We start from the raw sequence: 288,358 nt of genomic DNA on the forward strand, positions 1-288,358 counted from the left end.
AGTTTGAGTAATAGGCTCTGATGAAGTGGTTTTTGAGGAGAATATTTATGTTTTCTTTTTCTGAGTATGTTTCAAAGACCCATAGTGGGAAGTTTGTTGGGCATTCCTGCCTGCCTCAGAGGTCCCCAGGTCATGGGATCTTTCTCTCTTGTGAGCCTTAAGAGAGGTGTTACTGTCTTCCCCTGAGGATGTATTTCCTTGTGACTTGACCTTTTGTATCCACATCAGAAGTCTCATCTCTCTATCTTTTAATGTCTTGGATGAAAAGGTGCGACATACCTTGCAATCCTTCACTTTGTAGTGAGGATGAAGATAGTAGAGGCAGTCCTTATGTGGGTCTTCTACAAGTAAGGTATTTTTCTCAAATGACTTGCAGGACCTAAAAATTCCTTTCCTTCAAGTATCAGACATTTTCGGATACTTTTAAAGTTGGAATCATGAAAAACTGAGCAGAGCTCAAGGAGATTACCGTCACACGATGAGTGGTAGAAAAGTGGAGAGACTGGAGCTTCTGTTGTGAGGGCTCTAAAGGGTGTTGTTGCCTGATTGGCTAGATTTTGGGTCTTTTCAAATGATGACAATAAGTGCTGCTATTTAATGTTACGTTGGGACTCCCAATTCAACGACGGGAAATGATTCAAGCATGTGAATCTATGAAAGATTCAGTACTGGAGAAAGATGAAAGAATTGGAGACCCAAATTTGATTCCTGGCCTCTGTGCTAGGCTCAACATGTTGTGATTTTGGACAAACCACTTAGGGCCTGATTTAGAGTTCGCCAGACGGGGTTCTATCACCCTGATTGAGTACCTGCCCACTGAATTTAGCAATGTCGACCAGCCTAGAAGGCATCTCTTGCATTGACAGGAACTGTCATCATGGCAGCTTCTTTTAATGCATTGAAAGTTTGACAAGATGTCTCTGTCAACATGATGGAGCCTTGTGGCAAACATTCAATATTTTTTTTATTTTTAAAATAAAATCCCAAAGTTAGGTATACTTTTTGAGAAAAAAAACAATGACCCCCTCTTCATGGGAGATTTCTCCCGTGGCATGGGAGTCATTTACAAATGTTCACTGTCCGTTACTGCCAGGTTTGAATGGTGAAAAGAAAATAAGATACTTACCTGTAACTGTAGTTCTCCAGTGTAGGCAAGTACCCTCTTTTTGGCATGGTTACCCCCACTTTTTGCCTGTTATCAGTGTGCTTAGACTGTTTTCGCTGGGATCCTGCTAACCAGGACCCCAGTGATTGTGCTCTCTCCCTCCAAATTTGGTTTGTGTTAGTACTTCGTACACCCCACAATTGGCATATTAGTGCACCCTTATAAGTCCCTAGTATATGGTACTTAGGTATGTATTATGCCGCCCATGGGAGCCCATGCAAAATGTATCAGCAGGCCTTCCATTGCATGCACACTTTCATTACTGGTCACTACACCAGGCCCCTGTAAGTCACCCATATGGTAAGCCCTTTCAGCTCAAAGGGCAAAGTGCAGGTCCCTGTATGTGAGGGCACCCCTGCATGAGCAGAGGTGCCCCTACAAACTTCAGTTCCAATGCACTGACTTTATAAGCGCGGGGAAGCCATTTTACCCATGTACTGGCCACAGGTCACTCCATGTACCTGTGGTCCAGATACATAATGGTAATTTCGAACCTAGGCATGTTTGATATCAAGCATGTCGGAATCATACCCCAATACTAATGCCAGTAGTGGTGGCATGATTCCATGCACTCCAGGGGCTCCATAGAGTACCCCCTGGTATTGCACCTACCAGCCTTCCAGGGTTTTGCAAGCAGCCCACGCTGCTGCAGCCCTTGAGACAGGTTTCTGCCCTCCTGCTGCTTGCCCAGCTCAAGCAGGGAAGGCAGAATAAAGTATTTCCCATGGGAGAAGGGATGCAACACCCTCTTCCTTGGGAATAGGTGTTACAAGGCTGGGGAGGGATAGCCTCCCTATGCGACCGGCTTGCGTTGAAGGGCACATTTGGTGTCCTCCTTGCATAATATGGTGTGCACCGGTCCAGGGACCCCTAGTCCCTCCTCTGGTGCGGAACTGCACAAAGGATAGGAGAGTGACCAATTCCCTGTCCATCACCACCCCAGAGGTGGTGCCTAGAGCTCCTCCAGGTGGCCACTTGAATCTGCCATCTTGGAAACAAGATGTGCTGAGGCCCCTGAGAGCATCTGTTTGATCAGGACAGATAACAGACGTCAGTGACCTCCTCTGATAGGTGGTCACCCTGCAGAGTGACCAAGTCCCATGTTAGGGCTAATTAGGGCTAATTAGGGACTCCCTTGCAGGTGGTTCCCCAGATTCAGCATGCAAGACTCCACCAGGACTCCTCTGCATCAACCTCTTCCGCTCCTGGCCACCAGAACGGCTGCTATACTTCACAGGAACTAATCAAGTCCAGAGACAACCTCGCCTACCAACATTGTTTCTCAGGCTCCTTCCAGAAATTGCAACATTTCCACAGCTGTACACTGTGCATCCTCTGGGGTCAGCAAGACTTCAGCTGCACCAAAGAAGCAAGAAGGAATCTCCCTTGGAGTGCAGGAGTCATTACCCTGTGCTGTGTAGCCATTATAGTTATAGCACCAGGCACGTTATTTTGGCATTCTAGGCCTGCCGTTGTGCACTTTAACCTAGATATATTTTATTCAGCTTCATTTTATTATTCTTACAATAGCCACTTTTGTGGTCTTGTTTTATTTCTCTCTATCTAGCTGTTTTTGCCTAGACCAGCACTACGTTCTCAAACAAGACATTCTTGCTCACTCTGTGCTTCTTTCGAGGCTGCAGTTAGATAGGTTGCCGGTGAACGTGGTACAAGTTTTGTCTCTGACATTCACAGAAAAACACACATCCTTATGTGGGGACATTTACTTAGAACAACATCTGTTTTAATATAAAACACTTCCCTGTCCCCTACACGTTAGAGGGAGATTCCAGGCAGAGAACCACAACTGTATGCTGACTGCTGAACGCTTCGCTACAGCTCTTATGCAGACGTCAGGCCTTTGCTCAGTTATGGGGGATGATGTCTTACCAGGGGAACCTGAAGGGCAGAATCAGAGCTTAAAATGATGTGCTCTATTATAGCCTTGGTAGGAATATTCCTTAAGTTGACTGGCTCACGACATCGGCACGCTGAACTTTTATTTAGGCACGCGCCGCTCTCAACAACCAGATTGACGAGAACCGTTCAATTCAGAACGTTCTCGGGTAGAAAAAACGGCCGTGGAAAAAACAGGCGTTTTACAGAAGCTGCTGTGGAGGAGCTTCTGGAGTGTATTTGTTCAGGGTGGTTTCTTTATGAGCAAATAAACTTTATTAAGTTTACTTACTTACCAGGTTTGCCATCGATTTCACATTGTGGTGACGATCTGGGAAGAGAAACCATCCACACAATGAACCAACGGAAAAGAAAGAGGTGAGAGCATTACACACGTCGTACTCCTGAGCTTAAACTGCGAAAGCCTCACCTCAACAACTAGAAGGCTAAACATAAAAACTGGAACTGTTTTTTTATGTCCAAATCCAGACGTTATTTTTTTGTATTCTCTGCAGCCACAGGCATTTCAACAACTAGAACGCTAACCTTAATACTGGAACTGTTGTGGATCAAACCTAACACCATTTTCTATCTCCAAAAGAATACTGAATAATATCATACTCATTGGATTTTTTTTTTTAGTATTATTTCTGACTTCAGTGAAATTAACAGTGTACAAACATAGCACAATTTCACTGTAATCAGTATGCAGGCTGTGTCACCACCACCTTTCCTGGAGACTCCTGGTGAACCACCAATTATATGGAAACATTGGTTTGATGCATTTGAAACATATTTGGGGGCTTTAGGAGCTACAAGATTTAGACCTGAAAGAAAAAAATGTATTTTACTACACTTGCTTGGCTTTGAGGGGAGAGCTACGTTTAAATATCTACCAGACATACAAATACAGCAAGATGAAGAACATGATGAATTTTAAGAGGAGGTAAAAAAACTGGAAATGAGGTTCAATGAGCCCCCAAGTTTAGTCATTTTAAGACACAAATTCTTCAAACGTATACAGAAATCAAATGAAGACATTGATACATACATATCAGCATTAAGAACATTGATAGCAGAATGCGAATTTGAAAATTTTAGCGATCAGCTAATTAGAGACTAATTTATTTGCCACTGTTTGGACAAAACATACATCAGAAACTCTTGTCTTTGGGGAACCCAAGCCTTAACGAATGTATCAGAATTGCTAAAAGTATTGAAACATCGGTACGATCAGTGAAGGAACTTGAAGACAGACCTCAAGATCATGTCTGTCCTGTGTACAATAATGAGGGTTCTGTCATTCAAAAAAAGGGGATACTTCCATAAGAAACACCGACTCCAAAACATTTTTTTCTCAGTCCAACATTTGTTTCAGATGTGGAAACAGCTTCCACAAAAAAGGAAGTAAACCTTGCCCAGCCAAGTTCGTCTCTTGTAGATTGTGCAACAAAGTGGGCCATTTTTCTAAGGTGTGTCAAAGCTCCAATCTTAAGAAAACTAATGTTGGGGTTGTCAAAGAAGAAGCCCAGGAGGTTCAAGAAAATGATCTTACCTCAGATATACAAGACATGGTTTTGGTGGTTGATGATGATGTTGTCAAGTGGCGTGATCGTTCCGACTGTGTCGATCCATATGTGGAATTGGGTGTTGGAGACAAAGTACTTCATCTGTTAGTTGATTCTGGAGCATGTATTACAATGATCACAAAGGAAATTTTTTGAAGCTACGTGGAACAATAGAGTTCTTCAACCTCCAGACAGAGCTCCTGTGTCATATGAAGGACGGAAAATTGAGTTGATGGGATATTTTGAAGACGTGTTGAAATTCAAAGGAAGAGTTATCACTGGCAAAATTTAGATAGATGTCAAGGGCCTAAATATCCTTGGTTGGTTTCGCCAAGGACTGTTGGGTATGATATTAAAATAAGGTGCAGGCCATGCAGTTCTTGCCATAAGAGATTCAGATGTAGTAGAAAATGTATTAAACGATTTTCCCAAAGTCTTTTTTGGAGAACTTGGGAAAATTAAAGGTTTTGAACGTAGAATAAAAGTAAAAGAAGGTGCTCTAATCATTAAACTCAAGATGAGGGGAGTGCCATTTAGCATACATGAAGATTTGGAAAAGGAATTGATTTCTTTAACTAAGTCAGGTATTATTGAACAAATTGAGTCTTCACTGTGGCTTTCTCCTTCAGTCGTCGCTAAAAAACAAAATGGTGAGCTTAGAGTGTGCATAGACCTACGTGCTCTCAACAAAGAGATTTGGATTGATTCCCATCCATTGCCGAAAAATCAATGATTTGTTAGTTCTAGTTGCTGGTGCTAAGTTCATTACTGAATTAGATCTAGCATCCACCTATCACCAAATTGAATTAGAACCTGAATCCAGGCACTTTACAGCTTTTGTTTCACCGTGGGGTACCTATCAGTATTGCCAGTTACCGTTCGGTTTAGCAGAAGCAGAGGAGCTGCTGGAGTGTATTTGTTCAGGGTGGTTTCTTTATTAGCAAATACACTTTATTAAGTTTACTTACTTGCCGGGTTTGCCATCAATTTTACAATTAGTCTATTGACTCTAGTGACAATATGATAGTGTTATTTCTATGCTTTACTCTCCTTGTCACCATTTTACTCTTGTCATGCTGTATCGTCCTGGTTATTGCAGCACATGCTCTGCTATCTAAAATGCAGTCGCTTCATTAAAATCTTATGGAAACATATACCTCTGTTTGTCATTGTGTTTTGTGAGACTACTGTAACTGAGAGAAACAGATGAGACCTGAGTGAGCACGGTTTCCCTGAGTAATCAATTATGTCATTCGTTCGGCTGCACAATCATCCCTGTCCTTGGGTAGAGATGAGGCACTGCTAGTTAGCAGAGCTAAACCCGGATTGGGGCGACAGGCGTCACCTATAGTGGATCAGACTCAGTCTCCCACACTGCAGGCGATTCTGCCGCTCAAAATCCAGTAGTCTCATTAGAATAATGAGAGCCTACGCGACATGGCGCCGCCAACGTTTGGTCAGGCTCTAATTTTCGGGTCCTCCTGAGTATCTCTGTCTCACTATACACAAAGACACCTCAGTACTATATACGGAGATGTCCGTGGTATTGAGGATTTCCTCCTCAGCTAAGTAGGGCATCCTGTCTGATGCTGGAGGTTGTTCAATCTTGAACCTTAACAGGAAAATCTCAATTTGGTGTGCTTATTCTGAACAAATTTGCCATCTAATATGGTGAATCCACAACAGGTAGCAATTGTAGTCAATATGAGACAACCCCTGACTGCACACTTTTTGGCAAATGGCTTAACGTCACAGGGGGGTCCAGTCACATTTGTGGTGGATGTAGATGCAGCTCATAGAACAGAACTCTTCTATTCTTGGGTCACATTTCCAGCATTTGATGGGAACACAAACACATTTCATCATTATACACTTGCAAACGTACCTGGACAATACAGAGCATACGCATAATTAGAAATACCTTTATCTTATCAAGAACATAATAATTGGCTTGAAGGTGCCCTACTCCACACGATTTTACCTGTTAGGTTAGTTCCTCTAAGTAATGATGGTCCTACCTGGCCTTTATTGGCCACTTACACACCTCACCCTGCTGCAGCGAAATCAACGGTAGATTAAGTCCGTCGCTTATATATTGATTTGAAGGCAATATACAGACGATTAGTACAGTTTGTAATGCAAACATTAAATACAAACCCAGTACGTGCTGCTCCAGTGCAACCACATGCAGTGACGGCAGGTATTAATCCTACATTCGATCATGGGTAAGGTACCCGCCAAACGAGAAGAAATTCTGTTCTGGTTAGCTCAAAAAATAAATGCACTGGAAGCAATATGTCCCCATACAGGACCTCAGGATAAACAGGGAATACTAACAATGTGCTTGCCATTTGGGATGGTTCCCACAGTAGATAACTGTAATACATAGGGCACGGTATTTGCCTCGCTCTCTATACCACCGTACACAGTACACCGACACTTGCCAACTTACCGGAAGTGTTAAAACAGATTCAATATGAATACAGGCTGCACGTGCCCTAGATTTGGGGATGCAATAAATGGCAAACTTTGCCACAGTGTCCTCAATTATTTTAAGTAACCTTAAAGGGGAAGCGGACACACTAGCTGTGCGCATGCGGCTCCGGGATGTTCCTCAACAGGATCAAGAACGTGAGCTGCCAAAGATTATCTCAGAAACCTACTCTAGTATTGGTCGAGATAGTCTGGGAGCCAGATCAACAAAACCACAACTTCAGGGTAAATCTAATAAAGATTTTACCAAGCAAGCTCCAGAGAGTTATAAGAAACGCTGGGATAAAAAAAAAAAAAACTCCTAAAAAGAAAAGGGAGAATCTCCGCGCATGAAGCCCCTACAGAATAGATATAATCTCACAAAAAGAGATAATATAAAAACACCTTACAGATATCAATATACTAATACAAGGCCAATCTCGTTCCTTTGAGGACTCATCGGAAAAACGCAGTGAGAGAAGTGGGCGGTCAGAGTGAAGAACAGAGTACGTGAAACCGAGACAGGAATCACAACTCTCAACAGAATTTTCTGTTAAAAAGGAAGAGAAACTTCCACAACAAAAACCCCAATTTAAAAAGAAAAAAGTGGCAGCAGTTGCAGTTCGACATGCCACTCAAGAAGAGGGTCCTCCCGAAGAACAGGAAGTGGGCACTAGCGCTGCTAGACAGTGCAGCACAGTTCACAATAGTTCGCCGGAGTCTTCTAGAGCATCTGGAGGTGAAAGTAACTGATGACTTTCTACAAGTAGAAACTGCGGACATGCATGTCTCCACGCCTGATAGGGTGTACAAAGTAACGCTACAGTTAGAAGGAGACATGGAACGCACAATAGATGCAATCTTTTGGGATGACGTAGTAAATATATTTTATATTTTGTTGGCCGAACAAGACTGGCCACCTGAATTTGTCCGTACTTGCCCATTTGGGGAAAATGTTATTAAACGTTCTTTCTCGCCCCTTGTTCTGGAGGAACTCGCAGAATCCTACGCCATTGATTGTGCATTGACGCAAGCACCCGCGTTATATCGCAACCACATAGGTTGGGACAAAGAATCCCCCTACCATGTAATTCTGATTAAAAAAACAACCCCAACCTCAACCCCAGTATCCAATAAAATATGATGCTCAGGCACCTGTGAGAGAGATTCTCACACAACTGGAGAACCAGGGTGTAAATGAACCCTGTGTTTCTCCACTAAATAATCCCTTATTCCCAGTAGCCAAACCGGACCATACATACAGAACAGTTTTAGACTACAGACATTTAAACAGTCACACACGCACATATGCTATACAAAACTCACATAGCACAGCACTCATGAACAACATAGTGTGCAAAAAATACAAAACAACACTGGACATTTCCAGTGGTTTCTTCTGCCAAAATATAGCGCAGGAGAGTAGAGACTTAACAAGTTTCAGGGCCCTAGGCTCCCAGAATTTTTTTTTTCATTTACCCTAGGGGTACAAGAACAGTCCAGGACTGTTCGCAGCTCGTGTGACTTCGATCTTGCACAACATTGACCCTGAGGCATTGTCCTATGTAGATAATATCTATCTCATGGATGATGAATTGCTACAATATTTAAGACGGGTAGCCCGCATTGTTGTGGGATTTGACAAATTTGGCTACAAATTCAATTTTAAAAAACAAAAATAGCCTTCCTTAGCGTCCTGATTCTGGGATATGAGCTATCGAGTGAAGAAAAGAGCCTAGCACCACAATTCTTGGAAAAATGCGCACAATTACAACCTCCAAATACCGTTAAAAAACTCCAATCTTTATTGGGTTTCCTTAATTTTGGCAGAACGTACATTCCAGACTATGCAACACGCATAAAACCTCTCTATGACTTAATACGTCCTGACTTTTCAAGTAAATTTTGGACAGTCGAACATACACACATTCTCAGAAACCTGCAAACAGACGTGCTTGCAGCACAACACTTACACACAAGGGACCACAAAACACATTTGGTCATCAGAGTAATTGCTGGTGCTATTGGTTTCACCTATGTAAAGTTTAATGAGGGTGAGACCGTCCCGATTGCATACAAATCACATTTGTACTCAGCAGCAGAACAAAGCTTTGCTCCCACTAAGAAAATTCTCACTGCTGCACAGATGGCTGTCATTAAAGAAAGACCTCTAGCCCAGGGCAAACGCATTATTGTCGTCTCTCCAATTCCAGCCCTTGAGGCTGTCACCAAAGGCAGCGTTCCAAACGCTAAAGCATTACACCCACGTTGGATACAATGGGCCACGTCTTTGACAGGCACTGATGTAGACTACATTTTTGACCCAAAATTACAAGCTCAAGAATTTTTGCAATATGAACTAGAATACCCAGTTCCAGCAAACACACTGCCTATTGATCAGTATTAAAGAGTCATGTACACCAATGGCTCAGCGCAACCTGCAATTGGCACAAAGCATCAATACTCCGCTGCTTGCGCAGTCGTAAGCAGCTACATTCAGGATAATACATTTTGTCCCCAACATACATACACGCAAACCCTAGGGAATTGCACAACACAACTAGCAGAGCAAAAGGCTCTGGTAATAGCACTGAAACATACAGATACTACAGAGCTAGCATTGGTTGTTTGTGATTTGTACTACTGTGTCCAGTCCTTCAACCAATACCTGCATTACTGGTGCCAGAATGGGTTCAGAGATTCTAAAGGCCATTAAACACAAACTTCTGGGGGGAAAGTAGCGGATCTGAAGGAAACGCTACCAAATGTCCATGTTGTACATACACTTGGACACCAGTGCGTTGGAATACACGTTGCTGGGAATACACTAGCTGATGAAGCCGCAAAGTCAGCAGTCGCTACGGCCACTGTTGCTGCTTAGGTTCGAAACCGCACGTAGGCATATGGGCTGCCGTGAAAGCTACTGCTGATGGTACGCCCTATACAAAAGCATTTCCTGCTAAATATTCCTACCGAATGGGAGGCTGCGTAAATGCTGAGGTTAAGATACCAAGCAGGGGGTTTGTGATATTCCCAACAAAGATATAAGACCAGAGTTGATTAAAGCAGCGCATGAGGGGGTAGCATCTGCCCATGCTGGTGTGGCGGCTACAATATCATTGTTACAAGTCCGTTATTGGTGGCTAGGCCTATACAAAGAGGCCAAGTAGTATGTCCTTTGTTGTGAAATCTGCCAACAAATTAAAGTTTCCACCGCTAAGCGCCCACCGCAGACACCCCTCCTAATTTCCAACAAACCTTTACAATGTTTGTACTTGGACCATTATGGTCCCCTAACACCGGACAATGCATACAAATACGTCGTAGTCGTTGTTGACTCCTGCTCCAGCTGACTATGGGTGTGGCTACGACACTCGGACTGTTATTAAAGATTTGCGAGTCTTTGTCAGTACATATGCAGTTGCGGCTTTCCACTCAGACCAGGGCCCTGCTTTTGCCTCAAGGGCATTCAGGGGCACCATGGCTTCGTTGGGGGTCCAACTCCAGTACTCAACTCCATTTTACCCAGAGGGAAATAGTGTTGTGGAGCGATTAAACCGTGATTTAAAGCAATCCTTAACCGCCAGAGTCTTAGGTATGTGTCGTAGTTGGATTAATCATCTGTATGGAGTCCAGAGAGCACTTAACAATCTGCCTAGAAGGTCCCTGAGGGGTCATACTTCTTGTGAGTGCCTGTTTGGAACTCAAATGTATGTTCCAGATCTTGATGGTCCTGGCGTGGAGGCGGCTGAGACACCCCTTGACATAAATGAATGTGTCACTGTCTTACAGGAATTACAACAGTTCCGTGACGACAACGCTTCTGCCAGTGCTGCCTCCACAGCAATTATGGATATACCTATAACGCCTACAGGCTGGATTCCTACGGTTGGGGATCTAGAACATGAAAAGGTTGCTGTGAAAAAGGAATTCAGTCCTTCTTATCGTGCACCCCAAAGACTGTTTTTAATTACACACAATGGGAACTTTGTCCAACTCCACCTCAAGGGAGTTCTAAAAAATATTCTGAAAAGTTTACATATTTTTCTGGGCATAATGTTAAAAATGCTGAGTCATATTATTTTAAATTGCCACCTACAGAAAATGTACGCATATTATTGACTAATACGAAATGTATTTATTCTGATTCCTTTATTTCCCGGTTGAATATAGAAGGCCATGAATATTGGCTGAAGTCGATTGACTTAAAAAGTGTGTGGGGAACTAGACATTGGCAAATACGGGGGAAAGAAGCTTTGTTTAGAACATGCCTGATACCTGTTCAAGTGATTTTTTTAAATGAAACTGTACAACAAACAAGTTGTTTAGGCTTAGCAAAGATTAAGGAATGGCGGGTGGTTATTGTGGCCAATAGATACCAATGGGTGTCATAAGCATTTTTTAAACTCACGGGGGTTTTAGAACTAGTGGGCCGGACCCTCACTACATATCATCCGAACATGCAGGTATAGTAACAACATACAGTGTAGGGAAACTATGCCAGCAATGGTTAAAGAGTTCTCACTAGATGCAGTTAGAGAACACCTCAGTCTCCTGTCTAATAACACTGACTTGCAAGACTTTCTGTTAGGCCCCAGAAAACAACGCAGAAAGTGCTTCTTATATGAAGAATATAATGAAATTTGGAAGCTTTCCCAACAAGAAGCTGCTGCCCAGTTAAGGCAAATAGACCAGGAAAACTTACAGAAGGCATTAGCTGTTGTGGATAATAGGATTAATACCCTGTCCGACCGAATATACACCTTAAATAAGATTGTCTCGACTCTTCTACTATAGACATCATGCAAACAGATATGTGTTCCTTACACCATGGACAGAGTCAACTAAGGTCCATTATGCAGTTGGGTTGGACACTTCAAACACTGAGTGCAGGTTGTGTTCCCTGGCAACACGTTAGCGCAAGGGGCAAATTTTCAACATTTAATTTAACGCAACAACAACAACTAATGTCTAAGAAAGAAGCGACTTATGTCATGCTTAACATCGAAAAATGTGAAAAGTTGCCTTTTACTGTGGCTGAAATACCATCTGCTGAGTGGTTAATACACAGGGTCATTAATCTGCCTACTTCCACACTACAATTCACGTCCTGTTTAAAACACATTCCGGTAAGCAGATATGAAAGGCTGCGAGATAGTTACATCCATGAGGTGTGGGAGCTACCCTTCTCGTACAAATGTCTCAGTTGCATGAAAGAAGTCTTTCTTAGTGGTAGTGAATGCGAGACTTCTGTCAGCCATTCGATGGTTTGTAAACAGCTGTCCTTGAGTGGGGCGTGTAACGCGTCTGCAGCACACTTGGCTTGTCTTCTGAAGGGAGTTCCAGTCCCCTGGATTAGACCTACGTTCCAGGTGCTTTCAAACTGCAGTTATGTTCTCCTCAATGGTGAAGACTGTTGTGGTGTGGGAGCCAGAATAGTTTATGTTGTTTCGGTCTCTAAGATTGTTACATGCTGCAGGAACGTACATTTTCCTCCCACTAGTATAAAAGAGGTAGCTGGCATTTGGCCCCATATTGCTACTTCTAATGTGAATTTTGACAAGTTGAGCAGACTCAAGGCTCTATTGTTTCAAAAACATGTGGCTCTCACATCTGCACGCGAGACCTACGCACTGCAGGTGGCAAGGTCATCAGCAGAGATACAGTCCATTTTAAGTACCAACTTTCCGAGACACTTTGGTGAACTCATGGGACGAATATTTAATGCGTCCAGTACTACTGGAAGCACAAATTTATTTAAGGCTCTTGGTTCTGGTTTCGTTCACACCTTCTCCTCCATATTCGGTTTAATACCATCAGCCATCCACTGAATATTCTCCAGAATTTTCGGGGGATTTCCAATAACTTTGGCTATAACAGTTGGCATTTTGCTGTTGCTACTTTTCTTGCACAATGGCTGTCCTGTCGCAACAAGGAGGAATTAAAGCGCTCCCACCAGTGCAGCTGTGTCGTGAACGCATGATGCAGTACTTTGGAGCAACACTCCTGCAGGAGTTAGAGTGTGACTGGTCTTTATCATTAAGACCGGTTTTGCATTGCGTGCAGCCCGTGTTTCGGTGCCTTTGGTGCTCTTTCGAACATGCACTGGAAGTTTGTCTTTCTACGCAGCGCTTGCTTTCATTGGCCGCTGATCTGTTGATGTTCTCGCTGAGGGTTCATTAACGGACATGCGCATTGAAGGTGCGTTTGCTACGGGAAGCTGCTTATGAGTTGCCCTTCCTGAAGGATGCAGCTCTTAACTCATTATTGGGCACACCACGAAACGCTGCTGCCGTGACTGAGGCTCAGGCTATGGAACACGACTGCTCCTTGGTCCTTCTCGGCGATGCTTTTCAAACTTTAACACCTGCCGAAGTGGAAGATTTGCTGTCCTCTGTTGTTCCGGATTCAATTGGCAATTTAAAAAATGATCTGACTCTTGAAATTCGGCCCCTTTTTATGCCACATGTTAACATTTTAAATTGATCTTTTATATATGCATGTGTCATTTTAACTTGTCATTTTTGATATTGTTTACATATATATCTTAAGTTGAATCTTAGTAGCTTTTATGTATATTTAGGCTTTGAGCCACCTTCAACCGACAAGGGGAGGGTGTTGTGTAGCCATTTTAGTTATAGCACCATGCACATTATTTTAGCATACTAGGCCTGCCGTTTTGCACTTTAACCTAGATATATTTTATTCAGCTTCATTTTATTATTCTTACAATAGCCACTTTTGCGGTCTTGTTTTATTTCTCTCTATCTAGCTGTTTTTGCCTAGGCCAGCACTACGTAGTCAAACAAGACATTCTTGCTCACTCTGTGCTTCTTTCAAGGCTGCAGTTAGATAGGTTGCCGGTGAACGTGGTACAAGTTTTGTCTCTGACATTCACAGAAAAACATACATCCTTACGTAGGGATATTTTCTCAGAACATTAGCTGTTTTATTATAAAAACACTTCCCTGTCCCTTACACGTTAGAGGGAGATTCCAGCCAGAGAACCACGACTGTATGCTGATTGCTGAACGCTTCGCTACAGCTGCTTAGGCAGACTTCAGGCCTTTGCTCAGGTATGGGGGATGATGTCTTCCCAGGAGAACCTGAAGGGCAGAATTAGAGCTTACCATGCTGTGCTCTATTACAGCCTAGGTAGGAATTAGTCTATTGACTCTAGTGACAATATGGTAGCGTTATTTCTATGCTTTCCTCTCCTTGTCACCATTTTAATCTTGTCATGCTGTATCATCCTGGTTATTGCAGCACATGCTTTGCTATCTAAGATGCAGGTGCCTCATTAAAATCTTATTGAAACATATACTGCCTCTGTTTGTCATTGTGTATGTGAGAATACTGTTACTGAGAGAAATGGGTGAGACCTGAGTGACCGCGGTTTCCCTGAGAAATCAATTATTTCATACGCTTGGCTGCACAATCATCCCTTCCCTTGGGTAGAGATGAGGCTGCTAGTTAGCCGGAGCAAAACCCGGATTGGGATGACAGGTGTCACCTGTAGTGGGTCAGACTCAGTCTCCCACACCGCAGGTGATTCTGCCACTCAAAATCCAGTAGTCTCATAAGAATAATGAGAGCCTACGCGACACCTGCACTCACAGACACTAAAGGCAACGATGACCGGCTGCATGGATCTGCTCTCTGCTGGAACTGCGTGGATCCCCCAGTACAGGTGGTGGTTCTGAGTGGTCCTCTTGGTCCTCTCTGCCGAGCATCCAACTTGGGAGATGGTGAGCCCTTGCCTCTCCTTGCAGGACAGAATCCATGTGCACCATGACTCTTACAGCTGCCAAGGCTTCTTGACTCATGCTCTGAGGGATCTTCAAGCTCCAAGTAGCCCTGGCCTCCAGCACTTCATCCTTGCATGGACACTCTCCTCACTGCTGCTCCAGTGATGTGGGACTCCTCTCCAAGTGTGCTGACTAGGCTGCCCTGTAACTTACTGCACCTGCTGCCAGTGGGTTGCCTGTAGGGGTTACAACTGCTTCTGCTGGCTCTCCTGCCTGCTAAGAATCATCCCAGACTAATTCCTAATACTTACCGTGTATATATAGTATATACTTACCTGCAGTTGGGGGTCTGCCTATAGTAATCTAGTTCAGTGTTACTGAATAAAGTACCTTTATTTTTGCAACGCTGGGTGGTTCCTTTCATGTGAGATAAGTTCTTGTGTGACTACTGTGGTATTGCAAGTGCTTTACACTCCTCCTAGATAAGTCTTGGCTGCTCACCACAGCTACCATTAGAGAGCCCTGACTTCCTAGACACTGTTCACCAACTAATAGGGGTTGCCTGGACCTGTTATAAGGTGAAAACAACATAGGTGTCCACCACACACCAGGCCAACTTCCTACATCTAGTACTGGTTTATTTTCTATATTCACATGCTTGAATCATTCCCTGACGTCAAAATGGGAGTCCCATGGTAACCTTGAAAACAGTTGAGTACAATCTGCGTTGAAGTCAATGTTAGAGACATTCACTTTTACAACTTATTAGTATCATTAAAAAATTACCCAAAGTCCATCCAATTAGGCGATAGCACCATTTAGAACCGTCACCACAGAGGCTCCAGCCCCTCAGATTTTCGACTGCATGTTGTGTGATGGGAGTCTACCTGAGCTCTGCTCAGTTTATACTTCAAAACAGCTACGTTCGGGAAGATTCTTCTCAGGTCAGATATATGTTTCATCTCATATCAGCCTAGAATTATCTGACCATGTCAGAATATATAAAAAATGGTTTATTTAAGCCACATGACCTGTGACAAAAAGAGATTACACTCAGAGGACCCTCTTAAAGAGTGTATTTACTGTCTCTATCCAGAGCACAAAGTCAAAAACTGTAAGATTTGCTGCACTTTCTCCCAAAAAACCCTGAAGGACAGGGAGCGAAGACTAGTCTTGTGGTTGCAAAGGCTTAAATCAAAGGAAGCGCCCAAAAAGAAGACAAGAGTGGTGTCTCTTAAAAAACTGAAAAATCACACTAGAGAGACAGATCACAGGAGGACGAGCCTTCAGAACAATCTAGAAAGGCCCTTAAAAAGTCTCACCATCTGCAAAGTAAAAAACCTTAAGAGATTTTACCAAAGAAAATAAAACATTCCTGTAGGGTCTCTTCAGAACCTGCAACATCCATTGTGAAGGAAGTTTCTCTCTGAAAAACTTCAACATTGTTTCCTTATCAAAAGAGAATGTTTCTGTTAAAAAATTACAAATGTCTTCATTGCTGATGACAGCATCATCGACAGCGTCATCGATGACATCCACCACCATGACATCGACATTTACTACAGCGGCATCGCCAATGATAATTTCATCATTTCCGCTAGCGCCAACGACCATAATTTCCTGCAAATTAATGTTGACGGCACTGTCAATGAACAAAACCCCCTGTCTCTCTGACATCAAAACAGCCATCTAAGAGATCATCGACAACCTCAGCGACGACAAAGCCACCCCCATCGAACTGACTTATTGATGAACAAACTGCCAATGGCAGCACCATCGCCTTTAACGACAGCTTCATTGATGAAGGCACCGTGGACTACAGCCACATTGAAGAGAATACCATCCATGACCACCTTGTCAACGAGATGCTCGTCAACACGGATTTCCTCAGCAAAGATACCTGTCACTGATGAAACAACAAAGAAAGATCCAAAACTGGAGAACTGTCCATTTGACCATCCACTCTAAAAAAAGGTAGGTGGTAAAATGACCAAATCTCCTATGACTCTTACTCCGTTAGGCAGTTGGAGGTGTATGTCAGAGGTGGAGATGATGTAGTTCTTGCCACTGGCATACTTTAGTTCCACCGGACTCTAAGTGAGGTGGGCTAAACATCAGTTTGGCAGAGGACACTTCATCGCCTTTGCAACAGAATATCCTCGACGCCAAACTCTAAATCAGGTCCTTAGTTACCCTGAGCCTAAATGTGTGTAAAATATATTTGTGTGATCCTCACTTGATATACACTATATTATTGATGGTCCGCCAAGGACCCCATCCCCACGTAATGTGAAGCGCCCCATTGCTTCCTAGCTAGTTTCACACACATAAATAACAGTACATAAATACATACAGCAAACAAGTGACTGTTATCTTACTTTACTTCCTTACTGGGAAAATCACAAAGAAGCAGATGCTCAAGAGGTGAGGGTTATCCCACTTTACTTCCTCATGTCATTATTTCGCCACATATGTGTTCAATAATTCAGCAAATGCAATCTGTTTTAGATAGTTTAATTGTATTTCACTATTTCACAATAATTGCCACCGGAACACATCAATGGTGTTAGGGACAGATTTGCTTTGTTTCTTTTTTCTGCAGTGACCCAGTGCATGTACTATAGACAAGAAATATTACTCCGCCGTTGGTCTATGTACAAGAGATATGGCTCTGGCCCTAGAAGCAATATATATATACATGAAATGCTACGGGCCTCAGGCGCACTTTATATACACAAGAGATCTAGCTCCTCTGTCTGTACAAACGAGTGGCTCTTGTTTTAGTCTGTACATATCAACTTTGACTTTGTGCACAACATACTGTTCAAACCACAGTATATACATATAAGTATTGCTTTGACTTCAGTCTGTTCGCAAAATATAGGGCTCAGGCCGCAGTCTGTACAGAAGTGATTCACGAGTGAACTGGCCTGGGGCATGGTCCACACACAATATATGGCTCCAGGCGCAGTCTATACATGTTACATTTGGTTGTGCCTTCAGTCTGTACACGTCTTATAACCCGGGTCTCAGTGTATACAGCAGATATACGTCTTACGGCAGAGTGCAAACACACTCTGCTGTGATTTCAGCCTCAGCCTGTATACAAGAGTTTGGAGTCAGGCTTCAATCTGTTTAAATGAGATAGGGCTCTGACTGCTGACAGAATCTGTCTGAAGTCTTATTTGTGGTCCATACACAGGAAGATATGGCTGAAAGCTTAGACTTCATTACAAATAAACACTGTCTCACAAAGACTGGCATGCACCTTCCGGTTCTGATGAAGATGAGGTCGCATGCGTGGCTTTCCTTTGTATCTTCTGATGTTTTTCTCTGTAGTGGGACTGTCCTTGCGGTAGAACCAGATGTTACATCATTCAGGATATAAAACAATAGGCCATGTAAGTGATGTAGGCCACGCAAGGGACATATTTGTGGTATAAAATAAGTATTCTCACACTCGTTGCACGTTAGGGACTGTTGCTATTGTCTTATGGTACATAACTTGGTAGTTGATGTGAGTGGTTTAGCTGCAGGTGCCCATCTCTATGCCGAAGTCACATAAGCCTTGGCGCAGTTTGAGTCCTTGGCTTCCCCCATCTTCGCACTGCACTCCATTGCTGTATGACTCAAGAGCATGTTAGAAGGAAGACAGCTACATATGGGACGATCATCTGAAGAAAACAACCAGAATTCGAGATGGAGAGTGATTTGCATTGGAGCATGGGGTGCAACTGCCAAACCAGTTGGAATAAAGGATCGAATGGGAATGCTGGCTTCATGTGACCTTGAGCAGACAGATAAAATGAGCTTCCCCAAAACCATGAATCTGGCTTGTCAACCTAAATACATTTGAGGATACCAGAGTCAGCTAGATCCAAATTGCTAAGGATAATGATGTCAACTTCTGCAATGTCCTTAGTGATGTAAGTGCCTCTGCTCAGATGAACCTCCTAGTTGAGGGACCTGCAAATACTTCATCAATTAGATTACCCAGATCATTTTGTCCTGCAATGGCAGGGCAGTCATTATGTCAGGGCATCTGTCGTTAGGGACGCAGGTGTTACGCAGCTGGAGTCAACTCATCGCCTGAAGATCAGGCCCTTAAAGTGCATGGACCGTGGCACATCTTGCAACCTCAAAGCATGTAATCAAACCATGAACACCAATCAAAGTTCACCTAAAATATCAGAAACCAAATCCTGCAGAGCAGCAGCACTATTAACACTTGTGTGTTGTGGGACCACGATGGCACCGGGAATACTAGAATGACCATTCTTCCAGAAGCAGGATATGTCTCCAGATCTTCATTGATATCTGCTTCTTTCGAATCTGAATCTTTTTAAATTCTCAGCACAACCTTTTTTTTTAACTTAAGAGAAGTTCTTTTGATCAAAGAAATTAATGTTTATAGGGTAAAAGTTGTTTGTACATTTGAGCAGCATAGTTGATAGTTCATAAGTTATTTACTCTTGGAAGGGAGTGGTTGGCGAGCAAAGATGGCAGATCTTTTTCTTCGTGTGTTTTGTTCAGACCTCTTGCCATTTCTGTACATTTATAGTTTTTCTTGGTTGCTTGGCAGTCTAAGAATAAGGCCAAAGTCTGGTGCAGTGTCAGACCTTGGCCTCCAACATTTCCAGGAAGAGTTTGTGCATAGGGACCTTCCCCTGCAGCTTGATGCTGTAGAAGTGCTGTACGGCCTTTGCAGCAGTCTGCCGCAAGAGGGGAAGGGTCAGCAGAAGCTTGCCAGCCCTGCGGGGCTCGTCCTGGTGCTGGCTATGCTCATAGTCCTGAAGGGCCTCGTGGAGAAGGTCTTGCAGCTTCTGGACACTGTCCACATCCTCTATATGCATGGAGTCTAGAGGGAGAGGTCAAAGGCAAAGGTCAGCATAGACTACATACACCGTTTTCATAAAGGATGACTTTTTGAACATAGGTTATACTAGCTGAGTTGTACAAATTATATCAGAACGTGTATCGTTAAAAGAGCAAACAGATTGCAATCCGAGGGCAGAGCAGCCAAGCAGCCAGTGTGCTACAACAGAAACCCGACAGTTCACATACTCTGCTTGAAGATGTGCTGAACAACATTGCTTGAACGAAATGGACGTCAGCATAGATGTACGAGCCAAGCAACAATATTAAAGTACATACGCAATTTGTAGGTAGGGCATGCAAATCTGTTTTGCAAAGGGTGATGGTGGAAAATGAGCCGGTGAGCTTTGCTAAAAAAAAAAAACATATAGCAAACAAATATCGTAGGCCGTAGAATTTCCCCTAAAGGTTTTTGTGGGAAAAACCTCTTGCACAATCAGTTTTGCAGAAAATGTCGCCCTCGAGTGAAATACTTTCCAACATTGTGTAGTTAGAAATTTCGCCATGTTCCTAACACTGCACCCATGAAATTATAACTCTGCACACCCCTAGCTGTAAATCAACAATGAGAATTTTGCACGTGTGTCCCAATATTAGAATAGCATTGAGAACTGCAAGCATGGATTGTTGAAGGCTGCCTTCTGCCATTAGTGTTTTCTTGGAGTGAGATGTGGTTTATGGGTTCCAAAAAGTAAAGTTCCCTTTTGCAGCTGGAAAAATTTGCCCTTTACAAAAATGAGTGAAGTTTCCTGACCTCACCAAGGAAATGTTTTGCTAAATCAAACTCTATTCTCTGCAGACAGATGTCCTACCCAAGAAGGGCAGGGCTTAGGACTGCAGAGATTTTTTCTGCTGTCACTCACGAGTGCTCTTACCTTTGCGTTGCAGCAAGGACACACAATAGGCTCCGCTCCCAGCCAGGACTTTGGGCAGAAGAAAATGAGAACCAGGGGCTTAGGAGTCAGGAACAAACGGGTGCCTAACATCTAAACACATTCTTGCTGTCACGTAGGGCCCAACTGTGCTTTTATTTTATTTTTATTTTGGCACGTTTAAAAAAAAAAAAAAAACTACTTGCACTTTGCTGTTGATAGGCAAGGTTTAAAATAATTAATTGGTGTAACTTTTAATTCACAGTCTACAAAAGAACCAGGCCTAGGGCCCGATGCACTAAGAACAGGGTCACAAAATACTGATTGTAAATTTGCAACCACTAATTTTGCGACCAGTGTGGTAATTTGCGAACCGGCCTATGTACTAATAGATCAGTTCACAAATTACCAATCCCTAGAGGGTAGAAATTTGATCTATATCATGAATAATAATGAGTTAGGTCGCAAATTGCGACTCACCAGGACATGTAGACATCAGAAGGATGGTGTCCTGCTGATGGCAGAAGACCACCATTTCTGTGACTGCTTTTAAATAAGCATTTTTTTTTTTTAAAACAACCAGTTTTCCCATCCGGAAAACCAGATGTGTTTGAAAAAAAGGAAATTAAAAGTGTAAGTTCCATTTTTTAAGAGTATTATTCTTTAAAAAATGTTTTTTTTTAAATTCACCAAGGAGAAGGAGCCCCCAGGGCATACATTTCTGTTTTCAAATGGCTTACCATCTCCTTTGAGGAGGTGCTGAAAGAAAATAAGTTACTTACCTGTAACTGTAGTTCTCCAGTATTGGAATCTTTCATAGATTCACTTGCTTGAATCATTCCCCGTCGTCGAGATGGGAGTCCCTGGTACTGTCAATAACAATGTGATGTAAAACATAATGTATCAAGGCACTTAGGTCCTCATTATGTGCATGGCGAGATGCCCCGCCGCCCACCGTGCTGGCGGTCAACAAAAGACCGCCAGTGTTGGCGGCCGGCATCCTGCCACATAATGACGCAAGGAGCCTCACCGCCATTGATTGCGGTGAGGCCCCCCATGTGCCATGCTGGTGGTTGTTGGCGGGGGTGGATGCTGCTCCACTCTCACCGCCACATCACTCCCTACACCGTTTTAGGTGTGGCGGTGTATGGAGAGGCGGCGATGGAGGTGGAGCAGCATCCAGGGAGCCAGTTTCCTCCCGGAGCGGGGCGACAGAAAAGGTTAGTGCTGTCCAAGAGGGAAGGGGGAGAGGGGTTTGTATGTGAGTGTGTGAGTGAATGGGGGTGTGCGTGGGGGGGATGTGTGTCTGAGTGCATATATGCATGTGTGCAAGTCCATGAATGGGTGAATGTGGATGTGGGGGGTTGGGGTTTGGGGCTTGGGGGGACCTGTATGTAGGGGTCGGGTGGCAGATGGTGAGGGTCAGCCTGAGGGGACCTGCATGGGGTTTTGGGGGTGGAGGGTTGGGAGGTCGGTTTTTGAAGTTTGGGTGGATGGGGTGTGGGGGCTGTTCTAGGGGCTTGGTGGGGTGGGTAGGGATAGTGGAAAGGGGGGAGGGGCCAGGCATGTCACACACAGTGTGAGTGCTCTTCCAGGGGGCCGCTCTGCTAATGTCCTGGATGGGCACACCAGCAAATAGCGCAGTGGACATTGCTACAGCTCTTGTTGAATGGGCATGCGTCGGTCTGTGCAGAAGCTTTCCTGCAGCTCTGTGGCAGTAATTGATTGCACTTGATATCCACCTATCAACCCCTTGCTTGGAGAGTGTTTGGCCTTTCCAAGAGGAACTGAACGCCAAACATAGCTGATAGGATCTTCTAAAGTCTTTGGTTTTATCCAGATATAATTTCAGACATCTTTTGACGTTTAAGGAATGAAGGGCCCGTTCGGCCGATGTGTAAGGATTTGGAAAGTACAACTTTAAGACTACTGGCTGATTAATGTGGAAATACAAAGGGACTTTGGGTATGAACTTTGGATTTGTTCACAGTATTACCCTATATTCCTTAAACTGCAAGAAAGGATCCTGTATAGTGAAGGCTTGGATTGCGCTTACCCTTCTTGCTGACGTAAGGGCAATAAGAAGCATGACTTTCCATGATAGGAATTTCAAGTCCATCATGTTTATAGGTTCAAATAGATGTTTCATTAACTGGGACAAAGCTATATTGAGCGGCCAAGAAGGCGGAGGCGGTCTGGCTGGTGAGAAAGTCTGGAAGAATCCTCTGACGAACTGTTGGACAATCCTAGTCAACAATAAGGACGGTAAGTACCCTGATCATCTGTAATGGGATATTGCAGCCAAGTGAACTTTATTTGAAGCTTGAGCCAAACTAGTTCTCACTAAATGGAGAAGATAAGGAAGAATCTGCACCGGTGATGATGAGAACGGATGCACTTGAGCTTGTTTGCACCATATGCAAAATATTTTCCATTTAAGAGGCTCTGGAAAGGATGACTCTATAGTCCCGAGAGGTGTCTAAGTGTGCAAATATATTGTGTTCAGGAGGCAGAATGTCAAATGAGGTGAAGCTGGGTCCAGATGCAGAACATGACCGTTGCTCATTGTTAGCAGGCATGGTGTTATTGGGATGTTGGGACTCTCTGATAGGAGAAGTAGCTCTGTTTACCAGTGCTGGTGAGGCCATACAGGGGCAGTCAGAAGTATTTTGCAGTGCTCGGCCTTGATCTTGGCTAGGACTCTTGGAATGAGGGGAATGGGAGGAAAAACATAAGCATATATTCCTGACCGTGCCATTGAAACCGCATTTCCTAAAGAGCTCAGATGGCGATCCCAACTTGCATTTTGCATTCTGGGGTGTGGCAAAAAGGTCCAGGTTTGGCTTGCTGCATTGATAGAAGATGTGGTTGAGCACCTTCTGAACCAACTCTCATTCATGATTGGATGTTGTCAGCCTGCTGAGAGAGTCTGCTATGATATTTTGCTCTCCTGGCACGGGTTTTGCTCATCGATGCACTCCGTGGAGGATAGACCAGTTCCAGATGTGCTGCAATTCTTGAGATAAGAGCAGAGATATAGTGAGTCATTGTAGAATTGTTCATACATATGAGGACTGGCAAATTCTTTATTTTTGGCAGGAAAGTTTTAAAGGCTAGGTGAACTGCTTTGAGCTCGAGAATATTTATGTGGTAGGTCTTGTGATGGGTTTTCCACCTGCTGCTGACCTGCAAGTCATGAAGGTAGGCTCCCCAACCTTCCGGGGAAGTGTCGATTTTTATCACCCACAGGAATGGCGGAGTGAGAAATGAAAGACCCACTGACAGATGGGAACTCTGGGCCCACCAAGACAGAGATGTGATCATGATCTCCATAATTCTGATTGTATCGTTGAAAGACCCTGTTGACTTCGTCCACTGACTGTCCAGTTGTTCTTGAAGGGGTTGCATCTTGAGACGGCAGAATGGAATGAGAGGGATACAGGAAGACATCATCCTTAACAGGGATTTGAAGAGGCAAACAGAAAGAGATTTTCTTCTTTGTACCAATTTGGTTAAGATAATTAGCTTTTGCTGTCTTTCGATGTAGGTTCAGCTTTGTTGAGTGACGTGTCCAGGACTGCACCCAGAAAGGTAATCTTTTTTGAGGATTGAAAGTTTGACTTCTTGTAATTGACAGTGAGACCGAATTCCCCAAATAGCTGTATACAGGCCACTGTTCATGTCTGTGCCTGTGCCTTGGCCTTGATCAGCGAGTCGTCCAAATATGGGAATACCTGATGCTTTTTCTTTATCACGAATGCTGCGACCAGAGCTAAACATTTAGTGAAAATCCTGGGGGCTGATTTGAGGCTGACTGGGAGAACTTTAAATTGGAAGTGACTTTCAGCTACCATAAACCTGAGGTACTTTCTGTGGGATGGATGGATCGGGATGTGGAAGTATGCATCCTGGAGATCGAGAGTGTACATACAATCTCCTGAATTTAAAAGCGAGAGAATATCAGTTAGAGTAATCATACTGAATGACTGCTTGTTGAGATACGTGTTCACCTCCCCTAGGACCAAGAATGGATACCATTCCTTCCATTTCTTTTGGATGAGAAACAATTGTGAGTAAAAAACCCTGTTTCTATCTGAAACAAACAGGAACTTTTTCTGTTGCTCCCTTGTCAAAACTTTTCTCTTGAGGAGATTTGGGTGTGTTTGAGTGTGTGGTGGAAGAGGTCTTGCTGGTGGAATGTGTAGGAACACCAGGGTATGGCCAAAATGGATAAGGTTTATCACCCACTGATCCGAAGTGATGTCTTGCCATCAGCGAAAATAATGGGAAATCATTCCTCCTATTTTTGGATTTGAGGAAAGATCGGTAGCCGGCGTCCGTATAAAGTCATTGTCTACAGCCTGCATCCTTTTCTTGCCGTCCTGCTCTGGATTTTTTAGTGGGCCTGGTATAAGTGGCCTGCGGCAGCTGTCTCTATGGGTATTGAGGAAGAAAGGACCGATAAGCAGAGGAGAAAGCTGGATATCTATGTTGCTAGAAACCACCTCTGTATGATGGAAACCCCCGCCCTCTGGCACCCCAAAAAGGTTGTTCCTTAAATTGAATGGTTCCAAGAGATTTGGCAGTGTCCATATCAGTTTTTATAGCCTGCAGGGTATCATCAATATGCTTACCGAAAAGGGTTTCACCATCAAAAGGTAGATCAAGAATCTTGTTTTGCACTGCAGGTCTGAATGAAGTTGCACGAAGCCAACCCTGCCTTCTAAGATTGACGGCCCCTGCCAGTTGTCGAAAAACAGTGATAGCAATGTCCATTGCACAGTCAATACCCTCTGCTGAGGCTCTTTCCCCCTCTTGTAGTACTTTCTTTGCCTCTACCTTGGCATTTTCTGGCAGCTGGTCTAAGTAAGGAACAATGTCCACCCATAACTACCTGCCTTACTTGCCTATAATAGCTAAGGAATTTGATGCCCTGACCATGAGAGAAGACATTGAGGAGAAATGCTTTCTGATGTTATCAAGTCTCCTCTCCTCTTTATCAGGGGGTGCAGACATAGGCGCTGAAGGGTTTTCGGACCAACGTTGGGCCGCCTGAGTAATTACCGAGTCCGGTTTGGGATGTTCTGTTGGACATGCTCTGGCGACCTCTGGTGTCTTATATTTCTTGTCTAGGCGGGGCAGCCCTGCAGTAACGGTTGAAGGATTCTTCATCACCTTTAGGCCCTCATCCAATATATAGTCGACTATAGGCATGGATTTTACACTGTCTTGATAGAGTTAAAGTCATAAAGAAAGCAGTCCATCTACTTCATCGGCATAGGCAATGCAAATTGTTTTGTGTCTCTCTCTAATAGAATATGAAAACCACTGGTCACCTGATGGTGAATCCACCAGAACAGGAGAAGGAGTGGATCGTGTAGGTATTAGATAATCATCCCCTCTGTAGAAGCACCTGGCAACTACCCATCTTCTCTATCATCATCAGAGGTTAATGGATCTTGCAACGGGACTGTCTAAGGCGTATGTGTGGCATCTAAGGTAGAGATAACCCTGTTTGAGCAGACGTGGCAGGCAGTGTTACTGCTGAGCTTGATATTATAGGTGACTGCTGAGGAACAGTAGTAGCAGTAGAAGGTGGAAACCACTTTCGATAATCCACCAGCATTAACTGCAAGGCCGATATGAGGGATACAGGAAAAGGGACCCCCTCTTCCTGATATAAGTACTGCTCATGAGGTGTTTAAAAGGCTTGAGGATCATATACGTCGGACCCATATTGATTATCATCATCTAGTCCTTGGCACTTCACATGTAACTCAGACGGGCTGTGAGCAACACCAAATGGCCCCTCATCATCTGAATCATCTCTTCTAATAGATGTGCTGGAATCATGGGTGACACCTTGCTAGGAGAAATGTGGGACGGGGTTAAGTACCTGGTTTTCCCTTGCCTCTTGTTATTCTCTGCCGCTGATGGTGTTGTCTATGGTATCGTCGATGGTGTCATCGTCGACATTTCCGACGGTGCAATGTGCTGCAACGTTGTGGGCCCCGTTGACAAGGCGGTCGTCGAAAGTAGAGATGTAACCGATGGAATCGTCATCGCTTTCGTCAATGGAGTAGAAGGGGTAGTTATCTTCAATGCCATCGGTCTGACTGAAGGCGCTGTCAACGATGGTGTCATCGTCGTGTGTGCAATCGAAGCACTGCACACCCTAGAGACCGTTGTTGTAGTAATGGTCGTCGATGTTGCTGTTGACACTTTTGTCGTTGATGGTGTCGACGATGAGGACCTCGCCGACGATGTCACGTTGTTGATGTTTTTTCAGAAGGTTTCTTGAAGGAATGCTGAACCCTAGGGGTTGGTGCAGTTGGTTCAGATGAACCCTTTTTGCACCGTTATGAAGAGGCAAAATGCTCTTTCCTCTCCTTGTGCGAAGATCTTCTGTGAAGAGAGCCAGAAGGACTGCGATGTTGATAAGACCCTTGAGTGGTCTTTTTTACGGCCTTTTTGGGCTGCTTACTAGAAGCACAAGAGTGAGATGATCTGTTCCTTTTGTGAGGCTTTCTTGAGGACATAGAAGATTTCTCATTGTCAGATCCAGAAACAGGATCTTGCCTTGATTTTAACTTATGGAGCCAAATAAGGAGCCGGCCCTCTGTGTTTTTGTATGGATCTTCAAAATAAAGCCTTTTCTTGCCATAGGTCATGCAGGCTCTAAAAAGACTCTTTTTCTCCTTGTCTTACATGGTGGATGAAGCCAAAAATCAGTTATTCACCAGACCAGTATATGGGTTAGGAGACTCTAACTGTTAGAACTAAGATTCTGTGAAAAAATATTCTCAGAAATGACTCTGAAAAGGTGTGACTGAGCAGAGCTCATTAGAGACTCCCTAGCATGATGTGCGGTATAAAATCTGAGGGAATAGAGTGTCTCACAGGAGTGTTCTAAAGGGAGATAAAGCCGGATTGGCTGAGCTCTATCTTTGGTCTCTTTTCTGAATAGACTTAGATAGCCTACAAAAGTGAAGGCCTAAGGGCCTTGACACATTCTGGGGCATACTTATAGTGCCCTAGTGCCACCTTGCGCCACATTAACGTCATTGTTTTTTACGTTAATGTGGCCCAATGAGGCCAAAATCCCTGTTCCTTATTTACAGGGTGGCGCAATGCATGCATTGTGCCACCCTGTAAACCTTTGCGCTACATTATGCCTGTGCTAGACATAATGTATGCAAAGAGAGTGTTCCCCTGTAAGGGGAGCCGGAAAAATGGCGTAATGGAAATCTATGAGATTTTCCTCATGCCATTTTTTACTGCACTTTAATGCCTGCTCAAGAGCAGGCGTCAAAAGGGGCCTTCCATTCTTTAGAATGGGGCCCTATGTACTCTGCAGGAGTAGAGCCAATATTTTGGTGCTTCTCCTGCAGAGTACATCAATAGCATCAATAATAATGACGCTATTGCCCCCTAACCAGCTCCATGGTGTGCCGTATTTTAAATATGGCGCACACATGGTGGCGGTAGGGGGGTGCTAAGGGGCGCAGAGAAAGAGGGTCTTGGCACTGAGTGCAGCGCCACTTTCCATAAATCTGCCCCTATGTTTTACATTACAATGCTATTGTAAGATACTGGGGACTCTCATCTCGAGGATGGGGAAAGATTCAAGCATGTGAATCTATGAAAGTTCAAATACTGGAATAAGATTCTTGTTTTGTGACCGGAATTTAGTCGCAAAACATTAATACATGCTAATCTGATTCAGGATTTGGAAGTGTTACTCTAAATACATCCCTTCCAAATACCGAATTGGCATTTGGGCGCTAATCTAGAATGTGGTTTAGAAACATGTTATCAAATCACAACTTAGTTTTGTACATGAGAATAGGTCTTTTTGGGGTCACAAACGGCTCAGGTCTGAAAATTGGACCCTTTGCAACTACAAAAAGGTTTTATACATCTGGCCTTAAGTTATGAATTCTACCTCTCCTACTTTTTTAATTTGTGTGATCCTGGAAACATAACTTGAAGCCGAAGCTTGTGGTGAAAAGTTTCCTGTGGCCATCCGTTTTTTATTCATTGTCATTTTATTGTTGCTATATTATATTATTTGTATTTCTCTGGGTGCGTTCTGCCAATTTTATGGCCCTGCTGTGCCTCTGGTGTCTGGTGCCTTCAGGCCCTGGTAATGAGGATCCCATCTCCGATCAAATTTGCTGTCTTAGAGTTGTAATTTGTAAGCATCAGTGTGAATATAAGTGATAATATTACTGTTGATAATCCAGTGCTTTACAGATTTGCTGGATCTGCCAGGAGGTTGTTCAAAGTGAGAACGTGCCCTCTCGCCTATTTGGCTTGCACATTACCTGGCAAGTTAGAATTTATGTGTTTATTAATTTGTGTGTTCTTATACAGGGTGCTCGATCCTGAGGCATTAGACCATTGTGCATGAAACAAGGGAAGAAATGCTTCAACTCACATCATATTGTTGGAAGATGAACAATTTAACAACTGATCAAGCACAACCCAGTAACAGATTCAAGTTCAGTTATGCTAGTTGCAGAATGAGCCAAGAAGCTGCCAAGTGGCAGGATGGAGTTAGTGAATGGAAACAGGAAGAAAGGAAGTGAATGTGAATTGAAACAGATGTAGGAACCAAGAATAGGAAAATAGTTTGAGAAGGACACAAAAAAGGTACAAATTTAAGTTCAGAATTGAATGGTATGAAGTGTCCGAAGTAAAAGGGTAAATGAAAAATGGAAGAGAGTAGGAAGCTAGAACTAGAGGTAGAACTAGAGGTAGTGATTGGTGGTGGCTAGCCCTCATATTCAGCTGCTGGTCTATCTGGACTGTGTTGGGTTTAGATTACAAGTTCTGTTTAAATGTGTTCTCCTGAATCTTGGTTTGGCGTTCTGATAGGGATGAGTTCTGCCCTCTGCGTTGCAGCTATAGTGAACATCCATATTATCACTTTAGTCCAACGAATGTCAATGGAAAGTTCAAATACACCAGGCGAGATCTTTTGGTGAATAATGTCGCAGCAGATCTAAAAAACAAGCAGGCATCATCAAACAAAGGAACAATCTGAAATACATATTGTGGGTGACGCAGGACTCATTAAAGAGAACTACCTTTGGTAGCATGTAGAAAGATTGCAGAAAAATGACCCTCAGTAAATAAAATGATTGTGAAATACAGGCTGGAGTGAGAAAAGACCCGATGTGGAGAAAGAACACTGTGGTAAATGTAATTTAAAATATAAGGGGACAAAGCAGCTGAGCAATTTGTACGAATCGTCCGTGGTAAATCATCTTAAAGGGAATGCTAAAGAGGTATCTCCCATATTAGACAAACTAGCACAGCATGGGCCAGCACTTTAGATAACGTTCTAGGATGTCTTCACTTCATAACTTTTTGAACTATTGGGGTTTTCTAAATTTGGTATGTAATGTATTCCATGTTTTATATTTCTAGTATACGATCTATCTATCTATCCATCTAGATAAAGATATATAGCACTCAGAAAGAAAACATATTTTCAAACAGAAGAGCAATATCAAATAAGTATATATGTATGTATATTAATATATTGAATATATATATGTAGCACACATACATACATTTATGTGATATTGCCTTTTCATTTCAAAATGTGCTATCTTTATGGTGTTTAAGGTTTATATGTGTATATTCATATATGTGTGTGTGTGTGTGTTTGTGTGTAAATATACATGTATATAAAACATGGAGTACATTACATCCTAGAAATAGAAAACTTCAATTAGGAGTTAAAAAGGTTATGAGGTTAATCGTGCTACTTTCTATAAAGTTCTGCAATGCCTTGTAAAGGGTATTAAGCACTACATAAAAGCAGTTACTATACATACGTGAATGTGTGCGTGTATGCGCATCCTGTGCGTGCGCCTGCTGGTATTGCTTTTTAGATTAGCATTTTCAAAATGAGATGTAATGGAAAATACTATTGAATTCCAAGTGTTAAATGCATATTCCGTTTTCTATTATTCTATTACATGTATTGATGCAAGTCTCAAAAGTCTTTTCCTTTACTTGGAAAGTATGGGCACAATATCTGATCCCAAAAAGTTATCTTGCAGAGGCCAAATCACAAGCTGTTATTTTTACTGTGATCTTTTTTCCGTGGGGCTCTGCCTTTTTCTCCGCATTGGATGGCGGCCTTGAAATAATACTCAGTATACAGTTTGTGACACGGGTGAGGATGGGTAAGAGGTGGTAAAGTGTCATAAATTTGGTCCCTCCCCTGATACGATATTGGTGGACGTGTGGAGGACAGAGGGATGTTCGGTCTGCTGAGATATGGTTAATTGTAAAGCGCTACTTTTTCTTCTTGCTTCTTGCTAGGGTTTTTATTGCCGACGGTGAGCAGAGGGTGCAGCTGCACCTGGGCCCATGTGTGAGAAGCGCTCACTTCTCCCATTAATTGCTCTTTTACTCTTCAGCTGGGGGTATAGAGGGCTACGTTCTGTCCATTAGGGTCCACGGCGCCCTTGAGCTGCAGACCGTGATTGTGATGCAACGACCACTACGTACATGAATCTCAGCACCGGAATAGCCGGGGGCGTTCAGGAGCATCAGCAGGGCTGAGGGGGAATCGCATTGTCATGACAACAGCAGGACTGATGTGCCCTGGCAGAGCTTTGTGTGGGTCACAGTTTTAGAACCGCTGACCCGGAGTGAGGTGCACTGACAGTGCTGAGTGGGAGTCCAGGTGCTACAAGTCCGACAGGAGCAGCCGGTCAGGAGAAGTGCGCAATGAGAGCTTCATGTGGCTCCCAATACATGATATGTGTATGTAGACCTGCAGACCTGCATAGAGCTGCATTGGCAGAGCTATCAGTGGATCTCAGCAGTGGAAGGGCAGGGGGTCCAGGGACTGGGATTGAGGTGGACTGACAGTGCTGAGTGGGAGTCTAGGTGCTACAAGTCCGACAGGAGCAGCAGGTCAGGAGAAGTGCGCAATGAGAGAGCCTCATATGGTTCCCAGTGCTTGAAATGTGTGCAGCTCTGCAGACCTGGGTGGAGGCGCATTGACACAAAGTTTTCAGTGGATCTCCGCAGTGGAATAGGAGGAGTCTGCAGGCTGGGACTGAGGTGCACTAGCAGAGCTGCATGTAGGTCCCAGTACAACAGCAAGTGGATATGCGCTGGCTGAGCTCTCTGTAAAGACGAGCAGTCCAGGACTGAAGTGCATTGGCGATCTTCCGTTGATATCCATACAGGTGCAGCCGTGAAGGCTGCATGGAGAGACAGAGTTCTCATGTAAAGCTGCGGTGGCAGCAGATGGCAGGAAGATGGTCAAATGAAAGCAAGGCCCTGCGTTTGGCATCGAATGGAAGTGAACCGCAGCCTCCACACTTGGGAGTTAGAACAAGGACCTAATGTACACGGGCATTTCATTTAATTGTTTCTATGAAATAAAGGCGATCAATAAAGTTAACGTTTCCCCAAACGCAGGCCATAAAGTGCAGTGTTCGTGACACACAGAACACATTGAAAGTGCCAGCCAAGAGTCACGACCCCTATTAGCATCCTGGGACAGTCGACCTCCCACCAACAAGTCTGGGTGCTTCTGTATTTAAGGTATTTCATTTATTATTCATTTTCAAAACTGCGATGACAGTTCTATTAAATCAAGCACTGACAAAGCCAGTAGTTTTGATCTGTGTATAGTGGTAACCTTTTTGTGTTAATATTTGCAGCGACAAATGTAGGCATTGGAGCGAGTGGGGGAATGGAGAGTGAGACTCGCGGGGTGAAGGACAGGTAGGGAAAATCACGAGCAGAAGTGCGATTGCACTGCCTGTGGTGGAGACACACAGTAGGGAAGGAAGCCGTTTAAGTGAGAAGCGCTGCATTACAAGAAGGAAAGGGTGTGTGTGTGAGAGAGAGAGAGAGAAAGACTCTAGTGCTCAAGCCTATATTTAGAGGGGCCATCTAGGGAATTATGTCACAATGGGGGTCATTTTGACCCTGGCGGTACGGGACCGCCAGGGCTAAAACGACAGAAGCACCGCCAACAGGCTGGGGGTGCTTCCAGGTGTATTACGACCGCGGCGGAAGCGCCACGGTCGCACCGCCGGGGCCGGCGGTATTCCACCACTTTTGCCCCGGCGGTGATAATCGGCCTGGGCAGCGCTGCCCAGGGGATTACGAGTCCCCGACCGCCAGCCTTTTTCTGGCGGTTTGCAACACCAGGAAAAGGCTGGCGGAACGTGGAGTCATGGGGCCCCCTGACAGGGCCCCATGATGCTTTTCACTGTCTGCTATGCAGACAGTGAAAAGCGCGACGGGTGCAACTGCACCCGTCGCAAGGCCGCAACACCGCCATTTGGACCCGGCTCCTATGTTGCGGCCGTGATCCCCGCTGGGCTGGCGGGCGGAAACCAGGTTTCCGCCCGCCAGCCCAGCGGGGATCTCCAAATGGCCGCGGCGGGGGTGCGGCTGCATTGGCGGCCGCATGGCGGTCAGATCTTGGCGGCGGCTGATGCCGCCCGCCAAGGTTGTAATGACCCCCATTGTGTCTTAAAACCCAAGCTGACATCATCAAACAAATGAAACATTGTAGGCTGTCTATTGTTCCTAAAGGACAGGACAAAATAACTGACTTTCACAATACACTGGACAAGCTGTTGAAGGAAGACAATGTCAGAAGGATAAAACCCTGTTTTATGTCAATCACCAACCATGGTTTGAACTTGTTTTTGTCTGCACATCTGGGGGCACATTTATAAAAATAAATCACGCAGCGTAGCAACTCACCTTCCTGCGCTGCGTGACAGGGAAAGGGTAGGGATGAGCTGTATCAAACATTATATGGCATATTCATGCCTTTTCTCAGCACTGGCGCACAATGTTCCTGCATTGTGAGCAAGATTGGGGCGCCTTCCTGCACAAAATCATCCCCCTGAGGCATTTTCCTCTTTCTGCGCTGCAGAATGTAGCACACGTAGTAAGAGGAAAAAATGATGAGAAATAAAAATATAATTTACTTACATGTAAGTGTATTTCTCCAGTATTGGAATCCTTCATAGATTCAATTGCTTGAGTCATTCTTCATCATCGAGAAGGAAGGCCCCGGTACCTTTAAAAAAGTAATGTCAATATAGACATAAACATAGAGGCCTTAGGCTCATCAGTTTAGTAGTCTATCAGAGTCATTATTAAAAAAACGACTAAACTTAAGAATCCATCAATCAGGCGAGACTACCCGATAGAATGATCCCAAGAGAAGCTTCCCCCCGATTTTCAAAGCACAAGTGCTTACCAGTGATACAGAACTGAGAGAGGTAAAGGTGAGCTTCCCCATTGAGGTGGGTGAGTCGCATGTGAATTTATGAAAGATTCTTGTACTGGAAAACTACAGTTACAGGTAAGTAACTTATTTTCTTACTCCAGTATGGGAACTTTTATAGAGTCACATGCTTGAACCAGAGTGGCAAGCAGTAATACGAGCTCATTGTTAATATTTAAAAAAAAATCTCTTCCCTGATCAGTATATAGGATACAAAACATGGTTACGGACATGAACACATCATTATATGAAAGTAGTACAAATAAGGGAACATAGTAAATGTAAACAATGTGTGAAAGTAGTAGAAAGGATGGTGGGAAGGAGAAAGGGTGGCTCACCTTTACTGAAAAATGTCTGAGAGCTGCCTATTCATTGCAATGTCACCATTTGGGGTAGACGTCAGACAGTAATGCTGTGCAAAGGTGTGGATACTCCTCTAGGTGGCTGCTCTGCAAATGTCCTGGAGGGGTGTTCCCACAAACAGAGCTGTGGACGTTGATACCGATCTTGTGGAGTGGGCATGTACCAAAGTCTGTTGTGCCTTTCCTGCTGCTTGATGGCAATATTTTATGGCAGTAGCTATCCATCTGGCTATGCTTTGTTTGAAAAGAGGTTGACCTTTATAAGCTGTGAATAGCTGGTTAGACTTGCAGAAGGATTTTGTTCTGTCTATGTAGAATTTGATGCATCGCTTGATGTCCAAAGAATAAAGAGCCCTCTCAGCCGGTGTTGAAGGGTTTGGAAAAAAACTTTTCAAGATAATAGGTTCATTAAGGTGGAAGTCCGAAGGAACCTTAGGAATGAACTTTGGGTTTGTACGAAGACTCACTCTATATTTTCTAAACTCTAGAAAAGGTTCCTGGATAGTTAGAGCTTGGATCTCATTGACACATCTGGCTGATGTTAGAGCCACCAAAAGAGCCACCTTCCAAAAGAGGTACTTTAGTCCTGTTTTATGAATAGGCTCAAAAGAATGTTTCATGAGCTATGACAATACTGTGTTTAGCTACCACGCTGAAGGCAGAGGTCTGAATGGAGGGAAAGTCCTAAATAGACTTTTGGAGAACTGCATAATTAGTCTGGAAGACCCTAAAGAAGGAGGCGTGGGTGATCTTCTAAACCAGGATATAGCAGCCAGATTCACTCTTATGGAGGCGTAAGCCAACCTTGAGCGTGTTAGATGTAAAAGGTATGGTAAAAGCTGTTCCGGTGACAAAGTCAATGGGTGTGTGTGTTCCTTCGGGTACCATGAGCAAAATCTTTTCCATTTGGAGAATATATCTCAATAGTACTGTCTGCTGTAGCTTTGGAAAGTACTTCTCTTCATTCAGGTGTGATGTTCATATGGGCAAATTTGTTGTGTTCAGGAGCCAGTCTGATAGGTGGAGGGAGTGGGGATCCGGGTGGAGGACCTGGCCATTGTTCATTGTCAGTAGACGAGAAGACACTGTACGTGGGATGTGCAGATTTACTGACAGTAGGAGAAGCTACTAAAATTATCTTGCAAGGCTCCCTCTTCATTGCCACTGATATGCAAGTCTTGAAGATATGCTGCTCATCCCTCTAGCTAAGCATCCGTGATAATCACCAACAGAGATCTTTGGGTGAGGATTGAAAGACTGACCAAAAGATGTGTCTGTAATGTCCACCAAGATAGGGCCCGTATCATCACTGGAGTTACCTTGATGATGTAGTTGACAGAGCATGATACTTGTTTCCATTAATGATCTAACTGTTCTTGGATGAGTTGACAATATAGAACTAGAGGGATGCAAGCAGATATCATTCCTAAGAGGGATTTGTATAGGCATACTGAAAGTGAGTCTTTTTCCTGAACCACTTCTGTCAGAGACACCAGCTTCTCCTGTCTTTCTAGCGTTAGGCAAGTCCGGTTGTTTATAGTGTCTAGGCTTGCTCCTAGAAAGATTATCTTTGTCGAAGGCTGCAGGTTCAATTTGTTCCAGTTCATGATGAGGCCTAGGTTGTTGAACAAATCTATGGAGGCCTTGGTCGATTGTATTGTTCACTGTTTGGAGTCTGCCTTTATCAGCCAATCATCCAAATACAGAACACTTGATGTTTTTGTTTCCGAAGAAAAGCCCCTACTGGTGCCAGGCATTTTGTGAATATGCTTGGGGCTGATTTCAGACTGAAAGAAAGGACTTTGATTTGGAAGTGGCTCCCAGCTACTGCAAACCTCAGAAATCTTCTGTGAGAAGGATGGATGGGAATGTGAAAATCTGCATGTCTAAGGTTGCCATATAATCTCCTTGGTTTAGCCGCAGGAGAATATTTTGCAACATGACCATGTGGAACAACTGCTTTTTAAGATATTTGTTGATGTCCCGGAGATCGAGAATAGGCCTCCATTTCTTTTTCTTCTAGCGAACAAGAAAGAAATGGGAATAGAACCCCTTTCCTTGCTTCATAAAAGCGACTCTTTCCATTGCTTTTTTTTGTAACATGGTGTTGACTTCCAGTTGAGTACATTAAGGTGTTTGGGAACAGAAATGAGTGGTGAGTTTAATGGCAGGGACTTAGTGAACTCTAGTGTATGTCCAAATTGTACAAGGTTGAGGACCCACTGGTCCAATGTTATTTCTTGCCATTTTCTAATAAATTGGGATATACTTCCTTCTATTTTCAATGGTGGGGGGATGAGAGTAGTCGAGGCCTGTAGCTGGTCATTGGTGGTGACCTTATTCTTTGCCTTGACGTGTTGACCGCCCTGAGGTGTGGGTCTGTTATAAGCTTCTTGAGGTGGAGGTCTTTGTGAGTACTGGTTCCGAAACTGTTGTGAGAAGAGGGGTACAGGGGATATCTGTATTGCTAAAAGCCTCCTCTATATGAGGGCATCCCCTTCCTCTGGCCTCACGGAAGGGCAGTTTCTTGAACTGTACAGCGCCAAATGCTCTGGCCGTATCTGTGTCTGTTTTTATCAATTGAAGAGCCATGTCTGTGTGTTTTCCAGAAAGGGCCTCTCTTTCAAAGGGAAGATCAATAATTGTATTCTGTACTTCAGGTCTAAATGAGGTAGCTTTAAGCCGGCCCTGTCTCCTGAGTATTGCAGATCCTGCCAATAATCTAAAGGCCGTTGTCGAAATGTCCATAGCGCAGTTAATCACCTCTGCTGAAGTACGCTCACCTTCATGCAGTATCTTTCTTCTGCCTTGGCATATTCTTGGAATTGTTCAATATATGGGGTGATGTCAGCCCATAACTGCCTATCGTACCTGTCCATAACAGCTAGAGAATTTGCTTCTCTAACTGTTAAAGATGACATCAAAGAAAACCTCTTTCCGATTTTAGCAATGCACCTTCCTTCATTGTCTGGAGGTGCTGATATTGGTGTGGATGGGTTTTTAGATCTTCTTTGGGCCGCTCGTGTGATTGCAGGATCAGGTTTTGAGTGACCCATCAGTCAAGCCTAGGTATCATCCAGTGCTTTGTCATTTTTAACTAGGAATGGAAGAACTGCTATCACGGAGGCTGGAGTTCTTATCACTTTCAGGCCTTTTTCCCATATATAGTTTACTATAGGCACAGATCGCACACTTTTCCGGAAAGATTCTTTAAAATTGTATCAAAAACAGTCTGTCTGTTTAGTAGGCATAGAAAGCACAAACCGTTTAGCTGCCCTTTCCAGCAGATTGTGAAAACCACAAATATCCCCAGGTGGTGAGTCAACTGGGGTAGGTGATGGAGAATCTGGTGTAGGTATGAGATATTCATCCGATTCTGTATTGGTTTCTTGTAATTCTCCTTCCACCTTCTCTTCACCTGATGTGTCTGGGTCATGCAGAAGGGGTGTGCCCGGTGTATGTCTAACTGAGGTCGGTAGTGATACCGGTCTCTGTGCTGGCATAGGTGGAGGAGCTGCTGGAGCTATGGGAAGAGCACCTGTTTGTGCAGGAGGTGCCTCCATTGGAAAGCACTTTCTGTAATCTGAGAGCATAATTTGAAGATCTGCAATAAGAGATTCAGGCAAGCCAACAATTTGATCTTGGTATTGTTGTTGGTATTGTTCCTGTGAGGAGTAGTACTCCTGTTGCTCATCTTCCCCCTCATATTCATCATCATCCTGGCACTTAATATGCAATTCTGAGGGACTGTGTGCAATGCTAAAGAGTCCCTCTTCCTCAGAGTCCTCTTCATCTAAAAGTTGAGATGGAACGAGAGGTGTAATCTTGCTAGGAGCGGTGTGCTCTGGAGCTAGCAGTTTCCCTTTTTGCCTAGAAAATAAACCTGTTGTCGACAATATCATCGACGAAGCCATCAACAAGGTCGTCGACAGATGAGTTAGCTTTATTTTTACTGTTGTCAGTGGTGACAATGATGGTGGCATCACCACTGATGCCGTCATCGTTAAAGCCTGGACCGTCGACGATGGAGTTGTCAGTGTGGTTGACGAGAATGTGGATGAAATCTGCACCATCGACGGGCGAGTCGTTGGCGATGTTGACGAGAAAGATACGGTGGTAGACACTGTAGTGACTGTGTTTGTCATCGTCGATGATGATGCTGTAGTATACGTTCTCGTCAAAGATGGAGTAGGGATGATGATTTCATCTACGGAGAGATCATCAACGACAGTCTATCAGCCGGCAAAGCTGAGGAAGGTTTTTTAGACGAATGGCTGACCCTTGGTGAAGGTGTAGGTGGCACAGAAGACGATCTGGAAGCCTTTTCTGAAGAGGTAGCCCTTTCCTTTTCCTCTTTTTGTTTTGAGGAGGGTCTACCTTCCTGAGGGGATGCTGAAGGACTGCAACCCTGGTAAGACTCATGAGGAGTCTTTTTCATGGCCTTCTTGGGCTGCTCAGATCCAGTCTTTGAATGGTGTGCTCTTTCTCTCTTCTCTGATCTTTTAGAAGAATATGAGGAATCCCCACTGTCCGAGTCCGACACAAGGTCCTTTCTGCACTTGAGTTTTTGCAGCCAGATTAGCAGTCTCCCCTCTCTATTTTGTAATGTATTTGCTGAAAAGGTACGACATACCTTGCAATCCTTATCAGAATGATCAGGATAGAGTCAATATATGCAGTCCTTATGTGGGTCTTCTGAATAAAGCCTCTTTTTTTCCACAGGTACTGCAGGCCCTGAAGAGACCTTTCTTCTCCTTGTCTGACATGGTGAAAAAATGTCAGTACAAAAAACCTTCTAAGAGGAGAAACTCTGAAATGGGCAAAATAAGATTTTCCCACTCAGAATAGCAGAGAAAATTCTCCAGACAGGAAAAAACTGAGCAGAGCCCAGTGGAGACGCCCGAGCACAAAGTGCAGTGGAAAATCCGACGGATTGGAGCTTCTCTTGGGAGGGTTCTACAGGGTGGTGTCGCCTGATTGGTGGATTCTTAAGTTTAGTGCTTTTTTAAAATAATTACTCTAATGGGATACTAAACTGATGGACCTAAGGCCTCTATATTTATGTCTATATCGACATTAATTTTTTTAAGGTCCCAGGGACTCCGAACTCGACGACGGGAGTGAGTCAAGCATGTGAATCTATGAAAGTTCCAATACTGGAGTAAACATATTTACATATTAAGGGAGGTGTAGCAGTTTTGGCTCATTCCCAGGTCTACCACTTATTGTAAATTTGGGAATGCATAAAAAAACATGGATGTTGCGTGGGAACACCCACGCAACACACATGGAACGCATCCCTGTGGCAGACTAATGCAACGCAGCAATTTGAGCTGCATTGCATTACTCCGATTTATCAAGCCACTCAGGGCCACGCATGGAGGCCTTGCATGGCTTGATAAATCACACTTTAAGGGTTGCATTTTGCTTGCACCCTGTTGCATGGTGCAAAAGCTATGCAACCCTTTAATAAATGTTCCACTATATGAGCAATTCAGTTGTGTGAGCTGCACGCCTTTTAACTGTATGTTACTCTGTCTGCAAAAAATGTATCCCTCTGTAGTGAGCACAGCTTTTAATTCTTCTAAATATGATACATGGAGCACCATCCCCTTGGCTAATAACAACTTAGAATTAGATGCCCGCAGATGAAGTATATCAAAATCTATTAAGTATAACTCAACCATCCTTTAACCTTCTGGACAGCAAATCTCTTCCTCTCCAAACAAGGGGGGTCTGAAGACATGCTGAGATTTCTGGGTACTAAGATGTATGGCAGGCAACCGCTCCTTCTGGGCTTTCGGATTCATGTGTTGACATGAATCACACCTGGCCACATCATGTTCGGAACTTAAACACCACAAACAGTCCGAATGTGGGCCAGTAACCGACATTTTGCCCCCACATTCTCGACAGGGCTTAAAACCAGACTTCCTCTGAGACATAGTAACCCCAGAGAAAAAACACTCAGCAAAAAAAAACACACTGTAACCGTCGAACAGCAACAGTAGCTCCCTCGAAGATAACCGTTTCGAATGGCACGGAAAAAAGGGAACTGACGTCGGCACGTCAGCGAGGACTTCTTATTGCCTATATGACGTCAGACGGCGTCGCGTGGGCAAATGTGACGTCCTCGTCGACGTGCAGAAGCTAGGAAGAAGATTTCCATCGAATGCTGGCGCAAAGGGGGGTATTCATTAGGTGAGGAATCCACAGGTAGTTGTATCCATCAGAACTGGTGCACTGGATGACAACCACATAGATATGCACTGGTATGTTATAGACCTAGTATATTGAATGATAAACCCACAGTTATGTGCTGGAGTGTTAAAGGTCTACACTTTCAGTAGTTGTGGGAAAGTGTGGCTCAATGGTTAGGCAGATGTCTTACTCACATATTTGGGTTCTAACGCTGGTTTGCCCCCTTGGCTAAAATCTTCTCATCTTGAGTAATTGCTTTATATTTCTGTGCACCAATCTCGCTATCTGCCAAAGCACTGCCTCTGCCCTCATCTTTGCTACCAACAGTACGTTGCATATTTTGAGAGTCTGTCAGTGGATGATATCTTAAAAGTAATCAGAGCCAAGAACTTACCAACACTAACTAGTCGGCAACATGAGCTTTAAAAAAAATTTTTTACAACGTTTAAAATAAATATATATAATTAATATTAAACTTACATGAATATTTAATATAAAATATTTTAACTACATTTTTCAAGTTTAATAAATGTTTTTACTTTTCCCAGTACTTTACCATAGTAAGATCTCTTCTACTAGGTCAAAGATCTCCTTATGGTAAACTACTGAGAATATGTAAAATGTTTATATATTAAGTAAATAAAAATGATTTTGTAAAAATGTATTTTTTAAAAATCCACCTGGAGTAAAATATTTGTATTTACCTATTGTGGATTAAAAATACAAAACGTTATTTGTAGAATTAAATAAATGAATGTACATTAAAAATAAAATTGCATTTATTTTTTGAAAAGTCAAAATAAAATATTTCCCTGTCTCCTCCATTTTCTATGGGAGGGTGTGGCAGTAGAAGTGCTGGTCTTTCTACTGCTCCATATTGGGAGTAGTAACTGCACTCTTAAATTTGGCTCCACACATGTAAGTGTACACTTTTGAGTAGCTTTACCCTTGTTCATCCATAAAATTGCAAAAAAAATACAAAATAACAGTTGGTTAAAGAAAATACGATCTCCCTTAAGACAATCTAACAAGGGTTCTCATAAAGCAAATCCTCTAGATGCACGGTTTGTGGAAGGAGGGAACCAACACCAAAATCTTTGTCTACTGCAGTAATCTGTGATATTCGATGTAACAAAATCCTTCTCTGAAGGCTTTAAAACATAGTAGTAACAATCGACCCTTACAAGGATCAATGTTAACAACTGCTTTTCACAGTAAATATGTCAGGCCTATTGCCTGCAACATTTCATAACAAACACAATGGGCATATAGCCATGATCACGGGCTTTCCACCACAAACATCCCAGATCTGCTGTATTCAGTGTAAACTTTGTCACAAGCCAAAAAGTAGAATACAAGCACTCTTTTCAGTGAAAGCACACAACGTTCGCCCAACCAAATCCTGCACTCACAGCAATGAACACTTGGATGGAACCTAACCTCCTTTCTTAGTAATTCTCTGAAAACTCTTTATTGTTGGTCACTAAAGGTCTGGTGACAAATGCACTGTCAAGCCTCACTTATTAAGGAAAGCGCTCTGGTGAAGGCCAACAGATCAATAGCCAGCAGAAAGGGAATAGCCTGGGAAAGTAGTGAGAATGAAACCAAGTAAAAGTCGTGAGTTTCTCAATCAACCACAGGGACCAGCCATTCGTGTACATTTCTGCAAAAATAAATACTTGAGTAGTTGGAGCTTACTATAGAGGAGGAACCTCTCTGCTGAGAATACTAATGAATAATGACTTGAGGCAAAGCGGCCACATAGGGAACACCACAGATTTCAAATCAGAGGAATTCATTCAATTAAAATATTAGGAGTGATAAAAAAGGTCGCTTAATGGCTAAAGACACAAGATCCTATTATTTCAGGAGTTTCCTTCTCAAAAACAGGAAGAAGGGAAGGGGGCTGATTGAGAGGAAAATGGGAGAAAGCGAATGCAGGTAGGATTGCTCCAACCAGAAATGTGAAGATCACATCAGGGAATATAGAATATCTTTCATGGGATTCAGACAGAGTCAAGTCTCTCTTAAGTTAATTGTCTTCATGTCAGACAAGGGAATAAAGGTAATGGAGATGTACAGGTGCAGTACCCTTCAGTTTAAAAGGTTAATGAGAATAATGTTAGTTTGAAAGCATTTTAATAGAGGAGTTTGCACAAAGAACTTGGCAGAGTGAGGATCTAAAGGTGGCAACTCCAAAATCGAAAAAATGTGAACCACCCACAGAAATGTTAGGAGAACTCTGCAGGGGTTTTGAGGTCATAGGGGTTGATGGCAGAAGGGTTTGAAAAAGAGCAAAAGGATTCTTGTTTGGGTTAGAAGAACCATAATTTGTTTTTTCTATTTTTTGTAATTAAAAATGACAATAAAAGTAACTTTTTAAAAATCCCTCTATACCTGTTGAGCTCATTTGTTCTAACTCAGACCTTTTCCCACATGGGCCCTCAGCCCTACCCACCCCAGCTTAATTGTCTCCACCACGTCCGTCTCCTCACCCCTTAGCCATATGATCACTACATTGTACAGTTGTGGTGGTTAAAACCCTCACCTCTAGCTCCATCAGCCCCATAACCCTCATACACCTACTTTCTTTGGCAGACCCTATACTCTGTGTAGCTTAAGTTTCCTGCTAGTTTGGGGATCCCACCCAGTGCCAAAGCACCTGCAGCACAGCCAGGCCTTCTGCTCTTCTTGCATACAAATAATCCCTGCATAGTCCAGGGCATGATCTTTGACTCTCTAGATTCTGCTTTAACTGCCGCTGATAAACCCCTCACTCCTCCCCCACAACAAGGTCATCACCCTTTCTCAGCCTTGTTTCCTAACTATTCACGCTGTTTCCACTTCAGCATCTCAGCTCCTAAACACTCCCAGCTCAAGTGACTGGCCCACCTCCACCTCTCAACCGCCATCCCCAGTTTACCTCATTGTACTATGGCTTTAGATGACTCGCCCACTCACAGCACACTTACAGCCCATGACCCTACCCAACACTTGTCAAGTACCAAGATCCTGCCTGTGGCCAGAAAATGGCCTCATTGGAGCAGTCACTGAACCCAAACTATGCTGCTGCCTCTTCACACCCTGACACCTGCACTACCACATTCAAGGGGCTTTGCTAACATTCCTTCAGCAGTCGCTGGCACTGGGGCTCACGGCTTTGAGGTGTGTACAGTATCAAACCTATAACTGCTTTTTACTAAGCCTCTATGGAGTAGAGAGAACATGTCCTTTCTCGCATTAAGTTCCATGGCACCTTTGCAGTACCTAGTTCCCACTCGATCCCTTCATAATCCCTGCCTAGTCCATAGAACCTTCTTTGTAGCCCCTTACGGACTACTTGATCCACTCCCCATTGTCTCTGTCCCCTGCCCAGCCCCAAATTCTCCACACACTGTATCCCAGTGAGAAGAGAAAAAGAGATGTCTTTGCTGTCATTTATCAGGCGACGCCCGAGACGGCATCGATAAACGCCTAATTAGAAAATCCATAGTTCAATTTTTACAGCTGTCAGAGCGTAGAGGGGCAACATGGTGGAGCGAAATTGGAAGATTGGACCGCCGCAGCTTGAAGGACCTTGCCAAGCTCTCCGAGTACCTCGCGGCCCCTCAGTTTTGCGGCTCTGTAGGTTCCTGACCCCAACTATCCTGCCCCTCGCAAACTCGTCCTCCTCCCTTCGAGTGCACTTTCCCTCCTGCACCTACTATTAGCTCTTATAGATTTTTGCCCGACATAACAGAAGCTCGCAGACTGCACTCTTTCCGAACCTGCAATCTTCACTTCCCAGTCCTCCCTTCTGAGATGAAATCCGAATCTTTCCCCTGCACCGACTCCAGCTAGCTGATCAATGGAATCCAAGACTGGGTCAGAGTTCCCTTCTCTCCAGAAGGCACCGGCACACCTACAGATCTCCTAATTGTCACCTATCCTGGCTTTCACCGTGCACTGGTTATCTCCCCGGACACCAGCAAAATTGACTTGTGCAACAAAATGAGTGCAGAAATACGGAAATGTAGGTACTCATTATATTTTGTACCTATTTGTTCATAAAAAGTGCCAGTACTCTCCCATTAAATGTATTGCAACACTGTTGAGAAGGGCAGGTACTCTCCCCTTCATATTAAAGAAGTGCAGGTACTCAGTACCAGCGAGTAACGACCCATTTAAAACACTGAACAGTACTGAATCATCCAGACTGCTCACCGTGCACAGTGGAAACTGACCTTGCACTAAAGAGATGTCCACAAACCTCATAAAAGTTGTCTGCTCCGTGACTTGTATCATGCCCTGCTACGCAATTAGTTCTGGCCTCCGGTCTGACGTTTTGTTCCCGGACCTCAGTCCTGAAGCTCTCACAGTGCCATTAAAAATGGGTCTGACACAACACATTCTAGTAGGGAGTTGAATCAATGCAGCCTCCCTGGTAAGATCGCTCATGGAGTTAGCATGTCTGCTGTTTTAGCTTTTCATTCTCCAGGGTAATAACACACACTTTTGTTGTACCTACTGCAAAATTTAGTCAGAGTTAATGTGACTAATCCATAGATGTACTTCTAAGTTGTAGTTATTACGTTCCAGTCCAATAAAATCTCTTCTTACTCGTACACATCTTTTTTAAAGCTGAAGAGATTTGTGAGTGGTTAACCGTTTGCCTAAGCATGTGAGTAGTTGTCGGAGGGCATAAGTAGATATTTCAGAGTGACTGTTCTTTCTCAAGTGTGTCAGTAGTTTTCTGAGTGTACACATAGATGGCTGACTGAGTGGCTAGTATGTGAGTATGCGAGCAGTTGTTTGAGTGTTAAATTGGTTATTTGAGTGTGGGGATGCTCCCAGTGCTTAAATGGAGCAAGTAGTGGCAGGTGGGGCCCATCAGCACTCATTTTGGGGGACCAACATCTATATTTCAATATAAGTCTTTGATCCAGAGCAGGAGACAGAAAAACTCAGAAGAGTGAAGAGAAAGATGGAAAAACAGTGACAAGGAAAGAAAGCAGGGATGAAAAAGAACCTGAAAAAGAGAGATAAAGGGGCAGAGAGTGTTTGGCTGTTGATGAAAGAGGCATGAGTGGGAATTAACACTACATAGCCTTAGTATTCAACCTCCCCGACATTTGATAGCGCCAGCAAGGGTTTCTGAGAAAATTCTTAGACCTCTGTACTTCTTCTTTTACAAATTAAGCACTAGGAGCCAGAGGTACAAAGATTAAGTGTAGGCATTTCCTAATTTCGATTTCCTGCGATTCACAATTAGGAAACCACTATTCCTAATGTATGAAACTCTTGTGAATTCATTAGAGATTCCTAATGAGTCACCAATAGACCTACCTCATGCATATTAATAAGGTAGGTTGCTATTTGTGATCCGCTAGGATTTGTTGCCATCACAGGGATGGTGGCCTGCTGGGGTCAGCAGGCCACCATGTCTGTGATTGCTTTTAAATAAAGTAATCTTTTTTTTAAAGGCAACATGACACCCTTATGGTTGAAAACAAAACAAAATGAAACGCTTAGGTTTAATTTTAAAGTTTTAAAGAGCAGGCAGTTGTCCATAGGACCACTGCCTTCTCTTAAAAAAAAATGTCAACGCTCGCAAAGGGGAAGGGGTCCCAAACGGACCCCTTCCTATTTCCAAATGGGTTACCACTACTGTTAAAATGGTTGTAAACTGATATTGATTTGTGACTGGAATTCGGTTACAAAACAGTAACAGACCATACTAATCTGGTATTTGGAAGGGACACCCAAAACACACCCCTTCCAAATACCGAACTGCAAATACAAATTGCAATTTCGGTAACAAGTTACCGAATCACATTTTGCATTTTGTACATAAGAAAAAGCTTTTTCCAGTCACAAATGACCTAACTCTGTGAATCAGGCTGTTTGTGACCTGAAAAATGCTTTGTACATCTGGCCTAGATGCTTTTCTGAATTGGCAAATGACTACCTTGATATGAACAAACTGAATGCATGCATGGCTTCTAAAGTGTTTGTTAAATTGAGTGTGGTTACTTAAGTGTATGGGAAGCCACCTTAGAGGGTACATTAATACTGGAGATTGAATGAGGTTACCTCAGCATGAGCATTCAAGAAATTGATTGCTTCTAGGTTTGTTCACTCACACACTTAGGGCACGTGAAAGACTCGACATGTGCACAGTGAGATAAACATAAAATTGGATACCAGGGAGTTGAGGCCTGTGTGGGCACAAACAACTGTGGTTTGGATGGAGTGTGGTGTGCTGCGACGAAGCTTAGCTGCATATCTACCTATTCTGTACCTATTTTTACCTGTACCATATCTTTACCTATTTAAAGGACTTGCCAGAATATGAATGGGGATATGGCAGGGTTTTGCAGAATCGAATAGATGCAGGGAAAGAGTCAAAGAAAGCATCAATTTGAAGAATATTATGTTTTTTGGGCAGACAGCATGCATCCTTCGTTCATGGGAATAGAGCTGTATTTGCTGGAGCTGAATGAGAAGTTGGCTGCATTGCTGTGTGGGTGGATTTAGACTAGGTGGTAGGCTGGAGAGACAGTTTGTCTCACTACTAGAGTGGAACCCCTTGAGTGGGAATGGGGATGGGTCTGGAGTTTGAGAGTTTGAAGGTTTGAGCTGAAAGTTGTGTGGAGGTTAATTAAAATGGGTAGGGACAGGGAAAGGTACGGGTACTAGAGGTAGTTTTTAAATTGGGACAGGGAGGTGTGAGCCAAGTTAAGTTACAGCTAAAAGTTATGAGATGTTTACGGGTGGTGTTTTTGTCCTTCGGGAGCGCGACCAAGGGTAGGTGCAACCACCCCCAGCCGGATACCTAGAATAACCAACAATTAGTGTGCTATGTGATCCTGGCTGTAAGCTTGCGTGATCCCAGGAAGCCCTTACTTAAATTAGGAGGGGCGACGAATAGGCATTAAATCTATGGTCATAATGGACTGATGTAAGTGACTGACGTTACCTACCTTTTCTTGACTGTCAGATTTGATATGTTAATAGCTTACTCAGCTTTTAGTAGGAGGAGTTTCTTTATACTAGGTCCTGAGGAAGCGTCATTGGATCCATGTGGACCGCTGAGACGCGAAACATGTCGACCCAATTCTTGAGGTGGGTTTTGTAATTTCCTGACCCCCCATTACAAGACAGATAGTCAGAGAGTGGTTGATCATTATCTCTGTCCCACTCTCGTGACGAATATTTTAATCTTGGCCTCTACCCTATACAAATAGAATAAAGTTAATCATACAGTTAGGGTTCTGAACCAATTTTAATTTCCGTTTTCAACCCTCCTCGGTGTCTTCCCCTTGATTTTTTTGAGGGTGAGTGTGGCATCATCGAGAAAAGATCTCCGGCAAAGAGCCCCCCGTTGGGTGGTGCCCGTCAGACATTGCAGCGCCAGTCTGACGAGGAGCCTGTCCGATGATGAAGCATGACACCCAACTGGGTGTGTGAGGACTCGTGCTCCTAACTAATAGGATCCCATAGCACTTGCCTTACAGTCCCCTGGTTTTTTCTCAGGAACAGTGTATCACATTATTCGTAACTTGTACAGGAGGACATACACTGGACCTTGAATCCTCCTAATCCCCCTATTCTTGAGGTGTTTTTGTCATAATCATTATCGGTGCAGTGAGGTTGTTTTTAATCTGAAAATGTGTGCATAGGTTTTTTGTATGATGTGATATGCATCTGTTTCCTTAAAGCAGCCTTCTCCACCTGGTGTGTTTTTGGGTTTGCGCCGTCTCACTCAATGGACTTTGTTAATTGATTATATATGTGGCTAGGGCGTGAGCAGGAGCTGAGGCGTATTCATGACTATTGGAGTGTGCACTTGGTTGTGTGTGCATAGCCCTCGCCGAGTGCGCAGGTTCTTACCTGAGTTTGTAAGGGCAAGTGCTTTGAGTGTGACAAACTCTTCCTTCTCCACTCTGAGCTTCTTGTATCTGCGCACCAGCTGCAGGATGGCCAGATAGAGCTCGAGCAGCCCGGTCAGGCGAGAATGTTTCTCATCCATGATGTAGTCCTCTGCATACACCAGCTCGTCTTCATATGGCAACGAACGGTAGACGATCCCCAGGATCAGGATTTCCATCCAGGCACTCTGCAGCAGGCTCATCTGGTCCCCCAGGGATAGATTAGAGAATCCTAGAAAGACAGGACAGAGGGTCAGGGTGAATGGCGAAAGGGTCTTGGGAGTATAGTGAGCACCAGGTAAGGAGAGCTCTAGAGGACCGAAAAGACTTCTACGAGAGAGAATTAAAAGTGATTTGATAGAGTGTAGGGAGACTCAAAAGATGATCAGGAGATAGAGATAGTCAAGATGCAGAACAGAGAATCAGGAGGAAGACGAGACAGTCACATTTAACAAGATAGAGGGTCAGAAAACAGGAGAATGGTCAGGAAACTAGACAGAGGGGTAAGAGGAGAAATACAAGAGGGTTAGAGACAGGAGACAGGATTTAGGAATACAGAATGAGGGTTAAAGGAAACAGAGTGAGGAGAGTGGGCCAAGAGAGAAAGAGGGACGGCTGACGGAGACATTGGAAAGGATTGAGGCAAAGGTGAGAAGGTAGTTTGAGATAAGAAAGAGGACCAGAGAGAGTCAAAGATATGAAAGAGGATACTGGATGCAGGTAACAGGCTAGTGATGACAAAAGGCAAGTCGACGGTACAACAAGAGGGTTTCAAGAGGATGGGACAGAGACATGTAGGGAAACATGTAAAGAGCCAGGAGACAAGAGCGAGACAAACACTTCACGGGGGGCAGAAGAGATGACCAAGTGGAAAAAGAGAGAATGAGAATATTAGGAGGCAACCAAAAGAGGGTGTGAGGACCATAGGGAGAAGGTCTTGGTGAAAGGCAACGAAGAAGCAGTCATATGCTACAGGATAGAGAAAAAAGCTAAAATCAGTAAAGACTTCAGTGTATTGTCAGAAAGGCCTGATATCTGTGCACTGCTGTGTGAAGACAATGGGCATTAAATAGAATTTTCAGACATCTACTTTGCCACAAACCAGGTAGATTTCCCTAGCACATTATTATAAATGCCACTGACTGTATCACACTTATAATATGGCAAACGGGACCGTTGCCATGTTCGTGATGGAGTATTCCAGGGTGTTTACTTATTGCTTTAAGAGACATTGAAACAGTAAGTCTGTGCTTTTGACTCACTAGCCACATGATAACCACCAATCTTGCATTTATGTTTTGTTCATTTTCGTTACTTTTTGTAACCTGATTATTAGGCTGCTTCAGAGTGCTTACGGAACAGTAAGTATGAAATTTGGGGCCTGAATTAGACCTTGGTTGACGGGTTACTCTGTCACAAACGTGACAGTTATTCCGTCAGCCATATTACAATTTCCATAGGATATAATGGAATCGTAATATGACGGACAGGATATCTGTCATGTTTGTGACAGAGTAACTCCATCTGCCAAACTCTAAATCAGGCCCTAAATTGTATGCACACAGTATCACACACCAATGAGAATGGAAAGAGATCTAGCTGAAGTGGTCCTTCTGCCACACATTGGCATCTGCTGGGCAAGAGAATCAAACTTCTTTCTAGAACTCCCCACCAAGAGTACAAAGAGTGGAAGGCAGGTTTAGTTTAGCATAATCAGCTTCTGACTTCCATGCCCAATGAACTGATTTGCACCTTGCTCGAATAAGTCAATGAGACGTCTCCACTCCTAAGTAGAGACGTCTCCACCTAAAATGCCAACTGTTCTCTACAGGCCCCCACCCTTCTATAACGTATTAAAAAGGTCGAGACAAAAAAGGGCTTAAGTTACCCTTTCATCCACAGTTATAGCACCAGTCCGGCAGCTCTGTCCAGCTTTGTCAAAGAAGAAGAAAAATAGCAGTACGGCTTTTTCCCAATGCGAGGGCTGAAAAAACACAGCACCCAAACAGGTATACATTTCTCTTGTGCACTGATTTTGAGAGGCTCAGGCAAAGTGGCAGTTTTCTGTCTGGGCATTTCCCGGGTCCTAGCAATAGGGCAATTTTTAAGCCATTTGTTGCAATCTTCTGCTCTTTAGTGGCCTTTTTGGTGTTAACTGAAGACTGCTGCCTATACTGGCTTTAATATCGCAACAGACCTGTGAATTCTACAAACATTCATAGCAGCAGACCTATTTGTAGCCTGTTCAAAGACTCAAGCAACTGAATACTTTTGACATCTCACGCCTGTTTTGCCATACAGGCCAAGACACTCTGGAGCAGATTACAAGTCAGACGGAGAGGTATGTCTTTGGGAGATAGGTTTGCATAATCACACTGGCACAGTATTCACCTCAATTGGATTTTCCGGGAGTAGGAACACTTTATTAACTGGAAAATGTGGATGGTTAAAATGGCATGAGGATCGTGGAACAAGTGTAGGCCACTCTAGCCAGAGCCCTACCCCTCACTCGACCTCTTCCTATGGCACATGGGGAACACTGAATCATCACCCGACGTGTCATCATTCCCCATGACACCCTCCCTACTCCTGATACACATAAACCCCCTGCTCCCAGTTACCACCAGGTCAGAACAGGTGATAAACCAGAACAGATTTCTCCCTGAAATGGAGACTCTGCATGCGGATTTGAATTTGGCAATTCAGAGTCCACGTTATTCCCCATTTTGGTGTCAAAGACTCAAAACTGCCAGATTTAGGTGAGAGATACTAGCCACAAATGGTAATTGCAGCCATTGGGTATCCTCACACTTAAATATAGTTCACTAGTAATCGGGCCTTTGAAAGAAGTATAGAAATGGGTATCTTGCACCAAAGATCATCAGACTCTCTTCATCCCACTGCATTCTTAGTTAACTTTATTTTCATGCCAGTTAAAGAAATAGCTGGAGAGATCTATAAATAACCTGCAGATCAGGATTGAAAAAAATCCCTGACTGTTAGTCAAGCAGTAGTAGCGTCTGTTAATTACAGCACTATGAAATGGTAACATATGCAGTAATTATGACTATAATGAAATACATTAGCATTAGTCATTTTGTTATATTATTATAATTATTATTATTATTGTTTCTAATTGAATCACAATAGTGTGCTTCCAAATATATCTATTTTCTCACTAGCTGGTCGGATGTCTGTATCTTCAATTTCCATAATGGTGGTTAGGTCCTGAGAACCAGGGCAAGGAGAGCTCTCCCCTGGACTCTGAAGCACCCACCGTTGGTAGTAGGTCCATGTGTGTCCCAGCAGTGTATTTGGGAGGGTTTTGTGGAACACAGTCTCAGGCATGGACTCCTGGTGCTGAGACAAAGCACCTTCATCAAACAGGACTGTAGCAGAGACACTGACGACCAGGAGAGGCGCAAGAAAGAATCAGAGAGCAACACGAGAGACAGATTAGAGTAAGAGAGATCACAACCTAACTGCAAACGTTTCCAGGAAGATATAGGAGAGGAGAAATCGAGGGCTGACACTGTTGCACAGGGGAGAGAGTCAAGGTCTTCGGAATAGGGAATTACAACTCCTGCAAAATACTGCATTCCTGCTGTTGCCCTTCCTCCAGACATTCCACCAGTTACAAGCTAGAGATATATCTGGGTGGGAAAATGATGAAAAATAGGCCATTTTCTTTGGAACGGCCGTATTGCTAGATTCCAGAATTGCCGATACCTGCAGTATAGGTAATTCTAGGTGTAGTAATTCTGCATCTTAATCTCTGCCCATTGGAATGGAGCCCTGAGTGGAATGAGGTGAGGTTTGTGACCCATAGAAAAGCCAAACAGTGGTGCAAACTGCAATGTATGTCTGGAAAGGGCTTTTTATGCCTTAGTGAGGAATCCCTTGGTCAGTATCCCCAATACCTAAGCCAAATTTACTTTCTCCACCTTGTGTTTTAACTGTCCAAGAACTGGGTAGATATAATTCTCAAACAAGCTCATATGCTATGGGAAAAACTTCTGTTCAGGAGCTAAATGAATGGGCGCGAGCTGGACTCTCAAAGGGTGTACAAAAGAAGATGGGTCTGATGGCTCCGACGACTAATTAATCCAGCGCATTAATTTACGGTTTACCTTATGCTCACAGGTTCGATGCCTGGTGAGTCCACTCCGCATTTCACCCGCCTGAGGTTGATAAAATGAGGACTATCAGGTTGGGTAACAATAAACATGTTTCTCCTCACCAAGGCGCCTCTAAAGGTACATTTGCACTTTATAAGCACACGTTAAAGCATACGCAGACTTTCTGAAAGTGGCCTAAGCTCACAGAGTACTTACATCATTCTGCCAGGGGACACTTTCACTAAACCTCAGTGGCTATGTATATCTTATCTCCCATGAGACAGTTGATTCATGATGACACCAAACATAGCTAGGTTAATTCTTATATTGCGCACTTCAGCTTAACCTATCACATTTGCCTGCGATTTCCTTTGACTGTTCTCCTAGGTGATTTAGGGGCAGTATAGGACACGACTTTCGTGTGCAAACCCCAAAACTTTCTAGAGTTATCCAAACACAGCAATTCTCTCAGAAAGTACTGGGCAAGGCATACGTCAGGCATGACCATCTAATTTTCTTGCCAATCAGATGTTCACCCTGTGTACAGTGTTAGCCACTATGAGAACTATGAGAGAAAGAGGCCCTAGTTGTGAGTGCCGAGTTTGGGACGTGATAATTATTACAGCTTTTAAAATCCAAAACAACGAGTATGGGAATTTAAAAGATATAATACGTATCACCTATTACACGTTGCGCCCCTTAAAATGGGGCATACCATGCATTTTGGTAATTTGCAGACCAAAATCTTCATGCCATTTTCGCAGCTGAATTTAGGCAGATCAATGGAACAATCTATTCATAATGAAGCTCTGAATATAGCATCTAAAATTGTGAGTATAACATCAAGGAGTTTGACGAGAGAAGGCAGTGACTAAGGAAGCTGCAGAAATCTGAGTGCAGGAAGTAAAGGAAATGTAAAACAAGCATTTACAATGCAATGGGTCTCGCGTTTGATCGAGTTAAAGCTACTTGCGTTGTAAACTCTTAACCAGACTTTTCCTGCCACATAAACTGAAAATGAAAAGTAACACAGTTTCACATAAGCGAGCCGACTGCTGCCATGAGTGCAAAGCAGACACAAAAAAGGAAACAGAAGTTCACTCGCAGTGAAACGTATGGGTAAAAGTGAGATCGCACTGCTTACGAAACAAAGAGAAAAGGTATTTCAGAAACCATACCACAACACGGAGCCTCATATGTTTTCAGTAGTTGGCCAGTGCGCTTGAGGCGAGTTAAACACCGGAAAAGGCATGACGTATGCATGCCTTTCACTAATTAAATCAAGCGAATTCTAAAAGGCAAACCCACAAACCCACCAAACTGATGGGCGTGACATGGGCATAGTTAAAATCCCACAGAGAGATTACACTAAGGGCAGCGTGCTTTGTGTGCTCAACCCTAAAAAGAGCTCAGAGAGAAAGAGGACTTTATAGATTATGGCACTTGCAGACAGAACTGAGAAGAAAGAGCAGTGAACTAATGTAGAGCGCAGAAATCCGTGTGTCCTTTGTTGTTGACTGTGTTTTCTGTTAATATATGTATCTCTGTGAGAAATGTTTATCTCAGTTTGCTAATTTCACAGGGTTCCTCTATGTCTTTAAGGCAGTTTCTATTTCTTTCTAGGACCACATGTGGCCTATCTTGTTTTGTGCTGTGTGTGTAGGTCGGTGCACGTCTGTCTATTTAAGTTCTTCATATAGTTAGTGTGTTTGTGTGTGTTTCTGTTATGTGCCTGTATGTTTGGTTATGTGCTTCCCATAAGCAAGATGTGTGTGACTGGATGTTTCTCATAGCTTATGTGTGGGTGACTGGTTGACTCATAATTTAGGCATCTATGTTGCGTAAATGCTTGATTGTCTTTCTATGTTGTCATAGTTTTTGTTTATGTTGGTATGTGACTGTGTGTCTATTTGTGTGCTCCTTGTAGTGTATTTGTGTGTAAGACTGTGTCTTTCTATTAGTTTGTGTGTAACTGTCAGTGTCCACATATCCAAGTGATTTTCATGATTTATGTGTCTGTGTATGTTTCTCAATTTTGTGTATGTGCTTCTCATAGTTTATGGGTCTGATTCACAAAGAAAATAAATTACTTACCTGTAACTTCTGTTCTGCAGTATTGGTATTTTGCATAAATTCACATGCTTGAGTCATCCCCGTCATTGAAATGGGAGTCCCACGGTACTTTAACATAGCAGTTCACATCATTACCATAGGCCCTCAATGACAACGAGCAATGTCTTTGCTAACCTATCTATTTCCTTTTTTAAAAAAAGGACCAAACCTAAACTCTAACCAATCAAGTCACTGCATCCTCTAGAACACTCCCAAGACACTCCCAAGAGAGGGATAATCTCTCAGATTTTCGAGCACAAGTGTAAAAATTAATTACAAGCTATAAAGGCAGCCTCTCAGGGGAGGAGAGTGGGTCTTATGTGAAGCTATGAAAGATAACAATACTGGAGAACTGAAGTTACAGGTAAGTAACTTATTGTCTTCTCCAAGATTGGAATTTCATAGATTCACATGCTTGAACCAGATTAGCAAGCAGTAAGTGGAACATTTGTCCAAAGTGTATTAGCGGATGGTGGGTATTAATATGAAATATATATATATATATATATATTTTTTTTTTTATTGATAATTGCAAATTACAAAACAAAGAACAACAAGAATGGCCCGCCAGTTGTAAATACAGGTTGTATCGATGTGCAGCCCTCCCCTGACATAAAGTAAGATCTATTCAACAGGACCCAAGTTCAGCCTCGCAAAGCATCATGGTTCTATACTGTCCGCTTCAGCAGAGTCCGCCAGCCTTCTCGGCAGTACGATCCCCGCAAGAAGTCCAGGAGAGGGGCCTTTTTAGCAAGTATTGTGAGGCCAAGACTAACAACAGAAAGAGAACAATGAGAAGAGAAAAGGCAGGCAGAGTACGCGCACAGGAGCGCCCAACCGCTAACAGCTATGCACTCAACCCGGTGCACACGTCCTCCACATTCAAGGTAATATGAAATATATTTTTAAGGTGACATGAATATAGTAATATATATACTTCGCAGCGCGGCAGCTCGCACTTTGTGAAAATATGTGGCACTGACTTGAGACCAAAGGAAAGAACTTTGAATTAGTAGTGAGTGTCGGCTACCATGAATCTGAGGAACTTGCGGTGTTTGGGGTGAATGGGGATATGAAAGTACGCATCTTGCAGATCCAGGGTTGTCATACAATCTTTGTGGTTCAGGAGCTTGAGAACATCTGAAAGAGTGATCATGTGGCAAGCTTGTTTCTTCAGGAATTTATACGGTTTCCGTAAACCTAGAATGGGTGTCCATTCCCCTGATTTCCTTTTGATTAGAAAATACAGAAATAGAAACCTATTCCCCTCTGGGATTGAGGAACTCTTTCTATTGCTCCTTTCTCCAGCATGATGCAGGCTTCCTGACGTAGTAAGTGAAGATGAGGTGGGTGCGCAGCAGAGTTGTTGGTGGTCATTTGATGAACTCCAGAGTGTGTCCGTGAGCAATAAGATTTAGTACCCACTTGTCCGATGTTATGCTTTGCCAACGGTGATGATAGTTGGAAGTATGTGCATTCAGTTTTAATTTGGAAGTGGTGTTAGCCAGCACTTGAAACAGGTCCCTTTGTTCTGCTGGAGTTCTTCATACATTGTTTATGATAAGCAGATGAAGGTGGCTGTCTATATACTTGCAACTGAAAATAAGGCCTATTTTGCTGGCACGGTTGCTGAAATGTTTGATAAGCACCTCTATATGAGGAGAGGCTTTTCTCTCCAGCTCCTCTGGAGGGAGCTTTTCTGAATTGTATGGTACCCAATGCCGGACTGTTTCTGTATACACTTTTATTGTCTGTAGTGCTTCATCAACGTCCTTCCCAAAAAGTGCTTGCCCGTCAAAGGCCACGTCTAAAATCTTCATCTGGACTTCCAGCCTAAAAGAGGAACACTTTAACCATCTTTGTCTCTGTAAAGCTGCAGCTCCTGCAAGCTCCTGGAATCCAGTCAATGCTGTATACATAGCGCAGTCGATTATTTGGGAGGATATTCTTTCTTCTTCTTGCAGCAATTTCCCAGCTTCTGCTCTCTTTTCTTTGGGTATGTGTTCCATAAAATCCCCAATGTCAGACCATATTTGTCTGTCACAACATGCCAGGATAGCCAGAGTGTTGGCTGCTCTTTCTGTAACTGCAGACATTGTGATGAACTTCTTTCCTATGTTGTCTAGGCGCCTGCTTTTTTCTCAGGTATTGCCGAAATATGTGTTGCTGGATTTTTGGAGCAGCGTTGTGCCGCTTGAGTAGTTACAGAATCCACCCTTGGGTGACCCACTAAGCAGGCTGGCGCGTCCTCAGGAGCCTTGTACTTCTTGTCTATTCTTGGCAATACTTAAACCACTTTAGCTGGATTTTACATAATTTTTACTCCTTCCTGTCAAATATAATCAATTATCAGTATAGCCCTTACCGATTTCCTTTGAAGTTCTTTGTAATCATACAGAAAGCAGTCTGTCTGCTTTACTGACATAGGGAGATGGAATCTGTCAGCAGCCTTTTGCATGATTGCATGAAACTCACCAATGTCCTCCAGTGGAGAATCTACTGGATGGAAAGGTGGTGGGGACGGTGTTGGTAAAATGTATTCATCCCACTCATGGTGAGAATGAGTGTCCTGAATTTCACCTTCCTCATGGCCATCACTAGATGAAGAAGGATCATCTCTAGGAGGGGCAGCAATGTTAGTTACTGGGGACTGGGGACATTCTTGGTGTAACCGGAGGAGGAAGGTGCACTGGAGTTGTTGGTTGTTGAGGAGGAGGCAGAGCTGGTACCTGTTCTGCATCCAGTTGGCAAGGTGCATAGGGGTACCTAGTTTGGTAATCCTTCAACATTTTTTGTAAATCTTACAGTAATGTTAAAGGTACTTGTACTAAGCCTTGAGGCACCTGAGGTTGCTCATGCAATCTATAATGCTGTGAAGGGGAGGGTCTACCAGCGTATCTTGGCTCTTGATAGTAGTCACCATAATATTGGTCAACATCATCATCGTCCTCGTCCAAATCTCTGCATTTTACCCGAAGCTGTGACGAACTACACGCTGTCCCAAATGGACCCTCATCGTTATCAGAATCGCCTATATCCAAAAGGTAGCTAAGAGGATAAGGAGAAACCTTGCTGGGAGAGGTATGCTCTGGTCTAATTATCTTTTTTGACATCTTGATAATGGTTAACGGTGTTGTCAACAATGCCATTGACGAGGGTTTTAGAATTGTAAGCGGTGGCAGCTTTGTAACTGAATCTGTCGTCAACAAGGATGTGGTCAGTGCCATTGATGGTGGGATTGTCGACTGTAAGGATGTCAACGGTGGGGTCATCGATGGTGGAACTGTCATCAGTAGAGTCGCCAAAGGTTATGTTAACAATGATGAAGTCCTGTTATTGGATGGTACCGTTGTTGGTGGTAATGCTTGCGATGTAGCAGGGATAGTTGTCGACGAGATCGTCATCCGAGCGAACGTTGACAGTGTTGTCTTCATTGTAGTCAATTACGTCATAGTAAATGTTATTTTACTTGTCCTCATCCTTGTCGATGGTGCCGTTGATGATGCTCCCATGGACGAGAACTTCAAAGTTGATTTTGGTGTTGACGGTTCTGAATACGGTCTAGAAGAGGTGACAGACTTTCTAGATGGAGTAGAAGGATCGGATCTACTGTGACTAGCCACATGCCTTCCTTTTTCGTCCTTATGATCAGACGTTTTTAAGGCCTTCTTTGAAGACTAAGGTTGTTCCTCAGAGAACATGTTTCTCTTTGATTGTTTCTTGTGAGGAACAATAGAGGAGTCAGAGTCCTCTCCAGAACTGTTATGGAAGGCTGAGATTTTTGTAGCCATAATAGGAGTCTACATTCTCGATCTTTTAGAGTCTTTGACAGACATTTGCAGCAAATCTTACAGTCCTTCACTTTGTGGTGAGGATGAAGGCAGTATATAAATTCTTATGAGGATCATCAACATGTAATCTCTTTTTTCCCTATGTAGTACAGGATCGAAATAATCCTTTTTTAGGTGTGTCAGCCATATCCAATCTGAACTCGGTGCAATACCTAAAATCTGAAGAGAAACTGTGCAGAGCCCAGTGAGACTCCCTCTCACACAACGTGCAGTAAAACACCTGAGGGATTCTGCCTCTCTTGGGAGTGTTCTAGAGGGTGCTGTCACTTGATTGGTCAGTGTTTAAGGTTCGTCCGTTTTTATTAAAGAATTGATAGGATCAAAGCGTTGCTCTTTGTCATTGAGGGCCTATGGTAATGATGTGAACTGCTATGTTAAAGTACACTGGGACTCCCACTTCGACAACGGGGATGAATCAAGCATGTGACTCTATGACAGATCCAATACTAGAGGAGCTAAACGTAATTTTACTAATGCTTTTGTATTGACAAACAAAGAGTTGAATAGTAATAGTAAGTTTATGACTGCGGACATCCTTAGTCAGGATGGAGAACTCCTCACATAAAAAAGATAGGCCTGTCCTAGCTTTTCATGTGCAGAGTTCTCCACCCCAATTGCAGATTCTCTGCAGTCGTAAACTAATGATATTAGGTACTCCCGCACAGTTTCCCATCGACATTGAAGCAGTCCATCTCACCGGACCCACTTTGCAAGTGGTTTGATGACTAGGGCAAAAAGGAGAGGTAAGAGGGGGCAGCCTTGCCTTGTGCTGCGCTTGATATTGAAAGGAAGAGATAGTGCCCCATTTACCCTAACATGTGCCCTATGTCCCTGGTATAAACATTTATATATCTGAGAAAGAGGGTGGCGAGTAAGCTAAACATGAAATGTCACTGTCTTACCAGATTCCATGAACCGGTGCCCTGTGGCAGCCCTCGGGCAGGGCCTCCATGTCTCCAGCTAGTCACAGATCTCCTGAGGTGTTTTGAAATTTTTTTAGTTTTGCTGTTATGTATAATCTTCATTTTCACCAGGAACAGGAGCATGGATGTTAAATTCATGGGTTTCAGTATCTGCTTTACAAATGTGAAAGATCTATGTAGCTGCTGGCCCTGTATAATCAGGGCATATGCTGATTAGTGTAGCGTGTTGAGTCAATGACATTGTCTGTTTTAAGAGAGATTATCATATTATTGCATCCTTAGCTGCATAGTTTAAGTTATGGGTAATTATGGGACTGGGAATGGCCCTGGGAGGGAGGCCTTGCTGCCAAAGACTGGCGAGCTCCTTGAATTGTAATGCAACTGGACAATGCCTCTGTTGGGACTCACATCCTCAGCTAAGTGGTCAAGAAGTGTTCTGAGTCGGACCTCTCAGTGCTCTTAGAGAAGCCAACAAGTCAGAGGTTGTCCCTTCGTGACCTGCACTCCACATCTTCAACTCTTTATTTGAGGCGGCCCACTGTGTGCTTCAGATGGGTGACATCTGTGTATACTGTTTGCACTGAACCCTCTGTTGTTGAGATTCTAGTTTCTATCTCAGTAACCCATTCCACTGTGTTCCTCAGGTCATGATACCGAAGTCCCACTTAAACTCCTGCTCAACAGACTTGTGCCTCTATGGTCATTTGGGTATCACAAATGACTTTAAAAAATTGTTCTGGGGTAATCTGTGCTTTGGGGGACTCATTGGGACTGGTGGCTCCCCACTGTAGATTTGGGAAATGCATTGATCTTACTTTTCTGAACTCACCATCAGCTGTAATTTCCCCATTATGTCCACTATGTTGGATCAAAGGAATAAGGAGCCAGGTTCGCACTTGCTGTAACCGCCCTGCCATAAAACAGTAAAGGGTGCTCGTTGAGTCCTTGGCTGCGGTTCGGGTCCTTGCAAGCCAGGGAACTCGCACTGCCTCAGTTGCAGCACCAGATCATGTGGGTTTCATTTTGAAAGGAGCGGCCTTGACGAGATCCTTTTTAGATATGGCCGGGGTACAGCCGGTGCAAGTTTAATTCCGACAGGTCCGAGGGATTGTGAGAGAAATAAAGATTGCTTGACGGAGCCCTTCAGCCATACGCCATCTCGTGCATCCATCACACCTCCTGTAGCCATTTCTCATGTCCTACAAGTTAAGACTCATTGCAGCTACAGAGTACAATACAGTCTGATATCCTGTCAGACCTAACTGTTGATGCCAGGACGTTTCCTAGTTACTTGGCGTTAATGCAATGACACAAAAGCCTTATACCTGTCTTAAAAAGAATGACACATTTTGGACTTTCTGTTTATTGCACGTGATAACACTTGCAGCCTGATCTAGATGTTCTACCCCACACCACCTAGTAAGAGTAAGTTGTGATTGTTCAAAATTGCCACCCTTTGAAAGTCTGGGTGAATGGTTGTGGCTTTATATGTCTTAGTTAGGGCTCAGCCTCTCCTGCCGTACAGAAGCGAGCGTCCATTGTCGGGTCTCTGTTTTAGAGTTTCGTGCCCCTCTTCACATTTACCTGTATTAGGGTGACCACCCATACGTAAATTTCACGGACTGTCCGTAATTTCGCCCTGCCGTCCGTTGTCCGTGATGAAAGTCGTAACGGACGGCATTTGTCCGTAATTTTAACCTTTCACCTAAAGGGCAACGGAGGCAGGGCGAAATTACGGGCAGATCATTTTCCCCAGCTGGACTGGAAGGCAGGGAGTCTCCTGTGCTCTGAGGGAGGGGCAGACGGATAAGAATCAGACCTTCTTGCCAGGGGGTCTCCTTCCCTAAAGACATGCAAATGTGCCCAACTGGTAAATCTGAAAATACAAAGGGGCTTGAAAACCTGCATTTACTTTACTAAAAGGAGTCACTTGAAGTTTTCTGGTGGCAAAGATATTTCTTTTAGAGAGGTATTGTAATGGTGTTCCAAGGTGAGCTGTGGAGTGTGAGGTTTTAATGGAGTGTTATAAAAATGTTTAGTACTAGGTATAAACTGTATATTATTAAAATCTGTATTTGAGAAGCCCTTTTTTTTATTTAACCGAAATGTATTTGCACATTTTGTAGCAGCCTTTATTATGATGTAATTGTATTTTTCACAGTTCTTTCAGGTACCTCGGTACCTCATAGTACTAACAAACATTGGCAAAGCCAATAGGTCTCATCTACGAAAGAGTTATTGGCTTTGCTAATGTGTTTTAGCCATAAGCCATGTTACACACCAGAGTAGCTGCTGTTCAGCATGGCCTAAAGTTAGTGGCATAGTTGTGTGGAGTGGAGTAGAGTGGCATAGGAGCAGTGGCGTAGAGCCCAGTGGTGCAAAGTACTGTGCAGTGGGGTACAGTGCAGTTGTTTAGAGTGCGTTAGCGTAGAGTGCAGTGGTTTAGAGTGCAGAGGCATGGAGTGGCGTGGGACAGAATAGAGTGGCATAGAGTGCAGTGGAGTAGAGTGGCATACAATGGAGTAGCAGAGAGAGCAGTAGTGTATAGTTGTGCAGTGGCATGGATTGCAGAGTAGACTCACGTTGCAGGGAGTGCAGTGGCGTAGTATAGAGTGCTGCAGAGTAGAGCAAAGTGCTGTAGAGTGGAGTGATGCAGAGTAGAGTGGCATAGAGTGCAGTGGCATACAATGCAGTAGTACATAGTACATTGGTGTATAGTACAGTGGTGGAGAGTGCAGTGCTGCAGGGTAGAGTGTCAGTGCAGTGAGGTAGAGTGGAGTAGAGTGGCACAGAGAGCAGTGGCGTAGAGTACAGTGGAACAGAGTAGAGGGCAGTGGCGTACAGTGCAGTTGTTTAGAGTGCATTGGCGCAGGGTGCAGTGGCATAGAGTGGCATGGAGTAGAGTTACATAGAGTGCAGTGGAGTAGTGTGGCATACAATAGAGTAGCAGAGAGTGCAGTAATGCAGAGTGGTGCAGTGTCATAGAGTGCAGAGTAGACTCATGTGGCATAGAGTGCAGTGGTGTAGAGTGGTGCAGAGTGGAGTATTGTAGAGTGGTGTAGAGTACAGTATAGTGCCTAGAGTGCAGTGGCGTAGAGTGGTGTAGAGTGCAGAGTTGCAGAGTAGAGTGTCCATGCAGTGGTGTAGAGTGGTACAGAGAACAGTGGCATAGGGTATAGTGGTGCAGAGTAAAGGGCAGTGGCATACATTGCAGTTGTTTTTGAGTGCACAGGTGTAGAGTGCAGTTGCATAGAGTGGCATTGGGCAGAGTAGAGTGGCATAGAAGGCAGTGGAATAGAGTATATTGGTGCAGAGTGCAGAGTACAGAGCAGAGTGGTGTATAGTGTCAGCCAGTGCAGTGTTGCAGAGTGTCAGCTTGCAGTGGTGTAGAGTGCATTGAACTAGAGTGCAGTGGTCAGAGTGGTATAGAGTACAGTGGCGTAGAATAGATTGTTTCAGAGTAGAGTGCAGTGGCATTGAGTAGAGAGGTGCAGGGTAGAGTGCAGTGGCATAGAATGCAGTGGCACAGAGTGCAGTGGCATAACGTAGATTATTTCACAGTAGAGTGAGGTGGCTTAGAGTGGAGAGGCGCAGGGTAGAGTGGAGTTGCATAAAGTGGCATAGAGTGTGATGGCATAGAGTAAAGTAGTGTAGAGTGCCGTGGCATAGAGTGCAGAGGTGCAGAGTAGATTATAGTGATGTACAGTGTATTGATGTAGAGTGCAGGGGCATAGAGTTGAGTGTTACAGAGTAAAGGGCATTAGCATAGAGTGTATTAGCTTAGAGTGCAGTGGCTTACAGTGCAGTGTTGCAGAGTGGCAGAGAGTGCAGTTTTGTGGATTAGATTGGTGTTGCCTAGACTGGAGTGGTATGGCGTGCAGACGAGCAGAGCGCAGTGGTGTAGAGAGGCGTAAAGTGCAGTGGAATAGAGTAGAGTGGTACAGAGTAGAGTAGAGAGGCATAGTGTGAAGTAGCATTGAGTGCAGTGGCATAATGTGGCATGGTTCCGAATGGAGAAGAGTGCAGTGGCATGGAGTGGAGTAAAGTAGAGTGATACAGAGTAGGGTGCAGTGGCGTGTAGTGGTGCATAGCAGAGTGGAGTGCAGTATGGATGGTATGCTAACACACTGCCATTACAGACAACACATTTTTGATTGAAATGACAATTACATTTGCACAGATATACCGTTTTTCAAATCAAACTCTACTGTGCACAGACGATGATGTGTGGAAATTGCATCACCTAATGCAATGATTTGTTTTAATCATGTAAAGGTATTTGTTTCCAGCACAGTTCAGAATTAACAAAAATGTGCTTGATTTGTACTTCTAATTCTGATATATTCTGAAGTTTATTGAAATGTTGTCATGTGATAGAAAAAACTCTTTCCTAACCCCAGTATCCAGCAAGATTGTTGCATAAATCCTGTCACTTTGAAGTCAGAGAAAGGAAAGTAAACACTAAGGGCTAGATGTAGCAAGCAGTTTTGCCCATTCTGTGTCTATGGGAAAATGTGTTCGTACATATGGCCCTAAGTTCCCACCGAAGGCAGAGTCTGACATTTGACTTTGTTCTTTGAATGCACAGCAAATATGATAAGATAAGAACAAGATTTACAGGCCTGTTTACAGAAAGGGAGCACTCGGCAGGATACTGTAAATAAGGTTTTGGCAAAGGAAGGGACGAATTCAAGCTGCATAGCCTAAAACAAATAAAGCCAGCAAATTGAAAGAAACAAATTGAGTTACAAACCACAAGGACAATAGCAAGCAACGGGCAGAATGCATTCACAAAGAAGCACTATGAATTTACTTAAAGTGACAGCTGTGGGATACTTTGTGGGGAAAGTCCAGTATTTTAGTCCATATCTTGCAGAGGTTTGGCTTCATCAATCACCCAGGTAGTGTGGCGAGAAGACCTGGAGTGGTTTTCATGTTGCAGGATAGGTCTGTACACCCATTCTATCAGTTTACCACCATTTCCTATGGTACAGAGCTTCTGGCACACCTCTTGTAGGGTTAGTGCTAGGTGGCAGACATGAAATAGGGCATTTCATGATTATTTAAGGTGGTTGTAAGTAAGGAGTTGACCGGGGTGAAGATGGTAGTCTGCCACAAGAGTATGGAAATTTAGTAGCTCACTGTTCAGAAACAAAGTCCCCAATTTTAAGACACATGCAACATGCCACTGATGGAGTTGCTCTGAGCACAGCCATCCTGTGCGAGTGGGAAGGCTTAGCAAAGGTAGTGCAGGAGCATAGGGTTTCTTTGTGTCAGTGAGTTTACAAGTTCTGGCAAGGAAAGAGAAAGCCGTGCATGATAACCCCGGATGGTGATCCGTAGAATGGTCAGTAGGAAACAATGAGCAGTGCATTAAGCCTTTCTTAAAAGTCTTTACTGGTAAACCCCATCTCATGCAGGGAGGTGGGCAGAAAGCCAGCAAGCCACCCATTGGACCTGTGCAGCTGAATAATAGCATTCTAAGTACAGGAGACCTAATCCACCCGCAGTCACAGTTAGCTTTAGAGTGGAAAGAGCTCCCGATGGCGCTGCAGTGACCAAATCAGATGTGTGGCCTGTCTGAAGAAGGAATGAAGGACAAGCAGGGGAAGGTTTTCAAAATAATACTATCATTGGGGTAGCACCCCATCTTCACTAGTGCCACGTGGCCTCTACAGAAAGCAGAAGAGAAGACCAAAAAGCAAACTGGGCTAGGAGGGACCGTTCGCTCTGCCGAGATTTTCATCCTGGAAATCAGTGTAAGAGTGGTAGATATTAATCACTAGGTATCAAAAGGTAACTGGTTCCCAGTTCAATTTGAGATCTAATTGTATATAAAGGTGAAAACAGTGCCATATGTTAAAGAAACACTAATTAAATTTAAACATTTGTAAATTTTGTTTGTGCAATTTACATCCCAAATATTTTGAAGATTCTATGTGTACTTGACACTTAGGGATAACCCAGATCTCTAGTTTGGCTTTTGCTCAATTTCAAAACCATATAAAGACATGGACAAAGCGGGCAATTGCCTTGCACAACCTTGCAAGGGGTCTGGCCCCTGCTCACACTTCAAAAGCACTAACAGCAGACCATTGCACCAGAAGAGTTTGCCAAGATGGATGGGTGTTGCTTGTTCAACCACTTCACAGTGCCCCTTCTGTTTCGTTCCTGTGTGCAGAGACAACTCCCCAGGTACCCAATACCTTTGAATAGTCTTAGTGGACCCATCTTGTCTGATTTTAGGAATTGTCCCACCTTGTTCTTCTCTTCTTTATTCATCCAGTTTTTAGCAACAACCCTTAGAATTACTTGCAGTTGGTCTCCCATTTGCTCTCAATTTCATCCTCCTCTTTTATTATCTTTGATTGGTAGTCCGGGCTCCCATTTCTGAGATAAATGTAGAGTCCCAGACATACACTCTAGTGCAGTGAGACTACAGACAAATCATGGGTACATCACATCCTGACATTAGGTGTGAGACTGCCACCCACACCATCTGCCCTGCCTCTTTAAAAAGAAAATAGGTTGAAAGTCCATGGGCGGTTGGGGTAAGCCAGATGTTTTTGTTCAATTTGTTTAAACTAGTATAAGGTTAATTACCTTAATGTTTCCCAAACTGTTTTCCAGGGGTTTTAAAATGTTCAGAAACATAATCAAACTTTTGCTGTTACTTTCTCTTCAGGAAAGATCGGGTAGATTTCGGTAGGGGTGATGGCCTTTCCGCAGTACTGAAGGGCATTAATTTACTACTGAACAAGGACATAATGTGACACCTGATTGTAGCATACCAGGAGACAATCACAAAAAGACCACAGTGAATAAATAGTGCTATGTTAAAAAAGAGTAAATAAATGAACTGACAACATATGGGGCATGGCCTCTCTAGCGCGTGTCTGTAAAACTGACGTTTGTTCTTGAATTTTTGTCCTGAATTTTGACCCTTTGTCCTGAATTTTTTACAGTCCTGTCCAGAATTTGCCTCAATGCCAGGTGGTCACCCTAACCTGTATTCGTGTGTAGTGCCTCCTCACGACCAAAAATTCACCCCTGAGGTTGACGGACTCTGTTTGGAAAGTCTCGCTGGTCTCGCTGTTTTCCCAGCCAGGTCACAATTAACAATAGAAATGATTGAAGTATCGAGCGGGCCTGTGGGCGCTCTTACCTTTGGGCGATCTCATCTTGTGGGACAGAGGCGGGGGTGTCTTTATGTTTATCAGGACAGTTTGCCTCTCTGCCAAGCTGTGCAGGGCAATGACATCCAATTCCCCTTATCGGCCCAATGAATAGGAACGTGGCCTCGGGATACATTAATTAGCAGATAGCAATCAGCCATCACACTGAGGGCTGCAGGGAGAGGCACCCTGGGGGGTGAAGGGGGGGGGGGAGTGTGTGTGTGTTGGGGAGGAGGCTGATAATCAATACACCGAAAAGAAAGAGAACAGAGTAAAAATGCCAGCGGGAACAAGACAATTGCTATGAAGTGAGGCGACCACTAGGGAATCACATTAAAAAGAACAAGAGTATTACCTGCCAAACTCCGATGGCTGAGACCCGTCATGAGTACTGTTGTAATATTACAGAACAGAGCCTGGTCTGCAGCACAACAGCAACACAAACACCTCCAAGCCATGAGTGCGTCTAACCCCAAGCACTACGGCACAAAGAGACAGGTGACCCGCCACTACTATACCAGAGCACAGAGAGACAGGAGACCCACAACTGCTACTACACGACATGAGAGCCACCACTGCTATACCACAGCACAGAGAGACACAAGACCCACAACTGCTACTACACGACATGAGAGCCACCACTGCTATACCACAGCACAGAGAGACAGGAGACCCACAACTGCTACTACACGACATGAGAGTCACCACTGCTATACCAGAGCACAGAGAGACAGAAGACCCACAACTGCTACTACACGACATGAGAGCCACCACTGCTATACCAGAGCACAGAGAGACAGGAGACCCACAACTGCTACTACACGATATGAGAGCCACCACTGCTATACCAGAGCACAGAGAGACAGGAGACCCACAACTGCTACTACACGACATGAGAGCCACCACTGCTATACCAGAGCACAGAGAGACAGGAGACCCACAACTGCTACTACACGACATGAGAGCCACCACTGCTATACCACAGCACAGAGAGACAGGAGACCCACAAGTGCTACTACACGACATGAGAGCCACCACTGCTATACCAGAGCACAGAGAGACAGGAGACCCACAAGTGCTACTACACGACATGAGAGCCACCACTGCTATACCACAGCACAGAGAGACAGGAGACCCACAACTGCTACTACACGACATGAGAGCCACCACTGCTATACCAGAGCACAGAGAGACAGGAGACCCACAACTGCTACTACACGACATGAGAGCCACCACTGCTATACCACAGCACAGAGAGACAGGAGACCCACAACTGCTACTACACGACATGAGAGCCACCACTGCTATACCAGAGCACAGAGAGACAGGAGACCCACAACTGCTACTACACGACATGAGAGCCACCACTGCTATATCACAACACAGAGAGACAGGAGACCCACAACTGCTACTACACGACATGAGAGCCATCACTGCTATACCAGAGCACAGAGAGACAGGAGACCACAACTGCTACTACACGACATGAGAGCTACCACTGCTATACCAGAGCACAGAGAGATAGGAGACCCATCAATTCTACTGCACAGACAGGTGAACCAGCACTGCTGTCTTACAGCACAGCGAGACAGAGATAAAGCGCCAATGCTGTATTACAGCACAGATAGACAGGTGACTCGCCACTGCTACAGCGCAGAGAGACAGAAGACCTGTCAATGCTGCTGTACAGCCAGGTGAACCACCAGACAGGTGAATCACCAGACAGGTGAACCACCACTGCTATATCACAGCACAGAGAGACACAAGACCCATCAATTCTACTGAACAGACAGGTGAACCACCACTGCCATCTTACAGCAGAGAGAGATAAGGGACCCGCCAGTACTACTGCACAGACAGGTGAACACCCACTACTATATCACAGCACAGAGAGACAGAAGGCCCATCAATGCTACTGCACAGACAGGTGAACACCCACTACTATATCACAGCACAGAGAGACAGAAGGCCCATCAATGCTACTGCACAGACAGGTGAACACCCACTACTATATCACAGCACAGAGAGACAGAAGACCCACCAGTGCTACTGAACAGACGGGTGAACCACCACTGCGGTTTTACAGCACAGAGAGACAGAGATGAACCACCAAAGCTGAATTACAGCACAGAGAGACAGGTGACTCACCACTGCTACTGCACAGACAGGTGAGCCACCACTGCCATATTACAGCATATAGAGACAGATGACCCATCAATTATATATCACAGCACAGAGAGAAAGATGAACCATCACTGCTACTGTACAGACAGGTGAAGCACCACTTCTGTCTTATAGCACAGCGAGACAGAGAGAAACCGCCAATGCTACATTAGAGCACAGAGAGACAGAAGACCCAGCATGGCTAAGGCACAGACAGGTGAACCACCACTGTTGTATTACAGTGCAGAAAGACAGATGACCCACCACTGCTACTGCACAGACAGGTGAACCACCACTGCTCTATCACAGCACAGAGACAGAAGACCCACCGGTGCTACTGCAAAGACAGATAAGCCATCACTGTCATATTACAGCACAGAGAGGCACATGACCCACCACTGCTACAGGACAGAAAGAAGAACCACCACTGCCATATTACAGCACAGAGAAACAGAAGACACGCCAATGCTACTGCACAGACGGGTGAACCACCACTGCTGTCTTACGGCACAGCGAGACAGAGATGAACCGCCACTGCTGTATTACAGCACAGATGACCCACCACTGCTACAGCACAGAGATGCAAAAGACCCAACACAGCTACTGCACAGACAGGTGGACCACCACCGCTATATCACAGGACAGAGAGACAGAAGACCAACCAATGCTACTGCACAGACAGGTGAACCACCACTGCCGCCTCATAGCACAGCGAGACAGAGATAAACCACTACTGCCGTATTACAGCACAGTGACACACATGACCCACCACTCCTGCAGCACAGAAAGATGAACCACCACTCCTATATCGTAGCACAGAGAAACAGAAGACCCACAATTGCTACAGCACAGACAGATGAACCATCACTGTTGTATTACAGTGCAGAAAGACCAACTATCCGTCACTGCCATATTATCCGTCACCGCTATATTACAGAGCTGCTGCTCATCTGCTGTACGACAGCATAGGGAGCCAGATGAACCAAACATGATATAGTGCGGTACAGCGAGACAGACTTCACGCCACTGGTATATTACAGCACAGGCAGACAGATGATCCACCACTGCTATATTATATCACACAGACGTATCTGCACTATTGCTGCTGTATTACAGCACTAAGTCATGACTGCTGCTAATCTGCTGTACTACATCACAAACGCAGATGACCCACCACTACTATATTACAGCACGGCGAGACAGATGACCCCCCACTACTATATTACAGCACGGCAAATCAGGTGACCCACCACTGTTATTTTACATCACACAGACGCATCAGCACCATGGTTGCTATATTACAGCACACAACCAGGACTGCTGCTAACCTGCCATATTACAGCACAGAGATAGATGAACCACCACTACTATATTACAGCACGGCAAGACAGGTGACCACTGTTATTTTACATCACACAGACGCATCAGCACCACGGCTGCTATATTACAGCACAAAGCTAGGACTTCTGCTAATCTGCTATCGTAGAGCACAGGGACTGATGAACCACCACTAATATATTACTGTGTAGCGAGCCAGATGACCCACCACTGCTACATTACAGCACTGATTTACAGATGACCCGCCACTGGCATATTATAGTACAGAGGGTCAGCTGACCCAGCACTGCTATATTATAGCACAGAGGGACAGGTGACCCACCACTGCTACATCACATCACAAAAAGGCACTTAGACCACTCCCTGTCTATTAAGGTAGGGAGCTGGGCCTGCTGCTAATCTGCTGTAATACAGCACAGAGACAGATGAATCACTACTCCTGTGCTACAGCACAAACAGACAGGTGAATCATCAATGGTATCTTGCAGCACAAAGAGACAACTACAAGACCAAATACATAGTACGGCACAGAGGCACGACGGCTTCTAATCTGCTGTACTTCCACACAGAGGAGCTGCCTCACCAGTGCTTTATTACAGCACAAAGAGACAGTTGCATCACCTCTGCTTTAGGACAGCACAGATATATATGGTTGCCTCTTCTCTGTTATGATGTAGCAGAGAGACACATCGGTATCACCACATCTTCTTTAATGCACACAGACAGAGGTGCACAGCCCCTACTGCATTAGAGTACAGACGTACCGTACACCACCTCTGCGCACAACAAAAGTACCTGTCTTGCTCTTCCTTTCACGTCTCTGCTATATTCCAGTACTAAGAGGTGTCATTGTGTATTTTTTTATCACGCACGGGCACCGGACAGCGCCACATATGCTATGTTAGAACACAAAGGCAAATTATGGCTACATTACAACGTTTTTGCTATATTACTTTATTGACATAAGGCTGCACCGCCTCTGCTATATTACAACACTGGCAGAAAATGGTATCCTCTGCGGTATTAGAGAACAGACACGCCTGTAGCCACCTGCTAAATTACAGTACAGTGTTGCAATGCACTTCCTTTGATATATTCCAGAACGTATACACTTCAGCAGTAGTTCTTCAGTATTACAAAAGAGACATGGCTACCCATATCTTTATCCCACAGTATCAGGGAATGCATTTAAATGAAGATATCATTTTTATTATTTGAAGGCAAATATTAAGGTAACCTCATTTTAAGGTATTGCTAAAGTAACCACTAAACGTTGTATAGGATGCACCTCTCGAAAGCGCGTGATCTGCATTAAGAACTGCCTGCTGGAGTCCTTATGACCTTGTCATTATGTAGGCCAGGTCTTCCAAATCATTCTACAACTTGAGCTACGAGTGGTACTGTTCTGCTAGCTCTCCACTTGTGCAAAACCTTTAGATGAAGAACTGTCTGTTGGAGATCATATTTCCCGAGCGTGGGATAAACAGTTCATTTTTGTAAAATTGATAAATCTTACCTTTTATTCCTGGATGAGGGCAAAAACAGCTGTAAAGGACCAGAGGTCTGTCCTATCTAGGTAGGTGGACACGGAATTGGTGGAGCTCTGTGTAACTTTCTTTCGCCGGAAATGTTGTTAACCAGTTGCTTTCCTGTACTAAAAAAACAGTATCTTCCTATTCAAGCCCTCGTCCCCTTTCCCCACCTCTCTCCCCTTACAGTCAGGTACCTTTGTTTGCCAGAAATCACAGTAGAACGTCTCGCAGACCATTAGAAACTAGAGACCTAGGGGACACAACTAATCACAACTCAAATTAGTATCAGCACCATGAGCAGAGGCCCAGGTCAGAATGATCATCATGTAGAGAAAGAACGGATTAGCACCACTATCAGAGGCCTCTAGTAAGAATCAGCACCATTGACAAAGAGCACCGATCAGTGTCATGGACAGAGGATAGAATCAGCACCATGGGAAGAGGAGCCCAGTTAGGATCAGCATATCAGCGTCATGGACAGAGGACTCACTCAGATCCAACACCATGGAGAGAAAGCACAGGGCAGCGCTATGGACAGAGGACAGTGGTATGAATCAGCACCATGGACAGAGAGCACAGATCATCATCAGCACATTGGGGAGAAGACAGCAGTCAGAATGAGCTCCATTGACAGGAAGAATATATCAGCATCAGGCACAGAGGATACCAGTCAGATTCAGCATCACTGCAGAGAGCACGGATTAGCATCATGGTCAAAAGACAGCGGTCAAAATCAGCACGATGGACAGAAAGCATACATCAGCCCCAAGGACAAAGAACATTGGTCAGAATCAGCACCATGGACAGAGAGCATAGATCCGCACCAAGGGCAGAGGACACTGGTCACAATCAGCACCATGGACAGAGACCATAGATCAGCACCTGTGGCAGAGGACACTGGTCACAATCAGCACCATGGACAGAGACCATAGATCAGCACCTGTGGCAGAGGACACTGGTCACAATCAGCACCGTGGACAAGAGAGCATAGACCAGCCCCAGGGAAAGAGGAGACTGGTCAGAATCGGCACCATGGACAGAGGACACTAGTCAAGTGAAACTGAGCATGGATAGCACATGTTCAGCACCATGGAGAAAGGGTACAGGGCAGAGTGGGACTAGCCCATGGACAAAGAGTTTCAATCAGAACATGATCAGAAGTACCATGGACATTGCATTGCAGCATTTGTATAGCTCTGTGTAGCCCATGTGGTACCGAGCTCCAGCATTGCATAGATGTCACCCACAATCTACCATTAGGAGCATTTGAAGTTGAAGTACAGTGAGCCCTAATTATCAATAAATTTACACAGCCCTAACTTTGACCAGAAATATCTTGGCGAGAGAGGTGGCAGTTGATGCAATTGTCAAGACTTTGCAGATCAAGCCTACCCTTTAGAAGAAGAACCGTTTACTCACTTGTAGTTTTGTATATTGTATTGTAGCGTTTCTGTACCAGTACCACTTATTTATTGCCTTCCTGTGGGAGGCAGAAGAGCTTACCAACACAGATAGCAAGGTACACCATGGGCGGCGTGTGATTGGAAGAGTATTGCTTTTCTGTACTGTTATGCTAGCTCTCCACTTGTGCAAAACCTTTAGATGAAGAACTGTCTGTTGGAGATCATATTTCCCGAGCATGGGATAAACAGTTCATTTTTGTAAAATTGATAAATCTTACCTTTTATTCCTGGATGAGGGCAAAAACAGCTGTAAAGGACCAGAGGTCTGTCATATCTAGGTAGGTGGACACGGAATTGGTGGAGCTCTGTGTAACTTTCTTTCGCCGGAAATGTTGTTAACCAGTTGCTTTCCTGTACTAAAAAAACAGTATCTTCCTATTCAAGCCCTCTTCCCCTTTCCCCACCTCTCTCCTCTTACAGTCAGGTACCTTTGTTTGCCAGAAATCACAGTAGAACGTCTCGCAGACCATTAGAAACTAGAGACCTAGGGGACACAACTAATCACAACTCAAATTAGTATCAGCACCATGAGCAGAGGCCCAGGTCAGAATGATCATCATGTAGAGAAAGAACGGATTAGCACCACTATCAGAGGCCTCTAGTAAGAATCAGCACCATTGACAAAGAGCACCGATCAGTGTCATGGACAGAGGACAGAATCAGCACCATGGGAAGAGGAGCCCAGTTAGAATCAGCATATCAGCGTCATGGACAGAGGACCCACTCAGATCCAACACCATGGACAGAAAGCACAGGGCAGCGCTATGGACAGAGGACATTGGTATGAATCAGCACCATGGACAGAGAGCACAGATCATCATCAGCACATTGGGGAGAAGACAGCAGTCAGAATGAGCTCCATTGACAGGAAGAATATATGAGCATCAGGCACAGAGGATACCAGTCAGATTCAGCATCACTGCAGAGAGCGCGGATTAGCATCATGGTCAAAAGACAGCGGTCAAAATCAGCACGATGGACAGAAAGCATACATCAGCCCCAAGGACAAAGAACATTGGTCAGAATCAGCACCATGGACAGAGAGCATAGATCCGCACCAAGGGCAGAGGACACTGGTCACAATCAGCACCATGGACAGAGACCATAGATCAGCACCTGTGGCAGAGGACACTGGTCACAATCAGCACCATGGACAGAGACCATAGATCAGCACCTGTGGCAGAGGACACTGGTCACAATCAGCACCGTGGACAAGAGAGCATAGACCAGCCCCAGGGAAAGAGGAGACTGGTCAGAATCGGCACCATGGACAGAGGACACTAGTCAAGTGAAACTCAGCATGGATAGCACATGGTCAGCACCATGGAGAAAGGGTACAGGGCAGAGTGGGACTAGCCCATGGACAAAGAGTTTCAATCAGAACATGATCAGAAGTACCATGGACATTGCATTGCAGCATTTGTATAGCTCTGAGTAGCCCATGTGGTACCGAGCTCCAGCATTGCATAGATGTCACCCACAATCTACCATTAGGAGCATTTGAAGTTGAAGTACAGTGAGCCCTAATTGTTAATAAATTTACACAGCCCTAACTTTGACCAGAAATATCTTGGCGAGAGAGGTGGCAGTTGATGCAATTGTCAAGACTTTGCAGATCAAGCCTACCCTTTAGAAGAAGAACCGTTTACTCACTTGTAGTTTTGTACTGTATATTGTATTGTAGCGTTACTGTACCAGTACCACTTATTTATTTCCTTCCTGTGGGAGGCAGAAGAGCTTACCAACACAGATAGCAAGGTACACCATGGGCAGCGTGTGATTGGAAGAGTATTGCTTTTTTTTTTATCCTGTGTGTGAAGTGTTTTCAAGTCATTTGTGATATCCTCTGAAATCTGGTTATCTTGAAAACTATAATTTTAATAAAGATCAGAACATATAAGCAGCTATATAGCAGCAGCCTAGTCATAGGAGCAGAAATATGCTGTATACACCAGAAAAAAAAGGTTAATCAAAGAAGGCCAAATAACCCAAATGGCAACGTGCTCCAGGCAGAAAGGGAGTTGAATGTGTTAATAGATGCCAAAGGACGAGAATGGGAATTGGTGAGATGGGCACCCTGTTCCTTTTCTTTTTAAAGATTAGGATACTGCCTACTGTTAAACAAACACACCCAATGAATGAGGAATGATGTGGAAGAGCAATCAAGGTTGGCAACCTGAGCAGAAACTACACAATCTTTCAAGAGCCCAGATTCCCCCTACTGCTGTGAGGCTGGTGGAAGCCAAAATTTTGAGCTGGAGCCCTCTCTCTAAGCCCCTTTAGTGCTCCCAAAAGCAGAAAAGCACTGTTGATTTCACACTGGTTGGGTTGTAGCTCAGACCCTTGTCATACTGGCACCCTGCAGATGCGATGGTGTGAGATAGTGCTTGGTAGATTGCTGTGCGGTCCACGCAAAAGTAAATTGACCTTCTTTCATGTTGCTCTTCTTTCTTCTCCCTCCCATGTGAGCCCAATACTTTCCTTAGATCCCAGAGATCTTTGGTCGTCCTGGATTACATAAGGAGGGATCTTCCAGACCTTTTAGAATTTCTTCCTCTATAAGTTCCACTTTCATTATTAGTAATGAATGACGTTTCAGGGTAAAAATGGAGGCAATGTGGTAACTTATCCTGCTTCAATGGTTTCAACTATGAAAGCAACATGGCACAGATTTGTTAGTTGTCTTTTAGCTATGAGGCCTCTTCAAAGTGGCTATACCTTTCTACACAAATGTAATTAATTGCGTCCTAGTTTGGGGTAGATATTTTTTTAATAAATACACTTTAAAAATGCCATGGTATGATCCATTTATGCAGATGCATATCATGTCTCATTCGAGGATTCATCTCTCATGAGAAATGATCCCTCCCCACACAGAAGATAGTATATTACACTCTGCAAATATATCTCTATGCCATATTTTTCAGTGGAATTAAATATAGTACAATAATACGTTATTTAGAGACATTATACTAATAGAGCAAGTTACTTACCTCCTGTAACGCTTTTTCTGGTGGATACATTAGCTACCTGTGGATTCCTCACCTAATGATTCCTCACCTAATGAATTCTCCCCATGCGTAGCACTCAATGGAAACTTCTCTCTCTAGCTCTGCACGTCGGCGAGGACGTCACAATTGCCCGACTCCACGCGGCTCCGTGTGACGTCATCGAGGCAATAAGAGGTCCTCGCCGCAGTGCTGACGTCAGTTCACGCCACTTTTGACGTGCCTTTGAAACATATAAAGAACATCGACAACATACACCCTTTAAGATTAACAAGAATAAACTTTATAGAGAATCTTCATCTAAAAACTTCTGTACAATTCTCTTTTTTTTTAATTTTTTTAAAGAGGGCACATACCATCATGAATGGTCTGCAAACTTGAAAACAATCTGAATCAGAACTATAAGCATATAAACATAAGTAGAAACATTGAAATCAAAACACTCAAGTGCACACCCAAGGTGATCCTGGTATGACCAGACAGACAACAGGGAGGCGGGAGGGACCGTGATGAATCCACAGGTAGCTAATGTATCCACCAGAAAAAGCGTTACCGAAGGAAAGTAACTTGCTCTTCTGATGGATACAACTACCTGTGGATTCCTCACCTAATGAATAGAGTCCCAAAGCAGTACCACCTCGGAGGAGGGTGTCCGTCTGGTCAAACCAGGAACTCCTGCAGCACCTACCGCGCAAAATGGCCATCCCTCCTCACCTCCGCATCCAAACAATAATGCTTCACAAAGGTGTAGAGGGAAGACCAAGTCACAGCCTTGCAGATGTCCACCATCGGAACACCTCTGGCCAAAGCTGATGAGGTCAACTTGGCCCTGGTGGAATGAGCCCTGATCCCCTCAGGAGGATCCTTCTTTGCTAATGAGTAACATATTTTTATACAAAGAACGACCCACCTGGAGAGCGTTCTCTTGTGGACGGCTTTCCCCTTCCTCTTCCCCACGTAACCGATAAAGAGTTGTTCATCCAACCGGAACTCTCTCGTCCTGTCGACATAAAAACTGAGAGCCCTCTTAGGGTCCAGACGATGGAGTCTTTCCTCCTCCTTAGATGGATGCGGAGGAGGGTAGAACGTTGAGAGGGTTATGGATTGTCCCAAGTGAAATGGGGACACCACCTTGGGGAGGAAAGCCGCCCTGGTCCTCAAACCCACCTTGTCCTTAAAAAAAGTGGTGAAAGGTGGGTGGGCAGAAAGAGCCTGCAATTCACTAACAAGTCTAGCCGACGTGAAGGCAACCAAAAACACAGTCTTAAAAAACAAATATCTAAATGGGCAGGAATGAAGTGGCTCAAAGGGGGAGCCCATCAAAAAAGTCAACACCAAATTGAAGTCCCACTGCAGCATAATAAAAGGCCTGGGAGGAAATGTATTAGTAAGCCCCCTCAAAAATCGAACAACCAAAGGAGATTTGAATAGAGAGGGCTGATCTGGAAGTTACAAAAAAGCCGAAAGGGCCGAAAGATAGCCCTTAACCGTGGCCACAGCACAACCATGCTGAGCCAATGACACTGCAAACAATAAAACATCAGAAAGATGGGCACTTAAGGGATCAATTTTCTTCTCTCCACACCAACTAACAAAATTAGCCCACCGACTTGCATAGACTGACTTGGTGGAGTGTCGCCTGGCCGATAAAAGAACGTCCACCACCTCCGGTGGGAGAGAAAAAGAACTCAGGTTGCCCCGTTTAATCTCCAGGCATGAAGGTGCAGGCTCTGGAGGGGGGGTGTAGAACCTGCCCCTGTGACTGCGAGAGGAGGTCTGCCCTGAGAGGGAGATGGAGCGGCGGGTAAAGTGAGAGTCGAAGAAGGTCTGCATACCACAACCTTCGTGGCCAATCTAGAGCTATCAGAATGACTTGGGCCCGGTCTTGGCGAATCTTCCTCAAAACCCGAGGAATCAAGGGTATGGAGGAAACGCGTAAAGAAGCTGGTCACACCAGGACATCTGAAACGCATCCCCCAAAGCTCCTTGCATCGGATACTGAAGGCTGCAGAACAACGGACAATGTGCGTTCTCTCAAGTGGCAAAGAGGTCTATTCGGGGAAAACACCACATCCAAAAAATTTAAAGAACTAGATCCGGATGCAGACGCCACTCATGGTCGTCCGAGAAGAAGCGACTGAGTTTGTCCGCATGTACGTTTTGGACCCCGGCCAAATGGTTTGCCACTACACAAAGCCGATGGTCCCGAGCCCAGGACCAGAGACGCAGAGCCTCTCTGCAAGAAGATACGACCCTACGCCCCCCTGTTTGTTGATATACCCCATCGCTGTCGTGTTGTCCGTCAGAATCTGAACTGATTGACCGCGAAGGGAAGGGAGGAAGGCCTGGAGGGCCAAACGAATCGCCTGCAGCTCTGGCAGATTGATATGAAACCTTTGCTCTACTGGAGACCAACGACCCTTGATATCCAGATCCTCCAGATGAGCTCCCCACCCTAAGTTGGAGGCATCCGTTATCACCGTGGCCACCGGAGACGGCTGCGAAAACGGCTTTCCTTCAGAAAGGTTGCCTTCCACAGCCCACCATCGGAGATCCACTGCAGTGTCTCTGGAGATCCTTATTGACTCCCCGAGATCTCCTCTGTGCTGAAACCACTGCTTGCGGAGGCACCACTGAAGCCAGCGTACACGTGTGACCAACAGAATGCAAGAAGTGAACAGACCGAGCAAACGAAGGACCTTGAGGACCGGAACTACTGCTCCTTCTTGAAACATTGGAACCAACGCCTGAATGTCCTGTATCCGCTGTGACTGAGGAAAGGCTCGATTCAATGACGTGTCCAGTACTGCCCCTATGAAAATGAGACGTTGAGAGGACTCTAGGCGAGACTTGGGCACATTTATTGAAAAACCCTGACTGAACAACAACTGGGTTGTCAGCTGCAGATGATGCAACACAAGCCCCGGAGACTCGGCTTTGATCAACCAATCGTCTAGGTAAGGGAATACTGCTACTCCCTTCCTCCTGAGGTGTGCTGCAACAACCGCCATCACCTTCGTGAAGACCCGTGGTGCGGAAGTAAGACCAAAAGGAAGGACCGCAAACTGGTAGTGCTGCGATCCTACCACAAACCGGAGATACTTCTTGTGCGACTTGAGAATGGGAATGGAAAAATAAGCATCCTGCAAGTCGACAGACACCATCCAATCCTAGTCCAACGCCAAAAGCACCTGTGATAGAGTCAGCATTTTTAATTTCTCCTGTTTGAGGAACCAATTCAAAATCCTCAGGTCCAAAATAGGCCTCAGACGACCATCCTTCTTGGGGATCAGGAAGTACCTGGAATAACACCCCTGACCCCTTTCTTGCTCTGGAACCAACTCCACCTCACCCTTCAACAATAGGGAGAGAACCTCCTGTTGTAACAGCAGGAGATGATCTTCTGAACAAAAGGAACGACGGGGAGGGAAGGGAGGAGGAATCTCTTGAAAGGGAGAAAGGGAAGGGCGTAACCTCTTCTCACCAAACTGATGACCCAAGAGTCTGTTGTTATGGACTCCCATATGGGGAGAAAAAGTGAAAGCCTCCCCCACTACCAGAGAGGTATGAGAGACAATGGCAAGCGGACTAGGGCTGCTTTCCTTGAGGTAACCCTCCAGAGGAAGAGGAAGGGTGCTGTTGCTGGGTGGCCCCTCTTGTGCAGACTCTACCCCACCCCCTGTATGAGCGATAAGGGAGGCTGGAGGGCTGCTGCCCCAGCTGCTGTGATCTCCCACGAAAGGAAGAACCTCTTCCAAAAACACACAGCCGTCTAAAAGATCAAAATGGGGTAGAAGCAGCCAGCAGACCCAAAGATCTAGCAATGGCCCTACATTATTTAAAGCGCTCTAGCTCAGAGTCCGCCTTTGAACCAAACAGTTTTGCCCCATCCAAAGGCAGATCCAGTAACGTAGACTGGACGTCTGTCGAAAATCCGGAAGTGCGTAACCATGCATGCCGTGTGGAGGCAACGGAAGTCCCCATGGCTCTTGCAATAGAGTCCGTGGTATCCAGCCCTGTCTGAATAACCTGGGTAGCCGCCACTTGAGCGTCCGAAAGAAGACCATGCAAGTCCTGGGGCATGTCCGGGAGCACAGTCTTCGTCGCATCCATTATAGCATTAAAAACTTTTACCACATCTCCCCAGCCTTGAGGAGTCTGAAATGGCTCTCGATTGAGGCCCGTTGCCTGTTCCGCGCTGCCTGCCTAACACACAAAGCCCTTCACACTGGGAAACCGGAATACCTCGCTAACAAGCTAGTGAAAGCTGGTCAAACCAGATCTCTGAGAAGCACAAACTGTCTCCTCCTCCTCCTACCGAAACCTAACAAGCAAAAAACTCGGTCATGCTCCTTCTCAAACAATGCTCCGAGAATATGGAACTCCTTACCCATTCACATCAGATCTAACCCTTCCCATATGACCTTCAAGAAGCTACTGAAAGAATTCCTCCTAAACCAACCCTCACATCAATAAGGGTCTCTCACTCACCACCCCTCGAATCGCCACCCTTCTATTCATGAGAACCTCATTCTACAAAGTGACTCTTTACTCATGTGTGTTTCTTATGTTTATTTTCTATTCTGTTGTAAAGCGCTCTGTTACCCTCTCGGTCTTGCTAGCGCTATAGAAAACTCAAAATAAATAAATAAATTAAATAAATGGATATACCTGCCCAGAATACATGTTGCATTGGCAGATTTTAGAGCCATGCTGCAAGATGAAAACACCTTCCTGGCCGATTGGTCCATCCGCTTGGATTCCCGGTCCGATGGTACTCCCGGAAACGAACCAGGGGCCGACCTCAAAGAGCAGGATGCTTGCACCACCAAGCACTCTGGTGAAGGGTGCTTGGACAAAAACTCTGGGTCCCCAGTCGCAGATCTATAACGCCTGGCCACCGACCTACTAAGAGCGGTGACTGGCTTCTTCCAAACCTCTTCGATCGGATCCATCAGAGCTTCATTAAATGGAAGAAGAGGGTCCGCCATGGCTGTAGCAGGATGCAAAACCTGAGTCAAAAGGTTAGGCTTCTCCTGCGCCGTCGGTAAGGGAAGATCCAGAAATGCTGCGGCCTTCCTCATAACAGAGTGGTGAGAGGCTGCCTCCTCTGTATATTTACCCAGGGAGGCCAAGTCATACTCTGGAGAGGTATCAAGACCACTTGCTGTGTCCAACCCAGGGAAGTCACCCTGGGGATCAGTGATCTTCCCTTCTTCGAGGAATTGCTGCTGATATTCCCTCTCCTCTAAAAGTCAAAGGGCCTTTTGACGTGACCTCAACATGGCCTCGAGCCACGGCGTCGACATCGGTGAATAGCGCCAGGAAGGTGTCATGACAGGTTCTCCAGATCCACCCGACGCCGCAGATGGATCCATCGGCGCCATGGAAAAGGCACCTGCATCCGACGCCGACATCCGACCTCTCGGCTCCATCACCTCTGACACCGACGTCGAAGGTCTCTCCCTCGACATCGAGGGCTGCGCTGTCGGCATAGGGGCCTGACTTGGATCTCCAGGCGAACAAAATGGCATAAATGGCATCGGTTTATATGGAGCCAGAACGCCGAGATTGAAAGCCAGGGGACCAGTGGGGCCAACCGGCGCACCACCTCCCGGAGCCATATTTTGAAAAATCTGAAACATGGCATTAAGGAATGCCGCAGGATCCGTACCCGGAGCCAGGAACGAAGGATAAGTCTGTGGAGCCGGTACCGGCGCCGGGCTGGACTCTTCAGGTTCAGGATGCACCGGTGAACCCAGATGACTTTGAGGCTCCACGACTTCAAAGACTGACTGCGCCGGGGACGTCTGCGGCGTCGCCGGTTGAGGGGACACCATCAGACTCACTTCCCAAGACTTGCGGCGCCGGGACGATGGAGACCTCAACGCCGACCGACTTCTGGACCGACGTCGGGAGTCACGATGACGACGCTTCTTATGGGATGATTTTCCAGAAGAGGACTGATGGTGCCGCTTCCTCTCCTTCTTGGACCACGCCAAGAAAAGCTTTGCCTCACGTTCCTTTAATGCCTTCGGATTCATCTTCTGGCAGGATCCGCATTCGTGGACGTCGTGATTGGAACTGAGGCACCAAAGACAATCGTTGTGCGGATCAGTCACAGACATGTGACCTCCACATTCCCTACAGGGCTTGAAACCCGACTTCTTCGGAGCTGACATCCTGGAAATACACAAAGTATCCCTTCCGAAGAGCTAACGATACAGGTAACAGAAAAGTAACCGTTATCAAAGGCACGGAAAAAAGGGAACTGACGTCAGCACGGCGGCGAGGACCTCTTATTGCCTCGATGACGTCACACGGAGCCGCGTGGAGTCAGGTAATTGTGACGTCCTCGCCGACGTGCAGAGCTAGAGAGATAAGTTTCCGTCGAATGCTACGCATAGGGAGAATTCATTAGGTGAGGAATCATTAGGTGAGGAATCCACAGGTAGTTGTATCCATCAGAAAATGCACATTCAGTTATATATGACTACAGCAAAATGACTACATTTCAAGCTTTTATCACAAAACCAACTAAAGAAAATTATTAATTACTGCATCACATATTGCATGCTACAAGGGTAATCCACTGGTCTAATAGTCATTAGGACTCTTTCACATGATTTTACCTCACCACATAAATTTGACTCTCTGCATCCCGGTTTTGGGTAAATACTTTTTGTACATTAAACATATGACATACACAATTTATGAGATGTGGAAACTGCAACACGCCATGCACCACCACCATTGAAGAAAGGTAGGAGCATCAAGACGCACCTGAGAGTCCACCTTTTGCGTGTCACGTCTCCTCCCCGTACCCAAAATAGTAGCAAGTAGGACAATACACTCCAAATGCCTGCACATATACATATTTTTTTATTTTCATAATGACTTTGGTGATGTTTGAAGAATCTGCCCAAAACCCTCCAATTACAAAATTAATCCAGTATTAGTTCGGCATGCCATATTTCGTGCAGAAGTGTTATGTGGGGGGGCTTAAAAAGAAGGGGGTTCAAATAAGTGAAATTTTTCATATCTAATTCCAAAATAATTCTCTGTTACGGAAAAAAGCAGCATAAGAGAATTACTCAAAATTGGCATGAAAATAGAGATTTACTTGAGGAAATACGTTTGCTTAGTTTGGTGTAAATCCGTCAAGCAGCTTTTGTGAAATTGTCATTAAAACGTGATGAGTTTGGAAGGGTTAAAAAGGTAGAGTTTTCTAGACCGTTACTCAGCAGAGATAAGTAAACTCTGATCTTTTTCTCCTATTGTTCTTTTCAGGTCCGAGAACCCATAGACTAGAAGGTCTCCAACTGACTTGGTGCAATTTGACTCACTCGGTCAACTAGTCCTTAACACAAAACGGACAAGTAAGGGAACTAATAGCTTTCCCCGATCAACTGCCTCTAGGGATGAAAGAATGCCAAATGAAAAAACGCACACTCTTATTTTGCTGAAGTGGCCTCTATGCTCCGAACACCCTGGTAGAGGGACCTCAAACCGACGAAATAGCCTTTGACCCATGTTGGACCTTCTGGAGGGGTATCGCAGTGGACAGGATTTCACTGATGTGGATGAATTCAGAAAGAGAATTCAACTGCAGAAGCATCCTTGCCATTGAGCATCCCGTTTGCAATTCAATGCTTACTGATTTGCTTTTTTCTTGTTTTTCAAACACCGGGATGAGTGTGTCGCTTTTTTCCCTTGTGTGCCTGTTTTCCATGTGACACCCAGCAGCTTTCTTTTGAAATGTATCCTCTGTTTCCATCTCTTCCAGTTTCCTGTGCACTTCCCAGCTGCGGTGGAGTTGTCGAATTCTGCCTCGCTGTTGTCAGCACTTGTTACTTGCCTGTATTCTTGATGAGTGAATAAATGAATACCTGTTAGCAAAGATTTGCAAGAAGTCACCTTGGTCTAGGACCATGCTCCTGCAAAAAACAACATCATAAAAGACGAGGGTTAAGGGCTGTCCTTAAGCGTTTTGACATCAATTGAGCAAAGGATAAATGGTAAAGGGTTCCAGAGAACGGAAGCCAAAACAGAGATGGATCTCCCTTGAAGACAAGCGCTTCTATATTGGGGGATATCAAGAAAGTGCTTCTTGAGCATAGTTATCGGGTTGAGTAGAAATAGGGATGGCGTTTTCTGCAGAGTTTCTCGGATCCTGGACCACTAATTGCATGAAGGACAAGGCAGAAGATTTTAAACTGAAAGAGCCAAAGCACCAACATCCAACGAAGCCTTTGACATAGCCGACACATGCTCACATTTGCGCTGCTTAGATATTAAGCAAACTGCCGGGTTCGAAAACTCTGCGGAATCTGAGTGGTTGTCTTTGGTTTCCCCGATAGCAAGGTTCGGCATCACAAAGCTTTGACAGTATTTCTGATCCAACCAAAGCTGTGCTCAAAAGTCATGGCACTAATTGAATGTTTTTCTCTAATAGCCTTATCTGGTAAAATGCTTAAACTACAGCACTGGCATAGTCCCTCAGATGCACTTCCTTCTTGCTGGTTGAGCATGGTAATTTCCCCACGTGTTCCAGTCACACAGTGGGGGTCTACCCTATCTCGGTCTAAGATCAGAACCCCATTTCTGCTAGCGTGGACCTTCTCTGGACCACCCAGCAGAAAGAAAGCATGAAGTGCGACTGGAAGCTAAAATGGGGTCTGTCAAGGGCACGCCAAAATATCTCATGACTGAAAGTTGCTTTATTCATGTGTAGAATGAAATAGGATATAATATGATCAGCACCGTAGAGAGACGGCACAAATTAGAATTGGTATCGTGGACAGAGGCAGTGGTTCTGAATCAGCGCCACGGGAAGAGGGTGGCATCATTGACAAAGGGCACAGCAGGGTCGGCGCAACTAACAGCTCACTCAGGTCATGTGCGGATCAACACTTTAGAGGATATGCACGGGTCAGATTAGGTTCAGCACCACGGACAGCAGGCAGAGAAAACGAGAAATCCCTCCACAGGCCGTGCTTGGGCACAGGTCAAAGCAAAGCGGCAGCACCATGGACAGCGAGGACAGGTCACAAAAGGATCAGCAACACCGAGGACAGGTCAGAACAGGGTCAGCCGCGCCGTGGACAGAGAGGACAACTCAGAACAGGATCATCACGGGTCAGAACAGGATCAGAGGTGCGGTGGACAGAGAGGATAGATCAGGAGCAGAAGCGCCGTGGACGGAGAGGACAGGTCAGAAGAGAATCAGAGGTGCAGTGAACAGACTGGACAGGTCATAACAGGCTCATCCGTGGACTTAGAGGACAAGAGAGAACAGGGTCAGCAGCGCCGTGGACAGAAAGGACAGGTCAGAACAGAATCAGTAGCACCCTGGAAAAAGAGGACAGGCCAGGACACAATCAGCAGCACCCTGAACAAAGAGGACAGGCCACGAGAGGATCAGCAGCGCCATGGGCAGAGGGGTATGATGGGAGCAGGACGAGCAACAGGCACGAGCCACTAGAGAGAGCAGGATCAGCATTAGGGTCAGTTACCGAGGGTCAGCGCGGGATCAGCATCCTGGAGAAGGAGCACAGGCAAACGCAGGGGGCAGCAGCCCCACTCTGAAGCATAACAACAGCAGTGAAAGAGGCCGACTGGGATGAACACAGTGAACAGAGCGTAGTGGTGGGAGCAGAAAAGAGCAAAATGGTCAGTGGCACGTGTCAGCGACAGGTCAGCACCATGGACAGAGGTGAGAGATATGTGGTCAGAGCACAGAGGGGAGTTGGAACTGGATGTGGCCTAACAGTCAGAGCTGCCCTCTTAGGAACAGGGAAACCAAATTCGAATCTAGGCATCGGCTCAACATCCTGTGATTCTGGGCAAATCACCTAGGGGCATATTTACAAGCCTGGAGTGTCACTTTTTGTGGTGGCGTTAAGTCACTTTTTGTGGCTTAATGCCACCTTATAAATATGGCCACTTCACATGAAGCACTTTTAGTGAAAGGGGCGTGCAATGGGTGTTGCTGTGGGTGTGCATTTTGACACTGCCCCAGATTTACGAGGATTCGCAAACCTGAGGCAGCGCCAAAAACGAATGCCACCCTAGGGGTGGCGTTAGCATGGCGCAACAAGGAGAAATATTTTCATTTCTCCTTGTTTTTTGCTCTTTCTATTTGTGCTGCATTCTGGAGCAAATCGCCATTGAAGGTCGTTTTGTGCAGGAAGGTCCTCCTTCCTGCACAAAAACAATCTATCCCCAAAACGCATCTATCCTTACACCATGGCGCAAGTGTGGCTGTATTGGCGCTCAGCAGCTAATTCAGCGCCAGCGCTAAGAGAAAACGCAGGGGTGTGCCGTATTATTTTAAATACGGGGCATTCCTGTGTTGTAGAAGTGAAGAAGCACGTCGCTGCCAATTTTGGCTCAGCAGCCGCGCTGCACCACTTCTTGTAAATATGCCCCCTAATCTTCCTGTGCCTACCAAAAATAAAACGTAACTGGTACACATGTAAAGTGCTCCAATACCTTCAGGTCAAGTTTGCACAACATAACACTGCAAAAAAAAAACTGCACGGTTGCTTAATCAATTCCCTGTAAATGCTGTGTACTAGTGGTTCCCAACCTATGGTCCGGGGCCACCTGGTGGTCCATGAGCCTCCTCAGGGGGTCTGTGACTGCTTAGAAAAGTAAATAATATTAACAGATTAATAAAGTGTATATAAATAAAGTGGCTAAATGTATAATGAAAATATTTAAAAACTATTGTAAATGTCATGGAATTTGTAAATTGAGGCTAAAAATTAAATTAGTATCCTCAGGTTGATTTCTGGGAGCAGTGCAGGTACATCTAACAGAGCATAGCATGGACAATCTGTGGTTTCAATTGAATTTAGAAAAGCTCCAACCTTCCTATCAATATTTTCTTTTTATTTATATTTGCTTGCAAAGTAAATAAAATGTGTTTGTCGTTTATGTATGTGTTTGATGAATGCTTGTTCCTGCATTTTTTGGGTACTGTTTTGCATTTCAAATCATTGACAAGGTTTAGGCCAGAGTCCCCGGCTTTCAGTAATGACTCAGTAAGGGAGTCCACGGATTCCAATAATGATTCAGTGGGGATCTTCGGGTTCCTGTAGTGATAAAGTGTGGGTTAGCAGAAGTCAAAAGGTTGGGAACCATTGCTCTATACCTTGGTCTGGCAGCCTAGAAAGGACAGCCTGTGCAGCATGCAGCAGCCAGATTAATTCTAAACATTGAAAGACCTTTTCGAGAAATACCTTACAGCTTCACTGTATACTGTGAATACAATTCAAAGCGTTGCGCTTGGTCCATAAAGTAATGTATGGTGGTAAAATGAACCTGCTATGGGCACATTGCCTTCCTGTAAGCCAAGACATTACCTAACATCGGAAGGGACCTTTACACCTAATATTCCCCGTTTTAAACGGAGAGCATTATCCTTGGTAGGCTCTCATATGTGGAATTCTCTCGTGTTGCTCTTAAAAGGGAATCAACATAGTAGAAAAATTCATTAAAAACTTGAAACGTGTCTGTTCACTTCGGCGCGATGCTCTTGGTACCTTACGCACTTCGGGGCGCCGTCAGTTGATACCAACGGGTGAACGCGCGTTTGCTAAAAAATTGAAATAAATGAATTACTAAATCTAACTGGCTTCCCCATAAACAGGTCGTGAAGCGAACCTGCCTTGGACATGGAGACACGAAGAGCTCTCCGTTGATAGGAACAGAGCAGCAGCAATGACAGGGAATCGACGCAGACTATAATCCAGGCGCAGACAATCAGCAGCTTTCTGAGGGAGTTAATCACACGTCCAACTGCACCGTGTCACTGTTGAGTCAGGGTTACCAATCTCTGGTCAACCTGTTGACACGATGATCGGTCACATGGACAAGGTCGGGTGCACTAGAACCGGAACAGTCGGCTCAGTGAACAATACGGAACAGGAATCTGTGTTAGACCCCGTGGTCACAGGTCTAATCCCCTTGGAACCACTTAGACGTTCAGTCTTCTAAGGTCAATAAAATGAAAGCCATTCAATTGCAGAACAAGCATCTCTTTTCTGTCATGAGAGCCAACAGAACTCTTGGGCGAACACGAATGTGTGAGCTAGAGAACACCTGTATCTTACTAATGCACACAAAACAGACGCCCCAGCGACCGGAAGGGGAAGCGCAGAGAGTGACAGAGAATAGTGAGAGAAGGAAAATGATTCGGAGTCGGTGAGAACAGAGGCAGGTGGGAGGCGAATGGAAGGAGGATAGATAGATAGATAGATAGATAGATAGATAGATAGATAGATAGATAGATAGATAGATAGATAGATAGATAGATAGATAGAAAGGAAACGTGGAAGTAGGAGGAAGAAAGGGAGGGAGACACCCATGGAAAAAGAAGCAATGGAGAAAGGAAAGCAAGAAAGAAAGGCAGAGGGGAGAAGAGATGGGTCGAGTGGGGTGGGGGCGAGAGATGCCGAGAGGATGCCGAGAAGGGTGGGCATGTATGTCAAGTGGGAAGGACGGAGGGGTGTGTTGGGAAGAAAGCTGTGCCCCGGGCTACCTTACCTGGAATGTGCTTGGCCCACCCGATGATCACCACCAGCTCGCGGTCTGCCAGGTCGCACAGGGTGGTGAGCGCCTTGATGTCGCTCTCAGGCATTGACGGGTCGGGCATGGCGTAGATCTTCTCAGGCTCTGCCACCAGCAGGTGTGAGACAATTTTAGTCACTGCAAAGTTTAACCGAGAATTCAACACTTTGAAGGACACGGAGTCCAGATAGAGGCAAAAGGGGCACAGAGATCGGTGCACACGCAGTGAAGGATACAGAGAGCACCTCCACACACAAAGAAACAGAGAGCACCAGTACACACAGGCACAAGAGGCTTAGGGGATGTTGTACACACAGGCAGAGCGGGGCACAGACAGCTCATGTAAACACAGACTCGGAGGAACACAGCAGGTAAAGACAGAGTAAGAGAGCTCAGGTATACACATGCACAGAGAGGAACGCAGAACATGCTTATACACAGGCACACACTGAGTAAAATAGTGTATGTACGTGCAGACAAGAGTGCCACAGGGGTGGTTGTACACACAGAGGAGAGCCTGTAGCAGTGGAAACAAAGGAGGTTGGTTGCACAGATAACGAGCTTGTTGTACACGCAGACATAGGGACACAGAGAAAGCACATATGTACAGTGGGTCACAGAGGGTGGTTTTGCACACAGGCACGGAGCAGACACAGAGAACACCTTTAAACCCAAACACAGAGGGTTGCCGGGTTCTTGTACACAAAGACCAACGGAGACCTAATTTACACACAGGCACAGAGGGACAGGGAAAGTACACCTGCAGCAGACATAATGGCACACAAATCAACGAAACGAGTTACGGAGTAGCAACATATACAACGGTTTCACAAAGACTAAGGGCCTGATTCTAACTTTGGAGGACGGTGTTAAACCGTCCCAAAAGTGGCGGATATACCACCTACCGTATTACGAGTTCCATAGGATATAATGGACTCGTAATACAGTCGGTGGTATATCCGCCACTTTTGGGACGGTTTAACACCGTCCTCCAAAGTTAGAATCAGGCCCTAAGTGTGTGGTGTGCACACACAGGCACAGTCCACATAGGTAGGAGAAGGTGTACACATGAACGCAGAGGAACACAGATGGTGGTTCAGAAAGACACAGAGGACACAGTGGGTGGTTGTACGGACAAACACAGAGCGTCATAGAGGTACACACCGACACAAAGGGACACAGGATAGTTCCACACACAGCACACGCGACAGTTAGAGATACACATGGGCATGGAAGGAGTGGAGTTTGTACTCGTCATGGAGAATGAAGGGCATAGAGGGCACATACTACACTGACACGGAGGGCACAAGCCGTGTCTGTGCACGTGGTCTGAGGAAAGACACAGAGGCACAAATGATGGTTGCACTCACAGACACAGAAGGATAAAGGTGTGGTTGTACACAGACACAATGGGACATTGTTTCCTCTGGCACTGAAGGACATAGAGAACGTATGGGCACACTGTCACACGGGTAAATACAGGGCACATCGACAGTCACATAGCCAGAGTTTCTGTCTAAAAAGTGGAAGCGGACCCATTACCTCCAGCATCTAAATCAGGCCCTTAGTCAGAATGTAAGTGTGTGTAACATATTTTGTGCATCTTACAAACATGCATTGACTATACTATTGTGCATTATATGTAATGTGTTTTCTGACTTTTACAACGAATAAGTACATGCTGAAAACTATCTTGTATCAGCTCCCTTGAGTTCACTTAAGATTAAATTCACTGCAGTGACTTACGTGGTTTCTTGCTGGGAGGTGGGATCTGTAAGCTCAGGTAACCGCTGCTCTCAGAGTCCAGCCGTCTCTTATACTTCTGTCGCCCCCCACGGACCCGGTCCAAACGTACCCCTATGGAAAGTGAAAAGCGAGGCTTCGGTAACTGATAGGAGCTGGGAAGTGATCTTAGGATTCATGAGCAACAGTTTAGCGCAAGATTCTCAACCTTCCTTTCTAGGTCATTGCTGTGCTCTTACAACTCATGAGTCAGTCCACCGTAAGCCTCATCCTCATGTTTTATTGGGATCTTGGCAGACCAGGGACTCTCGGTCCTACCATAAGTTAACCTGGTAGGAAAACAGTCCCTCTAATTAATTTTTTTTGCAAATCTCACATTTTTAGCCTTTCGGAATATATGAGTCAAAGTACATATTTATTTTAGGTACCCAAAATGCAGCACTTGTCTCCACTTAGACCTTTCAACTTCAAAGCTGAGTCACGAAAAACACTTACAAAATGCATGCATGGACCACTTGCCCTGGGTCAACTGCTCAGACACAAAGCCCCTCTCTACTGATTCTTCACTGGCTATAACTGGGAAATATATTCAAGTGCAAGACCCTCTGTAACATTCATAGAGTTTTCTAAGAACTGGGCTACCAATTTCTGGGCTACAAATCTAACTCCCTTCATTTGTATAATATATAGTTGGCCAACCAACTGGATATTTACGCTCTGTGAGGTGTGTTTTTCAAACTCACTTGAAGCCTAGGAGCAGATAAGCTGTTTAGAGTTGGCTGATTTTGCTCGGCACCACATCACCTTTGGTCTGTTTTTATTCCATTGTCTTCCTATGTAGGCTAGGGCCCAGTGTAAAATAGGCTCATTCAATTGAAACGTCTTAGGAGATCCAAGAACCCGAATCTCATCAAGGTACACAAAGGCTTTGGTACAGCAAGGCAGTTGAGATTTTCTCAGCAAAGTAGGTTATGACAGAGCATGATGTGAAATGAGTTTGGAAGGGTAGGCTGGCGGGATTCCATGTAGTGGTTTGTAGACTAATTTAGGCAACATACTTCATGCCTAATTCCCAATGCCACACTCACAAAGATTCAGTCCAGACTTTGGCATTGTGGGCAGAAAACAATGGACTGAGATGCAGCCCAAGTAATGAATAGTGCTGGTGTTAATTCCAGCTTTCCACCCCTTACTTGTTTCTTTTTTTCTCAGTGCCTAGCAGACAACCATTCTGTATGATGTCTATGGAGAGAGGGGGTGCATGCCAATAGAGGCTAACAAGAGGCCTGCTGCAACTGTATAACTTCGCTAAGGGACAGAAGGAGCACTGTGGGATTCTTAGTAGAATACATTTATAACAGTCCTGTTTGTGTATGAGAAGGATGCGAATTTCGATTGTGCAATTGGGAGTAAGAGGTGGTGACAGATCTTTCATTTCATTTTGTTGTGTTGTCCTCAGCTAAGGAAGTAGTGGACAGTTAAATTGCAACAAGGAACAAGCTGAACTCTGGGCTCTCTTACATACAAGTGGGAGTAAGGACACCAGAGAAGAGGGCAAAGTGATGAAAGATTCTAGTTAGAGCAGAGTGTACTTGGAAGCAGATTGCCTTTGATGATTGAAGCTTAAAGGACGGCAGAGGCATGCAGTGTCTGATAGCAGTAAGGCAATATGTTTTTGGCTCCAAGGTGAGGAGTGTTGGAGGGTAAGGAAAATAATATTTGCTTCTCATCTCTGTCGACATAAAATCAAAAGCAAAAGAGAGAAGATGAAGTCCCTGAGACATGTGGTGTAAAGGGGGGAAAGAAGGATTCCAGAACGGAACCCTGGTAAACATCACCTGGGAGTGAGGTACTTGGTGACAGGGTGTAGCAAGAGGGAAAATAGTGTGATTGGAAAGAGTGTAAAGTGAAAAAGATAGTCCACAACAGAACACTGTTGAGAAGGTGTAGCAAAAGGAATATGATTGCAGTTGGGGAGGCAGCAGATAAATCATTCAATATCTGCCTCTCCAAGGGAGGCAAGCGTCACAAGCAAGGTTTGGTTCTCGATATGGTTGAACACTTCAGAGACATCCCTGTAGCTACCGGTAATGCCCCAACCCCGCACCAATAAAGGAAATAGCTGGAAACCAACTTCATTATAGAACACTCAATCACAAATAAGTACCAATCTACTTTCAATCTCAGAATGCAGCTATCCCTTCAATCACTCGTTGAATTAATCTGTGCCCATGGCCTTGTACTTATAAACATACTACATTTTGCTTAGGTTACTGCTTGACAAATACCACATGTGCATATAGAGACGCAGGAGGAAGAGTACTGAGGAGGCATCTTGATGATGGGAACACATAGAAATTTACATATGTGAGGAAGTAGGGCAGTTTCCATAAAAATAAGTCGGTGGAAACCAAACTCTGGAGTATTAATTAGGTTGGGGATGGGTTCAATGTTGCAGACTTTGTTGAGAAAAAACAGCTCTTGAATTTTGGAGAGACAAAGGGGTTGAGATAGTGGATGATTAATTGCTGGAGAAAGGGTTTCCACAAACAGGATGGACAAATACAGACTTATGTCAATAAGGGTACACCTTGGAGGAAAGAAAGTACTAAAATCCAGTGACAAGCAGATAATATTTTAGGGGAAAAGGTAAGTTGTTTGATGATTTGAGAGTTAAAAAGGTTAGATGGGAAGTGTGATGGGTTGGTAAGGAATAACATTTCAGTCAAATCTGCAGCAGCTTAAGCAATGAAAACTTAAACGTGACAGATGGGAGCAGAGAGAATTTTCCAAGAGAATTTCTAATTGTGTTGCATTAGGAAAACAATTATTAAGCAAAGTCAGTAGCAGATGAGTTACATGCAGTGATGGATGTACAGAGGAAAGATAGCACAGTGTAAGCACTATGGAGAAGGTTGATACACTACTGTTTTGTGACTGATCATCTGGCACTATAAGTCCTGCATGCATAAATGTATGGTGTAATTGTGAGTGTATAGACATATAGTGGTAGCTGAGAGAGGGCAATCCTGCTAGGATGGGAGAGTTGCAGCTGTTCCCTGTCCTGTCCCACTTACATTTCAAAGGAGATGCCTCAGCACAGTCACAAAAAACTTGACACCAGGCTTTTGTCACCCCAGACATGTTGTAACCTGGGCAGGAAGTAAGAAAATTCCAGAATCAACTGGAGGAAGTGGGGCTCTAGAATTTTCTTCCACTTCAAAAATGGTACCAGGTATGAAAATAGGACCCTAAGACCCACTCTTCAGTACACTCCTGGACCTGTGGAAGACTACAGAAGGATTCTGTTGTACAGCATAGGACTATCCTGCTGCTTAAGGTCTGGCTTGTTTCTCAGATAATTACCCTGCAGCTTGAGTTCTGCTTCATTTCTTAGAGGACTGCCCTGCTGCTACCAGATGACGGCCCTACTGCTTGAGGCCTAGCTTGTTCATCAGAGGACTGCCCTGCTGCTTGCGATCGGCCTTGCACTTCAGAGGACCATCGTGCATTTTGAGGTCTGCCTTTCTGCTTGAAGGAGAGAGGACCATCTCCTTGAACACAGGGCTGCCAAAAGGACTCCAAGGTCAGTTGGATGACCTCCTGTTCTGAGCTACTGAACACAAGCTCCAGAGGATTCCCTGCAACTACCCAGTTGACTTGCTGCAACTGGCCCTGCCTGGACCTGCATCTGGACCTACCTGACCCCTGCAGACCGCTGCTAGAGTGAATGGAGATCCTAATCCCCGGGAGGTGCCTCCCAGACACTGGACCACTGACTGGCATCTGTTGAACTTCCACTATGAAATCCTGAAGTTCTGAAGTCTACGCACCAGACTGTGATAAGGTAAATTTTCAGTGGGACAAACCTGGTCCCTGTATCTGGCCAGCACTCCATTGGTCAGCCTGAACATATGACTTTGTCCTAGTCTAGCGCGACCAAATGCCCACAGTTAGGAATTTGAGCATTTAGGCACTATGCTTCCCTATAATCTTTGAAATTACATATCTTGGGTTCTAATGATTGGGATTTTTGTCATTTTGCTCTCATTTTTTATTTTTTTATTTTACTCTATTTTCTAAGTTGGTGTGGAATATTTCTTATGTTGTGTTTTCACTTTGTTACTGTTTGTGTGCTACATAAATACTTTACATAGTGTCTCTGAGTTAAGCCTGACTGCTTTTGTGCCAATCTACCAGAGGGTTAAGCACAGGTTAATTTTTGTGGCTCACCCTGATGAGGATTGTGGTTGTTGCTTGGGAAGAGTTTTCACACCCCAATCAAAGTCTAATTTCTCATACCAGGTATCCACATCACACTACTAAACTATGCAGGTGACACAGACACAACAACTTTCACAGTTTATCCATTTTTCACAAGCTCCAACATACACATCTACACAAGAACAACACACTGGGCCACACACACATATAAAAATGACAGCTCAGCACTCCCACATGGCCATACTCTGTCACACTGGCTGGCCAGGCCGCTATGACTGAGTACCATGCCGAAGAAAGCACTTAATTGCCACCCATTATTGAATCCTCTGGTAACTGCACTATAAAAAGTTAGGATTGTTTCTGATTGCATTGATGATGGCCTCAAGTACATGCATACAGAGAAATAATTGACAACAATCAAACACTTGAGCAGCCCAGTAATACAACCACTGACAACATACCATGTCAGCAGTTAAAGAAATACTCACTTACAGCACAATAGAGCTACATCAAATGCTAATATCCCATCACAACACTGACCCCGTCTATTACATGCAATTAATGCAACTGACTATAATAAGGTACGAAGCAATCATGAACATAATCTACCTCTTTCACCACACATCTGTTAAACTGACCAATTGGTACGGAATGACAACTCAGATGAAACGTGGCTATCACTCACACTAATCTGGTGAAAGTTGTGGCTATCACTCACAACAGCATGGGGTAGCAAACTTTCCCACATTTTTAATCCATAGGGAACTTCTCTTGCAACCTATTGTGACATATAATTTATCTTCTTCTACATTGCACTCAATGAGTACTTTCCCATGTAACATCTCATAACAGGACAATACTCTTTCCCAACTTAGCACTGGACAGGATACTTCCCCTTGCAACTTCTCATAACAGGGTACTATACTTCATTAACTTTGAATTTCACTGCGTACTCCCTGCATACAACCTCTAGAAACAGGTTGCTACTCTTCTTCAATTTCACATCTCCTACGGTACTCTCCCATACAACCTCTAGAGACCGGGTACTTCTCTTTACTCAGTTTGGGCCAATACATATACAAGCGTTCTACACTTGTATCTTTTGTAATGGGGTATAACATTCCCCACGTCCATAACACTTAAATATACACAGCCAGCACATATTTACAAGACAGAACACAGATGGGGACTACAGTTTTTCTCCAAGTTTCTAACCAGATGTTATATGCTCCAAATGCTCACATAGTACTCCCAAAACAACCTACAGGTGGATTATTTAAACTTCCAAACCTGGCTTGCAGCAATAATCGTTTGGCACACCATAACCACAATGAAAACGGCAATTTTCAAATATCAGAAATCAACATACAATGAACTTTACTAACCAGACACATGCATAACCAATAAGGTGAACAAGGTACATGTCAATATTCAAGAATCAGCAACCAAAATGTTCCCAACTAATATACCTCACCGTTAGTGGGAAACAAGGCACATTTCTTAACAGAAGTACTTATAACACAAACTCTACTAATGCCAAGTACCCACACTGAGTAAATAAATGTCATATTTTAATATCACAAGTAGAATAATGCCAGACAAGCATCATCACCAAAATGTTGAAAAAAGGAAGAGGGCAAGATCTTCATATAAGAGACTGGAGCCACTCAGGTAGGAGGTAACTTCTTTCTTTCATGTTAGACCCTCAGTTACAGCAACAGCAGGTAGGTTTTCTCAGGGCTCCAGCTGTCTTGTCTCCTACCTTCCCCTCCATACCACACAACAAATGTTTATTACATTACTCATGTTCGGTATTCCAAACACCAGTTCACACATATAGGATGTGGAGACACACATGATTCACTTTGCACTTTTCACTGTCAGTCTGATGGTGTGTTGGATGCACCTGTGCAAAAGAGCCGAACAAGAAAGTGAACTTGTCAGCCCGAAAGGCAGGCAGGATGAATTCCAAAAGAAGTTGCCCAGCTAAAGAAAGACTAAGAAAGTGGTGTTTTATGCATCTGAAGCTTTGGCACAGGGTATTTTGGTGATGCAAAATATTATGACTGCTGAGCATAAATAGCTCGTCTGCCAAGTAAGATGTTTTATGTGGCTGTGGACTGGCAAGTAAAGCAGTCTATTTTACACTGGGCCTTATCTTACATAGGAAGACAATGGAATAAACACAGACCAAAGGAGATGTGGTGCCGAGCAACATCAGGCAGGAGAGTGTAATAGGGCTTTCAAAAGGGTCATTGAGGACAAAGGAATCACAGGTTAAGACCGTGTTTCCACTGTGAATCCTAGATAGAATAATGGTCCCCACCACCGTCATTATTCTATCAGTGCTTGGGGTGAATCAGTTGAGGCTTCTTATCTGAAAAACATAGAAGTCTGCAGGCTTACACAGATGTTTCATGTGTTCCAGTATCCTTAGGTGAATCAAGGATAAGCTTCCAAGACATGACTTCCGAGGATCAAGTTGAGGGAATGGCCACGTTCAGAAGTCCAGAGGGCTCACTAAATGACTGCTCCCAATGTTCTTTAGAAATCATAATTTAGCCTAAAACATATGTTTTACTACTAAAGCATACAAGGCTCCAGGTTAGATCTCAAAAGAATCTCCTTCCTGATGTGTTGAAATCAGGACACCAGCAACTTTTCAATGTGACAACAAGAAGTAAGGAAGGGGCACTTCAGCGCTTCCGCAGGTCTGTGTACCTTCTCGACAGTCTGCCGTCTCACAGATCCTGAATCTGGTCAATATTCGTCAGTTTGAGATCGTTCGGTCTGTCTCGGCTCTTTTCTGTTTCTAGCCTGTGTGGCACTTGGTCTTATTTTAACTGCTGGTGAATCTGTAACTTCGAACGTGTCTGGTTCACTCTACAGCCTTTAGTCACAGATTTCAAACATGGTAAATATTTGCAATGTATCCAGTTGTTGTGCTGTGTTATCAGCTAAATAACTCCTAGGACAGCAAAATCACGGAAACTGTCATGCAGGATCCCGTATCTATCTCACTCCGCCTCTCTTCCAGTCTTCCTATACGATATTTCTGGTGAAGACCAGAGATGGGATCGGCTATAAATACACCAGGCCCTCGATCCCCAGAGCTGGAACCCGATCAGGCTGGCTTTTAATTTCCTGACATGAGCTACCCACTAACCCAATTAACCATAAGCCCGGAGGAGCTCGCTCCTTCCCAGAAAGACAGAGTGAGAGAGGAGACGCAAAGAGGAACAGGCGCCGCGAGAAAGGAATGACAGGAGGAAAGTGAAAGGAAAAACAGAGGGAAGGTGAGGAGAACAAAGAGAGACAGGACAGAGAGACACGGGGAATTTGGAGAAAGAGAGGAGGAACAGGGCGCTGAGAGGAAGAATAGATACTGTGAGAATCATATACAGAATAAGAAGTATGACTCTTGTGTGTTAAATCAGAGAGAGGAGTGGAGAAAGGGAGGACAGAGGAAGAACAAATAGAGCGGAGACGGTCGAGGAGAAACAACTAGTGAAAGTGTAAGGACTCCAAGAAGCCTCCATTCCAACCTCCCGGCCCCATCTGTGGTATTTTATTGCAGTCGATGTACAGCTTTGAGGACAATACTAAAAGACATTTAGGACTGTGGCACGGCACAGAGCTGGATACTTCTTCCTTCTTATTAAATCATTGGCTTTTGTTTTAGCCCCTGGTATGTTTCTTTAGTGTAACGTTACTCACGTTGTGTTTCCCATTTTTAGGGTCGAGCCTGGGAGTACATGCACTAATGCATGTGTTTCACTTGCAAGACTTTTGTGTACTTTAAAGGGCTTGGAGCCCGGCAGTTGCTCACTATTTGTTGGTTTGCGTGACACTCTTCTTTATCCCGTAATTCATCACTGCAGGCCTGTTCAATTTCTGTTCCTGTCTGTGGAGCAGGGACAAAGCACTGATTGTTTCATCTTAATGAGTGCCAGTCCACTGCTCCCGACGTGACTGAGGTACTATTTTCTTTTTAACTTCTAGTGCCCAGCAAACAGAAGGCTTGTGACTGGCCAAAAATGTGTCCAGCAGGACAAAGAAAATGGCAAAGCTTTATTTTGTATAGTTAACATTCTTTTATTTAGCCAAACTGTATTTTCTCACTTTCCACTTGTGTTTTCTTTTGCTTATGCTAATGGGCGCTCATCTCAAAAGATGACGATTATCTTGTTTGGAATACTTCAAAGCGACATTTTTTCTTTATTACGTGTAATTATGCTTTTACACATAATTGTGCAGTACACTCCAAACCGCCCCACTACAATCACCCCAATCCACCCCACCTTACCCCACACCAATCCACCACACTCCAATCCAAACCACTCACCCCAATCCAATCCACTTCAACCCACCCAACTCCAATCCTCCCAGCCCACCTCAATCAAATCTGCCCCCACTCTAATTCTCCCCATTCTAATCCAAAACAATATGCACCACTCCAAAACAATCTGCCCCCTCCAATCAGAAATTATCTGTGCCACTCCAATCTCCCTCAATTCAAAACAATCTGCCCCACTGTAATCTGCTGCACTCCAATCCAAAACAATCTTCCCCACTCTATTCTGCCCAACTCCCATCTGCTGCACTCCAATCCAAAACAATCTGTCCCACTCAAATCCACCCCATTCCAATCTGCCCCACTCCAACCCAAAACAATCTGCCCACTCCAGTCTGCCCCACTCCAATCCAAAACAAGCTGTCCCAGTCAAATCTGCCCCACTTCAATCTGCTCCACTCCAATCCAAAACAATCTGTTCCACTCCAGTCCGCCCCACTCCAATCCAAAACAATGCACTCCAATCCAATCCACCCCATTCGAATCCAATCCACCCCACTCCATCCCAATTCACTCCACTCCCATCCAATCCACCCCACTTTCATCCAATTCACCCCACTCCAATTAACCCCCTCACATCTACCATAATACAATCTGCCCCATTCCAGTCTGCCCACTCCAATCCAAAACAATCTTCCCCATTCCACTCAGCCCCACCCCAACCCAAATAATCTGTTCCACTCCAATCCGTCCCACTCCAATCTGCCCCATTCCAATCAAAAACAATCTGCCCCATTCCAATCAAAAACAATCTGCCCCACTATAATCTCTGCACTTCAATCCAAAACAACCTGCCCACTCCAATCCATTTCAATCTGCCTCACTCCAATCTGCCCCACTTTAATCCAAAACAACCTGCCCCACTCCAATCCCAACCTGACCCACTCCACTCCAAAACAATCTGCCCCACTCCAATCCAATCCACCTCACCTCACCTCACACCAATCCAATCCACCCCACTCCATCCCAAATCACCTCACTCCAGTCTACCACAATCTATCCCACGCCATTCCACCACAATCCAGCCCAGTCCAATCTGCCACACTCCAGTCCAATACACCTCACCCAATTCAGTACACCCCACCCCAATCCATTCTGGTCCAATCCACCCCACTCTAGTCCAATCTACCCCATCCAGTCTGATTCACCCCACTCTAGTCCGATCCAACCCACTCCAATCCAACCCACCCTACTCAAATCCAGCCCACCCCACTCCAATCCAATCTACCCCACCCCACTCCATTCAAATTCACTGCTACCCAATTCATCTCATCTCATTCCAATCCTATCCACCCACACCACCCCAGTCCATCCCACTCCAATACAATCCACTTTATGCCACCCCACTCCAGTCCAGTCCACATGAATCCACCCTACTCTAGTTCAATCCACTCCACTCCACTCCAAACCACCTTAATCTATCCCACTTCAATCCAGACAATCCACGACAAGCAAGGCACACAATAGGGGCTTAAGAGGCAGTGGAAAGGGGAAGGAATGCGTATTGGTAGGTGTACTAAACATTTTTTAAGTCTTTCCAAACAGAGAGGGAGAGAGTGTGTGTGGGTTTTTGTCTGTGCAAAAATCCCTGGTGAAATCCAATAGGCGCTTACCATACCCGACTGAGAGCTCCACACCCAACTATTTATCTGAAAATAAATTTATTAGGGGGGTGCAACACCTCACACACTCCCCGTGAAGCTAAGCCTCTGCCTCAACCACAGACACCCCTCCCAAAAAATGTGTGTACCCTTGAGGTCGAAGGATTGAGGTCCTGCTTTGGGACAGGGCTTTCCCTCGTTCATATGGTAGTGAAAAATGCTAATGTTCTACAAGCCCTCAAACTTTCCTTCTCTGAAACAGGCTAATAAAATGTGATGTGATATAGAATGTAGATGTAATATTTAACATTTCGTTGTGGGGTTGCACACAGATCTGCAGATGGTATTTGTCATATTCCGATAACGACCTATATTGAGAGCTAAACACATGTTGAGTCGCAAAATTAGGAATAATGATGAACTACTGAGGGTTAAATTGTAATGCATACATTTGCAAAATGCAACTCCATATAAAAATGAAGACAAGGCTTTTGAAGCCCCACGTGAGAATTTGACAAAGAATAATGCTGAGATATAAAAAATTAAAAGATGATACTTGCGTTGACCATAATGCACCACAGATTCATACTGGAAAACCTTTGTGATTGCTGCTACATGTGAATGTGTCGGAACCATCTCTGTTAATATTCACTGACATGTTATATGGCCAAAATTCTGTAAGCAGTATGGTATATATGTGATTGTAAATGGATGATTTATCACATGTCGAAGCTAGAATGTGTCAGTATCTACCGTTAGATCTTATGATAATAAATCAAACACACCGATGACAACGAAAACAAAGACATGGGGTGACATGGAGAAAGGAAGGGGAAGACAGAGGGATGTGGGGTTGGGGACAATGCAATCTGGTAGAGAAAAAAGAAAAGTGAGGGATAAAGAAGGAATGGATCACAAGTGGGAAGGAGGAGTAGAGGGATGCAGAGAGAGTGGAGAGCCTGGCACAATAAGGGGAGAATGTGGGAGGCAGGCACAGAAAAATCAAAAGAGTTACCAGTCCCCCTGAGGGTGAAATATCTAAAAAAAAAAATAACCAGGAGGATAACATACATTAGGCGAAATAACTGAAAACCAGCAGTAAAAAAAGACAGAGGATTTCATTTAGGTAAAAGAAAATTGCTTGGACCTCAAAAGGACATAAAACAAAGGTAGAAACTATGCAAAGCAAGGGTAACATAGAGGAGAACAAAAAGTTACACAAAATATCTAAAACCCAACAACTTGAAATTGCAGGAGATTTCAATTGCGTACAAAATTTCCTGGGCTTAGATGGGTGACTACTTCCTCTCTGTTAGCCGGGTATGGCTCATTAAAGAATCGTTGCCTTCAATACTGGATGTAATAAAAGGCTTTGAGGTCTCACCACTGGGCGTGAGGACAATCGAGCGCAGGAAGGAGGATTTATAGTCAGCGGTTTGTAGACGGGCTTGGCAAAGGTGTAGGTACTTGGGAATCCAGAGCATTCGCTCCACATGAAGTATTTTAAATCTATACATTATTTTCTAAGAGAAATCTATGAGAAACATGATAAAATCTGTGTTAACTATGTGTGAGTCAGCCAGTAACATCGTTAGATATTGAAAGGTGCAGACGAAAAACCCATTAAGAAAAGACAGAACAGGGGTAGTGCGGTCATATAGATGCACAAGGCAGTCGCCCATGGTGCCAGGATAAGTGAGGTGCAAAATTCGAGAACAATCAAGTTCAATCAAATGTTTGGGATGGGGGTCAGCTGCGCGGTTCACAAGGCGGGAAGTTGCTGCAGCTTGTGTAGAGCTGTCCAGCCCTGAAGCAGTAATTTCGCAACCTACACCTTTAGCGGTCTGCTCATTACCTTTATCGGTTCAGAAGCAGCATACGTAAGGACACCTGGAAGAGTTTTAGATGTGCTCTTCGCTGCACTCTAAGCTTCCCCATTGAAGATAAACTAAAGCTATGTGATTTGACATTAGATAGCTAGGCAAGCATTTCAAATCACATTAAATTGCTGCTACTTTGATGGCAGACCCTAAATGCAATGTGAAGTGTGTAATGTTGATTATACTTAAGTAGAGAAATCGAGACTTAATTGCGGTTTAACATTGGTGGCATAAGGGGGGGCTTCCCATATAGGCTATTTCCTGTAGTTCCTAGTTGAGTGGGGCGCTAAATTCCGGGAGAAAACAAGAAAACAATAAATAAAGGTGAGGCACAGATTTAGGGTGTGGCTAGGGCGGCATTTGCTGGTAGCAAGTCTCTGTCACCCCATTGACATCAACAGCAACGCAATTTCATTTATTTTAAAGCACTTCCATTATTTATGCTATGTGTTGCCATTCTAGTTTCTTTTCTTTCTACTGCTTTTAACAGCACACTATTCTATTCAAACAATCTGAAATTTTAATACTCTATTATAAATCAAACTTTTTCTGCCTATTAACTTCCGATAGATTTTAGTGGAACCATCATTTCGTTTTATGATACTCCTTTTCTGGACTTTATAAGTTCACCATATGACTTATCATCAAACACTGAGTGATTCAGGTTATTAGTAAAGTGATCATTAGACATTTGTTTGTGAATCTGTGACTTGGGATTATTACCTACTACAGAAAATCTACAGTTATCATCACTGGCCGATGAGTTATAACTAGATATAAATGCCTAAAATAGTAAAAGTGTCAAAATAAAAATTATTAAATGCATATATATTATCGTAAATGGTAGGAGTTAGAATCCTAGCAAGGCGAAATCAGACCATCATCTTTCAGAGGTTGGTATATTAAGTACCATTACAATGGATAATAATATGACCTGTTATTTACAGTGCTTAGAAATCACAGAATGTACTCTAAAGTGTTCCTGAAAAAAGCAAAGTATTTTCGTGGTATTTTTTATGCTATTAAGGTACACGCAAAATACATGTGTAGTATAATGAAGCTGTTTTCTTTCAGTTTCTAATAAAAGCTACCTTTAAACATAAGGTGAGGGATATTTTGTAGTGTGTCTAATGTAATCTTAAGTAGTCAAAACAATCTTGCTCCTGATGGGAAGTAACGAGCAGCCTCTTCTTACAGTAAATAGGTAGTACGCTGAAGCTCTTTGTTTATGTAGTCTAGTTAACAAGATTATTGAAAGAGTGAGGAGAGTAACGTATCAGGATCTAAAGAGTTGCAAAGTAAGGGCTTGGATGAGGGCAATCAGAAGTGAATTTCTGCAACATCTGCAGACACCTACATGCCCTTCTGTTCATGCAGGCAGCACAGCTCATCCCTCTTGCTTCTGTCTTGCATACCTGTTTAATGGAGGGACAGCACCATACTCTAGTAAAGCTGGCATTCTATGCCACTTGTTCTACATAACTTGGGCTGAAGAGTATAGCCTAAGCCATTGGTGGAGGAGCCTTTCCTATTGTTCCCCTCTAAAACCTGAGATGTTTCTTTAAAGTTGAAGCAGAAACCTTAGACTCTCTTTGATCGCAAGCTGAAACATTAATGTCTTGTTCTAACTGTTTAACCAATGAGTACCCCTACTGGAGAGAGCCAACTTTTTTGTGTGCAGATGTGCACTTTGAAACTCTTCTTAGATCATGGGTATGTATTTGTAGCATTGCTAAAGGACATAAGACCAAGAGGTATTGAAGTACTGACAGGTAAAGGGAGAGGTCAGGCAAGCAAAAGGCAGCAGTCTAACCCAGCCCTAAAAAAGAATCCGAACCCCACCTAAATAGTAAACAGCCACATTTTAAGATGTTTATGAAACATTAAGTAAGCCTCCAGTCTGTGAATATGTTCCGGAAGGGAATTTAACAGACTTCGGGCTGCCAACGAGAAGGCCAGTTCCCCCACCTGGCTTTCTTAGCCTTGGAATCTCAACAGTCGCCAGGGCATTCACCAGCTCACAGCAGCCTTCAGGTAACCCGAACTTTGTGAATGAAGTGCTTTGTGCATCAAACAGATGGCCTTAAAGGACACACATTTCTTTATTGGCAGGTGGCACAGCCCTTCTGAGGTAGAAGGAGGTTTGGGATGTCCCAGGACTGGGGAGCAGCCGCATTCTGGATGATTTGTAGTTTATTTAAGGAGAGCTGATTGATGTTCAGATATAGAGTGTTACAGTAGTCCAGCCGGGATGAAATAGGAGCTGGTTTGTTTCTGAAAAAGAAAAAACTATCGAGGGAGCTACAAATAAATAATGGTTCATTTGGCGTTCAGCTTTGCTGAATGTACTTCCAGTGCCCTAGAAGATGTATTTTAATATGCACTTTCTGAAAAGTAGTGGCGTCACACCTTTATGAGTGTTGGGGCTCCATCCTCCATGTTTTCTGCCCTTTTTTATCAGACCAAAAGTTAATAATATTACTTTTGATATAATAAACAAGTCGACCTTCTTTGCAAGCAGAAGTCTGGAACAGGGAATCTGTACGATCATGTGTGCAGAGAGGAGCTAACAGGAGCCGTACCAAACATTTTCTAGGGCTGGTGACATCACGACACTGGCCTGACTGTAAGCACAACCGAGTAAGAATGAGAGAGTGAGACTATGATAATGAGTGAATGTTGGTGACAGTCAGAATGCGAGTCAATATATGTTAGCGTGAGTGAGAGTGTGTGTGTAAGAGTGTTAGGCTTGCAAGTCTGCCATTCACATTTGTATACTAGAAGTCATTCTTGGCCTACAGAGGCACCAATGGCAATATTTTGGAACTTGAGGTAATTCTTGGCATATGAAGGCCCATAGCAAAATGCTAGTACTGACACACTAGACATAATTCTTGGCATGAGGGCCATGGCAAAATGTGGGCGTATTGGAGGTATTTGGAGACATAAAGAACACCCATGACAAAATGCTGCTGTTGGCACAGTAGAGATAATTCCTGGCATAAAAGGAACCATATTAAAATGCTGGCAGTGGGACATTAGAGGTTATTCTTGGCATAAGGGACACCATGACTACATGTTGACATATAGGAGATAATCATTGAAATAAAGGGGCACACAGAGCAAAATGCTAAAGCAGGCAAACTTCAGGGATATTCCCGGCAAAAGTGGCACTCACAATAAAATCCTGTCACTGGCAAACTAGAGGTAATTCTTGGAGTAAAGAGTATTCATGGAAACATGATGACATATTGGAGAGAATTCTTGGCATAAACAGCACACAGAACGCAAAATGCTGGTACTGGTATTTTTGAAGTAGTTATTGGTCTTATGGGAAAATACTGGTGCTGGCATCCTTGGGGTAAGTTTTGGCATTAGGGAGGAGAACCATGAAATACTAGTGGCTAAGCAAGCAATCATGACAAAGTGCAGGTCCTGACATACAAGAGGTAATTTATTTATGAGCGGCATTAATGGTAAACTTCTGGCACTGGGATTTGTATGCAGTTCTTCGCATAAGGCAACTGTTGTGGCATATGGGGCCAACCAAGACAAAATTCTGGCTCTGGCACAGTGGAGGTAATTATTGACAAACAGGGACTACCCCCTGCAAACACTGAAAAAAATGGTGTCAACTCAGATGTATGTGGACATTGATCTTTAAAATGTATTATTGGACCTCATATTTTACAAAATATTTTCTGTATAATTCTGGATCTGTTTCGAGGAGAGCTCGGTAATGTTTCTGTTGGTTTAGTGAAACAACTATTGTGCAGTCCTATTTTGTCTAAAGCACCTGCATGGACTAACTGGTACATGTATTTCTGTGGTTGGTTGACTGAGCTGGCGAACTTTGCCACTTTTCTTATTTCAAGAGGTTGAATGGTTGCCAACTGCAAGGGCAGCTGAACTTTTAGGCAGCCTCCCCATGCCAACCATGTTATCTGCATCAAGGTGCTGAACACCCTTGTAAAGCAAAATACTTTTCTCTAAACTGCAGGAATATAGTTACTTGTAACTGCTGTATTCCCCTGCTCATGGTTACTCTGATCATCCCAGGTCCCCTTCTTCGCGGTGAGACGTGAACAGTCCTGGGGAAAGGAGGCAAGGCTTTTAGATTTTAGCTTGTCCACCCGAATCTGTGTACTTATACTGTTACTCTCCGAAGGCCGTCTGCACCCGCTCCCATGGCCTTACCCAGGCACCTGTCTGTATCTTTGTGAAAACTCAGACCTGACCGATTCTAGCAGCTTCTGTGATGGGGTAAATATATGTGTTTCGCCTCAGTGAGATTCTCCAGGTTGGAGAGGGGAACCTCATCGATCGCTTGCTCTGTGACTCATAGATTCTTTTTTTATATATATTTTTTTGAAAAATAAATACGTTTCCATATATGAAGTCATACCATTTGGCTCCGTGATGGATGGTTGTGAAAGATATGTGCATTACGCCAAAAGGATATTATAGAATTTCAGATGAACGGATGGCTGCAAAATAGACAACCCAAATTAAAAAACCAGCAGGGTTGCAAAATGGATCTGTGTTGTTCTCTATAGTACAATGCGAAATATGAGCAACGTGAGGCGCTACATTAAAATGTTCGCCTGTACTCCCCTCACCTACCAAACATACCTATTTCACACGAAGCGACACTCCAATGTAGGTAACAAAACAGAGGCAAAACAAAGAGGGGGCTGCTATGGGTCCCACTGTGAACTAAGTAAATGGTTCGGTTCAGATTTGTTACATTCGCCCATGTTAGAGTTCCATCTATTTCACTCATTCGCACTCTTTCACTGTCCCTCCCTTTGTGCACTGTGCGTCTTAATAGGTCTCACTCTCCTCGCTTCTTGCTTCCATTAGATTTCATTACTTTTTTAGAACATTTTGGCCTGGTACACCGCTCTAGTGTTGCCAATGTCAGTCGATCAAACCCATCAGACCTAACACGATTTGTGAGGTATTTAGGAAAATGCTTTGAAATGAGCCCTTGGCATGATTGACTAGAACCCTCGTTGATAAATGAGTCCCTTGGGCACCACGTAGGAGTGAATGCAAACAGTTTCGGCAGGGATCAGAATGACATTGTATTTCTGTAACAAACGTCTGGTGTTTTTTGTTGCAACTGTCCAAGCCTCCAATTGTTGTTCTCGCCCCAGAAAGTTCACCATATTAGTGTTGACCTGGGTTGTCTATGATGCCAGAGACCACCCAAGTGAAAATACCAATGTCCAGATTTACTATGATTTTGCATTGGAGTTGTATCACTTTTGTGCACAGCGCGTAGCAAAATGATTTGTAGCATTTACTAAGTCACACAAAGTCACTTTGCATGGCGTTGTGTGATTTAGTAAATACAAAGTAACTCAAGAAAGTGATATGAGCTGCCTTGCTCTACTCTGTGGGTGTTCCCATGTATCCACCCATGTATTTACATACAAATCCAGATTTACAAAGTCTTCTAAACCTGGGTTTGCACCATAATGGTGCACCTACGTGAGGCTGGTGGAACAAGGAGAAATATATTTCTCCTCGTTTTTCCCTCTTTCAACATTTGCTGCACTCTGAAACACACATAGAAAGAGGAATAAGTCTCTAAGTAGTGCTTTTGTGCAAAAAGGTATCCCCTCCTGTGCAAAAACAATCCTGCCCGGGGTAACGCAGACATCCTTGCACCATGGTGCAAGGGTGTCTGCATTGGCACTAGGCAGCCTCAAGTGTACCAGTGCAAGCAGAGAGCTGAAGAGTGCCATATCCTAGTAGATATGGTGCTCTTCAGCTCTTTCCTCTACACCAACATAGCACAGCAACCTTGCTTGCTGGCCTTAATAAAGATGGCCCCAAGAGTTTCCTGATGTCATGAACTCCCTCTATTGGCTATGGAGAGGATGCCGGGTGGGTGCCAGTTGCAGATTAGAAGTACAGGCCTTTTACAGTACCCCCATGGGAAATTACTCTTCATGTTTGACCCCATTATAATCCATCATGCCTCATGACAGGATCCTTGTTTTCACCCAAGTATGCAGTGTGTGGTATCCTGATATATGTATTCGGAAGGGGGTGTTTTGGATATTATGTTTTGCCCCTTTGGACATCATACCTGTGACTAAGACTCTTCTCACCACTCTGAGCCAATACAAATAGTCTGATCTTCATATAATGAGCTGTGTATCAGATGTTTATCTTGGGACATGAAATACACAGTTTAGGGTTCCCCAGTGGTTTTGAAGAGACAGATTTCCAAGTGGTCCTTCTCTATGGATGGCTGCAAAAACTTCGAAGCAAAGTCCTGAAGTGGTTAGAACCTGGCCCTACTTTTCCAGAAAAGGTATTTGGAACAACTACTTACCGCACAACAGACCTACATGGACCTGGTTGGTGCTGCTTTAACAACTGTGCTGCATGCTGCCAATTCTATCCTAAACTGTACCTGTGACCAAGTAGTGAGAGACCTGGCAGGGTCATAAAATATCCTGCTGGTATGCCTGTTGAAAAGCATATCTGCGACTGAAGCATCACCAGAATGATTTTACTGACCATGACCACCTGCCTATCCTGACCCACAGACTGCGGTGCTTCTGAGTGAGGACCAGGAAACACTCTAATGAGACGTAGATCTAGCCAACCTGGATTGATGTATTAATAATGAATTGAAGGTGAGTAGCCTGAAATGTGAAACCCCACTGACAAGATCACTCCACTGCTCAAGTGAGAGATCATTTGTCATATCTGGGATCACCATTCCATTGATCACAGACTAGGTTGTTGAACTAGGGACCGGTGACCCTCTATCAGCTGTGATGGTGTCTGTAGACATTTGGTAACATCATCTGATCGGCAACTGATGACTCTAGAATCAATATAAGCGCACCAGATCGAGATTGTGAATTTTCAAGGGCTCCCTCCAATCTCTGAGGAATACAAAGTCACTCTGGTCCTGGTATCTGAAACCCTTGCTCAAAGGTGCCATGGGTAAGGAAAGATCCACTGACAAAAGAAGTGTCCAACTGCAACTGTGGACAGTAGGGTACAGCTGTCTACTTTAGCCCCGGTATCACTAAACCTTATTAGCCATTTTCCTGGGCTTTAAAGACTCTAGGACATCAAGAGATTTTGACTGTGAAGAGATAGATGGTGGGCATAACCCCATCTTTTACACCCTTGAGACCAAACTGTAGTGCGAGAGCAAAGCACAATTTCAGGGTAAGTAGAGTCAAAGGGCCTGAATCACAAATATTGCGGAAAATAGAAATGTATTACTCCTATAGGCCTACACATTTCTAACGTTTTTAGGAACCCACAAAAATTCTAGAAGCTCTCCCACCATTTTGCAACTACTGCAGCCTTAAAGTCTTAAAGCTCTCTCCCTAGTTTTCCTGATACCTACTGCTCAGCCAGGATGTGTGTGATGTCACAGAATGTGTATGTATGTCTGAAGAAATCAGTTGGAGAGAGAGAGCTGAGCGCAAGGATGCTGCTCCTGTGGGGGCATTGTTATAGCATTGAGATGACACCTGTAACTAAGACCTTGTTTTTTCAAATAAACTTTAACATAAAACCTACTTTACCTCCCTATCAATGCATCTATCTTTGATTGCAACAATATTAGACAAATTACAAGTATTTCAAGCCAACAGAACTATAACAGTTGACCATTCCCACATGTACAATGTTCTGCAAAAACGCTATTATAATTGAACTTTTTTGTAAATGGAAATATGTTTCAGGGCAAAGAAACCTTGTGCCACTGTGGATTCTCACTGCTTTGCCAGTACTGTCCTTGACTGGTTCTTATTTTATGCTACTGCGTCTATGGAAGTCTAATTGACTCTAAAGACTAGACCATTGCCAGTGGAAGAAGCCCAACATCCTCATTCTTTCATCTTGCCAGAGATTATTCTTGCTTTGGAGGAGTTGGTGGTAGAATTGGAATCATGTGGGGTACAGCCTTCTCCTGTGTCACAATTAGCACTCAGCCCAAAATCTAGCAGTACACCAGAAGCTCTGGGGATGTTTCTATAGCATGAGCCCTCCTGGAATAAATGGGCGCATACAGAAAAATACCTTAGTCTCAGTCGCGGCTTGTGGCGGGAAGGGATGGGGCTGTGCAACGCATAATAGGGGGGAAGGGGGGTAAACGACAAAAAATAAAAAAGAAATTAAAAAGTACCTTCCTCAACTCGCCGCGCCATGCCACTCTGCTGTCCTCACTGCAGGCACAGGCCCTCAGCCTGCCCTGTGGCCAATCCTAGCACTGCTTTCATACTGCTGGCAGCATGAAAGCAGCACCACAATTGGATGGAGCGCCCAGCAAGGGTGTTCCGAGGCAGAGTGAGAGCCTCTGCCTGCTGTCTCCAACCCAGCACAGTGCGCATGTGTCTTTGGCCGGCACGAGATGGATGGCCAAACATACATGCACACAGAGGGGGAGTGCTCTGCACTCCCCCTCCGTCCCTGTCATCGCCCGTGGCATAGGGGCATATTTATGAAAAGTGGCGCTGCACCTATTGCAGCTCCACTTTTCTTGCACCCCTTAGCACCCCCTAACGCCACCATGTGTACGCCGTGTTTAATATATGGTGCACCATGGTGGTCGTTAGGGAATGATCATCAGAATTTTTGACACTAGTTCGGCAGGATTAGCGTCAAAGCACCCAGAGGCCCCTTTGTAACCAATGAGAGCCTCTTTTTAATGCCTGCTCAGAGAAGGCTTTAAAAGTGCCGAAAAAAATGACGCAAAGAAATCTCTTAAATTTCTTTGCACCATTTTTTATGCCTTGCGCATGCATTGTGCCACTTTGTAAGTATAGCACAGCGTTTTTAGCCATCTAACACCAAATTAGCGTTAAAAAAAATGACGCTAACATGTCGTTAGAATGGCACTAAGCCCTCTTAAATCTGGGCCATAGTTTATTATGGTTTTATTGTAAAAGTTTTGCAGCTGTTGCTGCTGGTGGGGGGGCGATGCTCCTCCGCGGTAGCAGAGGAGCCGCCGCTCCTTAACCTGCCAAAGGAAATGATCTTGCACACACGTCTATAGGTACAGTTTGCGGTGAAATGATGAGGGTAGCATTCACTTGGGACACTTTATATGTTAAGACCCTTTGAATAACAGAGCCACTTCGTGTGCAGCGTTACTTCGCACATTGTTTTACACAAAGGCTCTTTACATACAGGGATACATTACATATACAGGTTGCATATAATGGTATTCTGCAGTAAAATGTGTTAAAATGCCCTCTTGTGCATTCAGACAATTTTGAAACGTACTCTTTACATGGGAGGGCCGTCATGTGAGGGCATTTTGCACACAAAGTCACTTATTAGAAAATTTTAAATCAGTAACGCGCTAGCAGAGGTGAACACCGGAACACATGGAACACTACAACTGTTTCAATCAATGAATGCCTATTCACCACAGTACTTAGAACACAGGAACACGAGGGCAGATGGAATCCTATGATATTTTTGAGACAATAGCATTTTGCACACAAATGACCGTTCATACAAGAACTCTTTACACACCACAGCTTATAGAATACATGAGCACTTTGCAAATAAGGGAATTCCTCACATGAAGATTAATTGCACACAATGGCATTTTGCACATCTGGAACACTTTGAAAACAGAAAAGACCTTACATACGACTGCACTTTGCATACAAAACAAATTGGCTCTGAGGCTCTTTGCATACAGTAGCCCTTCTGAACACTAGAACAGTTCCCCCACAAGACCTCTTTGCAAACACTTTACAAACCGTATCGGATTACCAACTGGGGGCACAGCCCTGGTTTGTGTTAGTGCGTAGCAAAAACAAAAAAAAGAACACTAAAAAAGGCATTGGCAAAGCCAATAGGCCACACCTATACAGGAGCTATCAGCTTTGGCAACATGTTTTTGCGATCAGTGTGGCTGCTGTTCAGCATGGCTAAAAGTTAGTGGTGTGGAGTGTCATAGATTGGAGTAGGGAGGAGTAGGATGCCATACAGTAGACTGGGAGAGTAGAGTGTCATAAGGTTGAGCAGAGGGCAGTAGAGGTCAGTGGTTCAGTGATAGACAATGTTGTAGTGTGCAGTGGCATAGAGTGGCATGGGCTGGAATAAGGTGGAGAGGGTTGGAGTGGATTGAGGTAGTGGATTGGATTGAAGTAGAGTGGGGTGGATTGGACTGAGGTAAAGTTGGGTGGATTGACTGAATTAGGGTGAATTGAAATGGGGTGAGATGGACTGGAGTGAGGTGGATTAAATTGTATTGGAATGGGTGCATTGGATAGAAGTGATAGGACTAGGATGGGATGGATTAGATTGTGGTCGGTTGCGTTGGATTGGAGTGGGGTGGTTTGGAGTAGGGTGAATTGGACTGGGTGGAGTGGAGATGGGTAGATTAGATTGGAAAGGAGTGGGATGGATTAGACTGGAGTGGGGTTGATGGATTGACGTGGAGTAGACTGGACTGGATTGGAGTGGGGTGGGCTGGATGGATTGGAGTGGGGTGGATTGAACTTGTGTGGGGTGGATTAGATTGCAGTAGAGTGGGGTGTATTGGAGTAAAGTGGAAAAGAGTGGAGTGAGGTGGAGTGGGGTGGATTGGAGTGATGTGGGTTGGAGTGGGATGGATTGAAATGTGGTGGGGTGGAATGGATTGGGGTGGGGCAGGGTGGAGTAGGGAGGAGTGAGGTGGATTGGAGTGGGGGCATGGGGTGGATTGAGGTGAGGTGGATTGGGGTGGGGTTGGTTGGATTGGGGTGAGGTGGGGTGGATAGGAGTGGGGTAGGTTGCACTGAGGTGGGATGGATTGGAGTTGGTGAGGTGGATTGGATTGAGTGGGATGGATCAGATGGGGTGGATTGGACTGGAGTGGGATGGTCTGGAGTGCGGTAGAGTGGAGTGGGTGGATTGGAATGAGTGGGGTGGACTGGATTTGGGTGGCATGGATTGGGGTGAGATGGATTGGATTCAGGTGGTTTGGATTGAGATGGGGTGGATTGGAGAGGGTGAAGTGGAGTGGAGTGGATTTTTTGGAAAGGGGTGGATTGGACTGGAGTGAATTGGACTGGATTTGGGTGAACTGGATTTGAGTGGAGTGTATTATAGTGGATTGGACTGAAGTGAGTTGGTTTGGATTGGAGTGGGGTGTATTGGATTTGTGTGGAGTGGCGTGGATTGGAGCGAGGTGTGATAAGGTGGACTGGAATGGACAGGAGTGCGGTGGACGATGTGAATCGGAAAGGAGTGGAGTGTTTGGATTGGAGTGGGGTGGATTGGATTGGAGTGGGTCGGATTAGAGTGGGGTGGGCCGGATAGATTGGAGTAGAGTGGGATGGACTCAACTGGTGTGAGGGGGATTGAATTGGGGTTGAGTGGAATGAAATAGAGTACTGTGGGGTGGATTGGAGTGGAGTGGTATGGATTGGAATAGAGTGGGGTGGATTGGCGTGGGATGAATTGAGTGGGGTGGAGTGGAGTGGAAAGTTAGAGCATGGTGGATTGGGATAGATTTAGGTGACTTGTTTAGACTGGATTGGATTGGAATGGGGTAGATTGAAATTGAGTGGACTGGATTGGAATGGGGTGGATTGAATTGGTGTGGGGTGACTTAGAATGGGGTGGATTTGATTGGGGTAGGATGGGGTGGGGAGGACTGGGGTGGGGTGAGTTGATTGGATTGGGATATTGTTGATTCAATTGGGGTGAATTAGAGTGGGGTGGATTGGATTGAGATGGATGTATTGCATTGAGGTGGAGTGGATCACAGAGTGGGGTGAATTGGATTGAGTGGGGTAGATAAGATGGATTGGGTTGGAGTGAGGTGGACTGGAGTGGGTAGACTGGAGTAGAGTTGGGGGTTTGGTTTGGAGTGAGGTGGACTGGATGAAGTGGGGTGGATTATATTGAGTGGATTAGACTGGGGTGGATTGGATTGGGGTGAGGTGGATTGATTGAGGCAGATTAGTTTGGGGTGGGGTGGTGTGGTGTGGTAGGACTTGAGTGGGGTGGACTGGCGTGAGGTGGATTTGATGGGAATGGATTGGATTGGGGTGGATTGGAGGGGAGTGGACTGGATTTGAGTGGGCTGAATTTGAGTGGACTGGATTCGAGTGGGGTGGATTGAGGTGATTGGACTGACTTGGGGTGGCTTGGGCTGGAGTGGGTTGGATTGGACTGGAGTGAGTTGGATTGGATTGGAGTGGGGTGAGGTGGGGTGGATTGGATTGGATTGGGGTGGGTTGGATTGGAGTGGAGTGGACTGAATTGTTGTTGATTAAATTGGAATGGGGGTTGGATTAAAGTGGTTGGAAGTGGTTTGGATTGGAGTGGGGTGGGGTGAATTAATGAGGACTGGTTTGGAATGGGGTGGATTAAAATAGACTGGATTTGAGTGGGAGGGTCAGATTGGAGTGGGGTGGACTTGGTTGCAGAGGATTGGATTGGGGTGGGGTGGATTGGTTTGTAATGGGGTGGAATGGATTTGAGTGGATGAATTGGGTTGGACTGGATTTAAATGGGCTGGATTGGAGTGGGGTGGGTTTTGTTGGATTGGAATGGGGTGGGCTGGATTGGAGTGTTGTGCATTAGGGTAGTGTGGGGTGTATTGGATTTGAGTGAGTTGGATTGGATTGAAGTGTGGTAGATTGGATTGGGCTTGAATAGAGTGGTGTGGGGTGGACTGAATTGGAGTGGGGTGGATTGTGGAAGATTGGAGTGGGGTGAAGTGGGATTAAGTGGACTGATATGGGATAGAGTGGGGTGGATTGAAATGGAGTGGGTGGATTGGTTTGGGGTAATGCGGACGTATTGAAGTAACGAGGATTGCTTTTGGAGTGGGGTGGGTTAGAGTGGAGGGCATTGGAAGGTAACGGATTGTTTTGGATTGGAGGGGGCAGATTGTTGTGGACTGGAGTGGGGCTGATTGGAGTGGGGCACATTTGAATGGGGCAGATTGGATTAGGGTGGACTGGAGTTGGGCAGACTGGAATGGGACTGCATGAGGTGAATTGGATTGGAGTGGGTTATATTGGATTCAGCTGGATTGGATTGGAATGAGGTAGATTAGATTGGTGTGGGGTGCAGAGGGATGGAGTGAAGTGGATTGGATTGGAGCGGGATGGATTGGAGTGGGGCTGATTGTTTGGATGGGAGTGGTGCAGTTTGTTTTGGATTGGAGTGGGGCAGATTGAAGCAGGTTAAAATGGAGAGGGACAGATTGTTTTGGCTTGCAGTGGGTTACATTGTTCTGGATTGGAGTGTGGCAGATTGTTTTGGATTGGAGTGGGGCAAACTGGAGTGGGGCACTTTGGAATGGGGCAGATTGGATTGGGGCAGATTGGAGTTTGGCAGATTAGAGTGGAGTGGGGTGAGATGAATTGGATTGGAGTGGGTTATATTGGATTGGGTTGGATTGGATTGGTGTAGAGGTGGATGGGATTGGAGTGGGGTGCAGAGGGATGGAGTGAGGTGGATTGGATTGGTGCGGGATGGATTGGAATGGGGCTGATTGTTTTTGATTGAAGTGGGGCAGATTGATTGGGCCTAGAGTGGGGCAGATTGGATAGGTGGGGTGCAGTTTGTTTTGGATTGGATTGAGGCAGATTGGAATGGGGCAGATTGGAGCAGGATGGATTGGAGAGGGACAGATTGTTTTGACTTGGAGCGGGGGCACATTGGAGTGGGGCACATTGTTCTGGATTGAAGTGGGACAGGTTATTTTGGATTGGAATGGGGCAGGTGTTTTGGAGTGGGGCAGATTGTTTTGGTTTGTAGTGTGGCAGATTATTTTGGATTGGAATGATGCAGGTTGGAGTGGGACAGATTGTTTTGGATCGGAGTGGGGCAGATTGGAGTGGGTTAGATTGTTTTGGAGTGGGCCAGTTTGTTTTGGATGAGAGTGCAGCATATTGTTTTGAAGTGGAGTGAGGTGGGTTGTTTTGGATTGCTGGACTAAATTGGGGCAGATTGCTTTAGATTGGAGTGGGGCAGATTGTTTTCGACTGGTGTGTGACAAAGTACAGTGGAATGGATTAGGAATGTTGGAGCATGATGGAATAGAGTGGATTGGGGTGAATGGTTTGGAATGGAGTGGGGTGGATTGGATTGGTCTGGGGTTGATAGGATTTAGAGGGGTGGATAGGATTGAGTGGGTTGGTGTGGATTGAAGTGGGTTGGATTGGATTGGAGTGTGGTGGGGTAGATTGGGGTATACTGCATGATTATGTGTTAAAGTATAATTTAGAAATTTACAATTAAGAAAGAAACAATGTCGCTTTGCAATATTTAGAACCAGATAATCGTCATCTTTTGAGAACCGTGCCCATGAGAAAAAACAAAACAGAACGTGAGTGCAATGTGAGAAAAGATGATTTTACAAAATAAAAGGAAGTTAACTATAGAAAATAAATCTTTGGAATGTTGTTTGTTCTGCTGGGCATATTTTTGCCTGTCACATGCATTTTGTTTGCAGGGCACTAGAAGTTAAAAAGAACAAAATAGTACCGCAATCATGGTGGGGGCAGCGGATGGGCACTGATTATGTTGAATCAATCAGTGCTGGGTCCCTGCTCTAAACAAAGGAAAGGAAACAATGCTAGGCCTGCAGTGACCAATTACAAGGCTGTAAAGAAAGAGTGCCATGCAAGTCAAAAAGGGCGGGCTCCAAGCCTCAGTTTTTTGCTAGCAACTAGTGCATGCTATCGCAGGCTCCAACCTAAAAAGGCTCTGTTTGAAGTTCATTCGCTAACCTCGGAGGTCCACCTGTAATTGTAGGTGCCCTCCAGACACTAGGAGAGGACAGGCTCAAGACGCCCAGAAAAGTGGGTTTAGTCATAGAGTCCACACACTTTCACGGGGACCTCCATGACTCAACAAAGACTGTGGTGGAGTGTGCCTCTGCTCAGCCACTGACAGCACAGCTGTCAATTTGTTGCATAGCTGTGGGTACTACCAAGGCACCTGCCTTTCCTTCCAAGGGGTCAGGGACCCTCTCTCCCCTCCGCTAGTGTGTATTGCGTGGTTCCTGGGAGGCCATCATGCCTCTGTTCATAGGGGTCCTATGAGGGATGCACCTGTTTTGCACCACTTCCTGGGTGAAGCAGTATTAATGCTTTAGTTAATCTATTTCTTCATTTGCATGTGGCGTCAAAGTCAGGCAATACCAAAAATATATTTAATGAGTTTAAACATGCCCCCTACACAGTGGGTTTGTAAGAAGAGGGTTCACAAAGCTCTGCTGCCACATCTGTAACACCAGCTTGCCCCAAGGGCTCCACAAATGGACACAAATGACTATAAGGGCACTTTGCTGACACCAGCTCAAAACCCTTTCGGAGGCAAGGACACTTTGATCACCAGAGCACCATGATCACAGGGAGAATTTATGTCAAGGGCACTTTACCCAGGGCTGGTTGAGATGCTGCTGATAATGCAGGTAAACACATATTGAGCAGTCACTGCGCATTGGCTGCTCACGCGTGTCCCCATTGCATCCCTCCCTCCTCCATAATCCCAGGAGGGATGGAGGGAAATGAGGCATTAATGCTGATCCACAAGAGTGTGTTTAATTGTCACACAAGTCCCGGGGGTCACCTTGAGCAGATGAGCAGACAGGAGAGGCAGGTCAGCTGAGAAAGATTTAATGCACATATTCTTCATCAATATATGCAGTGATGAAGAGGGTGTGTGTGCGTGTGTTTGTGTGCATGCGTCTGTGCTAATATATATGTGTGTGTGTGTGTATATATATATATATATATATATAAATATATATATATATATGATATAAACACATATATATATATTCACTGAAAAAACACACAATGATGTCATTTCACATCAGCAGTGATGTTATCAATGAAGTCATAGAACATGTGATGAGTGATGTCATATGTGACATAATTAGCAGTGCATGGCGAAGGTGCGAATTATAGTTGTAGGGCATGAGTTACAGTTACTTGAGATAACTATAACTGAAGAATTTCAGTGGTTTTGTTTGTTTAAAATTGTACTGGCCTTTTCACCTTACTATAATGTCCCTTTAACCTTTGATTTTTATTGTGATTTTCTAAGGTTTCTTGGAATACCTAACTATAACTCTCACTAGATCCTTTATTTTTTTACATTTAATATCTAGGGATTTTTAAATGTAAATCACTGTTAATATATAAATGATAGACATATGGGTTTTGTCATGCAATCATTGTACTATTAGTCAGTAAACATTTAAATGAAGCATTTGTCGTGAAAAAAAACATGTGTCATAATCCTTCTTTTACATTTTCAAGCCGCATAGTGTAGCCATAAGACCAACCACAAGTGGTTCCCGCATTCACAAGTTGAAGAGCAAATGCTCCAGCTCTGTGACTGCTTAAAAAATGATAAAAATTTCCTGGGTTCATGTTATATAGACCCCAGGAAACATTAGGTTCATTTTTAATGTCATTTTAGGGACTGCTGTACTACACTCAGCACCCCCCACAACATTTAAAAAACACTGGTGGTGCCCCTGCCCAGATTAGGCCATCACCATGCATCCAAATATATTTAAAATAGTCCATGAAGTGCATTATGGGTCGCTCCTTCCCGGAGCAATGAATAATAAATTAATATCTCATTTGGAGGGGAAAGTTATTATATTTTTGGGGGTGCCCAGTTGCCCACCCAGAGCACCCACATCTTATATAATCATAGGTGGCCAAGGGAGGAGCTTTAGGGCCCCGGTGGCCCCTGGCAGCTCCCCAGTAGAAGCCAGACATGTTTTATTTTTGTGGGTGCCTTGGTGCCGTGGTGCCACCCACATACTTTAAATATATTGGGGGCTGTCAGGGTAGCCCCAAAGCACCCACGTCCCCTGACTGGGTCCTCTTGATAGAACTGGTCCCTTTATAATTTTTGTGGGTGCGCCAGTGGCCACCCGGGGCACCCATGTGTCTTACACTTATTAGGGGGAGTCCGAGGGCTTCTGCAACCCTTGCTAATACCACGGTCAGCACCCATCCTGGGTGCTGGTGGGAGTCGACAACCAGAATGCTCCTGCACTGTGGGAGCAGATTTTAGATCTTCTCCAGAAGCAGCAGTAAGCATTTTTTCCTGCCTGCACTCATTGGCAGAGGAAAAAAGAAAATGTTTGCTCCTGCTGGTAGGGAGCATTGCTACTCCCGATGGAGCAACAGCCTTTTGAGCCTTGTAGTATGGTTTTCTCTGGGCCAAAAGCTGCTCAGAAGGGGACCACCAACCTGTCTCCTCAAAATAAAGAACACAGTCCCTGAGGGGTGTGGTCCCCGGGGGGTACATTATGGTGAAGGGGGCCGGATGCTCCCCTTCCAATGTAAAAAAAATGGTGGGCAGTGGTTCATGGGGTCCCTGAGGCTGAATTTGGCTAGGAAATGGGGTGGCACACTATCCTCCTATGTTAAAATGAATGCCAGGCCACTGGAGATGTGGTTCCTGGGGCCAGTCTTGGCTTAGAGTGGGAGGCCGCACATCCTACCTCAAATCCCAAAAATAATAAGTTGCTGATCCCCGACCCTGGAACAATACAAGGGCCATTTTTTAATTTTTTACTGCAGATTCTCTGCAAATTTGTTGTAATTTTTTTTTTTTAATGGGTTTTTGTACCCACGGGTGTCCCTCTGGGAACCCCCATGTAGCAGCTCCAGGGGGCATGGTATGTCTACCTTGCCCCCCAAATGTTTTTTTATTTATTTTCTACAGCACAGGGGACTGAGTCCTTAAGTCGAAAAATAGCTGCTGCCACATCTTTGTTGATGTGGTGGCAACCAGTCAAACCTTATCTTAGTATCTGTTGGCCACAGTGGAAAATATACAAAGTTTTGGAACCCTAAGTTCTCCAAAACTACTGAATGGATTTACAAAAATATTTTAAAAAATCCCAAAAGGACATTTTCCGGAGCAAGATCTAGCATTATGCCAAATTAGGGGTAATTAATTTTTGCACTATCATCGCTCAGTTTTCCTTTGGAAAATTGCATGGGGTAAATATGTTTTTGCACCTCACTTTTTCTTTGTCCCTGATGGACAGATTACCCCCAGAGGTTTTTTGGAAGGAGCTGAGGCAAATGAGCTTTTTACTTGAAAAGTTTCATTAAATGGTGCCAAAGATGTTAGCAAACCAAAAAATTATTTTCCAATGGAAATGTGGTCCTAACTATAACTACCAGGGGTGTACCTGAATATATGGTTTTATGGTTTTGTGTTTAGAGTTCAGGAATTTGCTATGGTATAATGATTTTTAGGAGTCAGTGATCCGGAGTGATTTGGAGAGGAGGGTTTTTAGGCCTCTGGAATGAGTTTTGGGGACTAGGACAGAGGGTATTGCTATCATAAACATGTTAAAGGTTTTTTAAGGTTTGTGGGTATGCTTTTATTTCTTTTATGGGTTACAGGAATTTTTAGGTTTCAGGGATGGGTAAAGTTCAGACTTTATTTAGCAGTTTTAGGGCTCAAGGCTGGGAATGGGTTAAGGGTTGGGGTAGTTTTACGTTTCTGTGAAGTGTTTATTTGATGTATATGATTTATGTTTTTAGGTTTGAGGGATGAATTTTTAAGGGATTTAATTTTTAGGGTTCAGTGATGGGCAGAGTTTTGGGGGAATTCGTTTTTAGGGCTCATTGGATGGGATTGAGTTCAGAGTTATGGGTTAGTTTTAGTTTTGATGGAGTAGTTTTGTTCATGGTATTAAGTATTTTTTTAAGTTTCTGGTATGTTTGTTTTAAGGGGTTTTCAGCATTTCAAAGTTTCATGTGTAGGTAGAAATTTGTGGGTAAAGTGATTACAGAGTTCAGTATTATTAATTCATAAGAATTAAGCTTTATTATTATTATTAATGCTTCTGTTATTATTATTGTTATTATTGTTATTATTATCATCAGCACCTTTGTTATCATTATTATGACGGATAATATGGAAGTACCTTCTTGCAGATGACACCGAAGTATCCCATTCTTATATACACAGGGAACCCTCAAAGACGGAGCCCACCATACTTGTCATGTGTGGTGGTGCACTGGATGAGGTACAGATGTTAAAGATGCCTGAATGGTTACTTCTGAATTATTACGTAGAAGGAGCCTCAAGGCAGTTACTGGTTTTGAAGATAATCGAAATCATTAAGAGGTTAGTGGAAAAATTACTTACATTTTACAACTGCAGGGCAGTTGTGTGCCAACATTTGCACTGACTGAGCATTACAAAAACAAAGCTTGCTCTGAATGATCTGTGCAATAACATATCTTTTACAATGGTAGGGTAAATGTGAGTGCAACTTTGTTCTGTATCTTTGCCAATTTGGACACAAGTATTCATGTGATCAATTTTGCAAATGTTAGGGAAAGCACTAACCCCGCATGTGTGAGGACTAAAATACATGGAACATGCAAATTCTTCCTGACACACACGTTAGAGGGAAGCTTGAAGGTCTCGACCCTGGCCTGGACCCTGTGATAAACAAGCATTGTCTAGAAAGTTCTTGACAGACCAGTGACCATCAAATAACCCCTGCCCGACCAATCAGATTGGCACAGTATCAGTGTGTGTCACATTTGCTGATATGTGATTCATTCTATTCCACCCGAAGTGGGGCTTTAGAGGCAAAAACAGGTAGGAAAATAAAAAGTTCCTGATCGGGATACACTTCTCTTCTTTCATATGCTTATGTGACTTTCTACTTTGTGTATCAATATTATTCTTTGGTAATATATGTAAAAGGATTAAAATGGCACTGGGTCGTTTTAATCTTTTTACCTATATTAAAAAAGAATAATATTGATACACAATATGTTTTTCAAATTAGGTCAAAGAAAGTTGTGAACCGGATATGTCAGATTTTCAGGCTACACACAAAAGATGCATTTAAACAATGTGAGTGTCAGACCTGACACGCTTAGGTAGTGGTTCCCCAAACTTTTTTGCTTTTTTTTTGCTGATTCTCTTTGAGTGGCCCTCCGGCCCTGGGTACTTTCCCACTGTGAGTACAGTGAGAAAGTGCGCGCCCTTCCTACATCTGCTAGGAAGTGGTGCTTGTCAGTACGTGCACACTTGCACATTGGTGTTTTCATATGTATACAGAGCCTGACACAACTTGCCAGTATATGCACATTTGACATTAGGTTTGTTATATATGTACTGAGCCTGACACAGAAGGCCTGTCTGAGTGCACCTGCATCCTTGAGGTGTTCTCAAAGCTTGTGTCCAGCCTGCCCCTGCAGGGTTGTGTGTATACCAGGGCACATGTGCCCATTGATTGAAGAATACCCATGTGTGTTTTCACTGCCTTTGAGAGCTGCTCTGTCCATAGGTTAATACGGGGGGAAAGTTTATAATTAATCCTAGCTACAATAGTGGATTGCAGTGGAGCAGCCTCATCATGTTTACTACCATGAGATTCCCAATGACAAACCCTTTCCAAAGGTAAAGGTGGTTTTGTCAGCAAGACCTTGGAAATGTCACTTCTAGAAAGTGGGCATTTCCATGTTCTAAAATCCCTTTTGCGTGCCTGTTCAATTAAAGCTTAATTTCACTGGGGGCTGGGGGAAACCACATCTATGCATTTCCCCAGTGACAGCTATAAAACCTGGACAACAAAAATGACAGGCTTCTGCCATCTGAAGGCCTACCTGTATAGACTGGAAGTGGAGGTTTTGACACTTAGCCTCTGAGAGCCAGATCGTGGCCCCACTAAAGATAAGGATCTATAGTCCAGGGCCCATGGCAGAAGGGCCTGACAGTTAGGGGAGACAGCTGTGGTTTAAAGGGGAACCCTTTGAATCACCCCCAACTTCAGAGGGCTAACTTCAGTATAACTAGGAGGACCACACTTCAGCAATTTAGAGATACACTTGCAGGAGTGCAGCACGGAGTTCCCATACTGCGTGGTGAATACTACCAGAGGAATTTGGTATGCACAGGCGTATTTACTGTCCTGGGAAAGGATCGCTCACCCTTCCTGCATTGTGACTGACCTGGGTACACTGGTTGCTGCAGTGTGATACTCTGAAGTGGGCTCTCCAAGGACTTTTTGGCTTGCCCACTGTTCTGCGAGGAGGTCTCAGGGAATTCAAAAACCTTCTGTGAGGGACCTACACCATCTAGCATGTCATCTGGACAGTGGTGCCTTCTATGCATTTATGTTGTCTGCTGGATTCCACCTGGTAGCAGCGGTGTGAGCGCTGAACTAAATATTTGACCTAGAGACCGGATTTGCCTGGTGCGGGACCTGCAAAGTACAGACCGCATTCAAGGAGTGTTGCCCTTCATCATGGAGCCACGTCACACATAAGCTTTTGGTTGGAAGTGAATGGATTATTGATTGCAGGACGCAGCGTGGCCCGCTGTTGTTGAGTGTGCCACATTTCTCTTGTGAGCCAACCGGCTGCATACTCATTGCGTACGGCGTCCATGTCACTGGTTGCGACCCCAGGATGTGGGGGCGTACCTGGAGCAGTGCCACATTCTACCTTGTGCAGTACCACTGAATTGGTGCCTCTGTGTGTGTGAACCGGATTCGTCTGGTGCAACTCAAGTCATCGCGCACCAGATGTTGTGCCTCATTTCCAGGAGGCACTGCATTGGTAACTTGTCATGTGTATGTGGAACTCTCCAATGCATCTCAAGTCATTGCGCACCAGATGTTGTGCCTCATCCGAGGGGGGCCCTGCATTGAGCACTTTGGGGGTCATTATGAACACGGCGGTTAACACCGCCGTGTTCATGCTGGCGGTCTTTCTATTGACCGCCAGACCCCCTGGAACCCTGCCGGCCATATTATAAAGATTCTGCTGGGCCGGCGGACGGAAACATTGTGACGTGCGCGATGGGGCACTGCACAGGGGCCCCAGCACTGCCCATGCCAAGTGCATGGGCAGTGCAGGGGCCCCCAGGGGGGCCCCAGAGCACCCCTTCCGCCAGCCTTTCCCGAGCGGGTAAGCCCGCCAGGGAAAGGCTGGGGGAATTGGGATCATTATCCAAAGGGCAGCAGCGCTGCCCTGTCGGATAATGATGCCGTCCACCATCAGGCTGCCTGTCGGAGGCAGCCTGGCGGTGGAGGAGGGCTGCCTAAGGCAGCCCTCCCTGTCTTCATTATGTGGCGGTCTGGTCCACCATGCCGGATGGCGGGATTTCCCGCCACCGCCGGCATGGCGGCCCAGACCACCTAGTCATAATGTGGGCCTTTGTGTCTGTGTTCTGAAGTGCCTGGTGCGACTCAGGCCATCGCTCACCAGACCTTGTACCCATACCAGGAGGGCATGGAATTTGGTGAGCAACTGGGATGCCTGGGTAAGTCCAAGCCATCGCAACCAAAAACGTGATGCCTCCTGTCCTGGGGGTTGTCAAATTGGTAACTATCTGTGAAGCAGAATGTCTTGCTTGTCTGGGTGCCACTGTGAACAGTGTATCCCAAGGCTACCCTCCCCCTGTGCATTGCAGACCGCAGTCCGCACGGGAAGGCCAGTGTGGAAACCCCTGAGTGAACTTTCAGAGTGGGAGGCCAAACCTCCATTTGCTGACTGTTGCCCGATCAGCCATTCTCTACTTCTCCCCTCTTACCTTTGGCCCGCACTCTTTACTAAGTGTAACGACTGGCCGCAAGCAGCCTAGTATCCAGGGAAAGGTTGCTTCTTTTCTAACTCTGAGTGGGGCGGGAAATGGTTGGAGGGAGGAGGAAGGTTTGTGTCCAAGAGGGGTCTGCAAACTCATTTACACCTCACCTAACGGTTGTCAGAGCACAGCATTAGGAAGCTGGAAGTGAGTGTGTGTGCGTGCATGTAGGTAAGCGTGAACGACATCCATGGCACTGTGTAGCGGTGTTGAGTGAGTGTGTGGAGTGAGTGTCTGGGCTTGATTTCACCATGTGGCAATATTGCCATACACGTTATTTACTACTATGATTGACATTGGCGTTTACTGGTGCGGCCTAGACCGCAGAGCAATTTCAAAAGTGCTATAGTCTCTGTATGTATAAATTACTGCTATCAATGGGAACTGGGATGCATCCTACAACTGTTTTACATTGAATTAGGGTAATTGTCAGGGTTGGTCTTACGTAGCCCATGTGGTAGTACTGCATGTGGGTGCGGGAGGGAAATTATTTCTTTTCTCACCTGTACATACTGCTGAGTTCATATTAACACTCTTGGGGCTTGTACCATTAGTAATATTTCTGATGCAATTCATGCCCAGATTTATATGATGTTCATGTACTGTCAATTCATTTGTGTGTTGAATACAAACTTTATTTACATATACCTCATGTGAAGTCTTGTTTATGAAGCTCAGCGTACTTGTTGTGTGGTTGTGCTGTGCCAATGCTTTACACATTGCCTCTGTGATAAGCCTGACTGCTCTGTGCCAAGCTACAGAAGAGTAAGCGCAGGTTATACAGTGAGTGTAATTACCCACCCCTGACGGGAGTGGTAGGCTCTGCCTGGCTAGGGCCTCGCCTCAGCCAACCTAAATGTACTGTCTCCAACAGTGAGTGTAAATGCAACTAATATTCATAGTCAGTTGTTATCTTGAAAATCTGGTAATCGTCAGGCCCTTTGGGCCTATGTTGGACAACCCTGCTTTATGCCTTCAAGCACTTGAGGATAGACTTTAATATTGCTAAACTGATAGGCTCTCATTCCCTCATTCATTATGTCTTCCCTCTCCCTCATCATCTTCTGATCCCAGTGCCCTCAGCTCACACCTCCCCCTCTAATTTACGTGCTTCCCTCTCCATGGGGATTCGCAATCACTTTTTGATCTTCTTAAGGAAGGGCACCTTTGTCCCTACCCACATACCATTGCCCGTCCCCGCCCTGGAAAAATAGTTTTCTCTATCTCATTCCAGTAACTCTCTAAAACATATCCATCCTAACTGTGAAAATGCCCTACTCTCCACAAAGCCCTTGTCGTTATAGCGTTACCTTCTTTCTTTTTACAGTATCCCTGTCTGTCTCTTACCTCCATTTCTGTGCCCACTGCGTTACATGCAATATCGGATACCGCCATCTATTCCAAGACAGATCCCCCTTTTTATTTCGTAGGGCGGGTGGCCTCACTGCCACTCATCTCCTACTCTGCTCATCTATACAACAATATCAGTATTTTTTCTCTCCGACATACCGTGCCTCTCGCTTTACTTCATGCTTGAGCCTGTTTTTCATTTCTCCATCATGCGCCGAGTATGAGAGGTGGTTAGCGCAAAGTGCCTTCTTTAGTTGCCACCTAGCAGTGCAGTGGCCCTTTCTGCCCTCCACCCCGTTGCTCTGCCTTTCCTTTTTTTCCTATGGCCCGACCCTTTCTCACAACCACACCTCTGTCCCTTTCTTCTTTCTCTTACCAAGTCTGGAGTTGCTCTTTTAACAGTGACAGGACTCCTCTTTTCTCTTCAACCAGTTCCGCTATATAGTTACACCTTTCCACCCCCAAAGCCATCTCAGAGACGTGCCACTGCCTCACGTTTCCTACCATCTCCGTCTCCCTTTCCCTGTCTCCCACCTGACAGGAAGTCTCCCTCTTTTGCGTACCAATAACTATCTCACATTCATGCTTACGCAACCCCCCACACCCGTTCCCTTTACCCGTAGGTCTCCCTCTTACGCATGTTAGGCTCCATGTAGTGATCCACGCCCGTGACACGCTCTCCCTTCTCACCCTTTCGTTTGCCAGGGCGACTCCATCTTATCCATTCCAACACCCCCACCCCCAACTATGCTGACACCAAAAGGTCCCTTCTCTAAACTTGCTGCAGCATTTCAGTTTCCTTACTCAATACTCCATGCCAGTGAGCCCACCTCTACCCGCCCCTGAGACCAGACGTCTCTTTCTATGTCAGGCCCTGTTGGGAAAGAAATGTCTCATTACATGGTACTGAAAAGCAGTCACCGCTGACCTATGTTAGATTGCTAGGAAAGTCATGGTGTATCTCTGCAGGCTTTTGATTTTCACATTGGTAAACCCAACAATCTTGTACATGCACAGAGGGAGTCTTGCAGAAGTGAATGAGAACCAAAAGCATGTCTCTGAGATCTAGAATGGCACCCAAAGTACACCCCTCTTTTGAGAGTGACTACTGTCCTATCACTGGGGTGAGTAAGACTGGCAGGGGTGGCGGCAAGGAATAAGGAATTTCTACCTATCGTCTTCACAGGAGATATGGACGCTGTCTTCTCGCAGTAGAAGGTCAGAACAGCCCTCATGGACAGAGACTGCAAGTTTACTCTGCATGTATATTGTTCGATTACCGTGGAGTGTGGTGTGTCCGTGATATACTTCACTGTATGGGCAGAGGAATCTTGGAATGTCGTGTTGTGGTTATACAAAATGAAGGGCTTAGGTTAAGCTGTCCTGACCCGCTTACTGAACCTGTAGGCAGTTGTCGAAGTTTCCACAACCTTTCCGCAGAGGTGTTAACTCTAATTGAACTCTGGCAGTCTTAGGAAGAATATCCTGGCTTTTGTTACACTTGGGAATGAGCCCTACAGGATCACAGCCTCTTTCAGCAGAAATGCCATTATAGTCAGTTTACAGCTACTTGGGCCATGTTTGCCCGGTGTTGAGTTTTAGCGGTGTTTGCCGGTTACGGCTACCAGCAGGGGCGTCCCCTCCGCTATGGTGGAGGAATGTCCCCCCACTGCTAAAAGGCAGCAGAAAAATAAAATAATAATAAATTATTATCATTATATTTTTCTGATGAATCTAGGGCAGGGTTGGGTCAGCATTCTCCGCATCAGCAGGGAGGAGTAGTGGTGTACTCTAAGTACGCATGTCAGTTTGGCCGGCCAGCTTAGGGTGGCCAAACTGACATGCGCACTTAGAACTCTCCACCAAAGCTGTATTTCACAGCTGGATGGACACCAAGTGCAGGCTCCCACTCCCTCCCTGAGTGGCATTTCAGCCCGCTCAGGCCAATCCCGGCGCTTCTCTCATGCTGTTCAACAGCATGAGAGGTGTCTGAATTGGGTGTGGAAGGGAGAAAGGCAAGAACTGAGGCGGCGGGTGCGGCGGAGGCGAGGTGGCATTTAAGTGTTTTTTTTTTAAAGATTGCCCCCTCCTCCTGCTCTACGCACTGCCCCACAAGTCCTTCCTGGCAGCAGCTGCCACTGCCCACCAGCACTTATGTTTCTGGACCCACACTTATGTTTCTGCATCAGATATTTATTGAGAGCAAGACAGGGAAAATAAAACACAAATCAGAAAGATGGAGGAAGAGAAAGATGGAAAAAACGGCAGTAAGGTAGAAAACGGTAACATGTAAGACTGAGATAAAGGTGCAGCAGTGTCTGGTAGTGGATTAAAGAGGCATGTGGTGTATTTAAGATGGCCAGCCTTAGTATTCAGCACGCTGATGTTCAATTACATTGGCCACGGCTTCTGACCAGAATTTCATGTACCAGCACTCTTTCTTTTACAAATTAAGCCTTTACCTTCCTTTCATAGATCAGTCTTCTGCTCCCTGTCAAGATAATCCCATCTACATCCCTTCTTCTTGTTCTGTTTGGACGAAAAAAGATATGGCTGTACCAGTCTAGGGCTAATGTGAAAAATACAGGAACAGCCTGTAACCTGTTTGGTATCAGCTCCTGTGAAAAATACCTGTGGCATGCACTGATCATGTATGGATATGCACATTCTAACTGGAGGAGCATCCCACAATATGATCAAAGTAAACAACTGGTTGGAAAAACCAAGAATAAATATTGGTCAGGTGCACAATATGCTGTCTGTTCCAAGGAATCTCTTAGACCAGTAGCAGGCCTGACATGGCAGTGTGGAAGAGAATGCTTACAGTGCCAGAATTGAGATTTTTGGTTGCCAGTCCCTTTTTCGGGTTAGACACAAACCAGTAACACGGCCCTTCAAAGAAAGTTTTAAACTGCCTGCTGGATCGTTGGAATTAATAGACTGCATCACACAAAGAAGCACCTATTTTGTGGAGTCACAGGCCCTGTTCCATAAGGACTGGAAGATGTATATGGGAGTTGGGATTCCGAACTCTGCTGGAAGTGCTGCCAACTCTGCCTTGTGGAGGGGGGATATAAAAATGTGCCTTAGCAAGAGAACGCTGTCCAGAAGTGAAGATCGCATTCCAGTGGCTTATGGTCTGAGGCAGCTGTGCAGAGGGATCAAGGAACTCTCTCCATGAACCCTGCAAAATGCAAGGGGTGGATCAGCCCTACAAGGAACTGTGGTGAACCCCATCTACCCCTGAAATTCTAAGAGTGCACGCCTGATTACACTCCAAAGAGACCTTGAGCTTCCCCAGTCCTCTTTTTTGGCCGAGAAGCATTTGGTGGATTTGTAGTGAAGTTGTAAGCTTTCAAACCCGCCAGCATCTGTCATTGGTAGTGGATGCTTCGTTTAAAAGTTTTTTCTTTCCCAATAACAAAGTCCCAAAGAGGGAATTTGCTTTTGGAAAAGAAAAGAACTAAAGGCCCTACCATCATGTGAGTTTTGTCCCATGGTGTGGGGTCTTTTTTTTATTTTTACTGTCCCTCACTGCAGGATATTTCTGACAGTGATATACATTAAAAAATAACATCCAACAACCCACTCTATATAGGGTAGACAGTTGAATGGCTTACCTACAATGCTCTGTATTCCCTGGGGTTGTTGGAAGAAAGTTGAAGCTGCTGGAGTTAATTTTACACCTGCAACGTAAACATGGTGGTCTGTCTGACTAAAAATAGAGCAGGTGGATCGAGAGTTTGGCAGGCAGGGTACTCCTTTGCTGCTGCAACAGACTCTAAATCAGCCTCCAACTCTTTACTTTCTGTTGAGCCACATAAGCCCTGATGTCAAAGGCCAAAGCAGTGTGTGATTGATTGCAAAGAACCGAATGATAAATCAATACTTTCCATCTTAATACCTGTGAATAACTATCTGTTAAAATCTGTAGGAAGGGGTGTTTTGTAGTGAAAACCTATCTGGTAAAGCAAACACATAGTAGTTACTTATTATGAAAACGTTTTAACAAAGTTCATAGGTAATGGTGCATTGGTTGTACAACCTGCTGTCAAAACTATAGGCAGTGGCTTATCGATTGTAAAAACTATTTCTCAAAGTCAATAGACAGACATTTGTTTATTGTGCAAAGCATGTATTACTTTGATTTTTGTTTTTCTAGGTTCATTTATACCTTCAAGTAGAATTTAGCTTTGTGCAGAATAAAGTACTTTTTATTTTAAAGTAAAAACACTGGCTGGAATAGTAATGGTATTTACTGTTACTACTGCCTCTGCTGAGTTCTGAGATTCTAGCCCACACCACCTACCTGAGTAAGCTCTGGACCACTCAGTCTCGCTATCCAAGGGTTAAGTACTAAGAGGGTGAGCAAAGGGTGCTCAGTCTTTGGATCCGACAGCAAGGTGGAACCAGGACACTAGAAGTTAATGGTTCAGATTGATACTGTTGGTGACGCCGAGTGGCCTACAGATCTCAGACCCACTTCTACCCCCAGCAAACAAGCAAGGAACTTCAGAGTTAATATAGACAATAAGTGGGATAGGTCTGCACAAGTCAAAACAGTGGTCATGTCATGGTTCCACACCTTGAGAATGTTGAAAAAGATGAAAAAGATTTTCAAGTGGCTACCCAACAACAGCAGGAAAAGTGTCATCCAAGCCCTCATCACCAATAGACTGGACTATGGGAATGCCCCCTAAGTGGGAATTACCTACCAAGTCATTAAAAGGCTTCAGACTGTTCAGAATGCAGCACCCAAACTGGTCCTCAACCTCCCTTGCCAGCTCACGCAACACCACTCCTGCGAGAAGTCCACTGGCTCCCAATACATAAGTGCTCACAATCCAAGCACCTCAGCCACACAGCATTGCACAACACAGTCCCAGCCTACCTGTACAGACGGGAGAAGTTGTTCCGCAAACACTCTAGGTTCCTCTGCTTAGCCGCACTCTCACTAGCACATGTCCCAGGCATGCACAAAACCAGATCAGGAAATCGTGCGTTCTCGTTCATCACTCTAAAAGTGTGGAATTACCGTCCACACTACATTAGAGTCTCCTTCTCCCTTCTTGAATTCTGCAAAAAGCTGAAGACCTAGCTCTTCAAGTGTCTCCCCATGCCAAGGATAGCCACACACACCTGCCAAACCACCAGGATGCCCTCACGGGTGATAGTGTGCTATTTAATTCACATAGCATAACTGAAGCCCAATAACCCCTAACAATCCTAGGACAAACTAAACCAGTTCCAACAGCCCCCTTCCTAGGTCAGAACCGGATTACTTTTTTCTATACATGTTTTTCCCCTGCACATCAGGTTTTTCACTTCTTATCTCCTTTCCATGCCAGCTGAGTGCACTATTTCTCCTGTGCCGATGCATAGCCCCCGATCCTACATTCCTGCTTACCTTCCTTTAACATTCCTACTTTCAGACACTTCATGAACCGGCAGGCCTGGCATGATTTCCGCCTCCTCTTCGTTATTTCACATTCATTTGTAGCTGGACAACTGTACTCAATATTTCCTGGAATAAAAAACGGCAATTTAAGTAGAAACAAGGTATACTCGAGATTTGATTGTTATACTTTGTTCACAGTGAAAGAGGACTACTCTCTCCAGCCTCCCTATAAGACATAGATACTGTCATTCGACCTTGCTAAGCAGCCATACAACGGAACTCAAAGCATTGGAAGGTAAGCCACACTGGGAACAAGAAAACCGGGAGTGAATGATAAATGAAGTAACACAAATCCTATTTATTTTTTCAATTCGTTTTTTATTTACCCGTATATTTGTGTGTTTCTGTATAGCGCAAACATGGCAAACAGGTGTCCCACCACTTTGAATAGAAAAGGCAAATTAAATATTTCAGTCAAGGCAACTATATACATGGATATAAACAAAGCAATCTGGATTTTAGATAATAACTTACATTCGCAAAACAAGTATAAATACATTAAAAATAATAGTGAGCAATGCAACATCACAGTATGGCATCTTAGAAGAAACTTAGGGAAGTGTAGTATCAACGACTAAAGCAATGAGTCATTATAATATAAATACATAAAACATAGTACCAGAGAGAGTGTAAAGCGAATTGCAGAAGCAAAACAAGTAATTTACTTTTTCTGGGCATTTCTGTAAGGTGTATAAATGTTAAGTTCCAGCAGACACATTTTGAACTACCTTTTGAGTCTACTACATTTTCAACTTAATCGACTATGAAGTAGAAGGGAGTGAGCAGTTCGAAGTCTAAGGAGGAGAAAGACCACTGACATAGTTCTCATCTCATAGCCTAGGGAGAAATAAATCATTTAAAAGGGCACATCTTGGGAATGTTAGTGGAATAGAAGGCCTCCAACGTCTTGAAGGTATTGTACAGGAGGAAGTGGGGAGAGATGCAGGGAGCCAATTCCTCAAAGAGCAATGAGGAAGGCAATTGAACAGAGGCTAGTACGTGAGGAACACTGAAAACAGTGATGGATCATTTATATGCTGGCACATTTAAATATGGGGAAAGAAGATCCTGGAGATCACCACAGCCACACACCAATTGAACATTGTGAAATACGCACTCTAGCTTCAGCTGTCGGTGGACTTGAAGAACATGGGAAAGGAAAATTAGAGGATCAACCGCCTACAAACATTTGTCAAACATGGAATAAGAAGGGCTAAGCAAACATTTGCATGAACGTACATGGAAATCATGAGATTATAAGGATTCTAGCTATGATCATCGTTTGACACATGAAGAAGATAGGAGAAGGAGGACTGAACAAACATATGTTCATACATCGAAATCATGAGAGCACAAGGATTTTAGTTTCAGCCATCCAATAACGCACAAAAACATGGAAGTGAAAGGCAGGGAAATTAATTATTAATAGTCACATAAAGACATGAAGAAAGAATGAATGGACATATATATGCACTTATGTAGAAGTCAGAGAACATAAATGTTCGAGCTTTGTCCATTCCTTAACACAAAGAATACAGGAAAAGAGGACACTGACATTAACCATTGATGGACAGATCAAGAACACAGGAAAGAAAAACGTAGGGGATCAACTATGTAAAAATACACGAAGCACATGAATAAAGAAGGGCCGAGGAAACATATGCACATAAATGCAAAGCATGTGAACATAAGAATTTAAGAACATGGGAGGAGAAAGACTAACCAAATATGTGGACATAAATGAGTAAATAAGGATGTTAGTTTTAGTTAGCCAGCCCTTGACATTTGAAGAACACGGAGAAGGAGAGGGAAATTAACCATTGATGGTCATATACTGACATGAAGAAGAAGGACTGAGCAGATACATGTACATACACAAATCATGAAATGAGCTTTAGTTATTCTTTAACAAATGAAAAATATGGGGAAAGAAGACAACAAATTTAACCATTAATGGAGACATAAAGAACACGGAACAATTGAGAGGTAAATTGACCCTCCGCATACACACAAAGATCACTAAAGACAGGCGATTTAGAGTCCAACCATCTATGGACACACTAAAAACACAAGATAGAGATTGAGGATCAGCCTTTCTAAGGTACAAATAGAACACCTCAACTTATAGACCTGAGGATGAAAGAGAGGGATGAAGGAAGCAAGGTAACGATGGGAGGGATGTGATCTCCAACATCTGCGGACTCCCAAAGCAGACCAGAAGTCCGTGAATACAGACACATGGGAAGATAAGAAAAATAACAATATCATCTGTGAAAACAAGACAAATGTGTGTGAGTAATAAATCATGGGACCAACTCAAAGGCAGTCTTTTGTGAGATGGCATCATTTCTTGACGGGCCCATCAATCTGGAAGGCCAAAAGGGTGGGGGAAAGTTAATCAGACCTTAAGCTGTTTCAAAAGCCAGTACACTTCTGAAGAGGAAAAATTCCCACTCTACACTACAGTGTTAGACCTTTATACCACATTGGAAACCATGCAATTGTGCATAACATTTATAAGTACAAATATGTACTTATTCTAATACACTGAATTAAGGGTGTTCCCTTGGATTGTGGCTGAGTGAAACTGAATGCTTTCCTTTCAGTCATTTTATTCTTGTATTTGTTGAATTTATATATGAAATAAAAACAGAGAAAATACAATAAGGGAGAAGTTTGAGGTAAGAAGGTGATCTTTAATGTGAGACATAAATAAATGAGAGGAGGTGGCAGAGTGGGTAAGAAGAGATTTCCAGTATTTTGGAGCAAGTAAGGAGAATGAATCAAACTAGAACTGGGTGAACTGGTTAGGAATCATAATGCAGATCAAAGGGGTGAGGGGGAATGTAGAGCGTAATAACACAGCATGGCGAGTGAAGGAGCAGGCCAAGACGATATCTGAATGTGATAGCCAGTTAACAAAACACAGGACACGAGTGAAACAGAAACCACCACAGACTAGCAAATGAGGGGCAATTCTGGTAATCAAATTCACATGGATTCTTCACCAAGAAATACTTAAGACAGATAAGTACAATGGCTAGTATATCAGAGTATTCTGAAGTATGATTATACTGTGAATTCAAGTAATAAAAATAAAAACACTTCGACCTTCAACTAATCGGCTGGACTTAAGATATCTGATCCTCCGGTTACACTATGGAAGACATTACTTGCTATGCTATCACACCCTTACTTAACCTTCTGAAATTGAACTCTCTTTGCAATGGTGCTAAAAATCTGTGCATTTTCATTTGCACTATGTTTGCTGGTTTATAAAGTGGAAATGAAGTAAATAATAAATATTTAAATGTAAAAAATACACACACTGGTCACATGCTATATTTGCTGCATTTAGATAAGAAAAAATAGAGAAAATACATTGTGTTGACTTTTCAATTGTAAAAGTTGGGACTAAGCTTAATGTGCAAACAGTTGTTTAAATTTTTTATATAAGTAATAAAATGTTTGGCTTTATTTTTGTTTAAAAAGGAGGGTAGTAGATCCAATATTTTATTTCTAAAATGCAAAATTATTTGTAAGCAAGAAACATGTTTACAATGTTTAGCGATAGCTCTGCAATCAATTCCCTATATTTCAGCTCTGGTACCAAAATGTTTCTGTAAAATAGCATTGAGCAATATGTGCTTGCTACATTTTGTATCACAAAAGTAGCAAATACTGCACAATTGACTTGCCACGTTGTTAAACAGTGCAGTGTTGGTCTAATATGATTACAGGAAGCTCCACTGCTTAGTTCTAAGTCACAAGTTATCTATTATCTATAACAGACATATAAATCCACTGTAGTATAAAATAGGCCCAGGCGGAATTTTTATTCCATGAGCTGAACTGGAGAATTTTGGAAACTCCTTGTTACTCATGTAACGGGAAGTTCCCACAAAATTTCGCCAATAGCTGCATGGCAGAATTATTTTCCCATTCAAGCAAAGCAATGACAGGAAACAACGTGAGGCTTCAGAATACAAGCTATTGAGTGAGAGTTGGCTTCCCCTAGCATGATTTTTCAGGCACTAGGAGGACTTCTTGTGGAATTTTACGAACACGGGAGGTCGCTGTCAGGGGGATACTTCCGGAGTAGATTTTCTACTCGAACGGCAGACAAATCAACTCAGAAATAGCATGCTGCGATTCGTGCTGATTTTTCAGTATAGAAAGCGCTACTAGAGCTAAAACTGGAGCACGAGAAGCACGATGTGCATTTTCTGCCTGTAGTTTGAACTCTACAGAATCTCAGAGTTTTTATGTAACTTTGTCCTCCAAATATTACTGGATTTGGCCCTGGTAACACAAGCAAGATCACTGTACCTAGGATATTGCAGATGTGCACTGGCAGATGTTAACTTGAAAGTGCCCAGTGGTCACTTTTTCCCATTGCTTATGTTAAGCAATGTTTATAACATTTCATTGTAATATTGGTGACCCAGAGATGTGCCTTTTTAAAATAGCTTGCACAGACCTGATAATTACAGCCATATCAGTGTCAGGTAACCATGAATATTTTTTAATTATAACAAACTTCAAATCAGGGTTGTAATATTTAATTTTTCAGACTGAGCAAAAGAGTGATGCTGTCGTCTGGCAAATGGCAGATCCAGATCAAAATGCATTAAAGGTGGCATTATATGGCTGGAAGTTACTCGTCAATCAAAAACATATGATGCTATGTTTAAAATCAAATGGGTAACGTAAAAACTCACTCAAGAAATATACGGTGCAAATGAGATCAACATGAAGACGAAAAAATATATTTAATTGAGCAGTACTTTAAACAGAAACACAGAAGTGCGGGTACTCAGTACCGGCCAGAACCTCCTCGTTTAAAGCACTGTATTAAGGAACGAAATATAATGAAAATCCTGTTTTGAACAATTTGAAGTAGGTAGTAAAAACTACGTGAACCTGTCATCGATTTACAAAGGAAGAGACTCAATAAGTGACAGCTTTGGTCTTTAAACTATTCTTGTCTGACTATTGTATTTCTCTCCAAGACTTCCTGTATTTCTGAACACCACAGGTATTGATTTCTCTGGAAACCAGCAATTGCGAGTGTTGTTACCATAACAGGCACCAGCTCGAAAATCCGCATGTTCCAAAATGTCCAGGGCATTTGTTTCCTTGATGAACATTGGCAGGTTTGACCTGCCGAAATGTATGGGCAGGATGTGGACTGTATGACACCCAGTAGCTACTGGGAGCTTTAAAGTCCGCACAGCTTTAAACAGGGATAACCTTTGTTATGACTTCTCAAGTTAATGAAGGGGGGGGGGGGGCTGAACATTTAATGCCAGTGTGTGCTGGTCCACGCACGTGCCAAACCCCATCCACACCCACTGCCTCCAGTACAAACGAACACGAATATCATCATAAGTATTGAAGTGGGCAGGTAATTTAGGTGAAGTCGAGCCTTGGAAGGAATGTACCGTACAGCCTTTGCAATATCCCACACATGTGAGGTGTGTGTGGTGTGAAGTGGGGGGGGGGGGGGCTGCTGCTTCCACCTGCTGACGGGCGTAGCTTGGTCAGTAAGATGGGGGATGGGGAGGGTGAACTTCAGATTTCCCAACAATCACACTGTCATTTAATGTTAACATACGTTATATGAGAAGCAGAGCATTAGGTGGGCCTAGAAGGCAAAGCGGATTGTTCGGACTACTTAAAACACAATGGCCCTCATTCCTACTCTGGCGGGCGGTGGTCGCCTCCCGCCAGGCGGGAACTGCCATATGGCCGCTCCGCGGTCGAAAGACCGCTGGGGCCATTCCGACCTTCCCGCTGGGCCGGCGGGTGCTAACATTGTTAGCGCCCGCCGGCCCAGCGGGAAGGCGGCCTGCAACACTGAAGCCGGCTCCGAATGGAGCCGGCGGTGTTGCAGGTGTGCGACGGGTGCAGTTGCACCCGTCGCGCTTTTCACTGTCTGCTAAGCAGACAGTGAAAAGCATGCTGGGGCCCTGTTAGGGGGCCCCAGGACACCCGTTCCCGCCATCCTCTTCCTGGCGGTGAAAACCGCCAGAAACAGGCTGGCGGGAAGGGGGTCGGAATCCGCCATGGAGGATTAGCCCAGCCGGGGGAAATCCGGAGGGAAACCGCCGGACCCGGTTTTCCGACCGAATGGGCTTTGAAGCACCGCCAGCCTGTTGGTGGTGCTTCAGTCATCCGCGAATATTTTTCAAACTAGCTAACATGTTTTATTCCTTCAAAACAGAGGCTCAAGTGTATGTGTGTGTTGTTGTATGTGTGTATGTAAAAATTCCAGGTGAAATTGGACACCTCAGCTTACCCGACTGAAAGCACTTGTACGCAAATATTTAACACAGAATACATTTCTTAGGGGATTTTAACACCCTATACACCCCTACCCCTTGAAACTACGCCCCTGCGTGCAGAGAATTGACTAATCTGAGGTACACAGACTGACTTCAGTGGCTGGGGCAGAGACATTATGACTGGTGGGTTGGAAAGCAGCGCATCTATCTTCTCCAGGGGAATCCGACCGTTTCAATGTCCCCTAAAGTACCTGGACTGGCCTCTCTTAAGGCACCAGCCTCAATCAGTATTTATGCTCCCTGCGGCCGGCTGCCAGCGGCGCGCCCAGAGAATGGTGGGCCATGCAATTTTCCTAAGTGCACTGTGTAAAAATGATGAGATTAAGACATCGTCATTCAAGCAGTCTGCCCTACATAATAGTCCTGGCACGTTCTGGGATCCTGTCACAGACTGATGGTGGCGGGAGTGGGCATTCTAGACTGTCTGCAGCATGAAGAAAGGTGGCATCGGGCAAAACATCCAATTGGAAAAGAGAGCAGATGTTGCCAGTTTCTGACAGGCAGAAAATGACCTTGCGCTCTCCTCACAACTGCCGTTTAAAGGGGTGCTCGTCCTAGTATATTACAGTGGTGAAGTAAGGTCTCTCCAATTACACTAGCCACCGTCCGGCTAAGCCCCCAGTCAATGGTGTGTGTTATTGCCTACCCTCTGACTGCTCTTTAACCTCGATCACTCAACAAACGGCAGAGGTTCCTGGCGAGGGTTGTGTGTGAAGGGGCAAGAGGTTAATGACGGGAGAAATGCCGAACAAAATAGGCAGATTCTGGCCCCCATCAGCCCCTTCTTTAAGTGTCAGTTTTTCTCTAGTGGAATGGAATGTGTGCTGGGGAAACTTACCAGAACCACACTTCAAAGGCTACACATCTTAATTATGTGCAATGGGTATGTCGGGGTATGCAATATTCACAGTAAGAGAGGATGATATTGACAGTTCTAGAAATTGGATATTAAGCAACAGACCGGTGCGCCTCAACAATTGATAGTCATGTGGTGTAGTCAGCTACTAGCTGGACTCTCCCCTTCCAATATCCTCAGTGATGCGTGCCAGGTCACCTCCCCCATTAGCGCCGCACCCAAACAACACGACACTGTGCACCGAAGGTCTTTTACAACCACCAAAAATGGTGCCATTGAAAAGTGTCACCACCGGCATCAGAGGCGTACCTGAGCAAAGGTATCCACACCACTTCTTCATTCTTAATGTCACCTCTACCCTTCTTTGGACCCCTTACCGCCCAGCAAGGTCTAACAAGCAATCCTTACAGAGTTGTCCCCATCGATAGATAACCCACAAGGCCTCTGTCTTTTTTCGTTGTTAATTTCATTTATTAAGTTGGTTGAAATATTTTTGTCCGTACACGGGAACTGTTACTAATGGGATATGATCTTGCTGGCCTGTAAGTGAGGGTTAAGCGCACCTTTCTCTAAATGCTGGAGAAATTTCAACAGAGACAATTGGCTCCCAGGCTATGGGTTTTGTAGTTTTATACATATTCTGCATGTTTCTTATGAATTATTGGCATCGTTTGTCATCATTTCCCCTTCCTCTGTTAACAGAAGGGAGAAAAAATGGAAGGAAGGACAGTAGGAAGGAAAACTATATAGGGCATAAAAGAAATAAAGAAGGGAGGGATAGAGGAAGAGAAGAAAAAAGAGAGAAAAGAAGGAAAGAAGGAAAGAAAGGGAGGTCGGAGGGTAAGAAGAAATGAAGGAAAGTAGAATGATGGAATGAAAGGAAGGAAGCAAGGAAAAAAGGAACGAACAGAAGACAGAATGAACAAAACTGAAACAAGAGCATGCAGAACAGAAAGAAAGGAGTAACCGAAGCAGAAAGGAAATAAGGAAGTATGGAAATAAAACATGAAGGAAGAAGAGAAGGAAAGAAGATAAGGAGGGAGTAAAGCCAGGTAGGCAGCAAAGAAGGGCGGAAAGTGGAGGAGGGATAAGAAGGAACGAAGAATAGAATCAAAGCAGGGAGATGAAAGGAAGGTCGAAAAAACTGGAGGGCGGAAATTAAAAGAGCTCAGAAATGTATATATTTAGTTAGGTGTTTTATAAAGCGCTCAGGGTCATCTTACATTAACTTCAAACACAGTTCAGTAAACAGATACATAAATATAAAAAACCCACCCCAACACCTGAGTAAATATGAACGTCACTCACGCTGCACTCTACCTTGGATCGTTCTCTTGAAGAAGGCCTTGCAAGCCTCACACGAGGCCACTCCGTAGTGGTACCCAGAGGCAATATCTCCACAGACCAAGCAGAGCCTCTTGGGGATGGCATTGAGCATATACTCGCATTTAGTGGGAGAGTCCTCCATGATGACACTGGTACAGTCCTCATATCGCTTTCGGCAGGACCCGCCACCCAAACCCGTCCCATTGTACATGGGTGGGGAGTCCAGGCCATTTGGGTGGCCTCCCATGGTCAGTCCGTAGCCCCCGCTGGCGTCTGAGGAGCTGCTAGGGCTGTGGTGGCTGACGGTGTCAATGATGGAGGATGGACTGGAGGGCTCTGTCTTGATGAAGGATCCACAGCTTGATGTCAAGTGCCGGTCATCAACGGACATCCTGTTCAGAAGCCTGTGGGGGAAGAGAAGAGGAACAGGTCTATCACAGTGGGTACCAGCAAAAGAATAATGAAGAGGCTTCATGGAGGGTACCTCTCGAGGAACAATGAGAAGGAAGCACTGAATAACAACTGGGGAAGAAAGCCCTTGACCCCACCTGGAGGAGAAGGAGGCTCGAAGTATGGGTTTCATTAGGATAGCGCTGAAAAGTGCTTCAGATTCCAACAGGGGACAGGGATAGAAAGAACGCTAAGTTCCACCAAGAATGGGGCAATAAGAACCTATGTATTCCTCCAGGAGAGGAGTGAGAAGAAGGTCTTGATTCCTTGGAGAGAGGCTAAAAAGGAGCTTTGAATTACACAAGAAGAGGTGTGAAAAAAAGAGCTCATGGTTTTACCAGAACAGAGTGAGAAAGAGGTATTATTCCACTGCGGAAGGGAAAAAGTAGGCACTGAATTACACCAGAAGAGGAATGAGAGCGAACTAACTGCCCAAAAGCAAATGTAAGTCCTAGATCCCACTCTAAAAATAGTTAGAAGGAAGCTGCTTGTCCCACCAAGAGGGAAATGGACAAAACAATATATTGATATACTGGGGAAGGGATGAAAAAGGAGAACTGTACCCTATAAAAAAATAAATCTCATGATTCCACATGGAGAAGAAGAGAAGGAGGCTCTGGATCACATCCGATGAAGGGCGAGAAAGAATATCTGAATCCAACGAGGAGCAGAATGAAAAGCAAACACTACAGCCTACTAAGAGGAAAGTGAGACAGGGAGTTTGGCTCCACCAGGAGATTAAACTATGAATTCCAAAAGGAGACTAATGACACAGAAAAGCACCAGATCTCATCAGTACAGAGCCTGTAGGAAGCTCTAGACCCCAATAATAGAAACAAATCATGATCCCATCATCCATAACGAAAAGAAAGCTTTTACCCCTCTCATAGAACACATAACATCTAGGCTTCTCATGAATAGGAAATCACAGGATCCACAAGAAGAGTTGCACAGAAATATGAAACACCACCGGGTGAAAAGCTGAGAAAACCAGAAACACATTAGGAGACAACTATCATGGTACACCAACAAGAGGCATAGGCTTGGGATGCTGCCATGAGACGGAAGTTCCAGGTTGCCGCACACAGTTGAGAATAAAGTTCAGGATCCCATAAGAGCACAGATTGAAAAGAGCTTGTAATTCCATTAAGTAAAGGTTTTGAAGAACGATCTTCATACCAACATGAAAGGAAATTCAGGATCGCACCTCAAGAAGTAACGTTTGATTTGACCAAAGGGATGGGGAGAAGAAACCTCTGAATTCTGCCAGGATGAGGACATTTTGGATCATACCAGGAAAGGAATATCTGGATTACTCCATTAAAAAAACAATAAAACATCAGATGTCTCCAGGTAAGGGCGAAAAAAAAGATCTAGGCCAGAAGAAGGAGCTCTGTATCCCCCCAACATGAAGCTCAACATGTCTCCACAAGAAGCAAATGAGGCACATAGAGCAATTTTGTTTAGGTTAATTTAACCATTTGGAAAGTGTTCACTACAACCAGAGAATCAAACGAAACATCCAATTAACACTTCCTGAATAGCATAGTGACCTAGACCTGACCTTTATTTAACCATTCAAAATCTTGCCTGGACAACCTAAGGAAATTTATAATCCACAGTGAATTGACAAGCAGTTTACCTTGCTCACTCCGTGCCCAAGTCTCTTCGAATGATTTAGGAGGAATGCTTAAAACTGCCATACAGTGGAGGAAACACACTGAATGCTATAGTGAGGACAAGCATCTCCCACCATAATAGACAATGTGCTCAGCTGCAGTTCCTAAGCCTGGAGTGCGCCATTCTATACAATCTGTTCAGAAAAGGTGTAAACGACAAATATAGTGAGTGACACCATACCCTGTGATCTTCCTAGACTTTAATGAGAACACAATAGCTAGAGGGACCGTGTCTGACTATCTCAATAGACTTTAGAGGGAACACAGTATCACTCTCACACTGAGAGAGACTATGGGGGTCATTGACCGCCGGGGACGGAGGAAGCACCGCCAACAGGCTGGCGGTGCTTCTGGGGCAATTCTGACAGAAAAGGGAAACCGGCGGTTTCCCGCCGGTTTTCCCCTGCCCCAGGGAATCCTCCACGGATTCCGACGCCCGGGATGACGTCGGAATGACCCCCTATGTTTTTTTTTAATTCAGTCACAACAAAGCATCAATATTATACTGAAAGAAGCCATGACTCGTCACACTCATAGACTTCAATGGGGCACAACTATAATCTTATTCTGGACAAGATCACGTCTGGGTAGTTCTCTAGGGTCAAAATTGGACACCACAACTACATCAAGAAGGCCTTGGATAGTTATCTCTCTGGACTCCAGTGGACTGTTAATAACAGTTGAGCACTGGCAAAGATGTTGTCTTGGTATATACCTTTTGCAAGTAGGTTTATGATGACAGTCTAATGCTGGGAGAATAGACCGAGGGCCAGATTAACAAAGGTAAACTTACACTTTTGTGGACATATAGGCCCTCATTCTGACCCTGGCGGTTCTCTACCGCCAGGGCCAACGGGGGCGGGAGCACCGCCGACAGGCCGGCGGTGCTCCCTTGGTCATTCTGACCGCGGCGCTTTGGCCGCGGTCAGAACGGGAAAACCGGCGGTCTCCCGCCGGTTTTCCACTGCCCCTTAGAATCCTCCAAGGCGGCGCAGCTCGCTGCGCCGCCGAGGGGATTCTGACCCCCCCTACCGCCATCCTGTTCATGGCGGGAAAGCCGCCATGAACAGGATGGCGGTAGGGGGGGTCGCGGGGCCCCTGGGGGCCCCTGCCGTGCCCATGCCCATGGCATGGGCACGGCAGGGGCCCCCTAACAGGGCCCAACTAGGCTTTTCAGTGTCTGCGATGCAGACACTGAAAAGCGCGACGGGTGCTGCTGCACCCGTCGCACGCCTTCCACTCCGCCGGCTCGATTCCGAGCCGGCTTCCTTGTGGAAGGCGCTTTCCCGCTGCGCCGGTGGGCGATCTGAATCAGATCGCCCGCCGGCCCAGCGGGAAAGTCAGAATACCCCTCGCGGTCTATTGACCGCGGGGCGGTATTCAGGCGGCTTCCGACGGGCGGGCGGCAACCGCCGCCCGCCTAGGTCGGAATGACCACCATACTCTTGTAAATAAACAATTTAATAGTAACTTTACGATTGTGGAGACTCCACACTCAGGACAGAGACCTCCGCACATACAAAGATAGTTCTCTGCCCCACTGCTGAATCTCCGCAATTGTTTGTGATCACTGAAAAGTGCTTCAACCCCTCATCAGGAGTAGTAAGTGCTTTACAAATGCAATTACAATTACAATTGCAATATTGAAAAAGAGTAAACTTGCACAAAAGTGTAAGTTTATCTTTGGGAATCGGGCTCTGAGTGTGTTTTTCTTGCTAGTCTAAAGAGGTTTAAAGGTTATTTCTATGGAGATTGCCACCATGGTTGTATAAATTGCCAGACACAGGTGGGTTCAAATTGTCACTGTTATAGGTCGAACCATGACCAGTCAACTTGCTAGATTTCAGGAGTCAATATGGAGATGCTAGTCCATGTGACATTTCCTGTTTTCTTGCGGCTCTAATTTGCACATATACAGGTGAAAATTGCCTGCTTAATTTCATGAACTTCATTGGAGCTGGGAGATAATTTGTCAGAATGTTTGATTCATTAGTATTCCACCCATACGAAAGTGCTTCAAGTTGGCATAATGTTTGATACTATGGTCAGCAACACCAGCATAAAGTAGCTTTACTATGGTAGAATGAAGAACTTGAAGTTGTAGTTTGGGGGGATGATTGGCTTTTGGTGCTATTGAGATGTCAATTATAATCAGCTAGATAGTTTGTGCACATTTCCCAGGAGAATTATAGTTTATGTGACTGATGTGCAAGTCATAAATTGTGGTCCTAAGCACAACTTGGTAAATTCAGTGATTCTTTGATTTTAATTTGTAACCATAATTGCATTTTACTGTGGTTTTCAGTAAATATCTATTATGGTATATACTTGGCATACAAATGTAGATGGCATACTGGTGAAATACTTAGCACACAATCAAAAGATAGGAGCCTGCAACGCCTGAACCCCAATCACACCCCTAATCCTAAATGTTGCACTATCTAAGCTATAACCCTTACCACAGAACCCTGAACTTAATCCTAGCAATTGAACATAAACCCAGCTGTGAACCTAACACAAATCCCAACCCTTACCTAAAACTTACTTTGACACAACTGATTATGTAAATGTAGGCGACAATATGGTTCCTGATATCTTTGTCCTGTTCAGGCTGCATCTATGATATTTTTGTTTGGACACAATTTTACTTTCGATATGTTGGTGGGGCACTATTTATACATAGTGCTTTGCCCCAAATGTTATTCTTGCTGTCTTTAAGGGCTGTGTCTTTAGTCAGTTGTGGCATCGTAAATATTAAAATGTTTAAAGCAAATTGACGAAACCTTTTTCAATATCTACCCATTATTCCTGCTCTGGCAAGTATATCCATTGATCTCTGTCACTAAAATTAAACACATTCAGCAAGAATATTTAAACATGGTGGGCTTTTGCCTCAGGGCCAGCGATGGTGGGTTTCCACCACTGAAGCACATCTGTGACCAGTCAGTGAGGTATAAATGGCCTCTAAATCTGTATTGAAGACATCCCAAATCCTTTCGATTTAATGATAACACCTTCCTACTCCATTACGAAAAACTCCTCCTGGGTCAGGACAATATCTTCTCACTGTGCCTTCAAAACATCTTTCAACACTGCCATGGCAGCACTTCCAAGCTGTGCCATGACAACACCTCCTACCTGTGCCGTTACAACATCTTCCAACTGTGTCACAACAACAGCTTCGAACTGGAGCATGACAACACCTTCCAACAGTGCCCAGACAACACATTCTAATTGTGTAATCACAACACCTTCCAATTATACCATGATAGCCCTTCCTGACTTTGCCCTCACAACACCCTCCAGTTCTGCCATGAAAACATCTTCTGACTGTGCCTTTTCAACATTTGCCAACACCTGCCAACCATGCCCAGAGAACACTTTTTAACTGTGCCATGACTAGAGCTTCAAGTTGTGTTAGCTCAAAAGCCTCAAAATGCACATGATAAAACGTTGTGACTCTTCCATGATAATTGCTTTTATCAGTGATATCACAACACATTCCAGCCGTACGATGAGAAGACATTTCAAAATAATCTTTGAAAATTGATGTCTTTTTTTTAATTCACAAAGACTTCCGACAGTACTCCTTGAAAACTACAACTTAAACAGCTTTCCCGAAGTACTCACAGGATTAAGCATTTGTGTGTTCAGAAGGGTAACACATTTAGAAGCGGCAAAAATATTTCAGCGAAACACAAAACACGCCCTATTTGCAAGTGGAAAACGTTTGCAACAAAACTCAACAGGTGTGAGCTTTGCACAAACGCCACTGTTCACAGTCTGCCCCTTTTTTATTTTCATCGTTCATGGAAGTTAGGTGGGTCGGAAACAGTGTGTCTCGGCATTTTTTAGCTAGGATTTGTTTTCTAAGTTTCAGGATCGTGTAAAAATCTGGGAACAGGTATTTGTTTTTCACCTTATGCAAAAATTACTAGCACCGACAAAGCGATCGTTTAGTACCTATTGGCTTTGCAAAAGCAGCCTGCCAATGCTGTGCAGCACCGGCAAATGTAATATGCTGATACTCTTTGGCATAGGCAAAATAAAAAGGAGAAAAAAGGTGCCATGGCTCGATCTCTGTTACCTCTATGTGTAAGTGCGCGCATGCGTCACCAACCATACAAGCACATACAGAACGATGCGGGCACCATTTACCTTTTCTACTTTACTGTTTCAAGATGAGGAACGCCACCTGCATCGGTAAATAAAACACACAGTTGGTTTAGCACAAAATAAAAAGAAAAAAGCCCGCAGGTGTGGTAGTGAGGGGCTGAGGGGAGAATGGGCGAGGTGTAACGGAGGAGCAGGATGGGAGGGGAAACGCAGCACACAAGAGAGAGCAACACGGAGCCAGGGAAAGCACACTATGGAAACGGTTCTAGAGTGGACCCCAGGAACGACACGGGGCCAGACAGGGTGGCAGCAAATTCATTTATAAGTGCGCGCAGCCCCAAACTAAAAATGCAACCTCATTGCATGAATAACTTTTATCCCGGCCACACCGCCCCAACCATTCTTCTGCCGTAGAGGGGGGGGGGAGAGATCTTTTCCTCTCCTCTCCCAGAGACGACATCATAGGTTCACCCAATCCTGGGCAAACACTACATTCCTCCACAACGTAGGATAAAAATAAACAAAACCCCAATGGTAGTGGTTCTCAATTCAAACAAACAGTACATAATACATTGATACATCAATAAATGGGAAACACAGCATAGGGATGGGATATTTCAAGGTAGCAAATACAGCGAGAGGGTCCGGATTGGACCTTAGATTGGACCGTTCCATCCCCGCTCGTCATGACAGTAACTTTTGGGTCCCACCTGATAAGGGCACCATCTCCGTCGGTTTCTTGGCCCCCATCGCCTGTCGAAAAAGATAGCCCACATGGTGTCGGCTATTCTGACACCACACCATTCCCTTGCGAGGGTCCCCCTCGTGTTAGGGACTCAGGTGGAAAAACAGAGTCCTCCTGACCGCTCAGAAATCCATTGCTCGGAGAGCTAACCTCTGCATTACCAGAGGATGAGGGCGGTGGGAACCGCTTGAACTGGGACACCTTCCTTGTGACACTCTCACCATTCCTCTTAGCTGTCACCATGGTCCCTTTGATGGCAGTCGCAGTTCACAGTTCAGCTTCGAACGGTTGTTGGAATTTTCCTCCAGGGTGTCAGTCCTTGACCAGCACAGTGTCGCCCTCCTGGATGACGCTCTTTTGGGCCCTTCGTCTCTAAGAAGCATAATGGTTGTTGCAAGACCTGCGATCCATTGATTGATTGGGAGGAACTGCTTGGGTGACCCACAGAGGGTGGTGTGTGATGGCATTCTAGACTGCTCTCTCAAAGTATAGCTGGCTCCGGACAACCCCGGTGGTAGCATGGGGTATGACCAGGTATTCGCAGACAAAATTGTACAGTGCACATTCGATGATCTGGGCCTCAGCGGTGGCAATGTGGACTGTTTTTGACACCGTCATTTCAAATCTCTCCACCTCTCTGTTCATCTGAAGCCACCTGGGCGTAATCCGTCGTTGTTTAGTGTTTCAAGACTTGAAAAATTCAGACCATTCATGGCTACTGAATGGGGTCAGTTGTCTGTACAGTTTCTCCGAAAAGGCTATGTGTGGCCATCATCTTCTCCATCTTTGGAAATACCACCGACGCTGACGAGGACGGCACAATCCCCACTTTGGGGTATCAGGAGTAGTCATCCACGAATATTAACATATGGGAACAATCACGAACACGGCCACAATCAGTGCTAACCATCTGCAAGGAGACCACGGGCCCTCTTCGGTGATGACAGGCGCTGGTGAGCCAGGCATTCCACTTTCTTGACAGACAAGACATCCTTTTACCATGTCATATACAAGTTGGTCAAGACCAGGAAACCAGACTTTACTCTGGAGCCGGTTCTTTGATTTTATGAGTACCTGGTGGGCCCCGTGTGCTAACAGGACAGCCCGCCGTCTCAGGCTGGTGGGTAGCACATGGTGGGGACCTCACAGCAGACACTCTTCTTCACTCACCGAGAGCTCGTGGCTATATAAAATGCTTGTGGTATGGCCTTGCTGTCGGTGGTGCAGAAAGTTTCGGGGTGCTGTAGAGAGTCGCAGGACTGAACTATGGCTAACTGCAAACAGTTGTCTTGACTTGTAGCTCCCACTACTTCTGCCACAGGAATGGGTAATGAGTGCGCATGGTCCACCACCAGTCTGACATATTCCTCTGTCTCGAAGGCTTCTTCGGAAGTCAAAGTCAGCAGGATTTCCTGTGCCCGCTTGGTACTCTACATTGAAGTTGAATTCTTGCAATTGTAAGATCCACTTCTCGATCATTGGTGGCAGCTTGGATGATGACCATTTGAAGAGAGGGAGGAGCGGCTTGTGGTTTGTCCCAACCGTGAATGCCTTCCATACAGGTAGAGGTGAGACACCCCCAGTGGATGGTGATTGCTTCACAGCTCTATCTGGGGGTACCGCTGTTCAGTGGGAGTCAATGTTCTGCTGGCATGAGCAACGGGCACCCACTCCCCAGAGTCTTGCCTGTGGGACAGCATCGCACCTAGACCAGTGAGGCTTGCATTGACCTCTAGCTGAGACTCCCGCTGGGGGTCGAAATACATCTGAGTGGTATTGGTGGAGAGGGCATCTTTTGTGCTCTCAAAAGCATGCTCTTGGTCCTTGTCCCATTCCCATGGGTGATTGGCTTTGGTCAAATTCCCCAACGGGCCAGTGATGTCAGATAAATTCTTCATAAAACGCTCACAATATGTAACCATGTCTAAAAAGCTCCTGCCCCTTGAGACAGAGATCGGGGGGACGCTTCCTGAAAGTCTTTTACTTTGGCAGGGTCTGCACTGATTCCCTGCTCTGAGAACTTGTCCCCAAAGAAGCAAATCTCTCTCTTCAAGAACTCACACTTTTCGCAGTGCAGGGTCAATCCCTACTTTCTAAGTCTCACAAACACTATTCATAGATGGGCCAGGTGACTCTCCAGCGTGGGGGTATGCGCTAGAATGCCATCATAGATGTTTAGGACTCCGGGTAGCCCTCGCAGGACCTCTTTGATTGTGTTCTGGAACACCTCTGCTGCGCTGGATATGCCGAAATTCAAAGAGGTGTAACTTCCAGAGGCCTGTGTGAGTAGAGAAGGAGGTTATGGGCTTGGATTCGGGGTTCAGCATGATTTGGTGGTAACCAGACGGAAGGTCCACCTTCGAGAATCATTTGGACCCCGAAAGCTCCCCTAGGATGTCATCTCTAGTTGGGGTCAGGTGTCTCTCTCATTAAATGGGTTGGTTAGGAAGCCTCATGTCCACGCAGATGCTAACCGTGTCAGACTGCTTTGGTTTCTGCACAACTATTGGGGACACCTACGGGATGGGTCCAGACACTTTCTCTATGATTCCAGCTTGCTCTATGAGCTGCAGCTCCCATTCTACTTTCGGGCATAGATGGAAAGCCACCCATCGGTGCCTGAGGGCGACTGGGGCTACTGACTCATCGATATGCAGCTTGAGGGGTGGGCCTTTCAGGAATCCAATGCCATTGAAGAGCGTTTCAAACTCTGTGGTGGGGTCTCATAGGCTGTTGGCATGCATGCCAAATGCAAACTGGACCAGATTCAGGTTTTGTGTGGTCTGGCAGCTAAGCAGGAACCCTGACCCCTCTTGTGACACAAATATCTTGATCATGAGCTTTTAGCTTTCATGTCCAATGTCGACCATGAGGCGCCAGCCATCTGTAGTGGTTGGGCATTACCAAAGGCAAACACCTGTACTCGTGTGGACTTAAGGTCTGGAGGGTCAGGTAGGCTGCCATACACCTCTGAGCCATAAGATTAATCGAGGCACCTGTGCCTATGAGAGCGGGAAGGGGGTGTCCATGCACAACCACCTGACATGTGGGTAGCTGCTGGCTGTTGGTTTTTCCTCCGTCCAACGCTCTCACTACAGAAACCACCTCTTGGTCGTCATCCATGTCGCTGTCTGAGGAGGTGGTGGAGAGTGCAGCTACTGCCTGGACTACCTTCTTGGACGTGGCCGGCGCTACCCTGGGTGCTGAGCAGCAGACTTTAGAGAAGTGGTTTAGTTTGCCACATGCACTATAGGTCTTTCCTTTGGCTGGGCAGTTGCCTGGGTGTGGCAGGAGTCGCCCACACCATCTACAGAGTTTGTCTCCTGGTTTTGACGTGGTGCGCTCTGTCTTGGCCTTAGTAGTATCTGCGAATACGGGGTTGACAGGTTCCAACTTGATCTGGACAGCAGGTGTCTGTTCCATGTGCATGGCTCACGGAGCTTCGAGGATGCGCACCCTTGGATGAACTGAGCTCTGACTTTATCCTCTTCGTCCGGCATGGTGCAAGTGCTGGGCAACTCTCTCAGGCATGCGTAAAAAATATCCACCGGTTTCTCCAGTTTTTGGCGTGCTTGGCATAGCAGGAACCGTTCATAGTCCTGGTTGGCGTAGGGCTCAAAATGTGCTGTGATCGTGTCTTTTAACATGGTGTATATGTGGGGGGTCGTTTCCACCATTGACTTTCAAATTTTGTGAAAATCTGCCCCTTCAAGGTGAAGGAGTAGTGGGCACTACCTCTCATCCTTGATTTCTAGGGCTGAAAAAGGTCTTGAGGTGCACAATCCAGGCTTTCCAGTGGACTGTTTGCTTGAAGGGGCGATGATTGCGAAAGGTTATAGGGCCAGAATGCTTGGCATGGTGAGGTAAAAATGAGCCGTCACCAATTTGGCAGACGTGGGTCACGTTGATTTGCCAAAATACCTCAGAATCCTGCCCTGTAGGGGCAGTGTGCCATGTGAGAGGGTTGCAACTTCTGCCGACCTCTGCTCTGGTTGGATGCTGGCTGCAAGGTGTCTTGCTCCCTTCCTCTTCGCAGGAATGTAGGGCCTCCAATGTGCTCTGTAGTGAAGTCCTTAAACAGGCAGCTGGGGCAGGTGATGCTTGGGGAAGGCTACTAACCAGGCCAGAGATGAGAAACTTGCCTGGCAGGGTCGTGCAGTGTCCGGCGGGCAGAGTGAGAGGCACACCTATGCCTGGGCCCTGGCAGGCATGGCAAAACACAAGCTCCAGGATAGTGCAACAAAGGGGCCCCGGGACACGATACTGGAGCACAGCCGTGTCCCCACTGCAGCAGTGACATGTGATCTTCCGGCTCTGATTGAGCCACGTTGAAATTGGCATGGGCTGAGGTAGCCAGCAGGTGGTGTGCCGCGCTGGTCGATCAGCTTGCTGGCATGCGTACTGCCACCAGCAGTCCCGCAGCAGGTGATGTCACTCTGGGATGGCTCACAACAAAAAGCAGCGGAGATTCATGGGGTGGACGAAGATGGTGGGGTGAGCCCCCTCGTTGCCAGTGCAGAGTGGGTCCCAGGAACTACTCGTGGCCAGACAGGGTGGTAGCAACCTCATTTATTAGTTTGTGCCGCTCCAAACTAAAACACGCCCTTTCCCATTGCAATTATAACTTTCACCGCAGCCACACCGACCCAACCATTTCTCTGCCGTAGAGAGGGGGTAATACCTTTCCCTCCTCCCAGACACCACATCATAGGTTCACCCAAACCCGGGCAAACACAACAACATGGCCCCCAAGGATTGGAGAGAAGCATATAAGGGCAAGAGAAACATAGGGGGCGAGAGAGACATGCATGAGGGAGAGAGCAACACAGAGAACAGAGGTGGGGGAATTTGGGAGAATCACACAAGAGAGATGGCGTGCAGCACACAAAGGAGAGAGCAACAGAAGGAGTGGGCTTGAGGACGGGTACTTGTCAAGGGAGAAGAACAGAAGGGAAAAAGCTAAAAAAACACATGATTTCTCATGGAGTGTTTAACCAAAAAAAAGTGAAAGGGGCAATCACAAGAAAAGGAAGGAAAGCCATTGAATTAAAATCAAGATAATTAAAGCAACAATAAAGCCAACCAATGGTAAGTAATGAGCAGGGTATAAGTACACTGTAAGTTCACAATAGGTATTTTATAACCTAAAAATCGCACAGGTCTAATACTTTTTCCCTCCACATATAAACATGTTTTCCAGGAGGGAAACGTATTCCCTAAAATCTTTATCAATTTGGAAGCGTTTCTGTCAAATTTGATGCAAATGTTTTGGCGACTACCTCTCATTATCCAGGACGGCCTCACTTTTCTTCAGTTTTCAATATAGAAAGTTAGCGCTGTAGTCTTTTTTCTAGAATTCAGTGGCAGGGTTTGAGGTAGGTGGGGGTGGAGAGGAGAAGCAGGCAGCCCTGCGCTGTCTGTCACCTCTGTCCCTGTCCTTGGAAAGCTCTCACTGATTATCACGAGGTCCCTCCAGATGGGGCACTCGGGCTATTGATCGGATAAATAAACAGTATGTGCGCTCGATCAGAATGTTATTTTGCATTTCAATTGCTTCTTGCTAATGCAACCTTCCTAGCAGAGGAGAGACCCACGGGCAGAGGGACACTGGAGGGTTGGTGGAAACACATGGAGACACTGAGAAGAGAATCCCTCACAGGTGGACAAAGGGAGGTGGTGACACACCTTTGGAGCAGCGGCAGCCAGAGGAGAGACCCCCGCGTAGCAACCCAGGGGTACAGGGGAAGAGGAAAGAAACACAGGGAGAAAGTGAGTGGGTGGTGACTTGGATAACGTGGCAGTGAGAGGTGAAATCATAGCAGAGTGACATGGGTGGGTGGTAGCTTACAGGTAACATGGGAGGGACTGAAGGGAGAGACCATCCAGCAAAGTGACATGGGAAAGACGATGCAGCCGCTCGTGGTAGCAGGAGTCAGTTGAGAAACCATGTAGTGGGGATGTAGAGTGGCTGACAAACCACAGTGAAAGAAAACTAAAGACAGACAGGGGGCAGAGAGACCCAGGTGTGACAAGCAACCAGTGGAGATAGTGACAAGCGTGTGGGTGGCAGAAAGCACTTTGAAGTAGCCTAGATGTAACACAGCCACTATAGGTCTGTGCACAATTTCAAAGGCGTAATGTCATGTAATTTCCAATTTTAATGTTATGCAAAATGTTCACCATTTCGTAAAATACTACATTTCTCACTGAAAGACATTTTCTCCTCAAAGCAGTCGCCTTCTTATATTTTTTGCGGCTGTTTTGGGCCACCTATACCCGCGCAGAGAAAAGTTACTTAAGAAACAATTGAAAGATCTTTAAAGTACTGCATGTAATTTTATGAAGCTGACACTTGTTTCATATCACACCCGTAATTTGGCATGTATGGAATGACCTCGGAAAGTGGCAAGCATACAAAGGAAGGGACCGGTATCTCTATACTTTAGTAGAAATATTAGGAAGACAGGCCTCAATTTGAATCATTAAATATCCTGAAGCACATTTTCACCTACATGCTGTTCCAGAACTCACAACTGTCAATGAACTTTTATCTTTATCCCTGGAAATCCTTGTTGGTCTAATACTGGTCCATACTTAAAGGGTTACAAAGCATCTCTATTCTAATTCCTGGAAGCATGAGCTATTGCAGAATGAGGCCCTTCCTCAGATCTGGTAAATCACCTTAGTCTCACCCCCAGAAAGTTCTGTTATTTAAGTACCAAAAGACACACACACACATCTCTTTCAAAGTGGCTCATTTATGAGGGATTCTCCTTGTTTTCCATGATATGGATACACATTAAGCATTTGCCTGGAAAGGGCGTCTATGGTATTAATGCTCACAATGGTTGAAGCGCAGTGAGGTGATAACCTAGTGTGGTGCCACAGTGGGACCTTTCTTTGATTTAGTAATAGCTCAGTGGGGTTAAGCTTCTGCCACTGAATACTGAAAAATTCTAGTTCAATACCAACTGGGCAATGCACAGGGTGTAGACACAAGCTTTTTCACAGAGGTTTCAAACCAACGTTATGTGCCCTGGACCCTCTCTCAGGATATTTTTCTAGTGCTCTGGAGGACAGGCTATCCTGTTAAGTCAGTCGTACATTTTATGACGTACGAGCAATCAATAGTCTTGATCAGAAAAGGTTTCAATGCCATGGAACTCAAACAGAGTAGGGGTATTTACTAAGCGTTGCGCTAACACAGTGTTGCACATTTTTGCACTGTGCAATTTTATGCTGTACTTGTGGATTTTATAATGGTAAGTAAATCAGCATAATGCCTTGCATCGCTTTGTGCTACATATGGACCTTGGTTCAGTTCTAGTAAATAACTCCCGAGAGGTATCCCAGCTTTAGGGAATGATAACATACCTCGGTCCACCATCCAGTATGGACCAGAAACAAATAGGAGTGTTAGCAATCTAATCAGTACAGGAAAGTGCAAGCCCGCATGTGTGTGGGGAAGTAGGGTTCTCACTAAGCGGCTCTCTTTTGGACCACTGGATATGCTCCCCTCACTGTCACCTGTCCTAATTCCTAGGTAAGTGACCATGATTTCTGGGAGAGAGTGGACAAGATGTCGTAGACTTCTCCACTGGCTTCTCATGCTGGGTGCTACTTAGTCCTGAGGAAGTGTCTTCACCATGCAGCAGGGAAAGGCGACATTTCAGGGTAGAGCTTTGCCCCTGTTTGTCCCTAGATGGGACGAGTATGGAGCTCAAAATTTCTGTCCCACTGCAAGAGGAGTACCACCATATAAGTTTCTAAAGGCAAGTGGAGGACATTGGCATCCTTGTGCACCGAGCAGTGACATGCAGTATACATTTGTTTTTTTTTGGAAAGGCGGATAACACATACAAGTGCATTCTGCTCTGCCATATTTTAAAAAGGCCAGAAAGTTGGGGGGCAACTCTTATGCGAAGTAGGTTCTGGGAATAGGTACATTTTACAGGAAGAAAATGACTTTTATTATGCACTCAAGGAAGCATGGTAAACAGACAGCATCACAGGAAACGAGGCATGGTCACAAACGAGGGAAATGAGAAGAGCAAAGGAAAAAAGTCACAGGCGGGAACTCATTCAACAAAAGTGCTAGAATTTACCCCTCACGTGGAGGAACCCCTTACCTTACAACCCAGATGTACAAAGTACACCTGGGCAGTCCTTGTGATGTAGGACCTCGCCTCAGGTGCCCTCTCTGTTGTCCAATTGCAAATGTGCATCTGTGAGGCAGACCCATCTTAACTGACATTTTAGAGGGCCCCAAATAAAGTTTTGAGGGTGCCATCATTTTGCTTTCTGCCACTCCTACAACAGCATGACATTTGAGGATATGTCCTCGACATTTTCACCCTGGGAAGATACTTACACCTGCCTTTTGTATTACTGGATTTGCATGCAAAATATTTCTAAATAACACTATGCATTCAGGTATTTCAGTCATGTGGTCTCTGCACCTGGTCGTACCTCCTTAAGTATCCCGTTTTCTGCTCACAGCTATAAACCAAGTACTTCAGAAAGGTAGCATTAGAATATGTGTCTGCTAAATTCCATACGCAGCAGTAGACATTCCTTGAAGATTGGGAGCAAAAATAGCTCCTTGTGCTCCTAAGCTTAAATTACGTGTACACAAAATCTGTGAATGGAGACCAGTTTGTCCTGAATAGAAGAGGTGAATAAAATATTAATAACCATTATACAATACTGCAAACGTGCGCTGATTATTCCACTTATCAAAGTACTGTATTCATGCAAAAAAGTGAAGGATACTATACTAATAGAAAAACTGGGGTCTTGGAAAAAAGTGTTGGATATTTCAGTGATAAATTTCTGTACTCCGAGGCCAACAAGGGCAGGACACTATTTTAATACAAGAACTGCTGTCCGGTTAAGATGTGCTGGATACTGTATTAATAAAGTTCGGTAGTCCCGCCAACATCTACATTGATACCAGAGTAGCTCTCCAGCTGAGATGTGCGGATACAGCATTAATAAAGTTCTGTAGTCCCGCCAAAGAGTGCAGGGCCTTATACTGATAGCTGAGCTGTTCTCCAACAAAGAAATGCGGGTTACTCTATTAATAAAGTTTCGTAGTCTTGACAAAAGGTGCTAAACACGATAGTGACACAAGAACTTCTAAATGCTGTATGTATATAGTCCTCAAGTTCCGCAGGATGCTTTCCTACTGCACACGTTTTAGCCCTGCCAGAATTGCTGGGTACTATATGTTTGGAAGCACTGCAGCTCTGCACAGAAATGCTGCGTACAGCACTGATAGAAGTATTTTATCCCTACAAACCAGGGCTGAATACAGCACTTATCCTAACACTGTGATCGTGTAAAGAGGCGCTGCATAGTACATAAACCGCAGCTTGGCCAATACGTTTGGGGGGTTGTGAGTGTCAGGTTTCCCAACAATCACTCTGGGATATGTTATCAACATACATTATAGACAAGGAGGGTGAATGAGAGGGACTTTAGTGGCAGTGGAAAGGGAGAAGATTATGGATTGATGGGGGTACTAAGTGATGGAAAATACATTATTTGGTAAAATAACAAACATTTTTGAAAACTTTCAAAACAGAGAGCGTGGGAGTGTTTGTGGGTGTGTGTGTGTGTTTGTTTTTGTCTGTGTTTGTATGAAAAAGTGCCTCGTGAAATCTGACAGACACTTCAGCATACTTGACTGAGAGCAGCTGTACCCAACTACTGAACAGAAATTGCATTTATTGGGAGGATGTAACACACAAACATCTCTCTGAAGCTGCACCCCTTGTATCTACAGGTACTGAATCCCTGTGAAGAACTACAGGATACAACTCTAATACAAACAAAAGCTGAATACTGAATCAATACAAGTTATAGAGTATTGCAAAGAAACATCAGAGTCTGTGCAAGACAAAGTATACGTAGGACACATGCCCAGTATCTAGTTGTTCAAACAAGGCAGATGTGTTCATCATTGGTACAGCCTCTGTAAAGTTGGCACTGCCTCTACATCCCTCAATAAGGAAAGCACCTGCCTTGAGTGTAGCCCACCCAGTCCCCTGAACAAGGTGCTTAGAATCTGAGCCAGGGAGCTAGCTCACAGTTTGTGTCACTTTTGGCCTCCTGCAATGCTTATATCCTTAGTTTTATATTGACGTTTTTTATCCATCAGCAAGAAATGTGTGGTTCTGCAGAGCTGATGACCAGATAGCCAACCTCTTAATTACCACAAACAAGTACTAACTTTGTGGAATACGACTACAAGAACTACCATTATCACCAGTACTTTTACAACTATTATTACGACTACAAATAATATTAATAATAATAACAACAATAATAACAATAATAATTCTTGAAATAATAGAAACAGTAATAATAAGATGAAACAATATATTTATTACAATGTAAGTTGATACTAAATGATTTAACAAAGCATATATTTAAAGATAAACATAATGACATTTAAATAATTGGGATTAGTGATTACATCTTATGAATAACTTTTGCCGCCTTTTACCAATCATTCACCTTTTAGTTAGCTTGATTACATGGATTATGACGTTAGCAGAGCATGTCCTCCTTGCGAGCAGTCTGTTTTTTTTTTTGCTAACTCCTCAAAATGAGTTTTGTTAGCACCTTCTTCTCCAGGGCATGTGAAAATCTAAATCTCTTTTTTTTTAGAAATACAAATGTCAAAATCAATATTGCTAAATCCAGAATGAAAAACCTTAGTTTTTGATGAAGAGGACCTGATGCTACTCTTTCTGATAGAGCCTCACTTGGCACTAAAGTGGGACTGGTAGGAGCACTTCTATTAAAAGGGCATTACATTCCCAAAGTTTTGATTACATGATGGCCTATCACCCGTTCACTTATAATTTTGATAGACAAATCTGGTAGTGGGACAAATGTAGAAGTGTTATCATATCAATCAAAACGTAGCCCCCGCACTTTGGGCACTGGTGCTCATTCTTTTACAAATTAAGCACTGCTTAAGCCAATATACCAATGGCTCAGCAGACCGTCCAGTGCAGGATCTTTTTTGTAATTGTCTTTTCACAGGTTTGAATTCTGGCATGTCTACTCAGTCATTCCTTGTGAAGAGGTTGACAACAATGAGAATAAGCAACAATCCATCGTTCTGTCACGGAAAGCATTTTTACCTATATAGAGCTTCAACACTGTGAAGAGATGGCCCCGACAGCAATATGCTCCATATGTGTAAGAGGTTCCAGACCTGCCTACTTCAAACAAAATCGGCAGTGTGAGGAGGGGGCAGGGCTTTATGCCAAGAATGCCCGAGAGGGCCTTCTGCCTTCGTCCCCTGCCACCATCAGCCTCCTCCTTGCACCAAAAAATGAGTACAATAGGTTGTTGAGGCTGCTGGTGATGTCCTAAGGTATTTTCACACCGCCCAATGGAAATCACCTGATTGCGGTCTCAGAAGACGAGCTAGAAATCCACTATCTGCAGTGGTTTCCAGCCCGCCTTGCCCGCCATCTTATGATTTAAGATCCTCTCCGGGTGACCATGTGAAGGGTGACGAAATTGTGCGACACGCGGTGACATCATGTGAGTTGGCAGGTCTGAGGTTCATGCATCCTTTCTGGCTCTCCCAAACAGTCCATTGCATTTATACATATATGTATTCATTAAGAAGTTTTATACAGAACTCAGGTACTTTCAGGAACTTCAGAGCTCTGAAGGCTCAGCTGGAGTCTAATCTGTGAAAGATAAATCTCAGTCCAATAGTGCTCAATCAGTATCTGGAATGTTTATGTCCCAATTTTGATGCAGTTGTCATTTACTGCATTTTTGTTAACTAGTCATTTTACTGTATCCACATTTGCATTTATGATCTATGATATGTCCTGCTGGTGACGTTCAAGTTGTGGATGTGGAGTTTGTAAAATGCAGTAACACTGTATGTTAACAGATTAGTTTGCGGGCTTTTTTTGTGCAGTTTCTGGGCCAGTTTCATAGCCAGGCTTTTTACTGTTGATTTCCCCAGTATTGACACAAATATTGCCTGCAGCGAACACAGATGCTTGCAGTCTCTCCTACCTTGCATAATACCCATACAGCCTGTTTATAGAAGGTCTAAACTGGCCTGACTTCAAAAAGTAGGTCACATTTTTAGCTATCTGATTTGCTAACGGGGGGCAGTTTTATTTTGGTGTCTGGCCTATTTTTTTCTCCCAGTCCGACACTGGCCCATGTATATGAAACAGTTACACACTTTTATACGCATGTCATTAACTCTGATCAATCTGTCAATACTACCTGCATTGAAACCAGTTGCAACAGCGGTTAATTTGTAGAATAAATACATGAATAAGTGTGGGGCTCCAAAGATTTTTGTAGAAGCTCTCTGCCTGGCTTCTGAGTCCCAGTGTGGCCCTACACCAAATCTGCCTAGTCTTGATTCCACCTTATTTCTCTTTCTCCACCTCCTTCTATTACTCTTTCTTATTCTCACTCTTGTAGGTTTTCCATTCCTACTTACTCCCTTTGTCACTGTTTTTATATAATGTGCTTCCCCTTTCTCTCTCTCATTTGGGTCTTTCTCACCCTTGCTCTGTGCCGAAGTCTTTCTGATGAAAAATAAGGCCCAGTCCCAAAAAAGTAGTGCAGGTGACTGTCTCCTGCAATCACCAGCACAAATTAAGCACTGGCCCACTTGGCTACTACGTCGGCATCACCATATATTTCTTTGTGTGTTTATCTGTTTCTCAATATATGCAAGTATATGCCGAGTCTGAATAGAAAGGCAATGCAAGTGTGAGTGTGTATCTATGTGTCCGTGTAAGTATGTGTGCATATGAACAAGTGAGGGCACGTCTGTTCGTGTATTGAGGATGTACATTCCTGGGTGGTTCAGGACCTGAGCAGAGGGCCCTTATGTCCCGTTAAAGATCTGCCCTAAATGCTATTAAGCTATCTGTGCGAGGCTCTCTGGGAGATTGATGGGCGCAGAGAATTTGCCTGGCCTCTCTGTCCTAATCTCATTGAGTTGAGATGATATCTGTAATTCAGCTTGTGTGGGTAAGTGAATGAGCAGCGATCCCCGGGACCAAAGTGCATTTATACAATGTATTGAACGAGGTAGGGAGGCGTGTCTTTACAGAGTGGCAGCTCAGGAGCATCAGGAATAAGCACAGACCCTGGAAGAGGGCCAGGGGCGTTAACGTGGTGCAGAGAAAGAGGACACACATAGTACTAGGCCACCCCCAAATATGAACACGCATTCATGCACGAGCAGATAAACACACAAAAAATGTGCAGAAGGCATGCACAGAGCACGAACCTAGGCTAACATACGTACACAGACCATCTACAGACTTTCATCACACAGTTACAGGCACAGTTGCATAGACAGATATACACTTGGGCGCATATCAGAAAGAACATAGAGACAGACACATGAAAGAAAACAGACAAAGGAATACACACCGAACTTGCATTCAACTAGAAAAACACAAGCATATGGACCCAGGCACGCAACAATTCCACTCATGCATACGGACCCATACAGACACCCCACTACCCTCCCTATAGACACATCCACACATGCTTACACAGAGAAGTGCACACTTAAAAAAAACCTGCACTTATGCATCCACCTACATACACCGGCCCTTACAACACATCTGTTCTGTAGATAGAGGTGGGTTTTATCTCCCATTAGAATACAATTATGTTACTGATGCACCCCCACGAGAGAAGTATTGCATCCCTGTTGTCGAAGAGTAGGTCATCTGATATTTGGGCTCTTATAGCTGAACAAAAGCTCCCTAGACTCCTGTTTTCAGTACGAACTTGTATCAACCATTCCCCGACATCAAATCCAAGGCACTGCATGGTCACAGGTTAACATGGTAGAGGTTAACATGAGTGTGGATGTCATGACTAGGTATAAGGAAGATAAGGGCGTGCAGAGATCAATAGAAGTCTTCAGGCTCTAGCAGAGCAAAGGCAATGGGAAGAGGAAATACCACGAGGATTATGTCATTAATATGTCAACTAGGAATGCAGAGACTGGAGCAGAGCAAGAAACACTAGGAATGGGTGGATGACAAAGGGCGTAGAGACCTCTAGGAGTGTAGAGATCACTTGACATGAGGAGTCCATGGGGAGAGAGAACACCATAAAGGATGTAGAGAGCACCATGAATGTAGAGGCAACTAGCTGTGTGGAGGTCACTAGGAAGGGAAGGAGAACTAGTGGTGTGGAACAAATGTGTAGATGGAAAACTACGAGGGGCGTATAAGCTTGAAGAGTGTGGAGTTGTTGAGTAGTATTGAAGCCAGGACCAGGGTGGATGCCAGATTGTTGAGGCTATGTACAGGGTGAAGTTCACGAGAAGCATGCAGGCGCTCTACTGACAAACAGAACTCTGTGCTATAATTCCACGCACTGCTCACTAACTTCTCCTTTCAACTCCACTGCTGAACAGAGGTCTGAGCCCAGTGCAAGAGTGGACAATAGAAAATGTAAGGCATTTAATCTCTACTGGCCAAGATAAAGAGATACCAGAAAAATATAATTTCTTAAGTTGCCGGAGAAGACAAAATGCTTCAGGAGAAAAATGAGATAAGAGACACTGCAGTATCATAAGTGAATGCAAAGAGAAAACCAAAACAGCTGGCTGAAAAGTTACATCTTGTCATCAGCGTTAACAAGGAGGTTACTTTCACACCAGCCAAACGAGCTGCATTTATGCGCAGGCGTGTATGTTACAAATGAAAAATAACTCTGAACCTTTGCTCTGATCTCAAGCAGCCAAGAAACAGTTGAGCGTAGAGATATACAAATACATAACATAACTGATGCCCATAAAGTTAATTTCAATTGCAGTTCTCTCGAACACTTCTACCTCTGTTGCTGCTCTAGCGTTGGACAGCATGGAAGTTCTTATTGAGGTGTTCACCAAGAATGGTAGCCAGACAGAAGGTTTTGTCAAAGCTTAGCCATGATTGCTCGTACAATAGTAGGGGCGAGGGTTGACTAAGTCAAAGGACTATATGTAGATGCTACCTGGAATTTAGGTAAACCAATGCAGAGTACAATAATTATGCATCGTGCATCCCGTATCACCTGTGTATTTCTCCCAGCATACAGAGAGTGCTCTTGATCCCTTTTGCAGGAAAGCTAAATTCTAGCTGGCCTCTAGATGTTTGAACTGCTCCATAACAAAGTACAAAGGCACGGGAGTAATAAAATGTACTGGGACCGTATCATATGATGAGCTTTTGTGGCAGATTGCCCTATAAAATGAATACCCTTGTAATTGATATCGTTCAACATCATTCACTTAGTCAGTAATAATACTGACAATATAGCATGGATCTAGCCCACTCAGAGCCATACTATTTTGACCTCCATGCTTTACAAACTTCATATAACATGGGCAGAGTAAAGTCTTGGAATCTTCCTACCACTGCCGATGCGACTTGTTTCCCCTTTCAGTTCTGGGAACAAACTTGCATAACATAACACGGAAGTTCTGCCCAGCATCCTTTTGCGACCTTCCTCTGCAGAGCAGATCAGAGTTCGGTCCTGCATTCTCTGAGCTGCTGAGTGCAGCGAGAGTTCACCTCCCTGACCGCTGTTTCTGGCAGCCTCGTCGAAGCTGTTTAAAAGGTGCTCTTTGTTCCGGTTTCAGTTTTCCTATCCTTGGTGTAAAGAGCTGTGAGACCTATTCGCCGGGGGTGGGAGACGGGTTGGATGGTTTGGAGCGAAGGGCGAGGGGAGGTATAGGGAGCTGGGGGAGGGGGAGCAGGAAATGAGTCAAAGGGAGGAAAGGCACGAGATATGATAGAATATATGGGGAATAAGAGACTCGAGCAGGTTAAAGAGACCATTGCAGCAATGGAAGGAGGAAGGGAAAGAAGCGCTGCGTAAAGACAACTGAAAAACATTTGCAAAAGGGAGAAATTGTGAAGGGCTGGAGTGACACGAGGGAAGGAGAGAGAAAAAAGAGAGAAATAGAGAAAAACAATCGTAATACAGTGAGAGTGGAGTTTGAGAAAAAACACTGACCATAGATTAGAGATCGATGAAGAGTGAAAAACAAAAGAATGAAAGGGCCTAAGTAAGAGATGGACTGGAGAGGGAGGGTGGCAGGGAGATCTGTCCGGAGCAAGAGACGGAGTCCTAGAATGAAGAAAGGAGGTAGAGGGTTCTGTCTAGGAGAGAGAGAGAAAGTGAAAGCTTGCCGAGGCATAATAAACATGCCCTCTGTGCACCAATCTCAAGCCTGCACCACAGTTGATTACATCTTCAGGTGGTCTCAGTGGTGGATAGCCTGTCACAATCAAGACTGACAAAACCAGATACAATGACTGTATGAGTGACTACTACTGTGTGGCACTGTGTACATTAAAACACAACTGGACATTGTTTTCCAACTTCTGCAGCACAAGAAGCGGATCCCATGAGGGAGAGAAGGAGCATCTGGCAGCTTTAGGTCGGAGACACCCTTTTTTAATGTTGATCCATGTCTTGAGAGAACAGCTTTAATCGAGTGGTTCCAAGAAACATATTCCACAGCCTGAAGTTCAGAAAAAGTATTTGCATCACAGTGTGCGAAATTTGTGTAATTTGCTTTTGCATAATTAAGCAACATTTGGGGGAAATTACACATTAATATTAAAATGCAAACTTATCATTTAGCACTATATTAAAGCACAAAATTCGCCCTTGCATCAATTTGTTTAACTTGAGGATGTGTTGTGCACTTAAAAAAATGCACAAAAAATAAATTTACCAACAACCACAATTATTCGTATTCTAGTTTTTTTTGTTCTTCCTGTGCTTCTGCTATATAATTTTCTGTGATCAGTGACGTAATTTTAGCACTTCGCGTTGCAAGCAAAACACAAAATTTTCAAAGTTATGGAAATTATGCTGGTGCAATTTAAAATTTCACCCGATCCTAACTCTGGGCTCCAACAAAATGCCGTCTAGAGCACAAATTGCTCAAGGGGCAAGAAGAACTTCAATAATGGATGCAAGTTAAATTCATATTTTAATATTGCATTCAAGCAAAGCTTGACCTTTTCAGCCCAATAATAAATATATATCTACACATGCAAATATTATCGAAGTACAAGGTACAAATGGCTTTCGTTATGTGTCACTCTTGCCGTCAAGGTGTTATTTACAATGTGACTCAGGAAAGGAGATTTTGCCAGGGTATGGAAACCTAGAATGTTGGAAGCCATGTTCTGAGCAATCTTTCGAATAGCTAGCAGTCCTAGTTGATCTATTGGCCACAGCCCCATGTTGATGTTCATCCGATTTAGCTTAGTTTCCTCTCAACATGTAACCTTTACCTTCAGAGATGTCTAGTATTTGTGCCTGTTTAGAGGCCTGTTTGTTGCCAGAATTTGAAGTTGCTTCTCTTTGACTAATTGGCCTAAGTCTTTTAACATGTTTCCAGATTATTTCCTTGTTAAGTTTGCCTCACAATATTGAAGGAGATACTACATGTGCATCCTAATGAACATGAAGTTAGGTACCAGTCAGGATGCTTGCCTATACTTGTCTGGATGAAAGGTTGGACTTTCAAACGATTTTTGACCCTCAACGGTAGTTTCTCATACTGTTTGAGGATATAGCTCATGGAAGTGGTTAAAAGCTGGGTCAGAAACAATGTTACAAAACTGAATATCGGATTTAAAAACGAACATCTTTGTGATACTTTAAAAATGAGTTATAATTCAATAAACACATGTGAATGGAAATAGATTAAAATTTAGGACACAGTAAACATGTGCATACTTTGACCCCAATTCCAGAGATATTCAAAGTAATAGCTGCAGCTTTAGGGAGTCTATTGTGAGATGTGCTTGTTGCTTGCGTTTCCTTGCATGTTTCATTTCACAGAGACACGTCTATTAATGAGAGCATTCAGTACCATCGATAACTCCAGAGCTATCTTGGTGCTGATTGCTTTCAAAATGGGAGGCTACGTCCTTGGTCTAAGGCCAAAGTAGGACACTACCATGAAGGTGCTGTTGGAGAAGTCATGGGTGTGTTTTTCACGGTGCAAATAGTTTGAGGCTTCTTTTGAGAAATTTTCTAGGGAAATCAAATAAATACAATACTAACATGCTTTGAGGCACAAGAAGTTGTATTTGCCAAGTGTGCTCAAATGTCTTTGAAGAAACCAGCTGTCCAGAGTTGAGCACACTCCAGGTGAAAATTTGCATCTAGATACTTACTGATGAACACCCTTTGATACACATCAGTACCGTACATGTTGCAGGCAGATGGTCACTGATAGTTCCTTGCACACAGCTTCATGTATACAACAGCAGGCAGGAAACTAAATTATTTCCAATTACACCTACCTAGTTACAGTACCTGTAAACCGCATTCTTGTCTGTATAATTCTGGAATCAGAAGCCTGGACGAGCAAGCAGCAGACGGCGAGGACACCATAATCGACAGACATTAATCCTACTCATGTCTGATTTCTGCACTCCCTTTCATCAACCATTCACGATTTTGCTAATGAGCTAGGGCCTAACTAGAGAGTTTCTGTTGAATATAAACTTTGCGTATAGTTTACAAGGACCACTAAGATCCTTATTGGCAATAACCCTGAATTTTAGTGTGGTTCTAAAACCTGAGGAAACACCAACATAATTCCAATTTAGGAAGGTCGAAATAAGGCATAAAATCCAGCATCACAGTTTGCACATGCTTACTACATGTCTTTCCACTTTCTGCCTTCTTTCTGTGTGCAAACTTGGCCAGGTTTTTCCTGCGCCCACCTGATTTACACCGTATTTTTATGGAGTCCTGGAAACATTCACTGGCGAATAATTTGTCAAATATGAACACAAGCAAAAGTAGACCCAATCTAGCTTCCTTACGTTTAATCCTTAGCAAAAGTCACTAGACAGCACTGAAAAATGGTAACTTAATTGGAATATATTTGTATGTCTTCATTGATTTAGAAGTGCTTCTGTGATGCAGAACGACGAATACATATAGTACCTTTATTTTGTATACATACAGAATTGTCTTTAGGAGAGGAGTTCTCTGTTTGTCTTAGCATTACAAGGTTGGCAGCCAAGCTAGTCCCATGCACGTTTCTCCTCTCTGCCCTAGAAAGTGCTCCTGGTTTCCAATGAGGGTTCAGCAACTTGAGGCTCTTTATTTGGGATCTGGGAAGTATTCTTATTTGGCAATGTTGCACACCACTGATGTCCCTGGGTGGCAAAAACGTTTGTACGTCAAGTGAACTCTTAAGTAACTCCCTTTGGGCGCTTGAATTTCAAGGGATAGCTAGGTCACACAGTCAGGACAAACTCTAGGATGGTGTAGGGGTGAGAAACTCAGAGACAGGGTGACACATTAGAGCATGGGTACTCACAAACATTTTCCCAGGGGCCACAAAGTTTGGTCAGTGATGTGACAGAGGGCTGCATTGATGCCAGCAGGGTAGTGGTCAGGGTTTGGGGGGTAAGATGAGTATAGGGGAAGCATAGTATATACATGTAGTGTCTGAATTGCATAATGGGAAACCAAAAAATTGGGATTAATCCCAGCTTCCTCACTTAACTAAATTGCGTGATCATAGGCAATTGTTTAATTTCTCTTTCCTTCTTTTGTTTGTTATTACATACGAGGATTTCAAAATACATGACTTCATGATGTGTGCTGTACAAAACCTTCTCTTGGTTTTGATGTAATAAACCATTATGTTAAGCATGTATAATATAAACCCAGACTACCCAATAGTGCCCTTAACAACTGATTTGCCTCGTACAGACTTTATCAGATTTTTACTCTTTTGCTGCAAGATGTCTTAAAAAATGTGTTTCTAAATGCAAGCTGTTTCTTTAAACTTAAATTAACCTTTGAATAAATGCTTGTTAGTTTTTTAACATCTTTTTAATGCTCCTGCTGAGTCAGCCCACTGCTTCTGTTGTCTAAGGGGCCGAATGTAAAGGCCAGGAGGGGCGCATGCGGCCCTCACGCCGTACTTTGAGTATCACTGCATTATGGCCTGCAAAGTTGGCTGATATAAAACTTTGCATCGCTTTTTAAAACAATTTTTCCAACACTGGGAGACCTATGGGCAGCCGACCCTTTAAGAGCTACTAACCCACCCACCCATATGCCAAAAGGTTGAGCATCATGATGACCTTTCCCCCATATCGCCTGCTCTGTGTGCCGCCCTACAAAGTGCCTTTCTCCAAGCCACCCTTCACAGTCCAGGTGTCCTAGAGCCCAACCTGCCGACGCAGCAGAACCCTCTCTCCTCCCCCGCACATCATTCCTGTCTCCTTTTGTTCCTAACATAGTCATTCCAGTTTCAATATGTCTCGCATGGAAAATCTTTACTCGACTTCATGGAAGACGTTTTGCTAACGAATTTAAGCCTTCAACAGCCGGTAAGAATAACACAATAAATTACCCTGCATAAACTCAAATTCCAGCCAGGGCAATATCTTCAAAGCAGCATAGGGCCTTTATTGACGTAGGTAAAAAGAAAAATGAAAATATGATCAATTACATATATAAGTAAAAAGAAATAAAATATGACCACTGCCATGTAAGTAAAAAAATGATTAAAATATGATCAAAGGGAGAACCAGAACGTTCTGAGATTAGACTCCAAATACCTCTGCAGCATTTAAGGGATGTGTGCTAGATTTTCTGTGCTATTCATCCTATGGCCATTGTTATCGTATTTGGCTGTACTGAGTAATTTGTGACTATTTCATTTTACTGCAATGTTATTAATAGTGTTACTCAATGGGGCAGAAGTGTCATGTGCAAGTGTGTTAGGATATGTCTTCCTGAGTAAAAAGGAGTGTCAGGATTATAGAAAAAAAACCTGCTGAACAACTTTGAATATAATCACCCTCTCCTTCTGCGTTTTACCCAAGAAGGTATTTTTATCATTACTTGACGGTCCTGCTGGGCTGCCAGAAGGGCCTTTTACAGTCTCACCTCGAAATAAGAGTTTCTGTCGCCAGTGCTTTGATTGGTCCATGTCTAGACTGCAGGAGCGTCATGAATCTGGGGCTCCCTGACTCATTGATTCAGATGCCTGATCTCATTGATCGATCACAGGCTATCAAGAATGTGGACTTCCGCCTTGTCTCTTGGTAAAAGAGAAAGGATCACATCAAGGCTATTACAGAGAGGCAGGGTCAGGGAAAATAGGTCCTGGCACGAAAATAAAAGTGGCCCTCGTTAGTGAATTAGGAAGCTAAAACTAGTGGTTCATGTTTGCAAATTTGGGCAGTTTTGAACTTATAAAGACACACTGTGTGGAAGACTCAAAGTATTTGAGCTTGCCGAAGGTAATGTTTCTTTTAATATCAGGGAGATCAACAGACCAAAAAACAGACCCACAAATAGCCAAAAAATAGCCAACACACTGACCTGTCAGACCTGCCCATCAGGCACTGTCCGATTGTCTTATACACCAGTACGACTCTGGAGAGGGGGAGAGAAATATAAAAAGAGGAGAAGGGGGATAGAGGGAGAAGTGCAGGGATGAGAGATGAAATAGATGGAGGAAGTAAGAAAGGAAAGGTCAGACGAAGGGGTAAACGGATGGAAAAACAACATTGGGTAAAAGAATGAAAAAGTGTGAAAGAAATAGAAAGGACAATGAAACCAGGAAGTAATAAGGGACAATGTGTAATGTGCTTTGACTAGCTTCTGCAAAACCCTAATAGCCAAATGCCTGGGCAATCTCAAGGGAATGCAAAAGGTGCTAGAGGAAGCAGAAATCACTATGGCACCATTCAGAACATGCACTCACACGGCCATCTGAGACACTTGGTGCTATACCAAACAATTAAAAAATAAGATATAAAGAACTTATAATCCATACCAAAATTGATATAGAAATAGTAAACATGCATCAGTCGTACACCACTAAGACATTGAAAATGAAAATAGGAACAATCAGTACAAAAAATACTTTTTTTCCATCAGAAATAATTCAGACTGAAGAAATCACTGATAATAGACCAATGGGAAAAGTGCCTGGGCCGAGCATAGTTGTATTTTCTTGGAGGTACGCTACTGGGCTCCACTAACTGACTCTTCAAGCTCCCGGATTTCCCTCTTTATTGGTAGTGGGAGATGAAGGAGCTGAAGCTGAATTGGTGCAGCAAGCTCCAGTGAGAAAATAGGGCACACAAGTGGAGGGAAGGTTTGTCTCCCTTCCCATGAACAAAGCAGACAAGGCAAATGTGGTCATATCCACTGCACTGGCTGCGACCCATCTCTTAATCTCTTTAGAAGGTGGTGTTGTCAGCGGCTGTTCCTATTGCGTCGAAAAGAGGGGCTTGAAGTAACCTGGAATATTATCCGTGAACACTGGAGTAAAATGAATTGAGAGTGAAAGCCAGGCAAAGCAAGAGTGGGGAGTAAGTCCTCTGGAGCAGCAGGTGAACACAGAGAGGTAATGGGACATCACTGCGCCTGCAGATGGCAGTGGGGCCCATGAGAGTACAGAGGAGGAAAGTACTGAGGTTGCAGTCTGGTGGACTAGAATTCAGAAGGCATCCCTGAATTTAAAAAAAAGCTACAATAAAAGAAGGAGAATATGGAAAGGCCATTTTTAGTTCTAAGGGGTATTAAGCAGCAGTTGGAGGTGGCAGTGATAGGGGCAGTGCAATCAATGTTCAAGGAGCTGTAGGATTTTCTGACGGTAAGTCTGGATCCTGGAAACATCCTGGAAAGTCCCCACTGAAAATTACTACACTCTTTGCCAGACTGGTAATAACTGAGGTCAAGATGGAGGGCATTTCCATGCGAGCAGCAGTGCACAAGGTAGAGACCACAAGCCAATCCTCAAAAGAAGTGGCAGCTGCAGAAGAGTCATTCAGCGGTAATCAAGAGCCTGCTATCGCAACAATCTACAACCTTGAAAATATAGTGGATGCTTTGAAGAGTATGGCTAGAACTGGAAATCTCAGGAACATGGGAATGCACTCTGACATGTGGAGTGAGAACCGGAAAGGCTTTATGCAGAATGTCCGAAAGAGAAATTTTAATTAGTTAGGTTAGCATTGATTGAACAGTAAAAGAAGGAAGCACAATCCTGCCAATGCCTTAAGACCTTGAAAGGAGGAATATGGTTTTGATGGCACCGAATGAGAAGCAGGTGAGAATGGATTCTAACCTTCACTGCCTTCACTATCATGACGCAATGCAAGAAGCATTGAATGTTGGAAGTAAAGAAGTCCTATTATCAGCATCTGCTCTGACCGTTTTCCTACAGCATGAAAATGTAAGTGAGATCCATAATTTTCTCTCAAAGTGACACAAATCCAAAATTTTGTGAAGAAGAATGGAAAACTTTAGTTGCAGTTAAAGTGGACTGAGTAGATGCTTGAACATAAGGTATTAGCCTGGATTCTGGTTTAGCTGTGGGGATTGTGAGAGGGAGAGCTCTGTTTTAGACTTTATTGCTGTGAGGTTGTTCATTTGACAAAGAAAAAGATTTTTGGAGGCTGATGGATGTGGGACATTTTTGAGAGAGGTGTGATTAGGAGTGCCAAGATCCATAGTGGGGGGGGGGGTCCAGTACTGTAAGTTAATTAAGCATTTGCCTTTCTCTTCTTATACTTTGTTATTTGTATCAGTAATGAGCGAATCAATAAAGGTATCCAGGGATGAAACAGAGATATAATGCCTTGAAGTTCGAAACAAAGCTAGATAGTATAGCCAGGGTTTAAGTTTCTTCCTAAATTCTGAGAAAGATCCAGTGGAACAAATAAAGAAATGTGGTTTATTTCAAGCATTGGAAGCCAGGTAGGAAAAGGAGCACACTCTTGCTCTAGCATGCCAGATGAAAGCCTGGCGAGTGAGCAAGTGAGAGGCAGAATGAAGGTGTCTAGAAGGAACATAGAAGTGTATGTGATTGCTAACATAGCAAGGGCACGGTTGTGAAGTGCTTTGTGGGTATGCATAAAACACTTGTAGAGGGATCGCTTATGGAGAGACAGCCAGTTTAAATTCTGTAAGTGGGTTAGTGAAAGTGATACGAGGAAGCAGATTGAGAACAAGCCTGGTGGCTTTGTTCTGGACCACGTCGGGTTCTTTGATAAGGTGTTTTGACATGTCAACGTATAGGTAATTTCTGTAGTCTACAGGTAATAAGTGCTTAGCAAAGACGTTTTAAGGCATGGGCTAAGTCAGCAATTGCCCAGAGCCCCCAGCTTCCAAAGAGCCCTCTATTTAAGTGATTAGGACATGAAAAACAATCACTCTTTTCCCTTTCTCCACAACTGTTCCTCTCTCTCTGAGTGCTTCTGACTTTATCTATCACTACATCACCACTCTCTGCTTTTCTATTTACCTCTCTTTTTCGCCTTCACATCTCTTTTTCTTTCAGTCCCAATCTCCCTGCCTTTATCTCTCTTGCTCTTTACCTCTGTCTCTGCTTCTACCTCCCTCTCACTTAATCTTACCTCCATATGTCTTCCTTTCCTCTCTTTCCCTGCTCATTCTGGAGACACTTCCCTTAAACTGTCTTACTTCAAGAGGACCAGGGCATTCGGCTTGGTGCATGCACTTTAATGCTGCTTGACTTGTACATTTACATGCTTCCCATTTGGTGCTAGGTGAGGCAGAGAGGGATTTGTATGACACAGTGAGTAATCTACACTATTTGTAGTGGCTTAGCCACCAACCAGCACTTGGGGGTAAAGTGTCTTGGAGTGCTTATTTATGTACTGTGTATCTCTGTTTAAGCTGTAATTCAATATTGTTTGGCATCACGAGGGCTTGAATTGTTTTACATGGGTAAATTTGTTCTTAACATGAGGCCCCAAACTAGGTCTTTCCTGGGGCCTAAACATTCCTTAACATGACCCTGCTCTGGTGCATGGGTCACTGTTTTCTACATCTCCCCCTTTCTCATTTCTCCCATGCTCCTCACCACACGCCCTCTTGCAGTCATCACTAGTCCACATTTCTGAGAATTTGGGGTCATGAAGATGGACTGGTTTGGTTATAAACAGGAGTGACTCCTCCAGTAGAGGTGAGGAGCATCGCCCACAAATTAAAATGCCCCGAAAAGCCCCAGAGAGATGAAAAATAAAATGGTAATAAAGCTAATTTACTACCATTTTATTTTTTCATCCACGCATCTTGAACCAAGTGTCAGGACAGAGCGCGGTCTGCTGAGTGGCAGCAGCACCAGGGAGCTGGGTGAGCTGCATGGTCACTTCAGGTCAAAGTGTGCATGTCCCTTTGGCCGGCCATCTCGCGACAACCAGCTAGACATGCGCACTTTGAAACCTCTCTAACCCAGCTGTCTTGCGACGGGTTAGAACATAAGGTCCTCCTTGGTGGGGGACCTTATGTTCTATTTTGAGATACCCACCTGCCTCATGAAATTTCCGTGTACTGAAGGGAGCAATGGTTGTAACGGCTCCCTTCACAGCACTGCAGGTTTGTAGAGTGAGCTCCATGACTAAACAACCCACTAAACAAGCTTTTTCTTCTTTAGAAAAAACAAATTCCCAAAAAGAAGTTTGTTTTCTCTGAACAAAAATAAATGGTTCTGAAGTGCATCAAGGAAAATCACCGATGGTCACCCTGCAGTCAATAGGACTGGTTGACTGTCACTGTGACTGGTGGTGCTTTGGCAGATGGACGAAAGCTCAGAGGTTTACACAATCGAGTGAAGGCAATGCTTCCGCTGACTCTAAACAGAGCTGTGGAACTGCGAGATTGGTGGGGTGGAAGCATCACAGGTGGTACCTTTGCTTCACCATACTGTAAATAGGGTCCTTTACAACGAATGAAATGTACATTGGGACAGACCTAGGGTTTGCACAATGAATTTCCCCTTTTGTTCAAGAAGCTCCCAGCTCATCGTCCTCATAAAGCCTTGTGGGCCTGTGTAAAGGGCACTAAGTCATAAGAAACTTTGGACTCGCAGAGACTTATCCATTTACATTGGGATCCAACAGAAAGGTAAAAGTTTCCACTTCAGATTTCCACTTGAACAATGATGCCACTGACAGAATACTTTTCTTAGCACCTTCACCGATTGTATCAATTTCCAGCTTCAATTCTGATTTAGGAACAGTGCATATAGGCAATGATAGAGTTTCTAAGAATAGTTCTGTTTGACTCCTATACAAGCCCTTATTCAGAGTAGCATTTGAATACAGATGAGGGTGGAGAGCGGAGTTTCCACCTGAAAATACCAGTATACCAAACAATGTGGTAATTTTATGAGGTATTATCTTGCCAGGGTGTTTGAACACACATTTCACCAGATCATACAGAACACCTGATCCGTGTGGACCCTGGAGCTGTGCCCTTTTGGCCCAAACTGCCCCTGGGGCAACGACTCTTGAATTATGGATAAGCTGCGAGGCCTCTCATCAAAACTGCGGTGATGGCAGCAGATGACCGCAATGGCCTTATGGACGGCAGATCCGACGCGGGCTCTGACGCACCGCAGAGGTGAGTGTCCCCCCTGACCAGTATAACTGGCCCAGAAGGGCAGCTCCTTCGCAATGGCAAAGGAGCGTCGCCTCTCCCCAGCTGAGCCAGCAGCTATTGTTTTATTTTTCTGCTGCTGGCTCAGGGAAGTGGGGGGAGGGGGGTGCAGCGTGCACTAAGTGTGCATTTGTGTTTGGCCAGCTGTCTGAAGCCGGCCAAAAACACAGGCACACTTAGGTTTCTCCAACCTGGATGTATATAAAGCCTGGATGGAGAAACAGCACAGGCCCCAGGCTTGTGTCTCAGCAGCAGTCACTGCCACTCAGACCAGTCCTGACACTGCTTACATGCTAGGTTTAGCATGTAGCCAGCACCAGGATTGCTGGGGAACCTGTGCCGGTATCCAAGCAAATGCTGGGACACCACAAGAGGAGCAAGGAGGCATGAGATGGCGGCGGAAGACGGGCGGTGCAAGGTAACTGTTTTCTTTTTTTTCTTTTTTTTTACTTTAAAACAAAATGCTGTCTCCCACCACCGCCACTGATAACACACACAAAAATATCAGGTGATAAATGCCCTATCACTAAAATAATTCTTTGCAATGCCATATGGATTATTTAACCATTGCATCCCCAAAAAATAACACATTTTTACAAAAAAAAGCAGAGCAGGAGCAGAAAGTGTTACCGTCATTAAAATGTGTATATTACTAATATAGCAGCGTAAGTAGCGTTATTTCAAAATATGTATGTAATACACACAGCTGATCATTGTTTACCTTTATTTTCAGTTTTTATTTCATTGATTTGACATAGAACCGAAGAAGACCACGTATGAAACGCTGCTACCATCTTTTCCCAATCAAATCAATAAGGCCTGCTGCGAGACTAAAAGCCCTCTATTTCATGATGCTTACAATTTCCCTTTATCTTTTCCTTTTTTCCTAAACTGTTTCATTGAGTATTTGATTTTCATCATATTTGTTGTGATCCCCAGGTAAACGACATGATAACAAATCTTTATGTGTGCAATCAATGCCATATTCCTCGGTATTCCAGGAATCGACCAACTCAGTTTTTCTGAATCAATAGATGCTGGTTAGCTATCCAACGCACTGAGATTTCCGAAACGACAACTTTGTTCACTGTAACGAACACCTGGTGGAATTTAGAGTCCATGAACCTCTTCAGCAGCTGCATCTTTTATGAGCCTGAAATCTCCACCATACCTCAGGTACTTGTTTGACACACTGGCTACAGGTCCTATAGACCGCTCCACTCTCCCCAGACCTAGGGAACAAGAGCGTCACCCAACCAGTTCCTGCCAACTCTGTATGACGTTTGTCTAATGGTACACCTACATACTATTTTGCAAACTGATCTCCCATATAAGGAGCTCTTTTTTACCTATGTGGGGCCTTGCTTTCCCCCAAAAGCCAACCATTTGCCACCCTTCCAACCCAACAAGAAGTCATGTAGGAAAGTCTGCCATAGCGTACAATACATTTCTTAACCAGTACTTATGTTACTTTCTGCAAAGCGGATTTTGAATGTGAGCTTTGAATGTGAGATGCTATTGGTTGTTCTGAACGGTGGAAGATTTGGAAAAGGCGAATGTAAGGTGGGAATTGGACATGTGACTGAAGAGTTAGGACAAAATCCTAGATCTTGGATGTACTAGTATTTGAGGGTAATTTCTTTGAACAACACAGACGAGCTAAGATGAGCATGTAAAGTTCTCAAAGGCGCACCAAAATGGTTCTCTCTCGCTCACCACAAGGACCAGCTTGTACTACATCCAAATGGACTGAAAGAATCTACATCTGCCTCTCTGGCCTTGTTCTAAGACTTATACAAGACATCAAAAAGTCAGGGGGACCTGCTTCCTTAAATTGAAGTAAGCACCTGTTCATGATCTGAGCCTGCCAAGATCTTCCTAGCCAGGAGCCCCTGGTGAGAAGAGGGCAACCAACCAGCTCGTAATGCAGAGAAACAAGCAAGGAAAACTTCTACCCCTTCAGAAGGGATAGCCATGGGCTTTCTGCTTGCAGGGGTTACCCATCCACCGGAGAATGAAACTCCCCAAACTATCTTGAAGCGCCAATCCTATCTTTTAGGTACATTGACCTGAGGGAAACACTGCATCAACATGCTAGCAATTTAGTAGATGCCTGCTAAGTGCTGGTGCAGCTGAGGTCTCCCAACCCTTTCTAGGAGGGCTTAACTCTGCACCTCCTACTACATGTATTACTCATGACAGTATGGAGCTATGGAACTCATTGTGATTGCACAATGTTTGTGTACCTCAAAAGAAGTTTGCCTGTCTGATTTACTCACCAGAGTCCTGTTCAACACACCAGCTTCAGCTATCATCTGACTCAGTGACACTCTGATAGATTCACTTGCAGTGTTTTTTTAGGAACTTGCACACTTCATAAGTTTTCCCACATGCGTAATACTGACTGTATAGCAGCACATTTCTCCATGGTTTCCTAGAAAGAGGTAGCCTACAGCCTTGTCATAACCTGTTTGAGATTATAACTTTGGAATATGTACATCGGGTGCCCACTTTGAAGTAGGAGAAAGTTCTGGAGGTTTCCCTTTGAAGTCCTTGAAGTTTCCTGCTTCCTCTTGCCATGTCTTCAAGTTGGCTGCATGAACAATGCAGTGGTGACAAGTCCTCTGTGTGAAGGCAGTGCACATCCATTTCAGTTTGCAAGTGGGGCTGTCCCCTGTTCGCCCCCCCATCCTCCCAGTTGATGACCCATCCATGCATACCTAACCCTTCTATTGTGTTGCTGTCTGGGAGGAGTAAACAAAGTCCAACTGTCAACTACACCCAGTCATATTTCAGAGGAACACGCTCCAGGCAGCAAATAGTTAGGGCAGGTAAATTACAACTTTCTAAAAGTGGCATTTTCAAAATTGTAACTTAAAATCCAACTTTACCATTAAATAAGATTTTAATTGACAAATTCTCAGATACCAAACATGACATTTCTATCTGCTCCGAATTGAAAAATACCACATATTGAGTGTAATAAGTTAACCCAATGTTATCTTATGGGAGAGTTAGGCCTCACAGTGGCGTAAAACAAATGTAAGATTTTTTCACTACCAAGATATGTAAAAATTAAAAGTACATGTCCAACTGTTTAAATAAATTGCGCCCTCCACTTTGGCTATTAGGGCCTACGCTAGGGATGATATATGTAATAATAAAAATATAGGTTGGGGCCTGGCAAGAGGTTTACCTTGCCAGGTTAAAATCCCAGTTTAAAACATCCCACACAGGCTGCAGTGGCAAGCTCGAGATATATGTTTAAAGGACAGCTTAAGTGGGTGGCACAATTAATGATGAGGCCCACTAGTAGCATTTAATTTACAGGCCATGAGTGCTCGTAGTACCACTTTACTGGGGTCTTACAAGTAAATTAAATATGCCAGTTGGGTGTAAGCCAATGTTAACACGTTTAAAGGGGACAGCACAAGCACTTTAGCACTGGTTAGCATTGGTAAAGTGTGCAGAGTCCTAAGGGCAGCAAAAACGAAATCAGAAAAAAAGGAGGCTGGAAGGCAAAACATTGGGTGAAAGCCACACCAAGGATGTCAGGAACAACAAGAAAGCCATGGATGTTGCAGAGTATTTGTGTGATTTATGCATTTCAACACTCCAATGGGATGCCTTTTGCATACCCAAATTGTGTTGTGAGAATAAAAGACCATTTTCATTTAGAAATTCCAGAGAGAGGGGTGATAGCTTATACATAATTTTGCAAACACCAATGTACACACATTATATCAAAGATGTCTTGGTTTTTAAGGTATGTTTTACAACAAATCCAAACAGATTTATGATTTGTAGTCTCAATACCAACTGCATACCACTTTTTGACGTAGATTGGAGGCTGCAACCTTAGCTCAAACAAGCTTTAGCAAAGCCAATAGGTCTTGCATATACAATAGCTATTTGGCTTGTCAATGTATTTTAGCCATATTGTACACCAGCATGTCTGATGTCCAGCATGGTTAAAAGTTAATAGTGATGAGGAGAGTGCCGTGGAGTGTTGTTCAGTAGAATGGCGAAGAGTGGAGTAGAGTGTCATAGAGCGGAATGGCAAAGAGTGGAGTAAAGTGTTGTAGAGTGGAGTGGCAGAGAGTGTTGTGTATTGGAGTGGCGTAGTGTGGAATGGCATACAGTGGCATACACTGGAGTGGTGTAGATTGTATTGGCGTAGAGTGTTGCAGAGTATAGTGGCGTAGAGTGCAGTAGCAAAGAGGGCACTGGCATTGAATTCAGTGGTCCAGAATGCAGTGGCATAGATTAGAATAGTGCATAGTAAAGTGCAGTGGTGCAGAGTGGAGTGGCATAGAGTATAGTGGCACAGAGTTGACCGGTGCAGAGTAGAGTGGCGTAGAGTGCAGTGGCATAGAGTGCAGTGACGTAGGGTTGTGTTGAGCAGTGATGTAGAATGTGCAGAGTGGAGTGGAATAGAGTTGAGTAGCATAGAGGGCAGTGGCATAGAGTGGTGCAGAGTAGAGTAGCATCGAGTGGTGCATAGCAGAGTATAGTACCGTAAACTGCAGTGGCATAGAGTGCAGAAGTGTAAAGTGTCATAGAGTTCAGTGGCAGAGTGCAGTGTTGCAGATTACGGTGTCAGAGTGCAGTGATGTAGAGTGGAGTAGAGTACAGTGATGCAGAGTGGAGTGCAATGATATAGAGAGCAGTTTGTAGAGTGCATTAGCATAGAGTGCAGTGGTTAAGAGTAGAGTGGTGTAGAGTGTAGTGACAAAGAGTGGAGCAGAGCAGAGTGGCATAGAGTGCAGTGGCATAGAGTACATTGTTTAAGAGTAGAGTGACACAGTGTAGAGTGAAGTGGTGAAGGGTAGAGTGTGGTTGCATAGAGTGGCATGGAGTGTAACGGCGTAGAGTAAATGGGTGTGGTGTGCAGTGGCACAGAGTGCAGTGGTACAGGGTAGATTAGAGTGGAGTTGAGTGGACTGCCATAAAGTTCAGGGGCATAGAGTTGAGTGTTACAGAGTAAAGTTAATTGGCGTAGGGTGTACTGGCATAGAGTACAGTGACGTAAAGTGCAGTGTTGCAGAATGGCGTATAGTAAGATGGCGTAGAGTGGACCTGTGAAAAGTAGAAGGGTGTGACCTAGAATGGAGTTGTGTAGAGTTCAGAGGTAAAGAGTGCAGTGGTGTAGAGGAGAGTAGAAAAAAATTGCATTGGAATAGAGTAGAGTGATACAGGGTAGAGCAGAGAGATGTAGTATCATGTGGTGAAGAGTGCAGTGGAATGGAGTGGAGTGGTCCAGAGCCTATTAGACGTGTGCGCAGAGCGGGGAGGCATGGGTGGGTGTAAGGAATCTGCAGCTAGATATTGGTGGTCATTCTGACCTCGGCGGTCTTTTCTTCAGACCGCCGAGGCCGGGGGAGACAGAATACCGCCATTGCCGGCGGTATTCATGCCTCCCTATTCCGATAGCCCTGGGGATTATGCCCGCCAGTGGAGGGGCCGGCGGTCTGACTGTGGCTTTTCCGCGACGGTCAGAATTGCTGGCGGAACACCGCCAGCCTGTTGGCGGTGTTACCGCCAACATACCGCCGGCCGCCAGGGTCGGAATGACCCCCATAGTCTCTACCAGATAATGCATTACTGAAGGTAAGTAACTTGCTCATCTGATAGAGACTTCTAGCTGCAGATCCCTTACCTTAGAATAGATACCCAAGCCATGCCATCCTGGCGGTGGGCTACAGATAGATCTTCTTCACACTAAAACGTCCTGCAGGACCGAACGGTCAAAAAGCCCATCTCTGCGGATCTGATTGTCCAGGCAGTAATGTCTTGCGATTGTGTGCAAGGATGCCCACGCCGCAGCCTGACAGATGCCCAGGACTGGAACACCTTGTGCTAGTGCAGTGGTAGAAGCCTTGCCCCTGGTGGAATGAGCTCACAAGACCTTACGAGGCTGCTTCTTGGCTAGTGAATAGCAGACCTTAATGCAGACAATGACCCAGCGTGACATGGTTCTTTTCTGACCTGCCCGACATTTCTTTGCTCCTACGTACCCCACAAAGAGTTGGTCACCCACCTGGAACTCTTTTGTGTAGTCAAGGTAGAACAACAATGCCCTTTTTGGGTCCAGCCGGCGGAGTCGCTCCTCTTCTTTAGAAGGATGCAATGGAGCAAAGAAGGTGGGCAGGGTGGTGTTCTGACTCAGGTGAAATGGGGTCACCACCTTGGAGAGGGAAGGGGCACGAGTTCTTAGTACCACCTTGTCTCGGAACATGGTAAGATACAGCAGCTTAGATGAGAGAGCCTGCATCTCACTCCCTCCTGGCAGAAGTTACTGCCACTGAGAAGGCTGTCTTGATGGTGAGCAGCCTAAGGGGACAGTTATGCAGTGGCTCAAAGGGAGCACACATAACAAATATGAGAACCAGATTCAAGTCCCACTGAGGCATAACAAAGGGCGTAGGGGGAAACATATGTATAAGCTCTTTGAGAAATCTATGTACAATAGGTGATTTGAATAATGAAGACAGATCAGGCAGCCAAAGGAACGCCGATAAGGCAGAAACATAGCTTTTGTGAGTGCCCAAGGTAGAACCCTGCAGGGCAAGGGATAAGATAAAGGGAAGAATGTCAGAGAGAGAAGAAGAAAGAAGATCTCCAAGCATGAAGGGGTAGAGTTGACAGGTTCGGGTGGAAAACTTACCCTACTGCTGCAACAAAAGATCTTCCCAAAGGGGAAGCCTGATGGGAGGATCGATGCTCATTTTCAGAAGCTCTGGATATCAGATTTTCCATGCCCAGTCAGGAGCCACCAGGATTACTTGGGCCTAGTCATTCTTGATCTTCTTGAGAACTCTAGGCAGAAGTGGTATGGGCAGAAAGGTGTACAGGAGGCCTGAGTTCCACTTGCGATGAAAAGCGTCACCCAGTGAGTGTCGCCTTGGAAACTCCAATGCGCAATACTACTTACATTGCACGTTCTCTGTGAAGACAAACAGATCTAACTAAGGCTCTCCCAACTGCTGAGAGAGTCCTTGGCCACCTCCAGATGGAGACACCACTCGTGATCCCCTAGGCACCGACGGCTGAGTTTGTTTGCCCTGGTGTTCAGAGGGCCTGCCAGGTATTGAACCACCTCGGTTATACCCTGCTGTTCCAGCCATGTCCAGAGAGTCAAGGCCTCTTAATAAAGGGTCCACGGCCCCACACCGCCCTGCTTGTTGAAGTACTACATTGCGGTGGTATTCTCCGTGAACGCCTGCACCATCTTCCCTTTTACAACAGTAAGAAATGCTTTCAATGCCAGTCAAATTGCCCGGAGTTCCAGTAAGTTGATATGGAGTCCGCATTCCGCCAGAGTCCAGAGGCCTCTGATCTCCACCCCACTCGGATGGCCTCCCCATCCCAGAAGTGACGCATTTGTCACTACTGTAAACTCTGGATGGGGAAGGAAGAGGAGTCTGCCTCTGGCCTAATCACAGTTCATTAACCACCACTGCAGATCTTTCGAAATTCCTTCCGAGATCTGAACTGTCGGTGAGATTCCCCTGATGCTGTGACCACTGGGACTTCAGGACCCACCGCAGAGCCCTCATATGCCATCTGGTATATTTGACTAACAGGATGCAGGAGGCCATGAGGCCCAACAGCCTCAGAGTCTGTCTCACCGAAATCCAGGATAGAGGCCTATGCATCAGAATCATAACCTGAATATCCTGGACTCGCTGCTCGGGAGGATAAGCCAAAACTGCACTGTGTCCAGAACAGCTCCGATGAAAGGGAGCATCTGAGAGGTAGTCAGGTGTGACTTTGGTACGTTTGTAGTGAACCCCAGCAAATGCAGGAGGTTCGCCGTAGTCTGAAGGTGGGTGACCATTGCCTGGGGTGAAGGAGCCTTCAACAGCCAATTGTTGAGGTAGGGGAAGACTGAAACGCCTAACCTGTACAGATGAGTTTCTACCAACGTCATCACTTTGATGAACACCCAAGGGGCACTGGTGAGACCGAAGGGGAGCACGGTAAAGTGCTCGTAGCTCACCTTGAACTGCAGGTGTGTTACACCTGTGTGTAGGCAAGATGGGGATGTGAAACTAAGCATCCTGCAAGTCCAACGCTACCATCTAGTCTCCTTGGTCTAGGGCAGGCAAGACGTGAGCCAGAATGAGCAATGTGAATTTCTCCTTTTGAGGAAGAGATTGATGATTCCACAATACGAGAATAGGGCAAAGACCTTGTTCTTTTTGGGTATTAGAAAGTAGCCGGAATAACAACCACTGTCTACTTATGATATCAGAACTCTTTGTATTGCTCCCTTGGCCAAGAGAGCTGTAACTTCCTTGTGGAGAAAAACTAAGTGATCCTCCATCAGCCGTTCTTTTGAATGAGGCATGGGGGAGGGAAAGACTGGAAGGGGAGGGAATAGCCCTTCTGTATGATCTGCATGACCCAGTTGATCGATGTTGTGGACCGCCAATGAGGGAGATGAAATTGAATCCTCTCTCCAACTGGACCTACATGGTCTTGCAGAATCACACTAGGAGGGCTTGGAAGTTGTGGAGGAGGGGGCTGGGTGGTGGATGACTTCTGGCCAGACCTTCTGGGTCTGAAGGCACCACAAACGCGTCCCCACGAAGATGTTGGCCTGGCAGAGGACGGTGGCTGGTCTGTGCATGTCGTGGTAACCCACCCCTTCTTAAGCCTTGAGAGCGAAAGACAGACTGTTAGAGAGGGGTTGCCAAGAGGCCCAAGGACTTGGTCGAAGCCCGGGAGTCCTTGAAAAGTTCAAGTGCTGAGTCTGCCTTTTCAGCAAATAGGTGGGACCCATCAAAGAGCATATCCATGAAGTTTGCCTGGACATCACCCAAAAAGCAGGATGTAAGAAGCCAGGCCTGGCGTCGAAGGGCCACAATCGACAAAATCGCTCTACCCAGTGAGTCAGTTGTGTCCAATCCACACGTGATAGTAAATTTGGCTGCATCTCTCCCAACCTTGACTGCTTCTGAGAGAGTGGTCTATACGGCCTCCGGGACCTGAGGCAGCATCTGCGCCACTGTATCCCAATAGGCATGAGGTGTTTACTGACCTCAATGCCAGGCTGAAGGAAGAAAACATCTTCCCAAGCTGGTCCAGCCTCTTAGATTCCCTATCTGGGGGAGCAGAAGGGAATGTGCCATGGGAAGTGGAGGCCTGGACCACCAAGCTCTCTGGGGTGGGGTGTTATGTGAGGAAGCTAGGATCACCTGGAGCTGGGTGATGGTGGTGGCCAAATGTCCTATTTACAGGAGCCCCCGTGTTGGGTTTGAACCACGTCCCCAGCAGGACATTAGTGAGGGTTTCATTAAAGGGTAACATTGGTTCCAATGTGGAAACCCCCGGCTGAAGCACCTCAGTCAGAAGGTTAGTCCTGACCAGCACCGTCAGCTGAGGTCCAAGCCCTCAGCTGCCCTACACACCACCATAACATATGATGTTCCCTTCTCCGTAGCCATAGGAGGTGAGAGCATGCCAGTATCTGGAGAGGTATCCCATCCACTGGCCTCTCCTAACTCTTCATACCAATCTATTTGCTCCAATTGGGTCTTCAGAGGGTTCTGAGACCCCTCCCATACCTCACCAATGCCTGGCTGATCATAGAAAGGCTCAGGCAATAATCTGGCACCTGTTGGCGCTGTCGGTGCTGGAATTGGTGTTGTGCAACACTGTTCCGGCTCCGGATAATCAGTTACTAGAATGGGGCTCACGCCAACAGTGGGCGGGGGCGACGCCAGAAGAGGCCGACTGTGTGGACTCAGCATCATTCTAGATCCAGTATCGGATCCAAGAGACCCCCTTTGGCACTGAGGCCAAATCCATTGGTGTGAAACCTAATGGAACCTCTGCCGACCCACGGGACACAAAGGCGCGCCAACGGGGCCATCTCTCTCAAATACGAGCCGCATGGCTTTTTGAGTTGAGTGGGGGTCGCTCTGGCTCCTGGAGTGGGGGAGGCTCAGAGTCGGCCCTGGCAACTGTACCACGTAACAGTCCCTGGAACGTCAACGTTCCTGACTCGCCTTGTCAGTTCAAGTGCTGAGTCTGCCTTTTCAGCAAATAGTCTTCTACTTCTTGTGCCTCTTCCCCGAGTCCCTGGAGGATCGCGAGTGGGATGAAGAGGACTTGGGGCTCCTGGAAAGGTCCCGCGACCTCCTCCTCAACCAGGACTGTGACCTTCGAGAAGTCACACCTGCTGACGTCGACTGCCGGGCACCATGAGCTTCAGGGACCACTCCATCAAAGATTTTGGAGCCACGACTTTGAGTTGTGGTCTCAATCCAAGCATCAGAGACACACCTTATGGGGGTCCATCACTTGCATGGTGCAGTGGCAGACGTCGCACGGCTTGAACCCTGTCTTTCTAGATGTCATCCTCGCACAGAAAACAAAAAATCTTTGACAAAAGGTTGAAAAAAGGCCTGTCAAAAAAGAAAGATGGGAGCTCGATTCTGGATCTGTGCTTTAACTGGTGCGGAAGGAAAATAACTGACATACGTGCACAAGGTGGTGCCCTTGTAGGCGACCGTAACATCACAGAGGCCTCCAACAACGCAAACAACGCCATGTGGATCCGAACTATGCCACCCGACGGCACACGCAAAGGTATTGCTCAGCAAAGGTTTTGGATTCCAAGCTGATGCCAGGAAATTCTATGGTAAGGAATCTGGAGCTTTAAGTCTCTATCAGACATACAGCTTTACTTATAAAACTGTACAGTGCACAGACGAAAATGTGTAAAAATTGTGTCACGTAGTGTAATGATTTGTTTTTATCATATTAAAGTATCTGTTTCCAACACACTTCAGAAATAACTCAAAATGTACTTCATTTGTGTTCCTAATTGTTATATATTCTGAAATTCTTACACAGTTCACTTAATTAAATGTTGGGTGCTAGAAAGAAAAACGCTTTCCTATCCCCAGTACCTAACAATATTAATGCATAAATCCTCTCACTTTGAAGTCAGAGGAAGAAAAGTAAACAAGTGCTCTTGGAAGACAAAGCCTGACATTTGACCTTGGTCTTTGAATGCACAGCAAATGTGATGAGATAGGAACAAGATATACAAGCCTGTTTACAGAAAGGGAGCACTTGGAAGAATACTGTAAATATGGTTTGGGCAAGAGAAGGTACAAATTCAAACTGGACAGCCTGAAACAAATAAAGCCAGCAAATGGAAAGCAAGAAGAACGAGTTACTTACCTTCGGTAACGACTTTTCTGGTGGATACATTAGCTACCTGTGGATTCCTCACCTCATGAATACTCCATGGCGCCAGCATTCGACGGAAATCTTCTTACTAGTCTCTGCACGTCGACGAGGACGTCACTGTCTCGCACGCGACGCCGTCTGACGTCATACAGGCAATAAGAGGTCCTCGACGACGTGCGGACGTCAGTACCAATCATTTTTTACGTGCATGAGAACAACCAGGCAATGCAATGAAAGAACAAAGCAACATCCATTATATTGTAAAAATACACCACATTGTATGAATAACTGTAAATCTTTTTATGTACATATATATATATATATATATAAAACTCTCTCTTTTAAAATATATACACACACCAAGTATATACATAAAGATATATACACATATACCTATATATATATAAATATATCATATATATACATCTATTGCACCCTCAAAGATCAAGAGGAGCGCACTCAAGGATTACTTGGCAAGACCATAAAGGCAACGGGGAGGCGGGTGGGACCGTGAGGAATCCACAGGTAGCTAATGTATCCACCAGAAAAGTCGTTACCGAAGGTAAGTAACTCGTTCTTCTGATGGATACAACTACCTGTGGATTCCTCACCTCATGAATAGAGTCCCAAAGCAGTACCACGCCCGGCGGTGGGTGCCTAAATGGTCAAACCAAGAAATCCTGCAGCACTGACCGTGCAAAATGGCCGTCCCTTCTAACCTCAGAATCTAAACAGTAATGTTTTGCAAAAGTGTGAAGGGACGACCAAGTTGCGGCCTTGCAGATGTCGACCACAGGAACACATCTGGCTAAGGCCGAAGTGGCCGACTTAGCTCTGGTGGAATGAGCTCTAATGCCCTCAGGAGGATCCTTCTTTGCCAAAGAGTAACATATTTTAATGCAAAGAACAACCCACCTGGATAGTGTTCTCTTGTGGACTGCCTTTCCTCTCCTCTTGCCCACGTATCCAATAAACAGCTGATCCTCCAGCCTGAAATCCTTTGTTCTATCGATAAAGAAGCTCAACGCTCTCTTTGGGTCCAAACGGTGCAGTCTTTCTTCCTCTTTGGAAGGATGAGGCGGAGGATAGAACGTGGACAAAGTAATTGCCTGAGCCAAATGGAAGGGTGAAACAACCTTCGGGAGGAAAGCAGCCTTGGTCCTCAACACCACCTTATCCCCATAAAAAGTTGTATAAGGGGGTTTTACTGATAAGGCCTGCAACTCACTCACTCTCCTTGCTGATGTTATAGCTATCAGGAAGACTGTTTTTAAAACCAAATACCTCAAGGGGCAAGAATGCATAGGTTCAAAAGGGGACCCCATAAGGAAAGTCAGGACTAAGGACAAATCCCATTGCGGCATAACGAATGGCTTTGGAGGATATTGATTTAGAAGACCTTTCAAGAATCTGATAACAATAGGGGATTTAAATAAAGATGGTTGGTCTGGAAGACATATGAAGGCTGACAAGGCCGATAAATAACCTTTAATGGTAGCCACTGCACAACCTTTCTGCGCCAGAGATAGAGCAAAAGACAAAACGTCCGATAGATGAGCTTGTAAAGGATCAATCTGCCTCTCTCCACACCACGCAACAAATTTAGACCACCTATTAGCGTAGATAGATTTAGGGGAGTGTCGCCTGGCCGCTAATATAACATCCACTACCTCAGGCAGGAGAGAGAAGGAACTCAGGTTGCCCCGTTCAATCTCCAGGCATGTAGGTGCAGACTCTGGAGGAAGGGGTGTAGAACCTGCCCCTGCGACTGCGAGAGGAGGTCTGCCCTGAAAGGGAGACGGAGCGGCGGGCACGTTGAGAGTTGGAGAAGGTCGGAGTACCACACCCTCCTTGGCCAATCCGGAGCTATTAAAATTACTAGAGCCCGGTCTTGGCGAATCTTCCTCAATACTCGAGGAATCAAGGGTATGGGAGGAAACGCGTAAAGCAACTGGCCGCACCAGGTCATTTGAAACGCGTCCCCCAACGCTTCCTGCATCGGATACTGAAGGCTGCAGAACAACGGACAATGCGCGTTCTCTCGAGTGGCGAACAGATCTACCCGAGGAAACCCCCACTTCTGGAAGATTAAACGGACTTGATCTGGATGGAGACGCCACTCGTGGTCTGCCGAGAAGTGGCGACTGAGACTGTCCGCACGCACGTTCAAGACTCCGGCCAGATGGTTTGCTATCAAGCAAATCCGATGGTCCTTTGCCCAGGACCATAGTCGAAGAGCTTCTCTGCAGAGAAGGTACGACCCCACTCCTCCCTGCTTGTTTATGTACCACATCGTGGTAGTATTGTCCGTTAGGACCTGTACCGACTGACCACGAAGGGAAGGGAGGAAGGCCTTGAGAGCCAGACGTACAGCCCGTAACTCTAACAGATTGATGTGAAAAATCTGTTCCTCTGGAGACCAAAGACCTTTGATCTCCAGATCCCCCAGATGAGCTCCCCACCCTAGAGTGGAAGCATCCGTTATGACTGTGGCCACTGGTGGCGACTGCTGGAACGGTTTTCCTTGTGAAAGATTGTTGCTTGCAATCCACCACTTCAAATCCACAGCAGCATCTCTGGAGATCTTGACAGTACCCTCTAGATCCCCTCTGTGTTGAGACCACTGCCTTCGGAGGCACCACTGAAGAGCCCTCATGTGCCAGCGAGCATGCGTGACCAACAGAATGCAGGAGGCAAAAAGACCGAGCAGACGAAGGACCTTGAGGACTGGAACTACCGCTCCATTTCGAAACATTGGAACCAAATCCTGAATATCTTGAATCCGCTGAGGCGGAGGAAAGGCCCGACCCAATGTCGTATCCAGTACTGCCCCTATGAACAGGAGGCGCTGAGAGGGCTCCAGGTGAGATTTGGGCTCGTTCACCGAAAAGCCCAGGTCGAACAACAACTGGGTTGTTGACTGCAGATGACGCAACACAAGCTCCGGGGACTTGGCTTTGATCAACCAATCGTCCAAGTAAGGGAATACTGCTATCCCCTTCCTTCTGAGCTCTGCCGCAACCACCGACATCACCTTCGTGAAGACTCGAGGTGCTGAAGTAAGACCAAACGGAAGGACCGCAAACTGGTAGTGTTGCGATCCCACCACAAACCGGAGATACTTCCTGTGTGACTTGAGTATCGGGATATGAAAGTAAGCATCCTGCAAGTCGACAGACACCATCCAGTCTTCCATGTTCAACGCCAAAAGCACCTGTGCTAGGGTCAGCATCTTGAACTTTCCCTGCTTGAGGAACCAATTCAAGATCCTCAGGTCCAGAATTGGTCTCAAACGACCATCCTTCTTGGGAATCAGGAAATACCTTGAGTAAACTCCTTGACCCCTTTCCTGCTCCGGGACCAACTCCACCGCGCCCTTTAAAAGGAGGACTTCTACCTCCTGTTCTAGCAACAGGAGGTGTTCTTGTGAACAATACGAAGGGCGGGGCGGGATGAGGGGCGGAAACTCCCGAAAGGGAAGGGTGTAGCCTTTTCCCACAACACTGAGAACCCAAGTGTCCGACGTAACAGTCTCCCATTTGGTGAGAAAATGCTGTAATCTTCCCCCTACAGGAGAGGAGTGAGTGGGAAATGGTGGAAGCCTAAGGCTGCTTCCCCTGCTGCACCCCGCCAGAGGATGAGGAAGAGGCAGAGTGCTGCTGAGAGGCTCCCCTGGTGCGGACCCTACCCCTCCCCCTAAAAGATCTATAGGGATGGGAAGAGGCAGGTTGCTGATATCTTCCCCGAAAGGAAGAGGAGGAAGAGCCACGCCCAAATCCACGAAACCTCCTGAAGAATCTGGAAGAGGCCGTGGAAGAAGGAGCTTGGAGTCCCAACGACTTAGCCGTGGCCCTGCTCTCCTTAAAACGTTCCAAGGCCGAATCAGCCTTAGCCCCAAACAGTTTGTCCCCATCAAACGGGAGATCCAACAATGTGGACTGTACATCTGCCGAAAAGCCCGAGTTACGGAGCCAGGCCTGTCTCCTTTCCACCACAGTTGTGCCCATTGCTCTGGCTACCGAGTCGGTGGTATCCAGTCCCGTCTGGATAATTTGGGTCGCAACAGCCTGGGCATCAGAGACAAGATCCAAAAGACCCTGGGGAAGCTCTGTAAACGAAGAGGAGATGTCATCCATCAGAGCATGAATATACCTCCCCAGGATACAGGTCGCATTAGTGGCTTTTAACGCCAGACTGCAGGACGAAAAAATCTTCTTCGACTGCGCCTCTAGCTTTTTTGAGTCTCTGTCCCCAGGCACCGTCGGGAAAGAACCAGGCGCTGACTTGGACGAACAGGAGGCCTGCACAACCAAGCTCTCCGGCGTAGGGTGCCTAGATAGGAAACCAGGATCAGTTGGAGCCGTCCGATACCTCCTGGCCACGGCTCTGTGAACTGCTGGGGAAGATGCCGGCTTCTTCCACACCTCTAAGACCGGATCCAGCAGAGCGTCATTAAAAGGTAATAGAGGCTCCGCCGCGGCTGAGGCCGGATGCAACACCTCTGTCAAAAGGTTTTGTTTCGCCTCCACCACCGGCAAAGGCAGGTCCAAAAAACTAGCTGCCTTCCGTACCACTGTATGAAAGGAAGCAGCTTCCTCGGTATATTCCCCCGGGGACGAAAGGTCCCACTCAGGGGAAGTGTCCAGCCCACTGGCCGACTCCAGTCCACGCAGCCCATCACCCGAGTCCTCTAGCTCTCCTTCCTCTAGGGCTCGTTGGTACTCCTGCTCCTCTAGTACCCGGAGAGCACGCCTCCTTGAATGCAGTCGTTGCTCAATCCGCGGAGTCGACAACACCTCCGCCGAAGTCGGAGATCGGCGCCGATCTTCCGAAGCCACCGACGCCGCATCCGGCGCCAAAGGTAACTTCGGCGCCGACTGAAGAGCAGATGAAACGGATGGACCCACCGGAGTCACAGGCCGAAATCTCGACGTCGACGGGATGGAAATCCCTGGGGCCAATCCCTCCGAAGCCATCGGAGCGGCCACCGGCGCCGACACTGGCGCCGAGCCCACGTTCCCAAACGGGAGAAAGGGCATAAAGGGTGCCAGCCGAAGAGGCGCAGGATCACCCAAAGAAAAGGCCAAAGGCCCAGCCGGAGCACCCCCTGGAGCCATCTGTTGGAAGATGGCATACATCGCATTCAAGAATGCGGAACTATCGGCTCCAGGGGTGGGAAAAGCCGGATACTGGGGTGCCTGACTCGGAGGCGACCCCGACGCCGGCCTCGGCGTCTGCGCCGGAGAAAACACCTGAGGCTCCAATACCTCAATCACCGACGCCTGTCCAGGCGAAGTTGGAGACGTCGGAGAGAGCAACGGCGTCGAAGGATGCGGCGTCACCGTGGGGCTGACCTCCCATGTCCTCCGGCGCCGATCCGGAGACCTGGAACGAGCCTCCCTTGAATGACGCCGAGATTCTCTACGGCGCCGGGAGTCTCGATGACGCCGATGTCTTGGAGAAGACTTTTTCTTGTGATGCTTCTCCTTTGACTTGGCCATAAACAGCTTCGCCTCGCGTTCTTTAATGGCCTTCGGATTCATGTGCTGACACGAATCACAAGTCGAGACGTCGTGGTCGGAGCTCAAACACCAAAGGCAATCGGAATGAGGATCCGTCACCGACATCTTGCCTCCACACTCACGACAAGGCTTAAATCCAGACTTTCTCTGCGACATTATTTCCCCAGAGAAAGAGTACGCAGCAAGATATACACTGTAACCGCAAGAGTAACAGTTGCTCCCTCGAAGATAACCGACATCCGCACGTCGTCGAGGACCTCTTATTGCCTGTATGACGTCAGACGGCGTCGCGTGCGAGACAGTGACGTCCTCGTCGACGTGCAGAGACTAGTAAGAAGATTTCCGTCGAATGCTGGCGCCATGGAGTATTCATGAGGTGAGGAATCCACAGGTAGTTGTATCCATCAGAAATTGTGAATTACAAATTACAAAGCCAATGGCAAGCAACGGGCAGAATGCATTGCTATGTCAGCTTTCTGACTGTCCCCAAGATGTCTTCAACCAGACAGCTATATGGTAGGCTGCGATCTAAGAAGGCACCATGTGATGTGGTATGTGGCGTCTGCTGATAATAACAGGCTTGTGCTGCCAATGGCTCATGGAAAGTCACAGGTATGTAACTTCGTAAAATTATCCTGGCATACTCTGTATTTACAGCCTTCTACTTTTAAGTAAGCACAGGCTGTAGGTACTTTGGTGTTGTCCTTTACACAAAACACATAGGTCTTAGCAAAGGTACAGCAACAGCGACCCTTAAGAAGGTGATATTAGTGAAACAGTGAGGCGGTGGAATTGTGATATTCGAAACGGGCAGGTGAGTTTTCAACAGACAGAGGGGAGAGGGACAATAAAAACAATTACGTAGGAAAAAGAAAGATAAAAGAGAAGGGTTTTGAAAAGGCTAAAGAGAATACAGGAAGAAATAAAAAAGAAAACTCGAGGATAAAAAAATAGAATATCAAAAAGATACAGCAAACAGAATAAGTAATGGAAGAATTAAGGACAAAACAGAAAAAAGAAAAGAAAGAAGGAAATAAAGGTGCAAATAATTAAATAAAGAGACTGTAGTATGACCGAGACAATGAAACGGGGAAAGCAAAAGGGGAAATGATGAAATGAAAAAAAGGAGAAAGGTAGAAATGGTGACAGAAAAGCCATGTACAAATCAGATTAAGCACGAAAGGGAAGGCAGACTGGTCGCATAGAGAAAGGATGTGTTAATACTCAAATACCTGACCAGTGCCCAATTTGAGGGACGGGGAGGACTTCACGAATCCTCAAGAGCTGATGTGTTAATTACATTAGCAATTACAAACGTGGTAGGTGGGCTTGCGAAGAAGTAAATATATGTATTTATACCGGACTCTGCGTGCTCAGCCTGACAGCCATGATGTCTGATTAGGCTCAGGGGGCAAGGCCTATTGGGAAATTGACCGCATTCTAGTCAGGCCAACGGCTCCGAAAGCTCGGTGGGATTCGGGCAACATATGTCAGTTGACTCTGCGCCAGCTCTTCCAGCTTCTTGGAGGTACAGGCCTGTCTGCAGTGATACCCACATATGTATTTATCGAAAATGATGCTATGTACTTCTAAAAGCATAGAACTTTTAGAAAAGAACACAATAAGAGATTTAAGTAGGCAACCCTAACACAGTGTTCGTTCATCATCCAATCAGAGTTTGAAACTGCAAGTGCGTACTGAAATCGCCCTTTCTATTTTTTATAAGTGAACATTCTTCCATCATTTATATTTAGCCCGTACCGGTTAGCTGTGTGTGGCATTTAAGCTTAGAATATTGGAGATGAGGCCACCTTGAGATAACTTTTTTTCATAGAACTGACCTTTCTAATAAATATTCAACTGTATGCAATTGAATGTGCTTCGTTTTTGGTTTGTATATTGATGATAATTTTTAGCAAGAATTCTGAAGGTAGCAAATCTTACCAGAAGCCGGCAGAAAGTTAAAAAGAGATTGTGAGAAAGGGCAGGAGAAAGGGAAGAAAACGTTTACAAATTCTAAAACACGGGTGTGATTACAAATATGTGCCCTATTATAATTCTGGGCCTGGATATGATGCTACTTTAACTCAAGTTCTAGAAAATTTGTGGGTAGGTGTTCATCATCATATTTTTGCGAATTTTGCATGTGGGATGACAGGGTGTATGGATCCCATGTTTGTAATATCTAAGTGGTGTCATGCCTAGGAGATGTAGAGGTCTACTCTTTTATTCACTGCATGTGTAAGGTAGCATACCTCAAATGGACAGGTGGGCTCTGGATATTAATGTATAGTAACGTAGCCACAGGTTAGAGTTAGACCAACCATACTCTTAGAACCCAACACATACCTAAGCAGAGCTAAGCTATGCCTTAAAAGTCTGTCATTCATGTGCATGTTTATGTCTGAGAAACGCTGAGGTGGCAACCAATCAAGCAGATGAAAGCATCATGAAGATCTCTTTTCGAATTGAGGACATTTACACTATTTTCAGACCTACCGTGCCAGCTTTAGTTGTCTGGTACGTTTCTTGAAAATAATGCACAAAACATGGGATTTGGGTCCAACCAGTATATACATTTCAGGGGACCTCACTTCAGGTATTGCTGTTAGACATTGTCTACCTAATCTTAGATCAGTCTAGGGAAGCATGTTTCTTTGATCATTACCTATTGAGTGTTACATGTATTACTGCACCTCTTGGGGAATGCTACCATTGCATTGTATGAGATACATTGTTTTACACCTTCTCCAGTACTGGGCTGGAATTCTTTTAATCGACCTGCCGGATGGTGACTTTCTCCCCTGCCAGTCTAACACCAACTGACTACAGTGATTTGATCACAAACATTCTTTCCTGCCTTTGGAACACTCATCAACAAAGAGCCTTGGAACAAAGGTACTAGACATGACACATCTTCCCCCCTTGACATATCAATCACAAAAACAACATTCTACTATTGGGTTAAAAAGGATAACAACACTGACTATAATACAAACAAAAAATATCTAATATAAAATGAAAGTTCATCATTGAATATGCTAGAGAAAACGAGGGTAGATATAGATAAACAGAAAAGATGCATTCTTAATAGTAAACAGGAGTTAAAACAAATTCCCCAACAGTGATACTAACAAGTTCAAGCTACTTCTCTTATATAGTCCTTCAGATATGAAGGTGGTCTTCTTTCTCTCCTCAATCAATCAATCAGGGATTTGTAGAGCGCACTACTCACCCGGTGGGTCTCAAGGCGCTAGGGTGGGGGAGGGAGGGAGCTACTGGTCGAAAAGCCAAGTCTTGAGGTGTTTCCTGAAAGATGGTAGGTCATTGGTCAGGCGGAGGTGGAGTGGTAGGGAGTTCCAGGTCTTTGCGGCAAGGTGGGAGAATGATCTTCCTCCGGCGGTCGTGCGGCGGATGCGAGGAACGTAGGCGAGGGCGTGGTTGGCAGAGCGAAGGTTACGGGTTGGAGTGTGAAAGGTGAGTCTGTCATTGAGGTATGTGGGACCTGTGTTGTGGAGGGCCTTGTGTGCATGGATGAGGATTTTGAAGGTGATCCTCTTTGATACTGGTAGCCAGTGTAGGTCTCTAAGGTGGGGTGAGATGTAGTCGCAACGTTGGATGTCCAGAATGAGGCGGGTGGATGCGTTCTGGATTCTTTGCAGTTTTGTTTGGAGTTGGTTTGTTATTCCTGCATGTAGGGCGTTACTGTAATTCAATCGGCTACTGACCAAGGCGTGGGTGACTGTTTTCCTGGTTTCGATGGGAATACATTTGAAGATTCTGCGGAGCAGGCGGAGGGTGTTGTAGAAGGAAGAGGAGATGGCATTTACCTGCTGAGTCATGCTGAGTGTGGAATCCAAGATGAAGCCCAGGTTGCGTGCGTGGGTGGTGGGTGAGGGTGCAGATCCTAGGGGTGTGGGCCACCAGGAGTCGTTCCAGGCTGAGGGGTTGATGCCGAAGATGAGTAGTTCTGTCTTGTCTGTGTTTAGCCTGAGGTGGCTTGATTCCATCCAGCTGGCTATGGCGTGGAGTCCGTTGTGGAGGTTGTCCTTTGCAGTGGTGAAATCTTTCGTGAGGGAGATGATGAGCTGAGTGTCATCGGCGTAGGAGATTATGTTGATGTGGTGTGTTCGTGCGATGTTGCCGAGGGGGGCCATGTATACGTTGAAAAGTGTGGGGCTGAGTGAAGATTCTTGAGGGACGCCACAGGTGATATTCGACTCTCTTGATAGGAAAGGCAGGAGGCAAACTCTTTGGGTCCTGTCCATGAGAAATGACGAGATCCAGTCCAGGGCTTTGTCGCGGATTCCAGCGTTGTGCAGGTGTGTGCGGAGAGTGTGATGGCATACCGTGTCGAAAGCTGCGGATAGGTCCAGGAGGATGAGTGCTGCTGTTTCTCCTTTGTCTAGCATGGTCCTGATGTCGTCTGTTGCAGCAATGAGTGCGGTCTCGGTACTGTGTTTTTTGCGGAAACCGGATTGGGAGGTGTTGAGTGCCTTGTTGTCTTCCAGGAACCGGGATAGTTCATGATTTTTTCGATGACCTTGGCTGGGAAGGGGAGGAGGGAGATCGGTCAGTAGTTCTTGGGGTCGTCATGGTCTGCCTTAGGTTTCTTTAGCAAGGTGTTGATTTCTGCGTGCTTCCATCTCTCTGGAAGGTGGCTCACACTGCATTCCCGTCTCTCGATCCTGTCTTCTGATGCACTTCCACCAACCACACTTCTTCTTTACTCACTTCTAACAGGATTGCCTTTTGACAAGCTATGTATTGGTTCAACTACTACAGCCCCAGCCAACATGAATCCACTACATCCTTCTTCCTCCTTCCATCCATTTCCCAATCCCTACATCTTCCTCCTCTCTGGTATAATGCTACTCTGAGTTTGTTTCATTTGGTCCCATCCACCAATACTACATACAAGCCACACACTTGCTTGACTTTGAACGGACTGCAAAATCTGAACCATCCTCTTCCTACACGTCCATCCTTAACTTTCACCCAATCCCCATCACGAATGTCTGGACCTTTGCACTCTTGTAAAGCCTTTTCTACACTGTCACCATCTGTCAACAAACTTGGAAAAAGCTTTGTTCTAGCTTTGCGCCACCTCATTATTTCAAAAGGTGTTGTGCCAACAACCCTTAGTAAAGTAGTACAGTGGGCCCAGACAGCTTCCTGAACTGCTCACTGCCAACTGAATAGTCCCTTTAACCATGTGATTCATTTATTCAGCAAGACCATTGGCCTGTGGGTTATAAAGGGCAGTTCGATGATGTTTAACCCCATGCAATGCCAAAAATTCCCTACGTTTAACAGAAGTTAATTGTGCAGTGTTGTCTGTAATTAATGTATGAGGAAAGTCTTCACTTCTAAAAAAACTCCTCAAACTAGTACTGGTGCTCCTTGTGGGTACCTCTTTCATAAACCAAACCTTCGTCCATTTTGAATAAACATTGACCAACATCATGGCAAACCTACAATCATCACCCACTCCGGACAAAGGCCCAATAAAGTTCCTTGAGATAATATGCCAGACTACCTCCGGGTCTTGAATACTTCCCTTTACAGATTTCATGCCAACTTTCAACCTTTTTTTGACTTTTCTTACATTCTATACACTTTGAGCAGTTTGTATGTCAATACCAGGCCATCAAACGTTTTCTTTCACTCTCCTTTGAGTTAATGGTTGACCTAAATGCCCTTTATGTGCCAAATGTATGATCTTCCTTCTTAAATTCTCTTGCAGTATAAATCTGTCCCCTCTCATCATAACCCACCGATCATTGATTGACAACTCCTCCAATATTTTTATATATGGTCTCACAGACAAGGCAACTGCACTTTCTCTCCTCCCACCCAATCATTTGCCTCATTCATTGCAAAACTGTATCTCTTGCCATCTCCTGTACCACTCTTTTTTAGTAAAAACACCAAGACCATGGTGTACTACATCCTACATCCATGCCACAGACCCTTCCTTTTCTTTGCTCAAGACTGCCTCTCTGTCTGTAACCTTCCAATCCACTGATAGTCGTGAAAGAGCATCTGCTTGGGTATTCCGCCACCCTGGTATGTGTTTTACATAATATAAGAAATCCCGCAAGCGGGCCACCAAGTTTGCTAACCTTGCTAACCTTGCACATACCTTGCCAGCTCCTCCCGAAGACAAAACCTTGATCAAAGGTTTGTGATCTGTTCTCAATTTGACAATTATATCCCACAGAAATGTTCTAAAATACTCTGTGGACCAATCCGCTGCCAATGCCTCACACTCAATAACCGAGTCATTTCTTTCGGTCTCTGTCAATGAGTGCGAGGCAAAGGCCACCGTCTTTATAACACCTTTGGTTATTTGGGACAAGACCGCTCCCACACAGATGCACTGGCATCCACAGTGAGGATAGTAAGTAATGTGGTATTAAAAGGTACTAACATTTCTGTAGCACATACTTCTTGTTTTATCTTGTCCAAACTTGCTTGTTGGTCTTCTGACCATTAAAAAGTACACCCTTTTCGCAATAACGTTTTCAGCTCTTCTGTTTTAGTTGCAAAGTTCTCAACAAATTTTGAATAGTACTCTATGAGTTCCATAGAGGACCTAAGTTCATCTTTTTCTCATGGAGATTGAACCAATTTTATAGCTTCCAAAAGACATTTTTGGGGTTTCACCCTGAATTTATGTGACCCAAGTATTCAATGTCCTTGTCTAAGAACACACATTTTTCTTTACACAAAGTGAGTCCAACATCTAATAGTTTTCTAAGTATCTTCCTCAGTATCTGATTATGCTCTTCCACTGTTGGTGCATACACTAAAATGTAATCTTGAAAAAACAGTACATTGGTGAAATCCTCAAAAGTGTGTGACATACTGGGTGAAACACTCAGGCTCCGGAAGAAAGTCCAAAAGGCATCCTGATGAAACAAACAAAAAGTGCCATCCATAGTGATAAAGGCTTTTACATCTCTGGAACTGATGCAAACGAATCTGATGGCAAGCACTCTTCAAGTTCAATTTTGAGAAGTACTTATCAACCTTGAGCAAAAGAAGCATCTCATTTATTTTAGGTAATGGAAAATTATCCATTATTATGTTCTGGTTGACACTATGAAGGTCCACACAAAACCTAAGTTAACCATTAGCCTTCTTCGTTATGATCACAGCTGATACCCAATTAGAAGTCTCTACTGGTTCACTCACCCCCTCTCTCACATGCGAGTGACCGCTTCTCTAACTTTAAAAGGAACTTTCCTAACCTTATGTTTTACTGATACTGCACCAGGTTTCATCCAAATTTTGTGCATATACACTATTAGCTCACCCAACTACTCACAAAACACTTCTTTGACCTAACTGAGAATTTTTGAGACATCGTTCTCCACCACAATCGTGACTTTTTCCAAGCCCCTTGGATTTACTATTATGTTAAGGTCTGATTGGTGCATCCACCCAAGGATTGGCGGCCCACTGTCAGCTACAATACATTTTTACCTTGTGTCTCTCTCATTTTGAACCTTATGGATGCTGGAAAAAAACAAAAATATCAACCTCTTCACCTTGATACCTGAACCCTCAAAACTACCTATGGCCACTTCTCGTAGAATATGTCTTTTGGAATTATGACGTATCTTGAACTGGTATCAGTCATTAGTACCAGATTTCTGTTCCCAATACTTAAGAAAGTTCTTGGCCTGGATTTTCTTCTACCATTGTGGTTTTCATCCTCTAGACTTAAAATGAGATCACCACAGGGTTCATCTTCTTCATCACACATCACAGCAAACTTGGACTAAGGCCACTCTTTACACATGTGCGCAAAGTGGCCTTTGCCTCCATACCTCCTGCAATTTGTGTTTGCAGCAAAACACACCTTAAATTCACTACTATGTAAATTGCTACCACATCTGCTACACGTCTTACTATTGAACTTACTGTTGAAATGTTTCTGTGTTTTGGGGTATTCTTTCCTATACAATGTTCAATCCCTCCTACTACTTCAGCCACTTGCTCCTTTTCCGTTATACTAATACCAGTATGTTTCCCCATTTCTCGCATGCAAAACTTGGACTCTTCAACAATTTTACCCATATCAATCGCATCCTTTAAACCGGGATTCTTGGCTGCCCAGAATCATTACTGAATCTTCCTGCCCTTACATCGAACTATCAATTGGTCTCATATCACTTCATCACTCATTACACCACAGAGGCATTTGACTGACATTGCTCTCAATCTTGTCACAATTTGTCACAAATTCATCGAGAGATTCACCCACCCCTTGTGGTTGGGTATAAAACTTATACTTGTCCATAACCACATTGGTCTCTTTAGCAAATCTATTGTACAACCTCAACCTGGCTTCCCAATACACATCAGATAATCAGTGCTCCGTTCTCCGTAGCTGGAGGCATGAATTTAAGTATTCTCTGAACCTCATAACCTAAACAATTAAAAAGAATTGCTTTTCTTCTTGCAGGACTGAATTCCTCACTGTCCAATGCTAGTAAATAGTTGTCGAATATGTCAATCCAGTCCTCCCACTGGATGACAGGCACACCCTGAAGTGGTAAAAATGGTGGTGGTGCAATAGATACCTGCTCCATACTGTGTGTACGATGAATTCCCAAATCAATAATAAGCTAAATTACTGGAGCTCTGTAAAATTAAACAAATGCACGCCCCATCTTTTTTTCTTAAAGATGTTTTACTGGTGGGCGCATCACCAAGCTAAAGATCTTGGAGTCCTTCTTTCAAAAATGACACTAGTTGTGCTATTAAATAAGACCAGACTCTTGTGTGCGTCACCGCGCTCCTAGAGAAAACTAAAGCGGAGCACACTTTGCCTTTAAAGACTGAACTATGGAAAAAGCCATGTTTGTTTTAAGTGCATTACTAAATTGTAGAATATTAGTAAGGCCTGAATCTTGCATGGGAGTATATTCAGATGCGAGGGCTTGGACGGTAAATGCCCAGGGCCAGACTGGCCTTTTATGCAATTAGGCATTTCCCCAGTAGGCTGGGGCTATTGAAGAACAGTTTTGAAAGCATGTGCCTCTGCTCGTTTTTGCCAGGGCTACTTTTGGTTCCCAGTCCGTCCCTGAAATGCCCTACTATAATGGTTAACCTCACCAAAAAGAAGAATTGTTAAGAAAACCGAAGAAGCAGCATGGAGGAGTAGTCTGGATGGAGTGTATTTATAAAGCATACCATGAACGGAAGCACGGGCCTTCCCATAAAGAAAGCAGAAAACTTTGCAAAGACACTTGATTATCATACAGTTATAAATAGGTAGTCAGTTTAACTCATGTAGAATGAGAGAAGAATATCAGTGACGAAGGGTTGTTTTCAAAATCATAGCCATCTGATTCTCATTTGCCTGAAGTCTGGTGAAAAGAGACTTTTTCATTCCCTGGTACAAACAACTACAGGAGTCTAAACGGACTGGTAGGATGGCTGAAATGCATAATTGTTTACAACCTTGAGAAAGTAGAATTAGAGCTCGAGGGCAAAATCAGTGATATGTACAAGGGGATACCACTGCATAAACAAGCCTGATCATCTGAAGAAAAGCATTACTAACTTGTGGGCTTCTTCAGCTGGATACAGTCGAAGGACATGGATCAGAATTAGGAGGACAACAAGTAGGTTTCTAGGAAATGTGACTCCAACTAGTTACCAGACTTCAGTCTAGTTGGTGTTCAGTTTTATCCAGAAGGAGCTCGTCCAGTTATGTGCAGCAACAAGGCAGTTCTGAAGAGAGGAAGAGTCAGTGGGAGATAAGCTGTGTATTATTAAAAGGTGAGTGTCATCTGCACAGGTATAAATTCGGATGCCAAAAGACTGTGCAAGTGAAGCCAAAAGTCTAATGTAAATATTAAAGTGATAAGTTGACAGGACACAGCCATAAGGAACACCATATAGCTCATTTGCAGAGCAAGACTGAAATTGTAGAAACCTGTTGATACCTGTCCTATAAGAAAGACACAAACCAATCAAGAACAATATCCTGGATTGCGATGTTAGAGAGCTGGCTAATAAGGAGTTGATGGTTCACCGTATTAAATACCACGGGTAGAGCTTCAAAGCAGCCCTATCATCATTCTCAGCCTTCATGCAAAAACATTTACTACAGATAGAAGAGCGAGTTCTGCCTATGATTAGTGTGAAAGTCCATTTGGGAATTATCCAGACATTGTTCGATTCCAGATAGTGACATAATTGTTTAGCAACAGTTGATTCTAGCATTTATGTAGTATATGGTAGTAAAGTGATCTTCATTTAGACTACAGTGAGATCAAATCTGTTGTTTTTTTCAGAAGAATAATGATACCTTTTGAAAGTCATTAGGATTAATACCATAGAGAGGGAAGCATTGAAAATACCAAATAAAGGAGTAGCAATTAATTCTTTAGAGAAGAGGCTCAACAGGGATAAGGTCAAGAAGCGACCCCCGGCAATAGTGATCTGATAAATATGAGATCAAATCTAAATCAAGTAATAACAAACTAGACCATAAAAAGATACTACAATCGAGGGTGGGCTAAGTGTGGAGTCTACATCAACAGATCTAGAGATGAACACATTTTTTAAAATAAAATAATTAATCAATTGATAGCAAGAGACTTGTGAGAACAGAGTCCACTGTGAGATTGTTCAGAATAGAAAGCTCATTTATAGCCACCCACAACAAGCAAATTCTAGGTGGTTTTAAGGTTTATCATAGCTAGAACATCCCTTTTGTTAAGATTTTGGGGAAAAGTCTAGTTTATTTCACAGAACACATTATTTTCCTCTTCTGCGTAAAGGACCACAACTTCCGTTCAAGTTTTGTTCTGTGAAAATATTCATCTATGTGCATGTGTATGTGTGTACCAAATTCAAATATTTGTTGATACCTAAACATATGCTTATTTCGTTGATCTAAACTAATAAAAACGTTTAACAAAATTCTGACTAATGTACAGCTCAAAGCCCACAAAGCATGGGTTCCAGCAGGGTCTTTCTAGGCCATGAATTAAGTAATACCATTTAATACCACCTGGCAGTGTGGGGATTTTACCCGCAATCTTTCTGCGTAATTTTTATCCTACATTTTCTGCTGCTATACAGTAGGACTGGACAATGTTTTCATAAACCATTTGCCTACAATTTAGCTAGGTGCCGTACAGAAAAGCGTTGCAGTTGTAAATGCATGAGGCTTCTCTAAGCGGAAGAGGCTTGCTCCTAGAAGGGAGGTTCGGAGGTCGAGTTGTAGGATCCTGGAAAAGGAAGGAATGCAAACACTTCCACTCACCCCTGATTTGTTTGCGCTCTTAATAATGCTGTGTAATGTCTCTCAAACCTGCTCAGTTTCAGTCTATCCATCCTTACCTCGTTTCACTCATTTTCCCTGTCGGTTTCTCTGAGACAGATTACATAAACTGTGCACTGGTGTTAAAATGGAACATGTTTTAATTTCCCAGAGTTTTAGCTGCTTGTGTTTATTTTCTCTGAAAGGTACAAGAAGAACAAGTCCTATATAATGATTGCCCTCTTTTACAAAAGGTCAAACTAATCCACTTTAGGGGGAAATATTAAATAATACACACATTTGTAAATTTCTAAACACAAAACATTACTGTATATCATTAGATGTTTGTGTAAAAAATAGCAATCATAATTAACATTTATTATAAGGATGCACAGTTCATTCTCTTCAAATATCACAAGCCTCTGCATGAATAATTTCCAAATGTAGCAAAACGTGTGCCAAACTAAAATACATATGACTAACTAATCAGAAAGATGTACCTAAAGCAAGAGGATAAACAAAGGTGATTACAAGTTTACCGGTCGTTATTCACTCACAACATAAATTAATGTCAAACTGTTTTCCCCATCTTGTTGTACATAATCATTTTTGTACTATACTAAAATTGCGGCAAATAGTTTGTTAGACGAATGAAAATTATACGTATCACACATTATTTTCTTGGAAATCATTTTATGTGCATAGTAGAGATTTAACAGAGAAAAAAAGATTGAGGAACAAAATCTGGTAAGCAACTAAAACAAACTGATTTTACACTATTTAATCTAGTTTCGTAATGAAAAACGGATTATCGACTTTGTCTCAAAAGTAGATAGGTGCTGAATATTTGTAAACTAGAGCTAACAATTGTTACTTTGCAATTTGTGCAAACACAACAAAAATAAAGCAAATTCGGCCAGCTCAGTTTAGCTAAACTGCTTCTGTACTGTGTGTTGGAGCAAACCATGGAGGCCACATCTACTGCCGCACATGCAGCAAATATGTGCAATTAGTTTAGCGGGGTTTATAAAATACTGACAAACATGTACAGAGTTATCACCACTCACTCCAGCCTTTGTATCACTGGTCCAATCATTCATACAACGTCACTTAGAAAAGGCAAGAAAACAATTGCATCGTTTTTGTGCCAGTGCAAAATATATGTAATCCAGGCCTGTATCTCTCTGTCCATGTGCCAACTTCCTTGTTTGTTTTTTTAATTTTCTCTGTTCTTTCCTTTTTGTACCCCTTTCTAGTCCCGTCAAGTCCACTTCCAGAATTACTTTTCTGCCTTTCACTTTTTAATCAACTTGATCCACCCAATCATTCCTTTGAATCGTTATTTTATTAATTGTCCCTTTCTCTTGACCCTTTCCTCTACCCAACTTCTCATTTCTGCCCTTTTGGTTCCTCCTTTACTTTTTCACTTTTGTGTCTGTTCTTCTTTTCTGCCCTGCCCACCACGTTCTCTTCCTAGATTACTTTATTCCACCTTGTCTCATTTTCCCTATCTCTTCTCCTTTTGTGCTCTACACTTTTCCCTTTGTAGTTCTTTTGCTTGTTACTTGTTCTTTCTCTTTGCATTTTTCATACCTTGTCTTCCCTCTCTTGTTCCTCTTTTTCTCTTCAATGTCTCTCTTGCACTCTTTTCATACGTTGGCCACACCCCTATTTCTCTCATTTTCCTTTTCCATTAGGTTTGGCATTAGCCAAGAACTTTTGATTTTACTAAAGTTATATGTTTGATTTGTTTACTAATGATGGCTTTCTGCCAGGTGTCTTAATCCACTGGCCTCTTATACTATAATTCACATATTTCTTCTGCCTACTACAGCATTCTGCACAGAGCAATTATTCGGCTCACTTCAGCAAATGGCTAATTTCACTGTGAGTGATTTCATTTTGCCCTTTCAAAAGAAGCACATCTACACACAAAGCACTAATGCCCATATTTATAGTTTTTGTTGCAAAACTGCACTAGTGCAGTTTTGCGTCCAAAACTTTACCGCCAGCTTGCGTCATTCTCAGACGCATGCCGGGCATCATATTTATAGAATGCTGCAAGCCAGCTGTCAGGCCTCGCTAGCATCCTGAAAAACGACGCTAGTAGTATGGGGGTGGCAGTAGGAAAGGAGGAGGTTGTGCCTCCAAAAATGACACTAGCCTGGTTAGAGGCAAAAAAAAGGCCACTAATAAGACTAGCGCCATTTCCTGGCGCACAACCACCAAAAACATGACTCCTGTCTTAGAAAAGACAGGAGTCAGGCCCACCACTGCAATGGTCAAGTGTCCCCAGGGCATGGCCATTGCATCCTGTGCCATGCAGGGGGCCCCAAATTAGGGCCCCTGTTGGCAATTTCTTTTTTTTTTAAATACTTACCTGGACTTTCCTGGGATGGGGTTCCCCATTCTCCGGTGTCCTTCTGGTGGGGTTGGGAGTATTGCTGGGGCTTGGGGAAGGCACCTGTGGACCTATTCCTTGGTGTTTAACCATGGAAATGGGCCCACAGGTCACCTAACGCCTGGTCTCACCCAGGCATTAAATAATGGTGCTAAGCAAGCTTAGCACTATTATTTAGCCCCACCCATGTGACATTGCAGCACAGGGGGTTAAATATGGCGCTATGGAGACAGCACCATTTTTTAGATGGGAACGCCTACCTTGCAACTCAGTGATGCAAGGTAGGTTCACGCATCCAAAAAATGGGGCAAACTCCAATATTTTGACGCTAGACATGTGTAGCATCAAAGATATAAATATGGAGTTAAGTTTGCACAGAACTTGCATCAGAAAAAATGACGCAAATTCAGTACAAACAGTATAAATATGCCCCTAAGTGCTGAAGACTACTACAGCAGTGTGTGCTTCTTGGAACCCAAAATATTTTTAGTTGTGGGGCATTATCTGTTTTTTTATATTACATATGCCTGGCAGCTTCCCCAACAATAAAGTATTGCAAAACCTTAACAAAACAGGCCTTGACAAAAATAAAGGCGGGCGGCGAACTCTAGACCTATTAGCGTTGCCAATGCATTTTCTCTGTGTCTCATTGCCCATTCTGTCACAACTTCCCCCCTTCTAATTGACCTACACGCTGACCTTCTCAATTTTGTTAAAAATAAAATCAGCATTCGCATAAACTCTACTGATGTGACGTCACGTAAGTGTTTTCATCTTTACCACCTTGCTTATACTCAAAGAGTAAGCACCAAAAAATGTGATATTAAAAAAAGAATTCCCTGTGGCCTATCACTGTGGTGCCACAATTCCGAAGTTGGGTTCCAGTGGTACAAACCACTTGAAATGATGGTGTTGTGTGTGACATTTTAGTGTTGTGGCTTGTTATATAACCAACATTTGAAAATGGCCCTATAGGACCCGAATAAACAGATATGTTTATGTAAGTCTGTGGCTAAGGTAGTGACGTGGAAAACTGAAGCATCCAGCACTTGGCTCGGAGACCAGGTGAGTCCCAGTAAATCACTTTATCCCCTTGAAAACCAAATTGGAAATATCTATATTTGAAAAACACCGGTAGAATGCAATTACGTGGAGTGCTCTAGATATATATTTTGATCACTCTTCCCATATGACCCCAACCAGACCTGTATTCCTTGCTCTTTCTTACACAGTATTCTATCGAGCTATTCAATGCTTTATTATGTTCACCTGGTGTGCACCTGCAAAAAAAACTTTCAGATCATTTAAGGCAGGTAAGTAAGCACACTGAAATATTTGTGCCGATCGATGAACACCGAGAAGGAGATTCTAAAAGGTGAATTTTCCAATTAAACCCCCAAGGTGAATTTGTGGCTAGTGAGAATGCAAAAACATCCTGATAGATAGACGCTAAACATGAACTGGAATTTCAGAGTGATTCCGTCTCGCAATCATGTTTTGCTGTGGTGAAAATCCCAGCCCCCCACCAGCACTTCTTAAAAACGTGTGCTACTGCACACATATATTTGTGTGTAAATACAGTAATTTGGTGTACATATGTGTATTCTTGTGTACATTTCTATAAATGTATAAATAGTTATGTATGTGTGTGTTGCCACCAAGTCACAATAAAAAAGCTTCTACTACATGTACTCGATGATATGCTCGTTATGGCATATCTGCCATATAATTCTGGTAGAGGCAGAACCCAGCTCGTCATGAGCCATGAACCTTCCCCAATCTCAGCGAAGGCAATGAACAGCAAATCTGGACAGTGTGCATCTGTGTATATTCTATACGTATATGTGCACACTCACACAAAGCTGCATATTATATGTCAGAATGTGAGGTAACAACATCACACCTTATGCCTAGATTTAGGGTGGTGGGAGGATGCTTAAACTTGCAAGCTGCTCTCCCTCGCTGTTCTTCTAGTGCCCCACACAGTTGTGTTATAGTCAGGGCTACTGGAAACACACAATTTTAGAGCCGCAGCTTTTTTCCAAGTAAATATTCATTAGCCATACTTGCCAATTTATCTCTGCAAGCTGGGCAATTTAGTAATTATAAGAAAAGGTAGTTGTGGCTCAAGCAGATCGAAAAAAATGCTCTGCAGGGTTGCAAGGATACCCAGGATACCGTGTAAAAGTTAAATATTTACCTTCCAGGGTAGATCAGGTATTGAAAGAGGTGAACGTTGTGCCCAGGTAGGGCAACACCCTCGAACGAAGGACCAACATAAAGGATTTCCTCTGTTTCAGAAAAAAGAGCTGAAAGCACTTAGTCGTGCTCTGTGAGGGTGGATAGGATCATTCTTTTTTGTCGAGGAAATGTTGTGTTGCACTCTTCACTTATATTCATGTTTACGTTCCATACTCTTCTTAGACTTACAGTTATGTTCAAAGAGTAATACTTCTTATACTTCAGAGAAAATATTTTATTCTAGGAGACAGAATGGTGTTTAGAAAGGCTGCTTCTCATTGCCCATGTAAAACAAAACTCATACTTGTTGGTAGCATTTTAAAATGAATACTGAGAAAGGCACAATGTGCAGTTCTACTTTTTAAGAAACCTGGGTATTTTTAATAGCAGTAGGATCTCTTTGATGCCAATATATGTAAAATAGTCAAAACAGCTGGATAATAATGCAACAGAAGCATAGCATAATGTGCCTTTCATCATATAGTATGCAAAATTTGCCAATTTTTACTAGGTAAGTTTATTTTTCTTGTCACATAATTTAGTCAACCTTCCACATAAATTGGTTGTTGCCGCAGAATTTCCGTGACCCAGGACAATGTGGCTTTTCTAAAATTCTCTTTCACTCACAGAGGTTGTTGGCGCTAAATGTGTTGTCACCAACTGGAAGTGCTAAGTAAGATTGTTTAATCATTATTCATGCAGGAATAACAGCTGTTAAGAGATTTACTGTTTTCAAGATTACAACTTGTTTTTGAATATATTCTCCCATTCATGAGAGTTTGAGGCACTGCTTTTCTTGTCCCTCTGAATCTGGTTCAGTGAAGTGCTCTGCCTTCCATTTCTCATGCTGTCACTACCTTCCTCTTTCATTCCTCCATCTCTGTCTGTATTTTCATTTCTTTCACCTTCATTCACCACCTTTTTCTTCTCCATTTGGTATATTTTTGCCATTTTCCATCTTCACGGTTCAAAAATTATTTACAAGGGCACAACTTGAAAGTAACTAATTTAAACACAATCTAGTGCATGAAAAGATTCATGACCGGCGATACTGGACCTATTGAATGTGCCACCTTGAGCACAACACTAACCTTGATATAACGTGAGTGACTGCATTGATCAATTGCATCTCTTCAATGTAGAGAAGTGTTTTTCAAACCTTTTAATGCTGCGCCCCACAAAGGAAAAAAAAAAAATCATCGGGCCCCCCTCAGAATTTTTCACAATTATTCTATTAAGATGGCATTGTTTAAACGTCTAGAATTATTTAAACAGTGTAGTTCCGTTATGTTACCTTTTTAAAAAGGCAAGAAATATTTTCTGCTTACAACAAAGCACATTTATCTGCATTATGCTTCTTTTGGACAGAGCCTGGACCCCCCCTTGGGATCACTTGAGGCCCAGCAGGGGCAACCCCCTAGTTTGAAGACCCATGGTGTAGAGGGAACGACTAACAGTATCTGGACTGAGGGTGGGGTTATGATCATGCACCCTCTGCCTCCTCCCACTCTCCTCCTCCTCCCCCTTATAATGCGTCAAGTGTCTGCAGTAAGTGTACCACAACATCAGGCCCCAGGGGTGACCTGACACTAGCTGCCACAGACTGCCACCCTGGGGTGTCTTTGTAATTGTTACTTCACCATTTTTAAAATGTCATACTGTCTCTCAAAAACTGCACCCCGTTTCACGTTTGCGCTTGCCTTGTTCGACTTTATGGATGGGCCACCCCCTTGCAGTCAGGACTTTAAGTTGTCTGGGTCCCCATGTTGCAGGCCCGGTAGTAATTAAAAGCTAACATTGAAACAAGTTTAAAGGGTCCTATAATCTTGTCCTTCGCTTTTACAGACAAAAACACTGATCAATTCTGAACAATGAATGTAAAACTTGATAAGGTAATCCAAGACATGAATTTAATTCCTTGTTTATATTTTATGTTTTACTTAATCTTCCATTCCCTAAGAGTGTTTGTTATTTCTTTGATGTTGTGTTTCTGTAGTTTTTTTTTTTTTGCAAAGCATATTACTCTTGTATAATCCACACTGTGTACTAAACATGTGTTTATAATGGGCCATGATTGAGAGTTCTGGAGTTGAGGCTGAAGGCAGAAGGAGTTTCTCACAGTGGATGTCACTGGATCGAAATATGTTCATATATATATATATATATATATATATATATATATATATATATAAATATACATTTAAAATATATATATTTATATGTGTGTGTGTATACACGCGTACTAAATTAGTAAAATTAAAAACTCTTGGCTAGAACCTTATTATAAAAAGACTTCCCTTCCTAGCCTTTCTAGAAATGAATCCCTGTTCTTGAGGAGGGCGCTGCCATATAGCCAGAGCTTTTCACACAGGTGGGACACAGGGCCTTCCTGAGAGCACCCACAACTTCCTAAAGCCCCCCCATCCAACCCCTTTCTTTAACCACCCAAGCACAACAAATGCGCCCATCTCAATAGGGACTCCTGCTTGTCCCCTCCTCCTCTTGCAGAGGCATTCCCACTTGGAATAACACATAGCCAGCCCTGCCACGCTCTGTCGCTCCGCTTACTACCTTCTCCCACACTGAAGCACATTCTTTTTCTCATCTCGTGAAAAACTTTCCCTTGTGAACTCCAACACAATGGCACTTCTGCTTGGTTAAAGCCTTCCCCCAGGAAAAAGCAGGCCCACATCCCACCAACCACTGTAACTACTCTTGCCACCACTGCCTCCTCCTTGGTGTGCCAATTGAAGAGCTGCTGTCAGGCCCCCTCTCCAGTGTTAGATCAGAAGATAACACGTCAGTGAAAGGAATTATGGAAAATTGTGATGCTCTAAGTGTTTTTGTGTATTTCTGGATGTGCTCGTGTGTATGTGTGAGTATGCATGCATCTGTGAGTATGTGTTAGGTCACATGCGTGGCTGTGTAAGTGTGTGACTGAGTGTCCATTTATTTGCTTGTTCATATGTGGGGAGTGTGTTGTGCCCAGTGCCGACCCTGTTGAAATGCTAACTCAATGGTGACAATGGTGGTAATTCTTGACAATTTATGGACATTTTTGCTGTAACCCCCATTGCTGTTCCCTTCCGTAGTAAATTATTGGTCCTCGTGTAATGATGGTTATTCTATACAACTTGTTGGTATTCACTGGGCCTGGAATTTTGCCAGTTGTTGACACTGGGAAAATGCTGGTCCTCACACAATTGTGATAATTCCTGGCTAGCTTGTGGACATCTTTGTGATGATGTCTGTTACCTACCCCTGGTAAAATGCTAGTCTTCACCTAGAGGATGTGGTTCTTGGCAACTTGCGGTCATCCATGGTAGTATTCGGCTTCTGCAGTGATTGTTTCTCTCTCCCTCTTGCACGTATCACACAGAAGCAGTGAAGTAACAACAGCCCCAGCAGCCCCCGCAGTGCTTGGGGGGGGCGGCACTGAGCTCCAGGGGCCCCTTCCGCTCTGTGCACGGGTGGCAGGCCCCTGGCTTAAGAGCTCCTCACTGAGTCCGGATTGCAGGATGCCCCCTCCATATATTTTGCCGAGGGGTCCCCTCAAGTATCCTAACGCCACTGCACGGAAGTGGCAGAAAAGGCATATTTCTCAAGTATCTGTGAAGAGTGAGATGCCTGTTATGGGCTCAATGGAAAGGTCTCCTGCGAAGAACATAACTATCTGCATAGAACACAGACACTATTAACCCCAAGACCCCTCCAGCCAACCGTGCTCCCCTCTCCAGGGTATCCAAGGTGGTCGTCCCCTTCATCCCATTCACACATACTTATATACCTTTAAAATACTTTTGCACACAAACACGTGCAACTAATCCACAGAACAGCAGATAGAAGGACGTTCACAGCCACAAATGTATACAGATACAAAACTACAGAGTCGCAGACATACAACCAAACCTACAAAAATACACAAGCAGAAGAATAGATAGGTAAACATAATAAGCAGGAACACGGAGCCGGACTCAACAGTCCGAAACACACAGTCACACAATAAAGCTAACAAACGCAACCACACAAAAGCACACAGCGCAGAAATACAGAAAGACGAAATGGAGCAGGTGCGCACAGAAATACAAATCCACAAGGACACGCATTCAAGAGCTGAGTTGCAGTTATTAACAAACACACCCAGAAGAACTGAGACATGAACATTTAGCCTAGGTGCAACAGCACACACATAAACAAGATATTCTCACACAATAACACAAATGCATGCAAAACAGCAGCTAGGCAATAATTTACAAACAGAACAGACACATAGGAGAGTAGAAAGAAGTGAAAAAAACGCAACTAAACACATTCAAAAGAAGACACCCACATGCTTTCACACACAAAACAGCAGAACGTATAGACATGTAAGTATGCCAGCTCAAAAAAATAGACGTAAAGACAAACGCACACAGAAGGGAGTGTACCCCCGTCATGCGCAAGACATCCGGAAAATAGGAACTCTCTGAGAAAAACATCGATATGCCACATGTAGATACACGGAAACAGATACAAAGGACAAGAGGTATTTACGAAAGACTCGTGCTGTTAGACCCGCAGAAGATGTATCACAAGCACGCAGGGCCATAGACTCGCGGACGCGCACAGACACCGAGGAGCTGCGTTAAAATCCAATGCCAAAATATATTCCCACAGCAGCGCAGTATCTGCCGCAAGCAGAAGCGGTTCCTTCTACAACCTTCCACTTCTACACAAAAAAGGATATTTTCACAAAATGCTAAATTTACCACATGGAAAATGTAGAATGCGGTTCTTTTATAAACACATTACACAAATTAACGAACGGATTCGTGTAACGTCTTCAATCCTGATTTAACACGCCAAACTCAACAGAATAGTTCAGAATTCGACTCAGAATCTTTCAAGTTTTCATTTAAATAGGTCTAGAGGCTTCTATAAATGATCATAATTCACTAAAAAATGCGCCGATTTCCCTCTGACTGTGGTACGAAAAAGACACCTAAAGAGTATTAGGAAATTGGGGGAACTGAAAGCGTTTTAGGTGTTGGACAGTCAGCTTGAAGAACTTGAGACGCATGGACAATGCGGGGGTGCTTTAGGCAAAATGAGAGCGCTTTGGGCAGAGCGTGAGATATTTCAGACACCTGGACAGACAGTAGGGTGGGGGGTTGGGGGCAAACGAAAAGAAATTTGAGTGCTTGGACGGACGATGAGAATATGAAGCTCAGTGACAGTGTGTGAAGTGTGGGGTTTATATAGAGCTTCAGATGCATGGCCGGCACCGTGACACATTTTAGGCAAACGTGAAAGCAGTGTAGGAAGACTGGGGTTCACAGCGCTTTAGATGCTTGGACAGATAGCATGAGGTGCTCGAGGCAAGAGGACAGACAGTGTGAGGACCTAGCCCTGATAGCCTTCTGGGTGTTAGGACTTTTGAGATACGTAGAGAGACATAGGGAGGGAGAATCTGCTCAAAGAAAGTGATTTGGGTACTTGGACAGACATCACCAGGCACTTGAGGCACAAGGGGAGACAGCGTGGAGATCTGGGGATCATAGTGCTTTGGGAGCTTGGACAGATAGCACGAGGCACTTGAGGCACACGGACAAACATCGTGGAGATTTGGTGCTCATAGTGCTTTCGGTGCTTGGAAAGACAGTGGGAGATATTTGAGAAACAATAACAGACAGAGTAAGGAGCTTGGAATTCAAAGAAAGTGCTTTGGTTGATAAGACAGACAGTGTGAAGCTAAAAGAAACTCAGAAACTTCAGGCGTTTCAACAAAGAAGATTTAGCCATGTGCACCACGTGGAAGTAGCTGGGCACACTGTCAGACTGCGGGGAGCTTGTGAACTATAGACAATGTAGTAAGTTTGGGAACATGTAGTTTGAAAATCCTGAGGTATGTCAGCCGCATGTAGAGTGTAAACGCTTAAGGAAAGAGATTCAGGTGAATGGAGAGCTGTGAGAGGTGATTGTGCCACATGAGTACATGGCATCAGCAGCTTAGAAGAGCATAATGGAACTTGTGCACATGGAGATAGCACAAGAGGAGTATGGAGCACAATGAGAAACCGTGCAAGGAGCTTGGGCCATAAGAGTATGATCAGGGCCAGTGGAATTCTGAAATACTACAACCATGTCATTTTCTGCATATGGATCAGTTTGTCACACTTGTCTCATAAATCCCTCATCTGCTGCATAGTTTGCAGATTTCAACAAAAATATTTTTAGCTTAAGCAGATCAAAAGTTACTTAAAATGCCCAACATATGTTGTTGCAAAGCGACAGGCTCCTTTGTAAAGGTTAACTGCTCACCTTTCAGTTTCTGAATGCCGTATTTTGGAATTAAACTGAGCTGGGGTGAAACATTTGACCAGACCTTAATAACGTGCAAAATAACAAAATAATGAAGTAATACAGCCTCAAATTGTGCCACATTCCGAAACATAATTTGCCTTCTCTTGCTGCATAATTTAATTCAATGCTGCCTCGCAATATGATTCTCCCCTGATGAATAACTCCAGTGGTCCTGTGCCTGATGCATATTGAAAATAAATGGAACTTTAGGCACATGAATGGACAGCGTGAGGAGCTTAAAGGACATGGATAAGTGGTATGAGGAGCTTGAGGCACATTGGCAGATATCGTGAGGAGTGTGGGATACATGGAACTGTAGCATGAGGAGCTTGGGACACATGAACATGCAGAGTGAGGATCTTGGGGCACCTAGATATGCTGCTTGAAGGAGCGTAAGGTGCATCAACAAAGGACAGGAGAGTTTTGAATACATGGACATGCAGTGTGAGAAGCTATGGGCATGTGCAGTGTGAGGAGCCTGGAACATATGGCATGAAGTGTGAGGAGCATGGGAACACATGGACCTGTACCGTAAAGAGCATTTGGCACATGGACATGCAATGTGAAAAGCTTGGAAATGGGCACAGCCTTGTGAGGTACTTCATGGCAAATGTATATAAAGTGCATATTCAAAACATATAACAGTACATAGTGTGGTGACTGGTTAATATCACTCATTTCATCAGAAAATATACATGTGTGTTAAACATACACATAGGTGATCAGATGCCCACTGCTGATTAATGAGCAGACATACAACCAGCTTCTTAACGGCATACACGAAGAACAGTCCATAAACTAATGCTTAAGATATGTTGGAATATAAAGTGTACACAGGTGAAGGCTGTAGGCCTCTATAAGGCATAGTCACTTGTGGGGTTGCCCAAGGGTCAGCTCCTCTTTTCAATATCGAGAATTCAGACACCACTAAATAAAGACTTATAGAGGTCACGCTCACTGTATAGTGGGCTCAGGTTTATCATCCCTTTAAGCTCATGGATTACAATGCTTGATTTTTGGAATTTGATATTGATCCAAAAAATCAAGCATTGCAATCCATGAGTTTAAACGGTTGATAAATACACGCATCTGAATTGCACACATTAATAATGGTATTGTTCGAAAAATGTCAGAGTTTGAACTACATAATTTAAGTACTAGATTTCCCATAAGGCTGTAGTTACTGATATTGAGATAAATAAAGTGAGAAAGGACTTGAAATTGATGATGTGATCAAGACCGGGAACAGTCAAAAGACTTAGGTGTTTCATTCTTTTTACCCTTTTGTGTTTGCTGTTTTTTCTAAATAAACCACGAAGAATCTGCACTTCAGGAGTGCTACTCATTTCTCTGGATTTAGATATTTTGAAGAGGAACCTTCCCTTGGAGAAAGCACCAACGATTCAGTATGTCATTGAAAATTGGGTCACATTGCATGTGTGTGTATGTGTTTGTATAAAACATATTATATGTGGGTGTGTATATATAATGTAGATATTTATGTGTGTGTGGTGTGTGTGTGTGCAAAGCACAGAGTGTAATCTGCTATTTATTACCATTGTTGAGTGTGGGGAAGGGCCATCACTCATGAGAGGTGAAGCCTCCCCTTCTGCTGTGCATCTGCATACATGGTTTATGCCATTGAATTTTTCATGTGCACTTGTTTCAAATAAAATACTTAAAACCAGGATGCAAAGGTTACGTTTGTACCATATCGTAAAATCATGTTCAATCAATCAATCAGGATTCATAAAGCGTGTCTAATCACACTATAGGGTATCTGGGCGTTTGCATGTCCCTGAAGCTTGTTTGAACAGCAAGGTCTTGAGGAGCATTCAGAATTCTGGAAGTGAGGTGATGTCCAGATGTGCGTGGCGAGGCTGTTCCAGGTTTTTGCTGTGATTGTGACAAGACCTGGTAACTATTAGAAGAGCTTTTTGTAAAGTAATTGTTATATGAACTCCGTGAAGTCGAAAAACGTCTTTCTCATGTCAATTTTGCTGCACTGCGATAATAAACCTGAACTTGACCGTTGCACTGTAGTAATAAATGTATGAATGTGTGTTTATTGGTACAGTTGCTGTAAATAATGTGTTATTTGTCCACATTTATTATAACAATCCAAAACACTCCCCATTACACCTTCACAGAGACAGTGCCTGCAGTTACACCCTCATGGATAGATTGTACACACGGACACAAGCTCATAGGTACTCTGCACATACATCTTCGCAAATAAGTTGTACACACAGAAGCAAACATTCAGTCTCAGAGATGTATAGCACACACACATGCATACAACCCCAAAGACACGGTGTGCACACGAATACAAGCATTGAACCACGCAGGCACACTGTATAGGCAGACGGGTTATATCCATGGATGCACTCATTGAACCTCACAAGTAAAATCACAGTATCACACACACGCACTGCACATGGGTACAGCCTCACAGATGCACTGTGCACAGAGCTAAGCTCTCAGACATATAGCGCACACAGAAAAAAATTAACTTGTACAATGTACAGATAAATGTGGACTTACTGTACGTACAGGTGCAATCATTCGGCTCCACACAGATAGATTCGGACATACTGTAAACAAAGATGCAAGCATTCAGCCCCACGAATACTCGTGCACAGGTACGTTCCGAACCGCATATATACACAATTCATTCAGACAATCACTTGGACAAGCACAAGCATTCAATCCCACAGATTCAAAACAACCCTTTGGATACACCGGGCACAGAGGCAAAGTCAGTATTACAGATTGCAGGCCGGTAATGCATTAGAAATACTCTGTAAACACATGTACACTCTCCACACAGCTGCGAACATTGTTCATCATTGGTGCACTGACCACTGACCCCAGATAATACAATGGAACAAACAGATGCATGATGCACACGGGTAACTGTAGAAACAGCTGTAAGCATTCAACCTCACCGACAAAACCAAACGATCCAGAGATCTACAGAACAGATAGAAATAAAAATTCAGATTCACGGGTGCGCTCTATATAGACACGCTTCTTAACTTTTAGGGATACTCTGTACACAAACTTGTACATGCATTAAACCAAACAGATATAGTGTACACACGTCAGACAACCCACACCCACAATGGCCATGCAGATGCACGCGTACAGACTCACAGATACGCTTGACACGACACACTCATTTTACCTCGCGACTGCAACATACAATAAGAGTCATTGAACCACACACAGAGACAGTTCACAGATATACCAGCATCTAACTTCACCTATAGGATCATACAATCCAACCGATGCATCGTACCCACTGGCACAACCTCAAAGACACTCTGCACACAGCCAACCATTGAACCTCGCAGATACACTTCCTACACAGATCACGTGTACGCGTAGATGCAATAATTCATCCTCACAGATACACTTACAAAGCGATACTGACATGGAACCTCAGGGATGCACAGTACTCATGTAAATAATGTATCATCTAAAAGAATAGCTACACAGATACATCATTCACCCAGGCACATGCATTCCACCTCAAAGACACGATATACATACAGGATAACAGTACAGGAGTATACAGGTATTCATCCTCAGTGGTACAGTTGGGCACTCACATGAACATTGCATAAACCTACAAAAATAATCAATTTCAGAAATCCAGTATTTATAAGTGTAAAATCATTCAACTTTAGATACAATGTACTCACAAAAAATAGGCGTTCAACCTCAGGGACAAATCTGAGCACAAGTATACCTTTTCAATATTACAAATATTCTGCGAACAAAAGTATACGCATTCAACCTTGTAAATGCACTGAAATTACAGATCAAACCATATAACCTCACAGATAAATGAAACCCTGGTGTAGACAATCATTTAACTACACAAGTTCACTATAAATAAAAGTTCACACTTTCAACCTCACCAACACACCATAAGCATCAGTTGTAGAACCTCACAAGTGCACTGTACAACAATACGAGCTGCCCGGCTCATATAAACAAATACTAGGGCACACATTCAGTGGCATTCTGTACACACAAATAGGATCCTGAATCCCACATATACATTGTACTTATGGTGCTATGAATTATGTACACAACGTGTAAGAATACCCAATGGCAAACGAATTGGACTGCACATGATATCCACAAACTGTATAAATGGGGTGATGTAAGAAAATGCCCAAAATATACAGGTGTCCTATGATTCGAGTGCTGTAAGAATATACCTGAAATATACTCCAACCCGACAGACTAAGTGACAGAAGGAGATTATTAAGATGCACATGTACACTACAGTAATAGTGATGAACGATATACACAATATGTCTACACATTATAAATAGAAGGTTGGAAATAAGAACACAAGATTTAAACTGATTCTATAAACGGAGCGATGAAAGACTGTACAGCAGAGATACATGTAGCTCATGAATGGAGTGATGGAAAACTGCATAGATCTGCACGTACTCTGTGGGAGAAGGATATGCAGAAGATGTGCATGTTCCCTATGGAAGAATCGAAGGGAATTTTTAAAGAAGTTGTACATGTACCCCTTGAATCAAGTAATGGAAGAATATACACAAGATGTACAAGTAATCTAAGAATGCTGTAGTGGAAGCCAAAACACAAAATGTATGCATACCCTAGAGATAAAGTTAAAAAAGAACATAAACAACATGCACATAAGCCCTATGGACAAAATGATGGAAGGATTACTATACTGCATGTACACATACCACATGGAAGGATATACAAAATATTTTACACATACCCTATGGAAGGTGTGATGGAGGGCCATATAGCAAATATACATGTGCGCAACAAAGGAGTGATGAATGGATATAGGGGTATAATTACACATAATTATCCGAGTCGGGGATAGACTGAGTAAAGAACACGACGAGACCCACACGCACACTGTAAATGAAGAGGTGCATGACAGCCTTCATATGAAGCAAAAAGATAGCACAACAATTAGTGATATCCTGTGGATGGAGACGAGCTGTCGTTGCTTAATATGAATGCCCAACGCAGATTGTGTCACAGACTGAGTGCTACAAATTACTTAACTCACCTGCATACTTTATAGCGCAAGTGGGGATCTACATTAGAGTGATACCCAGTGACTATAGGTGATACCTATCAGCCTATGATTGATAGGACCCGACACATGCTGTCATGGGCTGCTGGGGGTGGAAAGGTGTAGTAAAGATGACATACACTCTATAGAAGTAAGGAATGGTACTCTTCATATGTGATCCATTATGGATGTCACAAAGCACCATAAGGATATTACGGAATAGTAACATCCTGTGGGCGCAAGGAAGGATCCCATGGTTTCTGTGGTAACCTATTGAAGACAGCCACGACAGCAGGTGGATTCAGGCAATGATACCTTGTGCATAATGGAATATTTTGTGGACAAGTAGCACGCTATGAATAAACTGATATCCTACATACTAGTAACACTAATCCCTTTGGGTACTGGGATGATGACTTCCTGAATGGAACTACAGCCATTGAAACAGTGGCAACGTATTAATATTAGATATACTATGTATCCGAGATACTGTAACCTGTGGATGAGTGATGGCACTTGGATCAATGCATAGCATGCCCACTGTGCACCATAGGATGTCACTCATCCATAGGTTACGGTATCACTAACACATAAGACTTACACATCGATCAAGGTCTCTGGTGGTCTACATAGCACTCACAGCAGCAGGTCGTAGGAACATCTAGGAATGGAAATACAAAGTGCCCTGGTGCTCTTGAAAGGCCCAAAGATCTGGAACTCCCTACCCAGAAACTCGTCAAGTCTCTTAGTCATGCTCACTATGAGTAAACTGAAATCCTCTTCTTCGAGCAACGTCTCAATCATGTGCACCACTCTAGATGATGCACCGTAGCCAGTAATGAATTCTGTCCTACCTGCAACTCTCTCAGATCAATCTTTCTGTACTTTTACCTTCTACTCCCAGCTTCCCACAGTGCTCTGTTCCTTTGTAGCTGTGTCTGTGCTATGTTGATCTCTCCGTGTGTGTATACTTATGTGCGTGCGCACACACACATATGTCTCCCTCTGCCCCTTTTGTTTTCTCGTCTAGTTTCGGGAGCTGCGTGGATCTGGCTGTGAATGCTTGAGAGTGCATTGGTCCATGCAACAGAACTACTCTCGCCTGAGAGGCAACAAGGCATGGGCTGCTCTGGTAAGGCATTAAACATGCATGTTCAAGGAAAGTGCTTCTTGGTTCTCTCTGTAGGGCACTTCGCTCAGTATCTCTCATCTTTCACAGGTAGAAAGTCCCTTCTGATGGAGACACCGAATCAGTCTTCGACTTTTATGATGGGTACGGCAAGGTGTACACCCACCAAAATAACATAAACTAACATAACATGGCACAACATATGGATGATCTCTTGTGGGATTTGAGAAAAATAAAATCGCTTACAGAAAAAGACAGTTTTAGATACGTACAAAGGCCCACGTATGTGAAAACTGTTGTGAGCTCGTATCAAAAAATCACAGGAAGGTAGGACATGATTCATAACCACGCACTCTCCTACAGAAACACACCTGTAAAAAATCAGCTGAAGCAAACAATCCTTGAAAATATAAGCTCTCATAAACCACCAGTCTATGTGCTCACACAGTTCACACGTCTACCTATAGATGTACTCACAAACAACACCAGTGCAGTGAATGCATATGCACATATACATTCATAAATACAATCGACTCCATTATGTACTCATAAACGTGTGCATTACACAAACATGCACATAAATATTTGCACAGTACACACGTCTACACATGCATGTATTCACAAATACAACCTGGGCAGTATACACAGGGAAAGACATTCCCAAAACACACAGATTTTTAAAAATATATATGTGCTCACAAATATCACCTTTACGCTGGTTACGTGCACACACACAATCACACAATACACAAGTTGGCACCTGTAAATACGCACAACATTTTTGCATTGTGCACATACGTACACAAAGACATCTGCATACTACACGGTTCTATACATATATATATTCACAAATAACAAGGGTGTAGAGTATGCATAGGTATACATTTCACAGGTCTACACATGTATGTACTCATACAAATATTCGCTCAGTACATTTACCTGCTTACACATATTCCCACAGTACAGAGGTGTACACATTTGTGTACTCACAAATAAGATCTTTGCAATACGTACACATGCATACACATTCGCGCAGTGCATGAACATATACATTCATGTTCTCACTGACAACACCTGTGTAACGTGCATACATGCACACACATCCTAATATGCATAAGTCTACACATGCATGCATTCCCTAATTACACATGTGCCGTGCATACATACATACACACACATTCACACTATACACACGTATGTACTTTCTGATGGCACCTGAAACACACACACATCTGCATGGACATTCACACCATGCCCGAGTTTTCACATATAAGTCATCACAAATAAAACATTGCAATCCACAAACATGGAAGTACACATTCACATAACACGGGTCTAAACGTGTATGTACTCCCAAAAACACATGTGCAGTACATGCATGCACATAACACTTCAAAGCAAGCATAAGTCTGGACATTATTTGCTTACAAACTCCATCTGTGGAAAACATACACATCACATATACATTTGCCTGCACATGGATATTGAAACAATACACATAACTACTCACAAATAGCACTCGTGCAGTAAACACGAGGGCCTACATATTCACACGACACAGTTTTACAAATATACGTACTCACAATTACTACATATGTATGCCACACATGCACACAGACATTCACACAGTAAACAGACTTACATATATGTACCCCTAGCCACCACCCATGTAATATACACATGTTCACATTCACTCAATATTACTGTACTCACGTTTATGTACCCACACAAAATAAGTGCTAGGCAAACACATGTACATGCTCACTGATACAATGCCGGCTATTACAAAATGCGCACACATGCATATTCACTGGATATCAAACATATTTAGACCTACAGAGAATGGATAAGATAGACATACCAGCACACAATTGGACAATATAGTTGTACCTATCCGCATTAACGCCAGCATATTTGTGAGCATAGCCACAGATACTTGTGCAAAAAAGAATGTGCTGACACATATTCATGCATACAATGCATACACAGTACTCACAAACATATACGTGCACCTGCTCAAAACATTAGATGAACACAAACGTGCAATGCATAGTGTTGCATCACATTAAGTAATACATCCATTCAAACACTTCTACAAAATGCACATTTTCACAACCCACCAGAGACACAAGCGTACACGTGTGCACCCCAATCTGGAAAAATCCGTACATTTACACATACACAAAACATATTGAAACATACCCACGCGACAAGATATGCTCAATACACAAATGTGCAAGAACACATGCACGCACACGCAGAACTGCGCACATCTATGTTACCGCAAATAGCACGTGTACTACGCACATACACACTAACACAAGGCAGACGTGTCTACAGAGACTGTGTGTGCTTTTCAAACAACACACGTGCAGTATGTACACGCACGAATTGATTCATAGAGCATCTAAGATTACACGAGCTCACACCAGGGCAATGTCCGCACACGTCCTTTCACATTAAACGCGTTTACACGAACCCATGGAAGTGCTTAGCTGTACACACTGGGTACATTCCATGAGTGTACGCCTGCCCACATGACCCTTTTTCACTAGAACACGGACACTAGCACAGTGTACACCTATGGGTCTCCATGTCCCACCGGGTCACTCCAAAAACTGAACACCGAACTTCAGCAGAAAGTTAAAGTTAATTAAAGATCTGGCTGGTCACAGATTAGCGCAAACAGGGAAGGTTCTGCGTCCACTGAGCAGACGTACGCATGCTGTCGTGCACTGAAGCGGAGCACGACGGGTACCGTATTAATACGATGTCTCAAAGCGCTTTGAAGCGACTGCAAGGAAACAAGCAAGCCTATACAATCAATCAAATCAATCAGTAATTTCTAAAGCGCGGCTAGTCACCCGTAGGGTCTCAAGGCGCTGTTAAATAACCCAATACACTTCGTTCTCACGAGGAGAGGACTCTGCCTCGAGTAACAGCAGAAAAAACAAGACGACCAGGCGCGCCTAGTCAGGGGCAGAATTGCAAGTCAGAGTGAGCAACTCGGAAAAGAAACATACCCTGGTTAAGACTTGAATTTGGGCCGGAGACGCCTTTATTTCAGAATGAGTCTCGAGCTCTAAGGAGAGTTAAAAGATTTTTGCGCAACCGGACGTCCACTGTTTCAGGATTCATTAAGTCACTTGTCCTACCGAGTGCTGCGAAACTGCCATTAGAGGTATGAGCGCTATGGACTCCCACAGACAAATGAACAAACCGAGGAGCGAGTCTATCTAAAGCTGTACTAGTCACGTCTAGGTCATTACTTTTTCCCGATCTGTTTGTAGGGCAGCATCGCCGTGGCCTCTTGTAAAGCAAAATGTCACCCATCTGTGCCATAGCAAAGCCTATATTGACAAACATATAGGAACATATATAAAGTTCTTCATTGAGAGACATGACCTCTCGGTTAAGGTGCTTACACTGGACCCAAGAGAGCGGGATATGAATCCCAAATGTTCTACCTACTTCATCAAATGCTGTTATTCTGGGCGAACCACTGTACCTCCCGGTGCTTCACCTCTCTAACCAGGAATCACTTGGACAAGGTGTGCATCCACCAGTGTTACACTCTGCCTAGACGGAGACCAACGGACCATTCAGTTCAGTCCGAAAGTAAATTGATGTTTAGACCGGTGTAGCGGTTTAGTAGTCCCCCCACTGCCCCATGAGGGAATTATGGTGTGGCATAGCGTGGCCAGAGTCTCTGCGTCGGCTCAACATTCTGTGATTCTGGGACAATCACTAAATCTCCCCGTGCTTCCTAAAATGAAAGTACCCTTGTGTAATATAACTGGTACTCATGTAAAGCGCCCCAGTACTTTCATTGTCGAGTTCGCGCTATATAAAACTGCAAGAAAAGCATAGCAGCCCTATCTGCATATCTTTGTCACTGCTATGTACCCTATGTGTTTAGCAGGCAAAGTGCCCCACCCTTCACCTCACGGCGCTCAGCACAATGGGAGGTACTCACTGGTTGTGGTAGCCCAGAGGGTCCGAGAGGCACAGCTCCGAGATCTCCATCAGTCCAGGTAGAGCATCCCCAGGAGGACGAGCGGGCACGGGCTCCGTAGGAGTCGAGGCACCAGCTGGGAGAAGAGGGTAGGGACAGGAAGCTCCGGGCTCCGAAGGCACGGCGAGGCGGTAGAAAGTTAGGGGACTGGAGGAGAGGTTGGGGCAGAGAGGATCGGACACTCTGAGGTGAACAGCGCCTAGTTTTGAAATACAGGACTGATGGAGTGTATGTAGAGCACAGGTGCAGGACTCGGCTCCCGGTGCCGGCAGTGTCTTTAAGGAGCCCACTGATTGGTGGAGGAGCTGGGGCCGCCATTGGCTCCTGTCTGGGATTGGGCAGTAAGTGGCAGAGCTGGGCTGGGGGCGGAGGTGGGAGGGGATGTGTCTGAAAGGCTCAGACAGATGGAGAGAGCCGCACACCGGAGAAGTCTATAGGGAGAGCGTGTCTGCAGCAGAAGACGTGGCAGTGCCTCGGGCACAGCTCACTCTATCGCAGGGACCGAAGCGGCAGCTCGCTATGTCCATATGAGCACGACTTGATCTCTCTCCATCCACAGGACCATAGTGAGATCTCCTTCTATCCACAGGAGCAGGCCAGCACTCCCTTCACAGGGTCCAAACTAAAACTCCCTCATTTCAGGACCAGTGTTCCCTTAGTCCACAAGTCCATGTCCAGAGGGGTCTCGTTTCAGAGACACCGATTCCTCCACCCATACGGGTAAGACCGGTGCTGTCTCAATCCACAGGACCATAGTGAGCGCTCCTTCTATCCACAGGAGCAGGCTCTGTGCTTCCACCACAGGGTCCAAACTAAAGCGCCCCATTTTCAGGACAGGTGCTCCTTCAGTCCATACTTCTGTGCCAGGAGGGGTCTCTTTTCCAGAAATACAGGTTCCTTCCCCCATAGCGGCATGGCTAGAGCTCACACCCTCCATAGAACCAGAGTGTGATCGCCTTCTATGCATGGAAGCAGGGACGGTGGTCTCTCCAAAGGATCGCTCTCATCCTCAGACCAGTGCTTCTTCGGTCCTCTAGAGCATATCCAGAGAAGCCTCTTTCCCTGGGACGAAGCTGGACCAGGATCAGACGTATCTCTAACGCAGGGGCAAAACTAGAACTCCCTCCAGCCCCTGGGCGCTGAGCAAGAGCCCCATATCACTTAGGGGCTGATCCAGAGGTTCCTCGCTCCATAGTGCATTATCAGAGCTCTCTCCGCCAGTTCCTAAGGCCAGAGCCCCCTCCCACTTCTATATGACCCAGACCAGAGCCTTCCAGGACACAGGCCATAGTCAAAGCTCCTTCACTTTACAGGACGCCTGTCACTGCTTCCTGTATCCCCAGAAGGAAAGCTCCATCCCTTTACAACAACCAGGCCAGTTCATCCTCAGGACCAGAAGTAGAGCTCCCTTACTCCGCAGCAAGCAGGCCCAGTCACCCCAAGGCCAGAGGAAGCGCCCCCTCCCTCCACAGCTAGGAGTTCCGCCCATTGGCAGGCAGAGGCAGAGCTCCCTCTCTCCACAGCTAAGAGTTCCATCCCCAGGCCAGAGGAAGAACTCTCTCCCTCCGCAGCTAGGAGCTGCGCCCATCCGCAGCCAGAGGAAGAGCTCCCTCTGCTACCCGAGTGACAGAGTTCACCGCGCCTATAAGCCTCCCCAACCACAGGGACATAGTGCCCTTATCTGCAAAGGACATATCTCACTCCTCCCATTGTTCCACCCGCCCGCCGCAACATTACAACATTTGTACAAGTTGTAGAAACTGTGAGAATTAAATAGCAAGTGGGCTTGAGAGGTTTCAGATTGTGTGGTTCACGCACCTTACGCTGTTCACAGCTGCAAGCTTCTACCCTGCTAATCAGTGCCAGCTTCTCACATTGCCTGTGAGTAAAAGCGTCTCATGCTGCCATTCCGCCTGCATCTCACACTGCCCATTGGTACCCGCTTTACTCACTGCCTACCCCTGATGCTTCTCTCTGTACCCATATGCACCAGGCCCCCCTGCTTCCCCCAGTGCCTGGTCCTTCCGCTGCCCACCAGGGTGCTTAACACCCGCTCTGACGAGCGAGAAGACAGTGCCCATCCAGGCACTGCTAAAGGTGCCTTGTCTGTGCCAACTGAGTAGCGGATCTATCGTTTTACCTTTTACGTCACAATGGAGAGACGATGCAGGGGCGCAGAGTCGGGCATACGAGGCGAACAAAGCACTGTAAAACCTATCAGCACCAGTGGCAGGAGACCACAAGGTTGACAGAAGGGCGGCATGGGCACCAAACACACCTGGCCAGACCATGTTCAAGTCTTTTGAGCAATTCGGGTAACATTTGAAATATTGTCGTGATGGGTTTAAAACGGCATAATTCTCATTTTAACATCCCACTTTACCAAATTACACCCACGTGGTGGTGAACATGCGCTGATCCGGGTGCAATGTCAGATTGCTCTGCCCCTCTCTCTTCTTAACCCTTCCCGTCCCTCGCAAGCCAATAATAACCAAGTGTCTAGTGAATCACTGCTATCTAAGAATATGGACAGAGTCGCGAGTTACGTATTTTCTGGTATATCAAACCATTTCCAAGGTTTTGAACTTGATTAGACAGAACCGTCTGCAACTTCTGCGGGTCGCAGCATCCCAGTAACTCAAGAATCCAGTCCATCTTCTCGGTCAAGACCTGCTCGGTAGGAGACGATATTTAGGGTTTATTCCTTAAATTCAGTCGCCTTCCCAGGAAAACCGGAACTACCGAATTTATTTCACACTTGTGATACGAGCCGTACATGAAAATCTCGTTGTCTTTTAGGATGGCCTACACTAGTCCCTGCGATCCTCGCGCTATCATGACCGACTCTCGAAATCGAAGCCGCCTTTTGCCGAATCGAGTTCGTGATTTCGCCTGAAAAAATCTCAATTCGGGATTTAATTCACGGTTCTGCAGTGAATTCGTCCCAATCTAATTTGCCGCAGTTCTATAATCAAAGAGCAGCGCCCTTCTCTTCCAATCACCCCGATGTTTGTCTCGCAGACAAATACCCGGATGCGAAATTTTTGCAAAGTCTTTTCTATCAATAGATTTAAATCCCCCTTTTAGTCGCTTTTTTACATTTTCTGGAGTATTCGATATCTTTATTTTCACAACGCTTTTTTGTTCTTCCGTCGGTATCTATCTTTTCGTATTCGTCCTTCAAAGCGCGACGTTTTGCCATATTTCTGCGTTCCATTCTCTCGGCCACTTTCACACTTGCATTTTCGCTGGCTCTACAACACATTTTATGTTCTTTTTTTGCAGTTTTCCATTGTCTCGACACACTCACTTCTCCCGCAGCTGCTATACCTTTCCTATAGCATGGTTCTAAACGAATTGTCTGTTTCACTGCTGTCTTCTTGTTCACTTCTTGGCTTTAATTTCCCCCTCATTTTCATTTTGTTTTCTTCTTTTTGCCCTTTTACCAACTTGAATCTCTCAAATTAAACTATTTCTAGTTTTTAGTCGCTGATTTCCGATGACTGAAACAACAGATTACTCGGTGGGAGTTCGAACCTTTCGTAAGTGAGGCACGATTTTTTGTCTCCTATGACAGTTCACCCAGCAGCTCGCCCATGCAGTAGCTCTGAGTTGAGCGTCATAATCAGACAACTGGGTATTATTTACAAATGCCATTTTACTGTCTCTAATCCATAATTCGGTAAGAAGCAGCAACTAAAGTGTGTAATAATAGATATTCCTTTAAAAAAACAGCCCTGCCAAGTGCCACGCACACGGGTTGGGGTAAAGCATTTCATTACTTTTCCCTCATTGCTCTGGAGATCTGTCAAGAAAATCTGCTACGTTCAGTCAAAAAACCAGCATGCTCTCGAAGGTTTGAGAGAGTGAGACATCCCTTCGGTACATAAGGACAATCAGTAGACAGGTAGCCGGGCCTCAGCCCCTCCTGAACGTCCAGCATTCTTAGTCCCTTGATTTGATCCACCTCCAACAGGTCCAGTCATTTATGCAAAACATATATGCAGCCTGACCTCAGAGACGCTCCTTCCTGCTACAGTACCAGGACACTGGCAATGCTCCCGTAAAGGCAAATCATGCTTAGGCATTTCTGATTGCAGTTCATCAATGCACAGAGTCAGCACACCGTTGTGATATCTACCTTCGATTTCCAGTCAGCAAAATGCAGCTAACAGTAAGATAACTTTGAGCCTGTTTGTATTTCGGATTTCTGCCTGTGTCTCACAATCAATAATGCGGCACTGCTAAACAGGGCCACTGTAATGTAGCATGGGGAGAATCAAATTATGCAGCATGGTTGACTAAATTAGGCGTCATGAAGGCAGATTATGCAGCGTAATACAGCACATTTGTGATGTCACGCCATTGTTTTAAATTTTTTTGCACGTTAATACTCTCTGGGAAAATCTTTCACCCCATCAGCACCAGTTTTACGCCCAAATACAACAATAAGCAATTGAAAGATGGCGAATCAAGCTTTGTAAAGGCCTTTCCACAGTGCAGGGTCATGTGTTGCCACATGTGCAGGGTCATGTGTTGCCACACTTTTACTAACTTTTCATCCATTTAAACAATTTGTTAAAATCTACAGATGAAGAAGCAAATAACTGATTATGTGGCAAATTGGGACATCCATCATTTTGTGGAAAGCGCCACAGTTGCATAATTGCATAATTCCAGTGGCCCTGCTGATAAGCAACAGGTGAATGTAGTGTGCTGTTTTTTTTGGCGGCTAAGTGGGGTTTATCAACTAACAGGCAGCACGGAGTATTCTAGGCCTGGCAGTGTCTCTCCAAACAGTCATTTCATGGGCACTATCAGTGACTGAAAAAGGACACTAAAACCTATAATAAATACATATTTAGAATACATAATAATACACTTTCCTGATTCGCAATGTGCACCTTCGCTGTAAAGTTGTCACCAAATTCTATGATGGGTCACTTACAAGACTTGTTGTTAATATCTGCTAAAGGGGCTGCTTGGAACATAGGGAGGATACCAAGCGTATGACTGCATGTGTCCAGCACCCATGTGCCTTGCCGGCTGTTTTAAGGTATACAAAAAAGGGGAGAATATGAGAAATCTGCCTAATTACATGATTGCAATTCCTTCTATTGGTAATGACGTGTCACTTACAGTTTTACACATGTGGCAGTGAAATGTCACACATCAGTCAGTACTCTGAAAAGTCAAGCAAAATGAAACCTTGCATCTATGCAGGAGCTAGGAGCCACCACAGTCTGTGGTGGGCACTTTAGTTTGCATCTGTTTAGCTGATCAGAACCTAGAGGGCCCGTGGAGCAGCAAGGGGGAAGTCAGAGGAGGCTGGTAACAGAGCCAGTGTTTGTGAGTAAGGAGGCCGAGGGGGCACTACCAGAAGGTAAGAGCGGGTGCGGTGCCGGGAATAGTAAACAGAATTCAGGTCTCACATGAGCAGAAGGGAGAAATGGCCGAACAGGTGCGCCTCTATTTACAAGACAAAGATTATCATACAACACATAAACTGCAAGTAAATCAGAAATGGATAGCTATCCAAAGTTGCTCGCTTCTAACAGGATCATTAAAGTAAATTTCAAGGGGTCAGTCACCAACCCTTAAACCCCACTTTCCATTCTCAACATACTTTTAAAAGGGCCATTTAGTAAATTGTGTAATGATGGATTCCACTCATTCACTGTTAAAAGGACAATTTGGGGTCCTTATTGTTTCTGATTGTTGATGATAAAGGATTTGAGAAAGAGAAATAGATTATTTTAAATTTCCACGGGATGCCTCATTTAAAACGCTATTTCCAAATACATTTGTTAATATTAATTTAAGGCAGTTGTTAATACTTGTCACATGTCACTTTTTATAGACTCTTCTCCTATCCGACAAAGTCCCCACCAGACTGTTCTAAGTCGTAATTATGGATGGGCAAAAAATTCCAATCCAACAGTGGAGTTCGCAGAGTTTTTCCCACTCCATGTTCTGTTTGGAGCATAGAGTTTTGTCAAAAAACTCTGCCAACTTCCGTATGGCAGCATTTTTATCACATGCAGCTCGCCAATGTTAAGTTGATAAGCGTGATCAATAATTTGCATCCCTTAGTGCAATTTTCCAGCGTGAGACCACTTCCCGTGAGATTTCTGAACGTAAGCAGTTGTGGAAGGTCACAATTTTCCGCACTGAGAAAGATGCTGCTTGAGTAGAAAATCTACTTGAATAGAAGAAAGAAGCATTGCCCTATGGTGCGCTGTGTGGTGCCATTCGTGCTGATTTTGCAGCACGGAAGAAGCTCCCAGAGCAAAAAAATAAGAAGGCGCAGCTCTATATGCCCGAATTCTGCCTGCGGAACTCTGTTAATCTCACCAAGTTTTTATGTACCTCTGCGAAATTCTGCAGAGTGAAACTCAGCAAGTTCCGCCCACCGCTATATGTAATGCACAGCAGGGTGAATCTCTTTGTCAGGATGTGACCACCTTTTGCACTGTAAGTCTTGTTGTGTGAGAGATTCTGGAAAGAGGCCCGCGCTGGGATCAAGTGGTTTCTGGGTGGTTGTGAATTGGGAGGGGACAGGGAAAGGACTTTTTTTCAGATTAGCAATTTAAATGTGATCAGTAGCATTATGTAAAATTATGTCCCCCCCACCCATGCAGAATGTGAAGACGGGCCCCTCAGTCTCTCATAATGCACAGATTTTATTTGTCTTGGGTAGAATGGGGACCTCTATAGTGTTTGTACCCCCACCGCACAGAAGGAGCTTCACGGGCCTGACATGCTAGTGGGGTTTCTAAAATGGGGGTGATCTAGGAAGCGCAATCAGGATCCAATTCTGAGAGACGTGGCCAACATAGCTGGGGGAGTGAGCTAATACGTGTGGGAAGATTCATGTGCTTGATACATTCCTAAATAGAACCTCCCTTTATGGAGAGCATATTGCAAACCATCAGGAACAAGATCTTTCACATTCAATGTGACACTGGACTCATGGACGTCAATTCACCAAAATGCCAGGCGTAGCGGAAGAGACATCACACGCTATTTTATCTTTACTTTCACTCACACACATGCTTACATATACACACATTCACTCAGGCACACACTTTTTTTACATAAGCACCCGCACAACCGCAAGCATGCTCGCAAAATACATTTAAGTGTTTTACTTACCTCAGATACCAGAGAGGCTCTTAATCCAGCTAATTATACTCCATTTCTTCTTACACTAATAATATATTATTCACTATTAGTTTAATTTAAAAAACTGATTGAAAACAAGGAAGTGGATTCCCAACTGATGTCCATAAGGATGAGCTGTCCCTGTGTCCCTGGCACTGATTTTGCCACCTATAAGGCCAGAGGTCACATAGGCAGTGCCAGGCATCTCAAGGAGGAAGCCGGCGGTCGCAGCATCGACCCCAGGTGACCCCTAAATGACATCCATGGCTGGTCTCTACTTAATCTCACCAGCGGTCACCACAAATAAAGGTGTACTATTACAGAGGTGACTGACTAGGTGTTTTTATATTTTCCCTAGCACAACTGGATCCCACATTTGTCCAGATAACTTGAATTTCTGCACTCCCTCCTGTTCTTTTAACGGTGAGGTTGAGTCAGTCCAGGTGGCACTGTCCTACCTGGATGGGGCTAGGTGTTCATATGATGAAGCAAGACACTATGGCCCTCATTACGACTCTGGCGGGCGGCGGAGGCCGCCCGCCAGAATTCCGCCCTCCGTAATACCGCTCCGCGGTCAGAAGACCGCGGAGGGTATTATGAGTTTTTCCCTGGGCTGGCGGGCGGTCTCCAAAAGACCGCCCGCCAGCCCAGGGAAAAACTCCCTTCCCACGAGGATGCCGGCACGTAATAGAGCCGGCGGAGTGGGAAGGTGCGACGGGTGCATTTGCACCCGTCGCGTATTTCACTGTCTGCCAAGCAGACAGTGAAATACTTGTAGGGGCCCTCTTACGGGGGCCCCTGCAGTGCCCATGCCATTGGCATGGGCACTGCAGGGGGCCCCAGGGGCCCCGCGACTCCCCCTCCCGCCATCCGGTTCCCGGCGGGAGAACCGCCAGGAACTGGATGGCGGGAGGGGGAGTCGGAATCCCCAAGCCGGCGCAGCAAGCTGCGCCGGCTTGGAGGATTCCTGGGGGCAGCGGGAAACCGGCGGGAGACCGCCGGTTTCCCTTTACTGACCGCGGCTAAGCCGCCGCGGTCAGAATGCCCCGCGGGGCACCGCCGGCCTGTCGGCGGTGCTCCCGCGTGCCGCGGCCCTGGCGGTTCTATACCGCCAGGGTCGTAATGAGGGCCTATATAGTGTGTGAGACCGCCTAGTCCGTAAAGGAAATTTCCCCCACCACATAGCTTAAAGCAGCATGCAAAATGATTCCCATAGTGTGAGATAGAAGAGCCCTTGCTAAATTTGTTACCAGCGGTTCCATCTAATAAATAAACCACATATTTCCTGTGTTTATGGTTCTGCTTTTGGGGAGACAGTATGGGGTTTGTCTTCGTCTTCTCCCTGACTCTCTGTTTGTGTTAAGAATGGTCTCCACCAACCCCTTTTCTATAACCAAAATTTCAGAGTATGCAGACTTACATTAATTAACCTTTTCAGCTGCTAAAGTGTAACACCAGGCAGTAGGACCATTTAGGAAGACTAACATATCTTTTTCACCTTCCTACTTGAAGATACTGGAGAGCATGTGTTGAGGGGCGGGACTCTACTTATGTTGGTGCATATGTAAATGGATCAGATTTGCAATCAAGTGGATGGACCGGAAATGGCCTTAAAAGAGGTATGTATTGAAAACATTCCTTTGTTATTATTTGCATCTCTCCTTTCTTCATCTGGATCCTTACGTTTGTGTCATAATACATGAAAGTGCACTGGCTGTAACAACCTTCTTCATGGCGGGTCGTAAATATGAGAAAAGGGAACATAGTGGCATTGAGGAGAATGGCGCTGCCTGGCGCACATCTAATGTGTACAGTGCTTTAAGTGGGATGAAAAATGTGTGGTGGTCGTGGGAGGTCTCTAAAAAGGGAGTCAAAGAAGCGGAACTCGGAAAAATTTCCAGGATGCGTAGCTTGTATAATAATGGAGGTGGTCCAAAGCATGTGAACTAGAATCTTGTGCTTGATATGTGTGTGCCACTTTGCAAGTACCCTGGGTGCTTTTTCTTGTGTTTTTAGTAATTGCAAACAAATGCACTACATAAACACGAACACATAAAACAAGCCACATGTAGCTGCTTTAACAATGCTTTTTTTTTTTTTTTGCAAACTTTGTCTATTGGTCTTTTTTGCTGAGGAGGGAACAAAAATAAAAATAAAAACAGCATTACATCTCGGTAACAGCAGAGGTATTGCAAAGTAGAAGGTATCTATTATTTCACAATGCATTGCTGGCATCAATCACAACCATAAATAAAGCTACAACCAATAAACAATAAACATAGCGCCTAAGGAACAACTCCCTGTGAAGGTGTGTGGTGCCGTTGATAGCGGGATGGAGGTTCCCAATTGATGGGGCCGCTGACTCCGAGTCATATGGTCTCCAGTAGCGGAGGGAGTTTTGACCATTTAGGTGTGGTGTGGGTTCAGCATATGCGTTCTAAATTAGCCCTCTTCACAGAAGTGTGCTACCATCCCGTCCCACCCGTCCACTTCTGTTGGCGCTCGTGCAGTCTGATATCTGCCGAGTGCTCGCTGGTTGTGCCCACTTCTCCATGTTCCCTGCCCACAAGGTTAAGGTGGGTCTCAATCAAACTGTCGGCATCCTGATCACCCTCCTGCTCCTGTGACTCCCATGTCTCCAATATTTCTGACCATAGGGGGGCGATGGGGTACGCACACACTCCGGGTGCCTCCTCCCGTTTCATCGCGCTCAACTCTGCCCGTACAAATCTCTTTACGTCTTGCTTCCCGCCTATCAGGTTCGGGCCTGTGGGGGGTTTTCAGGCTTTAGCTATTCTGCGTCTAGCCAGGACCAAGGCTAAATCCAAAAATGTACTACCAACTTTCCTAGGGGGCCAGTCTAGGGAATAGGCCCAACAGACACAGAGCAGGGCTTGGTGTTAGGGGCTGGTTCAAGACCCTCCCCACGGTACTCAGGGTCTGGTTCCAAAACTGCTGCACCCTGGGGAACTCCCACGTCATGTGGTCAAAGTCTGGGTCATGTGCATTACATCTGGGGCACCCCCCTGGGTTCCCCGACGTAGATTGCTCTAAGTCTATGTGGGGTTAGATATGTTTTATGGACGTAATTTTATTGTGTGTATTTGAGTCGAGTGTTGCAGGCCACTTTGTGGGGGGGGAGGCCAGTGCTCTCTGCCATTCCGTGTCCGCTACCTCCCTTCCCAGCGTCACCTCCCATTTGGTTCTTAGTGACTTCAGTGACTTCTGAGTCATCTCATTGAGGGCTCTGTAGAGCCAGGTGACCAAGTGAGTACCCTCTCCTATTGTCAGCAATTGCTGGAAGAGTTTGTGCACATCCAGCTCTGCATTCAGTATCCCATAAGCCCCTTACAGCGCTTGTTAGCAGTCTGTGGGTAAGAAACTGCCTTAGGGGTACTCTGGACTCCACAGCAAGGTCTTCGAATAGGATTAAAAAGCCAGTCCAAAAGCAGTCCTCCAGTGTCATCACTACCGCATCCTTCTAAGGCCGCATTTGTCATGTCATGAAGGAGTGGGCTGGGGTCCCGAGAGGTATGCCCGTCAAGAGTAGCTCAGGGGCATATAGCATCTTCAAGGTCTTGGAGGTCATGGTATATTTGTATCCCCAGATATTTGAATGTGCGGGAAGACCAGGGGATGTCAGTGGGACAGGTGATGGGGCGTGCTACGCCTGCAAGCAGCAGGAACACTAAGGATTTTTTCCTATTCATTTTAAGGCCTGAAGGGCCTGCAAATTCCTTGAGTATGTTTAAAGCCCGTGTGATCCCAGTTGTACCATCTTCCCCAAAAACTAAAAGGTTGTCTGTATACAATGAGATAATGTGGTTAGTGGTGCCCCACTGCACTCCTCTCTCCCTTCCCTACATGTGGAATTGAACTACCAGGGGTTCAATGGCTATAGTGAACAGTAAGAGGGAGAGCGGACAACATTGTCTGGTTCCTCTGAATATTCTGTAGGCTTCCGATATTGTCCTGCCCGTCTTCACTCTTGCCATTGGGAAACTATATAATAGCTCCACCCATTTCACCCATCGTTCACCCAGTCCCATTCTGATCATCACCGCCCTCAAATAATCCCATCTCAGGGAGTCAAATGCTTTCTCCAAGTCAATGGAGATGAGCATAGCGTTGGGATCTTGCATGTCGTGGGAGATGTGTAATAATGAGTACGGGCGCCTAAGGTTCAGGGAGGTATTGCATGTCGGTACGAAACAGTTTTGATCATCATGTATTAGGTGGGAAACGTGGGGGAGTAGTCGATTGGCCATGACTTTACTCAATATATTGAAGTCACAGTTCAGCATGGATAGTGGATGGAAGTCGGTCACCAGGGCCTCTTTGGTCTTGGGTTTGGGCAGGGGGATCACTAGCGCCTCCCTCATTGTCGTCGGAAGTATGCCTTTCTTATACACCTCTGAGTATAGTTCTACCAGTTGGTGGGCCAGGATCTCTGTGAATAACTTATAGAACTCCATAGAGAGTCCATCTGTGCCAGGCGTTTTGCCCACTGCTAGTTGTTTAATGGTGGTCCTAATCTACTCTAATGTTATTGGATCACCCAGGGGGTCCCTGTCTGCCTGCGCAAGTGTTCATAGTGGCAGGGTCTGCAAATGGTGTCCCAACGTCAATGGCAGTCCATCTTCAGGCTGTCTATAAAGTGACATGTAGTAGGTTTTAAATGCATCATTTATACCCTCCAGAGAATATACACATGTTCTGTTCGCCGTGCATAGGCTTGTAATCGGAGTACCCTCATTCCCAGGTTGCACCAACCAGGCTAGCATTCTACTGGATTTACCCTCCTTCTCATGGACTGAAGCCAGGTATCTCTGGTAGCTATCGCAGCGCAGCTTTTCCAACGTTTCGTTTTATGCCTCACACGCTTGAAATAGGTGCTGTCGCGTCTCTTGGCTCGCGCCTTGGTCATTACCTCTGTCATATATTTCCCTCTTTGGTCGGTTTAGATATCTCGCTAGGGTTTGCCAGATCCCTACTGATTGATCCATACAGTGTCCCCGTGTCACCACCTTCAGGGTCACCCATTCTGTACTTCGGGCCGTGGTGGATACCTTATTAGTGGTAACGTGTTCAATTAAGTGAGTCTGTAGGAGTCTCTATAGGTTGCATCTTCTAGTGCCTGAGGCTATAGTCTCCACGCAGGGACCAGGGGTCTAACGCTTGCGCAGTGCCATGTAAGCAACAGTGGGCTGTGGTCAGACAGAGTTCGCCCTTGGTATTCAGTGTGCACGATCTCAGGGCTGGGAGTCTTAGTGCACACCAAACGGTCTATTTTAGTATGTAGGTGGAGTAGACCCGAATAATATATTTAGGCCCGCATTACAACCTTGGCGGTAAATGCTACCTACCGCCGTGCTGACGGCCGCCAAGATACCGTGAGCACGGCGGTATACCGATACAGGTATTATGACCCACACAGAGAAATCCGCCACTATACAGACACCCACACAAGTCCGCCTGCCCAAAGGTCAGTGATAAATTGGCAGTACCAAAACCCACACCATTACGCCAACAGGAATACCCCCACAGTATCAGGACCCACAAATCACCGCTCAAAATACACACACATTTACAAAACACCACCACATTGGACAATTCAAACTACACACACCTGACACACATACACACACTACACCCACACACTCAGACCACTATAAAACCCACACCCACATTACCCACAACCCTTTCAGCAAAAAAAAAGATTGCGCACAGAGAGAGACACAAGCCAGGAGCACCCACTCAATCTGAGCCACAGAACACCATCACCCATGCACCATCCATGCACCTCACAGCACACACCACAACACATCACCCCACACATCACCCCACACACCCTCACATATATCACTCACACCACATCCATGGCACCCCAAAGACACCCCAGGTTTTCAGAGGAGGAGCTAAGGGTCATGGTGGAGGAAATAATCCGGGTAGAGCCACAGCTATTCGGATCACAGGTGCAGCAGACGTCCATTGCTAGGAAGATGGAGCTATGGCAGAGAATCGTGGACAGGGTCAACCCCGAGGGACAGCACCCCAGATCAAGGGATGACATCAGGAAGAGGTGGAACGATCTATGGGGGAAGGTGCGTTCCATGGTTGCAAGACACCAGGTAGCTGTACAGAGGACTGGCAGTGGACCCCCACCTCCTCCCCCACAACTAACAACATGGGAGGAGCAAGTCTTGGCAATAATGCATCCTGGGGGCCTCGCAGGAGTAGCAGAAGGACTGGACTCTGGTAAGTCATATCTTTACTACTATATCCCCCACCCTACCTGCATGCCATCACAAACACCTACCCCCACCCTCATCCCATCACTCCACCACCTCACATATACCCCACTATAACAACCCACCCATCCCAAAACCAAGCCCTGCATGTAACACCAATCCATGGACCCACATCACAGACCTGCATGGACACCCATCACCACAGCATGCCCATTAGAGGAAATCACCTAGCCCACAAAATCACCACGCACACAAGGCAAAGCTGACAGGGCAATCACAACCATACAGGGAAACACACCCATGCACAAGATAGCACACGCAGATACAATAACACTGCATTTTCATCCCCACAGGACGCCTACTCAATGTCAACAGAGAGGAGTTGCCAGCAACATCCAGTCCCCCCCCCCAGCGGAGGCCCACAGTGATGACAGCAGCTCTGCACGCCTGGATCACGATGATCAACCTGGCCCATCAGGGACCTCTGGACAGTCAGTTACCCTGCCACAGTCCCAACCCACCACAGACCCTCCCCCCTCAGGAAACACCAGCACAGCACCCACCCAGTGGGCCCATGCCACTGTCTCCAGGACACGTGAATCAGCAGTGTGTCCACCACTACAGGGACCCCAGGCAACTGCACAAACAAAGGACAATCAGGGACATGGGGTCAGTGGCAGTGGGTACACAGTTCAGGGGACAGAGGCACAGGACAACAGGGAAGCTGGGAGGACTGCTGCGCGACAGGGGGAGAAAAGGCCCAGGGAACCCACTCTCCAGGAGGCACTCACCAACATTCTGGGAGCATACCACCATTCCCAGGAGACCATGGGCCAGATACTGTACAAGTTGCAGGAGACCCACGGCTGCAGGGGGGACAGTACCTGGGGATCAGGGAGGATCTAAAAACATCTACACCATCCTGGTCACCATTGCAGGGGTGCTGGCTGACATAGGAAACACCATGAGGGAGGCAGTGGCACAACAACGGGCCCCTGACACTAGCCACACCGAAGAACAGCCCTCCACCTCTGCCAGCGCTAGTGGACAGGAGACCACGCCACAGGCCCAACAGGCCACCAGCACCCCACCCCTGCAGAAGGAGAACAACCCCGCAAACGGTCCCTGCGATCCAGGCAGAAGCCAGAGTACATTGCCAAGACCCCCGCCAGGAAATAGGACTCTCTTGATTGTCACCCTTCTATCCCACTCTGTCACCCTGTCCACCTTGAACTGCCAGTACTCCCCTTCCTATGCCCCATTGGACAATGTACCTGTGATACCAAGAGACTGGACTCTAACTGGACATTCCTCCATCACCCCAGCCCATTGCACCCCCCGCTCTATGTATGAACACTTAAATAAACACCCTTGAAACAAATACAAATCTGGAGTCTATCAAATGATTGAAATATGTATTAGTACAACATTCTGAAAGCATTGCAAGTCATATGTACAATTATATATACATTGGTATGTCCTTTAGTGGGCAGCAGTAAACATACCAGGAGTCAGAGTGGGCCACAGATATCTGAAAATAGAGATGCCAAAGGGTACAGTAAGTGGCCATAGACATAGAGAAATCAGGCAGCCATGTACAATGTCCAACACAAAACTGAAAAGTAACATGAAGTTACAGTGTCTTACCTGTGTGTCACTGGAAGGACTGCTGTACGATATTACTTCTGTTGTCCACATCTTCTTCCTCTGCCTCCTCTTCCTCACTGTCCACAGGCTCCACCGCCACCACAAGACAATCTCCAGGCTCATCCTCCTGCAGAAAAGGCGCCTGGCGTCTCAAGGCCAGGTTGTGCAACATGCAAAATGCAACAATGATCTGGCACACCTTCTTGGGTGAGTAGTACAGGGATCCACCTGTTAGATGGAGGCACCGGAACCTGGCCTTCAGAAGGCTGAAGGTTCTCTCAATTATTCTCCTTGTTCACCCATGTGCCTCATTGTAACATGCCTCTGCCCTTGTCCTGGCATTCCTCACTGGGGTCAGGAGCCATGAGAGGTTGGGGTTACCAGAGTCACCTGCAAATTTCGAGGGACAACTGTTAGACACACACTAACCCTTAGGGACAACCCCATACCCAGACACCAACATATACTGGGTGGGGACCTTGGGCTCACCTATTAGCCACACCCGGTGCCTCTGGAGTTGGCCCATCACATATGAGATGCTGCTGTTCCCCAAGATAAAGGCGTCATGCACAGAGCCAGGATACTTGGAATTCACATGGAAGATGTACTGGTCCGCCAAACACCAATCTGCACATTCTTAGAGTGATAGCTTTTTCTATTCCTGAACACTTGTTCATTTTTCCGGGGGAGGGGGGCACAAATGCTACATGTGTACCATCTATGGCACCAATGATGTTGGGGATATGTCCAAGGGCATAAAAGTCAGCTTTCACTGTGGCCAGATCCTCTACCTGGGGGAATACAATGTAGCTTCACATGTGTTTAGGCAGGGCTGACAACACTCTGGTCAACACGTTGGAGAACATTGGCTGAGACATCCCTGATGCCATGGCTACTGTTGTTTGGAAGGAATCACTTGCCAGGAAATGGAGCACTGACAGGACCAGCACTAGAGGGGGGATACCTGTGGGCTGGCGGATAGCTGACATCAGGTCTGGCTCCAATTGGGCACACAGTTCTTGGATTGTGGCTCGATCAAGTCTGTATGTTAGTATAATGTGTCTGTCCTCCATTGTCGCAAGGTCCACCAGGGGTCTGTACACTGGAGGATGTCTCCATCTCATATTCATCCTCAACAGTTGAAGCCTGGGAGGAAAACGGTGAAGAGAGGGTCATAATCACACATCTAGTGCAATAATGATGCTTTTCTACATTTACAGAACCAGTATGTGAATCCGAGAGTCAGTTGCTGTGCCAATGTCTGCTGTGAAGCAGTTAGGTGCCATGGCCTGTGCCCCCCTGAAATGGCGGCTGCCGGACCTGTGATGAGGGACAAGTGGAAATGAGTTAATTCCACTGGCGTTGTGCGCCGTTGCGGTAGGCGGTTGGTTATCATTAGGCCCTATGGGTTCCAGGAGCCAATGGCAATGTATGCCGGCGGTGACGGTACGCACCGCCACAGACGTGAAAGCCAGTTTCTATCTATTCACTCACTTGCTACCTGACCCTCAACAGGAGAGGACCTACACTGCAAGTGCTGCTGTGACCTGTGTCTGGAAGCGACAATGGCTCATGTGTCTTGGGAAAGGGCCCCTGCCTTCACTGCAGAGGAGTTGGAGAGACTGGTGGATGGGGTCCTACCCCAGTACACGTTACTCTACGGTCCGCCAAACAGGTGAGTACACAGTGAGCATGTTGCATGGGCCATGAATGTATGGGGTGCAGTGTATGTAAGCCACATGTGGAGGCTGAGGCGTCCTGGCCAGAGTGCTGCATGTACGGTGGTCAATGTATGTGGGTCAGGGGATGGGAGGGATATGGTGGGCCATAAGTGTGACGGTCTGGACAGTTAACTAATTCCCTTTTCTGCTGTCTTTTTCCTGCAGGTCAGCACCCATCAGAAAAAGGGTATTTGGCATGTCATTGCCAAGGCGGTGCGGACCCTGTGGTCTTTGACAGGTGGAGCACCCACTGCTGCAAACGGTGGGAGGACCTGCATGCTGGGCAAGGAAGACGGAGGAGGCCCAGCTGGGGCTGGCCTCCCAACGAGGAAGGGGTGTCCGTCATACCCTGACCCCCCTGATGATCTGCATCCTGGCGGTGGCCTATCCGGAGTTAGATGGGCGCTTGAGGGCATCACAGCAGCCACAAGGGGGTGAGTAAATATTCTGATTCTGATTCATTACTTAGTGCGCATTAAGCTTTTACCTGGGTGGGGATGTGGACTGTGGGTGCCCCTAGGCCAGGGCGAACATGGTAGGGTAGGTCCCTTGTTAGGCAGGCTCTGAAGCACTCCAAACCCAATAGTGTTAGTGGGCATCTACTACTGGTCCGGGCCCTGTTTGTTTCAGGTGTGCAGCTGATGGCGTTAGGCATTGTACCCCATGGGCTGGTGACTGGCATTGTAACTGTTAGTGCATGTGTGCATAGGGCTGTTCCCTGTGAGTTGTGTACGCCAATGTTGTTGCTGGCATTGACCAAGTGTATCCTCTGTCTCTCCCCCCTTTTCTTTTGTCTTCCTGTCCTTGTGTGCATTAGCATCATCTGACGGAGGAGCAGAGGCACCGGCAATGGAGGGAGCTGCATCCCACATGGGCCTGGAGGCTGAATCCACCGACGGCGAGGGCACCAGTGGGACGGAGGGCGAGGGGAGCACCATGATGGTGACAGAAAGGGACACCACAGGCAGCGACTCCTCCTCCGATGGAAGCTCCCTGGCGGTGGCGGACACCTCCGTGCCCACCCCAACAACAGGTACAGCCGCCACTCCCCCTACCAGCACCGCCCTGTCTGCAGCCCCTCAGCGTGTTTCCCGTGCCCATTCACCCAGGAGGGTGGGCATCTCCTTCGCCCCAGGCATCTCAGGCCCTGCCCTAGTCAGCCCTGCTGCCCTCAGTGAGGAGGCTATTGACCTCCTGAGATCCCTCACTGTTGGGCAGTCAACCATTCTGAATGCCATCCAGGGTGTTGAGAGGCATTTGCAACAAACAAATGCATACCTGGAGAGCATTCACTCTGGCGTGGCTGGCATCCGCACTGATGGCAGCCATTGTCCGTGTCTCTAGTCTCCCCCCTCCAACTTCCTCTACCCGGTCCCAATCCCCTCAACCCCAATCTATCCCAAGCACACCTTCAGACCTGCATTCACCCAAATCAACACACACAAGTGGCTCAGGCAAACACAAGCACCACACTTCATCTCACAGGCACTCACACAAGCACCATCCCCATGCAGACACACCAACATCCACTGCCTCCACTGTGTCCCCCTCCTCCTCGTCGTCCACCTCCCTCCCAGTAGCGTCTCCACTCACACCTGCATGCACTACATCCTCATGCACTACCTTCATTACCAGCACGCCCATCACTACATACCCCTCACTGGCAGTCACCACCCCCACATCCATGCACACGTCTCCTGTGTCCTCTCCCAGTGTGTCTGTGACCCTTCCTCCCAAAGTACACAAACCCAGGCACCCACCGACAGCCACCACCTCCCAACAGCATCCAGCCCATGCACCTGCACCCGAACTCAACATCACCATCTGCCAAGGTGAGGAAGGGGCACAAAACACCAGGCAAGGCACTTCAGCCGTCTGAGGCTGCAGGTGAAGGCCTGATGGCTACCAGCACAACCGCCAGCACTTCCACCTGTACCGCGGCCAGCACCGCCAGCAGCACCGCTGCTAGCACCGCCACAAGCCCTGCCACCTGCACCACCACGTGCACCACCGCAAGCACCACTACTGTCAGCAGCAGCAGCCCCAGTGGACAGCGTCCGAGACTGCAGGAGAAGGGCTGGAGCCTCCCCCCACCACCGGCAGCACCGGCACCTGCACGTGGCCACCACCGCCACCTGCACCGCCGCAAGCACCCCCCAAGCCCAGCCGCAAGCACCGCCACCTGCACCGCTGACAGTAGCACCACTGCCAGCACCAGCAGCCCCAGTGGGCAGCTGTCTGATGCTGCAGGAGAGGGGCTGGAGCCTCCCTCCACCACTGGAAGCAGCCCCACTGGCACCGGCACTACCACCAGTGTGCAGCCGTAGCCGCTACTGGATGGACTCTAGCCCTGCATCCATGGACTATCATGCATCCTGGTGACTGCAAATCTCGTGGCTCAGATACCCAGGTGAGGGACTGTGATCTGCTATACCCCAAGTGTTGCATGCCTGGGCACAAAGCCCTCTCCAGACCCTGTGGAGAAAGGCATCCACTCACCCTATCCTTGGCAGGATGAAGCACACCGGGCACAAGGCCCCCTCCAGAACCAGTGGAGAACCGCATCCACTCACCCTATCCTTGGCAGGATGAAGCACACTGGACACAAGGTCCCCTCCAGAACCAGTGGAGAAAGGCATCCACTCACCCTAACCTTGGCAGGATGAAGCAGACTGGGCACAGAGCCCCCTCCAGAACTAGTGGAGAAAGGCATCCACTTGAGAGAATGTGGATTGCACTCCCAGGACCAGGCAGTGGGCAAACCACCCACTTGAGAGACTGTGGCTTTGCACTCCCCAGGAACAGGCAGTGGGCAAACCACCCACTTGAGAGACTTGAGAGACTGTGGCCCTGTGGCCCACTGACATTTTGAGTGGACAGTGTACCGCCTTATGTACATATTGTATGTATTGTAAATACTGTTTTGAATTTGTAACGTATAGCTGACTATTTCTAATATGACATTCATTTGACTCAATTCCTTTTGTCCTTGCATTCTTCCAGAGGGTTACGGGGTGTATATGTAATGTTGTTGCATGTTTTTGTGTGTATGGTGTTGGGGGTGAGGGTGGGGGTTTTGAGTGTTGCGTGTGTGTGTCACTCTCTCTTTTCTTCCCCTCTCCCCTGTCTGCTAGGTGCAGTACTCACCGTGGTCGTCGCCGCTGACGTTCGTACTCCTGGTAGATGAGAAGATACACCAACATCGGTAACACCTGTAGTTCGGGCTCCACGGCGTCCTGGTTCTTCGTTGAGTGTCGAGAGGTGAGTGGTTTCCCTTCTGTGTACTGTTTCTGTCGTGCTTTTGATGGCGTTGGTACTGCCCTGGAAAAGCTGGTGGATGGGCGGGTTGTGATGTGGTGGACGGTACATTGACTTCTGCATGTCTCTTGGCAGTTACCGCTGCGGTGTTTGTTGCTACCGCCGTGGCGGTCGGAGTGTTAAAGTGGTTGTCTGTGTTGGCGGTTTCAGCCGTGATTGTGATTCCATTTTGTTTGCCGCCAGCCTGTTGGCGGTATTACAGCTGCTTTAACACCAACCGCCAGGATTGTAATGAGGGTCATAGTCTCTGTCCTGTGGGTGCAGGGTCCGCCAGATACCCTCCACTCCCCAGTGGGTTACCAGTCGTTCAGTCCCTTCGCCGTCTTGTGAGCCCCAGATAATGGAGGTTGGGAGCGGTCTAGGTCTGTGTCAAAGGTACAATTAAAGTCTTCTCCCATCAGTATTTGTACACCCTGAGAGCCTAGCTAATCGACCTGAGACGGTGTGTAGAAACAGGACCTGTTCCTGGTTGGGTGCATAAATGCATCCCAGGGTAATACGTCTCCCATGTAATCTGCCCCCCACCAGAACATAACGGCCATCCTGGTCGACGTCAGTGGTTTTGACCTCAAAAGGAACTCCGGCCCTCACCCATATCAGAGCACCCCGTGCAAAAACGTTGTATGTGGTTACGTGTATCTGCCCCCTCCATTAACATCATAGCCTTTCGACCTTCTGTGTGGTGATATGTGCTTCTTGGAGTAATGCTATGTGGACCCCTCTTCTTTACAAGTGTGTTAGGATCTTGTAACGCTTAGAAATGGCCCCCATACCCTGAATATTCTATGTTACTAGTTTGTATTCCGCCATGGTGGTAGTTTAAGTTTGGTGTAGAATGTATGTCCCTCCCTGTGGATGTACTCCATTATCTGCCTCACCCATCTCCTGCACACCTGGGTCTTTATCAAAACATTAATGTGCGTTCTCATTGGTGTTTTTTGGTAAAATATTAACAAACCCCAACCCCTATTCCCTTGGGCGATCCTGCAACTATCAATTGCCGATTTCATGTTAACTAACCTTAACCATTGTCAATTAGTGATCTGGCCATCAGCTGAAAGTTGGGCAAGAATCTGGGGTGTATGTGGTGACTGCAGCCCGACAAGTAGAAGGGATACCCCATCAGGGGTCATGCATGAGGTCTATGATGGTGAGTAATACTTTAACCCAATTCATCTGCAGTTTTTTGTGTGTCGCTATCGGGGTCTCGTCTGTCTGATGTGATTCCGAATCAGTGGAGAGTGCTCTTGTGTCAGTGTCTGCCTCGCCGGAGTCTCCTGCCACTTTGGTGTCCAGGAATGATGCTGCTGTTTTCAGTGCTGCTCTCCTGTCCATTTTGCTTTGTGCTGGGGTAGGACCAGGTCTCCATCTGGGGCGGTCTCTTGGCCTCCGGGACCTCCCGCGTTTCCACTTGGGCTTCTTCCCCGTGTTCGTGGTGGTGCCAATTCCTGCTTTGTAGGTGTCCAGCCAAGTCCACGCTTCTTCCGAAGTTTTGTTCAGAAGTATGTGTGCCCTTCCATTATTATCTTCAATCTGGCTGGGAACAAAAGTGAATACTGGATGCCCTACTCCCTGAGCGCTCATTTCACTGCTGCATATGAGGCCTTCTTGGACTGCACCTCAGCTATAAAGTCTGGGAATGGAGTCACCATGCTGTTCTGCACCTTGTAAGGCCCAGACTCTCTGGCACATTGCAACAGTACATCCCTGTCCCTGTAGTACAACAGTCTGGCCACCACTGTGCGAGGGGGGTAGGGGCAACTCGGTGTCAGAGGTCACGATGGCACTCAGTGTGCTCCCTCCAGCACAAAAAAGGGAATAAATTGCCCTGGGGTCACCATCGTTTTCATCCTTTGCTCCAGGTAGGGCACAATGTCGGGCCTCTCGGCGCCCTGAGGGAGGGCGATAATACATACATTGTTCCTCCGGCTGCGGCCCTCCGCATTCTCTGCTCTGCGCTCCAGGTTGTGGACCCATTCGGTCAGTTGTACCAGTTGGGCCTTCAGTTCCTGGTGTGATGGTTGTAGGTCTGTGAGCGTGGTCTCAGTGTTCCGGGCCCTATCGGTCAGTTTCAGGTGGTCTGCCCTCAGTAAACCCAATTTGACAGAGACCTGGCCTATCTTGCGCTGGAGAGTTGTATTAGTGTCCTCGATGGCCCCCAGAAGCTTGTCTAGGGTGGCCTGTAGTGGGAGAGGGCGTTTGAGGAAATTTTGGAGGTAGCCCATTTGCAATGCACAAGAAGAGTTATTGTTTATGTATGTCTGGTAGTAGGTGCATGCTGTTGTGCCCTGCTTATTATCCAAATGACCAGGTACACAACAGAGTCCCATCCACTACCAATATGTTCTATTGAGAAGACACATGGCTGAGTACAGTGATCATTCAGCTCATGTTGTTTGATGTTGTGGGTGACACTTGTATCCAACAGGTCACTTGTCTTCAATGTACCATGAGTGTTGGTACTTCACTACTGTGTGTCATGTGATGGTGGCCCTCATTCATGTGACATGGCATATAGTGCACTTTGGGTGCAGTCACTGAGCAATAATTTCTCTTGGTAAGTGGGGAATGTACAGTTACATGAGTTGGCTAACATCACTGTTGCCAAACAGTTTTTGTGCCTGCATGTTAGAATGTGTACCTTTTACTTTAGTAGTATCATTTACACTACTGTTTCCCACATGATCAACCTGTCTTCACAGGACAATGTCTGATTACATTACATATGTGTTCATGCAAGAATTATTTGGAAAACAGTTGTATGTGCAGGGTATACAGTTCATGTGTTACCACGGACAGGAGTGTGGCAACATTGGTTGGTGGGCCACACATTTCCTAATCCATTATGCAATGTCATTTGTCATGTCCAATTGCTTAAGCAATGAAGGACACAACAGGTAGACATACACTATTTATTCACAATGTGCATTTTCATGCCATTGATGTGGAATTATTAAGCTTAGTAATTGGCACATGTTTATTGGTGAAGAATAATTAACTGACTGTTGACATATGTCATGGAGTGACATGAAGAAATGTGTGAATCATATGTGAGTGTGTACACTCAGTAATACATTGGAATTTGTGTTTGCATGATGATTGGGTACAGTGGTGTGCCTTCCCATTGAGAAACAGATTAAACCACCTCAGTTAATGGGGTTTCCCCAAGCCTCAACACATTCTATGGACTATTAGCTTCTAGTTATGCAATGTTAAAATGGAGTTCTCACCAGTACCAATAGCAACTGGTGATTTGCCTAGGCCTAGCTGATTCATTGTGATGTGGATATTTGTAGGCAAATCTCCCAGACATTTTGAGCAGATTGTCTCCAGTGTAATTTTCAGTGTCATATGAGTTATGTTGTAAAGCTACATTAGTACTTCTTTCATGAGACTACTTGACAATGGACATATTACGAAGTTACAATTGGGAAGTTCTACAGTATATCACAAGTTTTTCCCATGTCACATTCTCCCAGCTGCTGTACATCTTCCTGCAACATAGCTGTATTAGTTAACCATCATTTCATCATGATGTGGTATGAGGTATATGAATGTTTTCAGATTGCAGGGCCTTGTGTGGAATCAGTAGGATTGCATTGCCATAATATTTGATGACAACAGTTTACTGGGGTATGCTACAAGACCCATACAATTCAATGTGACAAGGTTTCCTACTTGATATATGGGTATTGTGATTGCACAACTTCACTAATGCAATTGAAGTTGTCTTTGAATCTGACTTTACAGTGGGCAACTGTTTGCAGTTCATGTAGTATGCAGGCATGTGGCCTAGCAAATGTTGAAGCCATCTTGGTGAACCTTGTAGCTGGGGTCTACTATACATTATAGCAATGTTCTGTGGTCCTTACTGTTGGGCAAGTGTGTTCTGGCACATGTAATAAACCTATTTGTATTTGACATTTCAGCATCATCCCAGGGAAGCGGAGGAGGCAGGGCGACATCTGTGGAGAAGCAGCTGCCCACGGTACCTCCGGTTGGGACACCAAAGACACAGAGAGACACAGTGGTCAAGATGGTGAAGAGAGTGCCACAGAGGACACCGACTCTACATCATTGTTGTCCGAATCCACCTCCAGTGGGCACTCCCTAGTGGTGGCAGGACATGCAGGACCAGTTCCTTTACCATCTTTGTCCACCATCCCCACTACCATCTCCACCTTCCCTATTACTACCAACCCAGTTGGCCGGGCCTGTTCACCCAAGAGGGGAGCCATCTCCATTGTTCTAGGCACCTCACTCCCTGCTCCCCCTGCTTCCCTGAGTGAGAAGGCTATTGACCTCTTGAGAAACATCTCTGTGGGTCAGACGCACTACTGGCTGCCATCCAGGTGCAGGGCAGCCATCTACAATAGATGGTGGCCTACTTGTAAGGCATACGCAGTTCAATGTCTTCCCTACAGAGATTTTTTCAGGCTCTGGCCTCCTCCCTCACGGCAGCCTTCCACCCATCCCATACTTCTACCCCACCATCTGCTTCTTCCCCATCCAATATCCCTATTCCCATAACTGTGCCAAGCACACTCACACAAAAGCATGCACCACCTCAATAGCCACAAGCAGCACACATAAACATAAACACCACAAAACACACAAGCACGCAACCACTCACCAGACATTCACCCCGCTCACAACTACGATCACCCCACCATACACAACAGCCACATACCACAGACCTATCCACCACCCCTAACATTCCCCCAGACACAACACCCACAGCAACAGACATATCCACCACTCCCACTATACCCCTAGACACCACACCCACACCAACAGAACTAGGCACCACTCCCACCATATCCCCAGACACCGCACCCACACCTACAGATACATCTCTAATTACAGCATACCCAGCGCAACCACATCACACACCACAAAGACATGCAAATCCCCACACTTAAACACACAACAGACACCTACAAAACCCAAACATCATACTTCAGATACACACAGCCAGCAGCACCAACAATACACACAACTGAAGCTTTCACTTCCTCAACCTCCAAACCCCTAATCCCTCCTGGGCACCCTATCCATTTACCTAAAAAAAGTTTGATGTTTACCCTTGCTCTTACTCTTGCAAACCCCACCCCCCTCCCAAAGCCAAATGCACCACAGCCACACCCCAACCCATCCCTTCCACATCTGATCTCCCCTCCCGCCCCAACTGAACCCAGCCCTACCCCTATGAAACCCCAAAAAAGGACACCCATCCCAAACTCAGGCCCAGCCATCCCAAAACCCAACCCACCCTTCCCAAAACTGCCCCCCTCCCCCACAAAGGACATCACTGAGGTATCTGGACTGCCCACTAGCTACCAGTTCTTGGTGAGTTTCCCATGGCAGTGTTCTGAGAAGAGAGTTAAGTGGCATAGCAGCGTGCTGGACCACCCATATTACTAGTGGACTGGCCATTGGCCTTACCTACATATGTTTATTATTTTTCAAATAAAAAAGAGGTTGCTAGTTTTAGTACACATTACTCCTACCATTACTTTTCTACCATTTGAATGTTCGTGGATGCTTTGGGATGTACGACTGCAGTTGTGTTTGGTTCACCCTGACTGATGATCCATTTGATGTGGTTGGTATGATCAGACCTTGAAACCAGTGGTGGAGCCATCCAGGATAAATGGAGATATACAATGGATGGATATGTGGGATATAATCGTATTGGGGCTGACACTGCATTGGATGGTATTTCATATGGTGAGTATTTAATCTTGGCTTGGCCAATGTCAACATCAATTGGGTTCCCTTTCTTCCCACAATGTAGGTTGGACATTTGTTTAATGTGTGCAAGCTAGAGATTTGTTTTTCCACACATGTAGGGTGTTCAATTGTCATACCTCTGTATACATTTTAATCGACATGTCCATTTTCATGTGTGTACTTTACACCTACTTTAACTAAATATGTGAACCATGTTGTTACTGCTGTATTTGCATTCATGACTTACACTTACATATTTCTCACATAAGCATGGCACTTGGTTATACTACTGTTTGTACCTGATATACATCAAGTCACAGTTCATGTACAGATAGTTATATTGAGGGATCTGCAAAGTGGTATGTGGCACAGGGCACCAGTCTTCCAGGCCCCCCCGGTAGAGGCATTCCTATTCTTCAGGGATTCTTTACATTGTGACCTTTGAATGTTTCTCACACTAAATATTTGGCATCCCATTTACTTTGCATTATCTTGAAATGTGGGAGATATGTGGAAGTCCATAACCTATGTTGGGCTTCATCCATACAAATGTGTCTTTTATGTCACTACAGGCCATGGCACGAGCACAATATGAGGGTGTTGCTTCGATTTGTAGGTGGGATATTGATGATGAGTTGCTGTTGTGTGACACAATATTATGGACACATTATTTTCCAAGAATATTGGTTGTGCATATCTTAACAATTTAGAAGAGTGTGCTTGTGCAGTGTCAGTGATCTGGCCAAAGAGGCCATCATAGGATTGTGATTGGGTCATACATTGAGTGCAACTTCGAACAGGGGCACACAAAATATGTTTGGCCCACGGACCATGTATCCCATGCCAGGTCCATGGTGGGGCATCGATTTCTGGGGAGTTGTTGGTAATGGGTAAGTGTTTGGCTTACTGTTGGTTGCATCCACAATGACGTTGGTTTTGGGCGTCAGCTAGCAGCACAAGCAGCAGACATGTGTTTATGATCGGCTCCATGGTAGCACCGGATGTGTGAAGCTGAGTACAGGTGAGTTTCAGCCTTATTTGCCTCCCTTTCCGCCAGCTCAGATGTGGTGGTTGGACTGCCTCTTCACGTCAGCAGGACGCCATCTCATAATTGGAACGGCAGTTGCACTGGTGATCCGCCCTCCAACAGACGCATTGGCCTATGTCGCCAACACAGCAGTCTAGATTTGCTGGCAGTGTTGGCTGGACCACGGTGGTCTTTCATACATGTAACCTTATGCATCATTATACAGCGGTCAGCCCGCCAACACTGCAGCGGGGTGACAGCTGCCATGGCAGTCCCAGAATCGCCAAAGTCGTAATCAGGCCCTTACCATTCCCACTCCAATCTAAGCCAGGTTGAGTAAGGTGTTGGCCACTAGAGGGGCAACATTTACTACTCCCAGTCCAATCTCAACTATTTTGGGGAAGGTGTTGGACACTAAAAGGTTTATATACACAATCAATACTCCATACTCACACACATTTTGTATGTATAAAATAAAATAAAAAGTACATAGAAGGCACAATGATCCAAACTAAAAACCTATATACTCAAAATTAAACTTTACCATTTAAAATAATATGTTACTCTGCGTTTATAAATGTATTTGTAATAAATAATGTATTTATCATTATTTATTACTATTCCTACCTTTTGAAACATTATATAAAACATTGTAATCTAAATTTTGAAAGCATTAAATACATAAAAACATATAAAATTAATTTTCTAAATGTATAATAAAGGTCAATTATGTTACATATAAATCAATAAAGTTTAGAGTATATATTCCTGACAGGAACTGATGATCGAAATAACAGAAATGTCATAATTAAATAAATTAATAAAAGTCAAATACATAAACTTATACCATATAAATAAACAAAAAATTGTTAACTGATACATCATAATAATAAATATCTATTTTATTTTCATAATTTACCAAGGCAAAAATGTTTAATATATGAAATTAATTTACAAGCAACAAATTAATTCCAACAATTTATTAACAATGACATTACAATTTTCAACATCGAAAAAAACATTAAAATATTATAAAATTTCCAATAAAAATTGTAGAAAAAGTAAATTAAATTAAAAACATGTAATAAACCCCAAATTACAAATGTTTACATTATTACATTTAAATGTAAAACACTTTATTTTTTCCAAAATTTCTATAATTGAAATGATTATTTTAATATTTACAATTGAATATATTTTTTATTAATATAATTTATCAATGCAACAAACATAAATGACATAATATTTATAAAAATGAATAGTATAACAAAACACATCCTAGACAATAAACAACAACCATTTACTGTTATGGTGCTTCACACTGGCTCACGGCACAGCTCGACAATGAAGTACCAGCAACTGAGGTAGCAATTGGTTCGAAGTCAGATAAAGATGGTAATTTATCTGATGGTTAGAACCCAGTTTCTCACACCAAGAATTATATGAATATCGACTGAATATCTATATATGTGCAACATGTATTCCCTACACTTTACTAAAAATACACATAATAAAAATAATAAATACCTACCCCATTATAAGATTTTCTGATCTTCCTAACCTGAACAAGGAAGCTGGCTATGGAGTAACATCTAGCTTTGGAATTTAATTGCTGAAGGTATACCAATGCTGGTCTACTCTGGAATGCTCAGCTCTGTTGTAGGTATCATGTGAAAGCCACAAAAGAAACATAACTGAAATTGCTTTTTTCAGAGAAATTATTACAGGGCCAAGGTGAAAGAGACCAACCCGTTCCTTCCAAATCAGTGAGGGCAGATAAATGGCATACAATGTTCAGATGAAACCTTGTTAACAAAAACCCATGATCTGAATTGGTAACCATTGTAATATAGGGTTGAATAACTGGTTGGATGAGTAAAAAGGTATGGGCAGACATGTTGGCTCTTTGTAATTCATTGTTCTCCTTCCTGACCAAATCAAGGAAATTGGTTTTCAGTTCCCTTTTATGAACACCGGCAATAGATTTGCAATCTTCTGCCCAGGCTTTTAAGTCATCAAGTAGAAGGCTGGCAAAGAGCTTAGCATCATTATCAATTAACACAATGAGGCGGTAATGGTGAGGATCAGATATCATGCCGCCTTTGATGATTGGTTGAATAATAAATCCTCTCCAGAAAATTAGAATACTGTTAGAAATCAATCAGAATTCAAACAAGTGGGTGAGTGCCTTGGCCCAAAATGAAGTGTCTGATGTTAAAAGGACTATAGGAAGCCCATTTGGGCCAGCCACCCCATCTTTCCACAGTCTTATCAGCTTTGATTTGCAACAATCAAGTAAGCTGCTTCAACAATGTTCTGCAGTTCCTTTCTCTGGACGGGCTCTAGGTCTGTGGCTTACAGGCCTCTTTATTACTTCTGGGGTAACAGAAAAATCACCTGACGGCCAAATGAGAGATAGTGAATCCCCGGTATGGTATCATTTGAAACGTGTGATTTCAGGAATGAGACCCAGACAATTTCTTAAATATTTGCATTGATGCCACTATTAGTACCAGTAGCAACTTGATTAACCATCAACTAGCATTGTTTGGAGTTCTTTTTCTTGCTCTTGAGCAGAGGTTGGGCCCAGAATTAATATTTTGTTTTCTTTAGGAAGCCAAATCGATATTCTAAACTTTATACTAACATTCTTTAAGTTGGCTTTTGCAGATGGAGAAGAAGGGTGCTCTAGGAGGATACGCATATTGCGGTTGACTTCACTTTTCAAGGCCTTCTAGGACCTGGTCAGATTGAGTTTTGTGGATGGATTGAGCGATTTTGTATGGGAGTGAGAATTAACTTGAAAATTCTGAAGGATCTGATCTATAAAAAAATGACCATTTCCCGATAGGAGAGCTTGTTTGAGAAGCAGTTGTCCTATATGGTGCTCTAATGCAGAACAGAGTCTCTGGCTGTTTTCATAATCCCGTTTTAGCCATTTGAGATTTTCTGTAAACACCCCAGAGCTGGTGGGGAGGCGGGAAGCAATGTCTAGTTTTGCTGGATAGATGGCATAATAGATCTGCTGCGGTCGATGGTCACTGCCGAGATGTTCCCCTAGGGAAAAGTTCTTAATAACCCTGAAAAGGGGGGCTGAGCATAGAGTGAAATCAATTTAAGAAGTAAGCTTTCCTGCTCCTTGAATCCACCCTGGAGGCATATCTCCACTGAAGCACCCATTATGGAGTTTGAGACCTTCGAGGTTACAGTCTGTAATGAAGGGCTCGGTAAGTCCCTTGGAAGTATCGTGAAGGCAGATATCCACCTGTTCCTGTTTATTCTTAATTAGATCCTGGAGAAGGTTCCCTGAGTCAATTCAGTCTCACTTAAGTGTAATGTAATTTCTTCTTTCCACCACTAGCTCTTGCCCTGGAAAACTTGGCAGATAATCCCACTTAGTGGCCAGGGATAAGGGGGTGTCATCACTAAGACAGGTAAGCACTATTTGGAAACCTTCCATAAACAATGTAACATTCTCTGATACAAGCATAAAATAAATTATACTTGAACATCCCTTCCTTACATATGTTGGAAGGAGATCCTTTTGTAAGATGCAGATGTTGTTAACAAAACTCAAAATCATTTTTAGTTAAAAATGTATCCAAAATATCAACATATCATCTTGAAGAAAATGTGGCATCTCTTTGCCCGCATTGTTTATCCTCTCACAAATTACCTTTGCATCTCATAAACATGTGTGTGAATTGAAATCGCCATGTCAAATAATGAAGTTTCTCTGCCCTTGTTATCTGAAAAACTCTTCAAGTCATTGTCTATGGCATGTACCACATTGGCCCTGGTACAATTAAATATATTGTTATGATAGCTAATCAACACGATGTCCTAAGTAACCTTCAAATCAATCTTAATGATCTGATACTGTGGTGAATTTACAACTTTTTTAGTTGCACTACCCAGAAAAGTCACAGATAGCAATATAGCTAACACCACTTTCGCCCTGCCATGACTTGATCTAATAGCTGGGGAGCAAAAGGAACAGTACTCTTCCAGAAAAAAGAGATAAATCACCCAAGTTTCTTGAAAACATAAAACAAGATACTTACAGATGGAACTTAGCCAGCCCGGATTTTCTAGTAGGACACCTGCTATGTTCCAACATAGAAACATGAGCATTTCTTTAGGTATATCGAGTACACTACTACATGAATCTGGAGGATGCCGCTCCACATCACCCTTGTCATTTCTTGCACCTCTCTCTCTTGCATACAGGGAATGGGAGGATTATCTGGGTCTGCAACATAGCATTCCTTTACCTCCTGTCATCCCTGAAAGCGGTCAGCCATTAGTGGAGTGTAATGAATATATATCCACACTCTAAATTGTGAGATGGCAGAATCACAATTAGCACCCCTTTGAAAACACGCTGTACCTCCTCTATTTGCCCCAGGGACCGAGTTCTTGTCACATGCCTGAGTTGCTAGACAAAAATATCCCAATGGCACCACTGAGATCGCCCATTCATGTAAAGAAGAAATTGTTAAGAGAGAAAGAGCTTTCCCTGCATGTTGTGCAGTGCTAGAATTTACCACTGTGCAGTCCTCTTTACATACTTAAGGGCCCGGCCCAATCCATGGTACGCGACATGCCATTTTCTATTCCATCCAGTAGATGATGCTCCCAGCCCACTATTCTATCCAGCCTGTGTCTTACTTTATTTTTTTAACTCACTCTACCCCTCCTGTTGATCTGGCTTTAGTCTGGGAACTCCCTTTAAAATGATCACACACAGTGTTGTCTCTGTGGCAATTGTAAAAAGGAACTTAAACAGAATTTTGGCATTTCCTTCTTGTAGTGACAGGTCCTGAGGTCTAAATCATTATTGCGATTAGCAAAGCTCCCCTCCTCCTGGGTGGATCTATCTCTGTACCTTGGCACAGGCTTGAGTTTGTTTCGGTCTAGCTCTTTCCTTGTGGACCCCACAGCGTCACCACCCTGACTGTTCCACTGATCATGAATAAGGTCCCTATTGCCCTTCTTCTTTTGACTAGACATAGGTGACTTAACTTTAAAACTGCAGTCACTCTCGCTTCCAGAGAGTCAATCCTATTAAAAACAAATTTAAAAGAAGATCTTACAAATGTTTTCAATGTACATAAAGGGGCGTCAATAATGTCCATCAATGTTGGATTAAGACATAAACGCCCTCATTACGAACCTGTCAGTCTCGTGACTGCCAGGTTCGTGGATGGCGGTTGGACCACCGCCAATGTGGCAGTCCAAGCGCCATGTTACGACTGTGGTAGTCCTGCCGCAGTCCAACCGCCAGCATCGCCAGGATTAGTAACCCCGGCTGTCGTGTCCTAATCTGCAAGGGCAGCGCTGCAAGCAGCGGAGCCCTGGGGATTAGGACTTCGCTCTCCACCAGCGATTTCATGGCTGTAGCACCGCCATGAAAAGGCTGGTGGAGAATGGGTGCAGGGGGCCCCTGACCTGCCCATGCACTTGGCATGGGCAGTGCAGGGGCCCCCCCTGGCCAGCACCGTCACAAAGTTCACTGTCTGATTTGCAGACAGTGAACATTGTGGGGTGCTGGTGCTCCCTGCACTCTACAGCATTGTAGGTGGCTCGATTATGAGCCAGAGGCAATGCTGTAGGGTGTTTTCCGCTAGGCCAGTGGGCGGAAACTCAGGTTTCCACTTGCCGTTCTAGCACAAAACTCGTAATGGGCCTGGTGAGGCGGTAGCCACATTGGCGGCAACTTCCCCGTCAGAGTTTCAGAGGATCGCTTAAACCACCTGCCGAAATCGTAATGAGGACCAATGTATCTATATTCTTAGAGACGATTGGGCCTTGACCCCCTTTGCTCTGTGACTTCTTCTCCCGGTTTGAGCCTATCACTATTTTAGCAACTGTACGTCTTCATTTGGTAGCACCTTCAAGGCTGTTTGCTGGAGGTAAAATCCCTGGATATTCCCAGGGGACGCTAAGTCACTTAACTGTGAGTCAAACTGTGACAATGGGTTATTAATTACTACTTAGGAGTCTAGTTGAGCTAGTACTATACTACTATCCTCAGAAGAAGGCAATTAAACCTTGTTATTTGTCACCACTTTACTGCTCATTGCATATTTACCAGTCTCTCTTCTACATTGCTGATCTTCTCATTAATTGCCCCCCTGGCATTGGTTAAAAAGGTGCAATGCTTGGAGTCAAAGAGCATGTGGTGACCGATTTTGTTTTCCTCGTCTTGCTGACATCTAGCACCATTCAAATCTAGCAGATCAGGTAAGACAAATACATGAAAGAGGGGTGCACTGCCTGACAGCTGTCGGCTGCCGACGAACGCAAACAGGCTCACTCTTGGTCTGGTCTTCTCCCAGGTGCACCCCTGTGCATTTATGTCTTGTAAGTGGCCCAAAGAAATGACCATGTGATCCCCACCCTGGTGGACCTTTCCTGGCTCCCCTTGCCAACCAACACCATCATCAAACCAGCTGCACTATCTACAAATGCATCATGACCAGCAACCATGTTTATCTGAGTAACAAGGTCAACACTTCAGGTGGCACTTGGTATGCCCACAGCCAGGGCACCATCTTAAAAGCAAAAAAAAAAAAAAAAAAACACGATAACACCCAGGATCTGGAATGACATCTCTTTAGCCATCAGGGCCTCTCAATCCTACTCCATATTAGGAAAGATTGAAAAAACACATCCTTAAATCCTTAAAGAACACAACTTTATGACAAAGAAACTGTCCTCATACACTCTCAGAAACTAGCTTCCTCTTCAAATCTCTCATTAACTGTATGTTCGCCTTTGACCCTGTACAGTGCTCCTATGCCTTTTAACAAAGTTTGTGCTATATAAATACGATATATAACATATATGCGGGTCATGGTGCTCAGACAGTTGTTGCATGAAAATAGGGTCTCTGGCCATCTGTGTATGAGAAGAGAGGCTCGACCCATTGATGTACAAGAACATGGGCTCTGGCCATTGATATATCAGAACAGATGTTTTTCATAGGAGTGTCTGGAGATGACAGGGGCAGACTGGGCAGACACTAGGCCCAGGGTCAAAATAAAAGTGTCCCGCAATTAAAGAATCAATTAACTAATAAAGTGGCTGGCATTTTGCAAATCAGAGTAGTTTAGTGGGTTGCAAATTATTTGTGTTTGCTGCAAGGTAATATAAAGGAAATCAAGAGTAACAAGCATTGGCACAGCCAGTAGTTCTTGCCTATACAAAAGCTATTGGCTTTGGAAATATGTTATGCCATGTTGTAGGTCAGTGTGGCTGCTGCTCAGCATGGTTAAAAGTTAGAGCTGTGGAGTATCAGAGTGGAGTGGGGGGGTAGAGTGTCATGGAGTGGATTTGTTGGAATGTTGTAAAGTGGACTAGAAGGTGTAGAATGTCGTAGAGTTGAGTAGAGGGGAGTGGAGTTCAGTGGTTTGATAGCAGAGAGTGTTGTAAAGTGGAGTGGGGTGGCTTAGGGTGGAGTGGGTCGAGGTAGGGGGTGGATTTGATTGGAACAGAGTTGGGTGTATTGGATTGGGGTGGATTGGATTGGAATGGGGTGGACTGAAGTGGTTGGGATTGGAATTGGGGTGGACGGCTTGAATTGGAGTTATATGGCTGACGTTAGGTAGGTTGGGGTGAATTCAGTTGGAGTGGGGTGGATTAGATTGGACTCAGGGATGTGGAATTCCTATCGCTTGACGCCCGGGACATCTTGTTTGGGGTCAAGGGCAACAAGTTTTTATGTTTACTTTGTCCTTGGGACAAGTAGGCCCAACCCCCTGCAGCACAAACCCTTTGGCTGCCTGTTTACAGAGAGTTGAACTCTCTGCAGTTGAGATAATGTGTTTCCAAAGGATAATGCTGTTCGAACTTGTATTTATGGTTCATTATTTGAAAGCCTTCATTATTAGGGTGCGTGCTGTAAATAAATGTTTTAAGGTCACACTTCACTACTGACGTTGGTTCCAGTACAAAAAAATAAAACGTGTACACACATGTTTGAAAAGTTTAGGCTAAGAGGCTAAGTATAATGCTCCCAGAATGCTCTCTGATTATATGCAAATGAAGTGTCATTTAGTAAAATGTGTTGATGCATGCTAGTATTTCCCAAAAATATTTCTAATGGAAAATCAGTGTAACCATTTTCAACACTATTATGGGAAGCATGAAAATAAACAAACACTGACAAAGCCAACTGATCTGACATATTTTTATAAGTCTTTTAGTTTTATCAATGCGTGTCTTATTTTGACATGGCTTTTGTAACACTTTATTGTTGTGGCAGCTACCAGGCCCTCAACATTGTAACAAACATTGGCAAAACCCCCCCAAAAAGTTTTTGAACTCTTAAAGCACACGTTGCCACCAGCGGCATAACAAAGGCCCCGCAGCCGCCCTCCAGGGGGCCCCGTCAGCACAGCACCCGCCCTGAGTGAGTCTGGAGAGGGGGCTCCTCCATGTTCTTTGCAAAGGGGCACCCTCCAGTTTCGATACGTCACTGATTGCCACTGTAGTTCCTGACACTGAACAAAACTACTTTGTGTGGCAATATGCTCCTTGTGGAAGAGCAGAATGCGATCACTCACAGTAAAGCCAGCCAAAAGAGAGAGAAATAGAAGTTTAATAAAAACAAAATGTCTTTGTTAACACCAGACCTAATTAGGGACCAAGACCCACATGTAGGTAGCTTTTTGCATGTCGCAAACAGCGACTTTCGCTGTTTGCGACGTGCAAAAAGCACATTGCGATGCACAAACCCAGTTTTGTGATTCAGTAACCTGGTTACCGAATCACAAAACGGGTTTGCGACTCGCAATTAGTAAGAGGTGTTCCCTTCCTAATTGCAACTCGCAGTGCAATGTAGGATTGTTTTGTGACCGCGGGCGCAAACCAATCGCAGTTTGCACCCATTTCAAATGGGTGCTAACACTTTCGCAAAAGGGAAGGGATCCCCATGGGACCCCTTTCCCATTGTGAATGTCACTGTAAAAAAAAATTCAGAGCAAGCAGTGTCCTGTGGACCACTGCCTGCTCTGAAAAAATGAAACGAAAACGTTTCATTTTTCGTTTTTGTTATGCATCTCGTTTTCCTTTAAGGAAAACGGGCTGCATTACAAAAAAAACTGCTTTATTGAAAAGCAGTCACAGACATGGTGGTCTGCTGTCTCCAGCAGGCCACCATTCGTGAGGGGGTCGCAAATTGCAACCCACCTCATGATTATTCATGATGTGGGCATTTGCGAAGCCCTTGCGAATCACAGATGGTGTCAAGGACACCATCCTACATTCGGATTTGCGACTCACAATTTGCAGGTCACAAATCTGAACCTACCTACTTGTGGCCCCAAATTCTTAAAGAAAGTCACAAAAGTGCACCCATGGTATATGTCGTACCCCTATAAAATATTTGTGAACTGTATTTTAGCGTGGGTAAATACGATGTGTAGATTTGCTCATGTGAAAATCTATTGAGCATTTGCAAGTTCATTTTCCCTCCAGCCACTTTCTTCCCAACCCTGGAAGAAGTTCTAATTCTGCCATTGTCAGGAGTAAATGTCCAACCTTTCTTATTATGAGAAAATATTAGAGAGAAGCTGGTAAAAATCTTTAAAACATGCAGGTTAGTAGGTTTGCAGACTCAAAGGCATTCCAGCCCTGGAACTATTGCTTACTGCTTCCTCCAGCCCCAGTATGCAGATCTGCAGAAAGGTGGCAAAATAAGGAAATTTCTACAGTAGGGATTGAAACTCCAAGTATTCAAGCCCTACTATGGTAGTAGCCCTGGCATAATCAGAGAGGCTATTAATTGTTGCCATAATTTGTCGCCACACTACATGGCACCAAAGGGACAAGTAGATCTTTTTACAGGACAAGTAGATTTGAGAAGCAACCTGTCCCCTGGACAAGTAGATATTTTAATAAATTCCACACCCCTGTGGACTAGACTGGACTGGATTGGATTGGAAAGAAGTGGGGTGAATTGGATTCACTGGACTGGAGAAGGGTAAATTGGACTGGAGTGGGGTGGAAAGGATTGAAGTGGGGTGAATCGATTGGGGTGGAATGGATTGGAGTGGATTGAACTGGAGACAAGGTGGATTAAATTGGGGTGGACTGGATGGATTGGAGTGGTGGGAGCTGGATGGATTGGAGTAGGGTGGGGTGGACCAGATTGGACTGGGATAGAGTGGGTGGATTGGAGTAGAGTGTGGTGGATTGTATCGAGTGGGGTAGGATGAAATGGAGATGGTGGACTGGAATGGGGGTGGTGGACTGAAATGGGGTGGGGTAAATTGGATTGGGGTGGGGAGTGTTTGATTGGATTGGGTTGGGATGGATTGGGGTGGATTAGAGTGGACTGGGGTGGAGTGTATCATATTGAGGTGGGGTGGGGTGGGGTGGATTGGAGTGCAGTGTTTTGGATGGATTGGATTGGAGTCGACTGAACTGGGAGGGGTGGGGTGGATTGGAGTTGGTGGGGTGGGGTGGGGTGGAGGGAGTGAAGTGGATTGGAGTGGGGTGGATTAGATTGGGGTAGGCTGGCTGGATTGGATTGGAGTCCAGTGGACTGAACTGGGATGGGGCAGGTACGTTAAGGCAGAGTTTGGTAGATTGGAGTGGGGTCGATTGGATTAACATGGGGGGCTGGAGGGGTGGATTGGATTGGGTGGGTAGATTGGATTGGATTGGGGGTGATTGGGGTGAGTTGGTCTGGGGTGGATTGCATTGAAGTGAGGTGGATGGTATTGGCATAGGGTGGACTGGAAGGGGGTGGGCTGGAATGGGGTGGACTGGAGTGGGGTGGACTGGATTGGGGTGGATCAGATTGGGGTGGATCTGACTGGTGTGGTGGGATGTGGCTTAGAGTGAGGTGGATTGGATTGAGTGTTGTGGATTGGATTGAGTGGGTGGAGGGGATGGGTGAATTGGATTGTGCTGGGTGGATTTGGTTGGTTTGGGTTGGGGTGGATTGGAGTGGGGTAGGGTGGAGTGGAGTGTATTGTGGTGGACTGGACTGGAGTGGGGTAGATTGGATTGGATTGGTCTGAATCAGATAAAATGGAAGTGGGGTGGACTGGACTGGTGTGTGGTGGATTGACTGGAGGGGTGAACTGGATTAAAGTGGGGTAGATTAAGGTAGTTTGAAGTGGAGTGGATTGACTGGAGTAAGGTGGATTAATGCGGATTGTATTGGAGTGGGAAAGACTGGAGTGGTGTGGGTGGACTGGATTGGAGTGAGGTGGATTGGATTGGAGTAGTGTGGGTTTGATTGGAGTGGGGTGGGATGGATTGGAGTCAAATGGGTTGGATTGGAGTGTGGTGGGATGATTGGAGTAGGGTAGACTGGATTGGGGTGGGTTGGATTAGAGTGGGATGCTATGGACTGAGTGGGGTGGGATGGCCTGAGCAGGGTGGATTGGACTGGAGTGGGGTAGACTAGACTGGAGTGGGCTGGATTGGATTGTAGTGGGGTGGATTGGATTGGGGTGAGGTGTATTGGAATTGAGTGGGGTGGACTGGATTGGTGTGGGGTGGACTGGATTGTAGGGGGTGGATTGTGGTGAATTATAGTGGGGTGATTTGGGATTGAGTGAGGTGGATTGGATAGGGGCAAGGTGGATTGGAGTGGGGCAGATTGTTTTGGATTGGATTGTGTTGTTTGGGATTCGAGTGGGGCAAGGTGGAGTGGTGCAGGTTGGGGTGGGGCAGGTTGTTTTGAATTAAAGTGGGGCAGATTGGAGTGGGTAAAATTTAAATGCACTGGAGTAGGGCAGGTTGTTTTCGGTTGAAGTGGGGCAAATTGTTTTGGATTCGAGTGAGGCAGATTGCTTTGTACTAGAGTGGGTAGATTGTTTTGTATTGGAGTGGAGCAGATTGGAGTAGGGCAGATTGTTTTGTATTGGAGTGGGGCAGATACTATTAGGATGGATCGGAGTGGGATTGTTTGGTTGGTGTGGGGTGGATTTGATGGGAGTGGGGTGGATTTCAGTGTGGTGAATTGGGATGGAGTGGGGTGGATTGGACCAGAGTTAGGTTGATTGCATTGGAGTGGAGTGGAGCGTATTGTTTTGGGTTTGAGTGGGGCAGATTGGAGTGGGCGGATTAGAGTGGAACAGATTGTTTTGGATTGGAGTGGGGCAGGCTGGAGTGGGGCAGACTGGAGGGGGGCATATTGTTTTGGATTGGAGTGGGGCAGATGCGAGTGGGACAGATTGGAGTGGGGCAGATTCCTTTGGATTAAAGGAGGGTAGAAAGGAGGTGGACTGGGGTAGGGCAGATTATTTCGGATTGGTTTGGGGCAGATTGTAATGCAGTAGATTGCAGTGGGCAGATTGTTTTGGATTGGAGTGGGACAGATTGTTTTGGATTGGAGTGGGGCAGATTGGAGTGGGGTAGATGGGAGTCTTGTATATTGTTTTGGGTTGGAGTGGGGCAGATTGTTTTGGAGTGGTGCAGATTGTTTTGAATTTGAGTGTGGTGAATTGGAGTGAGGCAGATTAGATTGGAGTGAGTTGGGAGGATTGGAGTGGGGTGGGTTGAACTGGTTTTGGGTGAGTGGTTTGGATTGGAGTGGAGTGGATTGGTGTGGGGTAAAGTGGGGTGGATTGGGATGGATAGGAGTGGGGTGGATTGGGGTGTACTGCATGATGATTTGTTAATGCTTCATTTGATATATTACACATAACAAAGAAAAAAAATTGCATTGCAATATTTCGAACTAGATAATCGATATCTTTTGAGTAGTGCCCACAAATTAAAAACAAAATAAAGCATGAGAGGAAAGTGAGAAAAGGCGACTTGGCAAAATAAAAGAAAGTTAGCTATAAAAAAAAGAAAACTCTTCTATTTTGTTTGTCCTGCTGGGCACTTTTTTGCCAATCACATGCCTTCTGTTTGCAGGGCACAAGAAATTAAAAAGAACAAAATAGTATCTCGATCACGTCAGAATCAGCAGACGAACATTGATTACGTTTAATCAATCAGTGCTTGATCCCTGCGCCACAGAGAGGAATGGAAATGATGCCAGGCCTGAAGAGGAAGAATTTCAAGGCTGTAAAGAAGAGTGCAATGCAAGCCAACAAATGGTGAGCAACAGGCGGGCTCCAAGCCCTTTACTGTACACAATAGAGTCTTGCAAGAAGGATGCATTCTCTAACACATGCACTCGCAGGCTCGACCCTAAAAACAAGCCCACATGATGATTAAAAAACCCACAAACAGCCAAAAAACAAGCCACACACTGACATATCAGACCAGCCCTTCAGGCACTGCCAGCCTGCCCTATACACCAGACTGACCAATTAGGACATGATTTCTAGCCATCATTGGATGAGGACAGCGGTATCTGGACATTTATACAGGAAGAGGAACTTTGGTCATTGATTGCATAAAGAGTGTTTTGGTTACCAATGTATGGCAGTGGGAGCTCAGGCCATTGGTGTAGAAGGACGTGGATCGCTGGCTGTTACTGTTCAAAGACTCGGGAGTCTTGTCAATTATTTTAAGAAAACTGAGTACTCTTACAATTGATGCAGGAACTTAAGTCTCTAACCATGTTGTATGAAGACAAGGAGATCTGAGCCATTGATGTATAAGTGAGTATAAGGACACTGATCATTGATGTGGGATTACAGTGTCACTAGCCATTGGTATGAAATTGGGGGATCTGTCCGTTGATGTGTGATGAAAGAGGCTACAGATGTACAATAACAGAGGGCTTTACCCATGAGTGTGAGAAGACTGGAGATCTTACCATTATGTATGAGAAGAAGGGGTTCTGGTCATTGACGTGAAATGTTAAATTTATGAAAAACTCTTGTACATGGGCCTCAATTCCTTTTTTCTTACCGATCTTTCTCAGGTAGGCAAGATTTCACTCCCATCTGATTGTTTCCGAAGATTAGAGGGGTATCTGGGATTCTGAATCTGCATCTCCAGACCGAGGGGGTGCGAGCTTCTACGTGCTTTCACTCAGGGGAGGCCCCGTCCACAGCAGAAGAAACCTCCCGAGGACCGCAGAGTGCCCATCACAATAATGCCTAGGTCATGTTACTTGAGAGAGTCCCCGGGGACGAAACGTGCAGAAGACAGAACCATGTGAAACAGATGTGGAGCTCCCTCCCGAACCCAGCTTAATGGATAGAGTGGGAAATTGTATAGCTCTCTGTTTAAGTGTTTTAAGAGGTGAAATCCTTCACTTGAGGGAGCGCCATCATTAGCAGTTTGGTTTAGATAAAACAAAGCCCCCAGTTTCGTCATCCTCCATTCTTCCCTTTCTGCCTCTCTCTCTCTTGGTGTAAGTCGAAGTCTGATGATGAAAAATAAATATTGGTCCTAAAAAACGAGAGTTTGCGCTCACCACCTGCAGCCATCTGCGCAAATAAACTAAGCAATCCTCGAATTAACACGTCTGGTTTCGTTTCTCCGTACATGTAGTAGCTCCATTATTTCCAGTCAACGCCGCCGTGAACTTTTTACTTTATTAGTCGGTTTCGTTGACATTGCCAATGAGTTTCGGCATTCCTCGTTATGTTACTAATTTTCAAGTCATATTTGCATGCTTCTCCCATTCTCGTCGCTTTACGTTTTCTGTTGCGCCACGTGTCTTCACTGTGACCGTGATGTCTCGAATGTTTTTTCAATTCTGTCCCTAGAACAAAATGCTTAGTATATTTGAGCCAGTCTTTTGGTATATGTTCTATTTCAGTCGCGGCCGGTGGAGTATGATTACGCACTTGCGTTACATGTGTCTTCACTGACCACTGCATCCCGCGTCTTTGTCACCAACTTGGGGCGTTAAGGCTGCATCTTCTGTCGCAGGACTAAGGCTCGAAGTCGACAGTGAGCTTTATTCCACACATCTTACATACAACCTGTGATTTGGATTGTCAGCAAGCCACTGCTACCGGAGACCGTTGGTGACGTCTCTTCGTGGAACTCTTCGCGCCGCGCGCATGGCACGTTAGCAGAGAAGGCGCGAGCAGTGACTAAAGTTAAATGGCTTATTGCAGAGCACATGCTGCACCCGAACCATGAAAGACCCAGCAGAGAATCAGTGGTGTGGCGAGGGCGGGCAGAAGAATGGACATCGCTTTATGGTATGGTAGTGTGAACGTGTCCTTCTATGTTAATTTATTACACATTAGGACTCGTTTTAGGCCAATGAATCTTGTGACACAGTGGAGAGACACGTAGGATGAGATAACTGATCAATATGTCAAGCAATATATCAATAATGTCATCAATATTTACCACCACAATGCACTTTACTTTTGATAAAGACATTAATCAAATTGTCGGCGCAACCATGACCTTTCAGCCATGAATAACCACTCCTTTGATAGAATTTTGTGAATTTTATTCCCTATTGATTATAATCTATGAGCAAAAGAGTTAATCTTAATACCAGGAAGCATAAGAACATAGTCACAATATGGCAACTATGGTATGATTTCATTAATGCAAGAATCACAAACATAAGAACATAGCAGGCGTGAACATAGATCAGAATACAGCAAGTGTCATATACGTCTCAGTTCAGCATAGCGTAATGTCAGTCATTTGTCTATTTGCGTCAGTCTAAGTGAACTCCTGTCCTAACCACAGATTAGCATCAGCATGTTGGGCTCCATGCAAAACAATTTAGAACACCAATTTGGAAAACATCTAACTAAGGACTCTACCAAAATGAGCAGTTGGTACCTAGAAAGGAAAAGCAAACAGACAAATTACAAATTGCATTGTCATAATTACCCTCCAAGGATTAGGTCAGCGCTCAGGATCAGTCTTCGTATTCAGGACATCAGTCAAAACGCCATCAGTCTAAACTTTGTCTAAAGGACAGGGGACACTTCCCTCATAAGGAGGAGAAGTCTATGAATGGGCAGTCTATGGATGAGGATGGTTTAATAATTCTCAAATCACCAAACAGAGTGACAGAGTTTCTGGATAAAATCAATAGCATTCCCTACCTGGTTCTCTCGTCCCTTCTGTGTCATGGGTTTTTATCCCTTTTTCGTAATACCTTCCCCCAAAATTCTATTGGACATTTGCTATACCCCACTATCTTTAACCTATCAAATTATACATTAGGTAATTCTAATTGTCACCCCACATTTATTCATAACACTTTGATTAGTCTTCATAATTGACGTCTTCGGAGGTCGCACATCCGGAGGTTACTTCACATCTTGGCACGTCTTCTCGGGTCATGAGTTCCTTTGTCCATGGTTTAAACGTCCTTGTACATTACATTAATCTACATTTGTTTCAATTTTGTGCATAAAACTTATACTAAAGCAGCAAGCATGCGGATGAGAACAGAATTGTATTGATACTATCTTCTTCCAAGTTGAAGAACAAGAACATTTGCAGGGTCATGGCCCTTTGCGAGTCGCACACTGGAAAACAGAAAAATGCTTTTAATATGAGAGCCAGGCAACTAAAACCCACAGCTCACGCTAACTTAAGGCCTATGAGATTTTAATACAAATGCAATATCGTAATCGTTAATATAATGTGACTAACCATAGCATTAATGATTCTATTTATTAGTTTGCGTATACATTGGTTGCCACTCACATTATAGTCATAATTCAAATGCACGTTTAAGCAAAATCAATGTTATTATCGTTTTCTATGCAATCATCATTAAGCATTGATATGCGCATTTCATTTTAATATGTGCTATTTAAACTACGCTCTCTCAGTAGCAAAAGATAACTGTAATTGGAATTCTGGTCTGACATTCCTTTAGTTATAGTCAGAAACACTTCATATTTTAGCCAGGGAGCCCTGTCATTGCCACTGGCATCCATGCATGGTAAATGCACCCCATGAAGGACCTAAGTAAGAGTAAATCTCTCAGTCCTCTGCAGTGGCGGCTGGTTACCTTTAAAAGTGCCCCTGCGTAACCTTTGGCTCAAATTCCAAATATTTTTTTTTAAGGGTTCCCTCACACTTTCTTGCACTAAGTTTACTGTCACACTCTGATACACTCAGTCTCACTTGGTCTCACTAATTAACGCATTCTCACTCATTCAACTGTGGCCCACTCTGTCTCACTCATTCTGAATTAACCTTACTGTGACTCAGTCTCACACATAGTAACACTCAGTTACACTCAGTCATTCTCCCTGACTCACTCTCATTCATTCTCACACATAGTGGTCCTTACTGTCACCCATTTTCACTCACTGTGATTCATTCCTTCACTGGCTCTCTCTCACTTTAACTCACACACATGCTCACAGTGCTGGGATTTCACCAACTCTGAACAGTATCTCAGGTGGCTGACACAGGCACTTTCGTGCACCACTCTCCGCAATCAAACAATGTCACTAGCTGCCTCAGTTTGTTGCTGGATCCGAAGCTGGTCTACATTTTATTTTTATTATATAAAGAGTGAATAATTATTTACTCCGGATTCAATAAAAATGGAGCACAAAACAAGGAGGGTGTTGTGGAGCCCATAAAGGAAAGCAGCCACTGGTGCTGGGACACATCCATCAAACCAATCCATCCACTCAATCATCCATCCATCCTTTTGCTCATCCATCCACCCTTTTGCTCCATCTATCCATCCTTTCACTCCATCGAAGCATCATCCTCCCTTTGCCTCATCCATCTAGCCACTCTTTCACTCAGCCATCCATTTACCCTTTTATGCAGCCTTCCATCCTTTCACTTACTCATCCATCTAGCTATTAATTCATCTATCAATTCACCCTTTCACTCATCCATTCATCCATCCTTTCAACCAGACATCCACCTACCCTGCCTTTGACTCATCTATCCATTGTTTTACTCATCAATATTTACATACATCCTTTCACTCATCCAGGCATACTTTTGATCCATCCATTCACCCATCCATCCATCTGTCAGGTTTGTTCCTTTCCACAGGAATGAAATGGACACAACAATGGTTCCCAATTTTCCTATGAATCAAGCAGACTCCAGAAGAAGTCACGTCTGACCCACCAGGACGAAGGGACGAACATTAACCAGGACCAGACTTCCCCTGTGCAATGTCAGTTATCTTTTCATGTTTCTGTAAATATAAGAACAACCTTTACAACTAGAATACTCAGATACATTATTTTCCCAATTATAAGTAATATGGGCTGATTTATCTAATGTCCCCCTCTCCCTTTCTTTATGTGCTGGTTCCTCTTCGACTGAATTGGTTATGCAATACTTCTAAAATAAATTAAAGATCATTACTTCTATAGGTACTTATCTCAGGTATCAGTTCACACTGATATCTGCTCAAGTCTATATTTTTTACACACCTGGTAAATTAAACATATGTTCCTTAATATCAGTCAAAGTTCAATTAATGATTCTTAAGCATAATAGTCTTTCATCTCCTGCAATCATAAACACAGCATGTCATTGTTCTATCTCAAAATCAATGTGCAATTAAATATTGTCTTAAACAGGTACTATAGTAACCTTACTGGAAAGAACAATATATATATATATATATATATATATATATATATATTTATATATCAAGGACTCCCAATAAGGTTAGCATAGTACTTGTTTAAGACATCATTTTATTTAATTGCACATTGATTTTGAGATAGACCAAGGACATGATATGTTTATAACTGCAGGAGATGAAAGACTGTTACGCTTAAGAATCATTAATATCTATATCTATATATCGCTATCTATATATCTCTATATACCTATATATGTGTGTGTGTGTGTATATATAAAACAAACGTTGCTGAAACAATATTAATAAATGTCTTTCCTTTCCTTGGGAAGAAAATGCATAGAAAATAATGGCTGACTTCACCAGTATTTTACAATAGGAATTCACAGATAAGTAGTCCTTCCTTGTGTTAAACATTAAGGTTAAATATTACCAATCTGTACAGGATTCTGGTGGAAAAATGTCTTGTTTTGTCTTTTTCAGGGTTTATGAAGCAGAAGGTGGCAGGAAGGAGAAACCTGACAGCTTCGACGGAGAAAGAAACCGCTGAGTGACAACACCAACCGTTCAGGCAGGAGGACATGCCTTCACACAGGTGAGTTCGGGGAGAATGGGAGCTGACGACGAGCAGTCCTCATGGTGGAGCTTGTAGCCTTAAAGGCTATGAGTTCCACCTTAAAGGGCCCACCGCGTTATGTGTATGACGCCTGACACTATCCGTCCGTCCATCCATCCATCCACTCATTCACCTATTTACCCTTCCATTCACCTATCCATCCTTTCACTCATTCTACCACCCATCCATCCTTTCTCTCATCATCCATCAACCCAACTTTCTGATTCATCATCCATCCATCCACCCTCCCTTTAACTCACGCACCCTCCCTTCCTTTCACTCTTCCATTCTTACGTCCATCCTTTCACTCATTCATCCATGCATCTTCCATCCACCATTTCATCCATCCATCCACCTATCCCTCCTTTAACTCACTGACCCTCCCAAGTTAATTATGAGCCTTTGTCTGCAGAGCTGCAGACAGAAGAGACCCATCAAGAACTCAGCCCTACTGGAATTGCTAAGGGGGGGTGACAATTTCCCTGATGCAGGCAGAAGCTTAACTGCACACTTACCTCTTAGTCCACTAGAGCAATTGTTGTCCGCAGTTGGTTATTTCTCTCTCTTGGGCCTCTACAGTGAAATAAGGAGCACTCTGTCATGCTCAGCTCCATAACGTTTTTATGAAACCAAATGCAGTACTAAACACGTTACTGTCAGGAGAGCAGCCCCTTACACCTGTTCTACAGCCTGCTTCTCTGTATACTCAACATATTGGTGCCATTCACTCCCTGCCTGTCCTCATCAGCCTGCCCCACCTCCAGCCATTAAAATGAATGGAGCTTTGCCAACTCCTCCCCGGGCCACTGTTTTTGCACCCCAAAAGCAACCAGATCAATTGTATTGTAAAGCAGCCCTCTCTCTTCGATGATATTACTAGGACATCTGCAGAGTTCACTAGAGTTCACCCAGGAGATGATTTATTTTCCGTTGTTCTGTTTTTATTCCCTGTTCTTGCCTCTCCACAGTGGAGGGTGGCAGGGCAACTCTACTTTTGCCCATGAACACCAGTCACCCCTGGTCCTCTGGTGCATCAAGAAGCACATATTTAAGGCCACTATGGCCAACTTAAATCAAACACGTTAAATAAGAGGCAGAACTAAACTGTGCGATAGAGAAAGTTACAGACTTTATGACAGATCGCTGCATAACACACACTATTCCTTTATACTTCCAACATCCAACAACCAAATGGTATAGTGAGCACCACGTAGGGGTAATTGTAATGGTAATCTAATGGCATGAAAGGGAGCCCTCTGTTTCAGAAAATAAGTCTTCACCCACAACTTGTGGCAGCTTCAACATTGGGGTTTTCCCATACTATAAACATATTCTTGTGTTTGGATGGGCTCAAGCACATAATGGGAGATCAGGATATTATAATTAGGGATCCGCATGTTTCAGGAATATTTTTTGTTAAAAGAGCCTAGGGCATGAGCCTGCACCAGCAGTTTAGTGAAGGCTAGCCGAACAGGCTTGAAAAGAGGAGAAACTATGTGGGATGTTAATGGGGTACTATAGTCCCAATATCAACAATCATGGATTAGTCAACATGTTTTGGCCTGCTAATATTACAGTAATAGATGTCGATGCACACAACACTACATTCAAACACACAAACAAAGTTGCATCACCATTATTAGACTCCCTGTTGTGAACTCTCCGTCAACCGCAGCATGAAGATATGTGGACAGACATGCTCTGAGACCTAGGTCTGAGGTTATTGACAGGTCACAGGTGGGGTAATACTTAGCTGGCACACAAACGTGCAAACAGGAAAACTTAGATCAGATCCCACAGATAGTAGCAGGGACACCACAATGGTCCCTGGAAATTGGCCTCAATAAAACACACATGGCCAGAGGGGTGCGTTCAATCCCCAAAACAGCATAAAGTTAGATGCTACATGTAGTTAGGAACACTTTGCCAAGCAGAATACAGCATACACAGTGCTTGCAGCAACCACAAGCCCTTCAGACCGGACATATGGACATTTACTTGCTGGTCTACATTGTGCCCATGCAAGGTCGAGGCCCACCTGCATTTGTTATGTGGACCTTACTTATGACTCCATGACAACTATTCTTATTCTTAATCAACAAATAAATGTTTTTTATTACTGTATGGTACTCAGAAAAGTGTATAAAAACCTACTGCAAGCTGATGTATATCACAAAAGAATCCTCAGACCCCAGTTCTGTAACTGCTCTCCAGGCCATAATGTTTAATTAAACAAACTGCTCCTGTTTTGCCAGACGCCTCTTGTCTCCTGTCTAATTAAAGGGAAATTCACATTTGAGCAACATTTTGGCAAGCCAGATAGGAGCTAATTGGTTCCTCAAACCCAACTGTGACTGAAGGAAGGGGACCCTGCCTGGACCGATTCACATTTACGAAACAAGAAAGGTGAGCAGACACCGCAATTGATTGAAAGCTCTACTGAATTCACAGGGCAGAGGTCTGTCCTGAATGCCTGTCAGAAGGGTAAGAGACTACATCAGAGCTTTAGTGCTAGCATTTGGCATGTGGCCAACTAGGAAAACGCATAACCCGCATAACTCACGATAATCACCTTTTGTTGATCATCAGTGTAAGCGAAGGTCAATATTGTTTGAATCGTTTTTGATGTTTTGGGTTGCTGATCGCTTGGCGTGATACAGATTGTACGCATAGGCCATCAGTGTGATACAGGGCCAGCACCTCTGTTGTAAGAGGTGCCTTTTGCTTGGACCATTGGGTGTGACACAGACGGTATGCATAGGCTCTGGGTGTGATATAGGGCCCACACTCCAATCTTACTAGGCTAAAGAGTTTTTTTCAGTGCTTTCAGTTTCTGTGTTCGCTTAGACTGCTGGGCATGACACAGATTGTAAACATACCCCTGGGTGTCACATAGAGTGCAATTTGGACATTAGGGAGCTAGAACAATTGTGGTCCAGGAGATTAGGCATAGCTTGTGGTTGGCCAAGAAGGGCCTATGGTTGTTGAAGATATTCCTTTTTTTCTCCACATAAACTGTTGTAATATTTACCCCAGAGTTGATATGGACAAGATTATCAGGCTCACGTAGTCCCGGGCACTGCGCAGAGTTTCCACTGGTCACAGGATAACATGCGGCAGGAGCAGGCTAAAGTATTTCTGACATGCCAGTCCCTTTATTTTTTTGTGCCTAGTCACCTTTTCTTCGTGCCAGCTGAAATAGTGAATTTGATACTGTGACACTGGTAATTTAATGTGACTATGTTTGTCTTAAGTGTTGTGTTTTGTCAATGATTTAATGTGCTATGAAAGCATTATTGATTCTCACAAATTGCTATTTGAAGCCAAATGGAAGGCTTGCTATTTTGAAGCCAAATTTCATGTGTGAGTTAAAAATTGCACTTTTTCCTAGGTTGTGATCCTTCATATGCATTGATATTTGTGTTTGTTAAATGTTTATTCTGATGCATCAGTGAATAATTTTGAGCTCATTAGAACTAGCAATCCCTATGTATATATTTGCCTCTACCAGAGTAGAACTAGTAATCCTTATGTATATATTTCCCACTACCACATTAGAATTGTTAATCCTCGTTAACATATTTGCCTGTTACCAGAGTAAAACTTTAAAATCTTTTAAAAACAGAAATGTTAGAATGCATATAACTTGAGATCCCCTAAAAAGCACAAAAACTAAAAAGAGTACCTATCCCCTAAGAGACTACCCAAATTCATCAATGAATCACCTCTAAAGCATATGTAAAACAGGTTCCCCACACAAGCAAAAAAGCTTAGCAAGTTTTGCTGTGCATTATACACACACAGTAAGGCGCTTCCCTGGCCAAAAGGGGGTACCTTGACACCAACAAAATAAAACACACAAGAACATACATAAGAACAAAATACACATTGCAAAAGAAGGACAAAAGTGAGGTATTACTAGAATTATGGGCCATCTTTAGATATGGAAGTGCTCTCCTCCATGCCTGCTATCTCTACATTAGGATACACCAAACATCCTCTTGATGTAGCCCAAGGGACCCTTACCAAACAACAAGCTATCAGGTCTAGACATGACAGACTAACAGGCCAACAATCCCAGGCACTTCCAGCACCACCCCAATCCAGCACTAGAGCGCCCCAAACTTCAACCCCCCCCATATGTCGTGTTCAGGCCACTGAACCCCAGCAGCACAGAGAACACACACTCCCACTGGGTTCTAAGGATAATACTCCTGTGACAGGGAGATTCATAGCAGTACTGAACAGTGAGACAACTAACAGGGGTGAGGAAAGGGGTCCCAGTGGACCGGAATCCAATGATGAGGAGGGAGCCACTGGGAACGCTCCAGTAGCCGGAGAAATAACAGAGTAAGCTTGAGGGCAGGTCCTGATTAAGAAGAACAGCGCACAGCCCAGAGTGAAGGAGGCAATCTAGGTGGGATTCAGAGGAATGACGTGAATTAAGGAGGGAGAGAGAGAGAGAGAGCTTGCACCCTGGAAGCCTAACAAGAGAGTAGAGCAGCGCGCCCTCCATCTGAGGAAAGAAGGGGTAGATACAGAGCCCCAGTTATGGGAGAATCTGAGTTAGAATCAGAGGGGAAGCTTTTGACTGGGGTCCGTGCTACACCAGAGCACCAACGCAGGAGAGGGGTTCACCAGGAAATCAGTGACTAAGGTAGCCTGGTGCAAACTCAGCTTAGACACTGGAGAACCAAGATGGCACCTTTGCATCCACATGAGGAGCTGCTCCTCCCCAACGCGCAGGACAAATAAACTAACCCCAAGGGTATAGTAGCTCAGGAGGAAGGTGAGATCTTTGCATAACCCTTTTGTCACCTGCTAGACTGCTGGACTGAAGGAAGTGATCGGTATAATAGACCATGGCTGAAGGAGTGATCCTTCACACCAGAGGACATAGTTGTCGCAGAAGACTACATCCAGCACGGAGGGGGAGATTCCAAGTGAAACTTCCTTTATTTGCAGGATTGTCTAAGGAGATAGGAACGCTATGTTGAGGAGAAACCAGTGGAGCTGCCAAAACAAGAATTTGTCCACTAGTGCAGATGGGCACATCAGAGACCACTTATGTGCCATGGGTGCAGATGGATAAGCTATGAGCCAAACTGCCACCGTTTGTTGGATGGTTCCGAGAAATGGATCTCATGCTTTGAGAAGAACACTGCTGGAAAAGCCCAGACAATAGGCAACGTTAAAAGTCTGCTGCGCAGTATTATCAGACTGCAGAATAACACAGTGTTCGCTGGAACCTGCATCCCGGCAATTACGTTGACAAACACAGAGCATGACGGGGACACATTCAATTCACAGGCTCCAAATATGGACGGCACTGAGGGAAATGTTCCTTGACTGTCCAGATGTAAGAGGATCAATGGCAGAAACCATGAAACTAGGGGAGACCATAACAGATATTCTAGAGAGGATGAGAGAATGGTGGGGACAGGAGACACGGACTGATACGGGCCCTCAGGTTGTCTTCATTTACAATATCCTCAAAAAGGGGCTGCCAGAAAAATAGAAAGTGGTTTGGACAGATTGTAGGGCTGGAGACCAAACCCTGGAAGGAGAGACAAGCCCACATATTGCACTTTCATTAAAACAAACAGGAAAAGGACACAGAAAAGCAGGAGTAAGCCAAGAGAGACACCGCTAAGTTGGCAAACACACACTTAGGAAGACCGCTCTCGAGGGGGCCATGTTGGCTGTAAGCGTACAAATAGCACCAGTCGAGAATGAAGCTCCTCCGGAAAACCCCAGAGGGTTTCAATATAGCTATAACAATAGAAACCAGGGAGGTTGGCAGCAGCCATATCCCATAGAAAATCACTATTGCCATAGAAAGGGCCACATGGCCAACAGATGCCGTTTAAGGGCATATCACAAGCAGAAGTTAATGCGCTATGGCCAGTCCCGGCAGAATTTCCATCCACAGAACCAAGCCCAGGAAACCCTGAATGCACCTTATATTCAGCCCCAGGGAAGATAGTCCACTGCTACACCACAGTAACAGGGGTCAGGCAGTTGGAAAAACACATGGGATCAGCAACCACAGACATGGAACCTAGCCCAACAAGGACCGCGGCAGGGAGGGGTAACTATTTGGAGAAGCAATGCCTTTGCGCATATGCAGAACCCAAATGCGCAGTAACATTTAATATCCCCAATGCAAACCGTCCATTACGCACACACCTTAAAATTTACTGTACTAAAATTCAAGAGAAGGACGAATGAGACAAAATTAGAGATTTAGGGCCCCATGTACAAAGCTTTTTCTGCGAATCGGGCCATTTGTGACGAGAAGAATGCATTTTGCGATGTACAGACCCTTTTTTTGCGATTTGGTAATCTATTTACCGAATTGCAAAAATGGTTTGCAAGTCGCAATTAGGAAGGTCTGTTCCCTTCCTGCATGCGAGTCGCAGTGAGATGTAGGATTGTTTTGTAACCATGAATGCGGTCACAAAACAGTCGGTTAGCACTAATTTCAAATAGGTGCTAACCCATTCCCCTTTGTGAATGGTAGCGAAAATACTTTTTCCCACTGCCTGCTCTGAAAAAATGAAAAGAAAACTTTTCATTTTTGTTTTGAAATGCATCCCATTTTCCTTTAAGGAAAACGGGCTGCATTTAAAAAAAGAATCTGCTTTATTTAGAAGCAGTCAGAGACATGGTGGACTGCTGTCCCCAGCAGACCACCATCCCTGTGAGTCCAGCCATTCTCAATGGGGTTGCAAATTGCGACATACCTCATGAATATTAATGAGGTAGGTAATTTGCGACCCCATTGGGAACAGTGAAGTACACTGTTGTACATTAAGTTTTGCAACTTGCAATTTGCGACTCGCAAATGAGTCGCAAATTGCAAGAGGCTGAATGCGGGGTTGTACATCTGGCCATTAAACCTCTTTACTTGCATTTGGGTATCCTCACTAGAGTCTGCCATTAAGGGTTGCTGTGCAGCTGTCGATCAGGTATCCTCACTAGCGTCTGCCATTCAGGGTTGCTGTGTGGCTGTCAATCATGTATCCTCACTAGAGTCCACCATTTAGGGTGCCTGCAGGAGCCCAGGCCACACTCTGCTGCTGAATCCCTAGGAGGGGGTTGGTTGACCACACCTAAGGGGCAGAGAGCCTGACAAAGCGGGGTAGGGGACGCCCCAATCAGATGCCCTAGATCCCCACACCCATCAGTCAAAAGGGACAGGTTCCTATAACGCGGTCAAAGGATCCCCATTCCCGGGCACCTAGCTGGGACCAAGAGTTCCTTTTTGCATTTAGTCTCAGCAGCAAACGAGCCAACAAAAAGTTGATGGCCTCCAGCCAAATGGTGGCCCCCTTTTAGTTCCAATACGAAGCTGTCCTCTAGTGTCGGGATCCAGGCCTCCCACACGGTTGGGATAGCGAAGCACCACATAGTGCTGAGTCAGTAGAGTGGGTCCTCCAGAACATCCAACCTTCTCAATCCATTCCCATAGTTTGGGCATATTTCAACAAGTTCTTGTCCTTGCTTTAGTCTCTCCATGTGGCAATACTTTTGCTTCCTCCTTTCCCTCAAAGATCTCCAAGCAGCAGCTGGGAACCAGAGGCCCAAATAACATGTGGTCCGACGGAGAGGGTGGTCATAGGGGAAAAGGATTCAGAGGGATCCAGCATTGCTCCACGCAGAACACAGAGATATGCTCACCTCCGCAATAGGCCTAGCAACCAGCTAACACACAAGGCCTTGCACACATCGAGTGAAGGGAACAACAATCCCACTTTCAAACACTGCCAATCAGAGGCACATGAGGCCAAGGAACACCTCTCTGACCCCCTCTGGTTCACAACAATTAAGATAACAGATCTTGCGAAGGTCTAATGAGCACCCAAAAACCTAATAAAAGAAGCCCAAACACTAGAAAAAGGTACTGTCAAGACATATGGCACCACTTGGGAGGATAACGTTGCATACCACATGCCTGGACTAATGGAGTACATATGTGACCTCAGGGAACATTGTGATCACCGACCAACATTCAGTGTGACACACCTCCTCTTTTACATATCCCCCAAGCACGTGTAGGTCAAAAACACCACTGATGGCATCCCTATGCACACACCAGAGTACCAGAGGGCTGGCAACGCCAACAGAGCACCAGATAAAAATTTAAATTACTCACAGGCAAGAGAATCGCCCCGTAAAACATACCTACGGATGTACACTTAGTCAAGCACAAGAAGGGGGGAGGCCCAACAACCCATAAAAATCAATATGTGCCTAAACAATAACCTATTTTTTCCAAACTAGGTATCTCGAGTGGGACCACCTTCCGGCACATTACTCAAATGATGGAAAATGCAGGAATTCCTAAGGAATAGTTGGTGAAATGCAAGAATGTAATGTTTTTTTTTTTTATAACAACCACACCTAGCTCTCATTCAACGGGTGATCAGTCGAGCCGTAAGTACACCACCTCTACAGCGGATCATCACCTTCTCAACGGCTGCACCAGTACCCCAACATGATTCAGAGCCACAGACTGCTCAAACAACTTTCACATCCTACAGGATCAAGAGCCACAAACCACTCCAAGACCTTTCCACATTAATACCTCTAATGGGATCCCAAACTACACATTTCTCAAAAGACTTTTTCAAACTGTTTTCAACCAAGGCACTCTCGTCACCAGAAGACCATTGAAATCTCCTCCGGAATCATCTCAAGACTTACAGTGTTTTATAAGCTATGTGTTTTTATACATTTACACACCTTCTGTTTACTATGAGTGCTACTGTATCCATGCATTTCTAAGGAACAGCCTACTCTTATGGAGTCTATTCAGAAAATGGCACTGTGCTTGTGTGGGTACTTCTCCCATGTCACCTATAATTATACCGCACTCAAAACTAGCATTCCACATGCACTACACAGCACCCTTTTACACACATGGTATCAGCACATGACCGTCGTGGGTTCACAGACATCAGCTGGGTCATTTTAATTCTGTTTGCTGATACCATATACAGTTGGTGCAGATAGTCTTTACCTATCCCAGGAGGTAGCCCTGAAAAATCAAAATGCCTTCTCCATCTTTATCTATGCAGGATTAGGCCCAAGATGCATCCTAATAGAGTAGAGCCCCAAAAGGTACTAGTAAATCTGTCCCACCACGAGACCAACCCCACAGCACTGTACCTTCTCACCGAGTCCAGAGATAGCCAAACTGAGCTGGACAGGATGCACAAAAAAGAGAGCTATAGGGGAGGATACTGTTTGGCCCCAAGATTTTCCAGAGAAGAGATTCTTGGAGGTAGCTAGACCACCTACCCAGTGCACAAACACATCTGCTCCTGCTTCCATGTGTGGTCTCAGGGTGGCCCTAAGCGTGTCTTGGGCTGTCTTCATTAACAACAAGTGGATCCCAGACATGGAGTTCCAATGCAGGGCCATCCACCTCGGTGATGCGAAGGGAAATCGGTCTCATAGGGGATGATTTAATAACAGCGTAAACACCCAATGTCAGGAGATCCGGGACTCTGAGATACATAGGTACACGTAGATAGAAGGGACAGGGCAACCCCTACCTGTACAAAATTCACACTGTATTTCTTATGTTTAAGAGGCAAAGGAACAATTCAGCTGGGTACGAATGAAAGCTATGGCAAAATCCTGCACATTCTGGACCTGCAATGGGGCACCTCCACGCTGATGGACACCTATTGGCAGTGCGGCGAGTTTGCATACATTCAGCTCTTCCCTTCATGGCGTGGTCTCTGCTTCCTTGTCACCATACATATCCCACCCCTGATCATCTGTGGAGAAGATTTATATGAATTGTACCAACACTCACTAAGGAAGAAAATGGCGTTATTTCATCAGGCTTGAGGGAAAAGAACTGCTGACGACTATTTTTACTGGGCTCAGTACAAAGACATTCCTGAGGAATTCAGACTGTTCACTGATGCCCAAGTATCGGCAGGAGAATCCATACCCTTCTTCACCTTGCAGACAAAACCGAACCCCTGCTGGATAAAAATAACCCAGTAGGAAACACTCAAAATGATGAACAGCACTGGGCTTGGCCTTAATGCAATCAAGGAAGAACTGAGAGCCATCTGCCTCATGGTGATGCAGCATCAGTACGTGTTGGACTTAACCACAATGGAGGGTGGGGTATGTGTGAAGATCAGTGCATCCTGCTGTACTTTCATACCTGGCAATGACATGAACAATTGTACACTGACTCTTGCCATCCAAGCATTGCACTGACAACAAAAAGACATGCATGAAGAAGGAGGTGCCCCTGAGCAGGAGTCGTTCACAAACTGGTTCTCCTGGCCCCCCCTGTGTCTGACTGGTCTGTGCATTTTGTTGTTGCCCATTTTTTTGCATTACTGTTTTTGTATAGTTTCCTGCAAATAGGAATTTCCTGCTATAAAACGCAGTCCTCAAATTGGGTAGAATGCAAATAGCTAGGGAAGTGGTGCAACAAGCTCCCAACAATGTGACTGTCATGACGTATGGGTTTGATGGTAACCTTGAATATTCAACTAAAGGGGGGGAATATTAATATTGGAGTAATCTATATCAATGCACACAATACTTTCATACACACGAACAAAGTTACATCACCATTATTAGATTCCCCTGTTGTGAACTCTCTGTTAACCCCGGCATGAAGATACGTGGTCAGGCAGGCCCTCAGACCTAGGCCTGAGGTTACCCGACTGACAGGTCACAGGGGGGTTAACACTTACCCAGCAGACAGATGTGCAAACAGGAAAACGTAGATCAGATCCACAGGTAAGCGCAGCAATACCACAATGGTCCCAGGAGTTTGGGCCCAATAAAACACACATGGCCAAAGGGGTGTGTGCATTCCCCAAAATACCATAAAGTTAGATGCCACATGTAGCTAGGAACATTTAGTCAACCAGAACACAGTACACACAGCAACCACGTGCCCCTCAGGCCAGACATCTTGACAAGCACTCGCTGGCCGACATTGTGTCCACACAAGGTCGAGGCCCATCTGCATTAGGCCCATCTTATTTAAGACTCCATGACAACTTTTTTTTATTGCTTTATGGTACTCAGAGAAATATAGAAATACCTACTGCACATTGATGTACATCGAGAGACAGTCCTCAGACCCTGGTTCTGTAACTGCTCTCCCTGCTTTTATGTTTAACTAAAGGAACTGTTCTTTTTTTGCCAGACGCCTCTTATCTTGTGTTTTTTTAAGGGAAATTCACATTCGAGCAACAAGCCAATCACTTCTGCCCAGCTGGCTCAGTGGTCTACACCAGGAACTAAAGATTCTATTATTTTGGTTGCGTCCCTAAAATAAGTCCGCCATTTTTGTGAACAGGCACAAAGACACACAAGAACAAAAAAAAATACTTATTACTTTGACAGAGAATTTTTCTATAGCTAAAACAGAATTAAAAACACTGATTATCAGCAAGGACACACAGTTTTGTTATTGTAGGGCGCGCCAGTCATACATGTGACTTGCTAGCAGTTGGGGGCATGATTCTAATAATTCCTAAACTTCCAGGGGTCATGCTGCCTCAAGGATCATGTTATCTCAGGTGAGTAACTCTGGCAGAGGCAACTGTATTGAACCAACATGATTGGTTTTGCATGGATGCTATTTTGGACTTCGATTTCAGAGATGATACAGGGTTGAGGATGACCATCTGCATAGTAGTTAGAACTTGTTCCATCAAAGAAGAGACATGATGGAATACTATTACATAGACTGAAAAATCTGCTACAGCTCCCCAATTTGGTCTTAGAAGAGGGGAGCAGGAATCCTTACAGGACAGAAGCCAGACGCATTTGCCTAAAATCCAACTCTGGGGTATAAATAAATCGGAATCATGAGTGAATGCAGCGTAAAGGCATGTCATACAGTACCATGCCTATGGGCACCTTTATGTATTGGAATTCTATCTCTCTGCTTGATTTGAACCTCTTCTGCTATGATTGTACATGTATTGATCAGCAAGCAACACTGCAGCATCAGCATCAGACTGGCAGAAGATTAAGGCCCTCCCTATGATCTTGGCGGGGTAACCCGCAGAGATCTGCGCTGACGGTCAACAGAAGACCGCCAGTGCAACTGACCCCCCCGCCGGCCACATAACGATCTTCCTGCCGGCCCAGCAGGAAACAGGGCCTGAACATTGACGCCGGCTCCAAATGGAGCCGGCGCCAATGTGGCAGTGCGTCGGGTGCAGCAGCACCCGTTGCGCATTTCACTGCCCGTAATTCGAGCAGTGAAATGCACGTCAAGGCTGTGCATGGGTACCCCTGCACTTCCCATACCAAGTGAATGGGTAGTGCAGGGGCCCCCAGAAGGTGTCCGAATCTTTCATTCCACCAGCCTTTCCCTGGCAGTGTAAACCAACAGGGAAAGGCGGGTGGAATGTGACTCATTATCCGGAGGACAGTGCTGCTTGCAGTGAATGGTGCAGGGTAGGGTGGAGTGGGGCAAGGGTAGAATGCAGTGGTGTACAGTACAGTAGCATAGAGTAGAATGGAGTAGAGTGCTGTGGTGTAGAGTGCAATGGCATACAGTGGTGCAGAGTAGAGTTTTGTAGAGTGCAGTGGTGAAGAGTAGAGTGCAGGGGCATAGAGTGGTGCAGAGTAGAGTTTCATAGAGTGCAGTATCATAGGGCCTGATGTAGGTAGCAAAAAATTTGCGAGTCAGAAATTGCGAGTCGTTGCGACTTGCAATTTCCGACTCGCAAAATGGTATCCAACAAGAAAAAGCGACTTCATTTTGCGACTCGCAAATGAAGTTGCACTGAAGATTGCGAGTCCACTGTTAGCGCGGTCGCTTTTTGCGACCGCGCTAAAAACGAACACGCAAATTGCGAGTGGGTGTCGCAAATTGCGACTGTGCCGCAAATTGAATGCAGGTGCAGCAGAACACTCTGGAAAACACTTCCTGGCTCTTGATGATGACATCACAGCCAGGAAGCTTACTAATACACCTGGGAGGAGGGAGGACCACACCCATTTTAAACTGCTGAACAGCCAACAGGAGGAACAGCAGCTACAATAGCAGAAACACCCAGGAAGAGAAAGCTCAAATTTGCAGAGTAAGAACTGGAGGTGCTGACGGAGGAATGCTGCCAGCACCACGAACAACTATTTGGGAAAGAAGCCCTCAGTGTGCCAGAGCAGGAAAAAAGGCGGATTTGGGGTGAAATCCAGGACAAAGTCAACTCAATGGGTGTGAGCCACAGGAGTTTTGAAGAACTAAAGAAGAGGTGGTATGACCTGCGCTCCCGGACCAAGGAGAGGGTGACAGAGTGGCTCCGGGAGATGAGGGGCACTGGAGGGGGACCATCTACCATAACACCACCCACACCGTTGGAGGAAAGAGTGGAGGAGACCCTGGAGCCAGAGGCAGTGTCCGGGATAGGAGAGCTGGACACGTCAGCGCCAGGACCATCAACCAGTGAGTACCATGAGACATGCATGTACACCCATATCTGCCATACCCCCACCCACCTAGTACACAGCAGCATGCACAACCAAAATAGCTCCATTTCAGAGTAGCAACCATCAGAATGGTGCATTATGGGCAATGTAGTCAAGTAGGCAGTTGATAGGCAACAGTTTATTAGGAAGCATATAACAGATGGTAGATACTGACAGTGTGTTCCCTATGTCCCACAGGCCTCCCACACGACACCACCTCCAGCAACACCGTCCAGGGGCCACAGGTCAGCCACCAGCCAGCACAGGACCCAGGAGCAGCCACCACAGGGACCTGCACCACCCAACCACAGTCCCCTCCAGATGCACCAGTGGCCATACTGGAGAGAGAGGCAGCACCCGGTCCCAGCCACCGTGCCAGTGTACAGGACACGGGATCACCACCGCGTCGCAGGCGACGTCTCAATGTCCCTCCAGTGCCACAGGGTGAAGTAGGGGACGCCCTTCATGTCCGCCGCCGAGGCTGCACTCCTCCATGGTCAGCGCCTGCAGACAGGGGAAATAAGAATTATTGCAGGGGCCATGCGGCGCATGGAACGCAACCAGACCACAGGGCTGCAACAGGTCCACACTGAGCTGCAACATCTCAACAGCAATGTTGGTGACCTTGCGCTCTCAATAAGACAACTGGTGGCTGAACTTGTCACCGAGAGAGAGGGCGCAAGGCGCCATGACCGGCAGCTCATCCACCGCCTGAACCGCATGGCTGCCTTCATCCTCCGGCTGGCTGTAAACACCACTGGGCTGTCCAGGCGCACAGTCAGCCTACAGGTGGACATGGGCCACTTTGCCAGCGATGTGGCACGTGGGCTGGGATGCATTAGCCACGCAGTCGACCTGATGGAGGCACGACAGGTGGCTAGGGGCGCGGCAGACACGCCACAGGACAGTGAGGACGGCTCTACCATAAGTAGTGCTTCAGCCACAGACACCAGGGTGTTGCGCAGTGGTAGCGCACGGCAGGGCACTGCAGACGCTCCAGGAACCAGCCATGCTGGGAGAGCACGGCGTAGGGTGTGAGCTACGCACTGTCATAGACTGGAGGCACATGAGGTTAATGTGTCCTCATAGCAGGTGCACTTTTACAGCCCCTGATCTGTAGTTTCCGTAAATAGTTTATTGGTGCACATCATTAAAGTTCTTGTTTGTTCCACTTCACACCTGGACTCTTTGTGTGTGACATTCGTGTGTGTGGTGACAGTTAGCACGTACCTTCCAAAGTATTGGTTTTGCAATGTGGTCCCGTCTCTGTCTGCCTTGATTTGCAATGATTCTATCCCCATGATGGCGATGTGATAGCTCTTGCTCGTCATCCTCCGAATCTGGGTCTTCTGGGGTAAGAGGTAGCCCTTGTCTGGTGGCAATGTTGTGCAGTATAGCGCATGCGCCAACGATCTTGAATGCTGTTATTGGGGCATACTGGAGGGCACCTCCACTTCTGTGGAGGCATCTGAATCTTGCCTTCAACAGTCCAAAGGTCCTCTCTATGATATTTCGGGTCCTCCTATGTGCACTGTTGTATCGCCTCTCTGTCTCATTGCTGGGTGTTAAGTACGGGGTAAGTATCCATGGTCGTAGTGCATATGCACTGTCAGCTGTTTGGCACAAAATGTACAATGTTAGCTGGGCAGAGATGGGGTCCACATTGACCTGTGTGTATGTCTGCAAGGTGTATTCAGCTATATCTAGAAGGTATCCGTCTCCAAACTCCCCACGTTCTAGGCGTTGGTGTATCCCACTGTGCCTGAAAATGTAGGAGTCATGTGTACTCCCTGGAAATTTGGCAACCATGTCAGTGATAACATAATGGGCGTCACATACCACCTGGATGTTCAGTGAGTGGGTACACTTCCGGTTGCGGAACAGATATTCCAGATTTGCAGGAGGGCATATTTGTATATGTGTCCCGTCTACACACCCTATTACATGCGGGAAGTTGGCAATCCTGTAGAATTCCAACTTGGTGCTGTTGATTTCTGCCTCATTCCTGGGTAGGTATATGTATCTGGACATGTGTGTTAGTATGGCATCTAGGAATGCTCTGAAGAACCATGAGAGTGCACTTTGGGATACACCACCTGCCACGGCAATGACCCCCTGATAGCTACCCGAGGCCAAAAGGAGCAGTGAGCATAGCACTTGCACATGTGTGGGGATGGCGCTGCCACGCACAGTCTGGCGTTGAAGCTGCGGATTGAGTAGATCTATTAAATCTAGTATTGCTGCACTGCTAAGTCTGTATTTATCATATATCTCCTCCTCAGTTTGTTGGAAAAGTGTCTGCCTGGTTCTGTATATCTTCTCCTGTCTCTGGCTCCTCCTCCTCATCTGCTGTGTGGCGTGGGCTCTCCTCCTCCTTGCTATCACATATATCTCCGCCATCTTAAGCGGCCCAGGTGCCTTCTGGGTCCCCTTTTATACTTTGGTTATGGTTACCACCTGCTCTGAGTTAGTGGTAAATTGGAAGTGCAAAATGGACTTTTTGCGACTAGTCGCAATTTGCGAGTGGCTATTGCATATGGTTTGCGACTCGCAAATTGCGACTTCCTATTTGCGGGTCACAAAATATGGTCGCTATTTTTGCGAGTCGGTAATGGCTCGCGTCGCATTTTGCGATTCGGAAATTGGGTTTTTGCATCCCATTTCCGATTTTGCAGGGTCGCAAATTGCGATTCGGGCCATTTGTGACTCGCAAAAGTTTGCTACATCTGGCCCATAGAGTGTAGTGGCGTAGCATAGAGTGGCATATAGTACAGTGGTGTTGAGCTTGCAGAGTAGAGTGGTGTAGAGTGTAGTGGCATAGAGTGCATTGGCATAGAGTTGTATAGAGTAGAGTGGTTCAGAGTAGAGTGAAGTGGCATAGAGTGCAGTGGTGCAGAGTAGAGTGTTGTAGAATGCAGTGGTGAAGAGTAGAATAGAGTTGTTTAGAGTGCAATGATGCAGAGTCTAAAGTTGTAGAGTGGCATCAAGTGCAGTGGCATAGAGTAGAGTGTTGCTGAGTAGAGTGCCACAGAGTACAGTGGTGCAGAGTAGAGTGGCATAGAGTGCAGTGGCAAAGAGTACAGTGAAGTAGAGTGCAGTGGTGCAGAGTAAAGTGCAGTGGTGTCAGGCCATATTGACATAGCATTTTACTGGTTGCAAATGACCAATTGGGCCGTTTGCGACCGGTAAAATGCATTTTGGCATGTACCAACTCCAGTTTGCAAGTCGGTAGCTATTACCGACTCGCAAAACATGATTTGCAAGTCACTATTAGGAAGGGGCATGTAAAGGGTTTCCCTTCCTAGGAGCAAGTCGCAGAGCCATTTATGAATGTTTTGCAACCAGAATGCAGTCGCAAAACATTCATACTTTACCAACCCCTTGAAGGAGGTGGTAATCCACTCGTAAACAGGAATGGTGACTGGGGGCACCAACATTTTTTGAGAGGAGGCAGTGGTTCCAGAAAGCTTTTCATTTTTTAAAAAATGCACCCAGTTTTCCTTTAAGAAAAATCAGATGCATTTAAAAAATGCCCTATTGAAAAAGTCGTCACAAACATGGTGGTCTGCTGACTCTAGCTGGTCACCATACCTGTGAGTGCCAACTATTCCCAATGGACAGCAAATTGTGACATGTCTCATGAATATTAAAGAGGTGGGTCCCTAGCGACCCATTTGGGAATCACAAACATCAGTGTTTGTGACTTGCAATTTGAAAGTCACAAAAAAATGCAAATTGAGAGTCACAAACACTAAGGGGCTTACATCTGGCCCATAGAGTGGTACAGAGTAGAGTGTCAGAGAGTGCAGTGCCTTAGAGTTGCTGTTGTAGCGTGCAGTGGAGTAGATTAAAGAGGTGTAGAGTGAAGTGGCATGGAACCTGAAGAATGGCGAAGCATAGAGTGGACTGGCATAGAGTGGCGTAGAGTAGAATGGTGTAGATTAGAGTGGTGCAGAGTAGAATGCAGTAGCAGAGTGCAGTGGTGCAGAGTAGAAAAGTAGAGTGTCATTGGGTGCAGTGGTGTTGAGTAGAGTGGTGCAGAGTACAATAGCATAGGGTGAAGTGACATTGGGTACAGTTGTGCAGAGTAAAATAGAGTGGCATAGAGTGCAGTGACGCAGAGTACAATGGTGTAGAGTAGTGTAGCATAGCGTATGGGGGCATAGAGTGAAGTGGTGCAGAGTAGATTGCTGTAGAGTGCATTGGTTTTGTGTAAAGTGTTGTAGAGTGCATTGGCATACAGTCCAGTGGTTTAGAGCACCGAAGTGTAGACTGCAGTGGCACAGAGTAGAATGATGCACAGTAGAGTAGAGTGGCATTGAGTGGAGTCCATAGAGTGGAGTGGCACAGCCTAGAATGGAGTGGCATAGAGTAGAGTGGATTGTTTCAGAGTAGAGTAAAGTGGCGTAGAGCTAAGTGGTGCAGGGTAGAGTGCAGTAGTGAAGGGTACAGTGCAGTGGCATAGAGTAGCATTATGTAGAGTAGAGTGGCGTAGAGTGCTGTGGTGGATAATAGAGTACAATGGCATGGAGTGGTGCAGAGTAGAGTACCATAGAGTGCAGTGTTGTAGACCGCAGTGGTGTAGAGTAGGGTGGTGTGGACCTTGCAGAGTAGAGTGTTGTAGAATGCAGTGGCATGGAGTGCATTGACATAGAGTGGCATAAAGTAGAGTGGTGCAGAGTAGAGTACAGTGGTGTACAATGGAGCAGAGTAAAGTGCAGTGCTGTACAGTGTAGTGGTGTAGAGTAGTGTGGCGTAGAGTGCAGTGGTGAAGGGCAGAATACAGTGGTTTATAGTGCAGTGATGAAGAGGTCAATGTTCTGGAGTGGCATAAAGTGCAGTGGCATAGAGTAGAGTGTTGCAGAGTAGAATGGCATAGAGATAAGTGGCATAGAGTACAGACTACAGTGGTGCAGAGTAGAGTGCAGTGGCATAGAGTGGTGCAGACTAAAGTTTCATAGAGTGCAGTGTTGTAGAGTGCAGTGTCATGGAATGCAGTAGTGTAGAGTAGAGTGAGGTGGAGTAGAGTGTCATACAGCTTGCAGAGTAGAGTGGGAGAAAGTGTAGTGGCAAAGAGTACATTGATGTAGAGTGGTGAAGATTGGAGTGGTGCAGAGTAGAGTGCGGTGGCGTACAGTGCACTGGTGTAGAGTAGAGTGGTGTAGAGTGTAGTAGCATTGTGTAGAGTGGTGCAGAGTAAAGTACAGTGTCATTGAGAACAGTGGTGCACAGTAGACTAGAGTGGCATAGAGTGCAGTGGTGTAGAGTGCAATAGTGTAGAGTAGTGTGGAATACACTATAGTGACAGAGTGCAGCTGTGCAGAGTAGATGGTGTAGAGTGCATTGGTTTTGAGTAGAGTGGTGTAGACTGCATGGGGATAGAGTGCAGAAGAAAGGAGTGCAGTGACATAAGGTAGAGTGGTGCAGAATAGAGTAGACTGCATAGAGTGGAGTGGCACAGAGTAGAGTGCAGTGGCGTAGAGTGACTTGTTTCAGAGTAGAGTGAAGGGGTGTAGAATGAAGTGCTGCAGGGTCGGGTGGGGTGGTGTAGGATAGAGTGCAGTGGTGTAGAGTAGAGTGATGTAGAGTAGACTGTCATAGAGTGCAGTGGCTCTGAGTAGATAGAGTGGCGTAGAGTGGACGACTGCCATAGAGTGCAATGGCATAGAGAGCAGTTTTGCAGAGTAGTGTGGCGTGAAGTGGACTAGTGGTACAGAGTAAAGTGGTGTATAGTGGAGTTGAATGGAGTGGAGTGGTTCAGAGTAGAATGGCCTAGACTTGAGTGCTGTAGGGTGCAGTGACAAAGAGTGTTGTGGTGCAGGGTGGCATAGTGTGCATTGGCATAGAGTAGTTTCCAGTAAAGTAGAGAGGCGTGAAGTGGTGTAT

At 44.9% G+C, this 288,358-nt stretch overlaps 1 protein-coding gene across 1 annotated transcript; it reads right to left on the reverse strand.

The window, feature by feature from the left end:
- Positions 1–17,355: 17,355 nt before the first annotated feature.
- ESRRB (estrogen related receptor beta) lies at positions 17,356–223,278 on the reverse strand. The gene is made up of 7 exons (XM_069206011.1): positions 223,048–223,278; positions 140,358–140,767; positions 131,784–131,900; positions 90,366–90,476; positions 88,596–88,757; positions 48,323–48,592; positions 17,356–19,707 (listed from the first exon to the last, which is right to left on the reverse strand). The coding sequence occupies exons 1-7, from the start codon at positions 223,095–223,097 to the stop codon at positions 19,463–19,465; spliced, it is 1,365 nt and encodes a 454-aa protein (XP_069062112.1). The 5' UTR covers positions 223,098–223,278; the 3' UTR covers positions 17,356–19,462.
- Between the last annotated feature and the right edge of the window lie 65,080 nt (positions 223,279–288,358).

This window comes from Pleurodeles waltl, chromosome 9 (assembly GCF_031143425.1).
Source record: "Pleurodeles waltl isolate 20211129_DDA chromosome 9, aPleWal1.hap1.20221129, whole genome shotgun sequence".
Lineage (NCBI taxonomy): Eukaryota > Metazoa > Chordata > Amphibia > Caudata > Salamandridae > Pleurodeles > Pleurodeles waltl.

Coding starts and splice junctions, on each gene's coding strand:
- ESRRB (XM_069206011.1), bottom strand. CDS start 223,097: ATGGAGATCTCGGAGCTGTGCCTCTCGGACCCTCTGGGCTACCACAAC. Junction 140,768..223,047: donor CCTCTGGGCTACCACAACCA/GTGAGTACCTCC, acceptor CTTCCCCCACAG/GCTTCTGAACAGGATGTCCG. Junction 19,708..48,322: donor ACTTGCCCTTACAAACTCAG/GTAAGAACCTGC, acceptor CTCTCCCTCTAG/ACTCCATGCATATAGAGGAT.